Below are 236,944 nucleotides of genomic sequence, written 5' to 3' on the forward strand. Positions count from 1 at the left end.
TTCTTAACCGTGTATTTTTCGAATAATTGTTGGTTCCAAGCTTGGCTATGGTGCAGGCTATGGTGTTATGGTGAACTAAAGTATACCAGGTGTTTTTTTCTCTTTTTCTTTTTATGCAGCAAAATTAAAAAGCTATCATATCTTGGCCCTTGACGTTTTTTGCAGAGGAGGGCATTAGCCGCTAGCATTGTCAACAATAATTTCGTTAATTACCTAAGATGTGCTAATTAAATATGTATTTGCTATCTTTACTAAAGCATCTAAATAAAGATCATACTCGTAATTTTACGTTGTCCTGTGTTTAGCTATTCAGATTGTGGGGTTCTCACACCCGTACTCTTGAAACAAAGGAACGACAACACAATAGTGCAAACAATCACAAGGGCATTTTTGCACCTTTCCTAGATCAATGCCAGCTAGCCGAGTTGCTATCCACAAAACATGCCGATGGGCGCGCGACAAATCTAGAAGTCCGACTCACCGCGACCGGATAACGAGCGAATATGTTCGCCCCATGCTGGATCCCAACGCCTGGTCGTTTGCACGTACTGTCACGCGAACGGTGGCGCGCTCGAAGGCGGCCACGCGAGACGGTCTCGCAGAAGCACGGATCGGCGCACGCGCGGCAAGGCACGTCCGCACTGCTTGCTGCCCCGCACCCCAAGAGGAAACGCCTTGTCTTTCGGCGCCCAAGTAACCCCGCCTGTCGGCGGCGTTAGCAGCGCAACACTCGCGCCATCTCTCGTACTGCGCCTCAACCACTCCGACCGCCGCGGGCGCCAGGCCACGCGAGCCGTGCGGGAAAACAACATATCAGGGGACGCGTGAGAGTCGCGCATCCCCACAAGATTCACTCCACCCAATGTATACATCTACCGCTCAACACAGATACAAGTGACCTCAGATGGTGGTACATATACAAAAAGCAGGCATATCCGCTTCTACTCGCTTTCCAGTACACCAAAAGCGACGTGCGCGTGGTGTCGGATTGTTTCCAGGAAGCGAAGCCGAGCCACGTCTCTGCTTACGCCCCAGAAAGCAGGAGTACCGCGATCAGTGCAAACATGCGTGGACTGCGCTCGGCGATCTTTGTGATGCAGCCACTACTGCTGCGACTACTACTTTCGATGTGGCTGCGGTTTGTGCCTGTGGTAAAGCAGACAGATGGAATAGTCGACGCAGCCAATCCATGCGAACTCAAGGTGAGAGCCACTAACCCCCTCTCGTACGCAGACGGAAATTTATTTATTTACTTATTTATTTATTTATTTATTTATTTATTTATTTATTTGGTTGTAAATTAGCTCGTCAGCTTCTTTTGTAGCAGTTGAAGGACATGCAAAGGGATGAAGTGACTCTAGGTGCAAAAAAATAAAAAGAGTATTTAATTCTGACGCGTTTGAATTGATGGCAAATGTGTTAGCGTTGAGACACTTGCTTTAGAGAGGACAAAAATGCGCGGATAAGCACAGAAAGTTAATGAAAGAAATAGTAAAATACATTAAAAAAGAAAACCAGGGAAAACTCGGTGTTTATCATCGGACACAGTAACCATATGCATTAAGAAAGACATTAAAATTGTGACCACTCCCCCATTCCATTGTGGACCACTGCACAATCCGAGAACTTTTTCTGTGACTCAGTGCTCTTCTGAGGGTGCAGCTTCATCCGGAGGTGCAAATCTTGATTGAGACTGGTCACAGAGACCTGTCAATTTATGTAATTGCAGCCATTCGCTGTAACTTTCCGGGTTTGGCCTAGCGCCGCGCTAGACCAATGTCATTTCGTTCTCGTTTTACTGCTATGGTCATATTACGTCGTCAAAATTTCGACTATGCCAGCCTTACTCTTTTGTAATATTTTCAAGCCGGTTAATAAGCATCGGCCACCGATCGACGCACTAAAGTGCATCTACACAGATATATATGGTATAGAGCAACGTGCTTGAGGATGATGATTTTTATTGGTATCTCCTTTTAAACGCGGCAGCAACAAATGGCCACATAGCCTCCTTGATCTAAGCAAGTTCTGCTAAACTTACATGGTATGTTTGCGCCACTTGTTATGATGGGTCGTTCACGTTACGCAAGACGTTGCCGGCTGCAGAGAGAGAGAGAGAGAACTTTAATGAGCACCAGCAGTTTAGTCGGCTGGGCCTGTAGGCCTCCCACGATGGGACGTCGAGGTCTTGCCTCTTCGCCGCTTCGTCGGCCTGCTGGGTCGCCCAGAGTTGGTCGTCGAGATGGGAGCTGCGCAGGGCGGCGTGCCATCTCGACGAGAGGGTCACGGGATTAAGGAGTGGGTATTGATGTTTGCACTCCCATAGCATGTGGGGGAGTGTTGCTGATTGAGTTTTACAGATCTTGCACGTCTGGCTCGGGTAGATGTCGGGGTATATGGTGTGATAGTATGTGAGGGAGGGGTATGTATTAGTCTGTAACAGGCGAAGGGTGGTTGCTTGTGCTCTGTTTAACTTGCGAGGGGTGGGAAAGGTTCTTCTTGCGAGGTAAAATGACTTCACAAGGTCGTTGTATCTTGTAAGGCGGTCGCGTCCTGCGGGTGAACCTGCACCGTCTCCGGCACGGTTGACTAGTCCTCGTGCTACAGAGTGCTGCAGCCCCCCCCCCCCCCCCCCCAAAAAAAAAAAAAAAAACATTCGTGTAAGTGATTATTGCCGGGAAACGTTGTTCGGTATGGATTGAAAAATTCGGCCCTAGTCGCACATAACGCTCAATAAAGTGATGGATGGTTATTCAGCTGAGGGCTGTGCAAAGTAAGATTAAGGTTCTTAACCAGAGATCTTAAACGCTGCAGAAGCGCTATTCATTTGGTAACTCAGGCAGGAGTAGCTTTTATTGACGTTCGCAGGGCTGCCCTGCTTCCAAGCCGGGCTACATCAACGTTCACGTTCTCAGTCACAGCCACATCGACGCTGGATGGCTTCAGACTGTGGAGGTCATATATGAAACGTGTGAGTAATAACTTACTTCTTGTGCTGGTTGTATTCCTTTCCTAATCACGTAGTTCATCCGAACCATTAAACTTTCATCCAAAGGTCTATTTCAGAAGGTTTATCCGCTATGAAAATTCTTACCACTCGGATCTAACTTAAGAAGAAATCTATACCTGCAACCCTCCCTGTTAGAGTTAAAACACTTAAAACACTCACTTAAAATAAACTTGAATGGACTCAATTACGTTTTAAAAAAAAAGTCAAATCTTAGTGTCTACTGAGCGCAAATTTTCTATTTAACGCGTCGTCGCTTTGCAGATGTAGCTGAAGATCGAAAAGTGCTAACAGTCTACGCATCAAATTTAGAAACCCCGTATTACTCCACATTAAAAATAGACGTCACACTTTTGCAAACTGCAGTATTTGTAAATACTACAGCGCACATATATCATGTCATGCATTGCTCTGAAATATGCGAGCAATTTTTACTTAGTACTTTAACAAACTCATGTTAACAATGTAGGGAGAGAAAGGGTCTACAAAAAAGATGGAAACGAGATTATTACAATTCTCGAAAAACGAACGTCTAAGCCTGAAGAAAACGTTTCGACACACGGAGTTGTCTTCATCAGGGCAAAGGAACGACTTCACGTAAATTGCCTACCAGTATATTCACTTTTGTGTGATTTACACTCGCAAGCAGGCGCATTTTACAGATCATACTTGACAAACAGGGCTAGAACAGACTTTATTCACGTTAATAATTATTCACGTTCCTGTTAATGCACGCTATTGATATGTGTGTATACTATCTATATGTTATGATATGCTACCTCACTGTTGAGCAATGTATGGGTGACAGGGCCTTAGTCAGGCAGACAATATACTGCCTTTAGCCTTGCCATCCAAGACCTTCGCTGTGTCTAAATCAACGCTGAATAAACAAAGGGAGGCACCCCACGCACGACCGCTGACTCACAATTACAAGTTGTTGTTGTTGTTGTTGTTCACGTCTTGCTTTTGTTCTCATTCTCCTTCCTACGTGACAATGTTTAGGTTTAACTTCTCATCACTGATGTACCCGGCGGCTTCCGTAGCGCACGCGCGGCTATTTAGCTTTAGCAGAAGTTTTTGTGTGTCAAGTTCTTTAGTGCATAGCTTTTTAATTATGAGGTTTTACGTGCCAGAACCACTTTCTGGTTATGAGGCAGGCCGTAGTGGAGGACTCCGGAAATTTCGACCACCTGGGGTTCTTTAACGTGCACTTAAATCTAAGTACACGGGTGTTCTCGCATTTCGCTGTGCATATTTGAATGAGTGAAAAAAAAACTACACGAACCAGTGCTGAGTGCTCTAGAAAAGACTCTTTTCGGCCAAGCATCAGAATAGCACAATTTGTTCCCGAGAGAAGGCTACCTGTCAGTTCAATCAGTCTGGTCCCGCGCGGTTGCTCGCCGTGGTGGCTTAACGGCTATGGTGTTACACTGCTAAGCACAAGGTCGCGGAATCAAATCCTGGCCGTGGCGGCCGCATTTCGATGGGGGAGAAGTGCAAAAACGCCCGAGCATTGACTGGGTCCCGAGCATTGGGGCCACGCTAAATATTCCCAGGTGGTCAAAATTAATCCGGAGTCCCCCACCATGACGTGCCTAAGAGAGACTAAGAGAGACTAAGAGAGAGTGTCTCATAAAGGTCCCAGAAAAGAGAAAGGCGGTCAATTGGTTTTCACTTGTAAAATGTTGTTCGGTGTGTTGCGTTCAAAATGAAGGCGATCTGAAAATGACACTTGGGGGCGGGAGGGGGGGGGGGGGGGTATTCTAATGTGTAGACATAGCATTTCTCAAAGCTTGTAAAGAAAGACAATATTCTGAAAGCAAGCGAACAAGCTTAAAACATACCGTTGCCTAGAAGCACATGGCATAAAACCTAACGTGGTTCTTAGTACAACTGGTGCTAACAGCGATTTAAATTGTATATATAATTACTTTAGGAAGCACGCTAACCAGAGGGCTGCTTTTAGCGTAATTTGGAGAGGCTATACGTACATGTATCCCAGGAGACACCAAACGATGAGGAGTAGGGCTGGTTCCGACATCTCATGGCACTTTTGTACAATTGAAGAGCACAGAAGTTTTAGTGAAACGAACGACTGTACCCCTATTATCTGCTGGCGTAAACGTGACGGCGGCGGCATCACCTAACCGAAGTTATTACATTCTCGATTACGAGAGTCATCCAAAACAAGAGTGTTTCTATAGCATTGCTGTTAATCACGGTGTCGAGAAAGTTGCCGCTGACGGCGCAGCTGTTGTGTAGGGAGCCTTCCTGCGCACACACGCTCAACCGCCGTGCGCAGCTGTGCGTATGAAGACAGTTGAACACGTCCTTGTGTATTTTGATATCTGTATAACGGAGCCCGTCTCCGCTAAGCTAAACCCCTTTATCAGGTGCCAGAGTGCAAACAGGACGTCGCACATCTTCGCAGACGCGACGGCTATCTACGACACGACAACGTTCGCTCTGCTCCAGGAACCGAGCCGGCGTTTCGTTTCCGCCGAGAACGTCTTCTTCGCTCGGTGGTGGCGACAAAAGCCAGCACAAATCAAGGACGGCGTGCGAAAGTTAGTCCTCTCAGGTACGTGGCGTGAGTGAGTGAGTGAGTGAGTGAGTGAGTGAGTGAGTGAGTGAGTGAGTGAGTGAGTGAGTGAGTGAGTGAGTGAGTGAGTGAGTGAGTGAGTGAGTGAGTGAGTGAGTGAGTGAGTGAGTGAGTGAGTGAGTGAGTGAGAGCGCTTCTGCTTACAAGCGGCGCGACATGCGACCTTTCTTTTGAGTAAACACGCATTACGATCCGGGCACGCGACTGCGCGACCATTCCTCTCAGTAATGTGCACCCTTGTAGGGTGCAGCCGAGCTCACGGTTCTCCAGTTCACGGTATCAAGACATTCTCTCGCAGGACGTCTACAGTTCGTGGGAGGCGGATGGACGCAGAATGACGAGGCGGTGACTCACTACACCGCCATAATCGACCAGATGACGCTGGGACTTCGATTCCTGAACTCCACGTTCGGACCACAGTGCGGCTCGCCTAGTGTCGCGTGGCAAGCTGACCCGTTTGGACACTCCGCCACACAGGCTGCACTCTCCACCAGGGTGCGCAATGAACTGCGCTTGCAACCGATTTAATTCTTGAGCATAGTAATATAAAAATCGCTGGAGGAACTTGATGGCTAATGTGATTGCACAGAATACGATAGTTTAACACGGTAAATCGCACTTCTGGCTAACACTGACCGACTTTACAATGCATCTGCACAATGGCAGAGTCGTGAAGTCTGCGAGAAATTAGTTAGACATCCTGCTTCATGTAGGGGATCACGTTCGATTGGTTCTGTAGAGTGCATTATTGAAAACAACATAATTATAATTGTCTCGCCGAATCACAAACTTGATGGGGTCAATCTCATACCAAGGTCTTCTGCAAGCTATTTTTTGCTTAGTCGCTTCCTCATTGTCTCCGGATAATATTCATAAGCGGAATGCATTCAGGGCTATCGAGTTTCAGTTGTGCACAAAATCTTGCCAAATTTTTGCACGTACTATATAAAATATTTACACGTCAGGAAATCAATCAGACGAAAGTTTTTCGACTCACATGCGTACACCGATAAACCCTGGAACACCTGGATGCTCACTGGAATTACGCGAAAGACCAAAAACAATGTTGCTGTCTCCAGAGACAGAATTCACACGCACACGGTAACGTAACCATGCATGACCGTATCTTTGCAGATGGGCTTCAGCAGCGTCATGCTGGGCCGAATATCGTCAGACACCAAGAACGACTGGCAGAGCAATCGCCGCATGGAGTTCGTCTGGGAAACCGACAGCCGCGAACAAGGGGAGTCTGCTAGCTGATAAAAAAAAAAAAAAAAAATCTTTGTGCAAATATAGCCGACGTTCACTCGATACACATATATATAGTCAACAATGGTATTCCTAATTCTGTCGGACGTCACATAATGTAATTATTATTATTATTATTATTATTATTATTATTATTATTATTATTATTATTATTATTATTATTATTATTATTATTATTATTATTATTATTATTGCAATGCGAGGCAGAAGTCTGGCATAAAACAGAGCATATAACTACCAGGGCGGACAGATATAACAACACGCACTATCAGCGCTGAGGTGTGTCATTCTCTCTGTCCAGCCTGGTTTTTATGTGCGCTGCTTTATATCAAAACAAAGCGTCACTAACTAGCCCAAGTCGCCGTTTTAGTGCAGAAACCTGACGTCCTCTTCGTCTACCACTGCCACTGGCGATAATGACTTATATTGGCATCCCCTTCGAAATAGGGCGGCGACATATAGTCTCCTAGCCTGCCTCTATCTTCTTGATCTTTTCTCTCATCACCAAAACCCCTTTCTCTATATTGTACAGTTACTTATGCCTACAACGACTCATGTTCTATCGATCCATTGCCTGCTTTTTTCCATCAATGCTCTAAACCGCTCTTGCTTATCTCGACTGCTAACCAGTTAATGCTTCCATCCGCTTTGTATCTTAGCACTTATGGAAGGTAACCCTACGCATCTTCCTGGGTGAATATCATGGCACTCCAATGCGATATTCTGAGTCGTTTCCTAACTTTCGCTGCAGCAGACACATGCCTCATCCTGTTGCGAATATTGGCTCCGGCATGATTTTGTCCACATGCAGCCATCTCAGGACTCAAATAGCAAGGCACTGCCCTTTGTATAATCGTACAGATTTTCCATCCTGATTTCTTTCTTGCCATTCTTGTAAATTTCTATGGCTTTATTTTTGTTTCCTTCCTTTGCGTCCGATTTACCACCTCTGTTTCTCTTAGAGTCATTTTTATGACTCCCGGTTGTACAGTTACACTTTCAGTTACCCTGTGCTTGGTTGCCAATTTTCTTGATCTTTTCCTCTATTCTGTGTCCACGCTTTTGAGGTGCATGTATTCGTGAACTTAGTTGCTCATTTCTTTTCATCCTTGTTCCTTAGCCTTTCTTCAAAACACCTTTTTATTTTTATTTTTTTTTATTTTTATTTTTTGCTCGGCGCTTCCTTGATATCAAAAAAAGGCCCAATCCATGTCACCCTGCAGTGCCTAATTTCGGGTTTTTCCTCGGTTCTCTAATGTCAGTCGGCCCACCTTCCATTGCTCAACTTCCTAGCCCTGACTTTAAGCCGAGTTGCATTTGCGAACGCAAGAACGTTAAAACGAAGCACAAAATACATTTGCGACACACAGATGACACGTTCTAAATATACAGGGGAAGTGGCAAGAGAGAAAGAGAAGGTGCAACAACAGAGTGAAGGGAAGAGCAAGTGGAAAGAAGAAATTTTCATGTCGAATTGTCGAAATAGCGGGCAGAGTCGGAAACCAGCTATTAATGCGGCATTAATAGATGGTCGCTGTAAAATCTACGTTACACTGTAAAGCAACCTTTGCGAGCAAATATTAATCTCGCTATCGCTAAACGTTAAGATGACAGCGCGTGTGTCAGAAGTAAAACACGTTGCTGGGCTAGTTGGTGCATAGCTTTCAATAGACTAAGCGCCAATAGTGATGGCACACTAGGAAGGAACAAAGACAGAATTTCAAGCAGCTCAATACAGTAAATACGCCATCTCCGTCAGGCTGAAACGGTGCACCCCTCTGCCGACACCGTTACCGCTCTGGCACGATACCCCTGCACATACGTGACACGCTGCACATAGAAGCGCAGCGCATGTGGTGCTGGCACTTGCCGAGGGACGTAACGTTAAGACGGTGCCATTGCAAACAAGGTAACGGTGGTGCGACGGACGTCCCTGCACCATGACACCAGTCAGTAGTGCCAACCCCGAAAAAGCGCTGTTAGTGGAATGTAGCGTCCGTTGGCAAACGGCGTCCGAGAGCAGAAAGGCAGAAGAGCAAGAAAGACGACCGCAAGGAGCTTTTCTTTCCTTTTTTCTTTGTTTGTGTTCTCTGGCGCTATTTCTGTGTTGGGACAAACCAACTAGGCGAAGCACGCTCTGACGAGTCTCCCTATAACGGGACCGTAGTTTTCAAAGATCCATTTAAATTTACATCCTTTTTTTCTCTTTTTTTTTTTGTCATCCATCGCGCAGAGCGGCGCATTCCGGTGATAGAGGCTGCACAGCTTCGCCCGTACCAAAGACGTAGGACGAAAAGACAGCAGAATGAAAAGAATCACTGCGAAATGCCTCGCCAGCTGATTTTGAATACCGATGCAGATGTTTTGAAGACAAAGACTTCTTCACTAACTTCACACTGGTTTGGTGCATCTAGCTGGTATCTGGCTATCTTGTAACCACTTCCAGAGAAAAAAGGGTTAACCAAGTGTCGAGGCTAAAGCAGACAAGGTCGACGTAATTGGGCGTGAAATACGATACAAGTAATGTGATACAAATAAAATAAGAAATGTGTAAAGATTGAACATGAAAAAGAGACAGAAAGAGACAGAATAAAGGGACATAATCATTTAATCATCGAATCATTCGAATCACCGTGTACGTCGAGCTTGTCCTCTTTAGCGTCGAGCAATAAAATTGCACTTTGGAGCGTTGTAATTTCACACATGTAAAGCAATATCAATTACGGATAGCATCCTCAAAGCACAGGAGTGAGAAATTCGAGCCATCATGATGTTTATATTACCGGGAGAAATTTTTATCTGCAGCAGTGCTTGACGCAGGTGGTGACGATGGACACATTCTGGCTTGGGTGCCTGAGAACACGTACACGACGCCGCAGGCGATATGCTTCGGCTGGAATGACTGCCTGCGGCCCGGAGTAAGCAAGATCAAAAGAACGTCCGCGTTTACATGAATATGACCGTATCACATCATCGTACTCGGGCGAGGTATTAATGTTTAGGACGCCGTCACGCAAGTACTGACATTTCACATTCAAACACCGGCAAAATACATCAAAGTGACATGCTGTGAAATGACATGGGCTCTATGTCGCGTATAGTGTAAACGCAGTTAACGAGTGATGTAGAAGTTATGGCAAAAGGCGGCTGAAAGAACGGGTGCTATGCGGCACGCGTAGGGGTCAGTATTGGATTTAAAGTGTCGGAGAGAGGGTGTAAGTGAGGGAGTGACACAATGTGTGATTCAGTGAGAGAGTGAGTAAGTGAGCAATAGCGTTAGCTACGTGTACAAACTTGGATATGCTTTAGAGGTAACAATTAAAATACGAGAAAATATGTTAGTCTGCTGGCATGACACAAAGGCAATGCGAGTCTATAAGTTACCAGTCGAGTCCACTCATATGAGATTATCAGTCACTACACGAGTTTAAGATCATAATCAGCAGCCTCTTTCCAGTACACTGCAGCACGAAAGAATGTCCCAGCGAGCGACCTCCGATTACAACTGTCTTCCGTAGACTGACTCTATCTATAGGCTGCTTAAGTTTAATATGTATATATAAGTGTACAAAGAATCTCGGTTTGTATTCACAAAACTCTTGTCTGAAAAAGCGAGGGTGTACAAACTCGGCTTCCCGTTTGTGATTGGTATCGTGCTCACACTTTTATTTTATTTTTCACACGCAGGAATCCATTCGGAATGAGCGTCTGACACCGTCTGTTCTCATCGAATATGCGAGATATCAGGTAGGCACACTGTAAATAATGAGGACAGCAAAAGACGTGAAATCAGTGTTAATACAGTGCTCCGTGTTTTTAAAATGTTTCACTTTGAGCCGGAACATACGTAATTAGAACCAGCAATCATTCGCATGGTGTAGGCAGAAACAAAATTTGTGCAACGTTAACTCGATGCATTTTAAGTGACACAACAAAGGCGCTGATTTATTTCGTATTTCCCCGTAACCCTTCGACATTTCAAATTTAGTTTCGGAGACTTCAGTGGCCTCTAAACGCTTCTTAAAAAAAAAAAAATACAGCACGTCAGTGTGCGAAGTCCTATTCGACAAGCCCGTTTGATTTTTCATCCCTATATTAACCACATTTGCTGTAATTTTAATATACCTTACGCATTCCCCCATCTCTACTTTTCTTCTTACCGGCTTAAATTCGAAAATTCTAAAATTCTAAAATTCAAAAAGAAAGAAAGAAAGAAAGAAAGAAAGAAGGAAGGAAAGAAAGAAAGAAAGAAAGAAAGAAAGAAAGAACCAAATTGCGAGTGACTTTTACTGTGTACAGAAATTGTGAATCGCTCTCTCCTGTTGTTCTGGGACATGCTTCGACTTGCAATGCCGCAGACCGAGGTCTACACCAACGACACGGTGGCCGTGATGTCCGGCTGTGACCTGTGCTTCACCGACGCCAACTACAGGTTCCTGAGGCAGGACGCCGTCCTGGCAATGGCCAACCGGATGTCGGCCGCCCAGAGGAAGCGGCCACGTGTGCACGTCGTGCACTCGACGCCCGCCTGCTACGTGGAGGTGCGAAAGGGGGGCCTCCGCGTTCCGAGGGATTTCATTTGCTTTTGTACACGCTTCTACGTTGTTCATTGCGCGAACAAAATGGTGCTTCTGCGCTGGCCTGAGAAGAATGGCCGACGACCAAACTCCGAGTCAGACGTCAGACCACACAGACAACTCTGCAGTAGCGCTTGTCGATGTAAGCAGATGTAGGTGCGTGTCCATAAGTATATAGGGACCCGAAGACTTTTTTTGTCCTCTGGGGATGCGCTACCGCATTTGTTGCAAGGGTATACGGACATTACGAACCCCAACATTATTTGAAATCAGAATATACTTGACAGAATTGATTTATTTTTTTGATAATATTGAAAATGCTGGCAACATTTATCACCGGTATTTCCACAGCATTTGCTTGTTTAGTGAATATGTAGAAGCAACACGGAGATGTGAGCAGATAGGAACATACGCAGATACATTGATACAATGGTGAGCACTTGGCGTCGGCGCTCTTGAATCGACGAGCGATGTAGTGGGCGCGGCGAGGCATTCGGTTCCATGTGCACACACGCATAAGTGTCCAGGCAAGGAAAACAAGAAATAAAAGAAAACACCGGACTATACGTAAGAATGAATCACACATGGGCGGACATTGGCAGAGCGAATAGAGAAATGGTGGTCATATACAAGGCATACGTACTAAAATAATGCATATATCTTTATAATTTCACTAGAATGTGAACACATTGTAAAACACAAATACCGAAAATAGAAAAAAGATGACTTGACAGAATAGATCTATGGTGGGTCATGCTGACAACATTTGAATTACAGGCGCCCTTGCGCATGCCGCGTGAGAGTACTGTTACTGTGTGCTTATCTAATGAGTACCGTCTTGTTTTTCTTTATCCTACGGCGAATCTCGGGATGAGAAGATGGCCTGATGACGACGACATGATAACTACGACGACTTGACGATGAACGACAACGGCAGTCGTAGCAGGTGCAAAGAGTAGGAAGGACACGCAGCAAAACCCAGTTTCGGATTCTTAGCTGCTGTGACTGTGAAAGGGGATGCTGATCCTTCTTCCTTTTTTTTTTTTTCGCGTGTCTGGAGCAGCAAAAAATAACGCGTGGTCTCATTGCGCGATGCGAATACCACAAAAGGCGCGCCCCCACCCCCGAAACTCGCTGTCCAAGCGTCTGTTTGCTTCTTCTAAATGCGGAGCTCCTACTTTCTGGCCTAGGGCAGCTTCATACTTGCCCAGTCTAACGTTGCCAATTGACGGTTTTTTAGAGACCGCATTTCTTAAGACCGCTGCGAGCCTGTCTTGTGTTTTCGACGATGGCTGTATACATATTAGTGCCAGTTTTCGGATCATATGGCCTGCATTTAGCGCTGCATAATGAACCCGGTTCTAAAGATTGCCCTTTGTCATCATTTTTTTCTCTTCCTCTTTTTCTTCCTCTGTATACGGTCGACTTGCATATGGCACAAAGGCCTTGCATTCCGCATCTCGAGAATGGCCTCGATTTGAAGGAGACTTGCTGCCTTACACAGACCGGCCTGGCCGCACCTGGACTGGCTTCTACACGACCAGGCCCAATTTGAAGATGATGGTGCGATACGCCAACGGGTTTCTACAGGCAAGAGAGCAGTCCGTGAATTTTCAGTGCTACCCTTTTCCCATCTTCTGCTTCACTGCGCAAAAATGGCCGTACATGGCCGAGGTCATGAGTTATGACAGTTATGCACAGCAAAAGAACTGGCTTCAGTTCAATCCAGGATTGACGCATTTACCGAAGGCAAAGAGGTCTTCATTGTTCGCTGTCACTTTTATTCATTAGTCCTCAAGGAGCTTTTGTTCCTATGTGCGTCTTGGCAATGCCGGAGCACCGCGCAGTGGAGATTTAGACAGCGGTGCTAGAGCTGCTGGTTTTTTTTAAAGACCAACTGCAACAAAATTTTGGAACACGTAAACTACCTAGCTTGATGTAGTGCAGCCTCCGTGCAAAATTGTATGCTTGAAATGCTAGTGGCCACAGAAATCACGCTAACATAAACGTTTTGAATGCCGAAACTGAAACGAAAGCGTTACCGCTACAGCTCGCGGGAAATGACGCGCGACCCAGAACGTTGAGAACCACCACGGCTCCTCGGCGTGACACCCAAGATTAGGTTGCGCCATCGGCGTGATACAAACCAGAGGGGCGATGCATTAGAATTTACGTCATATCCGATATCCACTAGGCACACACATTGTCTGCTTATGTGCTATACTTAAGGGTGTTGTAAGAAAATAAAGACAAAGTCTACAAGCCTTGCTGATTTGCCAAGATTGCCTGAATAGCATACCTGCACTTTTAACTTATAACCAATTTAGCCAGAACGAACACTGTCTTTTAAGGCCAGTAGTTGTGCAGCTCTGTTGTTCCACGTGCTGCCAGTTTTAGCGCTACAGCTTATCTTGTCGCTACCTGCTCCGGCCACTTGCGAGACGCCGCGCGTCCTATCTAATCATTGACGCGCTGCCAGGTGCATACAGGGCACGGTTTAGCTAGCACGTGCAAGGACTGGCAGTTTACCGAGGTGGCAGGGGTGACAGCAAGCGCTAACTGTTATATATGAGATCAAAACTGGGAGAATGCCCAGTTCTTTCTACTAGACAAAATACGTTTGGACACCGCCCCGTCGTCATCGCCACCACTATACATAACTTGCTCTGCAGCAGAAGTTCCATTAAGGGCAATTTAATTTCACAGCGGGAGGCGCAAACCGATACGGGTCAACAGACGAACAAGGAGTGTCGCTGGAACCAACGATTCGACAAGGAGACTTAACCACTGCAGTAGCGAAGTGGCTAAACCTTGCGCGGCTGAGAATGAAGTCGCGAGTTTGATATCGGCCGAATTCCGAGGGAGGCGGAATGCAAAAAGACTTTGTTTTAACGTTCATTAGATGCACGTTAAAGAAACCCGGGTGGTCAAAATTAATCCGGAGTACTACGGCGTGCCTATCAATCAGATCGTGGTTTTGGCACGAAAATCCCCAGAATATTATTTTTCAACAACGAAAACAACAATAGTTGCTGCCCTTAAGAAGATAAGTATTCTTGCCCAAGCACCGGCTCCGGCGATATTTCTTATTCGAACACTGCTGATCATTTCAAGCCTCCATCTTCCTGTGGATATCTGGCCTGTTTAGATATCAACTCAAAATGTGATAAGAGTACATAAGAAAAGCTCTTTCTGCCCTGAATAGTCACCAAATGGCGCGGTTTCCTACTTTGCTGAAATTTAAGCTCACTCCCTATGGCTAAGTGCTGGGATATCCAATGTTAAAGAGACTTAGTATCTCAGAGAAGCAAGACTTGGTTGTCAAATTGTGCTCTTAGAAAAGGAAAAGCGAAGAGTTACGGCGGTATAGCGCACCGAGCGTTGAAATCGCTATATGTTCGCCTTATAGCAAACGGGAAACCCTTCTTCGAACCGCTTGCAAAAAAAATCAAAGGACATTTTCCGACCTTCTTCCTCGTTGCATTGTCTTCTGTATAAGACTACCGCGACGACAGAACCCGCATACAACGCAACTGCGTCCGTCGTGTGCGCCGGAAGCTTCTCAGTGTATACGATAGAGATATGGGGAAATTATTGCATCACCAATGCAGTTTTCGAACGGCCACACCCTTGTTTTCGAACACCTACGCTACACCATAGAAATGGCGATTTCATCAATTTAGGCCCATGTCTTTTTCTCTGAACAGGCAAGCAAGCAGTTATCGCTTCATGGGGGAGAAGATGCTGTAGCTCGAGTCAATGAACTCGGTAAGCATCGCGCCATCATGGCAGTAGATCACAATGGTCTCGCAGAAAACAGGTGCAAAACTGTGCCGCTGTAACTGATCCTATCGATTTAACAGCCCCAACATGGATGGTTAAGATGTGCACTCGACAGGTTGACGTAAGAGCGCAGTGATGTCACCGGGTTCACAGAGAATAATAACAAGGTCGTGATAAAGTGCTTACTTTGACCTTACGATGAATTACTTTACTTCTTCGTTTGCTTGTTTTGTAGTTTGTCTATCTGTTTGGAATTGTGCACGAAGTGAAATTAGCTATTAGTAATACATGTGCTTGTTAAATGGGAATATAAGGTGGTTTTTTTCGGCGCACAGTTGTCTGTTTTGTTATTTGGAAAAGCGTTCTCATTATGGCAGCGCATACTGACAGGGGACGAAAAAAGAAAAGATGAGACAGTTTTCTCTCAAGTGCCATTTCGAGCTACGACTATAGCAGTATTGCCAACATCGAGCTTATAAAGACGTCCGCACCGCGCGTGTGTATAGGCGAGGCAGTGGCTACTGTGCAGCACCACGATGGCATCACGTGAGTCTCCAGCCGGCTGAGAACGCGCGCACTCAGCCGTTCTTCCCAGCTTACACCGGGCGTCTCCTTGACAACACTCAGTGGCATGCTCCATGTGCAGAGGCACCAGCACGGAAGATGTGGCCCACGACTACGCCAACATCCTCTACCAAGGCATCAAGAGATGCGAGGCAAGGCATTGTACTCTTGTACATCGAATACCCGCTTATGCGACGTTAGCCGGCTTTATTTTTGTTGGCCCTCTGTCTGCTTTTCATTTTTAACGCGGTGATGCGGCTACGCGCACAGTATCAGAAACATGTGGTCTATACATCGACCCGTATACAGTATACACTGTACACAGTGTAAATGTTTTACACCTTCACGTGTGAGGATGTTAGTCATGGGACAAATAAGGCACCTTTAAGGTGCTGTGATCACGCATTTTTGTATTCTCATCAGGCATGTACCCAGGGTGGGGCCCGGGGGGGAGGGGCCCGCCACCCACCCCCTCCCCGAAATTACGCGGCATAGCCCCCCCCCCCCCCCCCCCTGCCCGCCCATGCCACCCCTCCTCACACACATTCCTAAAGCGCTGACAAATCAATCTACTCGGCGGTCAACATTTTGCTGCCTTTTACAGCGAGAGCTGTATATGACTAACCTTACGTAGTTTTTTCGCCATCCATCAACAGAAAAAATCATCATGTGGGCGATCCTGGTGAGAGCTCAATGGCACATATCCGTGTGCGCTCGCGAACGTGTAACGCGCCCTTTGAAATCTTCGGGATGGGCTCACGTATGGGGAGTGCTTAACGCCTGCTTCACCGCAGCCGTGGGTCGGCCAGAAATTGCACTACCGTCGGGCCAACCCACGGCGGAGGTGAAGCACTTTGCTCTTCCTTGGAGAGCTTTGACTGTCGTCAGCTCTCGCTGCCATTCCATCTTCACAGAGTGGAATGGTTGTCAATTTTTTCACTTCTTTTGAATGGCGGTAGTTATCGGCATCTCCTGAGTGTGAAGGGCAGTTTTTTCCTCGATTCGGTGACCGCGCGATTAACTCGTGATGAATTCAGTTGTCACCATCTGTTCAACGATCACGCGCATCGCTGTTGCTTTGTTAGTTCAACCTTATTTGTTTAGACTGATCTAGGGACCAGAAAAAAGGTTCAGTTCGTAGTCAGCTGGTCTGTATGCTCGTGGGACGAGTTGCGGCAGTAGAAAAGGCCAGTTGCGTTAAACTTTTCCTTTTGCTTCATTATTTCCTCGAGTGACGGCTTGCCGCGACGCTGGCAGATCCTCGGAAGCATATAGTCGCGATATGCGTTAGATAAGGTCGAATATAAAATAATGCGAAACAGCGACCATCATCAGACCCTGCAATAACCGTTAAAACGAAAGGAAATATGATTGTCACCGTTACCTAGTCTGGCTTTTTCCTAATTGTACAGTACTTTTCGTGCTAAATTGGCAACTGGAAAGAAGAGTCGCAAGGAGTTGACAAATTAAGCCATCTACTAAGGGAGAGATCCAAGGCAACAGCCAAACAGAAAGGAAAAGCGAAAATTATCAAATTTAACCGTTGTTTGTGGAAATATTTATGGATCAAGATCTCTTTATTTAAAAAGGAAGTAGAGAAAACGCCGCGGGAAGTGGAGAATAATTTCGTGTGTTTTGAATGACGCTTCTACAGCTATCAGTCGAGCCGCCTGATGTAGCCACTTCTCTGCTGTGCTAATGTTTGTGTTTTTCTAACCTTCCGCGGTGGGCGCAGTATGTCTATAACCGCAGCGTCCTACGCTCTACGCGGTTGTATACGGGACTGGTGACCGCGCGGGGAGGTATTAGTAGAGTTTGCAGAACAGAATAATATGAGGATAATGAATACCTTCTTCCGCAAGCGGAATAACCGAAAGTGGACATGGAGGAGCCCGAACGGCGAGACTAGAAATGAAATAGATTTCATACTCTGCGCTAACCCTGGCATCATACAAGATGTGGACGTGCTCGGTAAGGTGCGCTGCAGTGACCACAGGATGGTAAGAACTCGAATTAGCCTAGACCTGAGGAGAGAACGGAGGAAACTGGTACATAAGAAGCCGATCAATGAGTTAGCGCTAAGAGGGAAAATAGAGGAATTCCAGATCAAGCTACAGAACAGGTATTCGGCTTTAAGTCACGAAGAGGATCTTAGTGTTGAAACAATGAACGACAATCTTGTGGGCATCATTAAGGAGTGTGCAATAGAAGTCGGTGGTAACTCCGTTAGACAGGATACCAGTAAGCTATCGCAGGAGACGAAAGATCTGATCAAGAAACGCCAATGTATGAAAGCCTCTAACCCTACAGCTAGAATAGAACTGGCAGAACTTTCGAAGTTAATCAACAAGCGTAAGACAGCTGACATAAGGAAGTATAACATGGATAGAATTGAACAAGCTCTCAGGAACGGAGGAAGCCTAAAAGCAGTGAAGAAGAAACTAGGAATTGGCAAGAATCAGATGTATGCGCTAAGAGACAAAGCCGGCAATATCATTACTAATATGGATGAGATAGTTCAAGTGGCTGAGGAGTTCTATAGAGATTTATACAGTACGAGTGGCACCCACGATGATAATGGAAGAGAGAATAATGTAGAGGAATTCGATATCCCAGAAGTAACGCCGGAAGAAGTAAAGAAAGCCTTGGGAGCTATACAAAGGGGGAAGGCAGCTGGGGAGGATCAGGTAACAGCAGATTTGCTGAAGGATGGTGGGCAGATTGTTCTAGAAAAACTGGCCAGCCTCTATACGCAATGCCTCAAGACCTCGAGCGTACCGGAATCTTGGAAGAACGCTAACATAATCCTAATCCATAAGAAAGGCGACGCCAAAGACTTGAAAAATTATAGACCGATCAGCTTACTGTCCGTTGCCTACAAAGTATTTACTAAGGTAATTGCAAATAGAATCCGGAACACCTTAGACTTCCGTCAACCAAAGGACCAGGCAGGATTCCGTAAAGGCTACTCAACAATAGATCATATTCACACTATCAATCAGGTGATAGAGAAATGTGCGGAATATAACCAACCATTATATATAGCTTTCATTGATTACGAGAAAGCGTTTGATTCAGTCGAAACCTCAGCAGTCATGGAGGCATTGCGGAATCAGGGTGTAGACGAGCCGTATGTAAAAATACTGAAAGATATCTATAGCGGCTCCACAGCCACTGTACTCCTCCATAAAGAAAGCAACAAAATCCCAATAAAGAAAGGCGTCAGGCAGGGAGATACGATCTCTCCAATGCTATTCACAGCGTGTTTACAGGAGGTATTCAGAGACCTGGATTGGGAAGAATTGGGGATAAGAGTAAATGGAGAATACCTTAGTAACTTGCGCTTCGCTGATGATATTGCCTTGCTTAGTAACTCAGGGGACCAACTGCAATGCATGCTCACTGATCTGGAGAGGCAGAGCAGAAGGGTGGGACTAAAAATGAATCTGCAGAAAAGTAAAGTAATGTTTAACAGTCTCGGAAGGGAACAGCAGTTTACGATAGGTAGCGAGGCACTGGAAGTGGTAAGAGAATACATCTACTTAGGACAGGTAGTGACTGCTGATCCAGATCATGAGAGTGAAATAATCAGAAGAATAAGAATGGGCTGGGGTGCGTTTGGCAGGCATTCGCAGATCATGAACAGCAGGTTGCCATTATCCCTCAAGAGAAAAGTGTATAACAGCTGTGTCTTACCAGTGCTCACGTACGGGGCAGAAACCTGGAGGCTTACGAAAAGGGTTCTACTTAAATTGAGGACGACGCAACGAGCTATGGAAAGAAAAATGATAGGTGTAACGTTAAGGGATAAGAAAAGAGCAGATTGGGTGAGGGAACAAACGCGCGTTAATGACATCTTAGTTGAAATCAAGAAAAAGAAATGGGCATGGGCAGGACATGTAATGAGGAGGGAAGATAACCGATGGTCATTAAGGGTTACGGACTGGATTCCGAGGGAAGGGAAGCGTAGCAGGGGACGACAGAAAGTTAGGTGGGCAGATGAGATTAGGAAGTTCGGAGGGTCAACATGGCCACAATTAGTACATGACCGGGGTAGTTGGAGAAGTATGGGAGAGGCCTTTGCCCTGCAGTGGGCGTAATCAGGCTGATGATGATGATGATGATGATGATGATGATGATGACCGCGCATCGTTACACAACTTCCCAAATAACAACACGAGTCGGTTTTGGCACTTAAATTGGTAGCGCAGTAAACGAGGGATCCAAAACAACTGTGGTTGTTCCGCAAACATCTATATTTCTGTATAATTGTTCCAGGGCTAATTCAAAAACGCTACTATACATGTTTATTTTAAACTTTCGCTTGTTTGCTTGTTCTTGGCAGCGTTCTTCCTGCGCTTCTGTCATGCGCTAGTCCATTTGATGCGGTTCCTTGTTTGCCAAGTAAAGTTAATGTGCACATGTGTCTCGCAGGCATACCTGTGAGGTACACCTTATTTCAATTCTATTTTGCGGGTTTACGCGTCTTTATGGCGAATGGTGGGAATTATTCACATTTAACCCCCCCCTCCTCATTTGCATAGAAAGAGTTACATTGGGTGCCCCCCCCCCCCCCCCTCCCCGGAAAAAAATCCTGGGTACGTGCCTGCTTCTCATGCGACAGAGCCAATAACTCCACAGTCATTACAGTTTATGACAAGGAGTTGCACGCTATATGCGCATTTAGTCAACACGTGTGATTTACGATTGGTAAATAGAGATAAAAGCCGACAAAAGCCGGAGGCATGCGCCCTTGGACAAATATTCAGTACGCATCGCTTTTGTTCCCCGAGAGCGACTATAATGTATGCTTACAACTATAATGTGCTACAGTGTTTACAAACCTTCTATTTTAAGCACTCTTTGTGAGGAAATAAAGAAGTAAAATAAATAATATTCAGAACGACTCTGTCTTCTGCCGCTAGCACTGTTTATTCTCGTTTACATAGCAGGGCCGGGCTGCTAAATTTTTATTAGTTGTAGCCTAATATATTTATTTACTTTATTTACTTTATGTTTAGTTAATTCATTATGATTTTGTTATTGGTTACTTCATCTAATTCAGCTTGGCAGCTTACGCTGGTATCAGCATAGGCCACACCACCGTAGACTAAAGCAAATACAACCTGCCCCGACTAGACGCATAGTCAATATGTTTAAAGACGTCGCAGTGGAGATAACGTCTTCTTTTCGGCAACGCATTACTAGTGGTAGTGGGCGTCAATAATTCTATGGGAACCTTACTTATAGCTTATGAATTACCTGCATTTGTACATTACATTCCTTGATAATTACTTGATAGCAAACATTTTGCAGTTATTGAATTAACACCAGCTCTGTTTTCTCTCCGTCATAAGTCTTTTTCTTGGAGCCCCTAACATGCATTTCTTGCTGAATTGACGCCGGTCAGTATTTAAGAAATGTGCACTTAGTAAAAATCCTCGAGTATAATATCACTTCCTAGATACGCTCCACCAAACTTGCGAAGAGATGCATTTCCGTTCCAGATAGCATTATATATATATATATATATATATATATATATATATATATATATATATATATATATATATATATATATATATATATATATATATATATATATATATATATATAAGTAGTCTGCTTCGCATTATGTGGGACAAAGCTACAGTTACATGCATTTATCCCATGCTTTCGTCGGCATCTGTTCGTACCGGTCCAGTTGGTGATTGCCAGTGGCCTGGTCTCCATGATGAACCCTGGCGCCACACCGTCGATAGAAGTGGCCCACCAGCTGGGCTTCTGTCACCTCCTCAACCAGAGCGACTGCCCCCTCACTGAAAGAGAACACGAGGTATTTACACAATAACGCTTCAAAGCAGCGTTGCCATCTGGTGAAATTGGCCACCAGATTTCGGAAATCTGGTGAAAATGTAGAGCTCCTGGTGGCCAGGCCAACAGTCTACTACACCAGACAAAATCTGGGGATATCTGGGGAAAACCACTCTACCGAAATTACCATCCACCCGCGCTGCTCATCCAAACATTTAACACTAGGTAGCGCCTGCGGCCGCCACAATTCTAAGGCCTATATTTGTATTTGTTTATTCCTCATGAAATCCCTGTGTTGTTGTGCTACTGCTAGGGTACAGTCAACTATATTAAGCTTACTGTAGCTAAAGTTTGTGCTAGCGTGTGATGCTAGCTCTAGGTTTCAACGCACGTATAGTTATAAGTCGTTTCAATAGACGGCACCGGCTGTTCTAGTGGAGGTACAAATTTACCGTGGGAAGCACGGGAAGAGCAACACCGGGCCACCGGCAATGTGTCAAGTGGCCAGCCAACACACGTGCTGATGCTCCGCTCGTTTCGCTGTCACAAAAACCTGTTGCGCAGGCCGTCTTCGACGGGAAACTTCCTGAGGATTCTGCAACATTCTGGGCTAGAATTTTCAAGTTTAAAAATGCCATGGGGGAAAAGCCCTACCAGGAACTTGCATTGTATGCACTGGCATGTCTTTCTTGCCCGGTGTCGAATGCAGTGGTGGAGCGTGTCTTCAGTCAGGTCACGTGTGTTAAGACGAAGTACAGGAACAAAATGTCGCTGAAAACTTTGGATTCCATTGTACGAATTCGCACAACGTTGACCTCCAGAGAGGGGTGTTGCGTGAAGTTCACTATCACAGACGATATGCCACGCAGGTTTCGTTCAGGCATCTACGATGCTCCAAGGGATGATTAAAGGCTTCTCATCGTGATCTTATATAAATAATAAGATGAGTGCTTGACGAATGTTAATTCTTGGTCATTTTTGTGCATTTTAAGGCAATTTTATTTTCTGGTGAAATCTGGGGAAATTTTAGCGAGTTTCTGGTGTCGTGCCGACTTTCCAATCTGGCAACGCTGCTTCAAAGCTTCTTTCGGGAAATTTTCTTGCGTAGTTAAAAGGAACACAAAAGAATAATGTCGAACAGTACTAAGAAATTACGCATCTGCGGTGTAAAGTGTCTCTAGCTCTTACCGTGAGCCGCTCTTACCGTGAGAGAAGATAATAGCGACCTCCGTCTTGGTTAGCCAGAAAAAAAAATGCAAATACCAAATACACCGCGCTCACTTTGTTCCCGAATCAGCTCGCCGTGACGCCAAAGATTTCGGCAACTCATGTTCGCTGCTTACGGGTAAAGAATAACCGCACTGCACTACTCGAAACGATCGAAATACCCCAATCTAGCAAGTTCACACAACATTTCTGCGACAAAGCGCACCAGACATTGACGTCACAATGACGTGCCGGCGCAGAGAATTCGGCACGAAAGTCAAAAACAGGAAATTTTACTTTCATCTTCTGAACTGGTGATCTCAGAATCGATGTATCGCATTTCTTAAATGAACGCTCAGGCCAAGCTATAGTGACAGAGTATAGACGGTACAGTGTTTTACGGTTTTCAAGGTGCCACATTTGTCAGGAGCGCCACCTAGAGCAGAGCACTCGTAAGCGAGAGGATTGAGTATATTTTAGCAAAGCGTTACGGTTCTGCAGTTAAATACCGCCTGCCACTGACTAGGTAAGCGCAGGGTTTACCGCGCATGCGCAGTCGGTTGCAATATGTATGTATCTAAAACTAGAGCCGCTCGGTAAGACCGGATTTGCGCAGTAACTGCGAAAATACGGCATCAGCTGCCATGAAGTATGCGCACTTACTAATTATTAAAATGCAGCAACACACAGGGAACAAATAGCTTCATTGCGCTGCACGCGACATCAAAACGCAGTCAAGAAGACTCGTTTTACCTCTTCGCATTGTTTCGCCGCTGGTTTTTCTATGGAAATGTGGCGCCCTCCAAGTGCCGGACTCCGACTCAAAGCAGGGCGCGGCACCCGGGAGAGCATGACTTCCGAAATCGCCGGCGCCTGCTACGTAACATTTCATCGGAGGCGATCTGAATGATTTTACCTAAAGCTAAGTTATTTTTTTATGCATAGCATTAGTATACCGCACCTTTCAAGATTTGTGGAAGTGTCATCAGACAATTTACGGGGTGCTACATTATTTGCTTTTAGTCTTCATTTCAGTTGAACAGATGACTTCTTTAGTAATAAGCATTCTTTTCACTTGATAATATTACTGTGTTATCGTCTGCCCCTCAGGAACGGCCGTTCTAGGTGATATCGTTGGGCGGATTGTCACTTTGATCGCTGACGAAGAGCGAAAAACAACAGCACTGGAATAAAGTCGTTACGTTATCACCCCGATCGTGGTTGATTTCCGCTACATTCTTACACCCGCGTAAGTGTGAGTTGAAATTATTGGTGAAACGTTTCTTTGGGTGCCAACAGTTTACCGTGTTGGTGTACAACCCAGCAAGCGTTCCACTCTCGTCGCACGTGCGGCTTCCCATTGGTGGCACCGATGAGCCGATTATAAGCGTCGTGGGACCTGATGGAGAGAAGACCGAGTCGCAGGTACGTTAATCACGACTTAATCGGATGAAACTTCAGCATTATTTTGTTATAGGTGGTGCACGCACGTGTGCGTTGCAAGGCAATGACATAGCCAGGTGGATGCATACCGAGCACACCCTCAACCCCCCAAACCCCTCCCCGCTTCATGTCCCTCCTCGTCCCCGTTCAAGCGGGCGCCCCACTCGAAAAAAATTTCTGGCCACGCCATTGATTCATTGTGCCGAGAACGTGCATGATATTGCGTGCAGTTTAAAAAGGTAGATGTCACTGGCTCTTGCAAAGTAGCTCCAGTGTAAGTAGTACATTTTAGGAACTGAACTGAGTTCGGCGGAGTTTGCCGCATTTAAACGAATTAAACTCTATCATCTATTGGAGCCGATTCCTCAGTTAAGCCCTAATTATTTTGCAACAATTGCTAAACATATTAAAATAAATAATAAAACATCAAGATGCTGCTTAATCATCATCGTCGTCATGTTCGTCATGATAATCTTCTTCCTCTTCATGTCTACTGTAAAGGGCGTCTTTTTTGGCCGCACCAAAATTTTAAAGGTCACCTATGGCCGGTAGCATAAATGTAACCCTTGAACTAAATTACCCGATGAGGCAGGCATTCTTCCCCGCGCCATCAAGTGCGTATTCACTAATTAATGAAATTGCACTAGTTAAGTTTTTTACTAACTATTTACTGCACGTATATTGCAATTTACAAATTGTAGGTAGCGAATTCGCAGATCATAAAAAACTTGTAACGAATTCTGAGGATCAGAATTCGTTACAGTTTCGAGGCACGCGCCGTCAAACTTGTAGAAAAATTCACTGTTGTTCCACTTACCTGTTTTTGAGAAAACGCTGTTTTATGCATTGAAGCATCGAAGTAACTGAAACGCCAATGCCAAGTCACACACATTGAAAATTATTATCTAGAAACTGGTGTCAACCTGGGAATTCGTTCCAAGTGGATACGCCTTGCGAACTCACCGGCTACAATCAGTAATTTACAATGTACCGTAAAGTGGTTAATTAAAAAGATAAATAATGTGATTATGATAATTATTCGAGTAATCATTTCTATTTCTCATAGAATTAATGCCCACCTCATTGAGTAATGTAGTTGGAGGATTAGACTTGTGCTTCCTGCCACAGCCGATCTTTAAAAATCTGGTGCAGCTATAAAAAGCCCCTGATAGAATGATTTAATGTATTTCTTATAGCTCACAACCGGGTTAAGAAATTAAGATTCTTTGTTATTGTTATTCATTGATTTACTATTAATATCCCTTTGTTATCTTCTCTTGATTTTATAAAATTCCGCTTAGTTCTTTCCATCACCGCAAGATTCATGGTCTATCACCCCGATTAATTACCATTTACACTCGCTGTCAGCCAAATCCATCATTAATTCGGTTTACTGCTCTTGTATTTCACACAAAAGACTATGAAAAGGACACGGATGGGTACAGCGCAGCAGGCTGAATTATGTCGTACCAAATAGCCCCACTGGAAGCCTTATTAGAAGCCAATTCCATGATACGCTTAGCTGCGAAATTCTTCACGTCGCACCCATCCCATCCTGTGGCGCTCTCGACTGTATCTCTCTTCCTGCAGCCAAGCTTTAATAGACACCGTAATCTTGTAATCTGTAGTCAGATGAAAATACCAACAAAACCGGTAGTTGTAATAGACCACCGGTTGCCAGCTTTATGCGCTGCATGACCTACCATAATACACTTTCTATTCTTAGTCTCAACAAGAATAACAGCTAACTGGTCTTACATTTATCTAAGTCATGTATACTAACAGGGGAGTCGGCATGAGAACTAAATCTTAGGGATAAAAAGATGTTGGCGCACTTACCAGATGGTGTCAAGCCATGTACGGCAGCTTACCGATGTCCTTCAATTTTTGTATTATCAGTGCATCAGTGAGTCAGTAACATATCGCGCTAAAACTTGAAGGACAACAAAAGAAATAGAGACGAAGCTATGTACCAACGCAACGAACGATCAGAATGAGAATAAATGTTTATTGCATATAATTGCATTCAGGTATGGAATATATGCAGGAGGAGGCCTCGCAGTAAATTACTGTAAGGGCGAGACCTCCTTTTAATACTTACAAACAAAAAATAAGAATTGGTATTACAGCAGACAACAAATCGATGTATACTTGACTGAAACATGAGCGCAAATACATAACGAAAATGAAGCATAGCAATGAAAGAACATGGTGATACGTGTGATAATAATGACAAATGAATATTATAGACTAGCAAAGCACCAAGTTTACAACCGTAAATCTTAATAGAAAAACGATATCACAATTTATGAGCATCGCAAATTAGGTCATCAAACGAGAGTGGCAATATAGACTTGTTGGCTGGTCATCATGGAATGGTATCTGGCATATCGCAGCAAAACACGGACCCCTTCAGGGATTTGATATCGCTGTGCACGTGGCTTTGTGTGGGATGCATAAGTATGACCAATCACGGAATTAAAATTTCGTTGTTGATAGTTAGCGCTTGTGTCTGTCTGTCGATCCTTCTGCCCGTGTTTTGACGCGCTATTCCAGATACCATTCCAGAATAGGTCACCAAAAGCGTACGAAACTGGCATGTTAACACAGCTCTGATGTATGGAAGTACATTGTGAGTAACACTTTCGGAAGGCTCATTACACAATGTAAGAATTACACCCAATCAAACGTGGTTTCTCCTTACGTTGCAAGGACAGACCACTTTAATTTTTTTCTTCCCGGAACTGTAAAAGAATGGAACGCCGCACATTTTCATCATCTGAACTCTGCAGAATTAGTTGATACTCACGTTCTCGACAGTTGCTTATAGATAAAATTGCTGTTTTGCGCTGTTTTATTTGTTTTATTTGTTTTCTTAAGATATCATTTTTTTCTTGTAATGTTTCATTAGCTTTCTAGCCTTTCGTATTGTATATTCATCAGCGTACCTTGCGCATTCTGCTTGGGTCACAATACCTACAGCATGAAAACAGAAAAAAAAAGAAAACTAGACAGAGCGCCATAGACTTCAACATTAAAGATTTGCGCATCATAATTGTTTTTGCTCCAAGAGAAAATTGCGCAGCAAGAGCAACAGCGCTAATTAGCCTAACTCTATTCTTTTGTCATAAATGTTTACTTTAGGCACTTCTATAGATAAAGGTTAGGAAAGAGATATTTGCGGACTTGCATGTTTGTAAACTTTGTATGGAGTTATTTTTTATAAACCAACTTGTGCAAATTTTTTTATAATAAATATTGAGGCCCTAAATAAAATTTGTGTTTTTCTATCGTCGATGTAACTTTCCCTCTCAAATAGAACAAATTTTATTCACAACACTTCATCGGTTGGATAGTTACAGCACTTCCGCGTTTTGCATATATCCGAACAGAAAAATTAAAGCCTCAAGCTGAAGTTTGATTTTGAAAGTAGCATAAGATGTAAGTGTACTGCAGAAAATAAGGTGGAACAGGAGTGAGAAGGGGACTTCTGTCATATGCCAACCTCCCGACATGGAGGCATACCTTCAAGGCGTTGATTTTGCGAGCGTCACATTAGGTGCCCTCTTCCAAACCCTGGCACGAAACTGAGACTCTCCCACTGTCATAGTTTTTTCGACACAGCACTCTTATTTCTTTTTCTTTAATAGCAGTGCAAGATGGAGAGGTCGGCTGCTTATATGGTCGGTTTATCCCAAAACGTTAGCAAGAAGAAATAACAAAACGAAAGAAGGACAAAATAACAAAAGTACATCAAAACAACTCCATGAATGTAGAAAAACAACGAGAGAAAAATGTTATAAAAGTACAAAAACAACACCTTAAACAACATTTACAAACACGAGAAAAGCATTAAAACATATAGGAACATAGAGAAAAGTACAAAAAAGGACAAATTGATGTTCATGATGAATTGGTCAGTGAACTCTCTCTGCCCAGGCCCGGAAACACAGAAAAAAAAAATAATCAATCGATCAATCTGGGTTTAACATCCAAAGTAGGATCGAGGTAATGATGTTTGCAAATATAATTTAAGTATATCACGATGATAGCGCGTTTTCCATACCCACCACTACGTGTTTTGCTCAATCGCGCAGCGTAGTTACGTTTCCCTTTTTGATCTACAGGTGGTTCAATTAGTTCCTCACCGTCATGCCATACCGGAAGTCCTGGGCAATGCCACGTCATCACTGGTGTTTCAAGTAACGGTGGAGCCATTGGGCGCCAGCCTGTACCATGTTAAACGCGAACCATCTGCTGCCCAAGTGCCCAAGGACTTTCTAGAAGTCGACGAACCGGCCAACTTCATAGAGAATGAGGTACACCAAGCAAACATAAATAGACGACTGTAAGTTCATAATGCGATAGCTTCTTTAACTATCACCCTGAATTCTCTTGCGTCGTCGTTTGTTGTGTTTTGAGCAGATGTTCCTTCGTGACGTCATACGTTCTTCCTTCTCGAATGCACCAGGCGGCGCGCATGTAGCTTAGAGTTGTTCGGCCTACTTCAGATAGCATTTAGCTTGTTTGTTTGAGCAATAATTAGAGAAATGATACCTCCAAACATTTTCGAGTTGGACGTAGAAGAATGACAAGGAAACCCGTCGCGCACTTGAATGACGAATAATGCTACGACCCGTCCCTTACGTTTTTTTTTTTTTTTTTCGGAAAAGAGGTTTCGTATTCGGAAAAAACAAATATAGTTCTTCATTGACAGGGGGTTAAACTCGAAACCACCGCTCGTTTGAGGCCATCGCTCGGCCAGCTGAGCTGACCAGGAGGCCATCTGTTCGTTGCTGGTGTTCACTCTTGGTCACTTCCTTGTCTTGTTCTCCGCACGTTTCCCATGTAACGTTAACATGTACAATAATATCGTACTTCAGCACTTTGCGACGGAAAAGAGCAATGCACGTTCATTTCAAATACTATACAGCAGTTCAAAGATCTGCCGAGGTCTAAAGGCTTTCCTCGTGTGAATACATGGCTCAGCGATTCCGCATCGTTGTGAACCCGGAGACTGGCCTGGTGTCGAGCGTCGTGCTGCTGCGGCGCGGGCTGAACGTCCAGCTTCGGCAGACGTTCGGCGCCTACTTGTTCGCGGCCAAGGCGCCGGGAAACATGAGCCCGCCGGGTCACTACGTGTTCAGCGCCTACCGCGAAGCGGAGGACATGGGAGACCAGGTCACCTACCGCATCGTCAAGGTCAGCCCGACAGCGGAAACTACCATCATTTAGAGCATTATTCAAGTTTATTTATTTATTTATTTATTTATTTATTTATTTATTTATTTGAGATCGATACAGCCCATATTTGGTGGCTTCTTGACTAAAGCTGACACGAGCGATCACGTGATTAAGAGGGAGCTTTAGCTCGGGCCCAACTCACACGCGGCCTATTCAAATACATGTAAAACGCAAAAACGTTTTTCTGAGATAGCCCCTAGACCGATTTTAATGAAATGTGTTGCATTTGAAAGAGAAAGTTAGATTCTAGTGACTGTTGGAAGCGGAATATCGATTTAGGGCCTGAGTTATGTTAAACGAATTTTCAAAAATTCGGAAGTTTGAAAGAAATAGAAGCACGAAGTCTAAAAATTCACAGCTCTGCATCAAGAACAGATATCGCGGTTCTGTGAACGGCATCCATTAGATCATGTCACTTTACATCTTACGTGAATTTGTTACGTTGTTTACAAAAGCTGTATTTCCATGTCATTAAATTCTTGAGATTCATGTGTAACATCAATTTTTTCCGCTTTGGATATACTATTAGGTGCATTTCACAGAATTGTATTATCATTTTCGTTGATGAGCTACAGAGTTGTAAACTTGATAGTTTCGTTTTATGAAAATTTTAGATTTTCGCCAATTTTTAATAAAAAATTCACAAACTAAATCAAAAATTGAAAACCAACAGTCACTAGATTTCAAGTTTTTCTTTTAAACGCAACAAACCTAGTAAAATTTGGTGCTGTGGTTGCCGAGAAAAACGAATTTTCCTCTTACATTTATTTAGATAGGAACACCCCAGCTAAAGCTTCCTCTTGAGGCCGTTAGAGCCGCCACACACTCTACATCACCAGCCGTACAGACCGCGCTTTTCGGGGCTTTAAGTGGTAGGAACTGCAAAGCAAAGTTGAAGCGCGGCTCGATATGAGTACGTTTGCTGTTCGACAAAAAATATAACGCTGCGAAGAGCACTCATATATTATTGACTCAAGTGTTGAAGAATACGTTTCTATGATAACACACAAGTAACCCTAAACTACTGATCTCGAAGAAGCACAGTACACGTACGCCATCGTCGAGTACAACACTTGATAAATTAGTCAGATATGAAACAGGCGGTCACTTTCGCGCAAAGAAATTGTCAGGTGTGCTCAAAATACGCGCACAGTTACAGGCCATGGACAGGTACAGATTCTTCATCCGTTGCAGCATGTCTCAACACATCATAAAATCAGTTTAGCGTGAACATATGCATACATAAATGCGAACGGCTCGAAAACGTGTGACCAGTGTTGTTTAAAAACGGTTAAAAAGAAACAGATTACAAACCTTACTAACGCGCGAATACGTTATCATCTTGGCAAAACTTTTAAATAAGATGAAAAAGATCGATGCAGTTGTTTATTGTTACTGCAGGGTCCTGTGGTGCAAGAGATCCACCAAATCTTCAACGGCTTTGTCTCGCAAGTCATAGCCGTTCACAAGGACAGTCCCCATATCGAGTTCACCTGGACTGTGGGTCCGCTTACTAAACTGTAAGACTCAAAATACGCGCATAGTTGCACGCCGCGAACTGTTACAGATGTAAAGCAGCGTTGGCAGAGGCGCCTAACTGTGTATACTGGGAGAGGGCCACCACTCCACCCACCATTCGAAGACATTCACAACGCTGTTTGCCTTATTTGTGCAGCGTTCTTGCCTACACATGTAAAGATGGGAAGTTCATTTACGGTACCACGACTTCTCACGGCCTGCGTTTCGTGCCTGACAGCACAAGATTACATGAAAGGCGAGCTGCATTTTTTATGCTCGTGCACCCCAAACCTATAGTTCTTGATGCACGAAATGAAAGAAGCCACTATTTCGTAGGTTGCGTTGATACATCCGAGAGCGTAATTAACATATACAGCACCAGTTCTCGCCAGAAGCCGGAACGTTCCATGAGTTGCGTCTTGCTTGAACAGCTGAAGCAAACTAATTTTTAAACCTTTAACTTGCATAGCCATGAGCTGCTTTCCGTCGCACGTGACCAAAACGGACGCTTTTCACTCGAAGACGGAGGTAACCGCAACACCTATATTAGCATCTGGCTCCACATTAGTGACGACTGCAAGCGTCAGTGAATCTGCACATTGTAAGAATTAACACCATTGCTTAGTTCCGTAATTAGCTTGTGCCGTGGCATTTAGTCTCCTAACTCTTACTCTCCTAACTCCTATCCGCCTTTCGAGGTTGACGCCTTCCATCATGCAAAGCAGTACGGGATGTGACGTGGTTAGCCGGTTCGACACTGACCTCGGCAGTGAAGGATTTCACACGGATGGAAATGGCTGGAGGAGCATGCGAAGGACGTGAGTACACCTTCTAGCGCCGAGAGCTCTGCTTGCCGGAATTCTTGAGGTGGGCAGCGTGAAAAAGGACCTAATACGAAGGCGAGGAAAATGGACAAATCGCTATCAACTGACGTTCTTACTGAACTCACACAAATATTATGTATATTTTAACAAAATAGTGGCAAAGAATGCAGTCTTTCTTTGCATTCATATAAATTTTTAAGGTTTTATTTTTGCCTTCATATTAAATATTTTTCCGGTCTGCTCGATTCACAAATCTAATTCACAGTAAACCATCCTTCTGGATCTTTGTTCTACAACAAAATACCCGCCCTTCCACTACTGTCAAGAGGGGTATACAAGCGAAGCTCGGGATCCGCGGCTCTTCGTTGTCGTAATGCCTCGGCTTCGCGCTCCCTCACGGCGAGGTCGGCACGTCGACGACGAGCCCTTTCTCAATCGAGTTCCCGGCGGCGTTCATCAAACGCCACATGTTCTTCGGCCGAACGCACAACGCGCGGCCCGCTCCTGCTGCCGTTCCTTCAACGCAGCCTGCTCTTCGGCAGAACGAACCAAACGCCGCCTCTCCATCTGACTACCGGGCCTGAGCTGGCGGGAAACGGCGGGCGCCCGAGGCGAGCGGACACGCGATCACACCCTTCCCTCCTCCTCCTCCGTAGGGAGGGAACGCCTGTGATTGGCTCGCGTCTGGCGCTGGGTCTAGTTCTTCATGCATATTAAACCCCGCTTTAAAGTGCGCGTATGATGAACCGACAGTGGCTGAGAAACAAATGCACACATGGTACGCAGTCCAATGAAAGTTCGAAATTCAGGCAAACACAAGCGTCCAGACGCGAAATCCATTCAGGTACGGGTTCAAAGGTAGCAACCACACTACGCACTTGAACTGTTCAAATGTCATGTAACAATATTGGTTTGACACTACTCATAATTCCATGCAATAAATAAAAAAGAACCGACAGTGGCTGAATCTGCTCACGTGGTGGTCTCGCAACCTGGAGGTCGGTAGCTCGAATCCACAGCCCGACAAGTAATTTTTATTTTCACGCGGCTTGGTTCTTTTTTTTTTTCGTACGGCAACACCAACACCGACGCCGACACGAGCGAGGCAATAGAAGCTGCGCTTGAAAAATAAATTCTATTTCACGTATACATAAAATTAGGTACGCGAGCCTTCCGGCACCTCGTCCACATCCTGTTGCAGCTGCCTTCGGAGGGATTCGACCACGAGCTCGGCATCGCAAACACCGCAGTCAATGAGCCATCACGTGAAACCCACGTTCCAGCCACACGTTCCAGCGCATGCGTCGACCACCTCAGCGAATAGAATGACCGATTTTTGCCAATTGTACGTAACATAGTGTTCAGGGATGACCTTGTAAGGGGTCGTACTACAGGGCGGATTTGGAAGCTGAGGAAAGCACATGTGTTTATTGTTAAAAACCCCAGATCCTATCATTATCCTTAAGTATGCGCCCGTGGCAGTGGTATAACTGCACGACATAGTGCTTTTATGAAAATTAACCGTCTCATTTGCCGCTACCTTTACATTGAATAACTCATAAAACCCGTACGCGGCCACGAAATACTAGAGACAGCAACAAAATGTCGTCTCAATTCCACTAATACCTTCAAGCAAGCAAGACAATTTTGGAGAAGTAGCAAAATGCTCAAAGAAAATTTCACGAGAGCAAGCCCATTGTTATTCACAGAAACATAACAATGCCTTTGACCTCAGTATCAAGCGTGATTATTTTTCTCGGGGTATGCAGAGTAACGTTCCACAAGGACAAGCTTCCAATTCCCGCCAACTACTATCCGGTCACGTCTTGGATCTACATCGAGGTAAGCTTGATCGCTATGTGGCGCACACAAGAACTTCGCGAATTAAGTGCATAAGCCTATGATGCGCACATAAGAACGTGTACCTACAAATTTATAGCATGCAATGTAGTGCGCACCTAAACTTATAAGTCGTATTTAATTTTTACTGAAATGACGTTATTTCCTGTTGGATCATGATGATTTTAACACTGATGTTTTTAAAAGGCATTATCTTCTTGCCTTTTCTTTATTTCGCTTTTGGGCATTCGTGTGGCGGGGGGCTCATCAAATCGTCTGTTAGGGGCAATTTAGATAACAATAATATCTATATTGTTTCTTTTATTTCTTATTTAATTTCTTGCTGAAGATTCGAAAAGTTGTAACGCCAGCCGTCCTAAATTATTTGAAGATATGCAATATTTGTTCACCTAGAAAAAAATTCTGTGTCGGAGTCAAAATTTTGAGATACCGAGTTACTAAAATTTAACTTATTAATGCAGTAAATTGTATTCAATTCGCTCTGACTGTCTTGCGCAATGTGAGCATTTCTTAAGTTTTACACTAACTTAACAAGGCAGGACCCAGAATTCAGGTACGGCGCAATAGACGTGCTGGTGTTCATTTTGTTCAAGCTCTTTCCAAAGTTATTTATTTATTTATTTATTTATTTATTTATTTATTTATTTATTTATTTATTTATTTATTTATTACTCTCGCCATGACTGTTATTACGAGCTTTTCTGTCCAGTACACTGGATATCGTCTATAAAACGAAAGGGATTGCAAACTGTATCTACATTGTTATTATGAACAACGACAGGTAGTAACAGAAACAGATAGACAATGCTGTCTTTATTTTGCTAATCTTGTCCATTTCAGCACTGCACATTCATAACGACGGACGAGCTTACTCAAATGTAACCTAAGTGCAAATATTGGCTTCTCTGCAGAAAGACCCTTACTGTTAAGAAGCCATCTTTCAAGGCGTATTTTGCGTAAGTGCAAGGAAACCTCAAAAGTTGGACAAGGTTCGCCCGCTCAGAAGCATCGAATATAAAACATCTGCATGTGGAGACGCGGAACCGCAGCTGCGCGCCAGAATGGCTGTGTTGCAAGACGAGTTGTTGCCCATCGCTCGCAGGACAAAGCCAGAGACCTGAAGATGCTGGTCGCTCCAGACCGACCACAGGGTGGGACCAGTCTACGGAAGGGACATCTGGAGCTCATGGTAAGCAAGTTTGTCTGGAGCTCATGGTAAGCAAATTTGCACTAGCAACACTTCTTCTGCCAGCTACGATCGAAGCTACAGGGTGGCTTGCTATGCGCTACAAGTACTGTGGCCGATAGCCCGTGTTTGAAGGCTCTGCGGCAATCAGTTTGCGCGTGAGATTGTGGAGACGCAAAACGAATTAAGCTTGAATGACGGGTGAGTTAGCACTGCATCGATTTTCTTATCTGATAAAAAATTTAAATTCTTAGGCACAGACGTACGTGTTGGATAAACGTAGAGTCAACGATTATATTCAGCTAATATAACAATACACTGAAACGTTCGCAGATGTTTTTTTTTTTTTTTTTTTTTGTTGCTGCTTTTGCTTGACTTCCGCAATGAACTCACTAGCCTGATTTCTAAAAGGCTCCAAGCTTCGAAATAAACTGTTGCTAGTTAACGTCAGGTGCTCCTTATTTGTTGGTCCTTTTCTATAACGTGCTACGTTTTTTTATTCCGGTGGTCGAGACTCTAACGCAGAGATCAGCTTCGGCGCGCCAATTGTGTCTCCTTCAGTCACCGTACATGCATTTGTGCGCGCGACTTGTTTTTTTTTCAGTTGTGTTTAGTAGTGGCAGCGAAAAAAAAAAAACAAGTACATTGAGATGTACGCCATTTAAAGCCTCTGCGTTAGCGAGTGTGACTTCATTTTCCTTCAGCTTGCAGATGTACACGACGACCTTACTGAAGGCATTACAGGTTAGACAAGATGTTCAGCATTTCTTTGGCAATTGTGAACAAAGCTTCTTTTTTTCTTCCTAGTAATACCTAGAGTCAGTATTCACTTGTGCATGTGTTTTTAGGTGATGATTCATTTCAACGAAAAATGAAATACTACATGGCTCACAGCGCACTAAATAAAGATCGAACTAGACTGAAATTACGAAGAGGGAGAGAAATTTATTTACAGAAAGGCAGAGAGGTCGGCCTGAGCTATAACTTGCTCTGGCCTGCTACTCTACACTGGGGAAAAGGGACGAGGAGGGAAAGGGCTGATGAATGATGATGGTAAGACTCACTAAAAACTGCACACATCGTAATCCTACCAGATTGGCTTTCTTTCAATGAACTCTGTAGCGCATCGGAATAACATCATGTAACTTTGACACATTTGCTCGCGTTTACGCCGCAACACGGTTTTCGCCTTAGTATGTGCCACCACCGGCATCAAAACGATAGGCTGCTACCGAAAGCAGCGATTAAAAGAAATGAAAGTAGGCCGCAAGGCTCGGCTGGGAGAGGGGTAGCTTTGGCGGTGACGGTTGTTGCGAGACGAAAGGCACGACCTCCGTTATTGGTGCCATAGCCACTCGTTTTTCTTCGTTCAGTCTCAATCTCAATGTAGTCAAAATGAATCCGGAGTCGCCCAAATACGGTGGGTCTCATAATCATATCAGGCTTTGGCGTTACGCTCCTAAGCCTGAGGACGTGGTATCAAATCCCAGCCGCGACGGCCGTATCCTGATAGGTGCTAAATGCAAAAAGAGCCGTGTACCGTGAATTAGGTGCACTTTCAAGAATCCCAGGTAGACACAAATATTTCGGAGCCCCCCACTACGGCGTGCCTCATAATCATATCGTGGATTTGGCGCGTAAGAAACCCAGAATTTAGTTATTTGTTCTTTTCATCTCTTTTTTAAAATCCTTTAAAATTGCGTTGTTTGATGTCCCGGAACTGCGCAGTGGGCTAGGAGTGACGCCTAGAGGACAGCTCCGGATTAAGGTTGACCACCTGGGGTTCCCTAACGTGCACCTAATCTCACGATACATTAAAGTTTTTGCATTCCGATCCCATTGACATGCGGCAGGCGCGACCGGTAATCGAATCTACAACTTCATACCCAGCCGCACAACGCCCTGAACCACCGCGCCAGATACAGACAAAAAAAAAAAAAAAAAAGAAGAAGAAGGGCATCCGCGCATGTACTGAGAAAGTCAGCGCCAATCCTCCAAACAAGGACAGGTGACACGAAGTGTACCAATGTAAGCATGATTATTCTTTTTTGAGTAAGTTGATTGAAGGCTGGCTCACGCATGCGCTATACTGCATGTAGCGATTTGCCACGCCTGGACAATAAGACCTACTTTATCCCGATGTCTAAATAAAGCTTCACTATCTTCGAATTTAGCACTATACACTTGCAATAGCGGTAGTGCAATGCGGACAGCACGCAGACAGCCTTCTCTATCTCTTTCTTGCGTGTGTATTATTATTTTGTTTGCTTTCGTTCTCTGCCATTACGCGGCCTTTCAGCTGGCAGTCGGCGCTTGCGTGATCATTTTCGTTCCTCTTATGCTCGTGTGTACGCCTGCCTTTCCAACCCTTGATCTTGACCAGCCTGCTCAGCTGTCTATTGTTATATGGAGGTCTACAGTGTTTGCTTATACAAACTAGCAGGATAACGTAAACAGCAAAGTCACCTACCCAGGAAACACACCGTCATTATGCCTAAAGCGTCACGGTATACCGCAGGTACATCGGCGGCACGCGACCAACGACGACCTTGGAAATCCCGAGTTCCTGCTCGAAACCGGAAACGATGACGAGGCCCTGGTGGCGAGGGGAACTCACCGCCTTTTCTTGGGTTCACTAGCTGAGGTTGCGAGCATCATGCGGCTGCAGGCGCTGCAGCTCGTCTATCGGCCGCTGTTGGTCTTTGCTCCGGCCGGGTGGAGACCCAGAAAGGAAAAGGTAGGAGTGCAGGACTCCCCCAAAACAGCCTCATAATTATTGTTATCATTCCTTTCAACTCATGATTATAGCAACAATAAATTACTTTATACTCCTAGTGTATTATTTCGTAACTCTATCTTCGTTCGTTTGGCCGAAAAAAGCTTGATTAGAGAGAGAGAGAGAGAGAGCTTTAATGGGAATGAGAAGTTAATGACGTGCGCGGTGTTGGCATAAGCTTTGATGAGGGAGGTAGCTCGTGCCTTGCTGCGCGTTCTTTGTTGTGGTCTGGGTGCATGTTTTGGGGAATAGGGTCGGCGTGTATCCATTGCTGAATGTCGCGTGGTATTGGGTGTTTGTCTCGATGTTGGCGGTGGTAGGTGATATGAAGCTTGGTTAGAATGCTGCGGCCTGTTTCGGCGAGGGTAAGCCGCTCCAGTTGGGGTGGACGTTGGTCTTCGATTAACTCGTCTAGCGTGTTGTGGATACCTAATTGTAGTAGAAGTTCCGTGCTGGTTTGGTTGGGTAGTCCTAAAGCCTGCTTATAGGCTCCTCTGATGACGATGTCCAGTTTAGTCTTTTCAGCTTTGTACTAGTTGAGAAAGGGCGCAGCGTAAGTAATGTGACAGATGATAAAAGATTGAAAAGGAGGATGAGGCTTTCTTCCTTCATACCCCTTCGTCGGTTGGTGACTCGTTTCAGCAGTCTGGGTGTATTAGCGGTCTGTCGAAGGATCTTGGAGAAAGCCGTAGAGTTAGCTCCGTTGGCTTCTATGGTCATACCAAGAACGCGAATGCTAGGGACCACGGGTATGGGTCTGCCATTCCTCAGGTGGAGTTCGATTTCCTCGTATTGACGTTTATTCGTGGAGCCCCTGGGGGGCGTCCACGGAGTGTGGGGCGGTATAGGATTAGTAATGTAGAAAATTAAAGCTAATCTTACCTCTTTGTCTTTCTCTCGCTGAAGCCTCGAGCCGGTACGTCAGCATGACGTCATGTATATCATAGTATTAATGTTTTTGTATATGTGTTACTTTCGAGACGAATGAGAAAAAAAAACAAGCAGATCCAACGCAATGTTGAAATCTAAATGATGCGAAGCTTGTTTGAGTTACGTATAGCAGCGGTAGCGCATGACACGAGCGACAGCCTCGTCGGCTGCAGCCGTAAGGTGTGCGTCACGAGGACAGAGGCAGTGCGTGATGCTTGTCGAAGCAGAAAGCACAAGACACACCTAAAAAAATATACATTTAAAGCTTCATACCTCCTGTGTCACAGCGGCACATCCATTCTAGGGGACCGGCCAAGAATGGGCACGTACCATGCAATAGTCCAAGCTGTTTATTCGGCAAGACAGCAGCCAGCACATGCCCAGTACGCGCACACACACACACACACACCCACACACACACACACACACACACACACACACACACACACACACACATACATATATATATATATATATATATATATATACACACAGTTGGGGCTGAGGAAATCACGCTGGCTCCGGTAGTAAAATGAAGAAAAAGAGTACGACGTACGAGTACGTTGGATTTGCACAGTATATTTCACTGATGTTTCGGCTGATGGACCAGCCTAGGACACAAATCCTGGGACACGTCATCAGCCAGTCTGGAAATCCACACTGATTCCAGTAGCCTAGGCCTCGGCGCCGTCCTAGTCCAGAAGAAAAATGGAATTGAACGGGTGATAGCTTACGCTAGCCGGTCACTGTCAAAAGCGGAAGGCAATTATTCTACAGCCGAAAAGGAATGCCTTGCCATCATATGAGCTACAGCAAAATTTCGCCCTTACCTATATGGCAGACCGTTCAAAGTCGTAAGCGACCATGATGTCTTGTGTTGGTTAGCGGCCTTAAAGGGCCCTTCTGGACGCCTGGAACGGTGGAGCCTCAGAATGCAAGAATATGACGTCACTGTAATTTACAAGTCCGGACGAAAACACACTGATGCCGACTGCCTGTCTCGACTGCCTGGCACGCCGCCCAAAGATGACCAAGACAAAGACATCTTTTTAGCAACAATAAGCACAGACGACTTTGCCGAGCAGCAGCGAGCGGACCCCGAGCTAAGAAGCGTTGTTGAGTACTTGGAAGGCAAGACCGAATTTGTCTCGAGAATATTTAGGCGCGGATTGTCTTCGTTCTTCTTGCAAGATGACGTCCTGGTGAAGAATAACTTTTCCCCAGCCCGTGCGAACTACCTCCTCGTTGTGCCTGCAGCACTCCGCTCAAAAATCCTGCACGCCCTGCACGACGATCTGACCGCTGGACACCTCGGATTCTCCCGGACACTGTTGAGGATACAGGAAAGGTATTATTGGCCACGCCTGACCGTCGACGTCGCCCGTTATGTAAGATCATGCCAAGACTGTCAGCGACGCAAGACACCACCGACAAGGCCAGCGGGATTACTACAGCCAATCGAGCCTCCTTGCCGACCGTTTCAGCAGATCGGGATGGACTTGTTGCGACCCTTTCCGACGTCAACAACCGGAAATAAGTGGATCGTCGTGGCGACGGACTACGTCACCCGCTTCACTGAAACGAAAGCTCTCCTGAAAGGTAGTGCAGCAGAAGTGGCGAAGTTCTTCGTCGAGAAGATCCTGCTGCGAAATGGTGCCCCAGAAGTCCTCATCACCGACAGAGGAGCGGCGTTTACAGCAGAGCTCACCCAAGCCATTCTGCAATACAGCCAGACAAGCCACAGGAGGACAACCGCCTACCACCCGCAGACAAATTGCCTTACGGAGCGGCTGAATGTACGTCGACATCGAACACAAGACGTGGTATGCCGTCCTACCGTACGTAACCTTCGCTTACAACACGGCAGTGCAAGAAACAACACAGATCACGCCGTTCAAGCTGGTTTACGGAAGGAACCCGACGACCACTCTCGACGCCATGCTGCCCGCACGTCACCGACGAAGAAAATATCGATTTCCCCACCTATCTCCAGCCCGCCGAAGAAGCCAGACAGCTCTTAATTCGGCCTGCGCATCAAGAACCAGCAGAGGACCCACAGCCGACACTACAATCTTCGGCGACGTTACGTGGAATACTAGCCGGGCGACCGTGTTTGGGTTTAGACCCCTATGCGCCGACGAGGACTGAGTGAGAAACTATTGCCACGCAATTTCGGACCCTACAAGATCATCCGACGCATTGGTGCACTGGACTATGAGGCCGTGCCAGACGGCATTTCGCAATCACAGCGGCGCCACGCACGATCTGAAGTGGTCCACGTGGTTCGTCTTAAGCCCTTTTATGCACGTTGATGAACTTCGTTATCTTGTTGTTTCTTTACTACGAGTGTTTTTGTTTATCGTTTTCGCTTGTTTGTACTACCGGGACGGTGCTTTCTAAGAGGGGGTTATTGACACGTGTACTTGTTCATATTTATCGGGTGACCAGGCTTCACCGCCTAACAAATGTTACCGCACAGCGCAGGACGCGCCTGCATATGTGTCGGGAGTTTCTCGAATGTTATCGATGGTTATATCCACTGTTTGTTGTCAACGAACATTGTGTAATCAGATTTAATGCATGCGCGACGCGAATAGTGTAGCACTGTCTGGAATACACGCGGGCACCAGGGCTTGCTCTGGAACCTTCGATGACTGACGTATAAAAGCCGACGCGCTTGACCCGCTCATCAGATTTCGGCGATTGCCGACTGTGTTCGCCGCTATCGTTGTGCTTTAAGTGTAACCTGTTTTTGTGGGCACAGGTCCGCTCAATAAAAGTTAGTTTCGTCCTCCACAGCACTGCTACTGTGTTCTTCACCGTCACTACTACGCGACAATATACAGTGTGTCCCAGCTAACTTGGACCAAGATTTTAAATATACCCAAGAGCCCTAAAGAAATCGTACCGACTGCATAGTAGCCGTAGTCGTATGTACTTACGGCCAGCATTTTTTCATCACGAAGTATTACTTAATTAATTATTTCTAATTAGTGAACTTTTTAACTATTACTTCAATTGCAAACATCCTCATCATCATCAGCCTGGTTACGCCCACTGCAGGGCAAAGGCCTCTCCCATACTTCTCCAACAACCCCGGTCATGTACTAATTGTGGCCATGTCGTCCCTGCAAACTTCTTAATCTCATCCGCCCACCTAACTTTCTGCCGTCCCCTGCTACGCTTCCCTTCCCTTGGAATCCAGTCCGTAACCCTTAATGACCATCGGTTATCTTCCCTCCTCATTACATGTCCTGCCCATGCCCATTTCTTTTTCTTGATTTCAACTAAGATGTCATTAACTCGCGTTTGTTCCCTCACCCAATCTGCTCTTTTCTTATCCTTTAACGTTACACCCATCATTCTTCTTTCCATAGCTCGTTGCGTCGTCCTCAATTTAAGTAGAACCCTTTTCGTAAGCCTCCAGGTTTCTGCCCCGTAGGTGAGTACTGGTAAGACACAGCTATTGCACATTTTTCTCTTGAGGGATAATGGCAACCTGCTGTTCATGATCTGAGAATGCCTGCCAAACGCACCCCAGCCCATTCTTATTCTGATTATTTCCGTCTCTGGATCCGGATCCGCCGTCACTACCTGCCCTAAGTAGATGTATTCCCTTACCACTTCCAGTGCCTCGCTACCTATCGTAAACTGCTGTTCTCTTCCGAGACTGTCAAAGATTACTTTAGTTTTCTGCAGATTAATTTTTAGACCCACCCTTCTGCTTTGCCTCTCCAGGTCAGTGAGCATGCATTGCAGTTGGTCCCCTGAGTTACTAAGCAAGGCAATATCAGCGAATCGCAAGCTACTAAGGTATTCTCCATTAACTCTTATCGCCAATTCTTCCCAATCCAGGTCTCTGAATACCTCCTGCAAACAAGCTGTGAATAGCATTGCAGAGATCGTATCTCCCTGCCTGACGCCTTTCTTTATTGGGATTTTGTTGCTTTCTTTATGGAGGACTACGGTGGCTGTGGAGCCGCTAGAGATATGTTTCAGTATTTTTAAATACGGCTCGTCTACACCCTGATTCCGCAATGCCTCCATGACTGCTGAGGTTTCGACTGAATCAAACGCTTTCTCGTAATCAATGAAAGCTATATATAAGGGTTGGTTATATTCCGCACATTTCTCTATCACCTGATTGATAGTGTGAATATGGTCTATTGTTGAGTAGCCTTTACGGAATCCTGCCTGGTCCTTTGGTCACAGCTAAATGAAAGGTTAACCAAGTGTAACCAAGACTTAACCAGCTTTCGTTTTGCATATCCAGGATTAGCTGACCTAAGCCGCAACCAATTTTTATCTTGTTCTAGAATGAAAAAGAAAAGTGTCCTAGCTGTCACAGGACTCTGAGGAGAACGGAAATCCTCTCGAATGCACATAATCTCCGTCGCTACTCCGTCTTCTGAAATCCGCTGATGATACTCTGCAAAGAGCGTTGTCCCTATCTCGTCTTGCAGTTTTCGGCGCTGAGATGGCCGCTTCCGAGCACCGTGCACGTGCTGACTTTGGAGACGCTCCAAGCACACGAAGTGCTCCTCCGTCTAGAGCACTTGTCCATCAACGACACGACCGTCAAGATAGGCATCACCGTGAGTAGTACACCACGCTTGAAAGCTCTCAGTCGCTTTTTGTCCGAAGACTTCCGATTACGATGCGCAAATGTTACGCAAAATTACCACTCCCGCGGAGAGCTGGGTGATCTAATAAAACATTTGCATGCACATTTCGCAAGACAAGCGAGAACAGAAGTTTTCGTCCTTGCGTTGCGCACTGCGCTTATAATCCCGAAGAGGGTTCACACTTTCACAACGCACCCTCTTTGCATCCCTTACTATAGTTTACAGACCTAGCTTAAAGCTTCTAAAAGTGATTGATTTATTGATTTACACAGCGTCTGCTGGCGGGTTGCCGACTGGAGAACGTCCGGCCAACGATGCTGGGGGCCAACCGCTTCCTTCCGGGTCCCAAGCGCCAACGCTGGCGCCCGCAAGAGGCGGCCGACGGCGGGAAGTCACGGCTTCCCGTCGACGACGTGCCAATGACAGTTCCGGAACTCAGCACGGAATGGAGCACGGGCGATACGCACGTCAATCTGCGACCGGGACAAATCGCTACTTTCTTGGTGAAGCTGGTCGCCGAGTGAGCGCGTTGCCCGCGAACCAGGGCCGATCAGAAACGACGGAAGCATCACAGCAGCTCATCGGCGTCGTGATTTTGCCAGGGAATCAATTTTAGCCAATTAGCGCGTTCTGACAAGGGTTCCGAAAGTGGTTTTTGAGTGTGGGGGCAAGAGCCGGACTCATTTTGCCAATACCAATGATACGAATGTTTATTTACTATATTAGAGGGGTCCAGTGCCCCCATGCAATGGAACCTGTGAGACGCTCGCACCCACTCCACCCCTTTTTGGAGCCGCTGCGTTGGGACGAATTTGCGCGTTGCGAATTTCGAAAGCGCTACTGAGTGAAATGCGTCACGAGTTCAAACGCACCCCCGAGTATCACATGCTATGCATTTAAAAAAAAGCGACCCCATCAAAACCGGCGCTGGCTCGACGGATGACGAGAACACAGTTCGGCGCCAAAATTTTTCTCCGCGGTCTCAGGCGCGGGGTGGGGAAAGAAAAAGTACTGTCGCTCTGCAGGAAGCTTCGGGAAGGAACAACGCGTTCTCGCCACTAGCTTCACGAAGAGCAAGGCTAGGCAGAAGTTTCGGGCTGGTGGACGTCAAGGGGCACTGACACATCTGGCATGTGAGCACTCGCTTTCTTGATTTCTTCCTATTTAGATTTCTTTATTTTATTTTCTAATCCTTCACGTGAGTAGCACCTTTGGGCAAAAGAAGCTGGCGTCGCTTCGAGCGCATTGGGAAGATTAGCACAACAGCAGAACATGGGCAGCAGCGACCACCGGATCCCCACAATTTTTTCGTGCTGTCATGCACCGCCAACCAAAACAACCCCCGGCGCCAGAAATCACTCTGGATTTTGTCTAGAATATATTTTTCACGCTCGAAAAGACATTTCGGCGCGAACATTTACTCCCTCTATAAGGGAGTAAACAAGACCTGTCCAACTACAGACCGATTTCCTTAGCCTCTAGTTGCAGTTAATTTTTAGAACATGTCGTCTACAAACATATTATTGAGTTTCTTGAAGCCAACAATATTTTAGCAGTCTTCCAGCATGGATTTCGCAATGGCCTCAGCACCATTACGCCAACATCTGAATTTGCTCATGACATCTGCCACGCAGTTGAATTAGCCTTCAAATCGATGCAATATTCGTAGACTTTTTCAAATCATTTGATACAGTTGTACATTCCAAGCTTTTGCATAAACTAAATAGTATTTTAAGTAATCCCAGCCTAGTAGCCTGGATCTCTAGTTTTTTCTCAGATAGGTCGCAATACGTTTGTTTCAATTCTGCGAAATCACCTACGGTGGCCGTTACCTCTGGTGTACCGCAGGGTTCAGATTTAGGCCCACTTCTCTTCCTCCTGTATATCGATGTCCTACATAACAACGTGCTACCAACCAAAATCCGTCTTTAGGCCGATGACTGCGTTATCTATCACACAATTACCAGTTATGGAGATCACGTCATTCTGAATAAAGCATTTTCCAACTTTTGTACTTGGTGTAACGAGTGGCAGGCGAACATCAATTTTCGCAAAACTGTCTCTGTGATCTTCTCGACACATACTACACATTTGTGCCTTCCTTATTGTTTCAATGGTATTCCTCTGGGAAACGTTTCTCAATATAAGTACATTGGCTTCTATTCACAGTAATTCTATTTACACCCGATTTACCCTGGTCCAAACATATTGAAGCAACCTGTTCTAAAGCTCTAGCACGTCTAAGTTACCCAAGGCGTTATCTGCACTCAGCCCCTAGAGAAACAAAATTGCTCATGTACGAAACCCTAGTGCTGGCACACCTGTAATCTTGGATTACGGGTGTGCCATTTGGAATCCATATCTGAAATCCGACATAAGAAAAGTCGAATCCGTCAAAAAAGAAGCTATTCGATCTATATACCGGCGTTACAACAAGGACTTCTCCCCCTCTTCTAACCTTCACTCTTTAAACCTCTCTTAGATAGTAGAGCGGCGTCATGTAGAAAGCCTTAAACTGTTTTGCACCACTGTTAACTCTGAACGTTGCTCATCTTTGGAATACATTAAGTTTGCTAAAGCGTCTAACACACCAAATTTTCACCTTCGAAATATAACACCCCTGTATGCCCGGGCTGACAAATTCAAATATAGTTTTTGCCCCCATCCATTGAAATGTGGAGCCAGCTTCCCCCTAACATACGAAAATTGACACTTGATGATTTTGTTAAGGCACTCACTGGTTGTTGCCCGTCATTCCTAGGACCATTACATACTATGTTTATATACATATATGTATGTATTGAGACCATTTTTCTTTTCAACATATTTCTTGCTGTGTGCCTTGTACCTTTGATTTGTGTGCGTGGCACCTTTGATCTTGTACCCCACTCTTGCGATAACCCTCTTAGAGTTGCAGTATGTATGAATAAATAAAGTAATAAAAAAATTACCGACGATTACGTTACTTCCTAATGCGGAATTTGAGCGCAGCAAATAAGCTGTTTCACCTTTTCGATAGATTGAGGCAAAGAAATCGAGCAACACATGTATGCGCTATCACAGAATTTTTTTTTTTTCACATGTATTCCTTTAACAAAGACTCCACTAACAGTTCTTGACAGTCATGAAGGAAGCTTTGTGGTCGGAGAAATAGACTGATATATGTTCGACTTGGTACACCAATGCTTGATTCTCAAAGACGAGATCTATACAAGTGCCTCGCGAGGTTGTCACAGCCGTGGGACGCGTTACGAGCGAGAGGAACGGGATGTTCTCCCGCATAAGTGTTAGGAAATTGCTGTTTGTCTTTATGTCAACATTAAAGTCCCCCACTACTAACATCGGTGTGGATCGATGGACGGTTAATGCGAGTTGCAGGAAGTGCACGACGTCTTTCGTGAGTGCGGTAGGGGCGAAGTAGGCAGCTACTACCAGCAAGCCGTTGGGCAACTTTGCGGCGCACAGTTCGCCAACTTCATGTGACGTGCCAAACATTTCGACTGGTATTGCAGAGAGACCTGTGCGCAAGTAGATAGCGACTCCCGCCGCTCTGTTGTGGTCTCTGCGAGCACCACAGCAGTATAGGAAATCTATGATTTCGAGAGGCTCTTCGGGATCCATCCAGGTTTCAGCAAAGCAAAGTACAGAGGAATGGCGCAGAATGTGATCGTGGTGTACGTCCTTGGCATGTGCGGCAAGGGAGCGTACGTTAAGAGCGGAGATCAACAAGTAGTGCGGCTGTTCAGTCATGGCGAGGCACTTGGCGGTGACGGTGTCAAGTTTGTGGGACTGCAACCGACGAAATTCATCGGCTAGCTTTCTGTCCGGATTGGCTTTTCCGTGGTAGAATGTGAAGTCGAAGAAAGGAATTAAGTTCGAGCCGGCGCTTTGACAACCGGAGACTCGCAGGAAGAGGGGGGAGGGGGGCGGCGTGTACACCCAGCGGCAAACGATGGGGGCAGAAGCGCGCGCAGCAAGCGGACAACACGATAAAGGGAGGAGGGAAGAGATAGCAGCGACTGACTGATGCCGCTGACGCCGATAGTGAGTCAACCCCAGCTGCGGAGTTGGTTTCAGGGAGAACGCCGCCGATGCCGACACAAACAATATGATACCCTCGCTTCCGCAGCGCTAAGAACCAGGTCTAGCCGTGGGAAGGTGGTCACGTATTCGTCGACGTGCCGGGGCCTACGTGAAATAACCGGCGCGTCGGCAACTGAAGAGCACCCTATCCGCCACACAAGAACAGGGGGGGGGGGGACCCTTTCCTCCTCTTTCTGCATGGCGGCGACGGTGTTCTATGCAGTCACGTTATCTTGACTCTCTAGCGGCGTCAGCGGCATCCAGCGGTATCAGTCGGTCGCTGCTAGCGCTGGGGGGATGAAAGGGGGGCGGAGCTGGTTACGAGGCCGACGACAACGCCGACGACGACGCGAAACCCAGGAACGGACGCCAAAGAGCTGCGCTCTAAAATAAATAAATAAAAACTCGGGTTGGATTTCGTGGCAACGCTCAAGCACCTGGAGTCACATAACGCAAGCAGACCCATACAAGCACAAAGTTTCAAAGGCATTTTGATGGCGAACGCGGGCTCGACGCGGCATCTCGCGGACGCCGCGAGATGCCGCGAGATACCGGAGCGCATGATCGAATTTCAATTCCGGAACTTTGTGGGTATAAAGTTCTCAAACTTTTGATGCAAAAGGTGCATTGACATTTTCCAATTTCGTTATTTAGATTTTTAATTCCGGAACTTTGTGAGCTTAATGTTCCTATAACCATTTGAGGCCAAAGGTGCATTGACTTTTCTAAACTCGTACACCGGACCATACAGCGAGATAAGCCAAATCAACACATTATCAGACAAGTTGACAAAGCACGCAGTGGGATCCGATGAGACGATGAGTTGTGGTGGTTCATTTGTGCCGTCGTGTCACAGAAAAGAATATAAACATTTGTTTCACCTGCGCCAAAGCATCCATGTCGAGACACTAACGCAAGCAAAGGTAACTACGTTCTTATCTATTTTTTCTACTTTGACTTTCACTCGCGAGGACACATTGAGGCTCAATTTTTTCTGTTCTCGCTACCCGCGGACTGCCCAAGCCAGCCAGAGCGCATGCGTTTTTCTCGTGTTGCCCCGACCACCGCGCGGCGCACTTCGGTGCGGGTTCGTTTTCCTCTGACCGAGTGGATTTTGGCCTGGCTGAGCTCTGGATGCTTTTTGGCTAGCAGATGAGAAAACGAAACAATGGTCGTTCGCCGCCATCACTCCGAGGACTTGATGGATTGCAACGCGTTCGCTTGAGGGCATCACCTTCACTTCGATGTTATCGCAACCTCTCCGGAAAGTCTTTTCTCTCGCCAGTGTTGTATAGGGGGCGAGGACTTACGGAGGCACCATCCGTCGGAAGCGTCTCCCTTTCACGCGGCGCACTCATAGGTTTCGCTTACGGCGCTCAATAAAAACACCACGTGGCAGCCCTCCTGGACATTTATGTAAGTACTCTAAGAACGAGGGAAGATTTTGATTGTCGATATAATAATCTTGGACAAATTGAAAGCACAGAATCGTTTACAGACGCTATCTTATTACCGGATACGTACAGTGGACACCACTGCGCGCGGTCGCCGCGATGGAGTCTCCCGAACCGGCTTCTTGCGTGAAAGGTAGGCAAACGCTGAGAGTAAACTATGTGAAATATGTTCTTATAGTGGGCTGTCTGTGTAACCAAATGAAGCATAACAGAATGAAGCCTCAATGCAGCGATCGCACGGGTTCGCAGTGACCGACTGCGCGTCTGCATGCATGTCCGCGCACAATGCTTTGCTTTCGCTGTGAGCGCGTTTTCGCACCATGCCGTGAGCTTAGCTTTAGGCCGCAGCATATAAGCATTTGACAGTACACTAGCAACCATTGTTACGTGGAGGCTATCAGAACTGTTTCGTTATAGAGACTTCGACACCTACGGCGACTGTGACGTGCCGTCGCGACGATTCAATCTTTATTTGTCTTCTAAATCTTTGGACATTTCAATATTATTTCTCAAGTTGCGTCGCACCTTGTTTATCGGTCTTCTCAGCGTGCGATTTCCACCTGCTCCTTTTTCGTAATCCAGTGCATGAATTCATAACACAAACATATGACAATATACTATGCCTTTTTAATGTGCGTCGCGGTAAAATCTTACCGCTCCCTTTCCGTTCCAGTGAACTTGCAGTATCTAGCATCAACATGTTCATAGGCCAAACCGTCATGACATTAGCCGAGCAGCAGGCGCGGGCGAGCGTCTCAGTGCGCGTTTTCAGCCACTCACCGAACATCGCAGTCCCGGCGCCGTAGCAGAAATCTTCCTCGCGGCTGTGCTTGCTGCATACCCGAGTTGTAGCCGATGGCTGTCTGCCGCTTCTAAGTTTCGCGAGCCAAGCTTCACGCAGGTCTTTTTCCTGCGGCTACGTGTGAATAAGGCTGACACCGGGCTCCGTTGCGTACGTCCGGCACTGCGATACCAAGCTACTGAGTAGCCTACCATGCTGCACGCCTTCAAAGGCAGTCACTACCTATTGTAGCACTTTCAAATGTTGTCAAGCAGACACCCAAGGCGGTAAAGCCTCACCGCTTTATCAGAACCGCAGTGCAGCTGGGACTTTAAGCTTTCGTTTTCAGTTCGCTTCGGCGCTTTCGAAGCAGCAGAAGCGGCCGCTGTGTCCACGTGATCCCTCATGTCACGTCACGCCGACGGTGGCGCCAGCTTGTCCAGTGGTGGAGCTCGCCCTAATATCGAGCAATATTCGTATGGTTCTCTGCGGGCCAAGCGTATTAAGATTTCTTCGATATTCCTTCGGTAGCATTAGGTGCCCAAAGTAGGTATTCGAGTGTGGCCAACATGCTTTCCTTTGCGTTTTCTTTTTGTCATTTTCGTGCCCACGCAACACAAAAGAAAAAAGGACATTGTTGCAGCACAGCGAATTGTCGCATGGTGCAAGTTCGATTTTGTTACTTCTTTTGCGGAAAGCAATGGGTCACGGGAATCTTCAGTTGCCGGATATTCTTTTGTATTATTGTGATAGCAATAACTGTGAAGAAAGGCGTCAGACAAGGAGGTACGATCTCTCCAATGGTATTCGCAGCATGTTTACAGGAGGTATTCAGAGACCTGGATTTTTGGAATAATTGGGGATAAGAGTTAATGGAGAATACCTTAGCAACTTGCGATTCGCTGATGATATTGCCTTGCTTAGTAACTCAGGGGACCAATTGCAATGCATGCTCACTGACCTGGAACAGCAAAGCAGAAGGGTGGGTCTAAAAATTAATCTGCAGAAAACTAAAGTAATGTTGAACAGTTTTGGAAGAGAACAGCAGTTTACGATAGGTAGCGAGGCATTGGAAGTGGTAAGGGAATACATCTACTTAGGGCAGGTAGTGACTGAGGATCCGGATCATGAGACTGAAATAATCCGAAGAATAAGAATGGGCTGGGCTGCATTTGGCAGGCATTCTCAGATCATGAACAGCAGGTTGCCATTATCCCTCAAGAGAAAAGTGTATAACAGGTGTGTCTTACCAGTACTCACGTGCGGGGCAGAAACCTGGAGGATTACGAAAAGGGTTCTACTTAAATTGAGGACGATGCAACGAGCTATGGAAAGAAGAATGATGGGTGTAACGTTAAGGGATAAGAAAGGTTAAGGGTTAAGGGTAACGTTAAGGGTTAAGAATGCTAAGAAACATGTCATGACCCAGGTAGGTGGGAAAACAGCTAGAGACAAACATATATAAAAAGGTCACCCGTGAGAAGTGCGTGAAGTACCCTAAGAATACCAACACATTAAAATTTTGGGGAACAAAACGGGATAGTCCTGTCGTCAGTCATGCCATCATCATCACCGTGCTATTGTCATTGTGAGGTCATTGTTATTCCATTAAGTGTGCTTTGTACAGTAAATCACTTGGGTATGTGTCCTGTCTTTTGCACTGCTTTGCTAACATGAGATTACGCTTTCTTCTTTTGCAAAATGAGATTTGTAGGGGAGGAGGCGGAAGAGAGACATGGCAACATCTAGTATTTTATTGAGCTCTGTTCTGTACATTAAACAAATGTCGTCTATTATGCATGTCACACATATTTAGTGTAGTACTTTCGGTCGTATTTGCTGATCCACCGAGCAGAGTCATGCATCTTGTAGTCTATAACCCGCTCAATGCTAAATGGATTGATGTTCTTTCTCTCTAGTTCCTCTTCTTCACGCTTGATTTCTTCAAGCAGTTCATTGCTGATTGGTATGGCATCTACAGGAAGCTTGTAACATACCTAGAAACGATACAAAAAAAACAGTCAATGCCTCTTTGAACTTGATATGCCTCTTTGAGCTTGAACAGGATATACTATTCATTTATAACTAATTTACCCAAAGTGAAATTTCATTGCAGTTTACCTTTAAAAGCAATAAAATAATCAATTTAACTATCAAAGTAAATTTAAGAAAAAGCACTTGCCTGCTGTAAGAGTGGCTTGATTTCCTCAAAATCCACGTGGCCGCCAACTTCGATGATGACACGTCCTGCTTTGATGGGAGTCACATAGTGGTCTATGGCGCCTTTTCCTTTACCCATCCTTTTTCCCTGACCCTAAGGGCACATTTAAACATAAAGGAAACACAGAGCTCACAAGCAGCAAAAACATAGTACAGTCTAACCCACTGTATTAGGATGGATGTGACCTAGTAAGTCGCAAACAAGACTAAAACACCTAGACTATATCCAGTATTCAATATATGCATATATTTGTTACATGGTGATATTGATGATAAACATGATATATAGTTACTTTGTTATATCCAATAATTCATCATAATGGTGTCTATGAGGATGAAACAAGCACAGGCGTAAAAAATTATTGGACATAACAAAGTAAAGCTAAAACGTCTCTCCCTGATACCAGCATGTAATGAATATATTGTTACGGTGCATTTGGACTGGACATACGTGCAAAAGGGAGACGAAGAGGAAGTGGTAGACTGTGTCCTGAAGTTGTGACCTTTGTACCAGCCTGTGCAATCACCACTAAATTTTCCCCATGTAAATAGTTGTACATACATTTGTGCATCGGGCTTCTTCATAACATTTGCTGGAGGTGCAGGGTAACTACTCGAATGGAGCTTCGCAGTGGCCGCCGCTTCAGTTCTTCACCGATGTCGCAGGAGACGATGCTTAGCTCGGCAACTCCTGCATCCACTGCGTCGACTGTCGCACTCATGCCTCCGTGTGATCCAGGAACCTTCTGCTGCACCGATGGCGCCAATGTCAACAACTGGCTGGAGATGTATGAGTGGGTGAGCAGCCCCAACAAATGGGATCCCACAGTAATGCTGACGAACATAATTTTTTACTCGGTGGGAACTGCGCGAGTGTGGTTTCAAAACCACGAAGAACTCCGTGACTGCGATACCTGCAAGCAGAAGCTGCGAGATCTCTTCAGAAAACCACTGGGTCGGAAGGTTGTCGCCAAGAAAGAGTCGGCATCATGAGTTCGGACGTCCACCAAAGGCTACGCCGCCTATATGCAAGACATGCTGGCACTCTGCTCCAAGGCCGACGCTGAAATGACAGAGTCTGAAAAAGTTGGGCATGTCTTAAAAGGTATCGCCGATGACACCTTCAATTTACTAATTTGTAAGGACTGTACTTCGGTAAATGACATTACAACAAAGTTCAAGCATTTCGAGCAGGTGAAAAGTCGTCATATTTATCAGTCATTTGCACTGCTTCCCAATACGGCTGCAACATCGTCTTGTGAAGACCGACAGGACTCTCCTTCATGGCGGCAGCAGCAGCCTTCAGAGCAGCTGATGAAGAATGTGCGCCGTGAGCTGGAAGCCATGTGTCCTGCGGCTCTGTACTTACCTCTCACCAATGCATGCGCTCCTTTAGTTCCCCTTGTTCAGGCTATTGCGCACCAAGAACTCGCCAATGTCGGCTTGCAGTCAGTTTGTACTGTGGCCAGTTCCTGGCCAACCGAACATCCTTCACTCGTGCATACTTAAAATCAGTGGGTTCCCCGAGGTTCTCGCAACATGGCGGAGTGGCGAACACCGGATGACCGACCTATTTGCTTCAGTTGTCACCACGTTGGTTACGTCACTCGATACTGTCGCAACCGCTGGTCATCGATGCTGTTCTCGAACAGCCCTCGTCTAGACGGCGGTTTTCGCCATATCCAACCGCAAGCTGAGCTGAACCTGCACATCACTTATGGTACGACCGTATGATCACCGTCCCTGAGCAGTCACCAGTCCCGTTCACCACAAAGCCGTCGCCCATCATCCAAATCACCCCAGTCCCATCATGTGTAGCCGTCATTCTGACCTGGGTGCATACCTTCGGAAACCTAAAAGATGCAGCTCCCTGAGGTGATGCTGCGTTGTCAATACCTCTGCCAAAACCTCTCAACCTGCTGACCACACGCAATATAATCAATGTAGAAGTCGACGGTGTATTTGTCCCAGTGCTTTTCGATACTGGAGCCCATATCCCGGTGATGAGCAACCGTCTTCGTTGCCACTTGAACAAAATCCGGACATCTACCGCATCTTGTGCTATCCGGGTCGCTGATGAAGCCAACCCATTATCCTCAGCATGTGTAGTGACCGAATAACTGTTGCTGGTTTCAACACTTCCATTTTATTTGCTGTTCTAGAACGGTGTTCCCATGACTTGATCTTCGGCCTTAACATTTTATTAGACCATTCAACTCTGATTGACTGCGCTGCTGGCCTCCTCCAACTTGAGCTACCTATTCACTGCTGTCCTCCAAAATCAGCTGAGCCTCGTTTACGTTCTGAAGACTTCGTACAGTTGCTGTCTCGAGCCTCTATGTATATATCTTTGACATCCTTCCCATCTGTTCTTGACGGCGATTATGTGCTGACTGCTAATGTCAGTGTTCTCCTGCTATGCACAGTTGCCTGCTGTGCACAGTTGCCTGCTGTGCACAGTTGCCTGCTGTGCACAGTTGCCATTCCTCATACCATTGTGACTATTACCGATAACCGCATATTTCTTCTTGTTATAAATTTTTATTTAAGTACACAAGTTACCCCGAAAGGCATATCACTCGGTAATGCTTTTCCCATCGACGATTCTGCCTTCTCTGTATTAGATGTTCCGTGCTCGTCTGCATCCACCTGCTGTCCGATCAGTTCCGCAACGTCCGATCCTGGCATATTTTCGAAGGTGATCACTCAATACTTGCTTTCCGAACCAGCGGCGGCTCTTTGTCACATCCTGGTGTCTTATCGCGACATCTTTGAGGATCGCCTGCTGGGACAGACTTCCGGTGTGACCTATAAACTGGTGATGCTAGTCCTATGACCTTATCCGCCAATGACCTTATCGTATGTCTCACGCAGAACGCCACGTTATCGAAGCTGAAGTAGACAAAATGCTAACCAAAAGTGTAATTGAGCCCTCTCCGAGTCCTTGAGCATCGCCGGTTGTCTTGGTCAAAAAGGATGGCAGCTGGCAATTTTGTGTCGCCTATCGTCTACTGAACCAGGTCACAAAAAAGGATGTGTACCCTCTCCTGTGGATTGATGACACTCTCAACTTCTTTCCTGGATCTAAATACTTCTCTTCAATCGACCTCCAATCCAGTTATTGGCAGATTTCAGTTGAACTCGACCGTCAGAAGACCACTTTTGTTACACCAGATGGCCTTTACCATTTAAGGTTATGCCTTTCGGACTTTGTGATGCACCAGCAACTTTCGAAAAAATGATGGACTCTCTCCTTCAGGGCTGTAAGTGGTCCACCTGCTTGTGTTATCTGGACAATGTCATCATATTTTCGCCTACGTTTGACAGCCACCTCAGTCGCTTGGCTGCTATTCTTGAAGTCTTTAGTGAGGCTAGCCTTCAACTTAACTTTTCCAAGTGCCATTTTGAACACCATGAAGTCAAAGTTATTGGCCACCTTGTCAGTGCTGCAGGTATACAGCCTGATCCTTATAAGATTCACGCAGTCAAGAACTTTCCTGTACTCTGCTCAGCAAAAGATGTGCACAGCTTTGTGGGCTTATGCTCCTATTTTCACCAGTCTGTTAAAAATTTTGCAGGTGCTGCCCGGCCACTGATTGACAAAGAGGAAGCCCAATGCACAAATGTATGTACAACCATTTACATAGGCAAAAGTTAGTGGTAACTGCGCAGGCTGGTACAAAGGTCACAGCTGCAGGAGACAGTCTACTACTTCCTCGTTGTCTCCCTCTTGCACGCACGGCCCTGTCCAAATGCACTGTAACAATATGCACATACTATATTGACTAATGGGTATAATGAAGGTATTTTCTTGTCGGATGCATATGCACACTGCTGAACCTATACATGTGGTCCAGCAGCAACAATCATGACATGGTCATGCACTACACATATGAACAGCCAGCGCCAGGAGGTGTGGGGAAATTGTAGAAAGTAGGAATATCCGACTATGCATCATTTCAAAATATGAACCAAATCCTTACGTCAGGCTGTAGTATTCAGTCCATGAATTCGATATCTTCGAGCATTCCATAATGGCGTAAGAACATGAGGAGTTACCAATCATTCAAGACTAAGGGTGCACTGGAAACTTCAGGTTCCCATTGTAGGCCAACCTGGAACTGCGATAACCTATTACTTCTAGTTTATTTGCAAACTGCTCAGTTTGCTCAATTCACTTGCCAATGCTGCCATTCTTCAACACATCAGTGTTGTCATAGTGAGCAGTCGCAGTCATAGAGTCAGATCTGCTAATGCTCGCCTGTGCATGCATGACACCATGCTTGGTAATTTAATTAGTAAGCGAATGCTCACTGCAATTCATACAACCAATGAAACTATGAGCCTTGCTTCAAGTTGTTGTCTGATACTTTGCTACTGCCATCAACGCTTCACTTTTAGGTTGAAACGACAACTGCTTTATTAGCATTGTCCTGCATGCATCACTTCATATTTTTGGAAGCCGAAAAGTGTTAAATATACAGAGCACCCATTTTCTGACTATTATTAACCTATTCAATGAAAAAATTTCACCATTCCAAACACCTCTAGTAGAAAGCTCACAGAAAAAACACACAGACAGACGGGAAAGACTTTGAAGAAGGATAACTTTGCTCTAGCACATCAAGGATCACCTCACCATCTTCATGCCACACATGGGAATTATAACATTCGCAAACACCGGGGCAAAATCACTGGCTAGAAAAAAAGAGGACATTCAGTCATGTGCAGTTATACCAACAGACAAAAGATTTACAGAAAGAAGCTATACCTTTTTGGTAATAGGCTTCCATGGTGGGTCAATCCTCCACACGGCAAACATTCTAGTCACATCAAGTTTCTTGTTTATATTGAGACGGATCATGTCAATGTGACCTGGTCGAAGGAAGGCACCTGAAAGGGCCTGAAAATCAGAGTGAAAAGCACTGCTTTAAAACAATGGTGTACTGTCTGTTGAAATCAGACTGTACTGAGAGCCAATCTTTTTTTCTGAGTGCACAACTACACTACTGGCACGTCTACTCTCAGTTACAATGATAAGCTGAGAAGCTGGGCAACTATGCCAGGCAAAATTAAGAGGAAGTCTTTGCCCTGCACCAAATCTAATTTTACTATTGAAATACATGTAAAAAGTATAAATGCTCTAATTAGACTACTACAGAATTTATTTGGTTTAAATTTGGCACACTTGGAAAACAAAGCTAGAACCTAGCAACTGATGGAAGTGAAATCTTAATGTAGGGCCTTGAACTTTTTACCAAAATTGCCTAACACTGAAAAGGAAGAATAAATAAATAAATAAAAACTGAGGCCTGAGGCTTACAACTCTAACTTTGCTTACCAATAACAAATACAGGGCCACACAGAACAGACCATTTTGTACACTGTATCGGTTATAGATTGTCTAAATAGACATATGATGTGTATTAGCTTACAGCTTGGGTGATATAGTTAGTGTTTGCCCAAGTTTTGCAGAAGTCCTGCTCACAAATTACTGGTATGATTCAGATCGGTGGAAAATACATGAATTTCCTTTTTTCTCCACTTTAGATGACTGCAGTTTACAGAATTGTGCTATCTTTTCTTTTTGTTCCAGAGCTGCAAAGTAGTAAAATATGATGGTTCACTTAAAAAAATATTCCTGACTTTGGCAATTTTTATTTAGGAAATCACACTCTAATAAAGAATGTGCTGCCAATTAGCAGCAGACTTTACATTTTTGCTTTAAATGCAACAACACTCAACAAAGTCAGTTGGGTGGATGCCAGACGAATCATTTTTGTGTTCTCACGTATTGAGATAAAAGCTCACGACACGAAAGCTTCTTCGGTAATAGGGCCTCTTTGTAGCTCTCCCCTCCAAAACCAGCGTATCTGCTTATGGGCACAATGCACTCACCATTATGCCATACTGGTTGTATAACAGTCTGTTGTGCACGAGCTCAGCCCCACGGATGGTGGCTAGGTCTTTGAACATCTTTGGAGGCCGCACACCATGCGGGTAGGTTGGCACCTTTTCAAGGTTGCGTAGTTTCCTCTCCTCTGGGAACTCCACACCTGAGATTGGAGTGGCAAGAACAGCGAAACCAAAAGTAAGAATCCCTGCCTAATGGTAAACTAGACTTGTTTGGTTTAAGCTTCTTTCTTTTTTTAACTCTGTAGGGCTTTGGTTGAACAATTCATGGTCTAACCGCCCCCAAAGCAGCACAGACACTGCTATTGGCAGGCTACATTTAATGCAGCATAATAGCGCGTCGGAGAAGTCCAGCGGCTGCGGCAGTGGCGAGCGACATGTCTAATGCGTCGGAAGTTAAAACAGATTGGCTTGTCGTCCACGGTTTGCCATTCGGAGGGGTTGCGCTGTCCATAAGAGGAGTAAGAAGAGCGCGGTGGGGACGTGCGTGGAGACAAAGGTTCCGAGCGTACCGAGCGAATGGATTGCAGGCCGACGTTGGACAACTCTTGACGGACGACGGCCTGGATCAAGGAGATTGTCACCGGAGAATGATCAGATAACGGGAATGAAGGGGCCGCCGGTTGTGCCGCTTCGACCTCACGACGAATGATGCGGGTCAAGTTGTCACATCGCGACGGCTGGTGGAAGAGGTCGTCACAGGATGACGTAGCAGCTGTGTTGGGAAGTCGAGTGATGTGCTGGGATACCCGGCGGCTTTTAGCATGCTCGAGACGGTGGCACTCCTTGAGGATGGTATCGATGCTGGTGACATTCGTAAACACCAGTAAATTGAAGGCGTCGTCAGCAATGCCTTTGAGGACATGATTAACCTTATCGTCCTCAGCCATGTTCGGCTCAGCCTTGGCACAAAGGGCCAAGGCGTCAAGAATGTACAACACGTAGGACTCGGTCGACGTCTGTACACGTGTGGCAAGGGCTTTCTTGGCATTGACTTGTCGACCAAACGGATTGCCAAAAAGGTAGTGTAGCTTGTCTTTGAAGAGATCCCAGCTCGAGATCTCCTCTTCGTGAGTCTGGAACCATGCCAATGGAGCTCCGTCAAAGTAGAAAATACGTTGGCAAGCATAATAGACGGATCCCACCTGTGACTGGTGCTGACACGCTCGTATAAGCGGAGCCAGTCGTCAACATCAGGACTGCCGACTCCGTTGAAAACACCAGGGTCCCGAGGTGGGGAAACGGCGACGTAGGTCGGGGCTGCAGGCGGAGACGCTTGCGTAGATGAAGTGCCACCAGCAGGAGCCGAAGTTGCATTGTCGCCGTTGCGACCGCTGCGAAGCTCAATGATGGGTACGGGGAACGTCCACCTACACCAAATTAATGTTACGTGAAGCTGCAGCCGAACGCTATTTACAATTTATTTACAGGGAAGTTCACGGAGGCCAAAATGGCGACGCTATATCAAACCAGCACACATGTCGTCTTCGTCCTCCTCAGTGCAGCCACACTGTGGCGGCTCTGTAGCAATATGAAAACAGATGATAAATTGAAGCTAAGGTGATTCTTTCTATCACATATATATATATATATATATATATATACCATAGAGTTTCTCACATTACCTAGAGGGAAATCTGGCGCTGCTGCGCTGTGGTATGCATGGGAATGCCGGTATATTGTGGATTCGGATTGGCATCGTTCTCGTAGAGACAGGACACCTTGAAGACGCGCTTGGCAAGTACCGTTCCGTATGTCACAATGATTCATTTTCTACTAAAACAGCACGTGAAAAGCTGTTTTAGCTTTATTATTACGCAAAAACATGTTTTGTTTAACTATAAGAACTTGTTATTGTGTGTACGACTACATTTTACGTAAGAAATATCAGCGGGCCGCTAAAGTTGGAGGACAGACGAAAAGGTTCGCGCTCGCTTTGAAACAGTTGGTCGTCTGTTCTCGCTTTTCTTCGCTCGGTCATGCATCGTGGGTGAGTAAAGATGTAATATACGTGAATGGAAACATTTTATGAGGATTTTACTTTGAGAATGCGTTATTTGCGTAGCCATATCCACGTTTTAGATGAAGCCTCTTACAACACCAGCCAACACGAGCCTCGCAGACACATATACCGTCATTCCCATGACGGCACGGTGCCCCCTTAAGAAACTCCCATAGACGGTGGCGCCAGATTACCCTCTAGGTGTTATAGTGAGAAACTCTATGATATATACACACACACACACACACACACATATATATATACACACAAGAAATAAAGCTATAGGCTAAATGAATTGACTATGCACTCCCATCCATACAGTTGCACGAAAATCACTTCGAATATATCATTGTGACGAAAATGACAAGTGAAAACTCAAGCATTTCAAAGGGAACTTTCAGAAGACATATGAATCATGACATTGAGTATTACCCTAAATTTTTGAAAATGCCATTGCACAAGCCGCGCTCTTCGGTGATGCCCTTTTGTCGAAAATGAGTTTAGGTAAGTTCGAGGCTCGTAACCACGCCGTACAGAAGTCCCAGCAATTCAGCATTGGGGACATATTTCGGTAAACGACATCTAGTTCTATTAACCGAGATTTAACAAGCGGCCAGCACGTTACCTTCGTACGTTGGAGGCACCTTCCACAGCTTGAGGCCCATGCAGGTAACCACTTGAGGAACCCGGGCTTCATGAACGAAAAGTAGAATGTGAGAAGCTACAGCCATAATAAAAGAAGGGGACCTAGATACAACATCCCGCCACGACGAGTGCAGCCACCCACGAGGACAGATCATGAACTGTGCATATATTGAATCTCATGTGTCAACACACTTGTTAAATGTTGAGATCAGACATGGCAAGCGAGTTTAAATACCGCTGTCACGGCACTTACGATCGCGATCGAGGTCGATTTTCTCGATTGCGATTGGATATTGAATCATTTGTGCAAGTTGCGTAATAGAGCCACAGAACACGCGTGGTAGAGCAATCACAAGTGAGAAATTCGATATCGCGATCCAAAGTGCCCGTGTGACTGGGACGTGTCACACGGTAGTCTTTTGATCGCCATCGAGCCTGATCCGGATCGAATTCATCGCTCGCGATCGGCTTCTTTGCTCAATCTGCGGGAGGGCGCCAATCGCGTTCGATGATTTAGATCCGGATTGGGCTCAATCGCTATCGAAAATGGCCCTGTGACACCGGCATTAGAGGACTCCGAGAGCACACACCGTGATCGGTGTGACGGCGAGGTGCATGAACTTACTCTTTTAATTTTTGGCTTGTAATAAAGCACAGTTCCAAGAGCACTAGAGAAAAAGAATAGTGCTTACATCTGCAGCTCTGCATAGATTTCGATGCAACGGCGAGCATGACTGACATGGGAGCCGCCATTTTTTTCTACTACGCTTTCGGTGCCATTTCCCATAGAGAGTTTCCTACAAAAATGCTATTTCCCACTCTCTCGCACATGCACAAGAGAAATCTGAAAGACATAAGTGATATGCATACAACATAATTTAAATCTTAATGAGCAGAAAAGGTTTCAGGCCATTGTTCTGACGCTCGGTGGATCTTTAGTGTTTTCGGTTTGCATCATTCACACTTTAATTAAATTCATCATCATCATCGATCTTGAAGCGCGTTTTTGCGCTGCATGTTGTACGGTTGTATTTTGTTCTTGCATTGCGCAATCGAGCTGTGGTTTTGCTTCGTGTTTACGCGGTTTCGCCGATTTCGCGCTAAAAATTGTGTATTGCTGCAGCAACGCGGGAAAACTCAGCGTACTGCGCTGTCAGCAGCTTTGTTTTGTTGTTTGTTTGTTGCAAGGCCACGGAGCAGCTACCGCAGCGATTGCTGGAAGTGGATTGCATTTTCTTTTTTGTGACCGCACGCAGCAGCAGCCCATACATACATGTGCTGCTCGTCACCGGTGTTGTGTCTGCGGGGCGTGAACAGCTCCGAACTCCCGTGAAAAGGCGCGGCTCTGCGTCTGTGCAGCGTCGTTGATTTTTAGTCGCACGTGATCTTTAGCTCGCTCTATGCGGTCGTAACTCGATTCGCGTTGCCGTCAAATCGATGAGACGCAGGCATGCCGTCCGAACCGCGCTGTCAGCCTAGCACGACGAAGACTCGCAACGCGGCTTACGAGGAATATCTGCGCAACCTCCGAAATTGGGAGGCCAGCATCAAGATGAAAGACGCACAGCTTCGCTCCTTGAAGTCCAAGCTCCAGCCGGCCACGGTAGTGCGGTCCCTTTGCATCTCATGCGCAAATCGGCGCGGTTTTGTTGCCGCCGCTCTGTCGTGTTTCGTGTGACGCTGAGCACGTTATATATGTGCGACAGCATGCAGTTCTCGTGACATGTTTTCTCTTGGCAATGATTCCCTGTGTTTGGGGCACATAGTGACCCTATCTTTTTTATTTTTTCCTTCTTCAATGTGCACCGGTGCGCAGAGTTTTCGGTAATCATTAAGAAAAGTAATATAGTCAAAGTTAAGTCCCGCTCTACCATATGAGTCGTAACACGTATCCCGAAACACTCGCCCACTGCTTGTTCGTGCAGAGGTTTGACTGCACGTCGACTCCACAATTTGTCAGTTGTTTCATTTATTTATTTTTGAACATCTCAAGCGAGGTTGGTGTAAAAATGCCAAAACACTTTCGGAACTATTGACCCATTTCCCAATAAATTTTTCGGTGCTAGCATTGCTCTATGTATTGTTCCATTTGACTTTCTGTACAAGTTCAGCAGCGTTGCCCAGCTGTTGCCCATACTGTACTACATGAAGGGGGCCAAGCCAATGCAAATTTTATTGCTTTACCTAAAGCTTTAGTGTCCTCACTCATTCTTGAGGCAGGCATACCACAAGGTTCATCATTAGTTTTGCTTGTCACTGTAATTCACGTCGATGACGTTTAGCGTGTAACATGCAATTTCAAAATTTGCATCTATGTTAAGGCAATATTTTGTACCATGCTATTCAGTCTCTCCATGACCATGTTATTGATTTGTATCATTATCGTAGTTTTGAATGTAAAAAATGTAAGGTAACTTCCAAAAAACGGTCTCAGTGACATTTACAAAGAATTAGGTACGGCCCTTTATATTGTTTATTTTATTCACTAGTTTATTTGAAACAACAGGACATAGTACAGATATCTAAGTGAGCTTAGCACACTTGTCCTGTCCTTAGCGCACTGAACTCATCTGACAGCATGGTTGTTTAAAACATACTGCCTGCTTGACTTTTCAAGTACTTCGATCATATGCACACTAGTAGCATACTCTTAAACAGCATTGTAGTAAGACATGCAGTGTATAAAAGTATGTAGTTGACATGTAGCAGGGTGGTGGGGAGGGGCGTGTAGGAAAGGAGAGCAGACCATGTTTCACTTTTTGCTATCTGAATTGCACCAAGTGGCATGAAAAGATGGTACAAAGCAAACAAGACATGCACCAATTGGATTAGTTTGCACAATGGTATTCTCGAGAAATTGTTTTAAAGATACCTTCGTATACATTCACTGGGCTTTCTGAAGATGTGAGCTGCATCTTATCAATAGATAATCAATGTATTGTGCCAGTATTGACCAGTGGGCACTGTACTTGCAGGATAAAAAAATTCCTGGAAGGAATGCTAAAGAATGCAAAAAGCCAGGGAATGAAAAATTATAGGTGTAACTTTAAGAGGTAGCCATGCTGCCATGTGGATTAGGGAACAGAATGAATTTGCTGCTATCCTAGTTAAGATTGGGAGTTCAAGCAATGTAATGTGAACAGCAGATAACAAGCAGTCCATCAGAGTAACCGAATATTTGCAAGGGGAAAGGAAACATAGTTTACGGAAGAAGCTTTGTGTAATGATATTAGGAAATTTGCAAGCGTAGGATGTGGTCAGCTCACATGACATTGGTAATTGGAGATTGCTGGGAGGGACATTCGTCCAGCAGTGGACACAAATTAAGATTAACTTTTCTTTTTGCCTGGCATTGATGATGCTTGATTGCTTGATCCTTGCTGCTTCTCATCTCCTGGCATTTTTTTTTTCACCGCTTATTTTCTCCAGACTTGTAGCTCCATTCTGGTTGTTTTACATGGAAACCCACTCAAGGATAGCTGACCTTTTGAACTGGATTCACTCACCAATTTAAGCTAGTAACTTTCTTGTTGTGTGTTTCTAATAGCTTTTACTGGTTACAGTAGAAGTGGGACACCAAGCCCAGTATAACATAATGATCCTGTTCCACTTATTTTCCTTCGGCACTTTATTCGTGATACAAATGGTATTTTGCCTGCATTATCGCAGGGACCATCCAGTTGTGAGTGGCACTTGGTAAGGAAGGAATAGAATTGAGCTAAAGGAATCCCTATGTCAGACCGGCCCAAGTCCATTAAGGGTACATTGTAGTACATGTAGTACATTGTAGTTCAGAATTCTTACCAAGAAAAAAATTACTACACATTTTGGGCTACAGTCATTAGTAATCACAGTTATGTTGAAATCGCACTGTATTGCATCTAAATACCGTAGCCTATGTAATAACATTAAGCAGTTAAAAAAGGGTGAACTCTTAGTTTGTGTGTCAGCATGGTGCACTTGCTGCTTGACTATGGTGGCAGTTGTGTAACGGAATGAGAAGCGCGTGTATGTAGATACAGGCGGTGAACCATAACTGTCTTTTTGGACAGCATCTCTGTCGAAGCATCCAGTGATTAGACCAGTACCTGAGTATGCAGATATTATTTGGGAGCCTCATTCATTGGTACTTGTTGATCATTTAGAGAGCATCCAGAAAAAGGATTTTATGTTTTGTGTACAATTTCTATAATGGGGAATCTGTGCCAGGATTGTATAGCCATTCAGGATTGCCAGACCTGTCTACTAGGAGAAAGGTGGGAGAGCGTGGAACTTTTATTAAGAGCAGACGAAGTTGTTTGGTCGCTTTCCTTGCGGGTGGCCTCCTCAGTCCAGGAAGCTTGTGACCTTGCTGCCTGCCTTGCCCTGTTTGCCATTTGGCACTGGTCATCAGGGTTGAGGCTAGTGAGCTGGGTCTCCCACTGCTCCAGTGTGAGATGGGGGATTGTGTGGATGTTGGTGATTTGGTCGCGTTCCCCATACCATGTGGCACAGGGTGTTTGGCATCTGGCAGAATTTGCAGTTGTATTCGTAATGTGTGTGGTAAATGTGTTGGCATTTTGTGTTATGTGGGAAAGTGTCGGTTTGTAGTTTTCTGTAAGTTACAGGGTCTTCTTTCAAGATCTTTGGTGGTATATAGATTCTTCTCCCCAGTCTGTGGTGTGAAAAAGAAAAGAAAGTGAAAGGAATGAAATTTTTGCATAATTTAACATTGTAACATGATGGGGTTGGACTAAAAATGAAGATTATTTTCAATTCTGTTATAGTCATGAAACATGACAAAAACATGAATATGTCATTCATGTTTCGTTGCAGGAAGATTGTTTTAAATCTTTTTTTCCCTACGAATGGTACTTGAGTGGAATGCATCGTCGCCAATTTTTGACAGGAATAACAGTTGAAAGTTCATTTTGCTGTAAACTTGATCAATTTTTCTTACAATATAACTGTTACTTTTTATATTTGTATTTGTCTTGTTTCTACTCTGCATGTCTGTTTTATTCATGCCATGGTTCTTGTTTGTGGCTGGCAGTAGCATGTAGACATATTGAAAGGCTCTTATGTGCTGAGCCCTGAATTTCACATTTAGCACAAAAAGACTTGCTTGTCAGCAAATCCAGTGCAGGAAAGAGAACTTCGAACTGTTGAAATGACCAGCTAGTTTGAGCTTAACTATTACTGTTGAATATATTCAAACACAAAGTGTTGCTTATCTATCCAGGAGCCTATGCCTGTGAAGAGACCTGCGTCATCGGAAGATAAAAACACACCATGTACAGGCAGCGCAGTGTCAGACTCCATGGTTGCATTAGAAACCTTAATAAATGTGCGTATGTGACCTCACTTATCACCTTACTTCGAAACTGCCCACGCTATCTTCTTGCTTATATTTATCATTTTATTTCTAGGATGAAAGCACATCGGAGACTAGTGGCAGCGATGACGAGCAGTTTCAAGCTGAATGGAAGCGTCAGCGAGCACTTATTGAAAAGGAAAAGGCTAGTGTTTTATGCCTGGATATTTGGCAGATCTCTTGAAGTACATTCATGTTGAATTGACGTGGTAAAGTAACAAATGGAGACACCATTGACAATTCCATTTCAAACTGATCCTTTATGCCCTTTGTCATGGGTTGGTCTCGCATGGCACAAAATTAACTATAACCAAGACCACCAGCTTTGGCGTAGGATGTAAATATGAAATTTTACATAAAAGAATCATTGTGTTATACTAGCTACGCTCTTCTTAAAGTGTCTGCCTATCTTTCTGCAACAACCAAACAAGACAGAGGTTAACAGGAATATGGAGACTTAAAGTGATCAACAGTGTCCAAATGAGGGATATTTCAAGCTGGAGCCAATGTTTCAACAAGGAGACTTGTCACCGTAACAGAAAAGTACAAGTCCCATTGCTGAAACACTGCAGCATCAGACATGAGGCTTCAGCATGAGACATCCCTCCTTCAAATACTGTCAATCATTGTTTGAACTGTTTCATAATTGTTTTACCTTGTATTGGATATAGCCTTGACTGTGTGAGATATCAATAAACGTGCCAATGACGATGATGACAATGCTGATTGCGATGATGCATTGCGATGCTGCAATTGGAACACTTACAAAACGTCGACATCATCACATGGCCAGTGGAAACTGAATGAATAAAAAATATTAAAAAGCAAAAAAGCTATTACTGCTTTAAGTGCACATGTGCCTTCAGGAGCTCAAATTCTGAAGTACCAAGGCCTCAGCCTAGGCAGCTGCCCTCACACGGCAAGGGAGTGAAAAGCAGTTTGGGACAGTTATTCACATGAAGTACTCAATAATGATATGACAGCACCCAAAAACAAAGCACTTCAGGATTTAATTTATGAACTAGGTGGCTGGATTCTGGAAAAAAAAAGGGAAGGGGAGGGGCCTCTGTCATGGCACGTGAGGTACAGTTAAGAACATAAAAAGTGTCTGCCAATTCAGAGCTCTCCCCAAACTTGGATCTGATAACCAGTCTCTTTCTTGCACATGTAAAACACTGCACAAAACTCTGACAATTGCAATGCTTCAATAAGCTTGTCTCATTTGTGCAGGGCAACAGACTCTTCAAAGATGGCCGCTACGATGAAGCAATTGAAAGCTACGGCATAGGCATTGAATGTGACCCCCAGAATCCGGTGCTGTATGCCAATAGGGCAATGGCATTTTTGCGTAAAAACATGTGAGTTGCTCACCTATTTCAATGAGCTGATATGTTGAAGGGACACTAAGGAGAAACTAAATCAGTTTATACTAATAAAGCATTCTTTCAAAACTCTATTTTTCTTAGTTTCACAGTAAGAAGGTGGTTACTAGAAGATAAAGTGAGGGCTGAACTTTCATTCTTGAATTTCACGCCACAACGCCAGCGCCAGTCACGGATTTCAAAGCATTTCCTTGTGTTTGGGCCATCATGACTCAGTTGATTGTTAAAGCTTGCTAAGTTCAGTCTGGGGCTCCTTTGGAAGCAATGTAGCCCATCCTTACCAATAAACAAATAATAAGACAAGAGCATATTCTGTCAAAATCTATGCTGCAACTGCGAGCATGGCACAGGAACTTCAAGATGGCATCGCCAGAATGCTTTTGTTTTTGTGTCTTTTCTAGCTTACCAAGCCGCCTCCCACGGTAAGAGTGGCTTTCATGCTATCCCAGAAGTGCCATTTCTTAATACGCCTAGCTTATTTTCCTCCTGAGTGTCCCTTTAAAAATTTCATTGATTACTAGACCCTTTTCACAGGTACATTTTTAAATGCGAGCACTGGCTTGTGTTGGTAGATTAGAGAGGCTGTCATTTGTAAGGGGGCTATTGCAGTGAAATAACAGACCAGTGTGCAGTGTAGGGGAGGGGTCAGCTGATAGAAAAATAAATGAGAAGATGCATGAGTGTCTGAAAATGTTAGTACAAAAACAAATGAAAGAAAAGAGAGATGTGTGAAGCAAGGAAGAGGGTATCAATTTCGGAATAACAATAACTGATATATAAGAATAAAAAAGCACAACATGCAATAATAGTAATTTGAAAGGAGGCATGGTGAACTGGCTCATTTGAAATAGCGCATGCACTTTCTGTGCGTTCCTATGAACAGGTATGGCGCTGCTGAAGAAGACTGCAATCGGGCCTTGGAGTGGGATCCCAACTACATCAAAGCCTACCACCGGCGCGGTCTGGCTCGGCAAAGCCTCTCCAAGAAGGCCCTTGCCGCAGAGGACTTCCGCATGGTCCTCTCCCTGGAGTCAAACAACAAAGAAGCGAGGCAGCACCTGACCAAACTAGAAAAGGTACGCTTGTGTCATGTGCTAACAACAGCTCTCTCTTCAACTAGGCATGACCGCAGAGATGTTTTTGAACAGTGGAGTGTGCATGCATATCACACGTGCCTATGTGATGCATGCTGGCGTGACCTTGTATGTGCAAACACCACTGCTGTGTCAGCCTGCACAGTTCTGAACCGTGGCCACAGTTTGAACTAAAACAATAATATAATTATACTTATTTTTAGGTTGTTAAAGGTGCCCCCTTACATTATGTTCTTGAAAATATCATACTGTAGATGGAAGTGCTATGCCATCTTGTGCCAAACCATCAAGCTGTGCCAACCTGCACCAAAACACTCATTTCTACTGAAGTTGCTAAATGTAGTGGAATGTGCATGCTCAGTGGCAACCACACAGCCATAGTCATGTGTTAGCTAGGCCTCAGAAACCAAGCCTATTTAGTGGTGGCATGATAACTAATTTTCCTGGCCCCAGGAAAATGAAGAATCAGGTGCTATACAATGCATTACGAATGTTTTATATAGGTCTTATGCATTTGCACACTATGCAGACTGGAGATGCTGAAGATGAATTCAATTGGCTCTCTTTTCATGGGGAAGTCAGGAAGGAAATAGCGCTCTTAGCTGAATGAATAAGTTGTATGGTCTGCTCAGAGCACAGCTCATCAGTTTCATACATTTTAATGCTTGCTTGTACGCCCTATTGGTAAACCTGCATCGATTAACGGGCGAAAGCAATGTGTGCAATGTTCTAACTCTATTTCCCACGTGCACCATGTCCAGTTACCAGGATAATAGTGTAGCGCACTGACAAACGACCTGCTTGCTTTCGTGAAACTTCTTGACCAAAAATATCCAATGGCAAACGTAATCATCACATAAATTTGGACTCTGGCCAAATTTGTGTGATGACCACACCACACAAAATCAGACTTTTGCCGCTGCAGAACGCAAGCCAATTGTGTAAAGTTTCGGTTTTAGTCAACCTTAGCAGCCAAACAGTGGTCATAAAAGGTAAGTGAAAACACAAAAGGCAGAAATTGCATTTGCGCCGACGATGTTCATGACGCAACTTGCACAGATCGCGTCCAAAAGCTTGTTTTACATTGGCTTTATAGGCCCTATGGCGGAACCGTTAATAAGTTCAAATAATTGAGCTTGTGCAAAATATTGGTTGACAATGCAGGTCAGAAACACGTGAACATTTTTTCGCTTGATTCTCTTCAAAATGGCAGTTTTATTCTTGGCAAGTAATAGCAGAATAATATGAACACTCGCCAAAGGTAAAGCGTATTGAAAGAAAACTTGATGTTTTGGGGCTCATACAAATCCCTTGATCACAATGAAAGCAAATGCAGTGGCTTTTGTTTAAGCATGGGAGAAATGGCACAATGATGTGGAATACTGGCAAATATGCAATGACCAGGGAAGTAAATTCACATTTATTTTGGGGTATTCTGCTATTCCAATTGAATGTGCAAAGAATGAAAAATTAACAGAAGGCATTATATAAAGGACATTCATTGTATATTGGTGGGTGTTGCTCATGGTTGTTACTGAGAGTATATATTTCTTGTTCATTGTGCATGAATACATTTAATTAGCTAACTTTATAAAAAGTGGGGAAGGACGCTAAATGACCTTAAATGATAGTTGGTTGATAGATGATAGATGAGAGGGTGATAGATGGTTGCCTTAAATGATAGCATTTAAGGCAACCTAGGATTTGTGCAGACTATTTTTTTTTAACAAAAGAAAAAATACCTATGAAATTAAAAAGAAAAGCAAAAAAAAAAACATGTAGTGCCTATGACAGCGCCTCCAGGCGTGAAAGATTGCACATTAATCTCGATGAAAAGCTTGTCAAATATGGGCACTGGGAGCGCTCTTTTCTCAACGCGTCAGCAGCTTTTCGTGCATTTTTGTTTATCAAATGCAAAGTAGCATGATCTTGTAGCAGTTCACTTTCCAAACTGTTACCAAGACCGTGCCCCTGGTTCACATGGTCATAATGTATGCAGTGTAATAGATGACCATGTTTTGGTCTGAGACCGCTGATATCACTAGTGCAGGGACGTGTTATCACAGGGAATTTTAAAAAATTTCATGGGCTTTTGCTTTTTTCTTCTTGTTGGAACAAAAAACCACACGAGATCTAGGTTAAAAGCTGTTATCGGTCATTTCTCTATGTGCTACACAACTTTTGTATTTGCACAATATTGAATGTAGATAAATTTTAACTAGTTAAAATTAAATATTAAATGCGTGTGCACAAGGAAAAAAAACTCTTCACTGGCATTAACAAAAGCCTATCAGCATACAGTAGGCGCTGTTTGTCTAAATAATGCCCTCAGTTATCTTTTTGCTTGGCCACATTTAGATGGCACATCATGTATGTAACTTAAAAGTGGTTTCTATGAAACCTATATGGACTTTCTTTGTAACTTCTTGCTACAGTCGGGCGAATGACACTTTTTCTCTTTTATGAACTTTCCGCCACTTTGTGGGCTTCTGCAGAAATAACTTGCCGTAACTTAGCAGTGTTCTGCAAAGTCCAAAAAGAATATATTTTCTTGATTTTCATGTATTTCGCTCATGTTAAGCTTTACCAAGCTGCTCCAGCACGTGTCTTTAACTTCAGAATTAATGATTCTTTCTCTAAACCTGTTCCAAAGTGCCAAATCTGCTCCTAGAGCTGCTCTGAAACTCCCTTGGCTGCTTCCATCCCTGAAATATGGTGTGCACTGCTCTTCAGTGATGTTCCTTGAGGATTACTGATCCATGAGAACCTTTACCAATGAATAATAATAATCATAGTTGGCAACCTTGAGCACCTTCATGAAGTCAAGGGAGTGGAAATGTATTTCTTAAGTAACAGGTTATCAGAAGAATTGTCAAGGAGGATTAATGTTCAGTGACTACACTACTGTTGAAAGGATAGCGCTGCTCTCCCATCAATGTAGTAAAACTTAAGATGTTCAAGTTTAAGAGTATTTGCGACTAGGATGGGTTAGTTTTCCTTTGCAAAATGTTTTTTTCTGCTCTGTGTCTTGCTCAGGAATTAAAGGCTGGAGCTGGTGACATGGTCACAACAAAGGCCTCCTCAAGTTCTCACTCTTTGAATGCCAAAGAACCAGCAGGTCAAGTTGAAAAGCCAGCAAAGAAGGGCTCTGCAGCTGAAAAGATGTCACTGCCCATCAGAGCAGTGACTGCAGTTAAAGTGGAACCCCTGACTGCCCCTAGAACCAGGAGAGTATCAGAAGTAAGTGTTGTATTGTGGATCTTGTTCTTTGGGATCTTGGCTTTTAATGTAAACCTTTGAGCTGTCATGTAAGCTTTTTAGCAGGATAGTACTCCATACCTGGCAACCTTGAAGATTTTATCAGTGAAGGTCCAGTTTTCTAGAGCTTGTTTGCTATTGTCATATTAACATACATAGATTTATGATTTTTTATTTGCACCCAGTTTAAGGCAAAGCCAATTTTAGAAGAATGCAACTACAGTTATTGACTTTATTCATAGTCAGATTTTTTTAAATTCTTTTTTTGGACACTGGCTCACTGCTTTCTTGTGATTGCTGCGGCTGCGACATACAAGTGGGACACCAAAATGAGCAGTGTCACCATACCTAGCCTTATTGCTACACAACATCAGCAAATTTGATTTTCTGTCATGACGTCACAAGTGTTTACTAACCTTGACACTTGCTAAGCATGGTCAATTTAGGTGCAAGAAATGTTTAGTAAAGTTCCTACAACTTTGAAATGTATGTGTCAGTACAACTTTAACTGTTGCTGTCCTTTCCTGTCAGCAGAGACTGCTGAAGAGGGTACCCATCCGTGACGTGCCAGGTGGCACGCGCCTCAAAGAGGAGTGGGTGGCAGCAACAAAGACACATAAGCCGCAGCTCCCACCACCTGCACCAAGTTCATACCAGTTTCAGGTCGACTGGAGGCAGCTGGCCCCATTTCCCGAGCTGCGCTACAGATACCTCAAGGTGTAATCTTGCTGTTCAGCCTGTAGCTTTAGCACTTGCTGCATAGTTTTCTTTTTTTCATTGCATGAAGCTTTGAAACCACAGCAAATGATAGAAAGAGAAGAGGCCTACTTACTCGTGGCAGGGGGTCCTACCTTTATTATACACGAGGCCCCTTTGTGCACTGCCACAATATATAGTCAGTCGACACAGCTACAAGTATTTGCAATCATCGCTTCTGGTTCTTTTCTTTTTTAGGACAATACCTCCTATGTGCCCATAAATTTGCTTTTTTTAATTTTGATTCCCTTTTGGATGTGCAGGTTCCAGTGATATGAAGCAAAAGTGGAAAATGCATCGCAGATGAAACAACTTAATGTACACCTGTTCTCACACTGGCTTTTCTCAAACATGACTGTGCAGATACAGTCGAAACCCATGATAACGAAATCCTGCAACAACGAAATTCTCGCAACAATGAAATATTTTCATATCCCCGGCAAACGCCCATAAGATTCAATGCATTTCGTACCTCTCGGCAACGAAATGTCGCTGTACTACAATACCACATCAACGAAATTTGCTGGAGCGTAACCCCGCATATTACCCACTCGCATAGGGCTAGCAGGCTCCAAATTGTGCTCAAATGCACTGTTCTGCACTAAAATTGCGTAAAATGCCACTACATTACACTTGCGTGGGCGCCGCCATTTTTGTTTACAAAAACAACCAAGCGCCGGAAGCGATCACATGCGCTGGAAACATGTCATGGCCGCCATCTTGTCTGTTGATCGCCTGTTTGAAGCGGCACGCATGTTGCTACAGACATGTGTCGACAGTTTTGCACACCTACTCGTAGATTGTTGTTCGAAATGCGTGTTGTTTGCCTTCCCCGCGACTGACGACTCGGCGCGGCCTAGGTCAATCGCCTGAGGCGAAATTGAACGCAAACTGAAAGGGGTTACGAGCAACGATTGCTGATTGTGGCAGTGGCACTGCATGATGTGCGCCTCAGTGAGAAAAATGCAGCAAAAACAAGACAACCCACGTCCCTCCAACATGGAATTGCTTATGGCGTTTGAGATGGCGGTCGCAGCATAGAGTGCCACTCATCAGGCTGTTATTGAGCTAATGTCCGGGAATACGTATCCCTTACGTCAAGAACTTTGGTTTTGGTGCCACCCGACAAGCATCGTCGTGTCACTGACATCATCATGTCCAAGCATTGTGTGTGGATTCGGCACCGGACGTAGATTTACTCTAAAGGGCCGTAATTGCGATCTTTTGCATTCGGCACCAGATGCATCGGCGCCTACGGGCGACAGCGTGTGCTGGAGAAATGCTGCTGCATGCGCTGTTGCTCTGCATCCGATGCCGAGTTACGCAAGATCTCGCAAAAGTGATCGTATCTTCAAAAGCAATTGACCGAGAATATTGCTCCACGGCAGTGCTGCCACTGCTGATCGACGCATGTGGCGCACTTTGTACTATGCGGTTTATATCCTCGAGCAAAGCTTGTCAAAGTAAGCTAGCGGAATTTTGATGGTAAAGTTTTGTTCTGCGACGCATTACCTATCTGTGCTATCTCTTTTCGCAACAACAAAATTCTCGAGAGAGTGAATTTTTTCACGTTCCCCACCGATTTCGTTATTGCGAGGTCCAACTGTAATGCTGGCAGTGCATGTGTCCTCCTGGTGGGAACTGCATAGCAGATGGCATTCAATTGGAAATCGCTTTTCATGATTGCATATACTGTAGCCTCTCTTGCCACTTTTTGCCGCCATAAGGTGCTGACATGCCGTGCAATTGACGTTTGTGCATTCTGGTTGAAAAATTGCAAGAATGTAGAAGCCTTCGGAGCCTATTGATATAGATTTCGTGCTTCTATGAATGCATGCTTTTTGTCATCCTAAACCTTAAGCGCTGTTAGGACTGTATTGATTTTCATTACTTCTAAATTGAGGTTTTGTTTATACAGTTAAACTTCGATATAATGAAGTGGGTAAAAGCGGCAGTTTGTTTCATTATATCGAAATTTTGTGGCATTGAAATTAGACCTTTTATGCAAATAAGTACAGTCACCGATCTATATTATATGGAAAGAAGCCACAGAATTTTCCGAATTATCGAGCAATAGAAGAAATCAAATTTGAATGAGAAGAAAACTCATTTGATGAATTTGGGAGTTGGCGACGAATGATACGGTTTCTTGCCACATCGACAACATCTTCATATTGGCACTACGAATTAAGCAAAGCCAGCCACGCTTTCGTGTGCACTCCGCCCCTGCAGCTCATAATGTTACCTGCACTGGGACAACACTATCGCCAGCAGTGGGAGCGAATGGTTTGTATGCCTATCACTCCAACGAGTCACCGAAACTTGGGATTACGAAACTTCCAATGCTAAAAGCGCGGGAAGACAGCTTACATGATGCCACACCCTCTCGGTGAGCCCACTCTTTGCACATGCGGCAGATTACCTCTAAAGGGCTAAACGTAGTCCAATGTATCGTGAGCACACGTACATGCTACGTCACGTTGGCGAGAACAAGAGCGTCTATAGTTACCCCGATGGTTCGATGCACTGGCACAGCCCAGAAATCACGACATGCGCCAACTTACCCCCTGCCCCTCGCAGGTGCTTGATTTCCCTTTACTCGTGCAGGAAGGCAGCACTTGTGAAGCCACTATCTTTCATGCCTCACCTATAAGGTAAAATTCTATTCTATTTCACTACAACATTTTGTTTCTTTTTTCCCATAGCAAATGAACCCGAGCAAATTAGGAACATTTTTTCAAGAGTCGATGGAGACCGAACTCTTCTGTGACATTCTGTGCATCCTGGAAAACCAGTTTATGAGGTGTGTATGGGGGCCAGTGGTAATGGTCTGAATGCTGACCGTGTCTGCCTGTGTGCTTGGAGATTGCTAGATCTAGCTGAGACATTCTCAAACTTCCTATTTCGGGGAACCACACCATGTTTCAAAGCATGCTAATGAATCCTGTGGGTGAGACGGGTCTTAAAAACCGAAAATTGCGAAAAAGATCTAGTTTTGGGAACTACTTGTTTCAGTATCTGTAATGCCTAATCTACTCTATATCAAAACGATTTGCCCAAAAACGCACCCAAAATTCGCTGTCTGCACCTAAAACATTTTGTCAGTGCAGACAGCGAGAAACGACCCCAAAATCGTGCAGAAACACCAGAGTTCACGTAGCTATTTTTCGTCTTTCCTGCCGCTGAGCACCGCCATCTTAATACGTATCGTTCAAAAGCTCAAAGTTCCGCCTTTCAGTTCCCCGCATGCTTGCCAACAATGGCCACATAGAAAAAATTCAAATGTAAAACAATCGGGGGCCGGTCTGACGAAGCTTGCGTTGCATGCGGCCCTCCTACTGGCTCAGCGTGCTGAGAGGCGCCTTCTGATCGGCTGTTGCTGCGGCAACTAGGCCTAGTAGATGAGCTCGTCTACTAGGCCTGGCAGTGGGTCGCTTCGAAAACCGCTGTTATGCCGTTTCTTGTTACGCCGTATTGTGAACATAAGCGGCAAATAGACCCTTTCCTTAAAAAAAAAAGTTTGAAACTGAACTTGCATCCACGAAAACTGAAGCGCAAGCCGTCTCTGCTTCCTATGGCAAGAAAGACGAGGCAGTTATCTCAAGGCTCAGGTGAGCCGAGAAGATCGCGCCGGAGATAAATCACTGCGTCGCCACGCAGTCTCATACCATATCGGCAATAGCGCAGCAATGAAGCTAACCATTGCCCTTTGTCCTCGCGTTTAGGTTTACTTTGGAGACTGCAGACAATGTGCCGATGCCTATTCCCGTGCCTCTCACTCATACGTGGGTTTGTGTTGGTGCATTCCAGATTCTGTTACAAGCCTATACGTGCAGCTATTGTCTCCATCAGCGGAAGAATTGAGCTTTTAATTATGTTGTAATTATTTCTCGGTTTTGAAGCTTGAAATTTATATTTTCCGAGTTTATTTTTTAGCTTTTCTTTTTTGTTTATCTCAAGTATAGCTTTTTTAAAATTTCAAAAGTTTGGAATCAGCACTGTGTTCCTTCTACTGATTCAATTCTCGTCATTAGTTCTTTTTCCTGAATGCAGGCGAGTCAGAGAGTGCACAAAAACTATGATACTATAGTGTCTTAGGACACTGAAATATTTTGAAATCCTGTAGAAATCACCAGCAAGAATTTACATTTGTAAAGCTGAAACTTTAGAATTTCATAACCTTGGCTGAAGTACAGATACAAACATCCTAGTACTAACTAGCAGTATCTGAACATCTAGGAACATACCTTATTAACTTTAGCTATGTTGTTGCACTTCATTTTTTGCAAATCGCATCCCAAATTTTTAACACAAGAAGAATTGTAACTAGTACTTTTTTTTTTACCTCAGAAAAAATCTAATTGCATGTTTATAAGCAACACGCAAGATTGGATGTGTCCTGAAAGTTTCGTGTGTCCAGAGCGAGTATCAAAAATGTTTGTTCTGGATGTTCTGGATATATATATATATATATATATTTGCAGAACGGACCCTAATGTATACTCTTATAAGCAATTTTTTTTTTTCACTTTGGAAATTAGTTATTTTGCTACAATTTCTGCCACATGGTTGCAATATTTAGTGGGCTTGTATTCAATGGGCTGAAAAATATCTATTAAGGGTCAGATAAAAAAATTTGCTTGCTATCCGTCATTCCTTACTCTTTATGCTATTTAAACATGCCTTACAAGTAATCTTTTATTGTGCCATTTATTTTCCATTGTGGCCCTAAACAATGGAAGTGAAATGCTAATTATCATAGAAACTAATTGACCTACAACAAAACTAATTATGTATTTGAAATAACAAATATGTTAATAAGACTGGAAGGTTTCATTAATATTGATGGAAAAAGGTGATGAACATAGTTTCAATAGCAGTGTCCCCCCTTAAGAGTATGTACTGACACATATTACGTAAAAATATGTCACCTAACAAGTTTGAAGGTTTAATATTTCCAAGATACATTAATTTGATACTTGATTTGAAATCAAGCCAGTCTTTCTTGCATAGATTCCAACATATGCCGTGAAACTTCAATCATGCATTGATTGAGTTAAACATGTTGCTGTATTCTGGAAAATGTATGACGTGAATTTACGATTGAGGACATTTTTGAGCATATTCTTCCTTTCCTTCATTTCAGGGATGGTGTAGATATCTACCCCATTTTGAGCAGCCTGCCGAAAGTGGGCCGTTTCTCAACATTAGTTATGTTCCTTGGAAGTGAAGACAAGAAGCGTAAGTTCTGACAAGTGCATGTCTTTGTGCGAATACTTACTGCAGTGAAAGGTGAATAATTAAAACTTGATTTGAGTTTTCACGTAACTTCAAGACTGCCATGGTCTTACGAAGCCGCGCAACACTGCATGTCAAATAACAGCTTTCTAATTTGAATGTTAATTGCTTCTCTCACTGATAGTTCAAGCTGTGCACTGGCATTTGGAATTGCCAGCAAGTGTGTACGTGTGCTGATCAATTAAGCCAGCAAAAGTGGATGTGATCAATTTTGCAAGTAGGCACATTTCACAGAGACATTAGTTTCATGCTGCTATGGTGATTCGAGCTACGTACAGAACGAACTTCAGTATGCGATCTTTATCATGTCTTGTTACTGTCAAAATGTTGGAAGGTTTTTTTTTACTTCATTTGGGTGCCACATGTAATGGACGTGACTATTCATCTATCGACCCTTTTCACGGTGATACCGTAGGCGCTGCCATGTTTGATCACGTGGTGATGCATCCAGTGCTTGCCTCAGCTGGCTCCGTTGCCTCCGTGTTTACAATGGGTTTGTACGACGACGCTGTGGCTTAGTGAACCTCTGTTTCGGGAGATATCATAGACAGAGACTATGTGGACGATATGAAGCTTTGGCCAGAGCTTCAGAGAACATGCAAAAGTGCTTTGGAAGCTGATTAAGCCATGTCCAAATGGCGCGAGCAGCTTATATCGTGCTTGTTCTAAAAGCGAGGCCAACTATGTATTCCAAGCTATCCAAACTTTCCGCTCATGAATTGAATCAAAGTTAGTGTGTTTTGCTCTTCGTTCTTTATTTGGCAAAAATTTTGAAGCAGCAGCTTGTCACATTTCTGACTTCCTTGGTGTGGTCACTATCTGATCATTTTCTGTCTAATTGCTTGCAAATGTGCTCACTTCTGATAAATGTGTTCATGCTGCATGCAATTAGGCTTGAAACATAGCTGTTTTGTACGTTGTAGTACCTTGTAGCAAAGATGTATTATCGCTAGTAACTCGCTTACTCTTGTGGACTGTCACGAAACATTCAGCTTTGACCATTCGTGCGCTATTAGTGTAGTCTGTCATTTATTGTGTACTATGTATGGTACGCATATATTCAAGTGTGCACCCATTCACTCAATGACACGTTGGCGATAGAGTGGGCGTAATTTTCTGTGCCAGTTGCCGTAGAAGTGTGTTAATACTGTCCGCGAAACTTACGATGACAAGAAGCGGCACTACTCCCTTTGTCATTGTTTAACGAGTGGTACTCACTCTTGCCGAAGTTCCAGGGCTGAAGAACTTTCTTTGAAGGTTAGCGGTACAACCCTGGTGGATGAGCAAATTTCTGTATCCTCGAGAAAAGCCAGACATCTCGAAGTGACGGTAACATGTACAGACAGTTGCAGCAGCGGTCCATGATTTTGACCACACAGATTCATTCCATTCCTTAATATGCCAGCCACTCTTTTTGCAGCCAACTACTGCACATGTCTTCAATCCGCATGATTCAATCCAGCATGATTGGAGCACAGTGTGCTAGCGAAAACTTAGTTGCATTTCCGACAGCTGATGGCACAGAAGCAGTGTGGTAGCGGTAGTGGTTTCGTATTCGTACGCTGTCACTGAGGCTACGTGCAGTGCGCTGCCTAAAGCGCCATCTTGTTTCTCTAGAACAGATTGCTCTGCAAAAAGGGTCAATAGTTATCATTTCAAAGTCTCATATATCTCAAGGCCATGGATACTAAATTGCATTTTGGGAGAAGCTGACACTTTGACCGTTAATTAGTTGGAAATGGCGTGTGGGAAACTTGCATTGCATTCTCAATAGAGTGAAATGCCTGCATTATTACGATCTTTAAGACCTTCATCTTTAGTCAAGCCTTGTCCTTTAACTGGTGGACAGTTAGGCCACCTGGAAACGTATGCGACCAGTTTATGATGTACTGACACATTTTTATGGAATAGTTTAAAGGAGTAGTGACATGTGTTCTTGAAATCACAGAGAACCTACCATGTTTCTCACACATAAAGTGTGGCACCTGGCAAGTATGAATGCTGAGAATCACTTAGTATATTTTAAATTGATTCTAAAGTTGGCTTCAAAATAGCAGACATGACTTCATAACACAGAGAAAAATTTGGTTCCTGTGTGAAATAATAAGACTAGGCATTATGATGATACTGCTCACAAAAAAGTTAACAAGAGTGCTGCTTGCATATATTCTAGCTGTGCTTGTATGTAGCAGCTGCAGCGACAAAAACAGAGCAAGCTAGTGTACCTGATGAGTACTGGTACTGAAATAGGTACTTAAAAACAAGTACGTACTGTTAAACCTCAATATAACTAAATTCTCAATATAATGATGTAATTAACCGTTTATAACTTCTTGTCCATAGAAAAGCACGTATTTAGAACCTCAATATAACGATTTGTAATTATATGCGATTTCAGTACAGTCGACTCTCGTTACAATGGACCCTGATAACCTGACAAAAAAATTTTCGTTTTATCTGAAGTCTATAATATCCGAAATGCCTTACCTCTGAAACTGGTCACGATGTCTAACAACGTTATTGCAAAGAGTTAGTGACGAACATCCAAAGTAAAAAAAAAAAAAGAAGTTGCAGTTTCGCTTAAAGGCATAACATCGATTGCGGTAGCAAATTAGTAGACAGATATGTGAAGGAAGGATAGTAGTTTTATCTCGCTCAATGGCTGCAGAAAGTCGCTGTCAAAATGTCGGAGTAGGGAAGCATAGCAGCAGCAGTGAGTGAATTGACCTTCGTGCTGTCTCTCACTTCAATGCGAACTAAACATAGAAAGCAGAGCGCGTACAACACTACTGGCACCAGGCACACTCTGTCCACATTGCAGATCGCTTTCAAGATACGGCGGCCGTGCAGCCGCGCCGTAACCAGCAGCCACCGGAGTAGAACCCTCCCTCCCCCTTGCCTCTCCCAGTTCCTCGCGTGCGAAAGAAGGTGGCACGTTTCCGCCCCGTCTTCCTCTCTTGCGTGCTCAATATTGAGCCGTGATCATCGGCTGACATTGCAAGTCAATTGTTTGCCCATGTCGACACAACAAAAGTATGTTTTATACGCCTAATTTTGAAAAAAAATTGCTGTTAATTTTGTCTGCTGTAGCCGATAGTCCGTCGTAGCGCGCGCGGTCCGTTAAAAGCGAACTTTGTTGCAATAATAAAATTCCTGGTCCATTATATCCAAAAGTCTCTTGTACGCAGGTCCGTTGTTACGAGCTTAGACTGTATAACAAAATTTCACTGCAATCACGAAGGAATACCGAGGTAATAAATGGAAACTTTTCCATGGATGGTCAAATGGTTGAATACAAGCAGTTGCTTGCAAACGCACCTCTGAAATCGCGACCACACGACCATGAGTGACTGCGGAAGTGGAGCATCGGCATGTTCGGTATGAACTCCAGAGGTGATAAGATTCTATTGTGCCCCGCATGCTGTATGCTTTGGCAGCAGACGAAAGCATGGGAGGGTGAGCTGAGAAGGATGGTGGCTTGATGATCACTGTCTTCATGTACAAGCAAGGGGAAAGTCGCAGCAAGGCGATCAAGCGGGAACATTGAGGATGAAGGTGGGGATGAAGGTTGGCTTACATTTGCTTTTCTATTGCAGCTGTGGCTGTGCATGGCTGTCAGCTTGGCTGAGTGCGTATGCACCCTGTGTGCCCTGTTTACAAAGTAATGTTCTGCCTGTGCAAAGAGTAGGTGTGCCGAGATGGTTTGGCACGTGTGCTGTCATTCTGTGCGTTTACCGTGCTTACTACCCAAATGTAACGCGCACTTTTTCCCCGATTAAACTGGTCCAAAAATTGTGTGCGCCTTAGAATGGAGTGCAACCCTAAATCTGTGTTACCATATCGCCATCAGCATTTCAAAATGGCCGCCTCGTACGCGCTTCGAGCCTAGCTGCCGTAGCTTTCTCAGTGTGCTGTAGTATGTGTGCTTAGGCAATGTTTCCTTTGGCTTAGTTTAGTGCACAGTCTGTCTTCCCATTTTCTGCATTTGCTCTATCAGCATGGAAGTGCTGACTGCAAGGACATGCCGAGTTCATCACAATGCCGCAATTAAGAGGAAAGCTATCACATGTGCGGAGACGGACGGAAATTAGGCCGCACCAAGGGTGTTCACAGTTACCGAAATTTGCGTGTGGGACTGGCACAAACAAGAGAGGCATTCTTCACCAGCTGCTGCTACGTACAGCGCGGCTGCGTATCCCCTATCTTGAAAGCGATCTGTGACGGAGACAAGAGTTTACACATCTAGGCACACCACGCTGTGTTCTCGTCGCTTAGTTCGCATCGAAGTGAGAGGCAGCACAAAAGTGAATTCCCTCGCTCCTGCTACCGCACTTCCTCACTCCAGTGTTTAAAGAGTTTCCGCAGTCATTGAGTGAGACATGCTCATGTTTGCTTGTGCGTGCGTGACACCATGCTTGCTATTTTAGTTAGTAATCGAATGTTTAAGAGTTTATACGGCCGACAGAACTACTAGCCTTACTTTTTGTATAGCTGTCTATTAATTTGCTATCGTAATCGATGCTTCACTTTTCGGGCGAAACTGCAACTTTGTTTATTTATCGCAACTGTGGTGCACTGGAAGTAAAGCTTTTTTTTTCTTTTTTTTTTTTTCAAATGAGAGAAAGTTGTATTTCTGTATGAAAGAGTGAGGTGCGTGGTACTGTAAAGGACTTTCTTGTTTTATGTCATGGCAAACGGGTGCGTGTTACAATCGAGGGCGTTCTCTTTTTCCTTTTATTTTTGGTCACGGAAAAGGGTGCGCATTGCAATTGAGGGCGCGTTAGAATCAAGTAAATACGGTAGCATTGGAAATTGCCTAATCTCGAGTTTCGAAAGTGCGCTGAAGCTAGAGGCTGATTTGCGCTCCACTGCCGGGGCTTTTCATGATAGCGTCGTCCTACTGCGAGCAACGTTATCAGCCACGAGGGTGGAGGGGATGCGAAAGCGTGCCGGCCTTTGCTTCGTAACGCCGATGTGAAGATATCTTTGACACAGCATCTTTTGTCGCCAACTCTCAAATTCAACAAAATTATTTTTTTTCTCTATTAAGATTGTTTTTTCTGATTGCTCAATAATTCGGAAAGCTTTCCGGTCCCCTTAATGTAAAAAAAATTTTTCAGCGACTGTACTTGCATAAAAGCTCAAATTTCAAAATAATGAAATTTTCATATAACAAAGCAAATTGCCAATCTTGCCAACTTCGTTATATGTTAACGTGGCTGTGCCACAGTATATCATTCAGGGTGCCCTGACTCTTACCACTTTATTTTTGGTAAGCTAGGACTATCAGATAATGCAAAAAAGTGTACTAAATAAATAAGTTGAAAATGTCATTAAGTACTTCTTTAAGACTTTAGCATTTCGCCACAAATAAGCAGGCTTCGATTGAATGAAAAGAGGAAGTGATTTAAGCTTCTGTATATTATTCTCTTGTTACAGGGTAAAGAATTAGCAAAGGCAAAAATTTCGGTTGCATCTTCTATTTTCTTGTAATAGCTCCAGCAGTGTGTGCACTGTCTGTGGGTATTCCATTTCTCTTCTGGTGTGTAATGTTTCTTCTATGTTTAGTGCTTCTTTACGTGTTTTGATTAAACAGCATTTTAATGTTGAACTTCAGTATGAACACAGATATAAGGAATTATCAGATTTAGCAAAGTAAATATAAATATTGTAAGTTATTTTCACGTCTAATTCGTTAAGAGGTGCTATGTACATCTGGCATCGTCAGGCCAACACTAAGTTTGCAATCTTGATTTATCCTTGTAAAGAGGCAGTTTCTATTTCTCCCATTTCAGGACTGGCGAGGTTGCTTGCCATCGCCTCAAAAGTAGATCCGGGTCTCGCAGACAGCTATGGATTGTGATGAAGACGCTGTCATCATGTCACCATGAAAGCACAGACAAAACTCATTGCTGCCATGAGTCACTGTAAAAGCTTCATGCAACTTTTTTGGCACTGTAAAAAGAATGCAAGCACTTCACCACAACATTGTTCTACTCACTGCCTTGTAGACAGTCACAGTGTTCAAAATAAACATGTTTCAAAAATTGCAGAGCTTGAACAGGGCTCAATAACATGTTCATGGGCTGAAAGTGCTTACTGTTCTCAAGATGACTTTGCACACTCACACTTGCACGGTGGAAAATCGGAGGATACTTAAAAGGAGCATCAAGTTTAGCTGCTTGATAAAGCACAGGCTGTCGCAGAAGTTTATGGGACATGGACTCTGCAAAAGATCTAAATCCCCATGAATTCTGGGCACATAGTCTCGAATGGGTTTTATACTTTTGCCTTCCTTCCCCTTTTCCACTAAATGTTGGATCGGCTTAAAGTTTGTCTGTAGTAGACATTACAACCCAAGCAGTGATCCACTTACTTAGAAGTGCCATGGGCCTTAACAAGGCAGAAATTCACGTTTGTTGTGGAACATAAATTCTGTAAACTTCTGTGGCATGCAGAACATTAGTTGAGCAGCTGCCTGGCAAGTCAGAAAAAAAAAAAGAACAAAAATTAAGCATGAGCAGTAACAACCTTTTAAAGGTGCCCTGAAACACTTTTTTAACTGATTATAGAATGACTTCACTATTATTAAAGGACTTCATCTTACAAATATCATGCTGCAAAAAATTTTTGAATCCTTCAAGTATAAGTGGAATTATTGCACCGATACCAAGACCAGGAAAAAGATCTCAGTGGCACCTATACGAAAAAACATGCATCTGAAGTACCACATGGCTTGATGTCAAGCCAGAGTCAAGTAGCTCAGGAAACAGTATGGCAAGCCACAAGATGAGGAAACACTCTATGCGAATGCGGCCTTATATGAATTTGGCAGCAATGGCAAACACGGAAACAAGAGGAAAAACAGATACACGGTGGCCATCACAGACAACGTCAAGGCGATGGATACCTCACTTCTAGCATCATGTCGCTACAGTGGAAGCTACGGCAATAGCCCTGGCAATACACAGCAGCGAGCTGAAGTGCAGGAGCTCAACAATAATCTTGGACTAGCAGGAGGCCTGTTGTCTTTATTTGAACAAATGACTGCCCGCGACACGCAGAAAGTTATTAAAACCCAAACCCATGCACAACCACAGATTGGTTTAGTGCCCGGGACATGCGGGTCTGAAGGGGAACGAACGGGCTGACGCACTAGCTAGAGGTATGACTAACCAAGCAGTTGCCAAAAACATGAACTCGGTGCCACCCCTTTGGCAGAAATACACAAAGACCAATTCGGCAGAAACCCCCAAACATTCTAGGAAAATTCTAGCTCGCCGGCATCTCGACAGTCAAAAATATCCGCTTATCCACAGGGAGCTAAGCGAGGAGGACGCGATAGACCTTAGAAAAATAAACGGACGGGTGTTTTTCCGCACCTGAACAGACTAAATGCCATGTTTCCTGACCGGTGCCCTGAGGTGCAATGCCTGTGGTGTGAGGGTAGCCCCACTTTGCATCATGTATCACGGGCCTACACACAGAAGCCACAGACACTTAACACACAGTTAAGCACAGAAAATCCTAAATCCGGAGCAGTGGAACAGTGGAAGGCATAACTGTCCAGCTCGGACTTAGGGGAGCGGCTGGCTCTCCTGGATCAGGTCCAACAGACGGCTAAAGCCAGCGGGGCGCAAGACTAGTGGACTCCGACCATCTACTCACTAAACCCTCCTTCCATTTTCATCAAGGAAGTTTATGTGTGTGTGTGTGTGTGTGTCTGTGTGTGTGTGTTTTTTTCATCTAAAACAGTCAATATGCAATAAAAACACTTTGAAATTGCAATGTTGCACTGATATGCCAGCTATCCAAACTAGTATACGGAAGTTATCAGGAAGTTGTAGGCTTGTAAAAAAATAATTCTGGGGTTTTACATGCCATAACCAGGAGCCGATTTATGAGTCACGTCGTAGTAGATGACTCTAGATTAATTTTGACTACTTGGGTTTCTTTAATGTGCACCCGAAAAGCATTGAAGGACTCCAACGCACACCCTATGCTCGCCACATGGGCGTTCTTGCATTCCAACCCTATCAAAATGCAGCTGCTGTGGCGGATCTCAAACTACCGACCTCATGCTCAGCAGTACAATACCACAGCTGCGGAACGACCATGGAAGTTGAAGCTTGGAGTAATCAGCAGTGGTTGAACAAGGAATTTTGCTGAATGTTTCAACCAGGAGACTTGCCTTTGTTAAAATGGACACTCGCATTATTCTGTCATCTGCTGCCAGTGAAGTCCCTTTGTCGGAACAATTAACAACATTCCTTGTTCAACCACTGTTGATAAATGTAGCAGCTATTCAATTTAGGGCACAAAGCTCAATAAAAAAAGATTTGTGTTTTGTTGTCTAAGTCAATATTTCTCTACCAAGTGAATGAAAGCAAGAGTTTTGACAGAATACTTCACATGTATAAAATGATTTAATGTCCTTGGTGTTCTCTTAATCATTTAATGCCCAAGCATAAGCTGTGCTCGTCTCACCAGTTAGTACCAGTGTCAAAAAGGCCAAATTTTGTTCCTCCAGGCTGCAGCTTGCACTTGACGGATGCAATTAAGCATCTTGCCAGTTGGGAAGCCTATGCAGCAGATTTTCCTCCAAGGCGAACATGAAAGGGTCTTGAATATCTTCATAGTTTCATTGAACCAGTGGGAACTAGGCAAACATATTTATACTGAGCTGCTTGTAAGAGAATTTTTGTCAAAGGAAGGACACTGTAATCAAAATTTTAATACTCCCTTTATTTTTACTTTGAAAAGCTGGTTTATACTCCTGACAGCAATACGCGAGGCTACATGTATGCTGCAGAGATTGCCAGTGGAAACAAAATTGGCGGCAAGATTCGAATCATTGAAATCACAGTGGGGTCATTGGCGGTAACAAAAAGAACGGGTTCCTTCTTTGCTTGCGGGTGTAGCAAAAGCTAGGCAACCTGTGGTTTCCTTGATTTGAGGTCCTGGAATGCCCAGGACTAACCGAGACACTGCTCTATATTTGATTTGCCTGAGCAGCTTCACTGTATTTCTTCTGCATTGATTATCAGTTTGAGGACTCTCCAAGGTAATTAGGCCGAGTACGAATGACAGGGCACTATGTGTCACGTGTAGCCATCTTCATGGCGACTTCAGTGCTCTTCTAGCCTCCCATCATAACAGCTATCATGCATACGTTTCTCTCTCTCTCTCTCTCTCTTTTTTTTTCATTAGTTGATCAAGCGTGCTTTGTTTCTATACTTACTGTGCATGCAAAACATATGAAGTTGTCTGTGTCCAGGTGGCATGTCTCCCTTGTTCTTCTTGCAGGCTTCTCCAGGAATCGTGTATCCTTTCTGTTGTTTATCGTTTTGGCTCAGTAGTCTGTTTCACTTCAACGTGTACAGCGAACCAGCCGCGACCTCGGCCCTTCTAGCAGTCGATAGAAAATGCCTGTTTTATTATGTACAGCAAGTTCATCTTGCCCAAAGGCACATGTGATTCGCTGGTACCCATCCACACATTCCAGCCACTAGTCTTACGGAGCCGTAGCAAGGGTGAGCTGCTGCTTTGATTTGTTGAAAAATCTGGGATTGTTCAGAGCAGGTTGCTCAAATGACACAATTCATTTTTTTGGACGAGATCGGGTCATGAGCTATCCGAGGACTATCCGAACTTGTGAGTGCATGGCAGAAGAGAATAACCTTACCAGTCCTACCCTCATGCAAGCTAGCACTTGAGATGCTTGGTATGCACATTGTGTTGCATAGCAATAATTATCAGAGTTCATACAGTCAACAAAAAAATGACATTTCAATTAAACAAGAGAAGGGCACAAAGTAAAGCACAGTGTGGTACAGTATAAGCTTCACTTACTTTGACAATCATCTTCAATGGTTACTGCATTTTTTTTTAATTGCTTGGTATAAAGCCCTGATGCACACATGCAATGTGCAAGCTGTGTGGGGACGCTTGACTTTCTCGCGGATGTCGGGATGCTCGACTTTCTTGCATCTCCTGATTTTTTTTTCCCTGCATGCCTTTTGCTTCTCCAGGAATCTGTTTTTCTGGCATGATACATGTCGTGGTGAGAGTCGGTGTCTAGCTGTGCAGTACAATGAGAGGTGGTGTGAGTGTTCTAGTACTGCCACCTGATAGAGTGGATACTTGGGTGCAAAAGCAACTTCTTTTCTCCTTTTTGGCTTGGGGTCGGCAAAGCGCGCAGACCGACTGTGAAAAGCTTCAAAGCAGGACATAGGGATGGACGGACATGATCACTCAAACACGCCTCCGTTCACGAAATGTACTTGTAAATGACTTAGACGTGGGTGTCTGGAAAGGGTGAATGTTACTCACTCGATATCCTTGCGTGGTGAGTCAAACTTCAATTCTTCAGTGTGTTCCATTGGTTGGCTACATTCGTTGTATATAGACTAGCTGGCATTGTGTATAAAAGGTGCAATAAATGCCCTTTTGTGTTTGCACTGCACTGTGTATACTTTCCTTTGTTCCTGAGTGCTTGGTACCCCATAGCCATTATCAAGATTACAACTGCAAAATCAGTTAAATTGCGATCAGAAATATGTTGTCCGCAGATTCAAGATCAATAAAGTTTTGTTACATTGCAAATTTCATGAAGTCGAGGGCAGCCACAGTGGCATGGCCTACCATCTTGACTTTCTTTTACTAGAAGCAACAATGCCTAGAAATAAAATTATGTAACTGACACATTTATCATCAGCCCATCCTAATAAGCAACTGAAGGGGACAGGTGGATACATAAAAATATAGATGAAACTGCAAAAAAAAAAGAGCCCTAAATCAAGTTCTCAAGAACTGCAAACAAACAAAAAAAAAGCACGAACCGTATTTTCTTTTATTGCACAATCAATAGCTTCATTGGTCTCGTCAGTAACAGTTTCAGAGCGGAAATTTGAGTGATTGAGCGAAGTGTCTACACAGTAGACAGCCTGCACAGTAAGGAGAAAAACAAAAAATTGCGACAGAACTTATCTCGTGGTGACTGTTGATGGTAAGCGTTAGCACTGGATCAATTAGTGACACTATGTATTGCCACCGTCAAAACAAGTTATATATGAGGCATTTACTACAACAGCCGTGCTTAGACGATGATTATTTATTGGCATCCCCTTCGAAACGGGTGGTGACAAATAGTCACCCGCTTGCTTAATTTAATCGGGTTTTCATTCCAGCCTATATTTTTGTATATATCTCCTTAATCGTTTTTTTTTCTTCCTCAGAACCTCTCTATGTACTTTGTACCGCTACCTATGCCTGTAACAAATCCAGTCGTATCTCTTCCCTGCCTTTTTTCCACCAATACTCTAAATGTCTCTTGCTTATCTCAACTGCTGACCGGTTGATGCTTCCATCCACTTTAAATCCAAGCGGTTCTGGAACGCGTACGTTACCGATGGGTCTCATTGGGTGAATCCTGTAGTATTCCATTAGGATGTGCCAAGTGGTCTCCGGATTTTTGCTGCAGCATACACATACCTTATCTTCTTGCAAATATGAGGTCTGTTAGAAAAGTATTCAACCTTTGGCTGAAGAAAAAAAACTGGCATAACTAGAGCGTTGTAAACCAAACACCCTCACAGTAGTCTCCTTGGGACTCCACGCACTTCTCCCAGCCTTGCTACCATTGTTAGAAGTATTCCGAGAAGGCCTCTTTCGGAATGAAGTTTAGCTCAGCTGGTCGTTGCAGCCATAATGTCCTCTCTTGTCTGAAATCGCGCTCCTTTCAATGGCGTCTTGATATTGGGAAACAGCTAGAAGTCGCAGGGGGCCATATCAGGAGAGTAAGGAGCCTGTTGAACTACAGGAGTCTGATTTTTCGCCAAAAAAGTCTGAATCAAGTGTGAGGAAATGTGCAGGAGCATTGTCGTGATGGATGCGCCAATTTCCTGTTGACAACTCCGGCCTCTTGCGCCGCATAGCATCACGTAGGCGACGGAGGACATCCCTGCAGTACTCTTTGGTGATTGTTTGACCCTGTGGTGCGTACTCGTGGTGTACCACACCTCAGTAGTCAAAGAAAGCAGTCAGCGTCACTTTGACGTTGCTGTGCACTTGGCGGGCCTTCTGTGGTCTTGGTGACGTGGAATGCTTCCACTGTGATGACTGGGATTTGGTTTCCGGGTCGTACCCGTATACCCAAGACTCGTCACCAGTGATTATGGTGTTCATGAAGTCGGGGTCACTGTTTATGGAATCCAGCATGTTCTGTGAGACTTCAATACGAAGTTGCTTTTGCTCCACCGTGAGCAGCTTCGGCACGAATTTCGCCGCAACTCTCTTCATGGCCAAATCTTTGGTCGTAATGGAATGGGAAGAAAAAGTGCTGATGCCCACCTCTTCCACAATTTCTCGGATAGTCACACGATGGTCCTGCATCACCACAGCATTCACTTCGGCAATGACCTGGTCATTTCAGCATGTTGATGGCCGACCGGAGCGTGGCTCGCTCTCCACCGATGTGCGGCCGTCTTTAAACCGGTTGTACCACTCCTTAATCTGTGTGCTGCTCATAGCATCGTCACCGAAAGCTGTCTGAATCTTCCAAACGGTTTCCACTTGGCTGTCGCCCAGTTTCTGGCAAAATTTGATGCAGTAGCGCTGCTCCAGTCGCTCTGCCATTTTCCTTGCAATAAAAAACCAACAAAAGCACTGCACACTACCTCGCTCAAACGCTGTGTCCCAGCGACTGATGCTATCGGCAGGCAGGCAAAAATTCATGCATGCGCACGAAGGTTCAAGGTCGGCTGATGCAAGCGTGCTTGTTTCATATCCATTATGTGTTCGAAAAAAAAAAATAAGTTCGGATACTTTTCTAACAGACCTCGTATTTGCGCTGGTATGGTTTTGTCCTTGGGCAACCAGCTCAAGCCTCAGCTAGCAAGGCACTGCTCTTTGTGTTATTGTACAGCTTTTCCCTTCTAATTTGTTTCTTCCTACTCTTGTGATTCTCCATGGTCTTTTTTGTTTCCATTCTTTGCATCTAATTCACTTTCTCTTTCTCTCAGTTTCTTTCTGATGTGTCCTGGTTGTCTATTTACACTTTCAATTACACTGTACATGGTTGCCAACTTTCTTGACGTCATCCTCCATTATGTATCCATGCTTCCCTAAGAACAATCAGCGCCATCTAGTGCCGCCTCTGCAAAGCCTGTGCATGGTGTGCCGGTTTGGCTCTTCCCAATTCAAGCATATGGTATGCTTTGCAGAAGCTATCATATTATACCGTATGCAGAACACGGGTACCAAATCACATTCACGCAGCAGGACTTCACAGTGAATATATACATAGCATACTTCTGATAAATTAATATCATGCAACACACTTGTATGTATCAAGATTTGCACCCTCAATTTAGTAATTAAAAAGATCATTAATTAATCTAATCTAATTATTGATAGTTGAATTATGAAAAGAACTCATCCTGGTGTGGTGCATCACTGTTGACAGAATACCATTGGTTGCATCCTCGTATATCGTATATTTTTTTAAAGAGCTTGGGTAACCTAGATGGGACACCTGTATATGCGGGAATTACATTTCCAATAAATGTGCTTTTCTTAATAATAATAATAATCTTTATTTACACTGAACATCAAGGGAAAGAAAGGAGGGGGTGGTGGAGGAGTAAATAGAGAGAGGGGTAACGAGGGGTAACATCATGGGTGGCACGCTAGGCATGGCAGATAGGTACAAACACGTATGCGGAGCACCTGTCAGCCATCCATCCAGGGGGGAGGGGGAAAGGAAGAGGGAAACACCATGACAGATGAGCAGACTCAAGGCAATTACTTGACTAACTAATTAATGAACTAAGCGTTGTCATGGAGGCTTCTCACCAGTACTCTGCACAGCTCCATAGATGCCGCACGGTCCGAAGAAAGGTGTGTTCGCACAATTCAGGGTGCGAAAAGAAAGTCCCTGACTGCAGCCGGAATGAGAGAATTCTGTTGCTGTCATGGGTTCGGGCTGACCCATTCATTTGCTATAGCGGACGACTGTGCTGATGGAGGAGTCTCCAAGGGATCCATCCAGGCAGCGGCAGAGAAGGCCTACGTTGGCAACAGTGTGCCGGTGCTGGAGCAGCCGCAGTCGTGCCTCATACCGTGGAAGAACACTATGTCAGCAACCGAGGTGGGTGAACAGTGTCCGGGTGGCACGGTGCTGGATGCTCTCCAGCATGTTGGTTAAGTGAACCTGAAAGGGATTCCACACAGAACTACACTAGCCTTGGCAGCACAAGCTAGCAGAGTAGGGTGCGCAGAAAGCTTCCAAGCCACAGGGTCTTGATGTGCACACCACGAAACCAAGTATGCAATGCACTTTGGCCATTGTGTTGGAGACGTGAAGCGAAAAATAAAGAGTTGGAGTGAACGTGACTCCCAGGACTGCAGCTGACTTAACATTGCGCAGGAAAGAGCCATCGAGCGTATAAACGGGCGTAATAGCACTCTTGCTGTTGTGAAAACAGAGAACAACACTCTTAGTTTCAGTGATGGAAAGGTGGTTAACTGATGCATATTGGGAAACATGAGTGAGGTAGTCCTGCATGGGGGCATAGGAGTTATCAGATAATGAAACACGGGCCAAAATAAATGTGTCATTCGCATACTGCACCAGCAGAACATCATTCAACTGCGGCATGTCATTAACGTAGAGGGAAAAGAGAGTTGGACGGTGCACAGAGGCTTAGGGGACCCCAGAGAGGGTGGGGTAGCTCTCGGAATGCAATCCATGGTAAAGGACCAGCTGTGAGGGTCCCACCACAATGTGTGCTAACCAGAGGAGCAATGTGTCTCGAAAGCCAGCTTGACCTGCTTTTGTCACCAGAATTACGTGGTCGAGTGTACCAAATGCGTTACTGAGATCCAATTGGATCAGGCCAGGCGGCATGTTGCTGTCCATGTTGGCACTGACATAATATATGACAGTGGCTAGGACTGCCTGACAACTGCGATTTGGACGGAATTTGTGCTGAAAGGAAGCAAGAATACCGTTCTGCTCGAGGAAGGCTATAATGGCGTGGTTGACGAGACACTCGAATAACCTGCAAAGGATGGAGGTGATCAAGACTGGGTGATAGTTGGATAGTTAGGTCCCTCAGCCCTTGTGGACAGGGGTGACAAAGGATTCCTTCGATTTCTGGGGAACAAAGGCATTGTTCACAAAAGGCTGGAACATGAGTAGGAGGGAGTGGGATATGTGTGGGTAGATGAGTTTCAGAGAGGAAGGAGCAACATAATCAGGGCCTAGATTTTAGCACAGCCTAATGAGACGCATAGGGTCCTGCAGGTCATCATATGAGGATAGGGTACTGATGGAGGCTGCAGGAGTAGTGACTCTGGTTTCTACTTCTTGGGCGAAGAGATCAGGGTCAAGAGAAGTGGCAGAGCTATATGTGGGTGAGAGCTGGGAGGCGAATAACTGAGCAATTGATGAGGGTTCGGTTATGGGGACAGCATTGTCCATAAAGCAAGGTTTGTGTCAGCGGAGAGGCCTCAAGGTGCAAGGGCTGTGTATACTTTTGAATGGTGTGAAGAGGCGGGATGGATAAAGGGAATGAATGTGCAGAATTTCGTTGTTGTTGTTGACGTCCTGAGTAGGTGCAGGTATGCGCCACAATTGTGGTGCATACCTGCAGTGCGGGACCTACCGCCGCACTGGCTTAGTGGCTATGGTGTGTTGCACTGCTAAGCATAAGGTTGCAGAAATAAATACCGGCTGTGGTGGCCGCATTTTGATGGGGGCAAAATGTAAAAACGCCTGTATCTCTCGTATTGGGGGCACATTAAAGGTCTCCTGGTGGTCAAAATAATTCCGGAGTCCCCCACCACGGCATGCCTCATAATCAAATTGTGGTTTTGGCACCTAAAGCAACCCCCGGGAGGTGATTGCTAGTTCCAGTTTCGAGGAACATGTGTGCACCATGTGGTTACCAGACATCCTAACTTTCTTTTTAATTCTCTTTTTTTTTAAATTTTAAATTGGGCGAATTGCGGGAAGTGGTTGTCTTCATGCGTCCGTCGAGCTTAGCTCCGCTCACCCTTGCCACTCGCTCAGCGATATCCGAAGTCGATTGTGCTTTGTCATCTGCTTTTCTTGTCGTCCCAAGTATGAAGATGGGAAAGATAAGACAGAGATGCTTGATCAGGTGTGAAACGAACGAAAGACACAGGAAACCAATTCAACCAAGCATTAGACAAAGATGGCTAAATGGGGCATCACATGTGTAGTGCAGCTCTGTGGTGTTCTAACACTGAGAATTCCAATTCTGCAAAGTTCTTCAGGTTGCCTAATGACAGCAAGTAAACACAAGTATTTGACTTTATTTTCTGAGCAGATATTCATTTTGCATGTGTAAACCAATTCTATGGAAGGCTGAGTGCAATGAAATAGGAGCAGTGTCGCTCGATCCATTCGTCATGACGGCAGCCCATCTGCTGTCAGTGAAATACTTATACTGAAGGGCTTGGGTACCTGTTTGTTGGGCTATATATTTTGTGCACTCTTTACTTTGTCGACACATACAGCCAAGGCTAAAGTAAAGAAAAAATGGCACAGCTGTGATGTTTTATCAAGTTTCAAGAGCAGTGACAACAAAAGGATGCATGCACGTAATTTCTTGCTGCGTTTTGATGCACCATTACTATGATATTGTACTGAAGAAGGTTGAAGCTCTCTATTTTATCTTAATTTTGGAGCATAGATGGTACAATATGCTCAGTTACGTTCCTTAGGCTCAGCTTCGGTGTGTGCAAGTTTTTGAGCACCTGTATTATCGAGGCGCAATGTTATTTGTTTTGTCAGCAAATGTATTTAATAATACCCGTAATACAAGTATAGAGTACTTAACGCTAATTAAGTATGAACTGGTAATCCCCCTTGGGATGAAGAGTGCTATTAAGTTTTTTTAATGAATGGTTGGTTCCTTGCATTGCTGTTGTGTCAAAATAGTGTCCTAATACTCGCTGTTCTTTTACGTATATATGAATATGACACAAAGTATGATGACAGGCAGATTATATGCACTTGTAAGTGCTATAGAAATATGCTCCCTCATTCGGCATGTAGTTCAAATAATGAGAGCAATTATAGGCTACTTTCTGTTCATGCAGATGCATGTAGCCAGTTTAAAATTCTATGGGTGCTTACTTCTCATACTGTCAATGAAATACATGTATTGTGCTCTACCTTCTTTCTGTGAGCCACAAAATGTGTCGCCGTCATACGTGATAGTGAAGTTCTGTGTAATAAGCCTGTAATGGTTAATTTTCGCATTGGTTTGGATCTTCTGGAATCTATGTTTGCTCATTATGTACAAATTTCAGTTGCGAATGAAAATTGCTTCTACAGGTTGACACCTTCGCATTGCGTGGACCTCAGCCTCTTCAAGATGGAATGTGTGACTAAAAACAAAAACATTCGATCAACTTTTACTTGTGTTGAGTTCTGGCTGACTGAAATCAGCCAGCTTTAGTTACTCCACTTCACAACACACGTACAAACTTAATGATTGATGGTGCCAGGAAGTTATTTTCTTTATCCTACCCCCTACTATATCTGTTGACTAGCTGAACTGTAGCCCTAAACTTAACCACAAGTTAGGAATTTCAAAGTGACTACTTTCACGAAATGACCAAATGTAATATAATTACCTGCGAATATTTGTAGTTAACGACGGTTTGCTGTATGAATATTTTTCATTATGTTTGCTTGGCACTGGTGTGTACGAGCGCTGTCCCAGTGCTTTAAAGAAACGAATAGAAGTTTGCATGGTAAGCGCGGCAGAAAAAAATTCGCTTCGTAAACACGGCGACACTTCAGCAGGTTCCTGCTCCGCGATTTGGCCGATGTCATCGCGTGGCCAGTGGCCTTGCTAGAGACCACGAACACAGCCCGCTTGCATGCGAAGTGGGAAAAGAGGGCTTCGTGGCAAGCCTCTGCCTCCCGGCAGCGCACCCTCTCCCTCTACCTTCTGACCTAATCATTAACGTCATGGAGACATTGTTTTGTTTGTGAATTATTTCCAGTTGGATATCCGGCAAACGCCAGCGGTGGAAGCGGCGCTGCCGCCACGTATCGGCTGAAGTTCCTTGATAATTTGAAAGTACCGCCACTAGTTGAACTCTCGCCTCCGCGCGACCTCCTCACCTCCTCCTCTATCCTCCTCTCTCCTTGAGCATCCCCCCGTGGGAACTGAAGCCCCAAAGTTTAATGGGCTTTAGCATGAACCAGTTTTGCCCTCGTTTTTCTGCACGGCGATTAGTCTCCTTGCCGTTGCCTTTGGAAGCACCCGGATCTTGGTTTTTGCTTGCTTTTTTTTTTTTTCGTTGACGCCATTTTTGTCCTTAGCTCGCCGAGGCGTTGGCTCGCGGCTGGCTCAGCGCCCTGAACGTTGCACGCTGTGTTTCCTGCGGTGTTGTGCTAGCGCTATGCCGCGCTGTAGCGCATGTAACTGCAGCAAGAAGCCTGAATATGACTATGCAGTTTTTATGATACCACAAGGAAAGCATGATGGCTTGCGCAAGAAGCGCAATGGCTGCACAAGATTAGCCGAAAGAACATTGTTCCGACAAAAAACATTGTTTGCGAAGTAAGGCGCCTTACTGCTCATATCAAAACATCCCGTAATGCTTCATTTTTTAAAAAAAATTGCTCCGGCCGTCTCATCAGCGTTCTTGCTGCAACAATTTGTACATGGCCTAAAAATGGGAGTCTCCTCAGTATGCTGAACATTCTGCCGAGACTCATCATCTCGCACGTCGTCAACTGCATGTTATTGAGTCGGAAATGCAATAGCATAGGTTTTGTTTTCTGCTGTCAACAATTATGTGTGAAGATCGATACAGCCTCTCGATTGCACTTTTCGTGATTGCTAAGATACGTTGCCTGTTTTACTGAAAATCGAAATAGCGGCTTGTGGAGAAGCTTTCTTTCCAGCTTACTTCGATGGGTGCGTCACTCACTGAGATAAAATGTATGTAGGCCCTGAAAAAATTAATGGCAAGTATACCAGTGGCATTGTGGGTGCTGAGCGCTAGGTAGTCTACATTGTTTTCGAATAGGGGCAAAATGCGAAAACACCTGTGTACTTACATTTAGGTGCACCTTAAAGAACCCCATGTGGTGAAAAATTCCAGATGCCCCCCATATACCACCATCATAACCAGATGGTGGTTTTGGCACATGAAAAGCCATAATTTAATAATTATTGTGTTTTTAATGCGTAAGCATTCCTTGGCAAGTATTTCAGCCCCGTCACACAAAAAATACATGTATTGCCTTGTCTGTGCACAAAAATGGGTAATTTGCAAACTTAAGACATTTAATTATTATGATAGTGTAAATGTAGCTGATTGGTAGCTTTATAAGCGATAATAATAAGGAACAATTTAGACCCCATAAAAATAAGTAAAATGAGTATACCGATACATAGGGCTCTTGGAAAATGCATGAGGAAGCTTACAGTAGGGGTGGACCAACTTGAAATTTGGGGTAAGCCAAGTTGAAATCTGGGGGTGGGCCAACTTAAAATTAGGGGTTGGGCCAACTTGAAATTTGGGGGTGGGCCAACTGAAATTTGCGTATGAGTATGCTTATGCGTACTTATATATAACGTTCTCTAGTGGAGTTTCTGCATTATTTTTCAGTTGAATTTGCTTTGGATTGGGCTGCTACGAAGGCATCAGTGTGATGATTAGTATTTGTTTTTATCACATATACAGGCAATGTGCAGGGCATGCATGATCGCGTACGCTCAGTTGGTTGCACTAAAATTGCACAACCATCCTATTCAGTTTCACACTGAACTATATACATAGCTACTTCGACATTGATAATACAAACGCATGGACGGAGAGTGCACTCGCGACTAATTCATTATATGAAGGCACGCTGAATATAATACCTGCGAGGCACATGCACGCACAGGCAAGAAAAAAAAAGCCAAGCACAGAGGGATGTGCCACAAGCAATACCAGATCAGATGCACAAAGTAAAGCATCTTTTCATGTGGCAAAAGAAAATGTCTGGAGTATAGAGCTCGCCTCAAAGCTCCTTTTACATCAGTATGCCCAATCCATACAGCTTTAACAAGAAACCAACCTTCTCATAAATGTTACCTTCAGCATTCTCTATGCTGTTATCACCATTTCTCAAAATTTTCTACACCGGCCACTGGGGCGCGCAACTGGTCTAAAATGATTAAAGGAGAGCCAAGGAGAAAGAGCGTGCCGTGCGCAGCGCGCACAGCTGGCGCGCTAGGAGAACTGAGGAGGAAAGCGCCGCGGGAGGAGAGTGTCGCTACTGGTCGCTACTTCCAAATTATCAAGGGGTTTTAGCATATATAGCGAGAAACTCTATGGCCTTTAGTATCGGCATGAGACCGAGTGTCCCAAGGGAGTTTCCGTGCCCTGCCTAAAGGGCCAGAATTCAATTCGCAGTGGGGGATTGGTCATAAATCGGGTGGTTAAATTAGGCGGATAAATACAAGAAAATTAACAATTTGAATGTTGGAACCTGGTAAGTAAACTTCCCGCACCCATTTTATTTTTTTCCTACGAAGGCCTCGATCATAGCGAGTTGCACGCGATCATGCCTTTTTTTTTATTTGTGTGCATGCGTGCGTGTCCTGCGTACGAACAGTGGTAAGAATCCGTGCTTTGAAAGCTGCACTAAATTTTTTTTATCTAGAACCATTGACATGCTCAGCAGAGTTGCGTGCCGCCCACCATAGAGTTTCCTACAAAAATTACGTAATTTTTGTAGGAAACCCTATGCCGCCCACACCTCCTACCGTGCCTACCGTACTGTGGCCTACGTTACTAGATTACTAGTAACGTTGACTGTGGCGGCTGCTGTCATCATCATCATCAAATCAAGCGAACCGTGGTGCGGTGCACGCGCATGCTCAGCGGTAGTTTTTATATTCTGCTCCGGCTTTGTGTTGACGTCGTCGTTGCGTTGTGGTGCGAGGCCCCCGTTGCTTGTCCTAGCAGAGTGAACCCACGTTTAACGTATCCTATTTTTGTTGACTTGCGCGAGCTTCTGCGCGACTGTTGTTCGTGTTTTACTTCTGCACATTTCGTTATGGCTGGGTCAGCATCAACACTTTGGATGGGGGACGTGAGTATCCTGGAATGTTGCTTGATAAATGTTGATAAAGTTCAGTAAACTTTCGGGGTCACGTAGACGTGATTCTTTCCTCCCAGTACGCTTACAGCTTCGTGTAAGGAGCAACCTCAATTTTTGTGCGAATCAAATGACGCCTTACTTCGTAGTGGCTTGTACCTTTGAGAACTGTACGTCGTAGTTCAGTGGCGCACTTTTCTGTTAACGATTTATGTTAACGATATTACGGCGCTACACCCTATCTTAGAAGGAATTCCAGGGGTAAAGTGTGCATTCGCGTCGTGTATTGGGCGTCTGGAACGTCGTAAATTGCTTGTTAGAGACTAGCGGCCCCCGTTCACTAGGCGGGGCGGTGCAATATTTGAAATCACTCGTGAGACACGTGGTGAGAGCTGTAACGGTTGTAACGTGAATCTTTTCAAACTTCGTTTATTTCACTCTTGCAGTTGGAGCCTACCATGGACGAGTACTTTGTGCAGCAGGCATTCAGTATGATGGGCGAGAATCCAGTTCATGTGAAAATCATCCGAGACCGGCTCACAGGGTGAGCAACCGTTTGCGACGCCGTTGACGCAAGCTCCTCGTTGCGGGCATAGCAGTAGTTGTTAAGTCTTGCTCTTCTCTTTGCACGGCCTTTTCTTGGATTGAAACAAAATTGTATGCACGATGAAGTGGGCGTCTGACTTCAGCTTTTTATTTGTCTTGTCGTTTTAATGCTTTATCCAGTTGTCAATGTTTCAGCCTCATGATCTTTGAAACATAACGCATGGGCCATGCTGCAGACTCTAAATGACAATCTGCTGATCTGTGCATGCACTTCTTTAGTTAAAGAGATAATCCACGTTTCGTCGCTAACCTTAAGTTGCTTTCTGTTGTCATTGTAAGCTCATGCATGTAATGCTTGCAGTATGCTTCTTGATACTTCATTGCTTAAGCCTTTTGTGCGTAACTATAGTCTCTCTCACTAGTCTTCTGAGCAACACCTTTATAGTGTGTTGGGCTGGGTTACCATGTCATATATGGTTGCAGTGCTTCAGATCTCTCTTGCAGTCATTTATTCGCCGGCCATAAGTCTGCTTTTCTGCAGCACCTGTGGGAAGAAGCATGACTAAATGGGACATTGCTGGTTTTTCCGTTGCAGGAATGGGTAAAATTCAGGCCTGTAAAGAATCAAAGGCTCAGCCGAGCCATTATTTGGGGGAGTGCTGAGCAGGCACTTAGTTTCCAGGGTACAGCCCTATGGGCACCTTAGGTAAGTATGCAGTGCTGCTAGACGCCAAGTTCTGCTTAGAAACAATAGTGTGAGCTACATTCGGATGACATTGGTCACCACTAGCTTTCCTTGGCAAGATTCCATTGGTGCTGATTTTGCTGTGGTTTTCAAGTGCTTGAAATACGTACCCCCTTGCGAAATTGCGCAAATTGCTACCCGTGCTATTGCTAGGTTCAGTGCATGTCAGGGGCGTAGCCAGGGGGGAGGGGTGCTTACGGGGCTTCAGCCCCCCCCCTCACAAAAATTTTTTCGTGCTGTCATGCACTGCCGATCAAAACAACCCCCCATCGCCGGAAATCATTCCGTATTTTGTCTAGAATGTCTTCTTTATGCTCAAAAAGACACTTTGACGCGATCATTGTGAACTCTGACTGGATTTCGTGGCAACGCCCATGCACTGGGAGTCTCATAAAGCAAGGAGCCCCATCTGAACACAAAGTTTCAAGGGCGTTTCGATGGCGAGTGGGCTCGTCGTGGCGTCTCACGGAGGCCGCGGAATCTACGGAGCGCTTGGATTCCAAATCCGAAACTTTATGGGTATAAAGTTCTTATAAACTATTGTTGCGAAATCGATATTTCCAAAGTCGTGCTTTAAATTTTCAATTCCGGAACTTTGTGGGTTTAATGTTGTTATAAACATATGACTCCAAAGGTGCATTGACTTTTCTAAAGTCGTACATTGGACCATACAACGAGGCAAGCCAAATCAACACACTATCAGACAAGCTGACTAGAGTGTACTACTCTAAAGTTCACAAAGCACGCAGCGAGGTCTGATGAGACAAAGCATTGTGGTGGTTCATTTGTGCCGTCATGCCATAGAAAACAATATCAACATTTTTTTTTTCACCTTCGTCAAAGCATCCATGCGAAGACAGTAAAGCCAGCAAAGGTAACTATGTGCTAATTTATTTTTCTACTTTGACTTTAATTCATGAGGACACATTGAGCCTCTTCAATTTTTTTGTTCTCGTTACCCGCGGGCTACCAGAGCCAGCCAGAGCGCATGCGGTTTTCTCGTGTTGCCTCGACCACCACGCGGCGCACTTCGGTCTGCGTTCGTTTTTTTTTTTCTGGCCGAGTGGATTTTCACCTGGCAGAGTTTTGGACACTTTCTGGCTAGCAGCAGAGAAAAAGAAACAATGGTTGCTCGCCGCTATCACTGTGGGGACTCGACGGATTGCAACGCATTCGCTTGAGTGCAACCTCTCCGGAAAGTCTTTTCTTGCCGGTGTAGGATACTGAGCACTATGCGAATGGTTGTCTGTGGACCAAGCGTCTCACGTTTTCATTTCTTCGGTAGCCACATTAGGTGCCCAAAGTAGGCATTCGATTGTGGCCAACATGCTTTCCTTTGCGTTTATTCATTTCGGTGCCCCCGCTCCACAGAAGATTGTTGCGGCGCAATGAATTGTTGCATGGTGAAAGTTCGATTTTATTTCTTCCTTTGCGGAAAGTAGTGGGCCATGCGACGCTGCCGTTGCCGGATTATATGGACACTCCAGGCGTTTTCCTGCCGTCGCCATCGCCCTCATGTTCCGTATAAAGTCCAAGGGCGATAACATTGTGGCCATGCGTTGTATGCTGCATGTGCAAGCGAAAGTGTAGGCCCCGGGGGGGGGGGGGGGGTTGTGTGGCATGGCTGAGCTGACGATGGTGGCTCAGTCTTGTGTGCGCAAGGGAGAAAAATGGGGAGGAAGCGCGCCGCCTTTCGTTGCGCGCAATTATCAGGGGGTATGGAGGGAGGGATGGGGGGCTTAGAATTCTGTGAATCTGTGATTTCAGAACGTGCTTACTTGCCTTGTTTGACACATATACAGTGACTTTTTCTTAGATACCTAGATTTATTGGACACTTATATGCATATTCAATTTTCTTGTTTTGAGGTTTTCTGTATACGTGCAGTGAACTTTATTTCCAGTGACACTCTTTTGCCCTTTATCAAGCTGCATCTTGTTGGTCTGTCTTTTCGTGAGCACCATGAATCGCCTTTGTTGCGTTGTGGACTGCAAGTGTAGCGCCTGGCAATATGTCAAGCTGTGACAATGTGTCCCTCTGAAGGCAGCAGACGAGCGGAGTGGCTGCAGCGCGTCTGACTGTTGCTATCCGATCGGCGCCAGAATTTGCGCGTTTGCGGCTGTCCCTTTACATCGGAGGATTACTACCACAGTTTCGAGAGTCTGGTATTTGGGTAAAACGCAAGCGAGGGGACAGGGCCTGGCCGCTTGGCCTGGCCGTTTCACGGGATGAGCAGAAGCACAAACGTGAATGATCTGCACGGTGCAGCCACATGGTGGCACAGAGCTCAACTAAACACAGTAGCAGTAACAAAGTGTATTTTTCTTTGCTGCTGGTGTAAATTTTTTGCAGGAGCGTAATCATTAACATGCTGTTCTTGTAAATGTTTAAAATGCTTTACACTTGGTTAGTGCAATATTAGCGCTTAGTTTGGCTGGTTATGCGTTGTGCGAACGGGTGGATGGGGACCGTGCAGACTGATCAGACCGCTCATGTATGTCTACGCGAAAGTTCCTTCATCAAGTTGAGTTTATGCCTCCACCCATCCGTCGAAAGGCCCAGCCCGCCTGTGTTTACCAGAATACCAGACACAATTGGTGCTGTGACAGAATGCTCGCAATGCACGCTGCTTCAATAGCTCTCGCTTGGGGTCCACTGCCAAGCAACCGCCGGAGAGGTTGGAGAGGCTTTGCGCGCTCGCTCCTAGAGAACCGGAAGTAGACGACACGATGTGCCGTGACACAAATCCAGTGAAGGCGGAGCTTAGCCACGATCACCCGGCGAACGAGTTGAGAAAATGCATGGCTATGGAGGAGGGTAACCTGTAATCGTCCGTAGCTCTCTTACACTTAATATGAGATGCTTCACACAAGTTGTGCAAAATTTGTCCGTACCATTTCAGGGGCCCTTTAAACAAAACTGGCAAAGTTAAAGTGGGAAACGCTGCAACAGCCGCCATACAGCACAGACCTGTCACCTTGGGACTTAATTTGGGGCAATTGAAGAAACAGCTCAAGGGAACCTGATTCATGTCGGACGGTGACGTGAAAGTCAGTTACAGGCTTTCTGAAGCAGCAACCCAAGGAGTTCCACGAGACTGAAATTGCGCAACTCGTTAGTCAGTGGGACAAGTGTCCAAATGCTCATGTAGGCTACCTTATTTAAAGTACCCCATTTATTATATATTCGCACTGGCTCACTTTCATTTGCCTCGTCCTGATATATTTAGCAGAACTTCTGCTTTCTATATATTCTTTTTGTTTTCTTTCTATATTCTCTGTTTTATTCTTTCTATATATTCTTTCTGCTATTATTCGCAATACGCGATAGGTGACAGCTGCTCGTGTGCAGTACATTGGAATAAAGGACAGCGTCATTGAGATTTTTCCCTGGCCATTGCATATGTACAAAAATGTAAACAAAGTTCTTGAATGACAGTTTCATTGAAATATTTATCCTCTACTTGTTCATTTCATGGCCTTACATTTTTATAGCAGCAGCATACGCTGCTTGGCTGATTCCGAACTGATATATTTCATAAGTTCGTGTGATATTTTCTTTACTTATTAAATAAACAGAAAACATGGAAGCATTGGTATCGGTTATTTCGGGTGCAATTTTTGCACATACAAAAATATTATTTTAGAAAAAAATGCGTATTTTACTTGACAGTGTGAAGCGTTCAAGAATTCATTTGCAGCATCTTCGGCAATGGCAATGCAGTCATTGCATTTGATCCCTCGACGAATTCTGTAAGGAGGAGGCCGAGCTGCAACTTGAGCCCCCCTCCCCTGAACAAAATTTCTGGCTACGCCACTGGTGTGTGTTACAGAATAATGCAACCTTGTTGATAAGAACAGCCACCCGCTGCTGAACCATTTCTGTTGCTCGCGTTTCCAGTGTGTATATTCTTGGTCATCCGACTACTTAGTGCATGTAATCTTCGACATATTCTTTCAGAGAAGTTCACAAATGCTAGAGTTTGTGTAAGGGCAATGACTAGGTTTTGCTGTGAAATCGAGTGGTGCCCTAGTAATGGTAACGAAACCTGATTGTCACCCTTTCTAGCGCAGTGCAAGTGCATTCTTGCAGAACATTTTGGTGGTGTCAGAGTGCGCTCTGAAATGACCAGTCAAGAACGGCACTAAGTTGTTGTTCTACAATCTTGCTCTGCATGATTTGTCACTGTTATTTGCCATAGCCGTGACAAAGCGATTTGAGATGATGAGGCGATTTGAGTAATTCTTTTGTTGTTGGCACTTTAAGCACTAGTGCTCGAGCTGATGCTCACCCTCTCCTGTCACAGTTTGTATTTAACGGGACACTAAAGAACAAAAAGAAAAAGAAGTTCAGCTTCTTTGGTAAATTGCATTTCTACAATACCAAAGAGGCGGTCTTACCAAGAGATGAGGCTTAACAAGCAACAAAAGAAGGAAAGATGGGTGGCAACCCCACTTTGATGTTCCCACACCAGGAAATCATGTTATAGATCTTCACGAGCCTATTTTATTTTTTTTTACTTCTAATAATGGAATACATTAAGTTCTAAAAGAGGCAAAGGCTGAACTTGGCATGTTTCAAGCACCTTACTGTACCAGAATTACCAAAATACATTGAAATCTGTGACATTGCACTGACTTCTATGTCTGTGTGTTATCACTGATTTCAACGTGTTTCCTTGTATTAAGTCAGTACGGTGTTGCAGTTATCATTGTATTGTAGTTTGGCCATTCTGACACACTAAAGCTCTGAAAACTTGCCAAGTGCTTGTAAGGACTAGGATTTCAATATAAAGTTTTAAAAACATAAGTTAAGCCTTCATTTTCTGTACTAGTAGCTAACCTTTTACTGCGAAATTAACTTAAATAGTTTTGAAGGGCTATTTTCTTTGGCTAATTTAGTGCTCTTTAGTGTCCCTTTAAGCAAGGGGTACACTTCCCACACACTACAGCTTCATGGTGTCTCGCAACATGGCATGCACATTCTTACTTTTAAAAAAAATTTTGGCAGAACTCGTTTCGTGATGACTGTTGACATTGATGAGATTAGCATCCAAGCACTGTAGCAACACACCATGTTGCTGAAGACACCTTTATATAGAATCTTTAGTGATCATTCTGATATTTCCATTGCTTCAGCTATGGGGACCGCCTGGGACCGACGCCCTTTGCTATGATGGCAGGGCAACCACTGTGTAATGATGTCGATGGAACGACAAAGGTGTATGACTATGATGGGATGACAGTTCTAAAATGATGACGATGGTATAACGACATCAGGACAGTGGGATGACGATTGCATGACAACTACAATATAATCGTGGACTGACTTCGATGGAATGGCGAAAGCATGACAACTGGATGACATTTCTCAAATGATGGTACAACAACAGTGTGACGACAATGAAACAGCCAGGGTGGCTTCTTGACAACTGTATGACGACAATGGTGTGACAATGCCTGCCTAATCATGATTGTTGAAATCGTGATTATAACGTAATGAAAAAGGAATGATTTCGATAGAGTGAAGGTGGTATGACAATGACGGCGTATGAATTGGATGACGTTTCTGAAATGACGATAATACAACAACAGCGGGACAAGGACGGCATGATTACAATAAGATATGACTGTATGGTGACTATGGCATGGTGACGACGTGCATGATGAGTCTGGTGACCGAGGTCAAATGACACCTTGACGGTGTCCTGATCACCAACTTTTACCTGTTGGCCCAAGCTATAGTCAACAACTTGACTAATTGGGGTGAAATGAGAGGATATATATATATACACACATACATACATACAGAGAGACTCAAAGTGTCTGAAGTAGGCAAAGAATGCATTATCAAATTAGAGTAGAAAACTGGGCCAGCTGGTGGACGTTCAGAGCAATCTGATGGTGTGTTCATGGACAGCAGCTGGCCCGAGAGGTCTTTGAATGAGGATAAATGCTTTAGAGAAGAGTCTGCAGCTCTTGCTGTCTAGAGAACTTAATATATTGTCAGCACATGCAGAATTCCAGGAATCAAAACTGTATGTTGTGCAGATGCAGTTCAGATACCCTCTCGTTTTGCCTTACCCTTGTATTTGTATGCATTCTGGTATTTTGTTCAAGGAACACAAGAGTTCAGAGTTTGTGCGTGTCTTGTATGTCTCCTTACGTCCTTGTGTGTATAATGCAGCCACGCCACCTTCACAAGCTAGCTATGCGATGGGAACTTTCACGACAAACTTAATGTGGCAGAAATTGACGTGGCGGCACAACGCTGATTGTTCACCGTCTTTGGCTACATAGAGTGAAAAACAGGCAGACTCTGCCATGCATTCACTGCGTTACTATCACTGTTAGGTACGATAAATGTGTTTTTGTAAAGAAAGAAAATAAGTGTCCTCAGTCCGTTATTTGTTGTTAGCCAAGCATGTGATCAAAAGAAAAAGATTCATACATGCATTTTCTTATAGAAAAAGAAAACCCTGCTGTGCCTCATAATTGGTCACCAGAAGTCGGAGGGAGATTGCACCTCGCGACGCCTGGCAAGCGTGCCTCGCCCGTTAGCCTCTTCCGCCGGAGATGTTTGTTAGGCAAATTTTTCTGGCTGAGTGTGGTCGGTGGTGGGCTTAAAATTCTCTAACATCGGGCATTCACTGCCTTGATGCTGGTTTTTCTCTTGAAGTAGCCCGACCTTAACCCTATCAGGGTCAATTTCTTTTATTGCAAATTTAAAACGCATCTCAATTCCCTTTAATTTACTGCAGTTTTTTTTTAGTGGCCATAAAGTGACAAAGAACGTTTTCCATGGGTAAATATGCTGTAATTATGTATACAGATGGGCTTCCATAAGCACTTATAACAATCTTTTAAAAGTAGATACGCTGAAATTTATATATTCTGATTTGGCACTTGAGCAGTAGTCTGCATCGGAGGAATTGCTGCTTGACTCGCTTGCAGCAGAGCAACCAGCATGCATCCCCATAGTGTAATTGAACCACATATGTGATTGAATACAACAAAACTCCATGCTTGTGCGTACGTCAGAAAAACCAAATAAGTCAAACTTGCAGTAATCCGTGGTTCCACCGCCAATAGAGAGTTTTAAAATAGGGGCCCCAACAGTTTGGGGCCCCAAAGAGCTTTGCAGGTGTTAGTGTTGGGGTACACAGGAGTGAAGAGTTTTAGAATAGGGCTTTTCGTTTGCTGATAGCGCCTTGCGCTGACAGCGCCACTACGGCGTCAAAGAAATGCTATTAGAAATAATTAAATAAAATATACCATTTTATGATAAGAATAGTAATTTTGACTTTCATGTATTTGCATTTAATTACAGTTTAGAGGTTATTTTGTAAGTGGCAAACAATTAGTTGTGCTTAGTTCTGAGTAAACAACTTTATGGGCTTGCACGAGCTAAGCTAAGCAGTGTTAGGCCTATGAGCCATAAGATCCACAATTGAATTTGGAATCAGTGGTGTCCAATGAATCAATCTTCATAACACACGCTAGTTGAGAGAAAGCGATAACCACAGTCACTTCTCCTAGCTTGCGAACTTCACGCGTTACCATGAATCGAACCCAGTTTGGTGCAAGGTTAGAGCCGTCGCTTCGATGGGTGCCGGGATGTTTGTTTATGCAAATTTTTTGGGGCAACTTTTGGGGCTCCCGCTAAATCAGTGAAATAGCGTGCCCGACGCAAAACCCAAATGCAGGTTGCGTCTCACGCATGCGCAGTGGCTTCGACGCTATTTCTTTGGGGCCCAAAAATGTTTGAGGCCCCTATTCTAAAGCTCTCTAATGAGGGGAAATCAGATTTCCCAAGCCGAGTCTTCAGAAAAAAAATGCAGGCATGGGGCAGCATCGTTTGTATTGACCAGTGAATAGATGTAATTGCATTCTCGTTAGCAATAAACAGGCGAGCATCTAACGGTGACCTTTCAAGAGATTAGAAACCAGATAGACATCAGTTTTTACTTGCAAAACAAACAGAATAGCTGGCTAGATGCAACCAAAACTAACTGCCATGTGGATGTGCAGGCAATCACTGAAATGCTAGGATAAAAAAGCCGTGGACTGAAAACAAAGCAACTACGGAGCGGAAAAAAAGAAACAAATTCTCGTACCCACACAGAGTGGCAGCACGTGCTGGGCAGTAAAGAATTGAAAAATTTGTGCGCCATTAATAAAATATGCTAACAGTGCCGCAAATATACGGAATCGACTATTTGGTACTTGTTTGCGGCGCCATGCATTTGCATCTTAGACCATGAAGGGGTTAGAGAGAGTTTTGCTTTTTCTGTAAACATATCGCTCTGTGGAATTCCAGTTTACCAGAGACAGACGGTAGTATCAAAGTGGGCTGCTGCAGCACAATTCAAACGAGAGCACATAGGGCTCTTATTGTAGTGACCGACCATATTCTACCTAGCTGCTGGTCTAGTGTTGGCATTTTCATAATGATTTACATGCAAATTTTTCAGTTTTTCTGCCACAAGAACACTTATGTAACATAAGAATATCTGTTGCATTGTGGTTGGACAAAGCGTCACAAGGCGTCGCTGCCAGCATTGCTAGTGCTGTTCACATGTCCTGTAATCCAACCCGCCATGGTTGCTTAGTGGCTGTGGTGTTGGGCTGCTAAGCATGTGGTCGTGGGGTCGAAATGCGGCCGCAATGGCCGCATTTCGATTAGGGCGAAAATGCAAAAGCACACGTGTACAGTAAAAGCTCGTTAATTTGAAATTTCGGATAATTCGAAGTAGTTGCCGCGGTCCGTCCAACAATGCATTGAAAGCAATATGTAACACATCCCGCTTATTCACACTGAAATCTGCACCGCCACCGATAATTCGAACTCCGCATCATCGTGGATGGGGAGAGTGCTAGTGCGCCGCGCGGCTTTGCTTTTTCGATCAGTGGCAAGGACGATAACACCGTCGCCGCGCGCAGTGTTCTTTGTGTACGAGCGTGCGAGGGTGAGCCGGCGAATGCGGCTCAATCTCGCGTGTGCGAGTGGGGAAGGTGGGGCGGAGTACCCCCTCTCTTGTCGCGTGCGAGGCAGGGGGTGAGGCGAGGGAGAGACGGGGGGACGCTCTTCGGCGGCTGCTGCTTACGGCGCGGCCATGCGGCGCCTGCATCTTGAAAGCAATTTGCGACGTGGCCAAAGTGCACGCCCGCGTGGGCCTCATCTTCAAAGCGATCTGCGATGTTTGCAGAGTGCGCGTAGTGCCGGTGGCTTCATGTGCGATGTGCTTTCTACGTTTAGTTCGTGTTGAAGCGAGAGCTGTACGAAGGTCAATTCGCTCGCTGCTACTGTTGCGTGTCCTCACTCCAGCGTTTTTCAGCGAGTTTCCGCGGTCATCGAGCGAGATGCGTTCGTGCTTACCTGTGCGCGCGTGACACCGTGCTTGTTAATTTATTTAGTAAGCGAATGCTTACAAGTTACTACTATCCATACTTCGTATAGCTATCTACTAATTTTCTTTCGCAATCGATGCTTCGCTTTTCGCGCGAGACTGCAACCTTTTTTTTTCTCTGCCCCAGTCAGTGCGATGAACGCGTGGATGGAGCAAGAGCCATCTCGATGTCGGGCGCGCTGGCCGCGTCCGGTTACGTTGGCTGCACCAGTGCTTCGAAGTATAGATGTCGTTCACGCCAACGTGACGTAGCGTGTGCGCGCGTGCTCACGCCACGTCAGACTATATACGCGCCTTAACCGAGCGATGTTTTTCTCTGACTTTCATTAGTTAGAATTTTGTATAATTCGAATTTTCATAGCATCCCCGAGGAATTCGAATTAATGAGCTTTTACTGTGCTTAGATTTAAGTGCACATTAAAGAACTACAGGTCGTTCATATTCCTGGAGTCTCCCACCACGGCGTGCTTCATAATGAGATTGTGGTTTTGTTATGTGAAACGCCATAATTAAATTTTTTCCTGGAACCTGGCACTCTGCAAAGGGTAATTATATGTATGGATGAGCTAAAACGCTATAGATGCTGGTCTGCCATACCAGTGAGAGTCAATACTTTCATGTGTCCATGCACCTACCGCCAGTGATCATCCATAGAGGGACAGTTAGCTTTTCTGCATAGTCTGGACTACAGTTGCCATTTGGTACTGGATTGTTCTACCTAGGTAGCGAGGTACTGGAAGTGGTAAGGGAATACATCTACTTAGGGCAGGTAGTGACGGTGGATCCGGATCATGAGACGGAAATAATCAGAAGAAGAATGGGCTGGGGTGCGTTTGGCAGGCATTCTCAGATCATGAACAGCAGGTTGCCATTATCCCTCAAGAGAAAAGTGTATAATAGCTGTGTCTTACCAGTACTCACCTATGGGGCAGTAACCTGGAGGCTTACGAAAAGGGTTCTACTCAAATTGAGGATGACACAACGAGCTATGGAAAGAAGAATAATGGGTGTAATGTTAAGGGATAAGAAAAGAGCAGATTGGGTGAGGGAACAAATGCGAGTTAATGACATCTTAGTTGAAATCAAGAAAAAGAAATGGGCATGGGCAAGACATGTAATGAGAAGGGACGATAACCGATGGTCATTAAGGGTTATGGACTGGATTCCAAGGGAAGGGAAACGTAACAGGGGGTGGCAGAAAGTTAGGTGGGCGGATGAGATTAAGAAGTTTGCAGGGACGACATGGCCACAGTTGGTACATGACCAGGGTTGTTGAAGTATGGGAGAGGCCTTTGCCCTGCAGTGGGCGTAACCAGGCTGATGATGATAATGATGTTCTACCTCCACTAATGGGAACCTGGTCCCGATGGTGCCTTCCAGAAATTGTACTTTTTATCCGGACTGCAGGATGAAGGCATCTCCCCAAGATCTCTAGCTACCACATCTTGTGTCAACCAAACCCGTCATGTGCCTGCAAATTTCTTATCATATCACTCTTAATCTTGAACCACCCTGGATAGCCATTTTCTTGCCATGGCAACCATCCTGTTACCCCTTGTTCAGCCTTCTTTTCTATGCATTGTTCAACCTGCATGTCACATTGTCATGCCATTTGCACTTCACCTCTAGTCGCATTGATCTACTTGATCTGTTATCCATACTGCTTTTTTTACTCAAACTTGACTAGAATATCATTCTTGCATTTGATTTCTTGTCCACATGACTGCCTTTCTCTGAAGGCATTGTGCTTATAATTTTCCTTAACAGGGAGTTTGTTTTGGCGACTAAATTATTGCCCCATTTCTTTCCCCTTTGTTTGCAAGCAGGTTGCCTCGAGGCTATGGATTTCTGGACTTTGGTGACGAAGAAGCCGCAGAGAGAGCGTTGCTGCGCTGCAATGGGAAACCCATTCCTAATGCAATGCAGGTATGTGTGACCACACCAGTATCGCAAGGAGTTTCATATTGCTGCTGCTGCCAAAAGATCTGCCAGTAGTAGGTAGTTCTTAGTAGACTCAGTGGTAACCAAGATGCTAAGCACAGATGTGTATGTGAACTGTCTTCTTTCTTGTAGCCGAAGATGTTCCGGCTAAACCATGCAAACAACAGCACAGGAGGCGGCGGTGGCGGTGGAGGCGGTGGCTACCAGCAAGGCTACTCTAATGGTGGTGGTGGTGGCCGCCCTCAATATGGATCCTCGTAAGTGAATTACCCTAAACATTAGTACACATTTAACAGCAGTTGCTGTTATGACTTTGTTGGTTCTTCTGCAAAGGGTTGGTTGGTTGATTCTTTCAGCTCTTGACATGTCCTTACGTCCACCCATTGGCCATACCATTAAACTTCTAACAATTACTGAGCTAGTTTGTATATTGATTCAGCATCAAACAGCTAAAGTGTAATTGGGACATTGCTGCTCAGTGGTGCTCGCCATAATTTAAGAACATTCAACCGAATAGCACAGCCAGTCCTTGTGATAGTTGTGCATGCCTTATGATTGCATTACGTCAACTCTATTTGCATGTCATTTACCATTACACAGATTTTAAAGCAGGAAAGAAAAGCAAGCAAGGGCTGTAGCATAACTCCTTACTCTAAATACAATTACAAAACGAATAAAGTTTAGTGCATATTGAAGCTTTCATTCAAATTGTTTCCAAATGAAGCCAAGCATATTTGGATAAAGAAAAAAATGAGTACAAGTTTCCTTGAACATTCAGTAAAACCTTGTTAATTCGATCCTCTTTAAATCGAATAATTGGAACTTTTGCCCTGGTCCTGGCAGGTGCATGCATTTTTAATGGGGACAAACTGTTTGGCCCCTTGCCGTTTAATTTAAACAGAGCATGGCAAATGTATGACAGAAGCTGTGCTAGCGTCCAACAGAAACGAAGCAGCAGAGTTCGCATTACAAGAACCTGTCACCATCTGCGATAGCGACTACGATTTTGTCCGTGGCGGTTAGGGCAAACAGTACAGTCGAACCCAACTATATCAAACCCATTTACATCGAATTATTCTTTCTATTGAACAATTTCTGAACAAGGTATGGTTACAATAAGTATATATAGCAAAAGTTATGCTTACATCAAACAAAAATACCGTATTTACATGATTGTAAGTTGACTCGAATGTAAGTCGACCCCCTCATATCGCATGACAGGAAAAAACAAAGAAGAGAGAGTATACCCGAGGGCGCATTCGATAACGCAAATTTATTAGTAGCTGACATGGTCACAGGACTACTCGTCTTAACTGGTGTTGCCATAGTCAGCGCTGCTACGGTCCCACAGCGCATCGTTGTCCAGCGAAATTCCACATTTGGCAAACGACTGCACAACGACATCTTGTGGAACAGCAGCCCATGCCGAATGCACCTAACCACACGCAGCCTCTTTTGACAGGTCCGGTTGGCGTAAGTTCGCGGTCTTCTGCCGCCAGCCACTCGTACTCACAGCGGAGCAGGTCCTTAAAAGGCAAAGATCCGGGCTTGTTTCATGACCATGTAGCACTTCACTGGCAGGGACCGATCACGCATTTCAGCGATGTACACCGCAAGCTTGGCCTACAGCTCCAGAAAGCATCCCGACTTCGGCATGTGGGAAATTCCTCACTTGCCGTCACAAGTGAAAATTTCACTTTGCCGCAGTCGCCACTCTTACACCACCCGGTCAGAAACATTAAACTTGCGGCCTGGTGCGCAGTGATTTATTTCTTCGGCGTAAAAGATGGCAGCCCTCTTGAACGCTGCTGTGAACGAGTGCCGAATAATTAGTGGGCCTGGAGCACTGATGATGACTGAACAGGCATGGAAGTACAGTCGCCGACCGTTTATTCGGACTTCACGGGGACTGCGGAAATGTCCGAATAAACAGGTGTCCGAAAAAGCGGATTATTAAGAAAAAAAAAATGAAATCCTTTATTTCCACGCACTTATTCGGGCTCGGCAGTAGGCTTCAAGAAATCGTGAGTGTGCCGTTGCACGCTGTTCTGTTTACGCGCAATCAGATAAGCCTGAATCTCTGAGAGGGTCGTACGGTCACTATAGGCGGCTGAAAGCACAGTCACTGCTTGTGCACGCTCCGCCTGCGACGGCAGCGTAGCACATGGTGCGTCATCTTCCGACTCGGAGTCATCGTCCGGCGGTGCAGCAGAAACCTGACGAATGATCTCGCCGTCGTCGAGTTCCGCGCATGTCAGTACAGCAGTGTCAGCACCTGTGAAACTGTCAAATGAGACGGTGTCCGGAATCGCAATGCAACCACTGCGCAGGTTTCGGCAGAACATTTTCCGCGTCAGTAGGGAGCACATCGGAAGGCGACAAATCTTAGGCCTCCCGGCACCCGCTTGCCGGCATTCCCCAGCGCAGTCTGCGCGGGCACTGTCGGCGCCATTAGACACCTGACGCGATGTTTCCGTACGCCGAGTTAGATCACCGAAACCTCGACACAGCACACAAAGCAAACACCACCGTGCCGACACCAGTCGCACAAACGAACAACGCGGCCTGCTCGCAGTGTCGCGCGCGAAAGAAGCAAATCAGCTGCTGGATTGTCTTGACATGGCTTACTAAGCTGAAACCGGAACTGCTGTACGGCCACTCTATCGAACCAGGCAGAAACGATGATGATGAGCGGGGATTTCCAGTAGCGCCACTTCGTGGGACAGCAAGGAGGCTCCGTTCAAAACAAAAATGGCGTTCAGCAAGTCTAACTGTGCGCCGGTCAGAGTCGGTGCATGATGCCCTCGATCGAGTTGGCTCAAGGAGTGTCCGAAAAATCAGACAAGAGGTTGCAAGGTGTCCGAACTTTCGGCAGTTGTTATACATTATGGTCTATGGCTAGAATGGCGGTGCCGCGAAGCTGACCGAATAATCGGGCATGTCCGAATTTTTGGAGTCCGGAAAATCGGTCGGCGACTGTAGCACGTAGCCGGCAGTCAAGTCAAACGCGTCAAACCAATGCCTACGGTAAAACTATAGAGAAAAATCTGTGAGCGGTGTCTGCTCTTCCATGAACTAGTGATACTCGCCCGCAAGCGCCGTCGTTCTGAGCGTGCCGCCGTGAATGGAACACCAGCGCTTCCATCAACTATCACCCCCCCCCTATGAATGTTGTGTGCACTGTAAAACTCTCAAAAATGTTGGAAAACTCTTCCGAAAAGCAAACAAACACGCGGGATAGCGAAAAGCTATGGGTAGGACCATAGCGCAAGTATAAAATTTCAACTACGTTCTAGCTCCCGTTGGTCTCACCTTCTTGGCGGTGCCATGTTTTGGTTTCGATTGTAAATCAACCCCCCACTTCAGATTTTTAAATGTAGAAAAATGGGTCCACTTCATCATTATCATCAGCCTGGTTACGCCCACTGCAGGGCAAAGGCCTCTCCCATACTTCTCCAACTACCCCGGTCATGTACTAATTGTGGCCATGTTGTCCCCTGCAAACTTCTTAATCTCATCCGCCCACCTAACTTTCTGCCGCCCTCTGCTACGCTTCCCTTCCCTTGGAATCCATTCCGTAACTCTTAATGACCATCGGTTATCTTCCCACCTCATTACGTGTCCTGCCTATACCCATTTCTTTTTCTTGATTTCAACTAAGATATCATTAACTCGCGTTTGTTCCCTCACCCAATCTGCTCTTTTCTTATCCCTTAATGTTACACCCATCATTCTTCTTTACATAGCTCGTTGCGTCGTCCTCAATTTAAGCAGAACCCTTTTTGTAAGCCTCCAGGTTTCTGCCCCATACGTTAGTACTGGTAAGACACAGTTGTTATATACTTTTCTCTTGAGGGATAGTAGCAACCTGCTGTTCATGATTTGCGAATGCCTGCCAAACGCACCCCAGCCTATTCTTATTCTTCTGATTATTTCAGTCTCATGATCCGGATCCGTGGTCACTACCTGCCCTAAGTAGATGTATTCCCTTACCACTTCCAGTGCGTCGCTACCTATCGTAAACTGCTGTTCTCTTCCGAGACTGTTAAACAGTACTTTAGTTTTCTGCATATTCATTTTTAGACCCACCCTTCTACTTTGCCTCTCCAGGTCAGTGAGCATGCATTGCAATTGGTCCCCTGAGTTACTAAGCAAGGCAATATCATCAGCGAATCGCAAGTTACTAAGGTATTCTCTATTAACTTTTATCCCCAATTCTTCCCAATCCAGGTCTCTGAATACCTCCTGTAAACACGCTGTGAATAGCATTGGAGAGATCGTATCTCCCTGCCTGACGCCTTTTTTTATTGGGATTTTGTTGCTTTCTATATGGAGGACTACGGTGGCTGTGGAGCCGCTATAGATGTCTTTCAGTATTTTTACATATGGCTCGTCTACACCCTGATTCCGTAGTGCCTCCATGACTGCTGAGGTTTTGACCGAATCAAATGCTTTTTCGTAATCAACGAAAGCTATATATAAGGGTTGGTTATATTCCGCACATTTCTCTTGTCACCTGATTGATAGTGTGAATATGGTCTATTGTTGAGTAGCCTTTGCGGAATCCTGCCTGCTCCTTTGGTTGACAGTAGTCTAAGGTGTTCCTGATTCTATTTGCTATTACCTTAGTAAATACTTTGTAGGCAACGGACAGTAAACTGATCGGTCTATAATTTTTCAAGTCTTTGGCGTCCCTTTTCTTATGGATTAGGATTATGTTAACATTCTTCCAAGATTCCGGTACGCTCGAGGTCATGAGGCATTGTGTATACAGGGTGGCCAGTTTTTCTAGAACAATGTGCCCACCATCCTTCAACAAATCTGCTGTTACCTGATGCTCCCCCGCTGCCTTCCTTCTTTGCATAGCTCCCAAGGCGTTCTTTACTTCTTCCGGCATTACTTGTGGGATTTCGAATTCCTCTAGACTATTCTCTCTCACATTATCATCGTGGGTGCTACTGGTACTGTGTACTGTATAAATTTCTATAGAACTCCTCAGCCACTTGAACTATCTCATCCATATTAGTAACGATATGGCCGGCTTTGTCTCTTAACTCACACATCTGATTCTTGCCTATTCCTAGTTTCTTCTTCACTGCTTTTAGGCTTCCTCCGTTCCTGAGGGCATATTCATTTCTATCCATATTATAGTTCTTTATGTCACCTGTCTTACGCTTGTTGATTAACTTGGAAAGTTCTGCCAGTTCTATTCTAGCTGTAGGGTTAAGGCTTTCATACATTGGCGTTTCTTGATCAGATCTTTCGTTTCCTGCGATAGCTAACTGGTATCCTGCCTAACGGAGTTACCACCGACTTCTATTGCACACTCCTTAATGATGCTCATAAGATTGTCGTTCATTGCTTCAACACTAAGGTCCTCTTCCTGAGTTAAAGCCGAATACCTGTTCTGTAGCTTGATCTGAAATCCCTCTAGTTTCTTTCTTACCACTAACTGATTGATTGGCTTCTTATGTACCAGTTTCTTCCGTTCCCTCCTCAAGTCTAGGCTAATTCAGGTTCTTACCATCCTATGGTCACTGCAGCGCACCTTCCCGAGCACGTCCACATCTTGTATGATGCCATGGTTAGCGCAGAGTATGAAGTCTATATCATTTCTAGTCTTGCGACTCGGGCTCCTCCATGTCCACTTTTGGCTATCCCACTTGCGGAAGAAGGTATTCATTATCCGCATATTATTCTGTTCTGCAAACTCTACTAATAACTCTCCTCTGCTATTCCTAGAGCCTATGCCATATTCCCCCACTGACTTGTCTCCAGCCTGCTTCTCGCCTACCTTGGCATTGAAGTCGCCCATCAGTATAGTGTATTTTGTTTTGACTTTACCCATCGCCGATTCCACGTCTTCATAGAAGCTTTCGACTTCCTGGTCATTATGAGTGGATGTAGGAGTGTAGACCTGTACAACCTTCAATTTGTGCCTCTCAGAATTAACTTTTTTGTTTCTTGACAGAAAGGGTTGAAATTTGGCACACACACGCACATTGCAATAAAGAGACAAATCTAAAATTTCATTAGAATATCTTAATTAGTTTTTGTTTTATAAGAATTTATAAGTTCCTTGCTTGTGGAAAGCCTGGCACAGTAACGAAACATGATAGGAAGCTAGGATACTTTGCATGTTTGCCCAGATGTCTAATCTACATCAAGACAGTGTTCGAATTTTTTTTTAGTGCGCTAATAATTTTTTGCTCAACATAACATGCACATGACTGCTTCACTGCATGGAGCCATGTAGCAATTGTGAAATAATTAAATAATGAAAAGATAAAGAAACATTTCAAGACTGTCTTTAAATACAGTACAGCTTGTGGATCACAGCAAAACAAACTGGACCAAAATCGGTCCAGCCATTGCTGTGCTACGCTTTCCACGAGCGAGGTGATTGACAAAAATAGTGCAATTGAGAAAACTGGCTGCAAAGCTTTATAAGCACTGTAAATTTATTAAGAAGCACCAGGGCTGCAATATTTTGAATCATTGCTGTCAGACATCTTCTTACACCTTTGCCTCTTTGTTTGGTGGGCTTTAGATGCCTTCTTCAGGCGTTCTTTATCCTTTTCTTGCGCCGTCTGGAGTAGTGCATGACCACGATTTTCACTGCCAGACCGAGCCTGGTATCGCAGTGCACACCCACAGAAGACTGTTGGCATCTTGGGCACAGAGTTTTAGCGATCAAAGAGTTCATCGCGGAAACAGGCATAATAATGAAATCAGTCACAAGGGGCCGAAATTTGTTCTTGGCATTGCTGCTTCCGCTCAGTCGCGGACAGTGCGCGGAGGGAGTCGCGAACGCTGCATGCCTGCGCTTCTGCAGTCACTGCTGACGCAAAACGCGGCTCGAGGCGCGTCTGAATCATGCGACGATTCGTCTGGTGAGCCTTGAGTCACCATACAGTATGTAGCTCGTCGACGGTTGGGGCTCACTCGCAGGCTGCGTGTCCCTGTCGCACGGTTCATCGGAAACGCACACAGTCTCTGCCGGCGATGGAGACCTTCGACCCGCGTCGCCTCCAACAACGCGATCTCGGTTGCTGACTCGCACGGCTGTACGCACAGGTGTGAGAGCCCCCGTTGGCACATTTTCTGGTGGCTTGGTTATCAGTGTCGATGTCACAGGGCAATTGTCGGCTTTGCTGCTGGAATCGCACGGTGCAAGATAACGCGGCACGTTATCCGCGTGTTCAGTCGGGTTCTCCGCTTCTCCCGCTGTCCGCCGTCTTTTTCTCGCCGTAGGAGGCTTGCGCTTCCGTTTTCCGAAGGCATGCTTCATTTAAAAGTTCTTTTCGAACGAGCGACGATCCATCACTGACCTGGGAGCTTTCATAAATCCGAATTCTGGGAGTGTCAAACAAAGAAAGACGCCGGCGTGGTTTTCAAAGCAGACAACTGCGGTCCGCTGTGGTTGCCAGCTTGCCCGCTGCTGCAGCAGCAACCAATGGCGAGACGCCTTTCAGTACGGCAACCAATCGGAGGCCTGCTTTCATCGCAGGGCCCGTGTGACCGACTCTAGCAGACCCGCGCTTCTTTTGTGTTTGTTACAAGATGGCGACGACCGAAGAATTCAGAAACGGAATGGCGAAACTTTGAGCTTTCGAACGATACCAAGATGGCGGCGTTCGGTGGCGGGAAAGACGAGTTAGGGCTCCGCGAACTGCGGTGATTTTACGCGATTTAAAGCTGTTTTCTCGCCCTACGCACTGATAAATTAATTTTTTTCGGGTACTTTTAGTGCGTTTTCAGTCAAACCATTTTGATACAATGTAGATTAGGCATTGCAGATACCGAAACGCGTCGTTGCCAAAAATCGATCTTTTTTGCGATTTTCGCGATCTGATCCCCGCATCCCCCCTTAAGTTTCACAAGACCTGCTACCCTCTCGTTAATGCTATAGAATTCCTGTATGTTACCAGCTATATTCTTATTAATCAGGAATCCGACTCCAAGTTCTCGTCTCTGCGCTAAGCCCCGGTAGCACAGGACGTGCACGCTTTTTAGCACTGCATATGCTTCTTTTGGCCTCCTAACTTCACTGAGCCCTATTATATCCCGTTTACTGCCCTCTAAGTGCTCCAATAGCACTGCTAGACTTGCCTCACTAGATAACGTTCTAACGTTAAACGTTGCCAGGTTCCGATTCCAATGGCAGCCTGTCCGGAGCCAGGGATTCTTAGCACCCTCTGCTGCGTCACAGGTCTGACCGCCGCCGTGGTCAGTCGCGGCTACTGGGGACTGAGGGCCGGGGTTTGATTGTTGTATTCATATAGGAGGTTGTGGCCAAGTACTGCACCAGGGTGGCCAATCCTGCTCTGGTGAGAGAGTGCGTTACCGGTTCTGGTCACTGGGATCAGGCCGCACTCCAGGCCTGTTTATGCAATTTTATCCACACGCAGATCTTTTTTTTATCCAGTGGAAAATTGTGCGGCACCGAGATTCGAACCACGGTCCTCTCGCATTCGAGGCGGATACTCTACCTCTTCGCCACCGCAGGAGTTGTACGTCTCATTTAACCTACAGTGGTGCCTACCTTCTTCGATCAGTCAAGGTCGACCGAACTGATCTCTGTTAAACCGCACAGATGGCACTCAACTGGAGAGACCTGGTAGTTTATGACCTGCACATGAGTGGCCATAAATAATAGAGGAGAAAATATTTTTTTTTAGTGATAAACTAGAAGGAGAGAGATAAAAAAAGGAAAACGAAAAAGGGTAGAGAACAAGGGATTTGAACTCGTGACCCTTGGACGTTGCCCGTAGAGATAGCTCAGCCGGTTGGTCCGTCGGGCCCCAGGTTACATTGAAGCGGCATAGCTCCTGTCCAGAGCCTCGTACTTACATGGTAAGAGACTGATGTTGTCCGCGATGGTCGATTTTTGCCGATTCCGAGTGGTTGGAAGGCATATTTTCTTGGAAAAAATGGCCGCCTGTCGATGAGAGGGAACTCGAGGGACAGCGCCGCTGTCATCCAGGGCTTTTTGTTTGCACGATAGACGCACGGCAAATGACTCTCGCGCTTGAAGCACCGGGGCTTTTGAAACTTGCCAACTACCATGAGCTTAAGGTTCTCCGATCCGTCGGCGTTACAGCATAAGAGAACTGTAATGCGCTCTTTGCTTTTTTTGCCTCCTTTGCATGCTTCGCCTTTTAAACAGAGGCTCTTCTCGGATGGCAGGGTAAAATCAGACCTGCCTCATCCGCATTAAAAACATCACAAGGCTCATACTCTGCGATGAGTGATGACAGCTTTGCTAGCCAGTCGCTGACAACTGCCTCGTCAGCTTTTTCTGCTTCGCCGCAAACACTTTTATAAACAATACCGTGCCTAGTCTTAAAATGCTGCAGCCACCCACCTGAGGCCTGGAATCCATCGCCGGCTTTCTCCTGCAAAACATTACCGTCAATATTTTCACCAGCTGCAATTACCGTATTTACTCGCATAATGATATCACTCGCGTAATGATCGCACCCCCAACTTGCCGCAGCGATATGTCGTGTGGTAAGCCTAGCTAATAATGATCGCGCTTACCATCTGTCGAATGCTAGGCGAACGACTCTTCCAAGCCAAGCTGTCTGCAAGCACCAAACATTCTTAAGTAGATGCCTCATTTCATCACTTTCCGCACTTCCATGACAAAAAGAGGTACAACCAAACTTGCCTTTATTATGGGTAGGCTTTATAATGGTTGTGGTCAACAAAAACAAAAAAGGCGCCTTTCGATTCTTTTCATCTGCACTCGTGAGCACGCAACAAATCGTGCGCGGCAATGATAGTAGCCATGTTTACACTGATACGTTAAAAGTGCACCCTATTCATACGCCGATGCTTGTAACACAGCTAAGATATTCGCCTACCCTTAGCGGAAACTTGCCGTGTTAGGATAGTAGTGAAGACAGATGCCGCAGTTTCCGCACCACGCCGGCCATGCGTTTCTGTCACTGGCAGCTAAGCGCACCCATCTGTTCCTGTCCCCTCAAAGTGGACATGGCTACGTTATTGCCGCAAACTTGCAGATATTAACGATATTATTCATCACTGATACGGAAAAAACTGTTTCAATGCACGTAATGTACTCACGAGAAGAAAAAAAAATCGCGTTCGGCGCGTTCGGCTTGCTCCGCCGGCCGCCATTTTTGTTTTGGTGTCCTGCACCCCCATCCCGCAGCAAACGCAGGACACAAAAAAATTCTTTTTTGGCTGGAACTGTAACCCGTGTAATGATCGCACCCCTGAATTTGCGTCAACTTTCCTGACAAAAAAGTGCGATCATTATGCGAGTAAATACGGTACTTTTTTCAACCAAGTCAGGAGAGTCTCCTCAAGCTTCACGTGCTGAACGGTCTTCGCTTGCTTCGTGTTGACATTGAACGAAAGCATGTTTTTCATGATAGTCTCGCTGTGCAACAATTGTGCTCAGTGTTGACGTTGTGAGGCCTAGCTCCTTAGCCAACTCTGTCCTCTTCCTCTTGGGATACTCATCGACCTTTCGAAGAATATCTAATTTTTATTTAAAGGAGAGTGCTTTCCGCTTGCGAGACAGCTTGCTGCGACTAGGCAAAATGGTGCAAACACAGAAAATGTGACCCGAAGCACAGCAGCCACTCCGTCCGATGGCATGTGGAAAAGGAGGAAAAGCGCAAAAGCAACAAAAACTCTTTGTGGCCTCCGCGCTGTTTGGTGCCGCGTCTGTGCCTCCGCACCAAAAGAGAAAGGGACAAATCGCGTGACTGCGCGCTGTTCTCTTTCGCAGCCGCCGGTGGGGCGGCGTTTATTCGTATCAGCCGACGCGGGTTTTCAACCCGCGTCGGCTGTTCTCTAGCACGTTGCAAGTAATTTGCAAGTAACCATGCACTATTTGCAGTAACCATAATGCAAGTAGCACGTTGCAAAGTAATGGGGCTCGGCCGAGACCACATAAAAATTTGTATCATCCGGAAATTTTGATTGTATCATAGATTCCATTGTACAGTGAACCCTCGTTAAACCTTAGTTGGCCGGGACTCAGAAAAAATATGTACTAAACGGTAGTACTGCTTAACTGAAATAGCACGAGATCACCCATTTACCTGTCAAAAATGGAACTCTGAGAGAGTACGATGAAAGGGCAAAAACATGCAGTATTTACTCACTTCGCGCAATGAAAGCCTGTTGTTTTCATTTGATGCTGCGGCAGCTTAGCAGCGACGACAGCGGCCTTAAACTTACTGAAGCTGCGCTTGTCCTTGTCGCCCTTTTGTGCCCCATGTATACTCTTGCGCTAGTCACTTCAGCATCCAGCTGCGAGCCTGCTTTTCAGCCAGCCCCCTCTTCTCGGCAAACACTCGCATGGCAGATTCCTCGTTGGTGTTCAGATTCCTCGTTGCATATTCTACGTGCACGGGCGCAGTAGCGCTGCAAAAGTCTTGGGGCACCTTTTTTATTGTGGGGTACTGTTCTTATCGCAATGATTGCATTCATGAGGCTGATGTAACACGCAGCTTCTGCCACTGTCATGCCCGAATCGCCTGTGCTGTCGCTTTCTGTGTCGTCCTCATCACTGTGGTTAGGCGCCACTTCGGCAACAGAGGCAGCGATGACGAAAAGTTGAACCTTGTAGCCAACATCATCTCGCAGTCGTAGCAGCACTGCCAAGCAAATTCATACGTATTTCAAATGCCACACACTATAGTCAACAGTAGATCCCTGTCGCATGCCATCGCTGACTTCTTCATGCCACATTCAATAGCATGAACAATGTCAAAATTTTCTTCTGTGCTGTGCACCCAGTGTTTTTTATCAGAGCTTCGGCATGATGGGATACCTTGCTTGCACGACGCCTAAATGATGTTAATGTGGCTTCGCGCGCAAACACACAGGACGCTTGGAGGCCGTTGTTCCCATCTCCGAGGCTTGTTGTTCTGAGGGGCAACCCAATGGGGACGACGCACTACTGTGATTGCATGACGAAAAGTGGAAACACTACGTGTTAACAGATACGTACGCAATAGACTGTTACGGTTTATATGGATACAAAACGCATTATTTTCAATGGCCGCTGAGTCGGGGATTTGGTTTTACTACTTCTAAAACGAAACTACTGTTTAAGCGGGTACAGTTCAACAAGGTTTATTGTATTTCTATAAGTGATGGCTTGAGAATGCTGCCCCTGTGGCCAGTGAAGTGCTAAATGTTTTTGACACCCTGCTTATATTATGAAAGCTCAATTTTTTAAAAGTTTTTTACGTGAACGTAAATTTTTGTCTTACCTTTTTTGATCACGAACATGGGGGTGGGCGGCATGCTATATCTTATTTGCTCACATAATGATCGCACTTTTTTGCCAGAAAAATTGATGCAAATTCAGGGGTGCAATCATGATGTGGGGAAAATTTTCTGCGAAAAGAAAAAAAAATTGTTTGTCATCCCGCATTTGCTGCAGGATGACCAAAACAAAAATGGCGGCCGGACTTTGAGGGGACAGAAACAGAGATGGGTGCGCTTAGCTGCCAGTGACATAGAAACACATGGCAGGCATTCTGCGAAAACTGCGGTATTTGCCTTCACTACTATCCTAATATGGCACATTTCCACTAAGGGTGGGCAAATACCTTAGCTGTGTTACAAGCGTCGGCATATGAATAGGGTACACTTCTAACTTATAAGTGTAAACGTGGCTCGTTGCCGCTTGCGATTTGTTGCGTTCTCACAAGTGCAGATGAGAGGAATTGAAAGACGCCTTTTTTGTTGTTGTTGACCACAACCATTACAAAGCCCACACATAATAAAGCCAAGGCAAGTTTGGCTGTAGCTTTCCTCTCTTTTTTTCATGGAAGTACAGAAAGTGATGAAAGGAATGAAATGGGGTATCTGCTTAAAGGGCCCCTGAAACGGTTTGGACAAATTTTGTAGATGCGTAGGGTACAGCTAAAGTTAATCATTCGCACCACAATTTGTGTGAAATGTCTCATATTAAGAGAGCTGCGGACGGTGACAAGTTACCCTCCTCCATAGTCGTGCATTTTCCCCTCAACTCGTCCTCCGAGTAATCGGGGCTAAGCTCCGCCTTCACTGGCTCTGCATCATGATGGCACGTCGTGTCGTTGACTTCCGGTTCTCTAGGAGCGTGTGCGCGAAACCTCGCCAAACTCTCCGCCAGCTGCTTGGCAGTCGACCTCAAGCGAGAGCTATTGAAGCAGCGTGCGTTGCGAGCATTCTGTTGCAGCACCGAACGTGTCTGGTATTCCGGTAACCACAGGCTAGCTGGGTGTTTTGACGGATGGGTGGAGGCGTAAACTCGAGCTGATGAAGGAACTTTAGCGTAGACGTACGTGAGCTGCCTCATCGGTCTCCACAGTCCAGCCACACGTTGGCGCAGAGCTTAGCCAGCCAAACAAAGAGCTAATGTTGCTCTAACCAAGTGTAAAACATATTAAACATTTACGGAAACAATGTGTTAACGATTACACTCCTGCGAAAAATTTACACCAGCAGCAAAGAATACATTTTGTTACTGCTACTGTGTGTGGTTGAGCTCTGTGCCACCAGGTGGCTGCACCATGCAGACCATTCACATTTGCGCTTCTGCACATCTCGTGAAACAACACGCAAGGGGACATGGCCAGGCCTTGTCTCTTTGTGCTTGCGCTTACCCTAATACCGGACTCGCGAAACGCTATTGCGTTAGTAATCTTCCGATGTAAAGAGACAGCCGCAAGCGCGCAAATCCTGGCGCCGATCAGATAGCGGCAGTCCGATGCGCTGCAGCACGTCCGCTCGTCTGCTGCCTTGCAGAGGGACACGATGTCGCAGCTTGACATATTGACAGTCGCTACGTTTGCAGTCCACAACGCAACAAGTCGAATCATAGTGCTCGCAAAAAGACTGAGACCAACTCCGACTGCGGAGCTCTCGTCAAAATGGAGCACGTTGCAACACAAGCAGATGACGCTTGCTGTATGCTGAAATTGCTTAAGTGTAGTGAGAAATTGTTCTTGTGCATTCTCTTTCTGTTAGTTTTTTTTATAGAAACAACTGAACTAACGTTCCCGCTATTACGAACATCATTTGTTCACCATAAAGGTGGAAAAATTATCGATGACGCGCCCTGGGCAGCCAATCGGATAGCTCGCCCATATGACGTCAATTGGGTGATTTACATCATATGGGTAGGGGCGGCTGAAAACTCCGCCGAGCAGTGTGCTGCAATCGGCAGCGATGTACATTTTTAAAACCTTATAATAAATTACACGCTTTATGCCGAGCACTTAGATGTGTTAATTAATGACCACAAGGACCTTCTCTAATGACTCAGTAGGTGTGTAGAAAATTATCAAAATCGTTTCAGGGTCCTTTTAAAGATGTTGGGTGCGTGCAGACTGCTTAATATGTCTTAAAGAGTAGTTCGCATAGCATTTGATAGTATTCAACAGATGGTAAGTGCGACCATCATTAGCTAGACTTGGCACACAACATATTGCTGTGGCCAGTTCGGGGTACGATCATTACACAGGAAAGAAAAAAAAAATCTGAATTTTGACAACATAATTTAGGGGGTGTGCGATAATTATGCGAGCAAATACGGTATTTTTCCTTTATAAATCGAGTGCATTTTACGTTCAGTTGCCTTTCTTTGTTTTTATTTTGAACCTGTGAAAGATTGGGTGAACGTTAGGTTGGGGGGCACATTATAATCATGCAAGTACGTTAGTTTCATGTCTTTTTTATGCCATAACATATAATCTAGCTATCCCAGCAACAAGCAGTGAGAAGTGTCATAAGGTTTCACATTGCATGGAATGCATGAAACAGAGCACACACATTCGCCACTTCATACATGGATTTATTGCATGGAATCTAGGTCAAACGAGTTGTCCATGTTCGTGGGCGACCTCTCGGCAGATGTGGACGACACCTTGCTCTACCAGGCGTTCTCGCAGCGTTACCCGTCAGTCAGAGCTGCCAAAGGTGGGGAATTTGATTGTGATGCATCTCTGCACATTGTGGTGGCTGTGCTTTTAATATGCTAATTTGCTTGTGTCTTCACTACAATCGGCATTGGCCAGTAAGCGGAATTACTTTCTCTTCATAATGACAATTTGTAACAAAGAATTTGAGCAACTCAGTGCAACTTTCAACAGTGTTAGGCAGCAACAGCTGCCTGCCTACCAGCATCGCAATGCGAGGGTGCACCGTGGTGATGCAGCAAGGACTGCATTGTATGTTTAGAGTGCTGCTCTTAGGTGCCTGTTGCTGCGGCGAATGTCGCCGTTGGCGTAACCGAGCGAATGAGCACGGTGAAGGATGAAAGAGCAAACATGGAGCGTAGCGGGGCATGAAACATGCGAGGATGAAAGCAGAGGAGCAGGGTATGGCGAAAGGCATGAAAATGAAAGCGTAGTGCGGCAACTATGGATACGAGATGGCGCCAGAGTAGCATGCGTCTGGGTGGCTTACCTGCGGCAGCTGCTGTGAATTGTGCCCATGCGCTGCCGCTCATGATCTCCAGATTAGCAAGGCAGTTCCACCGCATTGCGCTCTGTTGCAACATGCTCTGTTGCAACCGATTGTCTGTGCCAGCCAATATATTACGAAATTAAAACATGTATAGAGCTGCGCTCAAGTTTCGCATTAGGGAGTATTTTAATCGCCTGTGATTCTTTTCTTTACCTTCAGTTAAGAAAGCAAGCAGTTATGAGACATGTTTAGAATTGGTGCTTAGTACGATGAAGACAGCTATTCACTCCAAAAACCTTCATTGCCTTTGTGATTGACCCAGTAGCATTGAAAACGGTACAGATTGTAGCACTATTGCACATTAGCTCTGCAAAAATTTACTGTTGGTGTACAGTCTGTGACTCATACAGAGCAGTGAATAAGTAATGAGTAAGCAGATTCATCAAGTCGTGCCAGGAGGAGAGCATCATCATCATCATCATCAGCCTGGTTACGCCCATTGCATGGCAAAGGCCTCTCCCATACATCTCCAATTACCCCGGTCACTGCCAGCACAGTTCTGTTGCAAGTTGGCAAATAATACTTTTCTTTCTCCTTGCCAGTAGGGCGATGACTATTATCTTGCCATTGCTAGTTTCAATGCTGGAGAGAAATCTGGTGCATGTTTCAAAGCTGCAAACTTGCAATCGAGTCAGTGTAACCATCTTGGAAATTGCACTCAATAGATGCATTTTCCTGAAGTCACATGCAAAATGTTTCAACTGGTTTGGTTGTTCCTTGGCCCTAGCATGACAAAAAGTTCGCTTTATACAAAATGCTGTTTTAATTGTGCTACTTCAAACTGAACTGAAGCAGTACAGGCCAACTGGTATTGAATTCTCAGATTTTGAATTGAGAGTTCTGCCTGTACTGCTTTACTAATGATGCACAAGCAAGGTTTGTACACCTTCTTAAGATCCTTGAAAACCCTTCAATTAGGAAGAAAAGATGCAAGGGCCCTTAAACCTTGAAAATAACTGTGCTCCTTGAACTCCTAGAAAACTGGAGTTGGGCGAAATTTTTGAACACTCAAGATAACGAAATCCGTACAGGGGCTACGCCGTGGCCACTATCGGGGGAAAAAATCCTAAGTTTCTTTTGAGAGCGTTGGTAAACGTTGCTTTGTGGCTTGTCCACAGCTACCAACAGCAGGCTTGTTTAAATCACTGTTGCAATTGTGGAGCTTGTCAAAGCCAGATCAGGCGACCAAGCCATGCCGCTATTTTGTTCTTGTGCTAGTTCACACCACAGCCATCATGGCTCCTTTTTTGAGCCCTAGGCTCTAGAAATGTTTGGCGAAAAGTTTCAGCCATTTGTTTTTAACACTGTGTCTGTGGCTGAAGTTGGACACTATACCAATCATCTCACCAAAAGGTGGTTGACTTCATTGCAATCCAATAGCCAACTTAGAGAAGCAACATAAAGAGCTTGAAGCATGTGTCCAACTCAGCTGCTACTTTACTGCAAGAAATTCTAGCTAAGGAGATTTCACTATTTTTCAGTATACATGTCTATGATTAGGGTTTGTTTCCCTCTCCTTAAATTTTTGCCTTTGGCATCATTCTTGAATTTTGTGTCAAATGATCTGTAAGAACCATGACAAGGCACAAGCTCTTGGATTAAAATGTGTTTACCTATTGTTGCTGTACTCGAATGCTAATCTTGTTGCGGAGGGGATAGTTTGTTTTCATTTTATATGGATGGTGTTGACATTTTTCCGTGCTCTATTTTTGGTTATAGTTGTGTTGGATCCAACTGGCTTGAGCAAGGGCTTTGGCTTTGTCCGTTTCTCGGATGGGACTGAATACCAGGAGGCACTGGTTGACATGCAACACTCCCTCTTGGTGGGTTCCAAGCCCATCCGTGTTGGTGTTGCCAATCCTCGCAGGTCAGTTGTGATGGTGCTCTTTATTTGGTAAGAAAATTGCTTGCTCCTTTGCAATCTGAAGAAGCACTTCGGTACACTCTCAAAAATTGTGCAGTCACTAAATGTGAATTGTGAATGACGACTGACAAGGATGGGGGTCATTGTCGATCCTATGCATTGAGTACTGTGGTGATAACGCTACACCAAATTGATATTCCAGAGTTTTCTGTAAAGTTTACGAATTTTCACTTCTGATGGTGAAAGGATGCTCAGCAAGCTTGTACAAACAAGTTCCTGGTGCAGGAGCAATCGTCAACAGCAGAGTTGCTGGAAAAGTTGCTGTGGTCTAAATAACATTGTTTTGCTTGTCACTATCCAAGTCTGTTGCCGCTTATGCGCTAAGTAAATCATCGTTAGTATAAGTGCGTATGTTTTCTTCAAAAGGTATGTGCTAAGGGCAAGAAATGCTTGCTACTACTTCCCTCCTCATGTGATGTCCACAGAATTTTACGAATTGTGTCAACAGGTTAGCAGGTATGCAATTTTGCTCTAGCGGGGCAGGCTTGCACAACATTTTGACACCTTCGTGGCAATCGCACATGGTGCTACACTTGGTGCTACACATGGTGCCCACTTGGTGCTACACTTGCAATCTAGTATTACTAGCTATGCTAAAATTAGCGAGCACTTCTGCCAAACATGTGATCCCCATTGCATTTGCCTTTACAGAGCTGCAGCTGGTCCAGGTGGACAACGTGTTTTCTACCGTAACCAATCATCAGACTACTACTAGGCGGGACCTGTTCCACCAACTTTCTTGAGGTGGCAGACCTGCCGTGCGAAAGTGTCGGCTTTATTGCGTGCATCTGGATGTCTGTAACTTGCAGCGCGCTTTTAACAAGTGTTCTTGGGGTCGGCCTGTCACATTTTAGCTGTACATATGTGCACTTAAAAATGACTCAAACTTCAGGAGCATGGAAAGGTTAGAATAAGTGTAAGCCTCGATTTCATTCTCAGCATGGTTCGGCATTTGGCAGGGATTCTGAAGACAATTACAGTTGCTTGTTTATAAGGAAATTGTGTATGTTAAGTGCAGAGAGGTTTTTAAAGGTGTTGTTCTGTATTTACTGGTATGCGTCTTGTATTTCAGCGATGAATTTGTGCTCTTTCAAGCATTCTTCTTTTAAACAATATAGTAGAGATGTTTGTATTTAAATATTAGAAAAAACAATTGTTTTGATATTGAGTTACTTTGAAATGACATTGCAGTTTGTCATGAATTTACTTTTTTCATTGATACAATTATTTGATGTCTGAATGTTTCGCATGCAGTTTTAGTACTGTACCCAACATGCTGCCTTGTATGAGGACCATATTTAGAAGGCTTGTATGTAATAAAAATCTGCTACTCAAGTTGTATTCAGTAGTCTTGCGAGAAGTTGTAGACTTACGCCACAGTTGAACTTCAGCCACTCTTTTTATTCGACTGTGTTAAAACCAACCGTAGGTTGTCATTGTTGGAATAATGTGTTAGAACTTGGAAGACGCTTAAGTTTCGCCTTTATGAGTGGAACGCGATAGCGTTCATCAGTACATGTCCCTAACAATTTTATTAGGTTAAAGACCACAACCTATTCGCTAGGTCCCACTAGTATCCACGCCTAGTGTCCGTGGCCACTAAGACGGACTAAAACGGCAGCTGGAAGAGAGGCTTGTGTTCAAGTTTTTGCATAACAGTATTGTTGTGTCTTCAAATTAGAATTCCATGCTACGTCTGTAGGTTGTATGTCGTACATTAAGAATTTTCTGATGCATCTCACTTTAAGAAATTCGATTAGTTCAGTAACGCCTATACACCGCGCAGAGGACCTGTCTGGTTTCAACGGACAACGCCACCGACAACAGATTTTCTACAACATGGGGCCCATGACGCTATTGTGTTCAAACAATGAAAGTGAACCTGTTCAGTGACGACATACCAACACCGAGATCAAACACCTTGGCCGTGTACCCTCACCTCCTTTGACAGACTTCATGCATATTGAAACTTGCAGCACAGATCCAATCAGACGTGTTTGAAGACGTGCGAGATGTTTAGAATATCTTCGTCAGTGCTACTGATGCATTATCTTGGCATACACAACTGTTCATTCAGTGTCCGAAGAAAATACACTATTCAAGCAATCCTGGCAACCCTACAGTGCTGTTCTGTTTATAGTACCAGCTTCTTTGTCAGCTGCCCTGTGAACAATTCTCACCGCTAGGTTTGAGCTTTTCTTTTCTCTGTGTCACCTTGCGAAATTCCCCTAGTCATAACTGCCAGCCATCCCGATTTTTTTGTAATGTTCACAAATTTGGGCTCATTCTACAATCTTGCAAATGTTACGTGAAGTTCTAAAAACAGTAAATTGTCTTGGGAAAAAAAAAAAAAAAAAAAAAAACTCCCATGCACCCCGTACAGATCTTAAACCAGCGAAGCTGAAATGTGCAGCCCCGGTGTTTTATCACTGGGTTAATTCCGATGGTTCATTAAACTCTCAATTATTCATGTCATTTTGATCCTTGAGGTTATAAATGTTTGGCTTGGGTTATCAGTGTTTATTTCAAATTCTGTACATTGGGCTTCACATAATCACCATCGTGGAGGGGTGCAATGAGCGGTTCATTGTGTTAATCCAGTGGGTTCGTCAGTCTTTATGAGTTATGTTAAGCATTTGTTCAATGCATTCGTCAGTATTTATGACTCGGTTATGCACTGTAGTTGCCAAGTGACATACTGGGGCTGCACATTTCATTTAATTAAAGACAAACATTTTTTTTAACCCTTTGAGGGTAGATTTTTTTTGCCATATGCAACCAGCCAGGGTCAATTTTTTTAATTGCAGATTCCAATTCTTCTTAGGGACTTATTATAAAATTTACCGTAATTTTTTTAGGGTGACCGTAAAGAGAGAAAAAAATATGTTGCGTTGGTATATACTTTCACTCGTGAATAACAATAAAGAAGGAAATAGACTTATAAGAATAAAACATTTGATGTATTGTTATACACCTAGTTCAAGGCTGAAAATGCGCTTATGAGAATATTTCGCAAGACTCAAATGTTCCTGCTCTTGCACTAATATGTACATCCATAGCGTAATCGAACTGCGGAGGTGCACTCGCTCAAAAAGAACTGGTGTGCCCGTCAAAAAAGCAAAACGTGTGACAAACTTCCGATAATCATCTCATTGCGAAACGGAGGCAATTCATTTTTGTGTCTCCAAAAAAAAATAAGCAACTGAAAGCATGCACGGCGGCAACCTTCCTATGCACCCCTGTGAGCACTAAACAAGCGGTCGCCCTTCGAGCGATTAGTAATGAGATAGCCATCAGTTTTGCAAGCGCAAGAAGCCAAAACCACCTGTGGAACAAAATCCAAACCGCCACCTGCCTGTGCGCCAATACGCGAATGGTAGTATATAGACTCGCGGGAGCGAAGTAGCTCTAAAACAAACCATGCAACTAGAGCTTGGAGATGGAGGCGTGCAAAAAAAAAGGCCCTGTATTCCCACATAGTGGCAGCACATGACAGAAAAATTTGGGAAATTTGCGCGCTCTTTAAACGTACAGATGGTGCTGTAAATATAAGGCATCGACCATTTTGAACTTCGCGGCGACGTATATTTACGTCATTGACCCTGAAAGGGTTACACCCCAAATCCTTGGCTCGATGTTGCCGCTGGCGATTTCACTCGGCAGCACAAGCCGCTGGATTGGCCTGATATTGCCACTTGCGCTGCGAATCGCAGGCCTGATCTGCCGACACCGACAAGATCTCTCATGTTCTTAGTGCTGTTGCTCGTAGGCCAGCTGCTCCTCTGGAGAAGGAAAACTGCGTGGCCGTCCTATTGCAAAGTCTGAGAGAGACTGCTGCGAGAGAAACGCCATCGGTGTAGCCAATGGTGCGGCGCACCTTTCGCCAGAGGGTTTCTGTAGTCGGACCGCGAACGTTTTGCCGAGGCATATACAGCTTTGCTGTAAAAGTAGTTCTTTAATTATGTCATAATATCGTCTTAACCACCTCCCCCTGTCCTTTCCCTGTTATTTCCTTGTTTACAAACTTCCCTGTTGGCCTGGCCATTGATGTGGTAGAGGCACGTTCGAGAGATCGTAATTTAGAAAGTCGTATGTCCTTGGTGGAGGAGATCATAATTTTGTTGCAGTTTTGCTTGAACCACATCAGTTTCAGCAACATGATTATCATCAAATTGAAGGGCGCCCTATGGGAAGTTGTTTCTGTTACCATGGCAAACCTAGTGATGGAGCACATAGAAACACAGGCGCTGAACTTGCTACCCTTTCGGGTGAAAATGTATTGTACGTGTGTGGATGACTCTACGTCATTTTGAAAAGGGCAAACCTGGTTGCTTTCCACACGGTGCTGAACAGCTTACACCATGCAATTCAGTTCACATACGAAACGGGTAATGGAAAATTTTAGAATAGGGGCCCCAAACATTTGGGGCCCCAAAGAAATAGTGTCAAAGCCACTGTGCAAGTGCGAGATGCAAACTGCATTTGGGTTTTGCGTCTGGCACGCTGTTTCACTGATTTAGCGGGAGCCCCAAAAGATTTGCGTAAACATAGTGGCACCCATTGAAGCGACAGCTCTAACGTAGCACCAAACTGGGATCGATTCGTGGTAACGCATGAAGTTCGCAAGCTAGAAGTGACCGTCGTTATCACTTTCGGCTAGCGTGTGTTATGAAGATTAATTCATTAGACACCGCTGACTCCTAATTAGATTATGGATTTCATGGCTTGTAGGCCTAACACGGCTTAATTTGGCTGGTGAAGGCACGTGAAGTTGGTTACTCAAAACTAAATGCAACTAATTTTTGCTGCTTACAGGATAACCTCTAAATTGTAATTAAATTCGAATACGCGAAAGTCAAAATGACTATTCTCATAAAATGGTATATTTTATTTAAAATAGCTTTTCTTTGACGTCGTGGTGCTGTCAGTGTAAGACTATCTGCAAACGAAAAGCCCTATTCTAAAAGCCCTATTCGTGCCCCAATGCTAACACTCGCAAAGCTCTTTGGGGCCTCAAACTATTGTGGCCCCTATTCTGAAACTGTCTTGCCTGTTTTGAGTGTGCTTGTATGCTGGGCCGGTAATGGGAGTGTGGAAACGACAGTGCTGTAAGCAGTGCAACACTGAAAATATTGCGACAGCCTTAAGGGCCCTCTGCGTCGTTTTGGCAAAAAAAGATTTTTTGAACCACCCATACCCAGAGATGTGGTGAAGGAAGGCACTGAACTATTGAATTTCTCAAGCTAAAATACGTAGAAAAATCGTAAAGTACGACTTGCGCACTACCTGCAGACATGATAGCGTCATATTATAATCTGACTATACAAGGAAACAATTCTGTTACGCAAGAACTTAAACCTATTTTCCATCGTTTCTACCATTCATAGACCGGCCACGGCGTCCGCCATTTGCGCGCGCTAGTGCTCGAGTATCTTTGGAGGCGGGGGGGGGGGGGGGCATGAAGTGGTGTGCCTGGTTCCTTGCAATAGCTCCAGGTGGTACTCTTCTCTGCCACATCGCGGCCCACACAAGAGGCCGTGTTTCTACCAAAAAGCCCGCCTTCATGCATAGCGTTCGCGGCCAGTGCTTCCTGGTAAACGTTACGGTTACATATGCTGCAGCTGCAGGGAAGCGTGAGAAGCAGTTGGGAATCTGATTGCTATCACGGTCCACTCGAAGATTAAGCATCCTCCAGTTTCTTTTTCTCCGATATCAAACTTCATAGGTTGGAAGGTATGATGCACATAGTGCAGAATCAAACGTCTTTCTAATTTTGTTTATTGTCCCACACTCTTATGTGCATTGTGTACGTGCAGCTAGTTAATTTTAGCCACAAGTCTAGCTGTGCTGGGACAATATAGATAACAAGGTTGCCAGAAAACCTTCGCCAGATGGATGTTCGAGCATCCCTTTGAAACGGGGTGGTGGCAGATGCCACCAAGCTTATTTTCACTTTGTCTGTGCTATGGGCCTTTTAAGAGAGCCATAGTTCATGTAAACCCCAGAACACACTATAAATCTATAGCCCTCAAACCTAATTTTATTGTTCAAATGAACTGTGAAGTAAAACTCTTTACTGTGCCAACAATGCAGAAAACTTGTTTACAGGCTCAGTACTACGTTTCAGCAAAATATGTACATTTTGTTGTGGGAATTCACCCATCACGCAGTCCAACATGCACTTCTGTGAAACTGCAGAATGCAGATGTTGTATTTTGTATTGGCTGCACATGCAGTCCAGCTTGGGCCGTGTTGTGCGAATTTGGTTTGGAGCTTTCTGTTGCACACGAGATTCCATCATTTTATTCAGTCAGCACCGTGCAGAACTTGGCAGGCATTTGCTATAGCGACCGGCTGGTTGCCTTGTGCAAAAATGGGTTGTGTCCCACAGTTACAAGTGCTGCACGGAACTTCATTCCTTGCACGTAAATTCAACTTATCAGGAAACACTTGCACCCACATGCATAGGCTGTCACAGTCCTAAGCAAGGCTTGCACTTGCCCCTAACCTCTCATGCTAGCCCCCTCTGTATCAATCTGAACATGAAATACACTGACGCCACGGGAAGCACAAAATGAAGAGGATGCATGAAGAACAGCACATTGTAGATGTGAATCTTGCTGCAAGCAAACTAAGTCTTTATGTGCCTGAATAAACTTTTGAAAGTAGCAGTAAAGTTGTCATTTGCAATTATTTTTCGTTGGTCTTAGCTAATGCAGATGATGTTCAGACTGCACCTAGACACAAATTTCTGCACTATGCTGTAGCACTGTCTCATACAACAGAGAGATAGGGGGAGAGCTTGTGCTTGAAGACAAAGTTGTGTCTCTGAGCACTGCTGTCATGGCTACACAAGATGTCTTGGTGGCTGGTCACGCAACTTCACCCACAACCCTAATATACTTATTGCAGAACACCTGATCACAACACCTTAATGCAACAGGACTCGTGAAGACCGATACAACTGTGAGCACCACTAAAGCTAATTTCACTGTAACAAAAGCTTTAGACTGCAAAAAGTAAAACTCTACTGTATCTGGGTTCAGCTAAATTCCAGCCGTAAATCTCTATACACTGCCGCCTATACTCACCATGTGCCTCAGACACGGTCATGAAACTCTGTTGCAGTCATTTGCACAGCATTTATTTCCTACAGCAAGTGAACAGGTTATGAAAACGGGTCACGCATGGCGAAGCCATCTACGGGAGGCGTTTCGGCATAGTGCTGCTTCCGCTCCCCATTCTTGAACTGCCTCTCCCGCTCTCGTTGCATGATGACCACTCGTGCACGCTGCAAGAGACATTTCAAACAGGTGATCAAGGTTAACCTTCTCTCGGCAGAAAAACCTGAAACCAGGAGTGGGATTTGCAGTAATATTGTGGGAAGAGATTCAGCCATTTCTTAGGACCTTGAAGGCTCTTACGAAAACAAATATTTAGGGATTAAAGTAACATTATATTTGACAGCTAAAAAAGTGTAAACATTGTTTTTAATAAAAAGCACATCTTTTTTGTGTTGCATGCAAACGACAAAGGCTTAGCGAGTCAACCACTGCAAAGCTCCCTAACGGGACTGCATTTGCTTGACTTCGGACTTCACAAATTTAGTAGGCAGATGTCCAAAGAAAGTCCACTTAGCTTAACAGAAAACTAAATCTAGGGATGTTTAAAATTATCCTGTCAAGAGATTTAAAGGTTTTGCAGGTCAGTTACGAGCCCTACTTGAGAAGGGACACAGTAGGTTGTAATAGATATTGGTATCCAGCGTAAACTTTCATAGCAAGATTACAAGGAAGACCTGGCAGCATATGTCAGTCCTGCCGCTATGGTGCACACCATAGAAATGCTGGGTAATACATGAATTAGTCTAAGCTTTAGTTTCAAATAGCCTTCTGTTTTAGCATTATTTTAACCTAACCTGACACTATAAATTTGTTGTCAACAATGATTAGCCTTTAATTCCTTCCATCATGCTATTTCTAGAACAGTGCAAATAAAGAAAACAAACTGTTTTGGACATCAGAAACAATCACCCAACGTGATTATTCTTGCTGAAAACACCATCTAGACCTAGCAACACATACTCAAAATGTTGTGGCGTGCTTAAAAAATTAGTAAAAATTGTCATGCAATGATTTAGTTTTGAGAATAAACACTGAACTGCTCTGAAGAAACACTGCGGGTAGTGGCCACGACAGTTGAAACAAAATGACAGATTTAAGAAGCTGTGCGGCGATTTCTCAAAGTCATGTTAAATTGTCTGAAGATCTACATATTCTCATTATCGCATTGACTGGACAACTAAGTGCATTTGCCAAATCTCTCTCTACTAGAAATCTTGGGATGAAATTTAGCATGTTGGCTAGTTGTGCCAATATCAAAAAGCATTATATTGGATGTCTTATCAAATACTAAGAAAATAAAACGTAGTACAGACAGGAAGTCCTTCTTTGGCAATACAATTTTGGTCGATGCATATCAACATGCTTGCCTCGCTGACTGGGTTACCGAAGATATGGAAATGCGCAGCCCCCTTTGGCACCATCTTGCTGCATGAGTAACTAGTGAGGATACATTGGTATTATTTCAGTATTGCACTTTGTTGCTAGTGCAAAGTTTTGAAACTGAAGTAACCATTAACATGCAGTCCATTTTTGTTTTCCTTTGAAGAGGACACCCAAGTAACACAAAAACATTCCTAAAAGAATGTACCGTGGTTGGACAAGGCAACACAAGATGTCACTACCAGTGCTGCAATGCCACCCACATATCCAGTTGCTTGGCTGAACAAGCCAAAGCTCTAGCTAGTGCACTTATGAAGTTTTAAAACTAATTACTTAGAGACGTTTTGCAACTGCGGACCTAAATGTTGCCAGAGCAGAGGGAATGCCACCCTGTAAGGAATTCCAATACTACAACCTGGCGATATCTTCAGCGCAATCTTGACAAAAGTGTCACCACCAGGTGGTGGGGCCATGATTGGTAGCATATAAGGGGTATGCACTGAGCTCGATCCACGAGACGGTGACAGCGTCACCGGGGCAGCCACGCCATGTTTACGGTCACGTTGGTTGGAAAAATGTCGGTGGTCCTTCTCACGTGAACATCTGATCCCATTCTTTTAACCCGCCATTCGCATTGTGGACTTATGCAGTTGCTGATATTGAACAGGTCTATGTACAATGTTTGCATATCCGGACAGGCTACGCAGTGTGGCCAAGCGTCAACTGAGCTTCAATGTCATAGTGAACTGTGCTGTGCTTGGTTGCAGCAATCACACAAGAAAGAAGCTTGGTGATAGCAATATTGCTCAGATTGGGTTCTTCTCAACACCTGGTCATCTATTTTTTTTCACTACAGCCTCAACGTAAAAGAGCACAGCAGTATGTGTGAGCATGCCTCTGCCAGGCCTGCCTTGCAGGTGCACTGTGCAGCCAGCACCTCGCCATCTTTTTTTACGAGAAGCCATGGTGCGAGTGGGTTTTCATTGAATGAATGTGATTGACAGACCTGGGAGGGCAAAAAAAAAAGTTGTTTTGGCAAGACCAACAGAATTGACGCAACATAAAAATTACAAAGGCTGCGTGGAATCATACTGTTTAGTTCTTGTTTTTTTTTTTCAGTGAAGCAAAGTTTAATGCTACCTTTAATGATGCAAGTGATCAACATGCAATAAATTCCATAATGAAGGCGATCATCCTACGTGAGCACTTTGATGTACAGCCACTGCATCCAGCCGCCTGTCAGATCATTGTGGCCTTCCATCGACTTGTAGGCTTTCAATTGCTTGCGGGTCACGAAGCTCATTCCATTCACAAGGTAATCCTTGATGTCTAAGAGATCCACGCGAGGCAGTAGTGCGATATCGTGCCATGCTCATCATCTTTGAGTTTCAGCTGGTCGACACAGTCATACAAGTGCAGCTTGTTTTCATAGTATAATTTTTCTGGTTAAATCAACCAATGCACGTACGCAGTTAAGTGCATTGTTAACGTAAGACGTATCGCTCGATAGCCAAGTCAGAAAGGCAATTTGAAAAGGACAAATGGTTCGTGCGTATTGGTAGCTGCTTGGTGACGCAGGCCTGCTCCCATAGACGCCGCGAACTTGCGACCGAAGTTAAGTATAAACCCCATGCAAGCAATCTTGCGCACGACAGTGACAAGCGATGCAATGGAGATGGCCATCGCATTCGCTCGTCGCCTACAAGTCGTACCCCATGCGAGCGAGAATTTCGAGCGATGTCTCCCCAGTGTTGCTGGCACGAGGGCAGCAAATACACGTTGAACCTAGCATGACTCATGCTTTATTATCTTAAGTTGATGTATTTTACTGTAAAGAGCAGCATAAAATATTTCTGAAGGTCCTGCAGTAGGTTTTTATTCTTGCATGTATAAAAATTCAATTGTTTGCTCGGTCCGTACGACAATCAGTAGTATTTGAGTAACGTACACTCGGCCACAAAATATAACGGACCATGAAATTTGAGAAAACGCTGAATATCTCCGCAGCCTCACAACGCAGCCTGGTATTTGCATTATAGGTATCGGCTAGAATATGTTAACATTTTCATATACAGTTCTAATGGCTACTGCTACAAGCTGCTTGGAAACTGAACGTTTCCTGCGATCCCGTCGTCCGTAAACTTTTGTGGCCGGGTGTACATCCAGTTCAGGCTTCGTGCTATTGGCTAGTCGCTTATAGTACTTCCGGACGAGTGACGAATTCTAGATTTGCAGAACCGAGCGATTGAGTGACAGGGCCGAGCGATCTGCTCAAGCGGCGGCCAGACCCGTCGCTCGAAGCCGTGGCTATCGCGCACAAACTTGCTCTCATGGGGTTCAGCCTTCAAGGTGGCCTCCGCGGACGCCGCTATCGCTCCTACCGGATGACGTCATGTGCATACCCCTTGTATAGTCTCCATTCCATATTACCGCAGGAAATGCATAAGAATTGGCTATGGCAACTGATATTACACTACGTCTTTGACGCATTCTAGTGTAGTGCTGTTGGGTGCACCAGAATCAGGATCTGAAACACTAGAAACATTTTTACGATTAATGCATTTCAGGTATCCAGTGTTGCGAAAGATGAGGATTCGCACGCGCGGTATTTTAGATACGATATTCGTATTTGTGCATGCATGTTTTACACTCTAAGAAGAGTTTACACCCTTTGGAGTGCCCCTTCTGCTACACAACAATAATCGTCATCTGACTTGATGTGTTTCCTTTCTTTAATGCTGCGAGCCCGGTACTTATCAGTAACGAACGGCATGCGCGTTATCAGCATGATAGCATTCCCGACAGGAAATTAGCGGGCGCGGCGTTTTCAAGAAAGGAAACGCATCAAGGCAGATGACGATTATTGTGCGGCAGAAGGGGCACGCCAAAGGGTGTAAACTGCTCTTACAGTGTAGACTCAAAACGGTTGCACCCTTTGGGGTGTATACTTGTCGCACAACAATAATCGTCATCTGCCTTGCTTGCGTTTCATTTCTTGAAAGCTCGGCGCTCTATACTTTCCTGTCGAGAATGCTGTGTCACGCTGATAACGCGTAAGCCGTTCGTGACTTGGAAGCACCGGGCTCGCAGCGCTGAAGAAAGGAAATGCGGGCGAGGCAGATGATTTTTGTTATGGGACGAGATAGGCCCCAAAGGGTGCAAATTTGAGAGTAGAATGGCAAAGCCCGCAGTATATCGCGCACGATGCCATTAAAAAATCTTACGGAAAAAACTAAGGTACACACACAAAGTACCGAAAATTATCGCTCGGGAAGACGTCCAGACATGAGCTTACGCGCATGCGACCCTGAAAGATGAAGGTAAATCGGCAGTAATCGCCGGCGCACTCGCCTGCTTAAAACCGTAGATACACTCTTTGAAGTCCTCGTTTTCCGCCGCGCACTTCTCTTGAGCTCTATGCGCGCCGTAGGCCTCCTGGCAGAGCGCTAGCTGCATGGACAGCTTCTGGCAGTTGCGGTTGCTTTCTCCTTCCACACAAGCGGACACCAGGTCCGTGAAAGGTGTGCGGAACAACATGGTAGTATGGGCTCAGGCAAAGACCTGAAACATTAAACGTGTCGTTGGTATCCTCAAAGGCACTCAGGAAATTTCACCACAGAACACCTATATGTCACCGGTGGTTGAATTAAGGGAGCCTGCCAGTTTACCCGACCTTGCAGTGTCCCTGGTGTCCCCGTGTCCCTTCCTGCGCCGATCAGCGAAACACCTATATCGGCCTGGCTCGGCTTTGCGTGGATGGTCGGGACAGTGGCTGCGCCTCCTACGTCGTCTACGTGCCGTCTTTCTACTGGCCCGTTGTTGCTGGAATAGAGGAATAGTCTTATTGCAGCTGGAATATGGGATTGAGAAACCGCTAACTAGGCAAAACGATAAAATAGTCACTTGCTGTCTAAAGTTTGGGTACACTATTAGCTTTCCTTAGCGCGCTTCTTCAAACATGGCGTCCTTAACGACTTCAACCGCCTTGTTTCTCAAGTCGTACCTCTAGCCGTTTCATAGAGACTGGGCGCGCATTCGCTTTTCCTTTCTTCGCGTTTCGCCAGGAAGCGAACCGACTCACCGGCGATGAGCTCCCCATCGAAGTTTGGCAGCCGTCAATGTGTTTCTCGGTCTACGTCCTACAATGGAACCGTAAATGGGTGCACAACGCAGCTACCTACCTCGAGTCCGACGAAGCGGTCCACTCGCAAGTTGTTCAACGGCGTCGTCGCAAACGACCTAGGTAAGCGCTTCTGGAGATTCTTTACCAGTTGTCCCTTCCTTGCAATATATTTTATGAAGCACGATTTATCACACAGGAGCCATGCCTGAAGGCACTTGCTTGTAACGTGTCTAGCAACGTTTGATTGACTGTTTTTGCGTCACCTGTTATTGCCCGATCGGGCAGTTGTCTCGCACGGCGGTTATATAAACGATTGCTGGAACTTTGTATTTGCCACCACAACTCAGGTGTTCAAGACGGAAGCAAAGTTTTCAGCAAGTGTCCACGCTTAGTTGTGAGGCGGCTGACCGACGAAGAGGTTCTTGCCGCCACTGGTTACTCTCAGTGGAACGAGTCGGCGCCGGTACAAGGTGAGATGAAGTGGACTGCCGTATCGAGGCACCGCGCGAATGCTTTCAGTCTTTCGCCTTATGGATGCGTGTGCAGCGATTCGACCAGGCCGCCGAAGTTTAGGTCGTGAGGACCAGTAAGTGCGACAGGTGTCGCTAGCGCTTATGACAGGTGTCGGTAGGGCAGCGTCTCTCTATCAGATTTTTTCTTAATCTTTCGGTCTTTTTGACGTTTTTCGGATGATGTTTTAGGCGGCGCACATTGCTCTGCTGAGCACACACATTTTTCTTTTGGCTCCAACAGAAATGAAGCAAATATAAAAAAGCGCATATGTAATTCATGTGCACATCTGTTAAAAGGGTAATAAAATACCTTTCTTGAGAAACAAAATGCATTGTGATCGTAAGTGTCAGCTCCCTCATCAACTAAGGTCGAAAAATGTTTCTTTTGTTTGCAATATGTGCACCACGGTTGACAACGTGCATATTTGTTAGCACTTCTGTGATGGATTAAGGATTGAGGCATGCACGGTACGTGTGGCTGTAACAGTCGCTGACCCTCGACAATGCTTATTCTAACTGCTGCCTGATTGCATTTCACCTTCTTTTTTCCCTAGCTAACAGCTATTTCTTCCTAAGCAGTTAAGCAGCTCTACATTAATATTTATACATATCATTGGAGCCACAATCACTGTGGCTCATATGTGAGCAAAGTGCTCCTAATTGCACTGGTTACATTGGTACACAGTTGTCTTCAAGCAGCCTTTTCCTTTTTTGAGCATATTACACCACACCGATGTTGTTTAAGTTTTTGCATTCTTTAAGATTTTTCCAGCTTGAGAGGCAGTGGTAAAAAGATTTTGTTGCATTTCAAATTGCCTTGCCCAATTCATAGGCTCTAGAGAGGTGTGACACGATCTGTATATTGTGTAAGATTCTCACTGTAGGACTGAAGAAAATGTGAATGTATAGGTGTACAGGTGAAGATTACAGAAACATAAAGATTAGCTGGATATTTATCGCAGATTGCAAGACAAATGGCCCAGGAAATTTAGTAAGATGTGAGCACTCAAGACAGCATCATATGACACTATACAATCTGTTGATGTGAGTTTTACTGCAAATAGCAGTTAGAGAAGTACTGCCTACATGAAAGAGCAGCAGTGATGTTGAGACATATATAGTTCACATCTATTTCACGCGTCATTGAAAACTAGTCCACTGTAGGAATCGCTAAAGTCTGCAGGTAAATTTTTTCATTGCAGCAAACTTGTGCAATTTTGTGAAATCGTGGCGCAATTTCCAGGGTAGCTGTTTCTTTCGAGCTGTCGCATTACAAATTTCAGTTCCTTGTACATAACCACACAGTTTAAAACTTTCGAAGACACTTTTAAAGCCTGCATGTGACGCGCGTTGATACTGTACCTTGCAGACAATAATTATTTCGATTACTCAATTGCTATGTTTCTTCTTTTTACATTCGTGTTAGAACTCAACTCTTCTTACTTTTGTTTATGAAAACATTTGTTTATTGGTCATAATGCTCTCCCATCCACCAGATTTGTTATCGGCAGCTTATAGTTGTCCCAGGACGACAAGCTAAATTCTACGTTGTAATTGAATTACACACTTTTAACTTTGCCTACACAACACCCATAACCTTCCCTCTATATCCACAGAACATAAACAAGGTGATTTGTTTATTCATTCTGAGACACCACATGTGTCTTGCATAACGCATGAAAATAGGGTGAGAATGATGGTTCCCACATATTTGTATAGCTTATTATTAATTTATAAATGCTAAAATTTGCCACACATTGCACATAACACTCCCCTAATTTGAACTAAATGTAAACACATTGTGACGTAGTCTTTTCTGGACATTGGGAAACGTAGCAAATAGCAGCCGTGTAACTCATTCGAGCATTTCATGAAGGAATGAAGAGGTCAGAATGCAGAATCTTGCAGATGTGCTTGGCATGTTCACAACTAGGTACTTTGCCTATGAATTACCATAACATTCCCCCTATTTTTACAGAGTATAAGCAAAAGTAGCTCAATTAATTCACCAAAGAAATTGGGGAAACTGATTATGAATGTCGTGTAAGACTTGAAAAAGAAAAAGAAGAAAAAGGGGGGAAGTAATTCATTTGCAAAAGTCATAATTACACCAAAAACTTGACAGTTTTGCCACACATTACATTTAACATGACCCTCTGATTTTGCCAAATGTAAACTGGGTGTAATGTAGAATTATCTCAAGACACTGGGAAACATAGCTGATAATAGCCATATAAAGGTGTCAAGCGCTTGCTTAAGAAATTTTTTGCAAAAGGTGTAATTATCTGTCGCACTTTGAAAATTTGCTTATGCATCATGCTTAATATGCTACTGAAGTACTAAAGCGCCAAACAGATGACACAAGAAGAGACATGGATGAGCGCTTATTAACAACTGATGCTTTATTGTCAGAAACACGCAATATATACGCATATCTGGCAGCGCAACTCACACGGTGTCGAAAATCACATCGTAGCCAGGCGAAAAGCGATAAAACGATTGTAAAAGATGTCAAACCTCGAATGAAAGATTACATTTGCGACAATGACACGTGGTGTATAGGGCCAAAGGACCATAAATGATAATGGTTACGTGATACACAAAACACAGCTGTAAGGGAGTACCCCATTGGAAACTAAAGGATTCATATTTTTCACCAAGTGCAGGCGGCGCACCAACATGTTAAGTTCTAACTAAGTGCTTGTAAAAAGGACATTTCACTTTTATATAGTATTTTTGGCGGTTTGCTGATGCATTCCAGGCCCTTCCTTTTAATGTGGAAGGCTTCATTTAGCTAACGGGCAATGCTGTCTCGACTTCTGTCCAGAACACTGGTATCTCTTAGGCGAGGCTTGCACCCGCACTCTTTGTAATGGATGGCCATATTGGAACTAGTTCCTTTTTCCTGTTCATGTTCTTTTAGCCTTTCATTTATACATCGCCCCGTTTGTCCAATGTAAACCTTTTTGCATGAGAGCGGAATTTGATAAACCACCCCTTCCTTGCAATATCGACTGAGAAAAAATTGCCTATGGTGTACCACAGGACTGCAAAAATACTACCACATCACAGGAGTTTCTTGTTTCGAAAAGATCTTCTATGTTAAGTGAACTTAAATGCTTTAAGAGAAACTGGCTAACATGACGTTGCCAAGATTCACATTCGCTCATGATACACCGGAATGGAACTTCTTCTTTGTGGGACTTGGTGGTAAAAAACATGCCCAAAGTCTCGTTTTTGCACTAACTTATGGCATTTGCAGTCTTTCCTAGTTGCAGTTCCTTGCAGAGGGACATAGCCTGAGATTTCACTCTAGCCGGCTTGAGGCTTGATGTGGCGAAATTCTTTTCCACATCTCGGCAGGCCTTTTCCTTGTAAATTCCTTGCGGGACCACAACGAAGCCTCCTTCCTTGTCAGCCTGTAAAAGCAGCAGGCCTTTGTCCTTGAAGAAGGTGACTACTCTGTTAATCCCAGACCGGTTGCTCGAGGTTTTCTTCGAAACTGTTCTTGACAGAGCGTCTACTCCTTCCAGTGGGCACCTTTCCTGGTCTTCAGGTGACACCTTCCCAGCAACACGCCTATTCAAAGAAAGTAGTTCATGCGCTGCGCAGCGGTTTCAGGTTCGAGGCTGAACTTCGGTCCCTTTGCCTGAACGTTTTCTGCTTCCTCCGTGACTTGTACTTGTCCCAGGATTTTTACAGCACCACTGGCCTTCTTGTCTGGGGGCTTGGGTGTGTTGTTTAACATATGTCGCCACCAGAATTCCACCGTTTGAGCCGCAAGCTTCCTGTATTCCTGGAATTTCTTCTCGGCAACCCACTCAGGATAATTGACGTGATATGTAATGCGGAAATAGTCGAAAAAGAGCCGCACTTGCCTCCACAATTCTGAACGTACAATCCTACACACCCGCTTTACGTGCCCGTAGGAAGGCTGAATGGCACCAAAGAGGGCGGAAATTTCACCAGGGATCGGTCCCTTCTTGAGGCAAAACGAGATGTCTGGCGCGGCATGAAAACCATGTGATGTTGGTGACGAGGGCTACCATATTTGACGTAGGGGAGGAAACAGTCCCGGTTGTTTTCTCAGCCCCTTCAAAACTTGCTACATTGTGCACTCGTGTTAACAACCAAAAAACAGAATGCGTGACCTGCGGAACCGAGCATACCGATCCACTTGTCATTTGCAAGGAAGGGGTTGTTTATCAAATTCCGCTCTCATGCAAAAAGGCTTACATTGGACAAACGGGCGATGTTTAAATGGAAGGCTAAACGAACATGAACGCTCACAGGAAAAAGGAACTGGTTCCAATATGGCCATCCATTGCAAAGAGTGCGGGTGCAAGCCTCGCCTAAGAGATACCATCGTTCTGGACAGAAGTTGAGACAGCGTTGCCCGGGAGCTGAAGGAAGCCTTCCACATTAAAAGGAAGGGCCTGGAATGCGTCAGCGAACAGTAAAAAATACTATGTAAAAGTGAAATGTCCTTTTTAGAAGCACTTAGTTAGAACTTAGCACATTGGTGCGCTGCCTGCGCTTGGTGAAAAATATTAATCTTTTAGTTTCTAATGGGGTACTCCCTTACAGGTGTGTTTTGTGTATCGCGTAACCATTATCATTTATGGTCCTTTAGCCCTATACACCACGTGTCATTGTCGCGAACGTCATCTTTCATTTGAGGTTTGTCATCTTTTACAATCGTTTTATTGTGTTTTGCCTGGCTACAATGTGATTTTCGACAATGTATGAGTTGTGCTGCCAGATTTGCGTTTTTATTGTGTGTTTCTGACGATAAAGCATCAGTTGTTAGTAAGCGCTTGTCCGTGTCTCTTCTTGTGCCGTCTGTTTGGCGCTTTAGTAGTTCAGTAACATGCACCAACTAGCCCAACAAAAAGTTCTGCTTGAATGCTTAATATGCCTCCTATTGAGAATTCAACTTCGTGGCATGTTAAGTTATTTCGGGGCATTGTGTAAACTTCCTACAGGGTTTGTAAGTACGCTTGTAACAGTACATGTCACCCATTCTGTGCAACCATGGAATTGCTACCACCTTTGCTGCTCTCAGGGTGGCAGGGAAACTTTGTGAGAATTTTAATAATGCCTCTACGTGGCCAAAATATGATGGTTTAGTAATTGTCATTTAGTCATGAATTAACCAACACACATCAAACATTTTCTGTGTATTACCGCTTATACTTGCCACACTAACTTTATGACCATATATAGCCTAGTTATATAGGCAGTACACCTTAAGAGGAAAAGTCACAATGAAATTAGGCACTGAAAAAATTCAGTGCTTCTTCGGTGTCTTCCTTTATTGTGTCCATGTTTTTTCCAGTGCACTACTATAACTAAGTCATGAATTACCAAATAAACCATCAGGACGTCTTAAGCTCAAAATATAAACTGTGAATGATCTAGTTCTTCCAAGGCGCCATTAAAACAAGCATATAACATTCTTTCAGTGCTTCTAGTCACACTAGTTCCTTCCCTGTAAAGACTTCCCTGTAAAAACTCAGAAATGCAAGCATTGATGACCTTGAACGAGTACTTGCTTTACATAGATAAAAAGGTGCTTTGATGGAAATGTGACAGTGGCACTATGGGGCCCTGAACCACCCCTCGGGCTTGGTGAAATAACATAGTCTGCGGTTAGCATACGCTGTTGTGAACATCTCAGCCAAGTTCTGCTGTCGTACGCGGTCCATGGAGCTTGCAAATGGAGCGTGAAGTCACCTTTTTCTCAAATGCTCTCGTTTCAAAAACCACATGCTCCTCGCCCTTTTCTGTGTGCTCTATTTCATCATAAAGCACACCAATACGCGGCTGCTGTTGGTCGGTGTGCTCGGCTACACCACGGCCGCCGTGAGGTGCCGGCACGAGTCCAGTGGTTAAGCGCACTGCGGCTTTCTGAGGACAGCCGCGTTTGGCTTATGTTTAGCGCGGCATAGGCACCAAATCGGAAATTTGGACTGCGCGCCACGGTGACGTCTCCGCCATAGCCTTCGCAGTGCAAGACATCGGAGGAGGAAGGGGAGCACAGCTGAGGCCGTGTTTGATTGCCGATAACTCTGCTTCTGCTAAATGCATTGAAGTACTTTTTGTGGCAAAGTGGTTCTGAAATAGCCTATCTTCATTTAAAGTGTCTTTCTCCACTTCGATAAAAAGTGGTTCAGGGCCCCTTTAAATGAACTGTGTGGTCAAATTAAGGACCTAATGCATGGTGGTAAGCACAAAGTGGGTGGAAAAATATTTACAAGATGTACTTAAATTCAGCTCTAGCACTGGTCCAGCATGCCAAAACCATAGCTCAGTGGTTGTTGATATCAGGTGTCTTGTTGCAATATTATTTGTACAAAATCTAAATGTCCAGTCAAGGCCAAATTGACAAAAACTAACCGCATCACTGACATGAGTATTATACCTATCTTGTACAATGCTTGTTGGTGCAGCTGAACTGGGTTTAGCATTGGTATAGCCAGCCTTGCATTTATTATTGCAATGGCAATTATGTGGATGCTCAAAGTGCATTTTTGGCTCCACTGCTGCTGTGTCCAGACAGTTGGATTATCTCCACAGATGTGGCGTGCATTTGGTTGCAAAAACGACCAAGCAAACTGGACACACCATAAGTGCTCTGCTGAGTCAGCTTGGGGGTGGGTCCATGGCAGCGTCCTGCCATTTGCAGCTGGCATGAACATTCTGTGTGCACGCACCATAAGCGCTCTAGTGTTTCTGCTGATCTGCTGTTTGTATGCACTGGTCTGTGTGGAACAAACAGTAAATGTTAAGGTAATGTTATCTGATCTTTCACTGGACACTCTGACTAATGCCAATGGTTCCCCCATCAGTCTCACCTTTGCACCATCGAGCTGTGGGGCCTGCAACGCCACTGGTGGTGCTCCTCATGCCAGCATTGTGAGATGCCTCGTAGCTGCCAGGGCGTTGTTCCTTCTGCCCAGCAGTAGTTGCCTTGCATGCTGTGGCTAACATGTTGCGGCCACATATTATTAAAATCCTGTTCAAGGAGTTCAAGTGCAATGCAAAACCTTGCTATCGCTGTCATGGCTTCGTGCTTTGGCTGAAATTGTCAGATTTTGCTCTGGCTGCCTTTTGTAGGTTTTCATAGTTCCCTAATTGTAAATTGGTTTCAATCTGGCATTGTTGGCCACCAAAGGCAAACACGTTATGCAAAAGTGTAAGTAAAACATTCCAGGAACGTCACAACATATGTATTTATGCCAAGACAGGACTTAGTTTCAAAGAAAACTTTCTTCGAAAGGGTGATGCTATATCTGACCAAGCGTAACATTGTAGCTATAAAGCACATCCTGATCACATGTTTGGAATGATGTGAATAAAGGAAGCATTCTTTCTCATGTTCTACAAGGATAATATGCAATTTCATCCTGCATGGCTGGTTAGAAAACATTCAGCAGTATTGCTACAAGGTGCATTTAGTCCCTTGAAAGCTACAAGAGTCTTAAATAAGCTTTAGTTAAATAAATTGCAAATGCCTATACAATGTGCGATGAATTTCACTTCTGCCAACCTCCATTGCCTTTCTGCCAGAAAACTCAACCTGGGCCACAATATCGTAGCGATACCCATTCCAGTGTTATCCTTTTTGCATTTGGTCAGTGGTCAGAGCAATGCTCCATCTACTTTATCACTGGACTCAGCTGGCTGTGAATGGTGGGTGATAAGAATAGCATAGAATTGCGTGGAAAGCATTGCTGCAAAATGTGGCTCTGACTACTTGAGAAAATTTTTTTTCACAGCTCAAGTTGCCTAGGAGAAATTGGGTGATTTATGTGGAAATTTTTGTACTGTGCTGACAGTCTCATTATGCTCTGCCAGCCACTACTGCCAGATCAAAATCTAGGGCCACACACAGATGGCGCCACAAAGCAAAATTCGAATGCTGTTAGTGGAGTTTTGACAGGTCCGTTGTTGCATGCTTGACACTTGTATTGGCCTTGGTTAGTACTGATTGCTATGGGCTCGAAAGAGGAAGAAAAGAATGCTTGTTTTGCATGGTCGTGCATCAGCCATACCAGATTTTGCTGATTGATGCCTCTCTTTCAGAATATGAAGTGGAGGATGTCCTGGATATAAAGAAAGAGAAGGTACGTAGAACCTGCAAATTGTTTTTGAAGCTGGTAAATTTCACTTCACTTACGACCACAGTGTCAAACCAAAACTTTTTCACCTTCGGTACAGTTCAGGTTCAGCTCTGGAGCAAAGCGGTTCGGAGCTTTGTGAACCGTTTTGTTCGGATTCACGTGGTTTTTGTAGAAAAAAAATACACTCGCGCGCCTCTGGTTTCTGCAAAAGTGTTTGGTACATCTGTAGAGACAAGATTGCTTGAGTTAGAACTACTGTGAACTGTTTGTTTTCATCAGTATTAACTGAAAGAAATTCTTAAAAATGCACTCATGTTTCTCAAGAACAATTCCAGACACAGTGTATTGCAAAGGCCATAATTAATCCACATAATATAAATTTCTCCTACACATCACCCATACTATAAATATGCCCTCTATTTTCACCAAATGTAAACAATGTGGCCCATTTAGTACACCGAGGACATCTGAGAAACTTACTATGAAGCTTGTAAAATGCATCAAATAGGTAAAAAAGAAACAAGGATTCAGTAATTATTTGCAAAACTTATAATTAAGCCAGAAGCGGTTACATTTTTCTCACAGGTGCCTGCTAACATGGCCCCTTGTTTATTTATTTATTTGAGGAGTACTGCCGACCTCTCAATGGGGCCTTAAACAGGAGTGGGTTATAACACAAAAACAGATTTGGAAACAAAGAGAAACAATTCTAGAAGTGCAACAGGAAAATTTGCCAAAGCAAGTCCAATGCAGGTACTAGGGAAAACGTGATTCACGCACAAGTACAAGAAACTGAAACGCTAGAAACTCGAACACTAGAAATTATTCAAAGTCAGAATAGCGGCAACAGACATCTCTTGACAAACATCTCTGCAATTAGTGAACATACCATAATCAGTGCAAGATAAACTTGTAAAACATTACGCCTTGCGAACACCGAAAGATACACATGATGCCAAGCAAATATTTTTAGCACACTGAAAAAGTACTAAAGAATAAAACGTAAATTGAAGAGTAGTGCGCGTGCGTTGAGCGAGGCCAGATAGGGGAAGGGGGGCATGTACATTGAAGTAAGGTCAAGGGGATTGTTGCCGCAGCTTTGGCATGAACAACTCAACAGTAGTGCAGTTTATTGTATCAGCAGAAAGAGCATTCCATTCAGTAATGGTGCGCGAAAAAAAAGGAATTTTTAAAAGCTCGTGTCTTGCAAGCTCGAGTCCACTGAATATGAACTTGGTGTCAAGTACAGTTCTCTCTGGAGACTGGGAAACGTTGCATTTAACGGTGTTAACACTTTCGAGCACTTGCTAAAGAAATTCGTCCAAAACATGTAGTCAACTGATGCTCTTGAAACTTTGCTCACACATCACCCATTGGATGCCCCTTATTTCTTTTAAAAATGGTATTTTTTTGTGGCGCGTCGTCTTCTTTCGGTACTGTCAGAGTTGTCGGACGATCCCACCGCTGTTACCAGTTGTAGGAGTTGTCGGACGATCTCGCCGCTGCCACCAGGTCGTAGGGAGGAACTTGGGAGGAACTAGACGTACAGGGTTTACTTACAGATATCTATAGTAGAACAAGATACATTCGACAGTCTAGCGTGACTCCCAAATGGGGCCCGCAAGACGAAACATACAGCATAGGAGTACGAAGCTCCAAACACACTGACGAGCACGCAGCTCACGAGCACCTCGCAGAGCACAGCTGCTTATAAACACTCCATTGGTCCCTAGTTCCCTACGTGAGGAAAAAAACATCAGTTCACTGCCGATTCGCAGCGTCAAACGTCAACGCAGTCGACCCGCCAGTTGTCCATTATCTTGAGTCTTGAAAGGCGTGTCGGTTCCCCGAGCTGACCAGGCACCGTAGGCGAGCCACCTTTCAGCGGGAGGGCACACACACCCATACGCACTTTGGCTTCCCCGAACCCGAGTTGAGCGCGTCCCCGTAGCCAGGTGGTCACGCCTGACCCCAGCCGGCACCTCTAAATTACAGAGCTGGCTTCCTCCTGTAGTCGCCGATTCTTCGAACGAGGCGCATGGTGGATTAAGGAAGTTCATGGTCGGTTAGCGCTGTTGTCCTTGCTGGTTCTCTGAAGGGCGCCACCACCGCGGATCGATCAGAGCACCTGCAGCGGACTGAGATAGTTTTGCAGAGCACTACCTCTGCAGGCCGATCCTAACAGTACATGGGGCAAACTTCTACTTTGCTCATAAAAAGCACTTGTAGAGCTCTGGCACACTACAATAAGTAATTTACTGCTAAGGCTGTAGATACCCTACTTAGTTCAAACTTACTGTAATGGTCATCCATAACACAGCTTATATCTTTCTGAATATAGATTTGCTGCCATTTTCGGTATTCCCAGGGCAGCAGGCAAACTGTGTAAGTGTTTCTTATAACGCCCCTACACAGGTAGAAAATGAGTATTTATAAATTTTCATTTAAAGGGACACTAAAGTCAAATACTAAGTCAATGTGGACTTAAAATAGCGTTCCAGAAATCTCTCAGTGCTTGTTACGTGCCAAGGAAAGACTTAGTTTATGAGAAAATTGTGTCTGAAGGGTCCGTATACCTTTAGTGCAATTCAAATCGCCCTCCCCCAAGTGAGGTGTGGAGACGCCATCACTGCCCGTGTCGTCTGTAAGTACAACTGGGCTTGACAGATGGCACAACAGTTTTCTACACAAAACGCAAACGTGTGGCCATGGAGAAACCAAGCCAAGACAGTGTTGTATTCGCCACTGAAGCTGCTCTTGGTCAAGTGGTGTCGACCATTTGGGAATCCCGTGACATCACATGGATGTGGCATTCTCTGTTACTTGGAGTTTGTGTGAGTTTTGCAAGCCAGCAAAACCAGTGCAGTGCTACGTGATAATGAAACTACTGAAACGCGAAAGTATAAGCGGCGCAGAGTGGAGAAAAGGAAACCTTTCGATTGCCCACAAGGTTGTCTAGGGTATTGTCAATGAGTTCCTTTTTCTACAGCTCAAATAGAATTGGACACGTAGCTTTTTCTTTTGTCTTATAATGCAATACCATGATCTTTTTATTATGAGTGGTTGACAGAATTATAATGGTGAGTGCCTTCATCATCAGGCCAGTACTTGAATGTCCCGGTGGAGTCCCAAATCGTGTCTCGGATTTATCTCAATTTCTCTTACTAAAGCTCTATTTGTGATATTGAGGCCTTAGACATTCTCGAGCACCTAATCTATCACTTCAGCTTGACTTAATATTTGCCTTTAGTGGCCCTTTAGGTCCCTAATGTGTCCCTCCCCCTTTCCTCTAAATACCAGGGTCTCTACCAACCGGGAAAACCGGGCAGACCGGGAATTCTCAGGGATGTTGAGTAGTCTGGAAAAACTCAGGGAAAACTCGGGGAATTTTTGCCTCTATCAGGGAAAATTAGCTGTAATTTTATTGAAAGGGTCGAAAGTTGCGGTAATGCTGGCTTGAGTAACAGACAAGAATCGTAATGAATCGTCTTTAACACCCTGCCGTTGGCTGGAAGAGTTGCCAGTGTACAGTCAACGAGCAGCTTTCCGGATTCCTGATAATTTAGACGACTTCGCGGCACCACCACGTACCCCTAGAGCCAATGTATCAGAACGTCTGAAATTTCGGACGCAAGAACTCTTCGCCGTCCGATTTTCCGGACATTTTGCCTTGACCGCAGGTCCGAAACGGCATTAAGCAAAGCCACCATCGCTTCCATTTTGGTTACCTTGCCGCCTCGAAGCGGCGCTCTCACACGCAGATCCACTGGCAGCCGTAGCCGCCGCTGCGGCAACGCTAGGCCTAACTGCTTCGACGTTCACTATGAAGCTTCTTGTCGTTGGGTACAGTGTTTTTTATTGAAAGAATTCGCGCTATTAGTAATGGCACGGACTCCGCCTTTGTGATCCTCACGATTGGCTTAGAAGCTTGGAAAGCACGTAGCGTTGCATAAGGCCGGTCCCCGAAAGTCAGTTTTGCCTCTGTACAGAAATGTCACTTGGAGAAGCATACACAGAAGTATTGCAGTGAAGCATAACAAGCGGGGGAAGGGGTTATGCTTCGGGACACAGCATGTATTCCTTAATTATACACGTGTGCACCTGGTAATTCCTGTCACAGTATGAGCACCGATATGCCTAATATGTGTACCGACAGGCCTTTAGAGTGTTTTCGAATGTGCCTGTGGTGGTTCGAGCCCTTAACGGCAGTAAATGACATGAATTTTTTTTTCCAACTGGCCTATTTTTCGGACGTTTTCGCGGCCCCTAGGGAGTTCGAAAAATCGTACGTGGACTATGCAACTGGCCAAAAAGCTGTTTCAAATGATCCATGGGGTGAACGAGTGGCGAAAGGAGGACAAGAACAGAAAGGACCTACACACTGAGGAATGAACGGGAAAGGAAGCGTGCTGCCGTCGTTTTGAAGGAGCTTGAGCTCAAAGAACAAAGTGTTGGCTGATGCCGAGATGCAGGTGTCTTTCATTCAAACCAAAATAAAGCAGTGAAACACAACACTGAGGCATCGTGCGCAGGCTGAGAGTATGTCAGGACAGTTGAGATTGACTTACGGGCTGTTGAGAGAGGATCTCAATTTTGACAATGTTCGGGCCTCATACCACTGAGCTTGCTATCAGTTGATAGAAATAGCTCATAATCGAAAATATTGGCTTCTGTATGCATCTCGTTTTTCTTCATATTTGACAATGTCCTACTCGATATGCTTACTAGAGAGTGACAGCATCGGGCGATATGGTTTCGCCCGTCTTGACATAAAGCATAGTTTTGCATCACTCAGGGAATTTTGCAAAGGCATTCAGAGAAAACCTGGAAAACTCAGGGAATTTATAGAAATGTCAACTTGGTAGACACCCTGAAATATAAACTTGGCGCATAACTTCGTTCTTTCAGGAGAATGTGAAAACAAGCGTATAATGTTTCTGAGTGCTTCTATAGTCGCACTAACAGCTTTGCTGTATACAAAGCAGATATGTAGTGCGGACAGTGAACAGGACTCTGTAAACACTGTGTGACATATTTAGTGAAACGGACTGCTAGTTTAGTTGTGTATACATGTTCATAGCTAAAAATGGAGTTCTGAGCACTTGTCTAGTTGTCTCGCTTGTCCTGTCTTATTTTTGTGCTAATTTCTTAGCTATAACATTTTTAGCGCCATGAATAGAGGTCTCTGACATACAGTTTTTTTTCTGGTATCTATTACATGTTCTATCCTGGTTTTCCTCAGAAGCGCTTGCACAATCTTCTTCACAAATGCAAAGTAATGTCATCTTAACGCTCTAGAGAGAGCCTACAATTACATAAACTTGCGAATAATAGGCAAGCACCGTGAAACACAGCCCGCTCTTCCTCTTACTTGATTAAAGTTGTTGCCGTCTGCATTCTCTGCATGTATTTCACCTCAGCAATTATTGGATGGAAGGGAGGTGTGTACACCCAGAAGTCGAGGATCTGTATAGGTTCCATGGTTGCACCTTTTCTGAGTAACATTTGTTCGAGTGCGATCGACTGCGAGCTAGAAACTACTTTAGTAGGTGTTGTTGTGAGTACGTTTCGGTATATAGATGATTATCCTGTTCTTGTCGATGCTAGCAGGTGGATTGACCTGAGGGTGAATGCACTGAAGGTTTTCAAAGTAAAAGGGTCGGGGTTGAAGTTCACCTATGAGGTGCCTGAGGAGGGTTGCATACAGTTTTTGGACTTGAGTATTTACTTTGATGATATTCATACGTGTTGGATGTACTTCCCACATAGTGTAATATCTGTTCTTGACTTCTGTTTGGGGCAATAAAAGGTAATCAAGAATGCTGTTGGGGTCTCCTTTTTTAAGGTGGCACTTGAGAAGTCTTGCCCACATTGCATAGAGAAAAGTTTTGTAAAGCAAGTTGAGTGACACAAGCTGTCATGTTTTCCTGAGGACCACTAAGCCTTCTTGGGTGAAAGGGTGCCGCAAAAAGTAAAGGCAGAAGTGAGAGGTTTGGAGCCACACAGGAGTAAAAAGAAAGAGCTGATTGCCAGCATTCCCTATCTTCACAGTGTGTCCTGTTGCCTAAAAAAGGTGGGGCTTGGTACGGGTGTAACATGTTTTTTTCATTGAACAGCAAGCTCAGCAAGCTATGCGTGGAAGTGGACAAGAAGGTAGTAGGAGAAGGCCGAAGCATTTGTGGGTGCACGATCGAGCACCGTGGCAGTTTGGTCGAGTGCAGCAAAGGGTGCTGTGTATAACATTCTGTTATCTTGTGGGAAATGTTATGTTGGGCAGGCGGGTCATTGTCTGAATAAACTGACCTTTGCAATGGTTTAAGGGCCCCTCACCAGGTCTGGCCATTTTGAGCTGACAAGCACAGAGCATACAGTGCGCGCTAACGATCATGTTCGCAATGAAACACATTGTTATGTGCCATGAAAAGGCCTGAAATTTCAATCTTAATGCTGTTTTCCCACGTGGTGACCGCGCTGCAAGCTAGACGGGGACGTACTCGTGTCCTTGCACCTACATACTGCACCTACATAGAGTCGGGTTGAAGATTAATATGCAGAACACAAAGATAATGAACAATAGCCAGGCATGTGAAAACAAGAGTTCAGGATCGCCAATCAGCCTCTAGAGTCTGTGAAGGAGTATGTTTACCTAGGTCAATTACTCATAGGGGACAATGATCATGAGAAGGAAATTTACAGAAGAATAAAATTGGGTTGGAGCGGATTCAGCAGACATTATCAGATCCCGACTGGAAGCTTACCATTATCATTAAAAAGAAAGGTGTACAATCAATGCATTCTTTTGGTGCTGACATGTGGGGCAGAAACTTGGAGACTGACAAAGAAGCTCGAAAACAAGTTAATAAAGGGGAATCAGGCATCCACCCAGTCGTAGCAATTGCTAATATGGAAACTTATACGGGTTCTCGAAAGAAAAGCCTTGTAGTTCAAGAAAGGTTTGTCCTGGTCTGAGACTAGTCCGAGACCACAGCCTTTCTGGGGCAGCCGCTCTATGATCTGAACTAACCAGGCGGCTAGCAGATGGCAGGGCGAAGTCGCATTTGTCAACAACTCGAAGCAAAGGCAAGAGTTTGACGTAATAGTTCTGCGGGAACCCGCAAGGTGGAGTGAAGTAATTAATAAAGGGGAAATCAGACATCCACCCTGTTCTTGCAATTGCTACAATGGAAACCCATACGGGTTTGAAATCCTTAAAAGATGAGCCTCGCAGTTGAATTGCGAGGCTTTTCTTCCAAGAATTTCGCACCTGTATGGGGTTCTTGCATACTGAAAAGATTTTGCGCCAAAAAACAACACACACAAGAAAGACGACGACACCACGGGCGCTACTTCAACTGTTTAATGTCGTCGTCTTTATTGTGTGGGTTGTTTTTTGGCGCAAAATCTTTTCAGTATGCAAGATCACCAACTAGCCCAGCACTTAACTCTCCTAAAGTATGGGGTTCCATTGTAGCAATTGCTACGATTCGTTGGACGTCTGATTTCCACTTTATTAATTACTTCTCTCCACCTTGCGGGTTTCTGCAGAACTATTACGTCGAAAATAAGTTAAGGACCACACAAAGAGCGATGGAATAAAGAATGTTAGGCATAACGTTGAGGAGACAAGAAGAGAGCGGTGTGGATCAGGAAGCAAACAGGCATAGCCGATATTCTAATTGACATTAAGAGAAAGAAATGGAGCTGGGCAGGTCCTGTAATGTGTAGGTTAGATAACCGGTGGATTATTAGGGTTACAGAATGGGTGCCAAGAGAAGGAAAGTGCAGTTGAGGACGGCAGAAGACTAGGTGGGGTGATGAAATTAAGAAATTTGCAGGCGCTAGCTGGAATCTGCTGGTGCAGGACAGGGGTAATTGGAGTTCGCAGGGAGAGGCCTTCATCCTGCAGTAGACATAAAATAGATGATGATGATGTACCACAGAGCTTCTTTGAGGGGACAGCTGTGTTCAAACTTATCATTACAGTGTAAGGAATGCGACTGTGAACCTATGTTTGCTGAAATAACAAGGTGGCATGAGAAATAGAAGAAGCAATTTTATAAGGAAATCGGGTGAAACGTATGTCGCAAGGCCATCCATGACGCTGAGTTAGATTACCTGGATGCCCATCACTGAGTTACGTAGCAACTAAAACGTTATTGAACTTTTTATTTGTACCAAGTGTAGTGTTCAGCGTGTCTATAATCTGTCTGTTTTTCTTTTCGTTAAATTCTCAGTTGAAAGTCTGTGCTATGTCTGTGTTTTCTTTCCCTCCATCTATGTTATTTTGCGCTGCCTATGCTAAACATTATTGTTGACTTAATAAAAGAACCCCCATGTGTCTTTTTTACCACTCACTTGTGTCGTCCCAGAAGGGCATAAAATGCAGAAGTATGTCTGAGGCCAAGTTCATGTCTTAGCACAGTCTAGTAGACAGTATTTGTGCATACCAATGCTTTGAGCATGAGGGCGAACTCTTAATGCAGCATTCACGTCAGCAATTATCGTGTGACCAGCTGCAGCTAGCGACCAGAGGGCAACTCACTGCAACCAATGTTCCACACTGGCAAGTGGGACTTGTATGTCCCCACTCCAAAAATGTGTTGCAATTGGTGCTGTTCATGTGTGTTCGCACAACCATCACCACATCAAATAACCGTCAACATAATCCATTGTCGTGCACCATTGATTGGGTAAGCAGCAAGCGAATGAGCTTAAATGGTAATACAGTACAGCCTCAGCAACTTGCCTGTGTGAATGCCACCTTTCTAGTATCACCACCTTGCTCCATGTTATGGCTTCTATTCTCAAGTTGTTGCTGATTATGAAATATTACCGAAACTTGGAAAGGCATGGTTGTTCTGAATGGAGCACATGGATTGTTTGGTGAGCTACAAAACTTTGGGGCACTTAGTGTAAAGGTGTGAGAAAAGTTCAAGGGGTGCTTGCCTCAGTAAAGGAAGGAGCAGCTGCCTGGCCGTTAGCAATCTTGCCCAAAGCATACTCGCTCATTCTTTTTCTTTTCTTCTATTTTTTCTCTTTTTCAGGGTCAGACGCGGTTTCTCATCAAATGGAAGGGCTGGAGCGATATCTACAACTCCTGGGAAACTGAAGATGCAGTGCAGAATTGTATGGCCTTAGTACTAGAATGCTGTGTTCGGACAAATTCTAGGTTTGTAGCTTTTACTATCCTGTATTTGTTGCAGCTCAGGTTGTCTGCATACCTAGTGGGTGTTTCAGCTTAAATATGACCCGCCATGGTTGCTTAGTTGCTTTGGTGTTGTGCTGCTAAGCACGACATTGCGGGATCAAATCCCGGCCACGGCAGCCACACTTTGATGGGGGTCAAATGCAAAAATGCCCGTGTACTTAGATTTAGGTGCGCATTAGAGAATTCCAGGTGGTTGAAATTGATCCCGAGTCCCCTTCTATTGCGTGCCTCATAATCAGGCCGTGGTTTTGCCACGTAAAACCCCATAATCTAAATTTTTTTAAGCTTAAATATGCTTAGGCTATGGATATACAATGATACAACCTGCTTCCAGTGACAGCCGAACTTAAATCATGTGCATTATGCGTGTGATACTCTACACATTAGCCTAATTACTACTACTTATTTATATTTACCATACACAAACAGGACATGTATTCTCGCAGTGGTGGCACTAATTTTATAATTCGTTTCATAAATTTCTGACTTGTGATACTTATGTTCTTAGTAAAATTAACACGTTGGACATCTCAAAGCACCAATCTGTCACCTCAAAAGCACTTAACATTTGCCTCTAGCGTCCTGAATTTGCGTTAGTATGAGGTTTCGGGTTCAATTCCTGACCGTGTCGATTACATTCTAATATCATTATCAGCAGCAGCAGCCTATTTTTATGTCCACTGCAAGACGAAGGCCTCTCCTAGAGATCTCCAATTACCCTTGTTATGTGCCAGCTAATTACAAGTTGCATCTGCGAATTTCCTGATTTCATCACCCCACCTAATTTTCTGCTGTCCTCGACTGCGCTTCTCTTCTCTTGGCACCCATTCTTTGACTCTAATGTTCCACCTGTTATCTGCCCTATGCATTACATGGCCTGCCCAGCTCCACTTTCTCTTAATGTATACTAGAATATTGGCTGTCCCAGTTTGTTCCCTGATCTACACTACTCTCATCCTGCCTTTTATTGTGCCTAACATTTTTCATTGCGTCGCTCTTTGCAGAGTGCTTAACTTGTCCTCTAGCTTCTTTGTTAACCTCCAAGTTTCCGCCTCATATGTTAGTACCAGTATAACGCAATGATTGTACACTTTTCTTTTCAATGACAGTTGGAAGCTCCCAGTCAAGAGGTAGTAATGCCTGTTGTATGCACTCCAGCCCATTTTTATTGTTCTGTAAATTTCCCTCTCATGATTAGGGTACCATGTGACTAATTGACTTAGATAAACATGCTCCTGTACAGACTCTAGAGGCTGACAGGTGAACCTAAATTCTTGTTCCTTTGCCAGGCTATTGAACACACTGGCCTTTGTCTTCTGCATATTAATCTCCAACCCTACTCTTACACTTTCTCAGTTAAGGGCCTCAATTGTTTGTTGCAGTTCATCCTGAGTGTTTCTGAGCTGGACAGTGTCATCTGCAAAGCGAAGGTTGTTGAGCTATTGGCCGTTGATCCTCATTCCTAAGCCTTCCTAGTCTAATAGCTTGAACACTTCTAAGCATGCAGTGAATAGCATTGCAGAGATTGTGTGTTCTTGTCTGACCCTTTTCTTGATAGGCAATTTTCTACTTTTCTTGTGGAGGAACAAGGTAGCTATGGAATCTTTGCAGATATTTCTGAAGTTATTCACGTATGCCTCCTGCACTCTTTGATTATGTAGTGCCTCCATGACTGCTGGTGTCTATACTGAATCAAATGCCTTTTCATAATCTATGAAAGCTATACAGATAGGTTGATTGTACTCTGCAGATTTCTAAATTACCTGATTTGATGACATGGACGTGATCCATTGTAGAATATTCCTTCCTGAAGCCAGCCTGTTCTCTTGGTTCATTGAACTCAAATGTTGCCCTTATACTAATATCAGTAGAATGCAAAAACACTCACGCACTGAGCCTTTGGTGCACATATATAAGCACAGGCAGTTAGAACTAACCTGAAACACTACGCTATAGAGTCTCTCATTCTTTCATAGCACCTGTGTTATACCCCTAACAGATGGGCAAATTTAATGTCACTATGAGAAAGTGCACTTCCTTGTTAATGTCATTCAATGGCTTTCTCACTTAAAAGGTTTAGTGACACTTGTTGAAGGGCCCCTCACCAAGTCTGGCCATTTTGAGCTGACAAGCACAGTGCATACAATGCGCGCTCACTATCGTGTCTGCTAAAAATTACGTCACTATGCACCGCTGAAAGAGCTGTAGTTTCAAACTAAATGCCGTTTGCCCCTCTCCTCACCGGTGCCAGCTCCAAGACATGTATATGCGCAAGTGTGCTTACATACATGTATATGCTGTGATGTCGCTCATAGTGATGTGTGACTGCGAGAGTTATTCAAGGCAACATCTATTATTTGTGTAATCTTTTGCTTCAGTAGATTAATGAAAGTTTAAAGAAATAATAAGACACGCAAACTGAATGTCTGCGTGTTTTTGTTTTTCTTCGCACCGAAGCAAGAGAGATGTACTTCCATTTCTTCTGCTTGTTCCCACGTTGTTCAGATGCACAAGTGGACAATGAAACTATATGTCATTTTCTACCATGTTCCAGCACTCAATCATGCTCTGTGATCTGTTTGTGTCTGCCTCAGTGTTCTTGTAGCACTAACTTATGCCGCTAGTCAGGTGTACTCGTGCGATCAGTGCGCACTTGCAGCAATCCTGCTTGCTTCTTTCCACTTACGTGTGCGAGCGAAAATAACCCACCCCTGCCCTATGTCAGAAATGTCTCCACTGCATTGTTCCTAAGTGATACATTTAATTATTCATATGTAGACATACCCATTTCTTAACACCTTTTTTCCTCTTTTTTTTTTTCTTTTCTGTATCTCTTATTGAGGAGCGCAGCTATAAGAATAACCTGATTCAGAGGGCACTTCGACTTGCCTGCAATGCTCAAGACCCCGACGTTGCTGTTTTAAGCAAGCTTGCTGGCTTCACCATACCGGACAACGGCTTCATCCGGAAGCAGGACATCAGCGACATGAGAAAACAGGTGCCTCAATATGTGGCGCAATTTTACTAACTTAGCTCTTTGAGAAGATGACACATGTGGTTCTACTAGTTGTACACTCCACTTCATTTCATTAACTGGACACCAAAGCATGACACTAAACATGGTTAGACTGGTGAATTAGCCTTTTAAAACTTTATGGACGTTTTATTTTGCAAAAGAAAGTTCGCTTACTAGTGGAGAAATTGAATGCCTAAGTTTATCCTGAATTTTATGCTGAAACAGCAGCTGCCTGGTTACATCAGGAATTGCAAGTAACTTTGTTTGTTGCAACCATTTCCTGCATGGGAAAAGGTTTCAAAACTTGCTTGGTTGAGGGTTTCGGTTCTCTATGAAGCGCAGTAATTCAAAGGTGAAAACTCGAAGTGATAACAATGATCGAATAGTGGATGCCTCAGGTTAGAGCCAGTGTTTCAACATGGAAGCTTGTCTTTCTCAAGGTGAATGACAAGTCCCCATGTTGAAGCATTGGCTCCTGCTTGAGGCATATCATGATTGACCACTTTTTATTACAGTAATCTGTTATGTATGTGAATCTGCGTTTCTCATATCAAGATTTTACTGCACTTCATTTCATCAGAACTGTAATGCACTTTTTCTTTTTTACAAATTGAGAAACATAATGCATGGTCATGGGGGCCTCATCTGCCTTTTCTTTTTTTTTTCATTGTTGTGCTGTTATAAATATATAGACCTCACAGAGTTTTAGTAGGCCACTGATATTACGAAGGATGCTAATAGCAGTTGACCTTAGTGGACTGGAGGTTAATTATGATTTGAAAAGGAAGGCACAAGGAAAAAGAGCAATGCAGATGTAGCTCTTATTCCTCTTTAAAATGCTGGAAATATTCACAAAGCAGCTAGTCTATGCACTCACTTAAAGGCCGACTGCAATGAAATTTTGTAGTGCATAAAAAGCCTAGTTCGAGATCATTTAGATATAGAGGGCCTCCATGCAAAATTTGTCATTTGAAATACAAATGTTAGTGTTACAAAAAGCTTGCAGAGATAGCCATTTTTTGATACCAGAACTAAAAAATATGCCGCCATTCCACTCAGCAGAAGTGACATGTGACCTTGAACGAGCAGCTCCTTGGCATGACCTCCAAGATAGGCAGCACCCGCGACTGCCTGTGGCGCGCTAATTTCGAAATCAGAATCGGAATTTATTATTAGAAGTTGGGTCACATTACAAGTACAGTTGAACCCACTTATAACAATATTCAAATGCCATGAAAATTCCATTGTTATAACCGATAGTTGTTAAAACCGGGTTGCATGAAAAAATCAAAATAGGGGGTGGCAGAGCTGATCTTAGCAAACTATAATACTGGGGAGGCCAGTGCCTCTCCCCACCACCTTCCTCCATTCGGCTACTGATTGTGCTCACTCGTTTAATACGGGTGTCACACGGCGCACTTTCGATCACGATCAAGCCCGATCTGGATAGAATTTCTCGGTCGTGATTGGCTCCTTTGCACAAAATGCATAAGAGAGCCAATCGCAGTTGAGAATTTTGATCCGGAACGGTCCCGTTTGCAATCAGAAGTGTGCCTGTGACACCTGTATAAATGCTTCCTGGGCGCTCTTAATCACGTGTAACTAGCTGCAGCTGTCGGCGTTACAGAATGGCACTGCTATAACAACTGCAAAGAGGGGTCACAGGTGGCAAGCGATATGCGAGCACTGCTGAGGCAGCGCTTTGGTGGGCCCAAAAGGGGCCTTTTAAAAAATGTGAAGAAGTTGTCGCGGCAACCTTTCAGCTTGAGAAATCCAGAAGAAACGCTGAGGTGAGATCACCACAAGCATCTGGACACATACTTTTCACTAACTTGCATGAGAAAACCCTACGTCCCTCAGCCTTGCATGCTTTACGCAAAGCTTGCCGACATCCTTCTCCAAGGCATCCAGGAGCTCCACATAGTGCAACGGAAGGTTCCTTGTGAAAACGAAGCCCCGGAAGGGGACTGAATCGTCTGTTGAGCCTCCTGTGAGGGCAACGTTGAGGCAGCCTGCCCTACTGCATCATTGTTGCCGTTGTCGCCGTCACTATCCTATGCAAGAACGTTTGCGATGATCGCCTCATCTGTTAGCACTTAGTTTCCAAATCCATAGCTGCACCCTTTCCTTTCACCGGCAATGTCGTGCATTACCGATTATCAGCGGGCGGGTCAGTCATCTTCCGTTTCGGCAGTGAGTCAAAAAAGGCTGAGAAACCACATGGCCAGGAACGATTTGGATGCAACTAACAAAGACGAACATGGGCGATTACGCTGTTTGCAGAACTGCGCAGAATGAGGAGCCAGCGAGCAAGATCCGAGCAGTGCAGTTGGCGCGGTCCATTCGTGTTTCGAAGGGTGGTGCGGTATAGAGATATGGGTGCAGCCCATTCGTGTTCGGGGCGATGGAAGGGTGACGGGACAGAGGCGCGCGGAGAAGGCTAAAAAATGAGCGTGTGGCCGCCGTTCGAGAAGCGGGCCATCGTGCAGTTGCTCGAATTTCTCGTTTTCTTTTTTTCTTTTCAAGGATTTCACATTTCACTACCTTTCGGCTCGTACACTGAGCAGCCAGGTTGCATTGTTATAACCGATAATGCGGCGTCAGGGCATTGTAGTAAGCGGGTTATTTTACCATGCAAAACATACAAAAGTCGACGGTGCAGCAGCTTCTCATTGTTATAACCGATATATTGTTAAAACCGGTATCGTTTTAAGTGAGTTCGACTGTATTTAGTATGCAGGAGGAGGTCCCATAGTCAGAGTGTATCGGGACCTCCTGTACAAGAACGGTTATTATAGTTAACATCTCAAAGCAACAGTAGCATTTAATAAGGTAGTATACAAGTAAAAAAAAAAATAAACGGATAGAGAACAAAATACAGAATTGATTACAAATACTAACAAGGTAGCATATCTCATGGTAGCAGGAAAAAAATTGTGTGGGAAGAAAATACCTACCAGCAGTTTATTTACAATGAAAGAGTGAAAATAAATAAAGCAAAAAAGGGAACAAAAACCGAATGCAGGAAACCTTCTTGTTAATCTGTCAATATTAAATGCATTTTTAGCTCTCTTTTAAATTGTGATAAAGATTTTTCATTTTTCATTTTTGTGGAACATATTTATATCAAAGTGAATTCTGCAGTCTGTTTGCCGTAGTTAATGCGGATTCTTGGTGAAAGAAAATTGTTATTCAATGCAAATCTGGTGGTACTATGAATCATCAGGTTAGATGGTGAAAATGTGATCGATGGTAGCTCATTATTGAGAAAACTGTAGAAAAAATACCTAGGTTGTATTTAGTGAATTAGTAAAGGCAAGGCGCAGAAGAACAGGAGTCAAGAAGAACACACACGACAGGACCGGCGCCAGTCCTGTCATGTGTGTTCTTCTTGAGTCCTGTTCTTCTGCGCCTTGCCTTTACTAATTCAAGCATGAACCGACTAGCCCAAGCAAGAGTTTTACTTGAGCGTATTTAATGAGTCCAGAAATGCTAAGGATGTTATTCTCGTGTGCATAGTAGGGAATTGGCATTAAAAAAGCGTGGATTGTGAGTAATTATTCTTATGGCTTGGTTCTGAACTGTCTGGAGAGACACTATATGAGTATTATAGGTGTTCCCCCATCATATTATGCCATAAGTACTAATGCGAGGCAGCATGTTGGGAGTGCCATCATAGTTTAAAGACTGTTAAAAAGAACACTGTGCAATTACCAGCTTTATGGCTTTGCCAAGATTGCTTCAATGGCATAGACTAGGTGTATGTGAATACCGAATACTAGTAGATTTCGAATTGAATGTAGAACCGAATCAAGAAAAAAAAAAATCCAAATATTGAATCGAATGTGAAATATAAAAAAAATTATTCACAAAATTTAATGCTTACGAATTTTGGGCAAGGAAACACCGGGAGTCTCCTAGCATTGCATAAAAGAATGTAGCAAGCTATCAGTAACCTATGGACATAAATAAATTAAATTATGGGGCTTTACGTGCCAAAACTATGATCTGATTATGAGGCATGCTGCAGGGGGAGACTCCGAATTAAATTTGACCACCTGGGGTTCTTTAATATGCACCTAAATCTAAGTACACGGGTTCGCTCCTATCGAAATGTGGCCGCCGTTGTCGAGGTTTGATCCCGGGACCTTACTTATGTACACCTGGCAACAAAAGTTTATGGATCACGGGTTCTCCGAAAACATTCAATTCCCGAGCAGCCTGTAGTAGCAGCCAGTAAAACTGTATCGACAGTGTTGTTAGCATATTCTAGTTGAGGCCTGAAATGCAAATACCAGACTGCATTGTGAGGTTGCTGAGAGATTCAGCTGTTTCTTGTATCTCCAGGGTGTCTACCAACCGGGAAAACCAGAAAAACCGGGAATTATCAGGGATTTTGAGTAGTCTGGAAAAACTCAATGAAAACTCGGGGAACGTGTGCCTCTGTCAGGGTAAACTAGCTGTAATTTTGTTGAAAGGGTCGAAAGTCGCGGTAATGCTGGCTTGAGTAACAGACATTAATCGCAATGAATCGTCTATGACGCCCTGTCATCGGCTCGAGGAGTTGCCAGTGTACAGTCAACGACCGACTTTCCGGATTCCCGATAATTGGAACGGCTTCGCGGCACCGCCACGTAGAGTCAATACCCCATAGAGTCAATGTATCAGAACGTCTGAAATTTCGGACGCAAGAACTCTTCGCCGTCACATTTTCCGGACGTTTTGCCGTGACCGCAGGTCCGAAACGGCATTAATCCAAGCCACCACCACTGCCATTTTGATTACCTCGCCGCCTTGAACCGGCACTCTAGCACGCAGATCCGCTGGCAGCCGTAGCCACCACTGCGGCAACGCTAGGCCTAGCTGCTTCGACGTGCATTATTAAGCTTCTTGTCGTTGGTGGCGGTATTTTTCATTGAAAGAATTCGCTGCTGTCAGCAATGGCACGGACTCCGCCTTCGTGGTCTTGAAGCTTGGAAAGCGCGGTGCGTTGCATAATTCCGGTTCCTGAAAGTCAGCTTCGCCTCTGTACAGAAGTATTACTTGGTGAAGCCTACACAAAATTATTGCAGTGAAGCATGACAAGCGTGGGAAGGGGCTATTGCCGCGGGACACAGTATGTATTCCTTAATTATACACGCGTTCGCCCGGTATTTCCTGTCACAGTACAAGCACCGATATGCCTAATACGTGTACCGACAGGCCTTCAGAGCGTTTTTGAATGTGCCTGTGGCGGTTTGAGCCCTTAAGGGCAGTAAATGACATGCATTAATTTTTTCAACTGGCCGATTTTTCGGACATTTTCGCTGCCCCTAGAGAGTTCGGAAATTCAGACGTTGACTGTACAACTGACCAAAAAGATGCTTCAAATGGTCCGTGGGGCAAACGAGCGGCGGAAGGAGGACGAGAACAGAAAGGACCTACGCATTGACGAATGAACAGGAAAGGAAGAGTGCTGCCACCGTATTGAAGGAGCTTGAGCTCAAAAAACAAAATGTTGGCTGATGCAGAGATGCAGTTGTCCCTCACCCAAACCAAAATAAACTCTTTAAAGCAGTGAAACACAACACTGAGGCATCGTGCGTGGGCTGAGAGTATGTCGGGACAGTTGAGGTTGACTTACAAGCTGTTGAAAGAGAATCTCAATTGTGACAAAGTTCGGGCCTCATACCACAGAGCTTGCGATCAGTTGATAGAAATAACTCATATTCGAAAATATTTACTTCTATGTGCATCTCCTTTTTATTTGTACTTGAGGATGTTCGACTCAATTTGCAATTTTTTTCGAAGACATTTTATTTGCTTAGCATTAAACTAACCCGTCCCTTCTATTCCCTTTTTGAATAACATAAACACTACCTCTTAATATTCAAATTGAATTAAGTTGTTCATATTGAATTTTTTTTATATGCTTAGTAGAGAGTGACAGCATCGGGCGATATGGTTTCAGCCCCTTTTGACATGAAACATAGTTCTGCATCACTCAGGGAATTTTGCAAAGGCACTCAGACAAAACCTGGAAAACTCGGGCAGTTTGGAAATGTCAATTTGGTAGACACCCTGATCTCGTGCCCCACAATATTTTGTCGCCGGGTGTACATAGATATTAAGATATACAATATGGTCTACTCTTAATAAAGGAAGCACCAAGTTAGTATGCCAGGGTTGGGATAATGTAAAACTATTCCAATCTGTTTTTTATTCAAAATCCGCCATTTACCCCCCGCAAAGGGTCAGGATGGCTCAGGACCTGCTAATATGGGTGGGGGCTATGTCCATATAGACGGGGCCCGAGCCACATCGACACCGATTGCAGCTCAGTTCTAGTATATAAAAGTCTCAATATTTTTTTATCAATATAGTCTTTTTGTTCAATAGAATCAAATGCTTTTTTCCTCTGAAACTGATGAATTAATGACATTTTGTTGGACTGAATACCAGTGAGGTCCAGTGTTTTGCCAGAATCTTTTATTTATTGCATAGAAAGTTTTGCTTTACAGTTTTTCTTTAAGAAGACTGAAGGGCTACCCATCTTTACGGCAGGTGGTTTATTGTATGGCAAATCTGCCTGACAGGCAAAGGGACTGTGTCACGTGACTCAATCACCGTTTCACGTGTAGCAGGCACTGACTGTAAGAAGCAGGTGCCCTCCGTGCCATTTCATTGTCATGTTCTGCATCATTTGCTACCTGTTAAAAAATCTGAAATCCAAAGGGTCACGGCATTCTTGTGCTCGCTTCCATCCCCCTTCTCCCTTTATCTACCCACTTCGTTCATCCGGTGTCCAACTGGGTCATGACATTTTTGCACCTGCCATGTAAATCAAAAGCTAGTCTAGTTACAGCTGCTCGAAGCTGAAAAAATAGACCAATGTGCATCTACAAACGGCGTTGGGAACGAGAGGCTGCTGTAAGATGGCGGCCATGAATAACTTTATGCCATCCCATGCACTTGCTTTTGTTTGTGAGGCAGTTTGTCAGCTTTCCAAGTGTTGCGCAGCTGCTGTGAACATATCTACATCTATTCAGCACCAAACCGTAACTTTAGTTGGCAACATCCAATGAAGCATAGGCCTAATGACGTAGGCAGTGTGGTTGTGACAAAATTCGCCTGCTGGCCGATGTGGTAACAGGCAGCAAGCCATCGCAGAATGCTTGCCACTACAATAAAATAACGATATAACGAATTGCGTGGGACCGCCCAAAATCATATATTTTATTCTTAAAGGTTGTTATAGTGAAAGCCTCAAGATCAACTTTTCCGCCCATCAACCCATCAGTTCATAAGTTGTCACCTTTTGAGCTGTCCATGAAAACGTCGCTGTTGGCTCTCGGCCCGTGCTGTTGCTATTTTCCATAGATTCCGCTGCCATGCACCACCGAAGAACAGCATAAGAGTGACGCGCATAAAGCAGGCGCTAACGCTGAGGAAACTACTGACAAAAAGGAAGCTCCATGTTGCCTCCAAAGTGCGATGTTTCTTGTTTGTTTGTTTTTCACATTTCTTGCCGTGGACACAGCAACTGTCTCGGTCGAGGCGGACACCTGGACTATTCCAAAGTGAAGTGCGCATAAAGGACACCGTCTGGAATGTGCAAAATGCTAATGTGTAGCATCACTGCGAGTGCAGAGGTTACATTTCTCCTCATGCATAGCTAGTACGGCTACAGAAAGAAGTTTAAAAGAAAGAGGCATATGCAGAAAGAAGGGCGAAAGAAGGAAGAGACACACCTCCATTGCTAGGTGACACCTGCCTGTAGCAAGTGCTCGCAAAACCCAATGCATGGTTGCTTCCGTAATAGATAAAAAAAATTCTCTCCTGCATTTTTTTATTTAGCACTGTCTCAGGTTTTCTGAGCCCGTGCACCGTGGCATCTACTTTCTGCACCTAATCGTCTGCTAACCTGTTGTTTCGAGTGCGGTGAAGGATACACAGAAATCTAAGAATCCTCAGATTTCTGAATATTAGTTTGTAGTATTGAGGTGGTGTTAACATGACACTGAAACTTAATAATGATCGTTATTCTGAAAAGTTCAGTATTCTGAAGTTTGTAGTTCTGAAATTACATTGAAAAGCATAAGAAGTCAGCGGGGGATTTCTGAAAAGTTAGTTAAAAGTGGTGTTTTTAGTAATGAAGTTTCACTTAATTCATTGGTACGGGTGTTTCATCAGTGATCGGTGCCAAGATGATGAATGTGGGTTAGATTCATAATAGTTGAAGTGGAATTAAATTTGTTGCCACATATCCAACATAATCTGTGTGCCTATAGGTGGATAATTGGCTTGATCTTCATACTTTGCGAAATACGAGTTGCTTTCGTTGCCGTTCCCTCTGTCTGTGTTGCGTTATCATTTCGATCAGTCCTGTCGGCCAAGAGGAACCTTGTACCTACAGAGGCGGCCCAGGCCAATGAGGTGCCGTTCTGCATATTGGGGCGTTCAGGCACTGTGTGTGTGACCTTTGCACTGAACTTAAGTCAGGGTGCACTCGCAGTGAGAAAGTCTGCTACCACGTCAACCGCGGCAGCCCGTCCGCGGCACGCTTGGCACTCTTTCTGCGCCAAAAACTGAGTGAAATGCTCACTTGGGCTGTATCGCGCACTAGGGGCTCCACAGGGCACGCAATGTGTGGTACTGTGTGAGTCTCTATTCCAAATGTATAAAATATTTGAAAAATCTAATAGTAGATATTCAGTTCACCAGTTGAATTTTTTGAATGTTCACGGTGCGATTCAGTTCAGTGATAATTGAGTATTCGCACACCCCTAGTATATACCACTAATTTTTCAAAAATTTACTCAAAGTGAAATTTCGTTGCAGTTGGCCTTTAATGTTGCCTTGAACCCACGTGCACCGAAAAGGCATTTAGCCATACCAAGGTCGTGGTGCAAGCAGGTCAGTTGCACGTGTGCTCTGAATGAGGGGAGACCAGTCTGGTGCACTGAATTCATTTATCACGAAAATTGGAACCATGGTGTAAAAAAAAAGAATGTATCACATTATAGTGCTTGTTTTATATTTGTTGCTGTGATTCACAACGAGCAGTTGTGTGCTGTCATATAGAAATGAAGCATGAACTGGACCTTTCAGATAAATGTAAGAGCAATTTGTTGATGGATTTCACATAAAGTTGCCCTTCTGTGTCGCACTTGATGTTTTGACTGAACTTACAAATTTAAATTCTGCTGTCCCAATTTGGTTTTCCTCCTTTCCATCGTTAACTATAATACAGTCTACGCTCGCTATAACGGACCGCGCTACAACGGACGAAACTAGCGGCAATTTTTGTCGGAATCGGGCGTACAAAACATACTTTTACCGTGTCAACACAGGCTAACAGCTGACATGCAAGGGTCAGCTGACGATCGCGGCTCAATATCGCGGGGGGGGGGGGGGGGGATTTACTCAGGCAACTGCTGATTACGGCGCGGCTTTGCGGGCGGTATATCTTGAAAGTGATCTGCAATGTGAACTCGGTGCAATCGCTCGGTGCCGGTAGCTTCATACGCGCTGTGCTTTAGATGTTTAGCTTGCGTTGAAGCGAGAGACAGCACTATGGTCAACTCGCTCACTGCTGCTACCGCACTCCTTCACTCCAACGTTTTGGCAGCAACTTTCCGCAGTCATCGAGTAAGGTCTGTTCATGTTTACCTGTGCGCGTATGACACAGTGCTTGTTAATTTAGTTAGTAAGCGAATATTTACAGCTTTATATAGCCAATAAAGCTACTATCCTTACTTTGAATAGCTGTCTACTAATTTGCTATCTTAATTGATGCGAATTGGGTGAAGCTGCGATTTTCTTTTGTTTGTTTTTTACATTGGATGTTCGTCACTCACTCTTTGCAATAACATTGTTACACATCGCAACCAAACTTTCGGAAGTGAGGCATTTCTGATATTACGGACTTCAGATAAAATGGGCATTTCTTCTTGGATTATCGAGGTCCGTTGTAATGAGAGTGGACTGTAGTAGACAGCATTCTGAAGAAATAAAACGCAGTGAATTTTTATTGTTAAGGCCTCTCTCTCTGACATCTGCCTGCGTGCCACATCAGTATTTCTCTGGGTACAGTGAGCAATTTCCCAACCCTGACGTTCCAGGTCCTGCGCCTGTCTCCACATCGGCCAGCACAGCTGACACGCATTGCGAAGGCATTTGGGTCGTGGGAGTTGTTTGTGGCAACAGTCGAGGAGCGGCATGCACTGGCCCACACCATCCGCAAGTGGGAAACGTATATCCAGGTCGCCTCTGGTACATACGAGGCCAACACAACGAAGCCTCTCCTGCGCGTAGAGAACAACGTTGACCAGGAAGCGCCACCACCTGGCTTTGTCTACATAAGGGTACGATTGGATTGGCAATCGGGTTCCGCATTTGGAACATTGAAGTTGCGCTAACCCTTCCTCTACTGCAGCAAGTGACAAAAGTTTACCAAATTTCCCAGAAGTTTCACACAAATGTGTCATAGAGGCAACCATATTTTCAATGAAAGCATTCAAGCAGCTTATAAGAAGAAAAATGACACACAATGACATTGGTGATGATGATGATGTTTATTGGCATCCCCTTTAAAATGGGATTGGGACAAATAATTCCCAAGCCTGCTAGAGATAGGGTTGTTTGACCTTTCTTCTGGATGTGAAAAACAATTGCATAAAGTCCGTTGCATTAGGTTATGTAGCGCATACATTTCACCGCCCTTTGCTATAGTAACTTGTATGGAAGAGGTCATTCACTGGATGGCACGAGTGCAGGAGAAAGATGTTGATGGAGTTTTGATGACATCTCGTAGCATTAGAGACTTTGATTTTGCAGACCCAAACGGCTTGCGTTACCCAAAGGGATCTTCGTGCTCCCAAAGTGCCATACTCTGCTTGCATCCTTTTGTAAACCCAGCAGTTTGCTACCCCACACTTTGGGTACATGATATCTAAAGCTCCCTGTTGTTTTTCAGCTCAACAGGGAGAGAGTGAGCTGTCATGAAAAAAGGTGGTTCAAACTTTTGAGACCATCGATTTTTGCTTATTTAGGAGAGGTTAGAAATATCTGAAGCTAAAGTAAGGGGATTCTGTAACAGATTTGTGGGTTTTTGTGCGAACAGATATACAGTCTAGGCTCATTACAATGGACCTGTGTACAACAGACTTTCGGATATAATGGGCCATACATCCTTAGTTTGTTCTACCTATTTTATTAATGCAACAAAGTTCGCTTTTAACGGACCGCGCTACAATGGACTATTGGCTACAGTGGACAAAATGAGTGGCAATTATTTTTTAAAATCGGCCATATAAAACGCATTTTTGCCGTGTCGACACGGGCTGACAACTGACTTGCGAGGGCCAGCCAACAATCACAGCTCAATATCGCGCATGCGAAAAAGGAAGGTGGGGTGGAAACGCCCCGTCTTCCTTCGCGCGCGAGGCACGGAGGAGTGGTGGGGGAAATACGAGAGAGAGTGGTTCTACTCTGACTGCTGCTGCCTGCAGCGCTGCCGCCTTATCTTGAAAGCGATATGCGATGTGAACAAAGTGCTTGCCCGCGTGGGCACTGTATCTTGAAAGCGATCTGCGACGCGGACAGAGTGCGTGCCTGCGCGGGCACCGTATCTTGAAAACGATCTAAGATGTAAACTAAGTGTGTGCTTAATTCGCGATCGCATTCGGTGCTTCGCCTTTCGGGCAAAGCTGCGACTTCTTTCTTTGTTTTTTACTTTGGATGTTCGTCACTCACTTTTTGCAATAAAGTTAGACACCGTGACGAAAGTTTCGGAAGTGGGGCGTTTCGGATATTACGGACTTCGGATAAAATGGCTGTGTTTTGTCAGATTATCAGGGTCCATTGTAACAAGATTCGACTGTGCACGCTTCATTGTGTTCCAAGAGATAGTGAATGGGAAATGTTATAGAAACAGATGTAGTATTAGGTGGTTCAACCCATTCATGTTTGTGGCAAGAGGGTTGGTAGTGTCATTCATTTTGTGTCAACGTGTTTTAACATTGAATAGAATTCTGGGGATTTGACGGGCCAGAAACCATGATTTGTTTCAGGCACACCATAGTGGGGGACTCTGGATTAATTGTGATCACTTGGATGTCAAATTTAGGCATCGTTTGAATATTCATCGTTTATGCATGCCTTCACGTCAACAGTTCTCAGCTTTGGTGTGCTGCTTTTGGGGATTCCAGTGAAATACAGATTAAACTGCATCTTGTGGTCTGGGAACTTGCCTTCAATTGACAGCTGGCCCTTGACTCTAAAGTGCTTTTAAGAATATCAGTTGTAGGAGTGCACCACACCTCTACTGAAGTAGAGCACCATTTCTGCAACACTTATCGGCAATTCTTTTGACAAAGACTTGCTAAAAAAATGCACTCGTACTACAGCACCTTTCAGCGGACACCGCTAGTGTCTAGTTACAAATTGCTAGCTTACTAGAACTGGTGCAGCGCAACATACAAAGGAAGAATCAAGCCGAGCTGGCCAGATAAAGGAACAGAGCGCTGACTTCCAACTGGTTTATTAGCGGGTTGCACGAAATATATACCTACAAGAAAGCATCAGGACAAGTCGTCACAACACTTCACAAACGTCACACCAATAGAAGGCTATACCATTATGGGTCACAGAACGTGCAATTTCGTCATGCAAGGTTAAACTGATCAAGAAATCTTGCTTCCTGTGGAGATAGACACAAAGATGGTGCGCTAACGCACGTGCTGCCGGCCCTTGCTGTGAGATCAGCTTCAATGATCTCCCGCATAAGTTGTGATCGGTGCTTCTTTAGCACTTCACACCGACAAAAGTTCGGTTTACATCCACAGTCGCGACAGTGAATTCCTAAGTGTCCCTGTAAGCCCGGTGCACATTGTAATCATGTTCTTCCAGCCTTTCATTAAGGCAGCGACCAGTTTGACCTATATGTCTCTTCCCGCATGATAGTGGAATTGAATAAACAACTCCAACAACGCATGACTGAAAACGCTTCTTGTGCATTGTCGAACAGACAGTCGTGCGCGGATAAAACGCATTTACGACAGTAGAGAGCCTGCGTAGCATAACCGGTGCAGAAAACTCTACTTCCATGTTACCCTTGCGGCCAATCTTTTTTAACCCTTTCGCTGTCGGACCTTTCTGGCCGTGACGCACCCCCAGTGTCGGCTTGGTTTCAGGGAACGAGCATAACAGGGAATGAACATAGCAATTTATTTTTGATTATGATTGGTATACAAATAACATAGTCAATGCAATATGCACATTCAGTGTTCTGCAGCTGTTGTTAGTAAACATCATCATCATCATCAGCCTGACTAACATCCGTTCAACATCCGAATCTGACGATGTGGAACTCATCTCTTCCTCGCATGAGACGCTGTCCGAGTCCAAATCCGAGCTCGGCTCGTATTCTGAATCGGAATTGAGCCACTGCTCCAATGAGCAGACAAAGGTCCCGCGCGCTCAGCCATTCGAAAGTAACCGCGCGCAGGGAGGATGCGCTTTCAGTCGCCCGCACAGCGGAGAGAAATGGGACATTGCGTGATCAAGAAGACAGAGGGAGATGGAAAAAGGCTAAACAAAGTTCGAAGGGCTTTACATTTACTGCTGCAAGTAGGAAGCGAGGGTGCGGCGAGAGAGCGAAAGCAGCAATCGAGTCACTCTTTTCGGAGAGGCAACGGCGCGTGCGCCTGAACTTGACGCGCCGTAGCAAACATACCAACAGAAGAAAAATAAAAACCTTCAAACCAGCGGAGATGGCAGAACAACCCTTGAACCCATAACTACACGCGCGCGACGCATGATCCACCGAACGTGGAGCCACCGCGCCACTCAGCAAAGAGAAAGGGGGGAGTGGCAGTCGCACCGTACTCTTCAATACATGTACTACACAGGTCGGGGCGAATATACAAACTTGTAGAAAGAGTCAACAGATGGCGTGGCCAGTTTAGGAGCGCCAGCTTTGCGCTCAGGCGCGAAATTTTGAACGCACGATAGAGAACGTACCGGTACGTCAGTGACACTGTAGGGGAGAAGCGCGATGACGTACCGGTACGTCCGTGACAGCGAAAGGGTTAATCTGCGAGAGTCGTTATGCAAATATGGTGTTACTTGTGATCACTATTTCTCTGTTGAGCTTCTGTGTCGCTATCCTTCTTTAGCTGCTTTAATAGCTTTTCAGCTATGGCCGACAGTAGTGTGGCCGGGTACCCGGCACACAAAAGTCGATCAACTTGACCTGCAAAGCTGCGCTGCATGGTATGATGACAGGATTTCCTGAGGGCATTTGTGAGACAAAGATTAGTTATGCTTTGCTTAACCAGCTTAGAATGGGCTGAGTTAAATGATAAAAGAGGTTTCCCGTTTCTTGGTTCATACATCCAGCATACATGGTCACGTGAAAGAAGTAAATTGAGGTCTAAAAATTGTAAGCTGTTGTCACTGGGCATCTCATGGGTGAACACAAGCGGATGAAAGCAACTGTTAAAAGTTCTCACAATTTCGTCTGATGTGGGCTGGAAAGCATCGTTGTCGCAATCTACAAAGACCAAAAAATCATCTACTAAACGGCATACTTTGACGACACTTTGTTTATTTAGCATGCTCAATAGCAGCCGGTCATGATGAGCAAGGTAGATGTTACTTAAGACGAATTGTTTATTCAATTCCGCTATCATGTGGGAAGAGATGTATAGGTCAAACTGGTCGCTGCCTTAATGAAAGGCTAAAAGAAAATGATTACAATGTGTACCAGGTTATACAGGGACACTTAGGAATTCACTGTCGCGACTGTGGATGTAAACCGAATTTTTATCGGTGTGAAGTGCTAAAAAAGCACCGATCACAACTTACCCGGGAGATCATTGAAGCTAATCTCATAGCAAGGGCCGGCAGCACATGCGTTAGCGCACCATCTTTGTGCCTATCTCCACAGGAAGCAAGATTTCTTGATTAGTTTAACCTTGCATGACGAAATTGCGTGTTCTGTGACCCATGATGGTGTAGCCTTCTATCGGTGTGACGTTTGTGAGTGTTGTGACGACTTGTCCTGATGCTTTCTTGTAGGTATATATTTCGTGCAACTCTCTAATAAACCAGTTGGAAGTAAGTGCTCTGTTCCTTTATCTGGCCGGCTCGGCTTGATTCTTCCTTTGTATGTTGCACTGTACCAGTTCTAGAATGCAATACCAACTCGCCCAATCCTCAACCCTATTGCTAGCTTAGGCTTTGCTGAAAAGTGTCACTGAACCGTAGTGGCTGCTTCTGTTGAGGAGTGGTGCTGTCGTGCTCTTGTCATAACTGAGACAGAGTGTAGAGCAGGAAACTGTTTGGAAATATCCAGGGTGTCTACCAACCGGGAAAACGGGGAAAACAGGGATTTTTCAGGGATTTTGAGTAGTGTGGAAAAACTCAGGGAGAACTCGGGGAACTTGTGCCTCTATCAGGGAAAATTAGCTGCAATTTTATTGAAATGGTCGAAAGTTGTGGTAATGCTGGCTCAAATAACAGACAGGAATCATCTGACAGGATCAGGCGACATGGTTTCAGCCTGTCTTGACATAAAACATAGCTCAGCATCACTCAGGGAATTTTGCAAGGGTACGCAGGGAAACCTGGAAAACTCTGGGAATTTGGAAATGTCAACTTGGTAGACACCCTGAATATTGTAATTAGTTGAACCTATGGAGGTGATACAAAAAGGGAGCTGCAGTGGCCATGGTGCGATGTTTACTGTAGGGGCAGGTCGATGGGGTCACTCAGGCCAGGCATGCTGTCAGGTTGTACTGCACATGCCGATTCCGCTTGTGGCAGTCTTTATCGGCAGTGCTGTAGCTCACAGTCATGCCACTACAAACTAATACTGTCTACTACTTTTTAAATATAGTTAACACTGAATCAGTTCGTGTTTTCTCAATACCTAGTGAGGTATTGAATGAAGCATTGTATATTACCCGCCGTGGTTGCTCAGTGGCTATGGTGTTGGGCTGCTGAGCACGAGGTCGCGGGATCGAATCCCGGCCACGGCGGCCGCATTTCGATGGGGGCGAAATGCGAAAACACCCGTGTACTTAGATTTAGGTGCACGTTAAAGATCCCCGGGTGGTCGAAATTTCCGGAGTCCTGCACTACGGCGTGCCTCATAATCAGAAAGTGGTTTTGGCATGTTAAACCTCATAATTTAATTTAATTTATACAGAAAAAGAGAAAAAACACAGTCTTGATAACATGCAGTCGCTGACATGCTTTGGCAGTAAAAATGCCTTGCCATTTCTCAGAGCCCTAATGTTAAAACCCATGCAGGACTTCCTGCCGGGACCTGGAGTCTCATTCCCTGACGATCCCAAGATGGGCTGCAGTTGTGAGAACTGCTACATGGACCGCAAGGGCTGCTGCCCAGCCTACAACGACGTCAAGTTCGCTTACACAGCCAGTGGCACCTTGAGTGCACCCTTCGGCAGCCCCATCTTTGAGTGCAACCGCCTGTGCCGATGTGACATTAACTGTCCAAACAGAGTTGTGCAGCGAGGCTGCAAGGTGTAGCAGCTGTTACTATGAATCATTCTCTCTTTGGCTCCTTTTCTTTCTTTTTCATTTGCTATTTACATGAAATTGCATAAGCAGGGTGGGGTGGGCTTTTTTAAATTGGAAAAGAGGTTGCGAGCTGAAAATGGATAATGCGACCAGACTCTGGGGACGCCACACCACTGGGGCCCAGCCAGCAAATCCCAGCTGGGATTCGGACTGTATTCCTGTACTCGCCGTAGAGAACAAAGTAGACTGCTAAGCAGATAGCACCCATCTTGAGTCTCATTCCAGTTCTGACAAAGCTGTCAGGCAGTTCTGCGAACACAGCATCGAATTCAAAAACGCTGCAGGCTGCTTTGCAGCAGGAAGCTTGGAAACTCAATAGGAAGGTCGTCTGCACAGAAGAAAGCGTAGCTGCATTTTCTTGTGTATTAATGTAAGCTGCGTTGAGTTTTTCATATGTTCGCATAAGCAGAGAGTTAAAATAAAGAGAAAATATTTGATTTCCCTAGCTTTTTCTTGTCAAGGTGGCATCACATTGTAGAAACGACTTCCAGATGATTCCAGATGTGTTGCATTGCTTGGGCTCAAAGGTGTCTTTTTAGCTGTCTACATAAACTCTCTCTGATGCTGGTCAGAATTGCAACATCACCCTCATCCATTTATTTGTCGTTGATCCTGTCCTACAATACCACTGTCACCGCACAGTTGACTTGGACCTGGCATGAGTGACTATGGTACTCTGCTGCTGAGCAAAAGGTTGTGGGTTTGATCCCCGAACACAGCGGCCACATGCTGATGGAGGTGAAATTGGAAAAAAAAAAAATGTGCACGCTCGCGCACGCACACGCACACACACACACACACGTACACACACACACACACGCACACACGTACACACACACGTACACACACACGTACACACACTCGTACACACACACACACACACACACACTGAGGCCTCCACTGACATCGTCCATCAGAGGCTTGGTGCTGCTTTGGGAACATTAACCCAAAAAAGTATTCGATCAGCCACACTTGACTATATGCCTATATTATATTATAAGCCAATAACAGTGGCTCGCGATGAACTGCAGTGACGATATGCGTCAGAGAAGTTGGTGGTCTTTCAGGTGTTTGAAGGCCCCAGACCTGGCTGGCTTCCCAGAAGCACACCTGGCCTACTACATTCCACTAGGGCCGTTTTTTTGTAGCGATGCCATTTCCTGATGCTAAGGCCTTTCGCGTTTTTCACATTTGTGAGTGGTTAAGAGACGCTGCGCCCCTGGGGGAGTGTCGAATCCGGGCACTCATGAACGCGAAAAGCGCCGAATGGCATTAGCATCGGTAAAAGGCATCGCTACAAAATCGCAGCCCAGGTGCCCATAGCAGGAAGCAAGTAGAGCCATTGAGCTCACTCATATTTCCCTCCCTTTGCAAGATGAGAGGCCAGCCACTTGCATAGTGCTGGCAAGTGCTGCCCGGTAAAGGGACCCGTACCAGACAGCTTCAGAAATTGCAGTCGCGCATTGGACATTGTAAGGTGTTGCCTGGAGAGCATTCTACTACAAAAATTTTCTTACTGGCTCATTATTAGAGAAAATGAGAGAAATTGAAGTGTCACATTGCCATGCTACCAGGAAACGAGCTTCCACTGGCATTGTAGACACTCCCTTTCCCCCTGACTAGTGCATGCAAGAGACATTCTTTCCCTGGCTTCTTCCATAGAAGAGCTAATAGAACATGAAACGTTTATGTCACAATCCCCACCTTCCCTTTTTTCTTCTCTTCCTCTTGCTGTGAGATTCATTTCCAGTGATGGTTTTACACATTCTGCTATAGGTGATTGACCAAATTCATGTGCCATAATTGATGACGGTGTGGGTATTTGGTGTGACGAGGATGTGCCTTTGGTATGAAATCTCCCGGCTGGGAAATGAGGCCCCCTTCAAAGTGAGGGCACAATGGCTGCTGCTTGAACTTTCATCTGTGTTAGTGGTGTATGTTGGTGCAATAGCTTGCAGACATGATTGGTAGCGATATGTGCATCGTGCTTGTCTTTGCAATGCCCAAACTTGGTGAGGAGGCCTTTAAGGGTAGGACCTGAGGGGCTTGGAAGACTTCACTACGGACTTGTTGACAAGGGAAGTCACAATACAGACAGTGCGTCAGTGAAGCACAGCTAGCAAGAGGACAATAGATCAGTAGATGAGTGTCACTGGACGAGGAAGCAGGTGATGAGGCTTTGACAGTGGCACTGTTCATTGAAGGATGCGATTTCAACTGGGAACTGGGATCACATTATCGCCAGTGCACAGCTGTCAATACGCACGAAGTTCTTTGTTAAACTGATAGTTATGCCCAAGAAAACTTGCTTCATACTTGTGCAAATATCATAGGTTATGCAGACGTATGGTTTGCAGTTTAATATATGCCTGGCTATAGATTTTTCACATCATGGGTGAAGTCTTGCTCCTTATTTTCGCAATAGTTTAGGAATTAGGATGCTGTTCTTTGAGCTACACCTATTATGGCTGGTTTCGTTTCCACTGGCTATAGGAGAAAGGAGTCTTCGGTTACCTTGTCAGTTGGAGAATGGATGAGTTCTCTCGCATTCCTGTTGGTGTCTCTTAGCGTGTTATTGCGATAAGTTGGATTCTGAAACACTTTTGTTTGACTTATAGATCTCCCCTCCTAAACCACCCACAATGGGCATATTGCCATTTAATACATAGTTGCCTTCTTCTCAACTAAATAATTGACAACTCAATGTGTGAGAACATTCACTAATTCTGCAGTCAGTTTGTTGTCCCAGTGGTTCAGTTAAAATTCAATTATTTAGCCATGCGAGTTGCTGAGTACTAGACACCTGGTTAGGTCATGTGGTAGAGTGACTGCCCTTGGTAGAGTGACTGCCCTGGAAACTAGTCGTGGCGGGTTTGACCCCTGGATCAGTTTTTCTTTTGACTGCGAAGCTTCCTTCCTGAGGCATCCATATGGTTTCTCTTTGTGGGTTTGAAAACACTACTAAAAGGAACAGTATGAATGCTGCCATGAGAACGCTACTACAGGGCATTTATTCAGCGCAGCAGGTCTCTGCCAGTTTATAGACTTTGTGTGCACTTTCAGGTGTGCATGCATAATGGCATCCCTCATAGTAACTGTGCAGTTTTGGGACATTAAAACCCACAATATAGTTCTGTCTCTTTTCATCCCTTTATTCCCTTCCCCCAGTGCAGGATAGCAAACCAAACTGGATAACCTCGTTGCATTCTTTAATACAGTTAGCATTCTTAGCCTACTTTGCTCACTTTGGCATGCTGTTGCTGTCTGCTACCTAGCTCGTTGGGGAAAAACGAAAAAGGAAGCAAGAAAGAAAGAAAGGTGGAAATTACATGTGTGACTTGTATAAGTAAGAATGCGCGCCCTTCTAAATGACAATGAGAATTAGTTTTTCACCTGAAGAAGACATCCATGCCATGATGCCATAGTTCATTCAAAGTCTGGTATTCTGAATCCCAATTCTCCAGTACCAGTGGGACAAAATTGGCTGCAATTGGAAGGTTGCATTTAGTGAAGCTTCGTGGCGTCCAAAGGTGTAGACGCTGTGCTCTGTGGTGGCACTCTTAGCCTACTTTTGCCTCTGCAAATTGTAAATAAAGGTGTCTACAGCAATACAGTGTCACTACATTGCTGCAGTGCTACTCACATTAACGTTGACAGTCACCACGAGTTGGGTTCTGCTGAAATTTTTCATTCTCTCTCTGTCTTAAAGCTACTTTCATATAGATGACTATAATTTACACCAGACTTATATGCTGGGATAAGTGGGAAACTTTGCTTAGCAGGTTAATTTGCTTTATTTACTTGGCGTGTTCTTTTCCCCCCTAGATTCCACTTACTATCTTTAGGACAACGAATGGTCGGGGCTGGGGCGTTCGGACAGAGCAGCGCATCAACAAAGGCACGTTTGTGATGGAGTATTTGGGCCAGGTGAGCTTCTGCAAGTTTGTGCTTTTATCTGCTGAGGTGTGTTACTGTTTTGTACAGTAAATTTCACTGTTAGAAGCAACACCAAGTTTATTTCAAGACGAAAAACAGCTTGGTTTTAAAAGGAAGGCTGTTGGCAATATTCTATATGTTGAGTAGTATATATAGTTTACCTAGCTTGTAATACGAAGGAGCTTTTTTTCTATGAAGTTGATGAGAAGTTGTGTTCATCTGAATACTAATGAGGTGTTACCATTAGGAGTGCACTATACTGTATACTTGATGGTTTTGTGTGATATGTCAGTGCTTTACTTTAAAGAAACTTCAAGGCCAATGCTGCACCGTGCACATGTGACGTGGCTCTGCATAGATTTGTATTGTGTGCAACTAGCCATAGACAATTCAGAAGTACAGTTCAGTTCATTTATAATGGTACCACTTATAGCGACTACCATTTGAACTATTGGTCTTGTTTACTGCTGAAGCATACATTCAAACCAGATGTAAGGATGTTGCTGCATATTTTTAGTCATAATAAATCTGGAATGTATTATCACATTTATGTCATCATCTGCCCTTGCGATATCGGGGTGGTCATGTGTCTTGAATATTGTAGCTGCATGCAAAAAAGGCGGACGGGCTTGCCCTTGGAGCTTGTGCGTAAGAACAGATTACAGCAGAGCATCCTTGAACTTGCATTGCGCTGCTGAGCACGAGGTCAGGCGTTCAGTTCCTGCCGCAGCAGCTGTGTTCCAGTGGGGTCAGAATGCAAAAGCATCTGTGTGCCATGCATGCAATGCACGTTAAAGAACCTCAGGTGGTCAAAATTAATTCAGAGTGCCCTACTGCGGTGTGCCTCATAGTCAGATCGTGGTTCTTGCGCATAAAGTAGCAGGATTTAATTTTCATTCAACATGCTTGAGCACATATCTCAGCGTTACATTTTTCTGCTTTTTACCATCATAAGTAGATTGCGTTGTAGTACTGCAGGTTTTCCCGCTCAGTTTAATCCAAACGCCATTGAAAATAATCCAGGTGCCAGCCAATTTAATCTGAGTGCCAGCATTTTTAATCCAAGTGCCAATAATTTAATCCAGGTGCCACCACACTTAATCCCAGTGCCATCCATATTAATCCACGTGCCAACTCATTTAATCCTTGCGCCAGCAATTTTAATACAAGTGCCACACATTTTAATCCCAGTGCCAGTCAATTTAATCCTGTTGGACATTGATTGAGAAACAAATAATTCTTGCAGAAGAGGTCGTAACAGGCATCACGAATGCCATCTATTCATTGATGTGATCACTGTATTGGTGTCAGAACTATAGAAGCACAGTTTCCACACTACCAGTGTCGTCATGGCTGCTTCAGACACACTTCCGCGTGGTATAGACCTTTTCACTGGGTGAGGAGGAAAGGCGCGCGGCGAGCCTTTTCTCCTCTCTCTGGTGTGGCGCTGCTTGAAAGTATTGCTGTCGCGTGCTGCAAAACGATTTCGAGATGTTTTAGATAGTCCTTTCTGAAATTTACGTAATGTCAGTTCATATAAGATCACCAGGGAAGCCTTTCGGTGCATCGATAACTATAGTATGCGGAAATATCTCTTGGGGGCGCAAACATGTGACGTGCATTATCCGCGGCGGTGTGCGTATGTGTTGTGAACTATTTTGCGTATATCGGTTTTAATTCAATGAAGAGAACCGGTGTCTCTGTATTACCAGTATGAAATGGTAAATGTGCTCGCTATCTGATGACTGGTCGTAGGGACTAAAACATAAGAGCGCATGCTCGTGCACGGCCAACCTAAGGCAACTACAAAACATCTAAGCAGCAGACACTATCAAATATATGTGATACACCGGCCTCGTTCCCATGAATTTCAAGTCTAGTAGGCTTGAAATCACTATCTCTACGCTAGCCTTCCTGTATGAGGCCGATGGCGCTGCTCAACAGAACGATCGCTGCGGTTGGTGAAACGGCATGATACATATTGTCACGAGAGGAAAAGGCAAGCAGTCAGTTCCAAGTGAATGGCCGTTTTCTGTTCGTTTCTACAGCAGCTACCACGCACACTTCATCCTCGGCTTCTAGCGTTACTAGCACGTGCCATTACCCTTCCCTCCAAAAAAAAAACATGATAGAGATTACCTCTCCATGCGGCTAGACGAAAGTTAGGCCCTCCCCCCCTCCCCCCCCCCCCCCCCCCGCCAAAGAAAAAGTTGTGGTGATGTTAAATGCCACAAGGAGAAAATAAAAGAAATGAGAAAGACAATGGACGTGATGACAGAGGCCGCGCCACAAAGTTTGTGGATGAGAGTCAGCACGAGTGGTAGGACTTCATCATGGTAACATGAACAATGTCAGAGGAATGTGGTCTACGGGAGTGGTGCGAAGTTTCGGCTGGAATAACTTCCTAGTTGACAGGACTTATGCAAAACTATGTAGGGTCCAAAGTATCGGTGCAATAATTTTTCTGAGTGGCCTCGTTGACGTATAGGGTTCCAAACCCATACGAGATCTCCTGGGTTGTAGTGACGTCCCGATGGCGATGTTGTATGGACGAGCATCATGACTTTGTCGGGATAGAATTCGTTGGCGTGCAGGGTGCTGCGCTGCTTTGGCACGCTGAACAAAGGCATCTGTATCTGGTGTGCTAGGTTGAGATGAAGTTGGTAGGAGCATCACGTCGAGCATAGTGGGGATGTCGCGTCCGGAAACCCGATGAAAAGAAGGAAACCCAGTGGTTTCTTGAAGTGCAGTGTTATACGCGAATGTCAAATAGAGAAGCAGTTCGTCCCAATTTTTATGATCTGTGGCGACATACATAGAAAGCATATCCGCAATAGTTTTGTTGAGACACTCGGTTAACCTGTTAGTCTGCGGGTGATACGCAGTTGTCGTACGGTGCGTGGTTCCACTCAGCTACAGAATATCTCGGACCAACTGGGCGGTGAAGGCCGTACCACAGTCTGTGATGACAACAGCCGGAGCACCATGTCGAAGGACGACATTTTTGACTAAGAAGTTGGCTACATCTGAAGCACTAGCTCGCTGAACGGCTTGTGTTTCACAGTATCGAGTGAGGTAATCGGTGGTGACAACAATCCAGCGGTTATCAGCCGAAGACTTGGGAAACGGGCCAAGTAAATCCATCTCGACTTGTTCAAAACGTGAGCAAGGAGGTCGTACAGGCTGAAGCAGACTGGCTTGTTTCAGTGGTGGAACTTTGCGAAGCTGGCAATCTTGACAACTTCTGACGTACTGCTTCACGGTTTTTGGGAGTTTTCGTCAGTAGTACTGCTTGATCATTGCCATAGTACGCGGGAAACCAAGATGCCCGGGCGTTGGTTCGTCATGGCATGCACGTAGAACGTCGTTTCGGAAAGGAGCGGGAACAATGAGCAAGAAAACGGTTGCCATAGGGTGAAAGTTCCGCTTGTATAGGATGTCACCGCGTAGGCAGAAAGAGGACAAGTGACACGCAAACTGCCGAGGGGGTTGTGGGCGGCTTCCTTCAAGGTATTCAATCAAGGGCTGGAGCTCAGAATCTTGGCGTTGCTGTTGAGCTAGGTTTAAAGACTGAAGAGTACAAAGAAAACCAGAGTCGTCATCAGTATCTAGTGGTGCGTGTTTGACGGGGGCACGGGAGAGACAGTCAGCGTCCGTGTGTTTCTGGCCAGACTTATAGACGATTGTCACATCAAATTCTTGCAACCGAAGGCTCCCTCTTGCGAGATGGCCTGAAGGATCCTTGAGATTTGCCAGCCAGCAGAGAGAGTGGTGGTCGCTGACGACGCGGAAGGGGCGTCCATACAACTATGGCCGGAACTTCTGGATAGCCCATACGACTGCGATACATTCCTTTTCAGTTGCTGAGTAGTTTCTTTCAGCAGCAGACAACGTTCGACTGGCATACGCAATAACGCGTTCAACACCAGCTTGAAACTGTACGAGCGTCGCTCCGAGACCAACGTTACTAGCATCAGCATGCACTTCTGTGTCGGCCTCGGTGTCAAAGTGACCAAGGATCAGTGGTGTCTGTAGACGTCGCTGAAGGTCGTGGAAGGCGTCGGATTGTGCCGGGCCGCAAACAAATGTGACGTCGTTCTTGATGAGTCGTTGCAATGGTTCGGCAACCTCATAAAAATTGGGCACAAAAGGATGGTAATAGGCACAAAGCCTTAAAAATCGGTGGACATCGTGCGTTGTCTTCAGTATCGGGAATAGAGCAACTGCCATGGCTTTGTCAGGGTCAGAGCGGATATCGGTGCTGCTGACAATATGACCTAGAAATTTAAGCTCCTTGTAGACAAAGTGAAATTTTTTGGGCTTCAGAAACAGGCCGGCGGTGCGGATGGCGTGAAGAACTGCCTCAAGCCGCTGGATGTGTTGTTCAAACGTGGTGGAGAAAACAACTACATTGTCTAAGTAGACTCAACACGAGGGCCATTTAAAGTCAGATAAAACTGTGTCCATCATGCGTTGAAATGTGGCCGGAGCGGAACACAATCCAAAAGACAGTCGGGTGTTATTAACGCCATTTTTTCCTGGTCCGTTCGTCAACTTCAATCTGCCAGTACCCACTACGCAGATCCATTGAGGAAAAGTTAATGGGCATGTCACAGGCGATCCAAAGAGTCGTCAGTCCGAGGAAGTGGGTAAACGTCTTTTTTCGTGATCTTGTTCAGTTTGCAATAATTGACACAAAATTGTAGCGAACCGTCTTTCTTCTTAAGTTATACAACAGGTGAAGTGTAGGGACTTGTCGATGGTTGAATGACATCATCGTCTACCATTTGTTTAACTTGATGGTGAATAGCATCCTGTTCACTCTGCGACACGCGACACGCGAGTTGAACAGGTTGGACGGTCGGTTCAGTGAAGATTCTGTGTTTGGTTAAAGGAGTCTGTTTGACCTTCGACGTGGTGGCGAAACAGTCGCTAAATGACGATAGCAGAGTGAGGAGCCTCTCCTTTTCGGGTCGGTCTAGCTGTGGGTTGACGTTGATGTGACTGGTCAAGTCCACATCACCGGGTTCCAGAATTGAGATTGTCGTTATCGAAGCACAGGCGTCAGACTCGGCCACCGTTTCAAAGTAGGCCATGGTGGTATGCCTCGTAAAGTGCTTGTATTCGCCACTGAAGTTGGTAACTAGGATCGTGGTTTGCCTATTTTGGAGCTCTATGAGACCTCATGCGACGCCGACATCTTGATCCAGCAAAATGGTGAGGTTACCTTCGGCGATGCCTATTCCTAGTTGGTCTTGGGGGCATTCAATGAGGATGAAGATGCTACTTCGAGGCGGTAACGTCACGCAGTCATCGACCACGTGTAAAGCCTTGCGGTGATGTTCATCCTCCGCATTCGAATCTGAAGAAACATAGTTAGAAAAAGTCACAAACAAGTCACGCAGCTTAATGATCGCCCCATATTCCTGGAGAAAGTCCATGCCCAGTGTAACCAGCTGAGAACACTTGGGCAGCACAAGGAAAGGCGCAACGAAAGTCGAAGTAGAAATTGCAAGTCTGGCGGTGCATCGTCCAATGGGTGACACGAGGGGTTCTCCAGCCGTAATCAGATGTGGGCCGTCTCATGCAGTGGCCAGTGAGGCACTCATAACCGAGTAATCAGCTCCCGTATCGACAAGTGTAGTTACCGGATAACCGTCGATGGAAGCAGTAATAGCAGCGGAAGTTGTTTGGCAGTTTCGAACGAAGGCGTCAGCGGTACGTCGCGAGGGGGTGGCATCGGCGGAGGATATTTGACGGTTCGCATGACAGCGGCCTCACCCCCGTAGGTTGCCATTTTCAGTTCCCCTGGCGCGGGCTTCTACCGTTGACTCCAGCGGAATCAAGGGCGGGTCGAGCATGGTTTGGTGACAGGTACAGACGAGGTGATGGCGACCGTGACTGTCTTCGTTGCGGGGCAGGAGGAAGCGGGTTACTTTCTAAGTATTCCTCGATTTCGTGAGGGCGTTCGCCATAAAGCGGGCAACGGGCGTCCGGATACATGTCCGTCGCGATACATGGGACCAGCCTCCCCACAGTGGTAGCACAACGGACTGTTGTCAGGAGCGCGCCACACTGTAGACTTTCATGGACCAGGATGAAAGGCTAGCGCTTGCAGATTCGTGCGGTGGATTGGACTTGGGAAGCGTCGAGGAATCCCGGCAGGTGGCTGCGAGAAACTGCCCGTCTGCGGTGTGCACACCCGAAGAGCATTCGCGTACGAGAACGTGGGTGGTTCGGTACGTGTTGTTTCTGAGGGATGAATCACTTTGCCGATTTCCTTCCGAATGACGTCCGTTCACGACGTCTCTGTAATAGTGGTTGTCCAACCTTTATTTATGCGCTCCCGTTGCTACTGTTGTGCTTGATTTTTACCTGAGCTGACCACCATGGAAGGTAGGACTCCTGCAGACGAACAGGCGAGCGTAATGCGAAAGCAGGGTCCTCCGGGTTTGCCACTTTTACGTCGACGAAACAAATGACAATATATGGTGCTCAAGAAAATTCGGCCATAAAAAAAAGGGAACGGCAGCGCTCTAGACGACGAATTCGACGAAAGGCGCGAACATCAACATCATAGCCTGCATGTCGGCAAACAGTGTGCTGCACTGGCGAATTGTCGAAAGAGTCCATTGGATCGTATTCAGTGACTTTCTCGCCGACATTTCTGCCCAGGTTTACTCTAATGAGCTGGACATAGAGGCAGTCTTCATTTTCGACGCTTCCGCTCACAATCGCGCAGAACTGGCAAATCTGGTCAGGTCGAACCATTCCATCAAGCGCCTGCCGCCATACGGCCCTTTCTTTAATCCAATTGAGGAAGTTTTCTCCAAGTTCAAATGTCAAGTTAAACATTACCTCAGTGAGCGGTGCGATGCAGTGCTGGTGACTCCACAAGGAGTCACAAAAAAGGAGCACAGGTGCTCATTGCTTGTGAATGCTGCACAACACGCAATGCCACTTGTTCAATGCGTGGATTGCGCTGCATTTGATAGGTACAACTTTTATTCAGGCTGCGCTTAGAGTGGAGGACATGTAGTTCTCGGTTTGTTTCTATAATCACATTCTTACCTTATTTTTGTACATATGGTGTAGAGCGAGGTGTCTCATAAAATACATCACGCCGCTATTTTGCAGGTTGTCCTTCTTGCAGTCCATCCTCGAGCTTTACGAAAAAAGAATGCACACTCAATCCCACGCATCCGAGATTCAGCTATTCGTCAATTTTCCACTTATATTTGACTAATGTGCGCCAGCCATCTAAGTGTAAGCCTATGCAATGATATTTTCTTTTGAGGTCGGTAGCATAAGAAGGTTGCTGGTCATATTAGAACCATAGTTTTATTATGACCAATTCAATTCATTTGTAAGAGAAAGGTGTGACTCAATGCATATATCTTGCCCTATAAAAATATTTTTATATGAATGCAGCCCTTAATGGAGAGTGCGTGCTAAATATTCTTCAAGGTGACATCATGTGAGTCACCATCATAACACGGATTGCGCTTGTCAATTCGCCTCTTCTCTAAAACGATATCTTGCAAGAGTTCCTCGGAACAGCGCTTCGTTAGTCACTAGTGATCATGTCGTGTTAATGAGCAATAGTAAGCAGCTACCTGCCCTTTGAAAACCATTTCCTTTGGCATACGTGCCAGTAGGTAAGGGGAGTTGATGCTCGCATGCGAATGTCGTGACGTCACGTGAGTCACTAGTGATCACCTCATTCGACTTTGTGATAGTGAGCAGGTTATTACTCTTTAAAAGCCATTTTGTTTGATATGCATGTCGGCAGGTTAGGAGAGTGCATGGTTGGGTGAGAACCGTGGTGACGTCACGTGAGTCACTAGTGATCACCTCAGTCTACTTTGTGATAATGAGCAGGTGGTTCCTGTTTGAGCCTTTTCATTTTATATGCATGTTGGCAGATAAGTAGAGTGGATCGATGGGTAAAACGCGTGGTGAGGTCACGTGAGTCACTAGTGATAATTTGACTTTGTGATAGTAAGTACGTTTTTACTCTTTGAAAGCCATTTTGCTTGATATTGTCATGATTCACAACCAGCGGGAACTGATAAAAATAGGGCAGGCCACTTTAATTGCAGGCCAACTGAAAAACGATTGCACATGGACCTCTTCTCTTTCGCAATGCATGAGATCTTTGTCTTCCTCTACGTAGCATGTACTGGATGTTGCATTTGCCTCCCTCAAAAAAGAGCATCGTCCTGATGCTCACCTAGCGTCAGGAAGATGTGTTAGACGAGGTGTGGGCACTTCATTCTGAACAGTAGGGCTTCATGCGCACAACGTGCACAACTTCTGGTGGATGCTTCCTCGCCCTGGAGGAATCAATCAATCAATCAAAAAGTGAGCTTTATTTAAGCAATTCAAAGAATGCGTACAAAAATAGTTGGACCAATAGCCTATGTGGCTAGTAGCTGGTCCAACACACAAAAATACATATACAGGTCAACCAAATACATATCTGCTCAATGAGTAGAAACATTATTTACATGAACATGCACTTTTTTTTAAGGAAGAGCTATTACGTTTGGCTAGACAAGAAGAAGTGTTTACATACAAGATCAAAATTTCTGGTTACTTTTATTTCCACAGGCAGGGTGTTCCAAGTTATAGCGCCAAAGAACTCTAATAATCGTTCAATGTAGACATTGCTGCAATAAGGAAGGTTTCAGTTAAAGTTAGTTGCTTGCCTGGTGTTTGCACGGGGGAAGTTAAATATGGTGTTGGTTAAGCGAAAGTTGGTGTTGAGTATTTTGTGAACTAAACAAGTGATTCATAAATTTCTTAACGCCATGAAAGAAAGAATACGAAGGTCAGTAAACAGAACGCTATTTGGGTGATGAACTGAGGGAAATTTTATTATTCTTAGGGTGCGTTTATGCAATTGCACTATAGGTGTTAAGTTTTATATGTTAGGCCCCATATTTCACAACAATAGCTCATGTGAGTATGAAACAAAAAAAAGTATATGCAATGAAGCAAAGCACGAGGAAAACATTGCCGAACACGGGCCAGTGTGTAACAGCTGAAACAGAGTTTTCTGCAGACAATGCTAATTTGTTCTCTCCAGTGCAAGTGACTCTCAAAAGTAACACCTAAATATTTAAATGAATCAACACAATCCAGAGTTTGGTTCGCTAGAGTCAAAGTGAACGCACTGTAGTCTACTACCGTATTTACTCGCATAATGCTCGCACTGGCTTAATGCTCGCACCCCCACATTGGCTATCAAAAATTGGAAAATTTTTTTTCCCCGCATAATCATCGCACCCCCAATATTACTGCCGCGAGCCGTCTGCTTGTCGTAGCGATCGCCATGGTTGGGCGCGCGTGCTACTAGGTGGCGGTACTGTGCTATCATCCGCTGCCACCGCCGCTACCGCTCATCCACTCACCACTGCTACGCCATTTTGCAAAGGTGTCTCCAGCTCTCCGGTGTCTCGTAGGCCTCATTTGCCTTGTTCGCGTGTTGCACCGTGCTCTTTGTGCCACTTCGCCAAGGGACGCTACGCAAGCTACACAGCTGCTTTTAAGCTAAAAGCTATTGAGTATGTGTTGGAACACGGCAACCGCGCTGCCAGCAGACACTTCGGCGTCAACGAGTTTTGCGTCCGGTATTGGAGACTGCAGCACGACGAACTCAAGACGACTGGTAAGATGCGCCGGGCCTTCCGTGGACCGAAGACTGGGAAATTTCCTGCCGTCGAATCCTCTTTACTGGAATATATCAAGGCTCGACGAGTGGATGGGTGTGCTGTGTCGATTGATTTGATACGGAACCAGGCGCTCGTAATCGCAAGAAAGGAGGGCATCCCGGTGCAAGACTTCCGCGCTAGTAACGGGTGGGCCACACGATTTATGCGGCGCAATGGACTCTCGCTCAGGAGGCAAACGACGCTTTGCCAGCGCCTGCCTGCAGCCTATGAAGAGAAAATAGTGGACTTCCATCGATTCATTATCAGGATCCGGCAGGAGAAAAACTTCTTGCTCTCCCAGATAGGGAACGCGGATCAAACTCCGGTGAATTTCGATATGCCCAGCAGCAGGACAGTCGAACAGACAGGCGCTCGGACTGTGCACGTCAGGACTACAGGTGCCGAAAAACAGAGGTGCACGGTCATGCTAGGCGTGACGGCGGACGGGTGGAAGCTCCCACCGTACGTCATTTTCAAGCGGAAGACCCTCCCGAAAGGAAAGCTCCCCCCTGGTATACACGTGCGCGTCCAAGAAAAGGGGTGGATGACCGCGGACCTTATGGTGGACTGGGTGAAGACTGTATGGGGGCGGTGACCGGGAGCGCTTCCTTTTCCGTCATTTTTCGTGCTTGATAGCTTTCGGGCCATCTTCAAGAGTCGGTTCGGGTGAAGTTCAAGGAACTGCGCACGGACCTGGCTGTTATACCCAGCTGCCTCACATCAATGCTACAGCCTCTTGACGTATCTTTGAACAAGCCATTTAAAGATAATGTCCGGAGGCTGTACCCGAAGGCTGTAGGGCAGACGCCTTGATGACTCAAAACATAACCTAAGAACTGTAGTTTCTCGAAACCAAAGTGACACTTTTCTGCTTTCAGTGTTAAACTGGCGGACTGGATCATTTGTACAACCGCCAGCAGCCGTCTCAAGTGTTCCTTGAACGTTTCCGGAAAAAACTATGACGTCGTCGAGGTATACTAGGCATGTTTGCCACTTCAGGCGTGACAAAACCATATCCACGAGTCGCTGAAAAGTTGCTGGAGCTGAGCATAAACCGAAAGGCAGGACCTTGAATTCGTAAAGGCCATCAGGCGTTACGAAAGCAGTCTTTTCTCAGTCTCTCTCGTCAACCTTGATTTGCGAATAGCCACTTTTAAGGTCCATTGACGAGAAGTAGTGGGTATGCCTCAGCCTGTCGAGAGAATCGTCGACACGTGGTAATGGGTCTACGTCTTTCTTTGTCACCCGGTTCAGCTTACGGTAGTCAACACCAAAAATGAAGACTGCCGTTTTTCTTTTTGACCATCACTACCGGCTATGCCCATGGGCTTTTTGATGGTTGGATAACGTCGTCGTCAAGCATTTTCTTCACTTGCTCTCAGATCGCTTTGCATTCTTTCGGTGCTACACGGTACGGGTTTTGTCGGATTGGTCTCTCTCTCCTCCGTGATAATCCGGTGCTTCGTCAGTGGCGTCTGACCGACTCTGGATGTCGACGAGAAGCAATCGCGAAACTGGTGAAGCAGGTCCACAAGGCGCTGCTTTTCCGCTGGTGATAAGCTCGCACTCACGTCAAGAACAGGTAACGGTGCCGAAGCGTCTTGCTCTCCTTGTAATGCAAAGCATTTGCCGAATTCCGCAATGTCATCGAGGTAAGCAACTGCTGCGTCTCTTGCAATGTGTTGTCATTGCTTGCTGAAGTTTGACAGCAGTAGTTCTGTTTGCCCATGCATTACTTTGACGAGACTTCTGGGCGTGGCAATACCTTGAGTGAACAAAAGCGTAATTATCTGCTCGGCAATACCTTCCCCATTGCACTCTGTGTCGCACTTGACGGAAACAAGACTGCAAGATAATGGTGGTACGGTCACGTCATCTATGATGTGCAAAGACTTGCGTTGTAGTTCTGCACTTTCGTACTTTTCATGAGAGGTTTCAGGAATTTCTCATGAAACCTCTCGTGAATACTTTTCATGAGAGGTTTCAGAAATTAGCAATGATACGGTTGTCACCTGTCAGCAGCACAAACTGGCGTGTCCAAGCCAGGGACGCGCTCAGTGCGATGATAGTTGAACATGTGTCCAACAGAATTTCTTCACCATATTTTTTTAGAAAAATATTATCGACTCGTGTGACACAGGTGTCCGCTGCTGAAGTCAAGGTCACTGGTTCGACACCAGCCCGTATCGGCCGCATTTTGATGGCGGCGATCTGCAAAATTACCCTTGTTTGAAGCATTGTGAACCCTGGGTGACATGACAAAGGAAGCACATGTTGTGAAATATGCACGAATCATATTCTACTAACAAGATTGTGGAGCCGGTGGCTTGTTTCATGCCTGCTTATCTGAAATTGGGCAAGAACACTGCCAAGCGACCTAGCCTTTTATATATATATATATATATATATATTACAGTGATGAAAGTGTGCTGTGTGCTATGTGTTTTTTGTTGTACATACGCTCTTTCCTTTGTCCTTTGTTTGGATACATAAACTGTAGTTGCTGACCTCAAGGTCTAGTTCTCGAAGAAAGAGAAAGAAAATTTAGAAAATGCTGTCAAAGGTTCCACTCTGTCTTATAGGTGTTGTGTTTTAGATAATGGGGTCCTGCCTATTTTGACGCACGTTTCTAATCGATACATTCTTTTTTGTCATTTGCGCACATGCGCCCTGGCAGTGTTTCGGTATAAAATCGACCTGAGTATGCACTGCTGATCTGAGGATCGCACACGGCCTGCGATTTGATTTGTGATTACAAACGAACCTAACAGACGATTTGCAAATATATGAGAGTTGGCAGCCCTAAAACGCCCTACCTTCTAAAGAAAACTCACCAACAGTCGACCATTCCGAAAAACGAACGCTGCGGAGATTGTATTTATCGATTACGACATCTTTTGTCAGGCTATTCAAACCTGATATGCAATTTCGCCTTTCAATATACTATTCTAACACTGCACTAAAAGTCAAGCACGAACTTATTGCAAAACGTTTTGCATATTGCATTGTCATAATAAGTAAAGTCAAGGAGAGAACATGTGACGAAGTGCACAAAAAAGAGCAGCTCATATGTTGATAATGATGAATACATAATAAAATATCAGTTTAGTACATGCAGTATGCAGACGAGGGTCCCGAAATCAACGGACGAAAAAGATGAAAAGGGAGCCTCGTGACCAGCTTTATTACGAATGCCCCGTCTATTTGTGTTTTGTGAGTACATTATGTGCATTGAAACAGTTTCTTCCATATCAATAATGAATAATATCACTAATATCGCCAAGTTTGCGGCAGTAACGTAGCCATGTCCACTTTGAGGGGACAGAAACAAATGGTCGTGCTTAGCTGCCAGTGACATAGGAACACGTGACAGGCATGCTGCAGAAACTGCGGCATTTGTCTTCACTACTGTCTTAATACGGCACGTTTTCGCTAAGGATGGGCGAATATCTTAGCTGTGTTACAAGCGTTGGTGCATGAATAGGGTACACTTCTAATGTATCAGTGTAAACATGGCTGCTATCGTTGCCGCTCGTGATTTGTTGCGTGCCCACGAGTGCAGATGAGAAGAATCGAAAGGCGCTTTTTTTGTTGTTGTTGACCACAACCATTATAAAGCCTATACATAATAAAGGCAAGTTTGGTTGTAGCTTTTTTTTTTGTCATGGACGTGTGGAAAGTGACTAAAGGAATGAAATGGGGCATCTGCTTAAAAATGTTTGGTGTGTGCAGACCGCCTGGTTTGTCTTGAAGAGTCGTTTGCGAAAAAGCAGATTAAGAAAAAAAAAAAAATGAAAACCCTTATTTCCACGCACTTATTCGGGCTCGGCAGTAGGCTTGAAGAAATCGTGAATGCGCCGTTGCACGCTGTTCCGTTTACGCGCAATCAGATAAGCCTGAATCTCGGAGAGGGTCGTACGGTCACTATAGGCGGCTGAAAGCACAGTCACTGCTTGTGCACGCTCCGCATGCGACGGCAGCGTAGCACATGGTGCGTCATCTTCCAACTCAGAGTCATCGCGCGGCGGTGCAGCAGAAACCTGACGAATGATCTCGCCGTCGCCGAGTTCTGCGCATGTCAATACAGCAGTGTCAGCACCTATGAAACTGTCAAATGAGATGGTGTCTGGAATCGCAATGCAACCACTGCGCAGGTCTCGGCAGAACATTTTCCGCGTCAGTAGGGAGCACATCGGAAGGCGACAAATCTTAGGTCTCCCGGTACCCGTTTGCCGGCATTCCCCAGCGCAGTCTGCGCGGGCACTGTCGGCGCCATTAGACCCTTGACGCGATGTTTAGGTATGCCGCGTTGGATCACCGAAACCTCGACACAGCACACAAAGCAAACACCACCGTGCCGACACCAGTCGCACAAACGAAAAACGCGGACTGCTCGCAGCGTCGTGCGCGAAGAAACAAATCAGCTGCTGGATTGTCTTGACATGGCTTACTAAGCTGAAACCGGAACTGCTGTAGAGCCACTCTATCGAACCAGGCAGAAACGATGATGATGAGCGGGGATTTCCAGTAGCGCCACTTCGTGGGGCAGCAAGGAGGCTCCGTTCAAAACAAAAATGGCGTTCAGCAAATCGAACCATGCACCGGTCAGATTCGGTGCATGGTGCTCTCGATCAAGTTGGCTCAAGGAGTGTCCGAAAAATCAGACGAGAGGTTGCAAGGTGTCCGAATTTTCGGCAGTTGTTATACATTATGGTCTATGGGGAGAATGGCGGTGCCGCGAAGCTGACCAAATAATCGGGCATGTCCGAATTTTCGGAGTCCGGAAAATCAGTCGGCGACTGTATACGAATTACAGGATACCTGTCACTAACAGAAGTAATTGGTGATCTGCACCTGTTCATGTTTGTCTTGCGGCGGCTCAATAAACATTGCTCGAAGCTTGCAAACTAGTTGCAACTCAGCATCTGCATTTTTCTGGCAAGAGAAGTAGCGTACGGCTATGTCCAGTGCCGATGCTACTTCAGTTGCACTAAGTGGAGGGGGTAGCATTTCTGCCTTTCAAAGGGCATGCCTTTGTCAACTTCGTGCTTAATCTCCACCTTCATTTTGAGGACCTTTGGTGGGCAATATATGCCCGGGCTCACCATTACACTTGCAAGTGTAAGCCTAGCTGATTTGTAGCACCTCACAGCACCAAGAACGATGACACCACTGGCTGACTGGGCAGATTGACTGGGTCTCCGCAGCCGTAGCGTTCATGGTCAACTTAATGTGACCAGAAAACAGAAGAAGCAAAAAGGAGAAGGATTCATTTCTATTTTCGCAGGACTTAGACAGAGGCACATACACGTGTGTTCTGGTATTACGCAGAAACGGCGACCTTGTCATTTGAGAGAGGAGCAAGATTCCGCCACTTATTCTTATTATTTTTTTTTATTGCGCATGCATTGAAGGGTCACTCCTAAGCTTTTTCTCTATTGTGGAGTCAGAGCAATGCTGGTCGGAGGTGCCGCCGTGTGATTTGGCGCACTGCTGAGAGCATTGTCGAAGTGCGGTATGTTCAAATTAACTGTCGAGAGTGCTTGCACATTCGAATTACCAGGTGTTTTTGCTCATAGGAAAACACATAAGTTTGACGGGACCACAGTGTCAGTTTGAATAAACCAGAAGGCCGAATTAAGCATGTTCGAATTAGCAAGATTCAACTAAGTGTCAATTAACAAGTGTAAACTAAGCCTTTTCTTAGCACAAAAGAAGCGCTCCATGGTTTCTGGGATGGTATTTTAAGTCTACGTCAACTAAGTAGCTACCTTTAGTGCCCCTTTAAAGGGACACTAAAGGTTACTATGAAGTCAAGTTAAAGTGATAAAGCAATGGTCTAGAACGTCTAAGGCGTCAATATAATTGTGAACAGAGCTTTAGTAATTGAGAAATTGAGGTAAATGCATGACACAATTTGAGACCCCCCAGTGACATTCCGGTACTAGCCCAACGATGAAGGCACTCCTCATAATTTATGTCACTAGTACTCAACTACTCATATTAAAAAGATAATTTCATTAGGTTATAAGACAGAAGGAAATGCTACCTGTCTACTTCTGTTCGATTCTAAGAAAAAACATTTTGACGTTACCCTTCAGTAGTATGGGTGGTCGAAACGTTTCGTTTTCGCTCGACTTCGCGCCGCTCGGGCTTTCGAGTTTCAGTTGTTTCATTATCGCGTCGTGCTGCGCTGGTTCTGCTGGCTCGCGAAACTTGCATTTGGAACAAGCAGCGAGAATGCCACGTCCATGTGATGTCGTGGGATGCACGAACGGTCCGCGGAACTTTGTCAAGGGCAGTTGCAGTGGCGAATACAATGTTACTTATCACTGTTTGCCAACAAGTGAACCTCTCCATTCGAAGTGGTTAAGTGCCGTACTTCAGCCACATCGCAATGGCAAAGAGCCGAAAAATTGCATAGTGTGCTCGCTGCACTTTCGTCCAGAGGATTACGAGTTCAACGCCGACTTACTGAAGTCGTGTGGAGTGCCTTTTAAAGCATGCTTTTCCATAGCGCTGTTCCGTTGGTCTTGCCTGCATTCTCTGAAGCTCAAGAACAACTGCAGGTCGAAGACGGCGCGATGGGTGCGGCATTTGGTTTTCACGAAGGAAAAGCTACAAATCTGCAAATATGTACAGCCATGACATACAGTTGCCGCTGTAGTAGTATGCAACGACGCCGGCAGCGTGAGCCCTCAGCAGCAAGTCACGTTCATCAGTGCTTAAATCGCTGAAGTCGAGCCCAGCATCGCGAGCCAATGTGTTGTTGTCAGGGTCGTCCATTGCAACGAGCGTCAAAGTTGGCATCATAAAATAAAGAACCAGCTTATCGTCGCACGCTTTCCCTTCCGCTAGCCACCACAGTTCCGCTTTTGCGCTGCTGTCGGCTCTGTCTTGGCTCTGTTTCTGGCCGCGCATTTGCGTTTTGCGCAGAAAAGCCGTAGTGCTGTCTGCGGGTGTCGTTTTATTTACCGACGGCACGTCACTATGAGACCATGACGTCACCACTCCTCGATCAGAGGGCAGGCGACTTGAACTGCGCTAGAGGTATGCGAACACTTCAGAACGCATTTTCTCTTAAAATAAGTCTCTTCTTCGCATGAAACAAGCGTTTCGAGGTTTCTGGGATGGTATTTCAACAGTCCACATTGACTTAATATTAACCTTTAGTGTCCCTTTAAGGGAGCCTTTGTACAGCTGAAATTCTTTTTTCATAGTTTCTTCCATTGCTTTTAGGTGATCACGGATGAGGAAGCTGAGAAACGTGGCAAGTGGTATGATGACCATGGAACAACGTACCTGTTTGACCTTGACTATCACCTACAAGATGATTCAATGGATCAAGGAACCATGTACACAGTGGACGCTGGAACGTATGGAAACATCGCCCATTTCGTGAACCATTCTGTGAGCACTTGTTCCTCTTTGTGTAACTTTGTGGTTCTGATAAACTAGGTTGGTGCATATGAAATGGATTGCACTACCTCTCCATTTCATACACAGCCAGCAACGCTGTGGAAACTACACAAGTAGACTGTTCATAGAAATCTTACTCTGTGCATTTCACGCTGCAGTAGTTTTTGGTATGCAACAATTAGAGAGAGAGAGAAATTATTCGAAACAGTGTCCCGAGCGAGGCCCGGTGTCGCCCTAAGGTGGGAAGGCTCCTTAGTCCAGGAACCCTCTGGCTTCGGCTGCCCTCTTGGCCCTGGCGATGAGTTGTTGTTGGTCTTCCATGTTCCTGAGGGCGGGCTTGGCCTCCCACGTTTCGAATAGGTAGTCTTCGTTTGCTTCTTGTGCGCATTTTGCATCTGTTTCCAGTTGCATTTCTCTGCCTTCCTGCCACGGGCATTCCAGGCGCAAGTGTGCCAGGGTGTCGGGTACGTTGCAGAAAAAGAAAATTAAAAAGAAAGGCATACCTGCAGTGGCACATGTCCACTGAGCTAACACATGAGTGGGAAGTTCCAGATTATAGTCAACGTCTGATTTTTTGGACACCCTAGGGGCTGTGAAAACGTCTGAAAAAATGAATGCATGCCGGTTACTGACCCCAAGGGCTCAAATCGCCACAGGCACGCCTGACGTAGCTCTGAAGACCTGCCAGTACGCGTATTAGGCGTATTGGTACTCGTACTGTGGCAGGAGACGGGCGGTGCACGCGTGTATGATTAAAGGAAACATGCCATGGCCCTTGACAATTGCCCCTTATAAGTTTTGGTATGCTTCACCGCAGTGCATTGCTGTATTCGGGCGAAGCTGACTTTCATGAAATGGCATTATGCAACGTGCCATGCTTTGCGCGCTCTGAAGCCATTGGCGAGGATTACTAAGTTGAAGTTGGTGCCGTTGCTTACAGCGGCTAATTGTTTCTATGAAGAAGGCGGCACCGAATAGCAAGAAGCCTGGTGGCGAACGTTTTAGGCCTAGTGTTGCTGCCGTGTGGCTACAGCTGCCAGCGGATCTACGTGCGAGAGCACCGGCTCGAGGCGGCGAGATAGTAAAAATGGCGGTAGTGGTGGCTTTCATTAATACCGTTTCAGACCTGCAGTCATGGAAAACAGTCTGGAAAATCGGATTGCAAAGGTTTTTTTGTGTCCAAAATTTTAGACGTTCTTATACATTAACTCTAAGGGGTACATGGCGGTGCCGCGAAGGCATCCAAATTATCTGGCATGTCCAAAAAATTGGGGTCAGGAAAATTGGTCATTCACTGCACAGGACACCTGTCACTAACAGAACTATATAGATGATGTGCGCCTGCACACGTCTGTGGATAAATTTGTGCCACGTTTTTTTTTTCCTTGCGCAGCTTTGAGCGATCTCTCCTAAGATCTTCCTCTATGGAGGGGTCAGAGGAATGCTGGTCGAAGGCGCCGCCACATGATCTAGTGCACTGCTCGAAGCACAGTATGTTCAAATTAACCGTTGTAAATGCTTGTGTGTTGCGTTTTTGCCCATTGGAATACACATAACTTTGATAGGACCACAGTGTCAGTTCGAATAAACCGAAAGTTCAAATTAAGCGTGTTCGAATTAACGAGCTTCGACTATTTCATCCTTGCAAATTCAATCAGTGAGAGAAGTCTAGCTTTTGTAGTGTTGCCTGCTGTGTATGAAACATTGTGTACACTGTTACACAAATCTACACCATTTAGGGTGTATATTTGCCACACGACAATAATTTTCATCTGCCTTGCTTGCTTTTTTTTTTCTTGAAAACGCTGTGCCCGCTATTTTCCTGTCGAGAATGCTCTGTCATGCTGATAATGCGCATGCTGTTCATGACTTTGAAGTACCGGGCTTGCAGCATTAAAGAAAGGAAATGTGGACAAGACAGATGACGATTATTGTTGTGTGGCAAGATACGACCCAAAGGGTGCTATTTTTAAGAGTGAAGAGCAACTTCATAGTAAACTTTATTATCAGCTACTGCTGTTTTAAAAGGTTTCAATAATCCATGTTTTTCACGGTGTGACGGCGCATGCATCCTGCCCTAGGGGATAAGTCGCAAAATGTTTTGGAAGGGTTGTGTGCATGGCCCAATATCAGAAACAAGTCCTCCAGAAGAAAGCGCATGGACGTGCACTGCTGCACATATCGTGTCGTGTACCACGTTACAGCTCACTGGTAGCTCTACATCGGTGTGATGCCGAAAATGTGTGTAGTGTACTACCGCAACTTGCATTTAAAACGGAAGTGGGCAGGACTTTATGCAAACTGCACCGTTAATCACGTTGCAACCACCTTTTATTGATGGCCAGCAAATTTATCGACAAACCCCTCCATTACACTGGGGTGGCACTTCAAAAACATCACGTTGCTAAGAGTTTTCTTGCAGTGTTGGCCCTCTCTTCTTGCAGCGTCGGCCCTCACTTCATGTAGCCGTGAAGTGAGGCAAGGTAGCACTGGTTTGGCATAAGACCGACAAGATGCCGGTGCCAATCATTAGCCGACTATTTGGCACAATGTGTTGCTGAAACTATTTTATAATACCAGGCCGACAACGACACAATCGATGAGCACAAGCTGTCGTAGTACTATGGGCTTTTGTGTCAACAGTACCACCGAAATTAACGTGCCGACCATCGTTCTATCATACTGCATGTGATCAGCCGCCGAACTGGCAATGTGATAGCCACAGCACCTTCACTTGTATATATATAATTGGCCTCAAAATTAGCTGAAATATGCTTTAGAACTTGAAATGCATAAATTTCACCCCTCTCAAGCCATGCACATGAAGTTTGAGCCGATATTGATCATGTTCGGCGAAGATTAGGCCTTGCGGAACTGTTGAGTTTGTGAACCGACTACTGACAGACCTGAGCTGAAAAGTAAGTAGTTAGGACGAAGGAAATTGCTTTTATAGTTCAGTTATAGCATTAGCGATTTGAATCTACTGTTCACTTTGCACGGGGCACACACAATAAGCGCAGGAAGCAGTGACACAGCGCTGTGCCCTGCTAGTCCCATTCACTACGTAGATGGGTAGGTTTGTACGTGTTGTTATGCTGACACATTTCTTAATTCCAGAGATGTACTGTTTACCTCTCCGTCAAACAGTAAACAAGAGTCATTGCATTCAGTACAGCAGCATAAACAACCACCTTTCTCAGGTACCAAATGGTGTCAACGATGGTGTCTGTGTTTTCACGAGAGAACTACACAGCCTATAAGCCGTGCTTATATGAGCATAGTTCTCTCTAATACTACAGTCTACGTACGTTACAACAGACCTGCATACAACAGGCTTTCGGATATAACGGACCATATTTCAACCTTAGCTTGCTCCATCTATTTTATTAATGCAACAAAGTGCGCTTTTCACGGACTGCGCTAATGGCTACAGTAGACAAAATTAGCTGCAATTTTTCTTAAAACCGGGCTTATAAAATAGACTTGTACTTTGTTGACACAGGCTGGCAACTGACTTGCAAGGGTCACTTGACCATCGTGGCTCAATATCGTGCGCGCGAGGACGGGAGAAAGGCTTGGCGGAAGCGCACCGGCGCGCGCCAGGTTTTGTGTACGAGGCGCAGGGGGAGGCAAGGGAGAAATGGGGAGGGCTTCTACTCTGGTGGCTGCTGTTAACTGCGCGGGCGCCGTATCTTGTAAGCAATGTGCGATGTGGACAAAGTGTGCGCCTATGTGGGCGCTGTATCTTGAAAGCAATCTGCGATGGGGACAAAGTACGCACCCACATGGGCATTGTATCTTGAAAGCAATCTGCAATGTGGACAAAGTGCACCCAGTCCCAGTAGCTTCGTATGCGCCCTGTTTTTGACGTTTAGCTTGCGTTGAAGCGAGAGACGGCACGAAGGTCAATTCGCTCGCTGTTGCTGCCACACTTCCTCACTCTAATGTTTTGACAGTGACTTTCCGTGGTCATCGAGCGAGCTGTGTTCATGTTTACCTGTGTGCGCGTGACATGGTGCTTGTTAATTTAGTGAGTAAGTTAATGTTTACAACTTTATATGGCCGATAAAACTACTATCCTTACTTTGCATAGCTGTTTACTAAATTGCTATTGCAATCGATGCTTTGCTTTTCAGGCAAAACTGCGACTTTGTTTTGTTTGTTTTTTACTTTGGACGTTCGTGCCTCACTCTGCAATAACGTTGTTACACGTCGCGACCAAATTTTCAGAAGTAAGGCGTTTCAGATATTACTGACTTCAAATAAAAGTGACATTGCTTTGTTGGGTTGTCATGGTCCATTGTAATGAGAGTTGACTGTAGCACTTTATGGAATGTGGGAAGTGTAACTATGATGAAGTTACAGAAAAGTGAAAATTAGTGATAACAGCCTGTAATATGTGTATCTGGTTCATAGTCACCTTTGTTTAAGGGGCTCAACTGCTCATATTGACTCGTCTCTCGGTAGAACAATGCGGCTCATACCGTAAAAACCGGACTATAGGTCGGACCGGAATATAGGTCGATCCTCCAACTAAGGAATTCTAAAAATGAAAAAAATCCTTTTCAATGGCAAAAGTACCGAAAGACACCCTTACCTTGAAACAAATTCGACTCGTGCACAATAGTGACAGTATTTATTTGAAGGCTGCTCGCATGTGCACCCGGCCAATTTTCAACAGTATCGCTCGACCATCGACCCGCGTGCTTGTCGGCACCTTATTAATGGCGCTGAGAGGTGAAACAAATGAGATACGCGCATGTGTACACGTGCGCTTACTTTCGCTATTTCGCTGCTCTGTGCCGTGATGATAAGGTGCTGACAAACACGCGGGTGGATGGTCGCGCGATACTGTTGAAAATTGGCCGGGTGTACAGTACACAGAAGGGCACGAAGTGCGCAAGCGCTGCTCCAAATCAGAGCAACACCTTTGATCAGAGTTGTCCGAACTAGTCGGATGACGAGTGCTTCTCGCTGCCCAGTCCAGAGGCGTGCACGATCTCTACCGCTTTCCAACGTATGCCTTCCGCAGTCACAGGCAGCGATCTTACACGCAGCTCTTGGACGAACTCTGCAACCTTGTCTTCCAGTTCTACGGTCCGCTCACGGAATGACGTTTTCTGTTGGTTTGCTGCTTCTGCCTCCGCCAGTACCGAATGCTCTTTTCGGATACTCCAAATTCGTGCTGTGCCGCGAGGTTGCCGTATGCTTCCGCGCACTCAATTGCTTTTTTCTTGAAGGCAACGGTGAATTGCCGTCGGCTTCCGCTCATTTTGAAACAAAATGTGAAAAAGCAGCCTCTAACCAATATAACTGTGACAATGTAAACGCAAATTGGCGGTGCCACAATGTCGCCACGCCGCGCACTGCTGATGGCGATGGTGAAGGCGGCTCTTTACTTCATCCGCCCATAGTTGCAAGACTTCCGTAGTTTTTCCGCCAATGTCCGGTATATAAGACGAGGGTCGACTTTTCGCAATGGTTTTTTGAAAAAAAGTTCGACTTATATTCCGGTTTTTATGGTATGTGCAGATATGGATGTTTTGCTGCATTTTTACATTATTTGATATCAGCGATGCGCCGCTACCACAATATTTGAAGCTAACATTGATCTATGGCTGTAAATGTTGATGCAAGCAAATGGACTGCTTTGGTAAATCTGACACGAAAGGCTGTGCTGAAAGGCTTCTTGAATATGAAATGTCTGTAGAATGGGTAAAAGGAATACAAAACGTGAGCTGCAATTGCCAGAAATCGGCAACAAATTCAAAGGCAGCCACGTCATAGACGGAACTCCGCGTGCTTTTATTGGCCACACGGTTAGCACTACAGTGCAATCAGGCCTTTTCTCCTAGTACAGTAAAGTGTCATTCATAGATTTTGGAAAAACTATGAGAAAAAAATGTACTACCCAGGAAAACGTACGATCCAAAGTAACTAAAAAAATTTGACAGGCTCGACTATTGTTGACATCTGCATACCACGAGGCGTTGCACGGATTGTTGCGGCAGAAGACACCGACGTGCATTGAGCTGGTGGTGCTCCGGCGGCCCGAGATGCATGTTGTTTTCCTATTGCGCAGTGTTTTAGGATGGTGATGGGAAACCCAAATGGAGTTGAGCTGGTGGGCGATGCCGGATGCCGCCAAAGTGAAATGTGACTCTCATATTGCACTGTGCCTCCAGCAGGAAACGGTGGCACATATTGATTATCATCTACTAAAAGCGTGCAGTACGTTACAAATGGCACTAAGTACCACGCACTGTAAAACAGATAGGTGAAGATGCCTATTGCAATAGGTTTGGTGGCGACAGCTTTGAATGCAGTGTGCGACGACCCGGACGGAGATTTGCTGGTACCGGAATAAGAACCTGTGCGCGCGGTTGTTTTCACGTGAGATGGGCGGCTATATACTGTTCTCGATCGCTTGCGTCTTTCACCTGTTTTTGTTCACATGAGATCTAGCGACTGGAAAATGTATACAATGGCAGTCTACAGCAGGGAATGGTGGCACATTTCGGTTATTGCGTATTAAAAGCATGTGCTATGCTTCCAATGGCGCCACACACTGTGAAACAGATAGGTAAAGATGCTTATTGTAGTGGGATTGGTGGTGATAGCTGTGAATGCCATCTGTGATGATCCAGAAGATCTGCTGGTGCCGAAACGAGAAACTGACTGTGCGCTGATGTCTTCACGGGAGGCAGGCAGGCGAGTGTTGCGGTGAAGCTGCTGCGACGGGCAGCTATATACTGCTCTTGATTGCGCTCGTCTCGCCCATTTCCCTGTTTACATGGGATCTAGCAGCCGGAAAACGTATCATACGATCACAGTTGGGCGATGTACTGAACATAGGTGCTGAAAAATCGTATTTTGCGGGAATGTATGAACCGGTAAAAAATGAGCTTAATTTTGTTGGGTCATTTTTTGTGTTCTTGATCGCGAACGTTGCCGCCGAGAAACTGTATGTAACAGGGGCATATTCACGGGGTTCTACTGTAGTACTTGAGTGCTACATGGCTTCCACGTAAGATATGCTGCCCCAGAGAAGCCATTAATAATTCATTGCGATTTCCAAAACACGCAACCGACGCATTCTCAACATGTTCAGAGGTGCACTAATCAACTGGCAGAAGCCCTGGCACCCTTCAAAAATGTTTCCAGCAGTGTGTGCCAGAGGTCAGCACAGGAAAATGAAAAAGGTTGATTAGTAGTTGTAACTCAATGTGCACAGTTTGGCATGTGTGCGTGCATGCGCGTGCGTACGTGCGTGTGTGTGTGTATGTGTGTGTGTGTCAAGCCTGTGAAGACTAGAAAAAGTATGCATTCACTGTCGCTGTAGGGTGGATTGTTCAAATATGTTTCGATTATTTGAAGGTGGGTGAATTTGCACTGGGTTTCAATGTTGTAAAATTTTAGGTATGGATGGCCTGCAAGCAGCTTTGTTTTCTGCATACAGATCAATTACGCAAAGACCCACACCAGAGTTGGAAAATTATGTACAGTAAAACCTTGTTGATACGATCCCATTACATACAATTTCCTGGTGCCAATGTTTGCGATCAGGAACACAAGAAATGACTTAATAGAGTTGCTCTTAATTTTTACTGGTTCATACGTCTAGGAAAACGTGATTTTTCGGCACCAACGTTCAGTACGTTGCCACACTGCGATTGCATAATACGTTCTCCAGGCACCAGATTCCATGCAAACAAGAAAATGTGCGAGGCTTGTGCAATCGAAAAGAGTACGTAGCCGCCCACTGTGGCAGCTTCACCGCAATACTCACCTGCCCGTCTCACATGAAAATGCTGGCATGCACTCAGTTTCTTATTCTGTTACAAGCAATTCTTCTCCCAGTTCGTCACACGCTGTATTCAATGTTACTGCTGCCAACCTGTTGCGATAAGCATCTTCACCTATCTGTTTTACAGCGTGTGGGGCGTAATGCTGTTAGTAGCGTACTGCACACTTTTAGTAGGTGATAATCCAAACATGCCGCCATTCTCTGCTGCAGGCGGCGTGACATGAGGGTCGCGTTTCACTTTGGTGGCATCTGACGTCACCCACCAGCTCAATTTCGCTTCAGTTTCCCATTGCCGTCTTAAACACTGTGCAGTAGCAAAACAACAAATCGTGTCTCAAGCCGCTGAAGCTCCACTAGATCGACGCGCATCAGTGCCTCGTGCACAATGACTTGCAACATTTCGCATTACGTAGATGTGAAATACAGCTGAGTCTGTCAGAGCTTTTAGTTACTTCGGATTGTATGTTCTCTTGGTTAGTACACTTTTTCTCATTCTTTATATGTAAAAAAAATTTTCTTAAACTGTCTGAGCGAGGTTATACTGTACTACCATTTGTGCTCATGTAAGGCCCGCACTTTTTAAAAAAATTTTGTTGCAGGCTGCAGACATTACATGAAGCAGGCTTATGGCTACTAACTGAAGCCTCAAAGCGCACTTAGATTATGAATACCTTTATTCACTTGTCATCTCTTCCACTACCCTCATTGTTTGATGAGCTCAACTCATAGACTCTTCCAAAAAACTGTTTGTCCTCTGTGCTGTCCATTGTTGTTTAAGAACCCCATCACCTTGAAGCTCTTGACAATCTCAAATGATATGCTCTTACATGACACATGCCAATAACTGAAAGGGAGGGGGCACACTGGTGCTGCCATCTGCAGATAGAAAAATGGAAGCAGGTTTTGTCTATTCTGGCTCTTCCCAGTGGATAGTAAAGAGATTTAGCTTGTCCGGTATTCGGGTAAACATAGGTGGACAGGGCGTTGGGATGGTGGCTTAAACGTGAGCGGCCTGCATGGTGCAGCCACCTGGTGGCGCAGAGCTCAGAGACAAAAACAGCTAATATTGCGTTAACAAAGTGTATTCTACTTCGCTGCTGGTGTAAATTTTTGGTACTTGCGTTATCGTGTTGCTGCCAAAAATTTATACTCGCAGCAAAGTAAAGTACACTTGGTTACTGCAATAGTAGCTTTTTTTGTCTGTTTGAGCTCTGTGCCAACAGGTGGCTGTACCATGCTGGCCGCACAAGTTTACACCTCCGCCCCAGTGCCCCCATGCCCTGTCTCCCTGCGTTTACCTGAATGCAAGATAAGCTAAACCTCTCCAGTAGCACAAGTAAGAGCCCTGCACAGTGATTGTAAATGCCTGGCATTGATCAGTCTTTCACAGCTGTGCCCCTTTGTTTTAAGATAGAGTGTTTGTACTTTTATTGTTACATGTTATTCATGTGATGAACATTGTGCACACAGATAAGGCGTCCCTCTACTTAGCAGACAATTTACCGTATTCGCACAATTATAGCGCAAAGATATTTTTCTCAATTTTCATCCACAGACATGCCTTGCAATATATTGGGATTTGTGATACGAATATAACGCAGCTTTTGACAAACATTTTTGTCTCTTCAGACTGCAATGAGCTAAACCGCTGCGCACCATCACGATTGCTACTACTACGTACAGAGCTGTGTTGGATGATGCTGTGGCCACTTCAGAAATGCTGCCTGTCCAATAACCGTGGTGGCGTGGAGGATGCTGCTGTTAACACAGTTACAAAGATGTCGGCAGTGATGACTAAATTTTACATGCACTCGTCCTTCCACTTTATTTTGCAACAGTAGTTTCACAGTAACAATGAAAAAAATAGCTGCTGGCTTGCACATTTATGCGTTATTAAAAGTGTCCCCCTCATGTTATACAGTCAACTCTCGTTACAATGGACCCTGATAATCCGACGAAAAACATACATTTTATCTGAAGTCCGTAATATCCGAAATGCCTCACTTCTGAAACTTTCGTCGTGGTGTCTAACAAATTTATTGCAAAGTGAGTGCAAATATCCAAAGCAAAAAACAAACAAAGAAGTCGCAGTTTCACCTGAAGTATCGATTGCGATAGCAAATTAAGCAAGATAAGCGCAGCAGCAGCAGCGGGCAAATTGATCTTCGTGCTGTTTATTGCTTCAACACGAACTAAACGTCGAAAGCACAGTGCATACGAAGCTACGGTGCTGGGCGCACTTTGTCCCCATCGCAGATCGCTTTTAAAATGAGTCCCGCGGGGGCACGCACTTTGTCCCCATTGCAGATTGCTTTCAAGATACGGCAGCAGCAAGGGTGAGCACTTTGTCCACATAGCAGATCACTTTCAAGATACAGCGGCAGCCCCATAAGCGGCAGTGCCGCCGGACTAGAACGCCCCTCTCTCACCTCCCCTCACTTGCCTTGTGTGTGAAAGAAGATGGCGCTTCCGCCCTGCCTTCCTTTCTCGCGTGCTCAATATTGAGCTGCGATCGTTAGCTTACCCTCGCAAGTCAGTTGTCAGACCGTGTCTACACAGGAAAAGTACTTTTTGTATGCCCAATTTTGAAAAAAAAAAATTTCCACTAATTTCGCCTGCTGTAGCCGATAGTCTGCTGTAGCGAGGTCCGTTAAAAGTGTACTTTGTTGCATTCATGAAATACCGTATTTACTCGCATAATGATCGCACCCCTGATTTTCGTCGTCAAAATTTTATTTCTTTTATTTCCCGTGTAATGATCGCACCCCAAACTTGCCGCAGCAATATGTCTTGTGCCAAGTCTAGCTAATAATGATTGTGATTACCATCTGTCGAATGCTATGCAAACGACTCTTCAAGACAAACGAGGCAGTCTGCATGCACCAAATATTCTTAAGCAGATGCCCCATTTCATTCCTTTCGTCACTTTCCAAACTTCCATGACAAAAAAAAAAAAAAATGCTACAACCAAACTTGCCTTTATTATGTATAGGCTTTATAATGGTTGTGGTCAACAACAACAAAAAAGGCGCCCTTCGGTTCTTCTCGTCTGCACTCGTGGGCACGCAACAAATCGCGAGCGGCAATGATAGTAGCCACGTTTACACTAATACGTTAGAAGTGTACCCTATTCACACGCCTACGCTTGTAACACAGCTAAGATATTCGCCCACCCTTAGTGGAAACGTGCTGCATTAGGATAGTAGTGAAGACAAATGCTGCAGTTTCAGCAGCATGCCAGCCATGTTTCTACGTCACTGGCAGCTAAGCGCGCCCATCTGTTTCTGTCCCCTCAAAGTGGACATGGCTACGTTATTGCCGTAAACTTGCCGATATTAACGGTATTATTCATTACTGATACAGAAGAAACTGTTTCAGTGCACGTAATGTACTCACGAGAAGAAAAAAAATCGCGTTCGGTGCGTTCGTATAGCGTTCAGCTTGTTGTGCCTGCCGCCATCTTTGTTTTGGTGTCCTGCACTACATACAACGGCAGCCGCCTATTTGTTGACCTGTTGTCATCCCGCAGCAAACGTGGAATGAAAAAAAAAAAAGCTTTTTTTTCTTTTCGCGGAAAATTTAACCCGCAAATGATCGCACCCCTGAATTTGCGTCAATTTTTTTTTTTTACAAAACGTGCGATCATTATGCGAGTAAATACGATAGGTAGAACAAACTAAGGCTGAAATATGGCCCAGTATATCCAAAAGTCTGTTGTACGGGGGTCCGTTGTAACGAGCCTAGACTGTATTCGTGCTCACATTATTTACGTGCAAATATGGTAACACATTACATCTGCTGCAGTAACATTCTACATACATTTGAAGTTTTTTCGTGGGCAGTCATTTTTAAAGGACTATTCTGTCTGTGTGTTCTGGTTTTGCAACAGTTCACTGGTGCAAATGCATGCAGTTTTAGTATATTGAGACGATAAATCAATGACTTCTAATTGTAGAGAGAGCACCAGTTGCTCACCGGCTATGTGCTTTCTGTTGACCAACATTTTAATTAATGGGGCTATGATTATTGTCTTGTAATTGCAGTGTGAGCCAAACATGGCGGTCTGCATGGTGTGGATAAACAACCTGGACCTCCGAATGCCGCGCCTGGCGTTTTTTACAAACAGAGACATCTGCATTCACGAGGAGCTCACTGTGGACTACAAGATGTCATGTGGAGGTCAGCACTACGGCAGCTTGCTCAGCAGCCATTCTTACTATTGCTGGTTTCTATAATGGCCTGTGTATCATTGTTTTATTTATTTATTTATTTATTGTCATACTCTTAAATTCGTTAACAATATTCTTGAAGTTCGTGGCGTCAGAAATGGCAGTGATGGAGGCAGGGAGGCGGTGCCAGTCATTCGTCGTTCTTGGTAGAAAGGAATCAAAATAAACGTTGGTGCGACAAGTTGGACCTTCAACCTTAAAACGATGATCCGTGCGTGACGATATGTATGATGGCGGGGAGATTAGTTCATCCTTAAGTGTTTCGTTAGAGTAATAAATCTTGTTAAAAAAGCATAGGCGAAAGTATTTACGACGTAACTCTAGGTTAGGCAAGTCAAGGGTTAGTTTTATTGATGAGACATTTGCATGACGAGAATAATTGAAGAGAATAAAACAAGTAGCTCGGTTTTGAATGGATTCGATGGTGTTTTTTAGCTTTAGAGTAGAAGGGTCGAAAATGGAGCATGCATATTCAAGTTTAGGCCTCACTAAGGATTTGTACAGAAATAACTTGACAGCTGCAGTTGCCGATGAAAAATTACGCCGTAAAAACCCAAGCATGCGATTAGCGTTACCGTAAATGTAATTTATATGAATGTTCCATGTAAGATTGTGTGTAATGTAGATACCAAGATATTTGTATGATGATACATTTTCTACAGGTATGTTGTTAATATTGTACGTAGGAAGGGTGGTATTTCTTACAACACGGGACACACGCATCGCCTTACATTTATTAGAATTGAGCTTCATTTGGGATCTAGCACACCATAATGTTACTATGCCAATGTCTGATTGAAGAGTATCGCAGTCGCCAGAGTTAGAAATGACACGATAGAGAACTCAGTCATCGGCGAATAACCTAATTGAGGTTTTAATTTGGTCTGGGAGGTCATTAATATAAATTAAAAATAATAATGGTCCTAGAACCGAGCCTTGCGGTACACCGGAGGTTACTCGACCAGTGGAAGAGAAGTATTCGTTAGCATAAACAAATTGGAAACGGTTAGACAAAAAACACTTGATCCAAGCAAGCATGTTAGGATCAATGTTGAGGTTACTTAATTTAGTTAAAATTAATTCGTGTGAAACAGTATCGAATGCTTTGGCGAAGTCTAAAAAAATGCAGTCAATAATAAAGTTAGCATCCATCGCCTGGAATAAATCATTAGTGAATGACAAAAGCTGTGTTTCGCAGGAATAGTGTTTTCTAAATCCGTGTTGGTAGGGGGTGAAAAATGAGTTTGACTCGAGAAATGAAACCAGGTGTGAGTAAAAAAATGTGCTCCATTAATTTGCAGGGAACGCTGGTTAGGGATGTAGGTCTGTAATTAAGTGGGGAGTACCGACTGCCAGACTTATGTATGGGAATCACCATCCCTGCGTTCCAATCATTCGGAAGGATGGTGGTTTGAAGTGACTGAGCAAAGATTTTGCTCAGAATTATAGATGAATAAGTAATAGTTCCCTTAAGAAATTTCGTGTATTCCACTGCATGCAGAAACTTTTGAGGCCTCTTTCATTTACAACGCCATCAAGGTCAATGGTAATAGGAAGCATTAGAAAATAATGCACATCAGAAAAAACAGCGCTTGCGCACAGCACAGAATCCGAAAATACAGAGATGAACGCGTCATTCAATACTTCACAACAGACACTGCTATCGACAGGTTCGTTGTTAAGATCACACAGTTCAATGGCACTAGATTTTTTACCGTTGACCACACTCCAAAATTTCTGTGGGTTGTCTGTCAAGAAAGAAGGCAACGTGTGCTCATAAAATGTTGTTTTGGATTCTGCTACAGCATTCTTGTAGTCGCTCAATGCTATTGTGTAAGCATTCCAACGCTCATGATTGCCAGTTAATTTTGCTCGTCGGAAAAGCCTTTTCTTTTTGTTCAGTAAACGTTTAAGACGCGAGTTGAACCAGGGTGCGCGAGAATTAGAATAAATACGTTTTTGCGGGATGTACCGGTTAATTAAGGAGTTGGCTTTTTCTTTGAATATTGACCAGTTTTCTTCAACCGATCGAGTGTGGAAACTTGGAATGTAGTCAGTGATGAAAGTTTCTAGTTCGTTATTAATAGCGGCAAAATCAGCATTCCTGTAATCACATATAACTTTCGACGAGGTAACAGATGGGATGGTTAACTGCAAATTACAGTGGATTATACAATGGTCGCTAATACCCGGTAGGTAAGTTAGGGGCGAAACAAATTCCGGGGATGTAGTAAGGATTAAATCTAGGATATTAGCTGAGTGTGCAGAACATAGAGTAGGCTTCAGAACAAGCTGGTGCAGGTCAAAATCGAGGCAAAGGCTGATGAATTCGGAATATTCAGAACGGCACTCTTCGGTTGAAGGGCGATCAGTATGCCAGTTAATGCCAGGAAAGTTAAAGTCCCCAAGGAGTATTAGTGGCGTGGAAGGGAACCGTAAAATTAGACTATTTAAGGCATCGTGAAGGTCTGAACAAAATGTGTTAGGTGAGGAAGGGGGCCTGTAAACGACGCAAATGATAAAATTTTTGCGTTCGAAGCCTACGCGCGTGCACACTAGCGCTAATGGTGACGCAAGCTCAATTGCAGCAGCGGTAATCGAATCACGAACACCGATAAGTACACCACCACCACACCGCACATCACGGTCATGTCTATAGAAACGGTAAACACCCTCGCATTCCAAAATTTCACGGTCTTCAATTTTGCTAGAAAGCCATGTCTCTGTCAGGATAACAATATGAGCACTGCACGTGTCGACGACAGAAGATAAAGCATCCCGCTTGTTACATACGCTGCGAATATTTGAATACAAAAGAGAAATATTTTTTGCCACGGGACCATGACTCCGCTATGTTTGTGGATTGCTAGGGCCATCAGAAGGTGCATTTGGGACAGAATTTGTTGAACGAAGCTTGTTTGTGTGGATTTCGCAGACTCGATCAGTTACCGGACAGTAAACATAAGTTTTTTTGTCGATTTGTAGACGGTTAAGCCGTAGCACATATTTCTGTCCGCTAGCCTTTCCGAATTCAATCAATTTTTTGTGTGACAAGCGTGTGGCGCGGCAGAAGTCTTCGCTAACAGAAATGCCAGAACCTTTGAATTTTTTTCACTCAGTGAAAACCTTTTGCTTAAGTTTTGAGGACGAGAATTTTACGATTATGGGCAGGTGTTTATTTACTGCATAGGAACCCAGCCTGTGGGCGCGGGAAATGGCTTCGTCTATTAAAGTTATCTGTAGTAAACTGGTAAGGCAGTTTCGAATTTTAGTTTCAGATTTGGACCTGTTCTCAGCTGGGACGTCAGGAATCCCGTAGAATATAAGGTTGTCACGGTGAGAGCGGTCTTCCAGCTCGTCCAACCGAGAAGTTATTGCTGCAGTTGGTCTCGCACAGTTTCATCGACTACTCTCGGTAGATCAACACCATTCTGATTTGCTTCATATGATTCCACCAGGGATTCAACTGTTGCGAGCCTACTGGCTAAGCTGGAAACTTTTTCCTCAAGTTTTTGCTGATTAGCTCGGACCTCTGATAGCATCCCTATTACCTCGGTATGGCGTGCGTCACTTTTAGCGGACAAGGCGGCAATGGCGTCTAGAATCTCCTTTTGAGGACCAGGGTTCTGTTCCACATCCCCAGCTAACATAAGCAATTTGACAACATATATACACTAAAAAAAATCACAAAGAATCACCAGTGGGCCTGGGAAGAGCAGCAGACAGATATTACTGGATCGCTTAGCGTGCAACGACGGGTGTTTACCAACCTGTACAACAAACAAGAACGGGTTTTGAAGCGGTTGCATGGCTGCCGCTCCGTCCAGCCCACTGAAGTGGCCCAATGAAAGCGTCGCTCTCAAGTACGTCCGGCTGACTGGTGTCGTAGGCGATGGGAATGCCCAGCCAAATCGGGGCACGATGTACGCCGCGTCAAGGGTTGATGATGTGGTGTTTCCGCCATAGTGTTGATCTCTGACGTAACATGGTGATAAAGGCACGACGATAGCTTCGCAAAAGGAATCCAAGGGCTGCCACATGCCGAGGAACGCCAGAATCTGTACAACAAACAAGAACGGGTTTTGAAGCGGTTGCATGGCTGCCGCTCCGTCCAGCCCACTCCTTGCTTAAAATGTCAACGATAAATGTTTTGGACATGCTTGATAATTCGGATGCCTTCGTGGCATCACTTCCTACACCATTGGTGGTGAGGATTTATGGAGTCATCTGTCGGAAGCACCTCACTTACGTAGTATAAGGGATAACGCGGCTCGCTCCTCATAGGTTTGGCTGTCAGTGCTCAACAAAAACGCCACGCGGGAGAACTTTTGGGTATTTCTGTAAGTACTACTCTCGAAATGACAGAAAAAACAGAAGTGTCCATGTTACTGTTAAAACAATAATCTTGGGCAACCAAAAACCAGAGAATGGTTCACGGACGCAATCTCATTACCGAATACGTACAGTGAATGCACACTGCGTGCAGTTGCCACGATGGAGTCCCCTGAACAGGTTTCTTGCGTGAAAGGTAGGCAGTCGCTCAGAGAGAACTATGTGAAATATGTTCTTATAGTAGGCTGTCTGTATAAGCAAATGGAGCATAACAGAATGAAGCCTCAATGCAGTGGTTGCATGGGTTCACAGCGACCGACTGTGCATCTGGACGCATGTCCGTGCACAGTGTTTTGCTTTTGTTGCATGCGCGTTCCCACCGTATCGTGAGCTTTTTTTAGACTGATGCATGTGAGTGTTCGACAGTACACAAGCAACCATTGTTGCTTGACACTATCAGAGTTATTCAAAAATAATTTTGTTATAACTAGGGACCTCGAAGCCTACGGCGGCTTGTGATGTTCGTCACGATGATTGTCTTTTTTTTTTTTTCCCTTTCCTCTAAATTCTTGGACGTTTCAATATCGTAATTTCTCAAATTGCATCGCACTGTATCTTTATCGGTCTTCTCAGCGAGTAATTTCCCACTGCTTCTTTTTCTTAATCCAATACATAATTCATTATTTGGTGCTTACACAAACATGAGCATATGCCATACCTTTTTTAATGTGTTTCTTGTCCTTTTTCCATTCCAGTGAACTTTCCACTATCTAGCATAAACAAGTTCAAAGATCAAAGCTTCATGACATTAGCCAGGTAGCGCGCATGAGCGAGCGTCTCAGTGTGTGCTTCCTGCTACTCACTGAACATCGCAGCCCCGACGCCGTAGCAGAAATCTTTCTCGCTGAAGTGCTTGCTGCACATCCGAGCTGTACCAATGGCTGCTTGCCGGTTCTAAGTTTTGCAATCCAAGCTTCATGTAGGCTCTTGTCCTGCGAGTATGCGTGAAGGCTGACACCGGGCTCTGTTGTGTACATCCAGCACTGTGGCACCGAGCAGTAGCCTACCATGTTGGGCATTTTCAAGGGCAGCCACTACCTATTATAGTGCTTTCAAGTGTTGTCAAGCAGACATGCGAAGTGGGAAAACCGCACCACTTAATGATAACTGCAGCGAAGATGGGACTTTAAACTTCCATTTTCAGCTCGCTTCAGTGCTTCCGAAGCAGCCTACACGGCTGCTGTGCCCACGTGATCCCTCATACCACGTCACGCCAATGGTGGCGCCAGCATGTCCATTGGTGGAGATTGCCCCCAGTAGAGCCAGTGTATAAGAACGTCGGAAATTTTGTACACTGAAACGTTAAGCCATCCGTCTTTGTGGACTTCTTGCCGTGACTGCAGGTTTGAAACAACATTAATCGAAGGCACCACCCCCACCCTTTTGATTGCTTCACAGCCTAGAATTGATGGAGGCAGGAAAAATATATGGCAGGCGAACGCTCCGTGAAGCCACAGTAGTGGCCCAACACGTGACCTCTTACGTCGAGATTATGGAGCAAGAATTGAGATTTGTGGGGACTTTTGGTTCCCAGTAGCTATGCCAGTAGTTTTTATTCGGTGCACGCTTGTTCAGCTGCCCTGCTGTGGCTCTCCCTGTAGAGTGGAAACACTAAAATCAATTGCACACATTGACGTCATGTGTTGGGCCACCACTGGGCCAGCAGATTTCGGCTTCAATCGTATTGCGGTATGCTCCCTCCTTTTTCTTCCATGCTAGAACCAGTGCACTTTCACGCCGATCCACTGTCACCCGTAGCCACCGTGGCAACGCTAAGCTCAGCTGCTTCGAAATTTGCTACCAAGCGCTCTCGCACGTCGATCCACTCACTGGCAGCCATGGCAGCGCTAGCCCTAGCTGCTTCGACATTCGCTACAAAGTGCTCTGGTATGCTGATCTGCTGGCAGCCGTAGCCTTCATGGCAACACTGGGCCTAGTGGCTTCGACATTCGCTGCCAAACGCTCTTGCACGCCGATCTGCTGGCAGCCGTAGACACCGTGGCAACGCTAGGCCTAGCAGATTCGACATTTGCTACCAAGCACCTTGCTGTTCAGTGCCGTGTTTATCATTGAAAGAATCTGCAGCTGTCAGTAATGTCGTCGACTCTGCTTATTTGATCTTCCCTGATGGCTCTGAAACACGGCAAAAGTTAAGCATTGCATATGCCAGCTCCCGAAAGTCAGCTTCGCTGCAATACAATAGTGCTACGCGGCGAAGCATACGCGATGTATTGTGGTGAAGTATACTAAGATTGGAATGGGTCCACAGTCGCAGGTCCCAGCATGTAGTTCTTAATCATACACGCGTGCACCTACCATCTCCTGTCAGAGTATGAGCACCGATACGCCTAAGAAGTGTACTGGAAAACCTTCAGAGCTATTTCAAACATGCCTGTGGCTATTTGATCCTTTGGAGAAAGTAAAGGGCATACATTCATTTTTTTTCTAACTACCTGACTTTTTTTAACGTTTTGCAGCCCCTATGGAATCTGAGAAATCAGGCGTTGATTGTATATAGCCATACTGGTGTATCAATTATACTTGTCAATTTCACGGACATTTTTTAGTAACAGTTCCATTGCATGTTGTTGTAAATTTCACTGTGCTTTGTTTAGGAGGTATTATCTAAAGGTAATTTTAAAAAAAACAGTGAATCAGAACAGCTCCATGCCACATCTTCACTACTGTTGTAGACTTCATTGCCTTAATGTCAAAGGCTTTAATGTCTTTAACACTTCACTGCCCATGCAGATTCCCATTGATAGCCCACTATCAATGGTTGAAAATTGGTATTTTGCTTCTCTCTGAGCATTCTTGGACTGCTTCGTGCTTGTACACCAAATGGGGAAATAGAAAGGCAGAAAGTGTTGTAATCGAAGTATGCTCATGAGAGAAAAATCTGTAGCGTTGAAACTTCTGGCAGTCATTGCATGTTTGTCGTCATGTGTGACATCGATGCATCATGTAACAATGACGGTGAAAGGAACAAAAATGGAAAGCCCTCCGTGAAATCTCCACATATGACATACGTATGTGAATAACAAACGTATATCTATTTAGAAATCCAAGGAGCTTTTAGAGTGGCTTAAGTTTGATTACATTGTACAGGTACGCCAGGCCATTAGTGTAGGTTGATGTAATTTTGCCAAATAAGTAAACTAGGAGAAACATGAGCACAATAGGTGCATCTTATTTTATTTTATTTATTTTATTTATTACATACCTGCATCCCCCATGCGGGCATTAGAGCAGGGGGGATTACATTTTAAAGGAAGAAACAAGTAATCGAATACATAAAGCGCGATAAAACACATCATTGTTTTCAATATTAACAATGTCAGGCGAAAGAGCATTCCATTCTCTTATAGACTGAACAAAAAAAGAGTACCTTAAGACGTCACCTCTGAAAGGAAACTCGCCGACTTTCATCTCATGGTCGCGTCTCAACGACGTATAAGTAGGCGACTTAATATATCTTTCTCTCTCAATCCCTGTTGGGTGTAGTGCTGACATGTAATGAAATAATTCACCTCCATCAACCATAAAGCAAACTACAGAATGGCACAGAAAGCCTGTAATGTGATAGATGCGTTAATGCAAACACTTATGCATAATTACATAGGCATGTGTGACCTTGCATAATTTCCACTCAATTTTCAGCAAAGCTCTTTCTTTTAAACAATTAAGAACTTTAGTTGCCTGTTAAACCACTTCTTTTAAAATGTTGCCTGCATATGTCTTGCCCATTTGGTAACACTTTCGAGGTATTGTTCAGGAATGTTTGAACAAAGGCAGTAATTGATCCGCACACTTTCTTACTTTGCAAGCATCGGCCATAAATTCTCCACAAATTTTCTCTAAGCTTGACCTCGGTGGCTTAAATAGTTCTCCAAGGGCAGCGGGTTAAATTCTGCGCCATTCGTAAAAGACACTTATCACACTCCGGAGTGCTTGCATACATATACGCCATTGCAGTAATGTAAGTTACTGAAAAGGCCACAATTTACCCAGAAACTTTAAACTTTTCCTGCATATCACCCATAACCTTCCATTTATTTTTAGGGGTGTGCGAATATTTGAAACTTTCGAATAATGAATCGTATAGTCCCTATTCATAAATACGAATGTTTCTTTAATACTTTTCAATTATTTCAACATGTCAACTGTGCCCAATTACACATAAAATTGGAGCATGGGTACGGTAAACTTTCACCCCCATGGGCATAGTATAGACATAAAACATGACTTACGTAGTGGAGCAGGGGAGTATATTCTGTAAGTGTCCACCTAGCAGACATGTCCATTTTGTCTACTGCTGAAGTGCTGATTGGCTGGCGGTGCCTGTCTCTCTCTGACACATAACTCAGCCCAGCCAATCATAACTGCAGCGGCGGACAAATTGAATATGTCCACTAGGTGGAGACTTACAAAATATCCCCCCCCCCATACTTTACAAGCTACATATACAGTGATCATTGGCACTCTGAAGAGTCCTGTGCATGAGAAGAAACTACTTGTAAGCTCCTAATGCTCCATTGGGTCTTCTAATAGTCGCTTCATAACATACTGTGTAATGACAGAAACTTGCTAACTTTAAGAGTACTAAATTGTCAGTGTCTTTTTATATTAATTGTGATAACGGGTGTTCATTATTCAAAAACTATTTGATATCTGATTCAATTCACTTCTGGCACTATTCAATTCGTATTCGATTCAGTCTCAAAAATCACTGTTCGTACACCCCTATTTATCTTTAAGAGATATAAACAAGGTGCTTGATTGAGTTCACGAAAAACGCCTAGCATGAACCTTATAGCACATGACAATAGGGAGAATAAGAGGGTTGAATAATTATTTGCAATGCTCCTAAGCTCCTAATTAAGGCAGGAACACTAAAGTTTCACCACACACTAGACATAAATCCCCCCCCCCCCCCCCATTTCTGTCAAATGTAAGCTTGGTATGATTTAGAAGTCTCTTTAGACACTAAAACATGTAGTGTAAAATGCTGTATAGGGCTTTTGAGCCCTTGCTAAAGGAAAGTTTTGGAAAGAGGGTATTTGATCTGCATGCATTTAACTTAGCACACAAATTTAGCGTAGTGTTGCCTTTCTGATAAATTTTATCATGGTGACATTTATTGTTCTCCCAAGGCAATCGGCTAAATTCTGTGCCATTTGTAAGACACACTTTTAAAGTACTGTCCGGAGCGCTTGAATACATAACTTATTGCAAAAACTGGAATCAACCAGCACACTTTTAACTTTGCGTACGCATCATACGCGATCTTCCCATTTCTTCCACCAACAGTAGGCTTGGTGTAATGTTAGTTGATTTTTTTTTAATCAATAGGAAGAAAAGGAAAGTAAGGAAAATTACTGCTGACTGTGCTGTAACTGTCTAGCTACATCTTTTGACACATGGGTAGCTGTCCAATGTAAGTGACCTAGGACAGAGTACAGGAAAAGAGGACAGAGTAGGATGACGGAAATTATTTACATATTGTCTAATGTGGCAAAAATAATAAATAAATAAAATAAAAGAAACAATGTCAACATAAAAAAGCATAGTTCACTTGTGCTGTCACTTTGGCGAAAGTGGCAAACTTGGTGTGACATACAGTAAAATACCGTAAAAACAAGGGTCCCGTAATTACTTTCAACGTTCCTAATTCAGCTAGAAACATTAAAATTTTACTACACACTACACTCATTATGCTTTCCATCACCACAAAATATAAACTTGGTGTCGAGTAGAGTTTGCTTGGGACATTGAGAAACATTGCTGATAATGGTTGCATGGCATCTCCAAACAGTACCTTAAGTTATATTTTGCAAAAGCTGTATCTGATGCACACATATTTAACTTCCTGTACTGCTTTGCCATTATAGTTGCCCCATTTTTGCTGAGTTTGCTCCCGATGGTATTTGTAATTATGCCGTCAGCAGGCTAAATTTTGTGCCGCTCATAAAACACATTTTTTTTATAATGCTCTGCAGCACTTGAATACATAATTTATTGCAAAGGCCACAATAAACACAGACATGGTAGACTTTGCCTACACATTACCCATAATGTTCTCCCTTATTTTCACCAAATATAAACAGATGACTCATTTAATCCACGAGGACACGAGGGAAACATTGTGGATAACGGCAGTATGACACTTTGACACAAGTTACCTTCTACAAAGACTGTAATTAACATTAGCAGATGGGACACTTATTGTACCTGAACAACGTGCCTGACATAGTTCACTGAAAATATCTGGAAAACAAGCTAAACGCCTCGTATAACAGACGAAAATTGTGAGAAAATGAGTTCAGTAATTATTTTTGAGGCACATACTGTATTTACTGTATTCTAATGCGCCCTCGATTATAAAGCGCACCCGTTTTCCGTGAAGAAAAAAAACAACAACGAAAACCTCGATTGTAACGCACACCTGTTTTCCGTGACAAAAATAAAAAAAAAAGAAGAAGAGTACAATACCTCGCACCTCATGCTTTCATATAGAAACACTATTTTGTCTCATTTGGAAAAAAAAAAAAACTGATTTATTCCCAATACACTAAAGTTGCAATGAATAAAAACACAAATGGGAGCGGCGTACCTTGCCACCAAGATTTTCACTGCGCTGGTACGAGTCGCGTGGTGCAATAGATATCACTCGTCGTTGCCGTCAGATAACTCCTTATCGCTATCAACAGACCAAAGCATTTCATCCTCAGTGCCGTCCATGGCATTCAAAATGCCACATATTTTAAAAGCCTTGTTGACCATGGCAGACGGGATCGTGCACCATGCATCTTTCACCCATCCAGCAAAGTCTCGCAATGAGACATGCTTTATTTTATTGGCTGGCGTGAATTCGTGGCAGCCACTGACAAGCCATTTGGTGTAGAGTGCCCGAATTCTATCTTTCACTGGCTTGTTCAAACGAACATTGATCGGCTGAAGCTGCGATGTCATGCCGCCGGGTATCATGACAAGGTCGGTTTGTCATGCAGCCAGCTTGTACAACCTTGATGCGCTCGTCAAGGTGGAACCTCAATGCGTCGAGCCCAAGCATCCCATGCAGGCCCAAACTGCCGCCGGGTCTCTCCTGCTAAACATTATCAATCCAGTCAGTGACCAAGTCCGTGGTCATCCAACCTTTTTTATTTGTGCGCACAATCATGCCACTCGGAAACACGATTCCTTTTGGGAGCGTCTTCCGTCTGAAGGTAAGATATGGGGGCAGCTTGTGTCCATCCGCAGTGCAACAAAGCATTACGTTGACTAGTTTTTTCGTGGCTAGAAGACAAAACGCGCACTTGCTTTGCCCCTTCTTTGCAACTTAAAAAAATTAAATTAAATTATGGGGTTTTACGTGCCAAAACCACTTTCTGATTATGAGGCACGCCGTAGTGGAGGACTCCGGAAATTTCGACCACCTGGGGTCCTTTAACGTGCACCTAAATTTAAGTACACAGGTGTTTTCGCATTTCGCCCCCATCGAAATGCGGCCGCCATGGCCGGGATTCGATCCCGCGACCTCTTTTCAACTGTTGTGGTGGCAGTCATGCCAATAGAGCGGCGTCTGATCGGCATTTCCAATCTGTCTGAAGGGGTAGCTGTTTTTATGGCGTAACTTCAAAATGTACTGCTGAAAACTGCGATTTCTCTTCATATTCTTCGGGCAACTTTTGGCATATCCCATATCCCTGTCCGCCTTCGAAGAGAAAAGTCCTTTCTTTTCATAAAATTTGATAGCCAGCACCTGCTCACTTTGAAGTCGCTCCGCATTAGCACTTTCTGTAGGGCAACTGCATCGCCCGTACTTTGAGCAGATCGGTCGTCACAGGCCGCTGTGCCGCTTGCTGCTCTTGCACCTATTTCGTGAGCAGTAGCCCTGCTTCGGTCCACTGAAACCCTTCCTTGTTGCTTTGCTGGTGAAAATATTCTCCTTCTATTTGCGCCAGTCCCGCATGCAAGTTTTGGGAACTCCGAAGCCCCGTGATGCGGCCCTATTTCCGTCCTTCTCCGCGCACATGATAACTTTCCTTTTAAATGCGGCACCATGGTGGACTCGGTGTGTCTTTGGAGTCAGCGCGTCCATGCTGATTGAATAAACGCAGAAAACGGGAAGCCAGGTGGTAGGCTAGGTTACACCAGTGCCTGGTTACATGTACAACATGGTGGTATGCACATGGAGGAAGCTACGGCAGCTAGGCTAGAAGCGTGTATGAGGTGACCATTTTTCGAATGTCGATGGCAATACGGTAGCGCGGATTTAGGGTCATACTCGATTCTAACGCGCATGCAATTTTTGGACCTGTTTTATTGTAAAACAGGTGCATGTTAGATTGTATATATGGTAATTACTCATGAAACTTATTGTGCATGACACCCATAGCTTGGCCCTTATTTTATCTAAGTATGAAATTGCTGCCGTCTTTGGTCCTAACAACCCAGTAAACTTAGTAAGCATTTAATATACTGCTTTAAGCTGGCCAAAATCAGAGTTTTAGCAATATGTATTTAGTGCCTAAATAATCCAGAGGCTCCAAACCTTATCTGCATATCACCTCAAACATTTCCCACATTTCCTCAAGATGTAAACTTTTTGAGTGATCTATTTCTTTAGAAAATTGTGAGGCACATAACATTTTTGAAAGCTTCCAATAGTTGAGCTAACAGCTTTCCTGTAAGAATGTGACAGTGTCTAACTTTCAGGTCGTTGAAATAATGGGACCTACATGAGTGCATGGTTAGAGATTGGTTGCAGGCTGTACAGAACAGAACAACGTTTGGAAGGGTAAAGCAGGTCACACAGTCTTGTGGCGTTGCCAAATTATAAGTTGTTGCTCCCTCAGTGATCCTTCAACTTCAACACATGAGGTGAACGCAGGTGTAAAGCAGTCTTCTGGCACAATAAAATAAAATAAAATGTGTTTTCAACGCATTGGGACTGGGACCATTCGAAAACAAATCACAGTACGCCTGCGCATGCGCCTCAGGTTGCAGTATATTGCATTTCTTGCATAATATTATAGACATCATAGATACATCGATCCACGGCATGTGAGGACAGGAATACCATATTTACTCGCATAATGATCGCACTTTTTTGTTTAAAAAAATTGACGCAAATTCAAGGGTGCGATCCATTACACAGGTTAAATTTCCCGCAAAAAAAAAAGATTTTTTTTTTTTCATCTCGCATTTGCTGTGGGATGACAACACGTCAACAAATAGGCGGCAGCCCTGTATGTAGTGCGGGACACCAAAACAAAGATGGCGGCCGGCGGAGCGAGCTGAATGCGCCGAACACGATTTTTATTCTTCTCGTGAGTACATTACGTGCATTAAAACAGTTTCTTCCATATCAGTAATGAATAATATGGTTAATATCGGCAAGTTTGCGGCAATAATGTAGCCATGTCCACTTTGAGGGGACAGAAACAGATGGGCACGCTTAGCTGCCAGTGACAGGAACACATGGCGGGCATGCTGCGGAAACTGCAGCATTTGTCTTCACTACTATCCTAATACGGCACGTTTCCGCTAAGGGTGGGCGAATATTTTAGCCGTGTTACAAGCGTCGCCGTATGAATAGGGTACACTTCTAACGTATCAGTGTAAACGTGGCTGCTATCGTTGCCGCTCGCGATTTGTTGCGTTGCATGCCCACGAGTGCAGACGAGAAGAATCGAAAGGCGCCTTTTTTGTTGTTGTTGACCACAGCCATTATAAAGCCTACACATAATAAAGGCGAGTTTGGTTGTAGCCTTCTTTTTTTTTTTTTTTTTTTTTGTCATGGAAATGCAGGAAGTGATGGAAGGAATGAAATGGGGCATCTGCGTGCAAATGGTTGCTGCATGCAGACAGCTTGGTTTGTCTTGAAGAGTTGTTCGCATAGCATTCAACAGATAGTGCGATCATTATGAGCTAGACTTGGCACACGACATATCGCTGCGGCAAGTTCGGGGTGCGATCAATACACGGGAAATAAAAAAGAGCGAATTTTGACGACAAAATTTATGGGTGCGATCATTACGTGAGTGCGATCATTATGCGAGTAAACACGGTAAACAATCTTTCGCTCACATAGATTTGAGGCTGAAGCTGAAAGTTATTTTCTTAAAATTTTCATTGTTCCTAATACTATACCATTATGAACCCGTGTGAACCAGTTCGAACCGTTATATTTTTGCTTCTGAGCTGAACCTGAACCCAAACTGAATCTGAAAACTTTTCAGTTGGACATCCCAGTTCTTCAGCATGCAATCATACGCACGTTGATATCTTGCCAGATATAAAAACAAACTCATGGGGAAAAAAAAATAAAAGCTTTTTGTCAGTCAGGGCACACTGACTTTTGTAATGTAATTGGCCGTTTGAAGTGCAATTGATCTATGATCAGTTTTCTATTTTTGGGCCTACATTCCGGGCCCTTGAAAAAAGAAAAAGAAAATGTGCAGGTGCATCTTGACATTGACATCCCACACAGGGAAGAAATTTGTGCTTGTGACGTGAAAAAGAAAAGTACAATAAATTGTCTGAAGTATCCATCAGAAAGCCAATGCATATTGACAAGTACAACGTCAGAATGCTCAAGGGTAGACAAGTCGGACCTACTCACCACCAGCTCATACAATGTCATCATGAAGTGCGTGCATGCGATGGTGGAAGAGGCTGTTTCTTTTACTTCGTCAACACAGCTGCTGTGAATAATTTGGTACTCTTTGAGGAGCATCGCTGGCAGTGTCCTAAACTGCCTGCGTTGTCAAGAAGTGAAGTCTTTGAACAGTTTGCCTTCAGACTGGAACTGATTGAGAAACTTCTCACATTTGGCGAGCCACATCCTGCAGACCCCAAAGTGCCCATTGTTGTTCCATCCTGCTGTGATGACCCTAATATGGGGCAAAGGTTCGTGTACTCAATGGTTCGGTTGGTTCTCATAGGCGGAGCCTCCGAGAACCCAATTGAGGATAAAGCCATTGGTTGGAACACACACACAAAGACATTTAATCAAACTAAAAAGAGGCATAGAGTAAATAGAAGGAAACAGAAAGCATGCCTAAAATAAACACTCAAGCAGACATTGCGGCAGGGAACACATATAGGGCTTGCATGAGGTTAACGGGTGCGCGAGTCCGGGCTTGCCACGAGGGCGGGGACGCGTCACAGTCTCGACGCGGCAACGCGGCGACAAGCTGGCTGGCGAAAGGAGTGCTGCCGGTCTCACCATAGGTCGCGGTGTAAGCTGACCGACCGGGCGACCGGAGTGCGCCCGCTTTGGCTAGGCGAGGAAAAGCAGGCGGCTTGGTGGCGCGAGTAGATGGCATCGGCGTTCTGGCCGGGCAGCTGGCGTAGAACTCGGGCCCGAAGCCCGACTGTTCTCGTCTCGCCCACGGGCGCAGAAGCTCGAACGCCGGCCTCGAGCAGCAGGCGGCACGGCAGACGGGGGTGGCGTTCTGGCCGGGCAGCTGGCGTAGAACTCGGGCCCGTAGCCCGACTGTTCTCGTCCTGCCCACTGGCGCAGAAGCTCACTGGCGTTCAGGAGCTGACGGCACGCTCAGGTAGACGGGCGACGCACAGGAACAGGTTGGCAGGAGGCCCCGGCCGGGTGAAGTCCTGGTGGCTCGGTCCGGAACCCGACGGCCCGTCTTCAACGCCCGCTCCGGTGGTTGACCTCCTCCTGCCGTCACTTCCTGGGACTCTCCTGGCGTCTCCCTTGCGTCTCCCTTGCGTCTCCTTGCGTGTCCTCTCGTTCTGCCGGCGCACCACGCTTTTTCTTCTGGTCTGGCTGATTTGGCATTTTCCGATTGGCTGCCTGACGCCCCGTGGTCTTTTCTAATTGGTTGCTTTTCTTCTTTTTGTTAGCTTTCATGCGCCGCGCGTTCTCGTGCCGGACGCTCTTCGGCGTCGTTGTTTTCCTTCTTCCACCTCGGCGCGCGTGCACTCAGCGTCGTCTGCTCTCGACCATCCCGATCACCGCACCACGTTGCGCACCACACATCACACCTGCAGACCCCAAATGCCCACTGCACATCCCAAAGCCCCCAAAAATGGGTAAATACAGAAGCTGTAAAATGTGCCAGGAAGGAAGAAAAGTTCAGCCGAAAACAGTTGGGTCAGTATGGCCTGATGCGTGACATTATTGATGGCCTTGGTTAGGTCTAGCCCCAAACCATCAATGAGGTTGTTGCATACGTAGAACTGCGTGGCCTGGAGTGCTCCCCACAGAAATCGGAGATCCTTCTATACAAGCCTAATTGAGGAGGTCCAGACACTCACCCCACCGAGATAGAACTCCACGTGCATCAGCAACGCATACCTACTGTACCTAGCATCTGTATCCTTGGCTTACACATCCAACAAAACGACAGAAACATGGAGATACTCAAGCAGTTATATACTCATGTACACCAAACCACTCGCCTCATTACACGCATCGCAAATCGACATCACGGCATGAAAGAAAAGAACCTTATACGCCTGGTAACCACCTACGCCCTGACCAGGATCACCCATGTCGCCCCATACTTTAGCCTCAGTGTAACTGACAAGCTCAAACTCAATACCATTATCAAGAGGGCCTATAAACAAGCCCTATGTCTTCCCATTTCCACCTCTAACGAGAAACTGGACACCCTCGGCATTCACAACACCATAGGTGAGCTTATTGAAGCTTAGCGTATTAGCCAATTTGAACGACTTGCCAATTCCACCACGGGCAGGCATATTCTAGGCACCCCGGGCATAGCCTACACCACCCATTTCGGGCCAAAAGTACTCATCCCTCCGAACATTCGCTCTCAGCTAGTTATCCCACCTATACCTCGCAATATGCACCCTGAACACAATCTGGAGCGACGTGCAGACAGAGCTAAACTACTACAAAAGCGCTGCGACCAAGCCGCTGACATAACTTACGTGGACACAGCGGAATACACCAACCAAAACGCCATGGCGGTCATCGCGGTACCGCCTCGTCGCGACTGCATCGATACTCGCCACTCAACCCGAAGAAGGAGAAGAAATGGCCATTGCTTTGGCCTACGCCTCTACCAATGCGCACTGCATCATCAGCAATTCAAAAATGGCCATTTACAACTATACAAGAGGACTGATGGCGTCTCAAGCGCAGAAGATACTCTCCTGCACTCCTCCCTCAAGGCAATGCCGCGTCCAGATCATCTGGGCCCCTGGTCACTTGGGTCTGGCTGGAAACGAAGTCGCTGATGATGCCGCCCGAGCCTTCGCACACCGGGCACATCGTCCTTCTCCTGCGTCTTCTGATCTTGACCAGCCCTCTGTTCTGCATCGCGGTCACGCGCGGGACCGAATGTTCAGAAAAATCCTCCTCCATTATCGCAGAGAGCGGTTATGCTACCCCCCCCAGCACACAAAACACTGAATAAATCTCAATCCACCACTTGGCGACTACTTCAGACGCGAACTTTCCCAAACCCCGTGCTATACAACCGCATTTATCCTGATGCATTCTCCCCACTCTCAAAGCGTGCGAGGCCTGCGCTGACCTTGATCACATTATCCCAAAGCCTCATCCGCCAACACCCACCGCACTAACACTACATGCATCATAACTACGGCCGAGCAGTGGGAGACTTTGCTGTTCAGCTTGAACCCAAAAGAGCAGCTCTGGGCCATCCAGATGGCCGAAGACGCCGCCAGAAAGCAAGGACTGGCCACCGTTTAAGGAAGGGGGCGGGGACTGGAGGTTAGTCTCCCAACCCCCGCGACCCCTGGACCCCATCAAGGACATAATAAAGTGTTATCTCTAAACAGAAAACAACTGTTTATAAGGCCTGTGCAGCCAATCTGTGTTTCATTGTATCAGAGAACGGCTTTGTACAGTGGCACAATATTCACTAGGGCTGACGTTTTCATATATATCTTAATTAAGCAGTTCTGCACATAGAAAGCCGATATTTGCTGGAATATTGCACTGGAAATGTATATTCTGAAAGTTTTTAAATTTCCGTCTGTGTGGCACAACACTGACATTTTTATATCTTTTCCTATTTGTTTGCAATATTTTTGTTCTGAGAGTCTTTTCATGATCATTTTTTAAATAAATGTGTTGTTTGAGACCAATACTTGTGTAAAGAAAATATTTTCCTCTACAATTTGACACTATACATATTAGTATCAAGCAGGAAACAGAAAAGAAAGTATATATTTACTGCTTGATTACCCAAAAACTGCTGCTTTTCCCACGGGCAAGAAAGTGTTAATGTCTTAAATAATATAACAAACCTAGATGTAACAAACACATATAGCAAAGCAACTTTAAATTGTTGATCACTGATGCCAGCAGCATGCTTATTATACACCTATAACAAATATTGTGTATATAATCGAGGTATTTTCATGTTGTATGCCACTTCATTATAATTAGGTTGAACTATGATGTCTCAGACATGCATGCACCCATGATACTCATACTTTTTTTTTTATTCTCCTGATACCTGAAATGAGCAATCGCAGATGGGTTATTTGTGAAGGCAGTAGGCACTTACACCCTTTTCTTCTTTTCCTGTGCCATGATTTGTGTAATTTTGTATAAGTTCTCAGGACAAAGAGCACCACATGCGACAAAAGCTCCCGTGATGTATGTGAACCTTGCATGTTACGCCATTTAAGTTACCACTGGTTGCACCGAGAGCTGATTTTTTTCGTTTTGTGATGCATAATTTGTTTTGAACTGGTCATTTCGAGTCAAATAATATTGTGGCAAATAGCCACTCTCGCTTGGCCATTTAGACATTGCAAATTTTTAATGTAATCTAACCTTGATAGAACAAACATTGTGAATTATCAGATAAAATGAAGTAAGCCTACATATTGTCCTTATTTTTTTCTTCTTCTTTTGCCAATGGCAGCATGCGTGCTTATAATGAATACTGGATGTAGCAGTGGTATTTTCATGTCGGATGTGACTTAGTTATAACGAAGTTCGTCTGCTAGTGAAGTGATGCTGGTTGCATGTGGCAACTATCGCTGTAATCTAGCCGGAGAATATTGTCTTCAAGTTGACAAATTTGGATCTGCAAAATCTGAGTGCGATTCGAGCACTTACTCGAGGTAGCTCCTACTGAATGGCCAGTTAGTATTTGCTGTAACTCAGAGGTGGTAGTGAGCCGGCTAGAGTGATGAGATCAGTGAACTTGCAAAGCACGGGGCAGGTGCATTTGCAAGGCAGGATAAATAGGAGTATATTGGAAAGAGGAATTTGCCCTGCAGAATAATCAATACACCATTTCATGACAAGTTCCGCTCTTCTTCAGTCTCTGCAGCAAAGCGTGCCATATATAGTAGCAGTCCTCAGCAGGCTGAAGGGCAACTATGGTATGATGCATGTTGTGTTTGTATTATGACAAACCCACATAGCCCTCAAGATCAAAAGGCCATATAGATGAGAATAAAATAATTCTACCATGGGTGTGGTCGAGGAGATGCACTCCTCAACCACGCCATAATATTAGTAGGAAAATCCACAATGGCATTTTCCTGCGCAATCTCCTCAATGTTGTCTTGAAACCAAGTACATCGAGAATGCGGAGAGGAATATTGTCATCATGTTGCTGGCAGGACTGCTTCGCACATGGCCTGAACGTAGTGAAATTGGTCTATTGTGGCACTTTGTCAGGAAACCCGAGTTTCTGGTCAAGCATGGTGTAAGAGCCCTTTCCGTGCATAGCAAACTGCTCTCATTAGCATTCGATCACACCTTCCTTCATTATTGCATTTCAGGAACAGAAGCAACGCCGGACTCCAAGAAGAGTCATCCCCACACTAAAATCCGCATTGAGTGCAAATGTGGGGCAAAGAACTGCCGAAGATTTCTGAACTGATGACAGCGATGGAGGCATCTTCAAGCTTCGCATGGGAAAGTGGTGCAACTATGAGATGGAATGGGTGCACTGTCATGTGCGTGTGTGTGACCGTCCACTCCCCCTCCTAACATTGGCCATTTGCAATCCTTGTTTCGACCGGTTATCACACGTTAGGTCTGTGCAGTGGCCAGTGACTTAGTTCTCATTACCTCGTGCTTTGGGCAACCAGACCAGGATCATCATCTGATAGCCCTTGTTGGGCTTCATAGGCCAGCTCAGCTACAGCATTGATGCTGCCACTGATATAGAAGTTCTGGTAAGGTCGTTTTGTTGCATTGTCATAGGCACAGGACCATATGTCTTTAAGGGGAGCACCTCAAGTGCTCACAACAGCTTTTGGCCCATCGTTCATTAGTAAGTATTGGTGTAATGAATCAAAGCAACATATTTTCCAAGAAAATAATTAATTTGGACTGTTTACTGACGAGGGGTTTTCCCTGAAGAGCCAACAACTTTGTACAAGTGCTTGCAGGTGGCACAAGCTGTTGTAAAGTCTTACTAGATACATCATAGATACATGAAGTTTGAACGAGGACAACTCAAAGGTGCATGAAAAAAGAAACGTTCGAAGACTGGTTGAGGCATGTGAAACTGTTGTGGGGTCATATTAAATCCATCTTACGATACACTGCCTTTACTGAATGTGCAAACATGACAGTTTTGGTGTCTGAACTCCCATGAACCAACATTCTTTCATTTGGGCTCGTGTCCAAGTTGCTCTGGTCATGTTTTGCTTGTACACTGTAGTGCATTATTTGCATAACTGTGTGTGGTTCACTAAGACAATGTGAAATAATTTCATCCACATTTGTTACAAACCATAGGACTTCTCTTTTTCCATTCAGGAGAAAGCAGTGTTAACTGTGGTATTGTCTTCAGGTCTCTCAGTTTTTTTCCTCTTTTATTTTTAAAGATTCCATGTGGAAAAGGTATTCACTCCGACCAGAGCTACTCATGATTTAGGGGTTTATTATTTTATTTTTTGACATGTGGTTATAACTCCCTTGATTAACAGTTAAAAAAAATAAATAACTGCTGATAACTTATGTCTTCTTGTTCAGTGTGCTCGTCATTATGGCTGTTATCAAGTACAAAGAATGCCTTCATCCTTGCAGGTAAGGATATCTGACCTGGAAAGACAAAGGCTTTCAGCTGTTCATTTTCTCATTCTCTTATTTTTTTTCTTTGAATCCTTCTGCCTGCTGAAAGTGCCCCTCACCAGGCTACATAGCAAATTTCGGTTATACGCTGGAAGTTATTACGTGCTCTATAGGAGAGTTCTGCTGCAAGAATTTTTCAAATTGGTTCGTTAATAGCCAAGATAGAAATATTTCAGTGCCACGAACCAATGATTTCAGGAGGTGAGGCCGCTGCCAAGAGAGACACTCTCTCCACTTGTCCCGTCTAGCTTGTGCAGCGAAATTCCTTCTGTGCATTCTCCCATACCGGAGCTCGAGGATTGATTGACGCATATGTCATGGGCCCCGCCTTCATTTTTTTCCCTAGCTTTATTGCTGCGTTGCACACTTCCGCTGATGGCGTCACACATGAGCTGTTGCGTTTGTCTCGTTTTGTGCAGCACACGCTTTTGCGCACCGTGCACGAGAACAGCTGACTAGTGGTATAAGCCAGTGCTGTGCGAATACTGAGGCAGACACAAGCAGTTCATGGAGCATGATCATGCACTGGAATGCGGTAGAAAATGACATACTTTCGTTGTCTGCTTGCGCGACTGCATGACGTGGGAACAAGCAGACAAAATGGAAGTACCTCTCTCTTGCTGTGATGCGAAGTAAAACAAGAACACGCATACATTCGGGTTGTGTGTTTAATTATTTCTCTAAACTTTAATTAATCTATTGAAGCAACAGATTACCAAATAACAGATGTTGCCTTGAATAATTCTCGAAGTAACATGTCACTACAAACGATGTCACAGCATATACATGTATGTAGGCACACTTGCGCATATACGTTGCGCATATACGTCAACCCTCCGTCTTGGAGCCGGCACTCATGAGGAGAGGGGCAAACGGCATTTGGTTCGAAATTTTAGCTCTTTCTGTGCTTAGCAGGCACAATCGTTAGTGTGAACTCATGCACGGTGCTTATCAGCTCAAGATGCCCAGACCTGGTGAGGGGCCCTTTAAGTGAAAGTCATCACCCACCTTCTCATAAAAAATTTTACGAGGTGGAATTATGGCTTTCACTTAAGCTTATAAGGTTATTGATAAACCAGTATACATAAATGTAATAAATGGTATATGACCAATCTGCACAGGCATGAATGCTTGTTTGTATGGCTGGGCATTACGTAGCAAAGTACAAATTTGGCTTCCTTTGCAATGATGAAATGCACAAATGGTATGCTCGAGTTTAACAACAAACATACAAGAAAAAAAAATTTTGTTTCTTCCTTTTTTAAAATATGTATGTGAAAGGCTTATGAACTGCAGGAACAAATAATTCGTAACAGGTGAAGTCAAGAAACCGAAAGCAGCGAAGTCACATTTCTTTAAACTGATGGTCAGGTCGAAACAAGGCAGTCAGAAAAATGATGTAGCAGTGTCTACAGCAAAAATGTGTTAATCTTGAATGTAGCAGCTGTTACTGAATAGCATGAGCTTAATGCAGTGTGTGGATTCAGGAATATTTCTACCGTACATGGACAGTTTGGTGGGATCGCCCTGGTTATTCTCGTTTTTGTTAAAGAACTGTTAACAACAATAAAGCATCAAGACTCATGGGTTAATGTCTCATTACATCTTTATCTTAATACAGACAAACACTGCGCCAGGAGCAGACAGAAAAGGAGCAGGACAAAAGTTGACTTGCAAATGCAAAAGCCTGAATGCCAAGCATATCATACCTTGTCACACAACTAGCACCTGTTTTCAGAGAATTACTGTGTGATGTCTTGCACTGACTTCTTGCTACATAGTTAAAATAAATGTCCAACATAATCATGGCCCTCTCTCACTTAGTTACGTGATGATAGGACTGACATTGTGATAAAACTCAAAAGGCTTGCAAATAGGTACTGTCTGGTTACCGATTTTTTATGTAGTGTTGTTGAGTTTAAATGCTATTTCTTTGTTGATTACTGGTCACTACAATGTTAAATGTCCAGCATTTTCAGTATTTCTGGTTATACGATTTGACTAACATGATAACGGAGCATAAAGACTTATAGAGGTGTGAGGTTCGAGGACTATGCCATGTTAAATGCATAACACTGTTTTTGTGAGGTGTTGTTGAATGGCTTGAAATGTTCTTTGCTGAAATGTTTGTCCAATGCAGAAGTCACACAAAAATGTTCGACATGTGCACTTTTTTGTTTTTGTTTACAGGCAAGTGCATCTGCTACATTTTCTTAGTCACAGCTTGTTTGATCTAGCTGCTGCCTTTTGTTGACAGATATCTTTTTGGTTAATGAGGTGCGGGCTAAAGATGTAGTTTGGCGACTTCTTTCCTGCATGTTTTCCAGCGGAAAGCATTGTCGCGACATGTCACGACAAATCTGCCATTGCAGTGCATTACAATGAGCTACTGGAATTCATTCACCATAGGTAATTTATTTTGGACTCCCTTTGTAATGTAACCTGACACCAGTTTATTTTTCTGACACATTGTAGGTTTTGTTTAAGTAAACTCTTGTTACATAGTGTTGATAGTAATTGCTTACCGGTGTAAGTCCCAATCTAAACCATTCTTTTTAACAGTACATAGCTTACTCTCAGTGTTATTAAATGGTCTTACTTTCTTCTTCTTCTCTTTTTTAATCTGACATACCAAATTAATCTTGAGAGATAATAGTTTTGACTGATCTGAGCTAACTTTGTTTAGTCACTTTTGAAATCGAGAGCAGAAGAGGGTTCTATTTTTTGTTTTCTGTTTGTTTTTGTTTATAGAAAAATTCTGTTTGAACCTAGTTATCAAGTTCTGAACGTTTATAATTTGCACTCGACCCTCTAAATACACTGCGCTGTTCAAAGACAGTTGTAGTGAAAGCATTGTTGGCATTCTTGCGATACCTATTGCAGCTGGCTTATTGCTTAATGAACTAAACTTGTTGACTCTATGTGAGTAAATTAGCTATCACTGAGGGGGCGTGAAGACCTGCAAGCAAGTTGTATTTTGTATCTGAGGTCATGTAAACAAGGCAGTTCTACAGAAATACCTTTTAGCAGGCATTTCGATGATACAGTAAAACCACGTTACTATAAACACTATATTAACGAACTTTACAGATTAACAAGCTTTTCTGAAATCGCCTGCTGACTAGTTTCAATGTACTACTAACTCCAGAATACTGAACTTTTCAGAATAATGATCGATATTCAATTTGCCTATGTTGTTAATGCCTCAGTACTATGAACTAATATTCAGAAATCGGGGGATTCTTGGCTTTCCGTGGATCCTTCATGGCAGCCGAAATAGTAGGCTAGCAGATGACAAGGCGCAGAGAGCGGATGTCGCGGTGCATGGGTTCGGAAAACCTGAGACGCCACCCGAGAAAAAAAGAATACGGGTGAGCAGAGGCGGCGACGTATCAGGTTTTGCAACTGCATGCTCCACCCAGAAAAGTGTCGCCTAGAAACTGAGGCACAGGTCTTCCTTCTTTCTGCACACGCCTCTTTCTTTCGTGCTTCTTTCTGCAGCTGCACTAGCTATGCGTGTGGTCAAATGTAACCTCCGCACTCGCGCGGTTGCCACACGGTTGCACTTTGCACTTTCCAGACACTGTCATTTACGCATGCTGGCGCTTTGA

The 236,944-nt window shown here is 44.7% G+C and overlaps 7 protein-coding genes and 1 pseudogene across 13 annotated transcripts; 5 read left to right on the plus strand and 3 right to left on the minus strand.

Annotated features, from left to right (window-relative positions):
• The first annotated feature begins 11,227 nt into the window (after positions 1–11,227).
• LOC126527058 (lysosomal alpha-mannosidase-like) lies at positions 11,228–31,033 on the plus strand. The gene is made up of 9 exons (XM_072284353.1): positions 11,228–11,419; positions 15,163–15,223; positions 15,745–15,784; positions 15,885–15,954; positions 21,507–21,638; positions 24,122–24,247; positions 28,393–28,584; positions 29,255–29,467; positions 30,911–31,033. Exons 1-9 carry the CDS (start codon positions 11,228–11,230, stop codon positions 31,031–31,033), a joined length of 1,149 nt encoding a protein of 382 aa, XP_072140454.1.
• A 389-nt stretch (positions 31,034–31,422) lies between these two features.
• Positions 31,423–45,238, plus strand: LOC126527042 (lysosomal alpha-mannosidase-like). The gene is made up of 6 exons (XM_050174757.2): positions 31,423–31,845; positions 33,621–33,693; positions 34,814–34,900; positions 37,416–37,634; positions 43,067–43,198; positions 43,501–45,238. The coding sequence occupies exons 1-6, from the start codon at positions 31,742–31,744 to the stop codon at positions 43,750–43,752; spliced, it is 867 nt and encodes a 288-aa protein (XP_050030714.2). The 5' UTR covers positions 31,423–31,741; the 3' UTR covers positions 43,753–45,238.
• Positions 45,239–51,278: 6,040 nt separating this feature from the next.
• On the minus strand, positions 51,279–61,257 carry mRpL16 (mitochondrial ribosomal protein L16). Of its 2 annotated transcripts, none has more exons than XM_050174771.3 (6): positions 61,019–61,257; positions 60,307–60,372; positions 57,665–57,822; positions 56,538–56,669; positions 51,729–51,860; positions 51,279–51,543 (listed from the first exon to the last, which is right to left on the minus strand). In XM_050174771.3, the coding sequence occupies exons 1-6, from the start codon at positions 61,077–61,079 to the stop codon at positions 51,349–51,351; spliced, it is 744 nt and encodes a 247-aa protein (XP_050030728.1). In that variant the 5' UTR covers positions 61,080–61,257; the 3' UTR covers positions 51,279–51,348. The 2 variants fall into 2 exon arrangements, with proteins under 2 accessions (XP_050030728.1, XP_054924511.1); XM_055068536.1 differs by having other exon boundaries at positions 61,197–61,215.
• Positions 61,258–61,363: 106 nt separating this feature from the next.
• Positions 61,364–83,519, plus strand: LOC126527046 (RNA polymerase II-associated protein 3-like). 4 transcript variants are annotated; one of them, XM_055068533.1, is made up of 11 exons: positions 61,364–61,929; positions 65,548–65,652; positions 65,735–65,824; positions 66,910–67,037; positions 67,463–67,483; positions 67,945–68,137; positions 71,192–71,395; positions 71,945–72,130; positions 74,875–74,972; positions 77,316–77,410; positions 83,263–83,519. In XM_055068533.1, exons 1-11 carry the CDS (start codon positions 61,777–61,779, stop codon positions 83,328–83,330), a joined length of 1,341 nt encoding a protein of 446 aa, XP_054924508.1. In that variant the 5' UTR covers positions 61,364–61,776; the 3' UTR covers positions 83,331–83,519. The 4 variants fall into 4 exon arrangements, with proteins under 4 accessions (XP_054924508.1, XP_054924509.1, XP_050030722.1 ...); XM_055068534.1 differs by having other exon boundaries at positions 71,948–72,130; XM_050174765.2 differs by lacking the exon at positions 67,463–67,483.
• Positions 83,520–98,417: 14,898 nt separating this feature from the next.
• LOC129383764 (tRNA selenocysteine 1-associated protein 1-like) lies at positions 98,418–130,025 on the plus strand. Its single transcript, XM_055068537.2, has 7 exons — positions 98,418–98,606; positions 99,059–99,156; positions 111,139–111,238; positions 111,386–111,510; positions 126,105–126,211; positions 128,480–128,627; positions 129,336–130,025. The coding sequence occupies exons 1-7, from the start codon at positions 98,571–98,573 to the stop codon at positions 129,397–129,399; spliced, it is 678 nt and encodes a 225-aa protein (XP_054924512.1). The 5' UTR covers positions 98,418–98,570; the 3' UTR covers positions 129,400–130,025.
• Positions 130,026–135,806: 5,781 nt separating this feature from the next.
• ND-15 (NADH dehydrogenase (ubiquinone) 15 kDa subunit) lies at positions 135,807–140,977 on the minus strand. Its single transcript, XM_050174775.3, has 3 exons — positions 140,862–140,977; positions 140,540–140,749; positions 135,807–135,975 (listed from the first exon to the last, which is right to left on the minus strand). The coding sequence occupies exons 2-3, from the start codon at positions 140,723–140,725 to the stop codon at positions 135,853–135,855; spliced, it is 309 nt and encodes a 102-aa protein (XP_050030732.1). The 5' UTR covers positions 140,726–140,749; positions 140,862–140,977; the 3' UTR covers positions 135,807–135,852.
• A 39-nt stretch (positions 140,978–141,016) lies between these two features.
• On the plus strand, positions 141,017–233,219 carry LOC126527043 (histone-lysine N-methyltransferase SUV39H2-like). Of its 3 annotated transcripts, none has more exons than XR_008611635.1 (11): positions 141,017–141,431; positions 141,659–141,781; positions 149,912–149,952; positions 158,994–159,118; positions 162,008–162,155; positions 172,277–172,519; positions 178,473–178,706; positions 182,589–182,690; positions 199,655–199,825; positions 201,228–201,325; positions 211,685–211,764. XR_008611635.1 is itself a non-coding variant. In XM_050174758.2 (11 exons), exons 1-11 carry the CDS (start codon positions 141,275–141,277, stop codon positions 232,129–232,131), a joined length of 1,581 nt encoding a protein of 526 aa, XP_050030715.1. In that variant the 5' UTR covers positions 141,017–141,274; the 3' UTR covers positions 232,132–233,219. The 3 variants fall into 3 exon arrangements, 2 of the variants coding, with proteins under 2 accessions (XP_050030715.1, XP_050030716.1); XM_050174758.2 differs by lacking the exon at positions 201,228–201,325 and adding an exon at positions 232,031–233,219 and having other exon boundaries at positions 211,685–211,820; XM_050174759.2 differs by lacking the exons at positions 141,659–141,781; positions 201,228–201,325 and adding an exon at positions 232,031–233,219 and having other exon boundaries at positions 211,685–211,820.
• On the minus strand, positions 214,721–215,679 carry LOC140213162 (uncharacterized; annotated as a pseudogene).
• Positions 233,220–236,944: the final 3,725 nt, after the last annotated feature.

The sequence above is a fragment of the Dermacentor andersoni genome, chromosome 9 (genome assembly GCF_023375885.2).
Source record: "Dermacentor andersoni chromosome 9, qqDerAnde1_hic_scaffold, whole genome shotgun sequence".
Lineage (NCBI taxonomy): Eukaryota > Metazoa > Arthropoda > Arachnida > Ixodida > Ixodidae > Dermacentor > Dermacentor andersoni.

What these genes read in the sequence shown, in the direction of transcription:
- LOC126527043 (XM_050174758.2), top strand. Translation starts at nt 141,275, where the DNA reads ATGAGCTCCCCATCGAAGTTTGGCAGCCGTCAATGTGTTTCTCGGTCT. An exon ending in TGGATATAAAGAAAGAGAAG is followed by an intron (nt 149,953 to 158,993) that starts GTACGTAGAACC and finishes TCTCTTTTTCAG; the next exon opens with GGTCAGACGCGGTTTCTCAT. An exon ending in CTACAAGATGTCATGTGGAG is followed by an intron (nt 211,821 to 232,030) that starts GTCAGCACTACG and finishes ATTGCATTTCAG; the next exon opens with GAACAGAAGCAACGCCGGAC.
- LOC126527042 (XM_050174757.2), top strand. Translation starts at nt 31,742, where the DNA reads ATGCAAAGCAGTACGGGATGTGACGTGGTTAGCCGGTTCGACACTGAC. An exon ending in TGGAGGAGCATGCGAAGGAC is followed by an intron (nt 31,846 to 33,620) that starts GTGAGTACACCT and finishes CGGGGTATGCAG; the next exon opens with AGTAACGTTCCACAAGGACA. An exon ending in CCGTCAAGATAGGCATCACC is followed by an intron (nt 43,199 to 43,500) that starts GTGAGTAGTACA and finishes TGATTTACACAG; the next exon opens with CGTCTGCTGGCGGGTTGCCG.
- ND-15 (XM_050174775.3), bottom strand. Translation starts at nt 140,725, where the DNA reads ATGTTGTTCCGCACACCTTTCACGGACCTGGTGTCCGCTTGTGTGGAA. An exon ending in GTATCTACGGTTTTAAGCAG is followed by an intron (nt 135,976 to 140,539) that starts GCGAGTGCGCCG and finishes TGTCTCTTGCAG; the next exon opens with CGTGCACGAGTGGTCATCAT.
- LOC126527058 (XM_072284353.1), top strand. Translation starts at nt 11,228, where the DNA reads ATGCCGCAGACCGAGGTCTACACCAACGACACGGTGGCCGTGATGTCC. An exon ending in GAGAGAAGACCGAGTCGCAG is followed by an intron (nt 24,248 to 28,392) that starts GTACGTTAATCA and finishes TTTGATCTACAG; the next exon opens with GTGGTTCAATTAGTTCCTCA. An exon ending in TCACCTACCGCATCGTCAAG is followed by an intron (nt 29,468 to 30,910) that starts GTCAGCCCGACA and finishes TTGTTACTGCAG; the next exon opens with GGTCCTGTGGTGCAAGAGAT.
- mRpL16 (XM_050174771.3), bottom strand. Translation starts at nt 61,079, where the DNA reads ATGGCGGCTCCCATGTCAGTCATGCTCGCCGTTGCATCGAAATCTATG. An exon ending in GGAAGCCTATTACCAAAAAG is followed by an intron (nt 51,861 to 56,537) that starts GTATAGCTTCTT and finishes ATGTGCCCTTAG; the next exon opens with GGTCAGGGAAAAAGGATGGG. An exon ending in TCAAGCCACTCTTACAGCAG is followed by an intron (nt 51,544 to 51,728) that starts GCAAGTGCTTTT and finishes TATCGTTTCTAG; the next exon opens with GTATGTTACAAGCTTCCTGT.
- LOC126527046 (XM_055068533.1), top strand. Translation starts at nt 61,777, where the DNA reads ATGCCGTCCGAACCGCGCTGTCAGCCTAGCACGACGAAGACTCGCAAC. An exon ending in GCATTTTTGCGTAAAAACAT is followed by an intron (nt 67,038 to 67,462) that starts GTGAGTTGCTCA and finishes TGTCTTTTCTAG; the next exon opens with CTTACCAAGCCGCCTCCCAC. An exon ending in GAACCAGGAGAGTATCAGAA is followed by an intron (nt 71,396 to 71,944) that starts GTAAGTGTTGTA and finishes CTTTCCTGTCAG; the next exon opens with CAGAGACTGCTGAAGAGGGT.
- LOC129383764 (XM_055068537.2), top strand. Translation starts at nt 98,571, where the DNA reads ATGGCTGGGTCAGCATCAACACTTTGGATGGGGGAC. An exon ending in GTCAGTCAGAGCTGCCAAAG is followed by an intron (nt 126,212 to 128,479) that starts GTGGGGAATTTG and finishes TTTTGGTTATAG; the next exon opens with TTGTGTTGGATCCAACTGGC. An exon ending in GGTGTTGCCAATCCTCGCAG is followed by an intron (nt 128,628 to 129,335) that starts GTCAGTTGTGAT and finishes TTGCCTTTACAG; the next exon opens with AGCTGCAGCTGGTCCAGGTG.